The sequence below is a fragment of the Chiloscyllium plagiosum genome, unplaced genomic scaffold, assembly GCF_037043375.1.
Source record: "Chiloscyllium plagiosum isolate Xiang-an unplaced genomic scaffold, Cpla_swu_hap1 HiC_scaffold_24, whole genome shotgun sequence".
NCBI lineage: Eukaryota > Metazoa > Chordata > Chondrichthyes > Orectolobiformes > Hemiscylliidae > Chiloscyllium > Chiloscyllium plagiosum.
In genome coordinates, this window is record NW_028270162.1 from 35,461,971 (window position 1) to 35,714,609 (window position 252,639).

The 252,639-nt window shown below is 40.0% G+C and overlaps 2 protein-coding genes across 3 annotated transcripts in view; both read right to left on the reverse strand.

The window, feature by feature from the left end:
• Positions 1 to 60,128: 60,128 nt before the first annotated feature.
• On the reverse strand, positions 60,129 to 216,915 carry aacs (acetoacetyl-CoA synthetase). Of its 2 annotated transcripts, XM_088000067.1 has the most exons (18): positions 216,477 to 216,905; positions 215,306 to 215,409; positions 204,367 to 204,487; positions 202,567 to 202,680; positions 176,592 to 176,689; positions 145,636 to 145,750; positions 136,944 to 137,025; positions 131,277 to 131,427; positions 122,150 to 122,230; positions 120,039 to 120,163; positions 94,444 to 94,508; positions 92,585 to 92,707; positions 70,413 to 70,526; positions 68,701 to 68,826; positions 66,790 to 66,859; positions 65,086 to 65,144; positions 63,022 to 63,224; positions 60,129 to 61,388 (listed from the first exon to the last, which is right to left on the reverse strand). In XM_088000067.1, the coding sequence occupies exons 1-18, from the start codon at positions 216,604 to 216,606 to the stop codon at positions 61,251 to 61,253; spliced, it is 2,019 nt and encodes a 672-aa protein (XP_087856193.1). In that variant the 5' UTR covers positions 216,607 to 216,905; the 3' UTR covers positions 60,129 to 61,250. The 2 variants fall into 2 exon arrangements, with proteins under 2 accessions (XP_087856193.1, XP_043571742.2); XM_043715807.2 differs by lacking the exon at positions 60,129 to 61,388 and having other exon boundaries at positions 63,112 to 63,224; positions 65,074 to 65,144; positions 216,477 to 216,915.
• Positions 216,916 to 247,521: 30,606 nt separating this feature from the next.
• The window catches only part of bri3bp (bri3 binding protein), a 10,060-nt gene continuing 4,942 nt past the window's right edge, over positions 247,522 to 252,639 (reverse strand). Inside the window, exons 2-3 of the mRNA XM_043715808.2 lie at positions 250,477 to 250,579; positions 247,522 to 249,703 (exon numbers count right to left, since the gene is read on the reverse strand). Coding sequence (XP_043571743.1) covers positions 249,291 to 249,703; positions 250,477 to 250,579 — 516 coding nt within the window. The 3' untranslated portion in view covers positions 247,522 to 249,290. The remainder of the gene's footprint in view (positions 249,704 to 250,476; positions 250,580 to 252,639) is intronic.

Genomic DNA, 252,639 nt, shown 5'->3' on the forward strand with positions numbered 1-252,639 from the left:
TGCCTTCCACATAGCCAGAGAGATTCTCACATAGGGTCCCATTGCCCGACACGATGGGACGTCCTGGTGTGTTGGCTTTGTGTACCTTTGGAAGGCAGTAAAAGTCGTCTACGTGAGGAGTACGTGGGATGAGGGCGCGTAGGGAACTCTGAAGGATTGGATCCAAAGTTCTGATCAGTGTGTTTAATTCTCGGGTGTGTTCTTTGGTCGGATCAGCTGGTAGTTGCCTGTAGTGTTCCTGGTTGTTCAGTTGTCGGTACACTTCCTTGCAGTAATCTGTTCTATTCTGAATGACAATGGCTCCTCCTTTATCTGCTGGTTTGATGACAATGTTGTGATTGGTTTTGAGAGCCTGGATGGCATTGCGTTGTGAGCGGGTGATGTTTTGCTCTACCTTGTGGGTACGGCTGATGAATCTGGCATTTATATATTTCCTGACAGTTTGAGCATACATGTCAAGCCCAGGGCAGCGGCCCTCTGGTGGGGTCCATGTTGACACCTTCTTTGGTCGCTCCTCTACAGATCCCTGTGATGACTGTTCTAGTGCATCAGTGGGTTCAGTGGGATCAATGCTGGCACCTTGAAAGAATTCCCGGAGTCTCATTCGTCTGATGAACTCCTCTGTATCTGCTGCCAGAACCAACGGGTCCATTTTGGTGGTGGGGCAGAGGTTGAGACCCCTACTCAGGACTTCAATCTCTTCCGGTCGAAGGGTGTGATACAAATCAGCAGCAACACATACAGGGATAGGAATCAGCAGCAATACACACAGGGATAGGAATCAGCAGCAATACACACAGGGATAGGAATCAGCAGCAATACACACAGGGATAGGAATGTGCAGCAATACACTTTGGGATAGGAATCGGCAGCAACACGTAAAGTGATAGGAATCAGTAGCAATACACGCAAGATAGGAATCGGCAGCAATACACACAGGGATAGGAATCAGCAGCAATATATAAAGTGATATGAATCAGCAGCAATGCATACAGTGATAGGAATCAGCAGCAACACACACAGGGATAGGAATCAGCAGCAACACACACAGGGATAGGAATCAGCAGGGAAACATACAGGGATCGGAATGAGCAGCAAAGTTAGTTATTTGGACCCACAAGCCTGCTCTGCCATTCAATAAGATGTGTCTGATCTATTTGTATTTTGAATATTTTCTTCCATCTACCTTTGATTCTGTCCCTAACGACAAAAGGTTTCCCAAAGGAAATTGGTTAGCAAGGTGAGATCCCATGGAATACAGGGAGAACTAGCCATTTGGATGCAGAACTGGCTCAAAGGTAGAAGACAGAGGGTGGTGGTGGAGGGTTGTTTTTCAGACTAGAGGCCTGTGACCTTTGGGTGCCACAAGGGTCGGTGCTGGGTCCACTATTTTTCGTCATTCATATAAATGATTTGGATTTGAGCATAAGAGGTATAGTTAGTAAGTTTGCAGATGACACCAAAATTGAAGGTGTTGTGAACAGTGAAGAAAGTTACCTCAGATTACAATGAGATCTTGATCAAATGGGCCAATGGGCTGAGGAGTGGCAGATGGAGTTTAATTTAAATAAATGCGAGATGTTGCATTTTGGGAAAGTAACTCAGGGCAGGACTTATACACTTTATGGTAAGGTCCCAAGGAGTGGTGCTGAATAAAGAGACTTTGGAGTGCAGATTCATAGCTCCTTGAAAGTGGAGTTGCAGGTAGATAGGATAGTGAAAGCGTGTTTGGTATGCTTTCCTTAATTGGTCCGAGTTGGGAGGTCATGTTGCAGCTGTGCAGGACATTGGTTAGACCACTTTTGGAATATTGTGTGCAATTCTTCTCCTTTCTATGGGAAGGATGTTGTGAAAATTGAAAGGATTCAGAAAAGATTTACATGGATGTTACCAGGGTTGGAGGATTTGAGTTATAGGGAGAGGCTGAATAGGCTGGGGCTGTTTTCCCTGGAGCATTGGAGGCTGAGGGGTGACCTTATACTGGTTTATAAAATCGTGAGAGACATGGATAAGATAAATATCCAAGGTCTTTTCACCAGGGTGGAGGAGTCCAGAACTAGAGGGGAAAGATATAAAATAGACCTCAGGGGCAACTTTTTCATGCAGAAGGTGGTGCCTGTGTTGAATGGGCTGGCAGAGGAAGTGGTGGAGGCTAGTACAATTGCAACATTTAAAAGGAATTTAGGTGGGTAAATGAATAGGAAGGGTTTGGAGGGATATGGACCGGGTGCTGGCAGGTGAGGTTAGGATATCTGGTTGGCATGGATAAGTTGAACCAAAAGGTTTGTTTCTGTGCTGTACATCTCTATGACTCTATGACTCTACCTCTGCTTTAAAAATATTCAATAATTCTGCCTCCATTGCCTTCTGAGACAACTAATCCCAAGGTTACAAAGCCCTGTGACTGATTAAATATGGTCACATCTTAATTCTGAAAAGTTTATTTTAAATCAGTTCTGGACTCATCCACAAGAGGAAACATCCTTTCCACATCTACCTTGTTGAGACCAAGAAGGACTTTGTAGACTTCAATCAAGTCACATCTCTCTCTTCTGAAGTCTCAGTGGAAACAAGGACAGTCTGTCTCGCCTTTCCTCATCAAACAACCTGCTCATTTCAGATATCAGTCCAGTAACTCTCCTCTGAGTCACCCTCAACTATTTACCTCCTTCCAAAAATAGGAAGAGCAAAACAGCTCGCAGGATTGATAATGTCCTGTATAAATGAAACATGACGTCCTCACCTTTATGTTCAATTTCTTTTGTAATACAGGAAAGCATTCAATTCGCCTTTTGTTTTTACCCACTTACTAACTTTTTGTGACACATGTTCTAGAGCACCTAGATCACTTTGCACTATGGAATTTTGTGGGTCTTCTCCGTTTAAGTAATGTTCTGTTTATTTTATTCTTTCTGCAAAATGAACATGCTCACATTTTTTTCATATTATGCTCCATCTGCCAGATTTGTACCAACTCACTCAATCTCTCTGTGTCAGTATGCAACCTTATAAATCCCCTTCACAAGATTCTTTGTGTCATCAAATTTAGCTGCCATGCGTTCAATCTCCTCATCTAAGCCATTGATGAAAATTGTAAAAGGTTGAGAGAACAGCACAAACTCCTGTGGAATCCGAGGCATCACATCCTGCCAATCAGAAAAAGATCCATTGATACAAGTTCTGTGTTTTCTGCCAGTCAGCCAATATTCTAACCATGCCAGTGTGTTGCCCTCTATACCATAAACTCTTGCATTGGGAAGTCCAACCTTATTTTTTTTCCTTGACTGGCCAATTACTCTCACCACTCAAAGAAGCAAAGTGGTGGACTCTCAAAGCTGAAGGTTCACTGGGAGACTGTCCAACATGGAAGGAATGCTGCCATAATGCTGCAGATAAGGGAGACAGAGATGCCACTTCTTAAATCTATTCACAGCACTTAAAACCCTTGAAGTAAAACATAAGGCCAGGGCACCATTGTGGACAGATTGTGCCTCTTCTGAATGACAGGATGGCCTGTTGCAACAGGAACGCACAAAGTTATCCTGAAGCACTGGTCCCCCAGTTTGCCACAGGAGGCCATTTCCAGGAGGCTGCCCTGTTCTTAATATTGTGACAGGTCTGCAAGCTGATGGGAAGATTCCAGTGAACCTCTGATCAGAACTTATCTTCCTTCGCCTTTTAACCAACGCTCGCAAGCAGGCGGTAGCCATCCCATCTCCAATCCAACTTCTCAAACATGGTTTGGTGGGTGTTGGGTGGCTGGGGGTGGTGGGCTAATTATACAACACAGTCAATACAAAGTCTTGCATCCATCCACCTCAGTTCACACTGCCAGAGAAGTCTTGGTTGTGGTGCCAAATTAATGGCACAAACTTTTGCCGACTTATTTATAAACAATATTGTACAGATGGAAAGATATTCTCCTGAGGCTACAAGAACACAGGTTGATTGAATGTGGGCCAAGAGATAATGAATGTTGAACTAGTACAATGTCAGCAGATCGGATAAGTGGTTTCCCTGATGACATTGATTATCTTTAGGCTTCAGTGGTAAAAAAAATGATGTCATCTATATCTCATCATTGGCTCCTTTAGATGAACAAGATTATGGGTCATTAATCAGTCAGGATGACTTTTCTTTCTGAATCCTGTCTGCATATTTCTTTATTGCAAATTGTTCTCCTTTGATTCTTTTTTTCTGCCCCAATTGCTTTCAGAATGTAGCCCAAAATATTCAGAGTAATTCCATTCCTAAAATTAAGCAGCATTATCATTGCATCAGCAGATTGTTCTCAAACATTTTGAAAGTTATTCCCTAAAAATTGTTGTCATGATTTGAAAGTGACTGTCTTTCAAGAATGTCACGAGCTTTATCTGATTTAGTGACTGAGCCCATGTTCTCAACCCTTTTATCTAGCACAGGGGGCTTAGTGTCTTTACCTCTGAGCAAGAATCTCTAGATTCAAGTTTGACGTCAAGCCTTTTTGGCCAATGAAGCATTGACTGTGATGAGGTTCAACAGGCTGATAATCTTCTGTCTCCCCTGCACCAATTGTCAGAGGGAAAAGAAAGTGTATGCAGAGATACACTACAGATAAAAATCCAGCCCCTGGGAAATTAGCAATTACAGCAAATTATATTGTCAAACACAAGCATCTATCATTTCAACAATACTTTTAGATACTTGTGATAATTCACTGTCTCTCTCACAATATTACCTTAAAGTCTTCAACCCCAAAATTCCTCAGATTATGGATCTGTTTGTAGCACAGGTCAGCATTACTGGATTTGCAGGATTTGTAGGGTGAATGGGAGGGAAGATATCATTAGAGTTGGGGAAGCAGTCCAACTGTGGATGCACCTCTGGCATCTGCTTGCTCCACTTCAAAAGAAATGCCAGGTTTGGCATGCCCACAGAGGGACAGATCCTCCTTGCCAACCCTGAGTCTGTTCTCCCCTCCTCCTAGAACAAATCCCCACCGATCCTTTACCACCACTCTTACAGAGTCCAGTGCACTTGCCTGGCCTATATTCACAAAGGCATCTGATTCAATACATTCTCAAAACATGAATGCAATGACACCAACAATTAGTGGTCATTAGCACTGCCACATGTTGTAAATACCACACATTTATATACAAGGCAAACTTTAGTTAGTTGCGTGCATAGCCTGTGTATTCACAGTCAACAACAAATGAATAGAATTTTTAGTGCAGAGCTTGTGGCCTGATGAGATTTTGTCAGCTGGGGGATGGGTGCTTTCTTGTTATTGGGGAAGAGGGCCAAATCCTGGGTGGTATATACTTTGGTGAAACAGATCAACTATATATCAGGTTAGTTCAAATTCTTGCCCTGTAATGTGATTTCAGACACAAATTAATGCTCAGTACTGCAGTATCATATTAAACATGGTTGACCAGTTCTATCATTCAAATTCCTATTTTTTTTAGACGGGTCTGTGGCTGTGGCCTTCACAATAAACTGGCAATTTCACTGTTTATTTCACAACATCCATGGATCTCATTACCATAGCTACTCACAATTTACAGCTGCACTGTATCCACCATCTGTGGAAATGGTATTGATCTGAACCCAAGTAAGGCCCAAGTGTGTCTTCCAATTTCCATGCCACCCATTTGCTATCCTCGAGGAGGCAGGGCAAGATCAGCGGAAACAGACAGTGCTTCTCAGCCAAGATCTCAATTAGTTCTTGCTCTGCATCCTAATACTTTTGCCGTGCAAAATGGCAAACATCCAAAAAGTGATATTCATCTGCACAAGTACCCAGTACCCTTGCCAAATATAGCAACACTTTCAAAACGTACAACAGTACTTCTGGATAGCAGTTTCTTAATTTCAGACCAAAAAGACTGTCAGGGCATCTCCGCATTCATTGCTTCAAATTTACTCAGCCTTTCAATTTGCGTTGCTGGTGTGACATGATATTAGTTACCCTGGATGCTTCACAAACTGAGAATGTTTGAGGCTGATTATTACTCCCATCTGTGTGCAAGTACAAGATGAGGGAGGGACAGCTGTGGTGGAAAGAGTGAACAATCACACCACCACCCAGCTTACAGGTTTGCCAGCATCACCCTACCCTGCAGCATTTTCTTGAAGCTGGGATTGGTAAGAACATATGAACATAAAAACTAGGAGCAGGAGTAGGCCGTCCGGCCCTTCGAGCCTGCTCTGCCACCCAATAGGATCATGGCCAATCTTTTCATGGACTCAGCTCCGCTTACCCGCATTTTCACCATATTCCTTAGTTCCTTTTATTTTTCAAAAACGTATCCACCTTCACTTTAAAAGTGATTACTGAAGAAGCATCAATTATTTCCCTGGACAAGGAATTCCATAGATTAACAACCCTCTGGGTGAAAATGTTCCTTCTCAGTTCATTCTGAACCTGCTCCCTCTAATCATAAGGCATGCCCTCTTGTCCTAGTCTCACCCACCAATGGAAACATCCTATCTATTTCTATCTTATCAATTCCCTTCATAATTTCTATAAGATCCCCCCTCATTCTTCTGAATTCCAATGAATATAAACCCAGTCTACTCAGTCTCTCCTCATAAGCCAACCCCCTCAACTCCAGTATCAATCTAGTGAACCTTCTCTGCACCCTCTCCAGTGCCAGTACATCCTTTCTTAAGTAAGGAGACCAAATCTGCACACATTACCCCAGTGTGGCTTCACCAGCACCTTATATAGCTGCAACATAACCTCTCTGCTTTTAAACTCAAACCCTTTAACAATGGAGGACAAAATTCCATTTGCCTTCCAAGTTACTTGTTGTACCTGCAGACCAACCTTCTGCGATTCATGCACAAAGACACCCAGGTCCTTCTGCAAATCAGCATCTGCAACTTGTTACCATTCAAGTAATAATCCATTTTGTTGTTACTCCTACCAAGATGTATGACTTCACATTTACTAACATTCTATTCCATCTGCCAGACCTTTGCCCACTCATTCAATGTATCTATGTTCCTCTGCAAAGTTCCACAGTCCTATGCACACTTTGCTCTGTCACTCATCTTAGTACCATCGGCAAATTTTGACACCATACACGTGGTCTCCAACTCCGAATCATCGATACAAATTGTAAATAATTGTGGTCCCAACACAGACGAGTAACAGAGAAACTACCCATTCACTTGTGATAGTAGCTTAATTTTCAGGAGTGTTATCAGAAAATGAGAAATATGGATACAGCTTCAATACAGGGAGAATACAAGCAGATTTGTATTCTATTAGCAAATTTGGAAAAATAAGTGAAGTTAACCAATGCATATGTAAGACTGTTAATTTTGAAGACAATATGCCAATGCAAAATGGCATCACCTGTGTGTGTTCAGGGCAATTTTGGCCAGAGGTAGTCTTTTTCCACTGGCATCAGTTGTCATGGGTTCTGGAGAGCTCAGCTTGGCAACAAGCATCTGATTAGTCAGGTTGCAGTTTAACACAGAATCTGTGAGGGAATAGAGAAAGGAGAAGCACAGAGAACTCAAGCTGGTGCATCAATACTTTCTCTTTTCTCTTTCTTTGTAAAGTTGCTCTATCCAATTTCCTGCTGAAAGTGCAGGAAAAAGTACTTTCAGAGAATATGAAAGAAAGAATACTAAAGGTCACAGGAAAAGAAAGACTTTGAGTCCAATCAAGAAACCAGTGAGCTAAAGATGGTTCATCACTATGCAGATCACACCAAGGTCTCATCAATAAGTCAAAAGGGTTGAGGAAACAAATCTAATATTGGTGTGGTGATACAGCACTGTTATTCTGGCTTTTTGTGTATACATGTGGTGTGGAGGAATTTTAGAAGAGGCAAAATTTAATCTGCACAAATTAGAAATCTGTATTTAAACTGTTCAATTTAAAGTTAAGTGTGTTACAATGTTTTTTTTATTGTTACTGAAGTAACCTGGTGTGGTTACTTTTAACCTGGGAGCAGGCAGTCAGGGGCAAATTGGGATTTTTGGTAGTTTTGTTCAATCTTAACATTTGTCACAACTCTAGAAATATGGAGTTTAATTTCAGTGCAGTACCTGAATGGACCATTGTAAAAAATGTATCAACTTATTTTAACTACAAGAACCAATGTATGACGCCACAATAAAAGTTAATACTTAAAAGAAACTAAAGCTCAAAAGAAAGACACAAAATAATACACATTGGCCTATTAAACACTTAAAGTTACCATTTTAAAAACGTAGCTATCTCTTTGAGCTGTGTCTATTTCAAAAGTATTTACACATTGTCAATCTAAGTTTACATTCGCTTGAGCCTTTAAAAGCAACCAAAGAAAAAACAATGGCTTTACTTTTATTCTAGGCGTACAGTTTTTTTCTGTATAGAAAATATTTAACAACTGATCACAGATAAACCGAATAGCATTTAATTCCTCACTTGCTTAATCAAGTCAAAATTATTAATTATTTTTAAAATCACTCAATTTTGAATTAGAATATTCTGGAAGAATAGTTGCATTCTACCTTAGATAGTCTGGAAGCTGACTGTAATGGTCTGTCATAAAGCACTGAGAGTGCATGGACATGATCATACAAAGAAGATGGATTAGTCTTTGCCTGCTGTAACGATAAGTCAGACACTGATATAGCTATGATTGGCATGCATAACAGTATTTCATATTCATTTATAATAAGTCTAGTTCTGAACACAGTTCTTGACTTTGCCTTTCTCTCAATCAGTTTGTTAAGATGCTCATTGTGTGTCATCAAACTACATGATAAATGAATCAATGAAATGGAAGCTGAACTCATGCCTGCAGGTGATACAGCATGTAACTGAGAAAAGGAAAAGCCAAAAGTCTATAGGATACAACATTGTAATCACAATACTACTGGACAAGTAATCCTGCATTAATTAGCCAGAGAAACCCAAGGCAAAATTGATCCATGGCAGCTTAGAGTCATAGAGATGTACAGCATGGAAATAGACCCTTCGGTTCAACCTGTCCATGCCGACCAGATATTCCAATCCAATCTAGTCCCACCTGCCAGCACACTGCCCATATCCCTCCAAACCCTTCCTATTCATATACCCATCCAAATGCCTCTTAAATGTTGCAATTTTACTAGCCTCCATCACTTCCTCTGGCAGCTTATTCCATACCCATACCACCCTCTGCGTGAAAACGTTGCCCCTCAGGTCTCTTTTATATCTTTCCCCTCTCACCCTAAATCTATGCCCTCTAGTTCTGGACTCCCCCACCCTAGGGAAAAGACTTTGCCTACTTACCCTATCCATGCCCCTCATAATTTTGTAAACCTCTATAAGGTCACCCCTCAGCCTCCGATGTTCCAGGGAAAACAACCCCAGCCTGTTCAGCCTCTCCTTATAGCTCAAATCCTCCAAACCTGGCAACATCCTTGTAAATCTTTTCTGAACCCTTTCAAGTTTCACAACATCTTTCCGATATTCCGATATGCACACAATATTCCAACAGTGGCCTAACCAATGTCCTGTACATCCGCAACATGACCTCCCAACTCCTGTACTCAATTCTTCACTATCCTATCTATCTACGACTCCACTTTCAAGGAGCTATGAACCTGCTTACCTTTAAGTGTATAAGTCCTGCTAAGATTTGCTTTCCCAAAATACAGCACCTCGCATTTATCTGAATTAAACTCCTTCTGCCACTCCTCATCCCAATGGCCCATCTGGTCAAGATCCTGTTGTAATCTGAGCTAAATGTCTTCGCTGTCCACTACACCTCCAATTTTGGTGTCATCTGCAAACTTACTAAGTATACCTCTTATGCTCCCATCCATATCATTTATATAAATGACAAAAAGTAGAGGACCCAGCACCGATCCTTGTGGTACTCCACTCGTCACAGGCCTCCAGTCTGAAAAACAACCCCCACCACCTTCTTCTGTCTTCTACCTTTGAGCTAGTTCTGTATCCAAATGGCTAGTTCTCCCTGTATTCCGTGGGATCTAACCTTGCTAACTAGTCTCCCATGGGGAACCTTGTCGAAAGCCTTACTGAAGTCCACATAGATCACATCTACCACTCTGCCGTCATCAATCCTCTTTGTTACTTCTTCAAAAAACTCAATCAAGTTCATGAGACATGATTTCCCATGCACAAAACCATGTTGACTATCCCTAATCAGTCCTTGCCTTTCCAAATACATGTACATTCTGTCCCTCAGAATTCCCTCCAACAACTTGCCCACCACCAACGTCAGGCTCACTGGTCTATAGTTCCCTGGCTTGTCCTTACCACCATTCTTAAACAGCGGCACCACGTTTGCCAACCTCCAAGCTTCCGGCACCTCACCTGTGACTATCCATGATACAAATATCTCAGCAAAAGGCCCAGCAATCACTTCTCTAGCTTCCCACAGAGTTCTAGGGTACACCTGATCACGTCTTGGGAATTTATCCACCTTTATGCGTTTCAAGACATTCAGCACTTCCTCTTCTGTAATCTGGACATTTTGCAAGGTGTCACCATCTATTTCCCTACAGTCTATATCTTCCATATCCTTTTCCACAGTAAATACTGATGCAAAATACTCGTTTAGTATCTCCCCCATTTTCTGCAGCTCCACACAAAGGCTGCCTTGCTGAACTTTGAGGGGCCCTATTCTCTCCCTAGTTACCCTTTTGTCCTTAATGTATTTGTAAAAACCCTTTGGATTTTCCTTAATTCTATTTGCCAAAGCTATCTCATGTCCCCTTTTTGCCCTCCTGATTTCCATCTTAAGTATACTCCTCCTGCCTTTATACTCTTCTAAGGATTCACCCGATCTATCCTGTCTATACCTTACATATGCTTCCTTCTTTTTCTTAACCAAACCCTCAATTTCTTTAGTCATCCAGCATTCCCTATACTTACCAGCCTTTCCTTTCACCCTGACAGGAATATACTTTCTCTGGATTCTCAGTATCTCATTTCTGAAGGCTTCCCATTTTCCAGCTGTCCCTTTACAATGCGAACATCTGCCTCCAATCAGCTTTTGAAAGTTCTTGCCTAATACCGTCAAAATTGACCTTACTCCAATTTAGAAATTCAACTTTTAGGTCTGGTCTATCCTTTTCCATCTCTACTTTAAAACGAATAGAATTATGGTCGCTGGTCCCAAAGTGCTCTCCCACTGACACCTCAGTCACCTGCCCTGCCTTATTTCCCAAGACGTTTTGCACCTTCTCTAGTAGGTACATCCACGTACTGTATCAGAAAATTGTCTTGTACACACTTAACAAATTCCTCTCCATCTAACCCCTTAACGCTATGGCAATCCAGTCAATGTTTGGAAAGTTAAAATCCCCTACCATAACCACCCTATTATTCTTACAAATAGCTGAGATCTCCTTACAAATTTGTTTGGCAATTTCCCTCTGACTATTGAGGGGTCTGTAATACAATCTCAATAAGGTGATCATTCCTTCCTTATTTCTCAGTTCCACCCAAATAAATTCCCTGGATGTATTTCCGGGAATATCCTCCTTAAGTACAGCTGTAATGCTATCCCTTATTAAAAGTGCCTCTCCCACTCCTCTCTTGCCTCCCTTTCTATCCTTCCAGTAGCATTTGTATCCTGGAACATTAAGCTGCCAGTCCTGTCCATCTGTGAGCCATGTTTCGCTTGAGAAATTAATTCAGTTAAAATGTTAACACTGTCAGATGGTTGTGTTTAACAGCCTTTAAAGGGACCTGCTATCATTCTGTAGCTTTGCCACCATGTGACTCCAGTCCCATGTGAACACTGTCAACTCTAACTGCTTGCTGAAGGACAATCACACACCGGCCCAAAGAACTAATATAAACAGTGTGCAGCTATCTTCACCATACCATCCACAAAGATTCAGCCACCAGCCCACCGCCACAAATCTCACAGATAATTAGGGAGGGGCAATGAAATGACTCCACAAAGGCTGGTATCCAGTCCCCAAGTCACCCTTTATTGACATGTACATAGTACATGACACTGACCCAGCTAGCTCAGAGCTGGCTCCTAGAGTGAACACAGTCCCTGACAGTCCTGTCTACATCTGTCAGCCATGGCTCCCTGATTCAATCAGGTTAACAGGCCCAATCAGGAAACTCCTATTCTATGAGGACCTAGCTGACTTCATTTCAATCACTACAGGTAGCAAATGCCAGGCTTGCCAGCAAAGCTTATATTCCAAGAAGGAATTTTTTTTTTTCAAGAAGTGTCAACTCTTGGATTTCCAGCTAAATTAGGCATTTAACGGAACAAAAAACAAGAAAATCATTTGTATTTTCAACTTTTTTTGATCAGTATGTAAATGACTCAGACTTTGTAGCTTTTATTCTGCCATTTTATTTTTAAAAACTGGAAAATTTCAATGAACAAAGAATGAATGAACAATGAACTTCCATGAACAAAGCAACCACTTGATCAGCTCTCCATCCATTGTGTTAAACAATCATTCCCTCCACTATCGATATACCATGATGCAGTTTATATGTATAAAATGCACACAATAGCTACTTGCTCGAGCCTCTTAAATGGCACAATCCAAGAAGGAAAATGGCAGCAGGCACACTGTAACTCTGCTATCATCCCAACTTGGATATATAATCACTGGGCCTTCCGTGACGCACACAGGTCTCGCGTTCCTGACCTAGCTGCGGCATTATCCTCACTGAACAGAAATAGATGGGTTCAAGTTATCAATTCACAGTCACACATTCCGGGGCAACTATAGGATGGACAGTAAAAGCTGTCTATTGTACATTCCAAAAAATGAACACATTTTGTTTTAACATCAAACCCTGAATTTGCCTGGAGGCCAAGATTCCTGTGTCCTAATACAAAGGTGACAAATGTGTTTAGTGATAACAGCATTCGGTTTTGCTTTTTGTTACCTGAAGAGGCTATTCCAATATGGAAGCCTCGAATGAACTAACCAGGCAGCAAAGTAAAATGGCAATATTAGTGACCTAAGAAAAAAACGGACCTACAAGGTTAAATATTTTCCTAACTCATTTTCCACAAAGAGTGACATCAGGAAGTTTGTATTGTTGTGTGGAGATGGGAGTGTCTCACAGCAGATTCTGTGGGGAGTGTGGCGATTTGATTTCTCTCCATAAGCACATTCAGCCTACGCTAGCACAACAGTGAAGTTTAAATGTCAGTATGTTAACATACGGGCACCCTGGGGAGAGATTTACATGTTTAATTAAACTACAAATGCTTTCCTATTGAACAGGTTTACGATTTTGTTGAACATAAAGTGCAAAATCCTTCTCGCAGTTATGTGAAAATCTCAATAAAGGTTTTGAACAGTTACAACAGCAAAATATGCAGAACTACAAGGTGTCAATATTAGTCAATTCAGGAAACTAGATGAAGGAGTTTACCAGAAGGCCACTTGATTACATCATGGTACCCTATATAATGCAAAAGGAAACAAAACATTCTTAGATACTGGCATTAATTTGTGAAATTTTAATTTATTCAGCCAGAAAATATAAACTGTACATTTCAGTGCTGCATTTCAGAGACCACTGATCCATATTAATGATTTAGATTAACTCAGTTTTCCCCAAATTTTAGTAGCCAAAGTCTGAAACCCAGGTTCTCAATCTAATCAAAGCACAATATGAGAGTCAGATCAGCTAAGGTAGTTTGGAAACCTAGGTAGAAAGTATTGCCATTATTTAAGCAATAGATTGTATTTTTAAAATCATAATTTGACTAGAAATTAATTCCATTAAGGAGTAAAAACCATGTGGAAAAATTTGTCCAACCATGGCTAACATGGAAAGTTAGTGTTAGAATAAGGGAAAAAGATTTCTAATATTGACAAAAAGAGTAGCACACCTGTCAGTTGGAAGGATTTTAGAATTCAGGAAAAGACAACCAAAAAAAGTCGATGAGAGAGCAATGGCATCTGTCTGTCTTGGGAATATGACGGACTACCCTCAGACAATTTGTCACTTCTGTACACACTCATCATCTGTTGTAGCTGCAGAGACAGATGAACAGGCTGTAAAGACAATTGATAAATGGATAAAAAGAGAAATTTGCAGAGACTACAGTGACAATTGATAAATCGATAAAGACAGAAAACAAAACGAGAGTAAACCAACTAAAGATATCAAAACAGATTACAAGCACTTCTACTGATATATAAAAAGAATGAAATTAGCTAAACAAAATGTAGGCCCTGTGCAGACAGAAGAAAGATAAGTTCTATTGGGAATATGGTAAAGGCAGATGATAGACTTTGTCTCTGTCTTCATGGTAAGAGGCATAAAGAAAATTCCAGATATCATATGGGAACTAGAGGTCTGGTGAAAATGAGGAATGTAAAGGAATTAATATTAGTAAATAAATAAACAAGAAACGTGAAGGGGACCAACGATAATGCAAGTGCTGCTTCTTGGTGTTTTAAAAGATGTGCCTATACCCCAAGTGAGTGATCTTCTAGATTCTAGCATAGTCCCCACAGGTTGTAAAATAGCAAATATAACTCCACTATTCAAAAAAGGGAGAGAAACTAGAGAAAATACATCATTACAGGGAGTAGGGTAAATGATGAAACTATTATCAAGGATACGCTACCAGGGCATCTAGGAAACCAAATTTATATGGAAGGGAAAATTGAGGTTGTAACTGGCAGGATAGATCAAGGAAAATCAATGAATGTATTTGGATTTTCAAAATCCATTCAATTTTAGGTGGCCCTTTAGAGATTATTAAAATAAATTAAAAGGTAAAGTTTCCACAGTCTTACCAGACCATAGGGCTGCTCTCTCGCTAGAGGAAGATGATTTCTGGTGGTTTAACTTGAGGGTCATGATGCCTCGGGTGAGGGGAGAGGTTGAGAAAGAGAATCCTTCCTCACAAACCTAGATTAGGGCACATGGGATTGGGGGCCATACGTTCACATGGATTGAGGATTGATTCATGGACAGAAAAAGTGATTTGGAATAAAATAGTCATTTTCAGTCTTATGTGTTGCAATAAGAAGGGTACCACAAGGCTCAGTGATCAGACCTCAGTTATATTCAATCAAATCAATGATTTGGATGAAGGAGCCAAGTACAATTCATCATAATGCTGATGATACAAAGCCAGATGGGATAATAGGCTGTGAATTGGACGCAAAGAAGTTGCAAAGTGAGGTAAGCATGGTTAGGTAAATGAACAAGATCATGGTAAATGGAAAGTAATGTGGAGAAATATTAACCACACCAGTAGGAAAAATGGAAAAGCAGTATAGGTGATGAGAGACCAGGAAATGTTTAAATTCAGAGGGACCTGTGGGTCCCTGTCCATGAATCAGAGAATGTTAGCATGCAGGTACAGTGAGAAAATAGGAAAGCACATTTTATTTGGCCTTTATTACAAAAGGATTGGAGGATTGTAGACTGTAATTGAATAGGACTTTGGTGAGGGCACACCATTGTATTTTATCCAACTTGAGATTTCTTTGCAAGAAGGATAGATTTGTTTTAAAAGGAGTTCAATAAAGATTCACTGGACTAAATCCTGAGATGTATTTATCACCCACTGAGGAGAGGTTGAATAAACCAGAGCACCTTCTCTCAAATTTAGAAGAATGAGATCTTTAAAATCTTTAAAACTTAACCATTCCTTAAGTAGCTTGATAGAGTAAAGACTGTTTTGCTGGAACTAGGGATGATAGATTCATAATTGTTTGGACCACAACTGATGGTAATACTGGACAATTCAGATCTCACAATGATTTAATACTCCATAAAGTTTAGTTTTACAATTTAGTTACTGTGTGATCAGTCAATGGAAATACTTCAAGAAGAAGCCAATGTACTTTTGACAAAAGAAGGATAACAAGGACAAAGAAAATGATTTTAATTTGTATAAGAGCTATTTGAAACTGTTGTGTTACAAATATCAGAAATAAAGATTCAACAGTATTTATCTCATCATTAACCTCTACTGATGCTTAATCCCAGTGAAATATTATCACCATTTTTATTGTTTAAGTTCTTGCTCAAATGACAGGGTCACAAGCATTTCCTTTCAGTGACATTCTGTACGTACACCAAATGGGAGCCTCTCCATCTCTCCTTGTGGCACACATTCATGAATTAACTCGCTGACTTTTCTCACTGAACTCTAAGCAGAAAAACTCAAGGCTTTATCCGGTCTCTTTGACTACTATCAGGCTGCTACACAGCACAGCTGCTGAGAGGAATCTATTCTTCTGAACTGAATTTGCTTCTGGCCTCTGATATCTACCTCTCTATGGATGATAAAAACTCAACTGACTAAACTCTTCAGCAATTATCTCACCAGGGAGCTTCTCTAGTCACTTAACGTAAATCAAGTGATTCCTCAGAAATGCTGTTTTGACACTCTGCTAAATAAAAAAACAAGTTTCTGAACAAAAGAAAAGTCAACCTTCACAGGACTGAAAGTCAAAAAAACATTTAGCTTTACTTTAGAACTGAAGTTCACAAATAATAATCATAATACTACATCCCAGCTTTCATCGCTGTTAGCAATTTAGGACTGACTGAAGAAGAGAATTCTTCATTCAAAATGTTATGAAAAATGGAGTTCACTATTCAGGAGAGCTGTGAATGCTTGGTTCTTGATTGTACTCAAGACAGAGATTAATAGATTACAATTGCCAAAGGAATCGGGGGTATGGAGATAATGTGGGAAGAGGGAGCTCAGGTGCAAGATCAGGAATGGTGTTGTTAAATGATGGAGTGGACATGAAGGGATAAATGGTCTATTCCTGCTGCTATTCCCTACGTTCTTATGTTCAGGAAATACTTACAACACTGAAGTACTGAATGTTTGCTAATGCTTGCCTCTCGATCATCCATCAAAAATGAATCTAGCTTTGTACATACGGTGACAAATAGTGTTAATGAGTCTACAGTGGTCATTTGCGTTGTCAAGGGACCTTATTTTGACAACCGTCAAAATAAGAGTACACTTATTTTCTAAAGTGTACTCTCTCCCAATAACATGCCTTAGGAAACAGCTTCAAGGATTGCACTGCATCCCTCTGGTCTGACAGTTTCAGGTCAATTTGAGCAAGGTTGTCAGTGACAATTTACACTGGCAGACGGACATGTTAGGTCTGCTTATCCTGATCTATTCAGAATTGGCTGGTATTAGCCAAGCCAACTGCCCACAGACAGTTACCTTATAAGAGCAATTAGAAATGATTAAATTCTGATCCTGCAAATAATGCTCACAGCCTATAAAAGAACATTTAAAAAATAGGTAAAGAGGTTTTGTCCATCAGGTTGGTTTGGTTTTAGACTTAATCTCTTGAAATAATTAATATAGTAATCCACCTCACTACCCAATCAAAAATCAAATTCCCATTTATCTGAATCTTTCAAGGTAGCTGCACCAAATGTCTGACCATTGCCTCAACAAAATGGAATTCCCTGTTGATCTAGAGGTTTCCCAAACAGTTTTGATTAAAGAAGCCCTTTTCAATTTAGCTACGATTGGAAAGCACTATGATGCAAACAACATAAGTCTTCGTTGTCAGGTCAATAAAAATATTTGATAGACACTATCAGATAAATGTAATAACCTCCCTACATTATGTTTAAAAACATAGAAAATAGGATAGGCCATTCGGCCCTTCATGCCTGCACCACCATTCAACGTGATCATGACTGATCATGCAATCTCAATATCCAATTCCCGCCCTCTCCCCATATCCCTGTTACCTTTAGCCTCAAGGGCAACATCCAGCTCCCTCTTGAAGATATCGAACAAACTGGCCTCAATTACTTCCTGTGGGAGAGAATTCAACAGATTCACAATTCTCTAAGTGAAGACATCCTTCCTCATCTCAGTCCTGAATAGTTTACCCCTTATTTTTAGATGGTGACCCCTAGTTCTAGACTTCTTCAACACCGGGAACATTCTTCCCATATCGAGCCTGTCCAATTCCATCAGGATTTCATATGTTTCTATGAGATCCCCCCTCGTATTTCTAAATCCCAGTGAATTCAAGCCTAGTCGATCCAGTCTTTCCTCATATGTCAGTCCTGCCAGCCCAGGAATCAGTCTGGTGAGCTTTCACTGGTCTCCTTCAATAGCAAGAATGTCCTTCCTCAGACTAGGAGACCAAAACTGCACACATTACTCAAGGTGTGGCCTCACTAAGGCCATGTATAACAGCAGCAAGACATCCTTACTCCGATACTCAAATCCTCTCACTATGAAGGCCTGCATGCCATTAGCTTTCCTCACTGCCTGCTGCACCTGCACGCCAACCTTCAGTGACTGTTCCACCATGACACCCAGGTCTCATTGTACCTCACTTTTTCCCAAACTGCCACCATTCAGATAATAATCTGCCTTCCTGTTTTTGTGACCAAAGTGGATAGCCTCACATTTGTCCACACTATATTGCATTTGTCAAGGATTTGCCCACTCAGCCAGCCTATCGAACTCACCCTGCAGCCCCTTAGCATCGTGCTCACAGCACATACCCAGCTTAGTGCCATCTGCACATTTGGAGATAGAGCATTCAATTCCTTCATCCAAATCGTTAATGTATATTGTGAATAGCTGAGGTCCCAGCACTGAACCCTGTGGCACCCCACTCATCACTGCCCGCCACTCTGAAAAGGACCCAATTATTCCAAGTCAATGCTTCCAGTCTGCCAACCAGTTCTCTCTCCACGTCAATACATTATCAACATTTTAAACACATTCAGTGAATCCCGTTACATTGTTCAATACAGTTAGCCGAAATTAGGAGATGGCCAGGCAGTTATTTGCTTTGCATACCTTCATGCCACTCCCAGTGCTCTCCATACATCCTCTGACATACACCCATCCCATATCCAGCAGCCAAACCCTACTTGCCTCCATCACCAAGTCCAACTGCAGATACCACTATGGTGGAAACTTTAGTTCCAAACTTGAATTTTTAGTTGAAATCCTAAATGGAATGCAAGTGGAAACTTCAGCCAACAGAAAGTAAAACTGAACTTATAGAATAATAGACATGTACACCACAGAAACAGACCCTTTGGTCCAACTCGCCTATGCCAATGAGCTATCCTAACCTAATCTAGTTCCATTTGCCAGCACTTGGCTCATATCCCTTTAAACCCTTACTATTCATGTACCTATCCAGATGCTTGTTAAATGTTGTAATTGTACCAGGCTCCGCCATTTCCTCTGGCAACTCATTTCATACACACACCACCCTCTTTATGAAAAAGTTGCCCATTAGGTCCCTTTTAAATTTTTCCCCTCTCACCTTAAACCTATGTTTTCTAGTTCTGGACTCCCCCACCCCAGGGAAAAGTCCTTGTCTATTTATCCTATCCATGTCCCTCATGATTTTATAAACCTCAATAAGGTCACCCCTCAGCCTCCGATGCTCCAGGGAAGACAGCCCCCAGCCTATTCAACCTCTCTCTATAGCTCAAACCCTCCAATCCTGGCAACAAGTATGTGCAGCGTGAAGGATGTTCAGTAGATGTGTAGTATTTTGTGAAGACTGTGCATGCAGAACTCAAATTGCTGGCGGCTGCTTTCAGCTGGGCATCTGGCTAACCCTCAAAGTTAAAGGAGTGGAATTCCACCTGAACACATTCATAGCTTTGAAGGGCTTTGTTCTGTAAAAAAAATTAATAAGCTGAGTGGATTGCTGAGAAATCTGTGAAATCTACCTTTGTTATACTATTTAACATGTAGCTTACAGGTTATATTGACCATAAATTGCTTGTTAGGTAATGCTTAATTTATATTGATATTGGTTTGATTGTTAAAGTATTATAAGTCGCGAAATATTATCTATTGGTTCCTCATTGACAATGTACAGTACATGCGGCTCTTTTGGTTTATTTTTGTTCACATAAATCACACAACACTGCTTATTCATTTACTCGTCTACTTATCCAGGACAGGTCTATCATTATAGAAGAAAGTGAGGACTGCAGATGCTGGAGATCAGAGCTGAAAATGTGTTGCTGGAAAAGCGCAGCAGGTCAGGCAGCATCCAAGGAGCAGGAGAATTGATATTTCGGGCATGAGCCCTTCTTCAGGACATGTCCAACTGCAGAACTGTATTCCTGAAGAAGGGCTCATGCCCAAAACGTCGATTCTCCTGCTCCTTGGATGCTGCCTGACCTGCTGTGCTTTTCCAGCAACACATTTTCAGGTCTATCATTATAAGCAGGCAAGTAGATTTTCTTGAACTACAGTATTTTGAGAAGCTCTTTTCCCTGAAAGTTTCCAAAATTTACACTTCCTAAAATACTGCCCAGCTCCTGGAACATCTCCATAGATGCTCATAATTCTGCAAACCTCACTTTGCACTAATGGATTAGAGAAATAATTACTTACATAATAACTTTAATGTACAACGTGCAGTTTGGCTTTAAAGGTCTAGGATTATTCTCGGGACATATTTGGGTACTGTTTGTTTTGGAGAAAAAAAATTAAAATTTTAATTCAATTAAAAGGGGACATGAAATCAAGTGAATAAGTTTCCTTTTACTAAAGTTTGAGAAAAGAGTACATAACAACACAGGACTAATAATTGAAAAAAGTAATTGAATGATCAAGTAAGTTAGCCTGATCACATGCTAACTTAGGATGGGGTCAAAGTTCATACACAAACGAATAGCTGGCACTAATAATTTCAGCACCATATTAAACTAACCGAGGGAGTTGCTTTAGAATGGTAGAACCCCTACAGTGGAAACAGGCCCTTCTGCCCAACAAGTCCACATGGTCCCTCCAAACAGCAACCCACCCACTCCCATCCTACACTTACCCCAGACTAATCCACCTGACACTATAGGCAATTTAGCATGACCAACTCACCTGACCTGCACATCTTTGGACTGTGGGAGGAAACCAGAGCAGCCCCGTACAGACACAGGGAGAATGTGCAAACTCCACATGGACAGTTACCCAAGGCAAGAATTGAACCTGGGTCCCTGGCACTATGAGGCAGCAGTGCTAACCACTGAGCCACCATGCCACCACTCACTAAGTGCTAATTAAAATGATTGCAAGTCAGCTTATAAAAATGGCTGGTTTTCAGAAAACACCTAGCTTTGGACAGCTGTATTGGAGACATTGCACCTTAGTTAGTTACAAATATGTAAAAGGTTTTGAGACTTGTGCACTCTGCTTGAAACCTCCAAACTGATAGATAACCAAGTCTCCAAAAAAACCTCTAGGTCAGCAACATTTATTATGGTTAGAAACATGATTGCAATAGTGGAATCAGCAGTTTAAATTATTTTGCATGACATCGTAATAGATGGGAAATGATAAGAGATCAATATTTCGCAACCAGAAATCCAGCTATTATTAGAAGACAAAGTTTAAAGGTCTCACTTTGCTAAAGTACATAATTGAGAGGTAGAATTTCAGATTCTGCATAACATCCATTAGGAAGTCAAGCAATTAAACAGATACAAAGTCCCAGGAGTATTTTAATGGCTATTCTATTTCATTCTGACTTTCATATTGGTAAAATGTTATACCTGCTAACCTTCAGGGATAAAAGCAGAGATCATGCCAGATGTGCTAATCTCAGTCAACTTTCAAGCAGTCAACACTTCACTTTCAAGTCAACCTCCAAGGTCAGAAGAAGAGAAAATAGGAAAGCACATGTCAAAATGATAAAGGCAAAGAATTAAATGAAAGTCAAGGTTAATGAAGAGTACATATCTGGAATGGTGATTTCAAATTAATTTCTTCAACACAAGTTTACCAGTGTCTCTGTTGAATAATGTTGAACTTCATCCCAGCTAAGTTCTGTAAAGGCTGGCCTATGTGCTTGCACATTTTAAGAAACAATGTCATGAGTTTTTAATGATGTGGCATATTAGTACAATTAGCACGTTTTCTGGACATTGTTGGTTGAAGCGACAATGAGAAAGGTGGCAGCTACAGATATCATTAAGCAGCTGGAGACAATAGAAAATGATGAGGAGTCTCTTTTTTTGATGGTTAACCAGGACTCCACAATAATGGAGTATTGTTTTGTTTGTACCAATAATGACAAATTCTACAATTTTCAGAACCTAGGGAGGAGCAGGGAGTTAATTCAGAATGACACACTGGGATACAAGATTCTAAGCAAAATTGTGAGAATCAGTTTACAGTAACACTACACAAAAAGAGTGTAGAAAACAAGGTGAAGAAAGCAGAAGGGGCATTTGTTGTAAATACACAAGAGAGGACTAGAGCGTGCGATGATCACAGGGTGGCACAGTGGTTAGCACTGCTGCTTCACAGCACCTGCAGACCAGGGTTCAATTCCTGTCTCAGGCAACTGTCTATGTGGAGTTTTCACATCCTCCCTGTATCTGCATGGGTTTTCTCCAGGTGCTCCAGTTTTAAAGATGTGCAGGTTAGGTGAATTAGCCATGCTAAATTGCCTATAGTGTTAGGTGTAGGGGAATGGGTCGGTGTGGACTTGTTGGGCCGGAGGGCCTGTTTCCACACTGTAAGTAATCTAATAATCAGATGAAGAGAGATGGAATGCTTCCTTCTTTTGCAACTGCTCATTTGACTCCAACAGGTTTTTTTTGTAAAGGATATGTTTGCCAATAAATGAGAGTGTTTAACCGGTCATGTACTGTAACTATAAAAGGCACAAACAGATGGGTTTTCCTGAGGCTTTCTGTAAAAAGCCACTTTTGTTGTACTTAACCCGATCCAAGTGAAATAATAAAAATGCTCAGACTTTCATGCACATACACTCAAGGTCACACATACAAAAACTGAGCTTACTAAGATTAACGTGCTACAATTCTCTTTGGATGGTGACGAGGCAGATACAGACTGAATTTGATGCTCCTTCTAGTTTCTGAAAAACACTGAAACAATTGACTGTGGTATATAGATAATCTAAAAGATGTGCACATCAGGTGAATTGACCATGCTAAATTGCCCAGAGTGTTAAGTGCATTAGTTAGGGGTAAATTAGGGTAATTACTTGTTGGGTTGAATGGCCTGTTTCCACACTGTAGAGAATGTAATCTTATCAAACAACAAACAGAGTTGAAGCTTGGAGAATAGATGGTGAGGAAAAGAGATCTTCACAGGTATCTTTTGTACCATTAATCTGGATATCTGCTTACCTGAAGTCAATTCTCATCATGTGTCCTCCTGATTCCTACTTCCATTTTCCACAAAAATGTGACAATGTTAAAGTTGGAAGTAAGAGAAACAGAAATTGCAGTAACATTCTGAGGAAGGGTCACCAGACCTGAAATGTTAACTCTGATTTCTCTCTACAGACGCTGCCAGACCTGCTAAGCTTTTCTAGCGGTTTCTGTTTTTGGTTCTGATTTACTGCAGTTCTTTTGGTTTTTATTTTGAAGTTGGAAGTCATTGCTATACAATGGAAAATGGAAATGGTGACCATTCACAACTACTAAGACAACTTGGTTTCTCTATATCTCTCTTTGTATCAGGTTCAGAGGCAGTGAGTCTGACAGTCCATGGATTTTGAACTTTAGTCGGTTCATAGATAATAGAAAGTGCAAATTCCACAGATGGATTCATCTCAGCATGTCCATTCAAGGGACAGCACCCCACCCAGGACAATTTAATTAAGGATTTTTCTGATTTGACTTGACATAAGCATCAAATAATCCTTTGCAGCCATCTTAACTTACTGTCTTAAAACTTAGTTATTTTCTGCCAATAAGCACATAAAGTTATTAAAGTCAGTCTGAATAAAATATGGTTTTGTAACAAGAGGGATTAAAACTGACCATTCTGAGTCATACCAAATGTAAATGAAGCTGATAAAGTAGGAAGTAGATAGATGCTAATTGAATATACTACTGGAGAACGAGACATAGGACATAGTGTAAAAATTGAATCTGTTTGGTGAGAGGTAAGGAGTAAAGCAAAAACAATCACTCCATTGGGAATATTTTGAAAGGGGCTAGTGGAAAACATACACAGACAAGTTGTATGCTCTTTTGAACAATCTTGAAGCTGTCATTAGGCATTCTGCTATTTCGTCTTTGACTTCCCTCAGTTTTACAGGATGCATGCCATCATGCCTGTAGTCGTTCCATTTTGAATTCTACCAATCTCTTCAGCACTTTTCCCTTGATAAAGTTATAGGAGCAACAGGGCTGTTACAATAGGTGACTTCAAGATGGGAATGGTTTTCCAATCTAAGTCCAGGACCTCATTCCTGTTTATTCCACCTTTAGTCCAACAAGGGAGAGAGCACTTTGGGATTTTGTTGTGGGGAAAGGATAGGGAAAGATATAGATAACAATAACCAAAAAAAATTCATATTTAAAATATAAATTGAAAAGAGAGAACGGATAATGACAATGGTGTTTAACTGGAAAGAGAACAGTTACAATTAAGATCAACAGGGAAGTAACTTCGATGAATTGGTGGATAAGAAAATGAGCAAACAACAAGGAGGTGTTTAGAGTTAAAAACTGGACACATTTTTAAAAAAATTAAATGGGACACAGAAAAAAACAAATGGAGCTTCATGGAACAATAGAGTTATACAAATTACAACACAACTTTAAAAAGGCAGACCCACGGCCCATTCACTGCAAATAACAAAAGGAAATTAAACAGAGACTAAAGATACAGAGTGAACAAAACAGATCAGAAAATTAATAGGGTATTAAGGATGTTTGCTAAGGAACAAGCAGAAAGAATCAAGGGTTTTAAAAGTATATGAAGTAAATTAGTAACTTGGGAAAAAAATAGAAATAATTAGGCGATAAAAAAATTAATCATTTGGGACTTCCAAACTTGTTCTCAATCAACCTATTCCATATTTATTGCTTACTGATTCTTTCAACAACTGTAACATTCACTGTCACAACACATGCATGTATCCACCTCACTGGGGTGAATTGTTTCCCCATGGCTTTTTGCATTTGTAACTCAATTAGCAACATGGGTGCAGTAAATTAAAACTTGGAAAACTGAGTCAATGCATAGATCCAAAGGATCTCAACAAATTTTTGAAGAAACTTCAATGTCCCATGCTAGCCATTGAAGAAACTTCACCGTAACCTATCAAAACATCAATCTTTAATAGTCTTGATGTGACAGACGGTAACTGGGAAGTGAATCTGAATGAAAGCAACTGTTTTCCACCTACATTCTAGACTCTGTTCAGGACAATTAGATGATAGCGCATGTTGCTTAGCATCTCCAATGTTCCAGAGGAATATCAACATAGATAGCACGAGATAGCCAGTGACCTTCCCAGGGTGGAAGTTAATATGGGTGGTCTACAGTGAATGAGTATCAAGAGCTCACTGGATAAAACTGAAGTTGACCAAGAAAAAGATGCAAATGAAGATGTCTGAAGTCAAACAAATAGATCACAAATTGACAGCAAATAGATTGTACTTGGATCCAGACAAGGTGAGAGCTGTAGTGGAGAAGCAACAGACAGATGTGAAAGGTATGCAACAATTTATTGGATTTATGAACTATTTAACAAAGTTCTTGCTGAATTCGACAATAGAATTTGAACATCCACAAGCTGCTAAGTACATGTGGTGGGCCATAGAATAAGTATTAACCAACACTAGAATCAAACAGTTAGTGACAACAATGTCAGTGCTGGGATACTAGAATGTAACGATGAAACCATCTTCAGTAAGATGGCAGTGAGACAGCATTTGGAACAACTCAATGACAACTGGATGTATTCGCATCAGGATGCTAATGCGAGCAGAATGACACTACTCTGAAATAGAGATGGACTGTCTGGCTATGATCTTTGCTTGGGAGCATTTTAATCAATAGCTGTGTGGGAGAGACAAAGTGATAGTGGAATTCAACCATAAGCCATTTCAAAGCACCTTGCTCAACCCGTAACCAACTGCTCCAAAACAACAGCAAAGATTATTGTTTTGTTTCCAAAGGTATCATTTGGAATTGGATTCAAGGAAGGCAAACAATGTTCTTTGCCGAAATGCACTCCCTATGAAGCTTGTGGAGGATGCTAAGACAGAGTCTGAAATCTTTCAGATTTAATCAGAAACAACAGCTCAACATATTCTGAAAGTTTTCAACCCAGCAGAGATGTTGAACCTGAAAGACACTGAAATAATTCCAAAGAGGCTGGTATCCTGTCACCCCTTACCTGTATGCGGAGAGTCCTTAACACTGATCCAGCTCCCTCAGAAGCAGCTGTCATGGTGAAGAATGTCAGACACTTCTGTTCTTATCAGTCAGCCAGGGTTCCCTGATTGGACCGTATTAACAGCCCCAATTAGGGAACTCATATTCTATAGTCCACCTGGCTGACCATGTCACAATCATTTTAGACAACGTCTTCTTCAAATCAAGCAAACTATGCAACATGATGTAACACTCCAAGTTTTCTGCAAAAAAGTAGTGACGAAAGAATAGCCTCTAAGTTTCAAGTAGACATTCGATGTTATAAGAAAGTAGTGGGCATACAGAGGCAAAGTCATAGCCAAAGTTGGTATCTTATGCAAAGGAATGAGAATCATAATCCCTAAGAAAATGAGAAGAAATGTTGAATTGCAAAACATCAAGAAATTGCTGAGGAAGAAGAGGAAAGTGTTCCACTGTGTAAACAAGAACAATGAGACTAAAGACCACATCAGCCACTGCAGTTCACATAATGAATACCAAGCTCAGCAAACGAAAGAACATTCGTGACGTATGACATCCCAGGCAGATTATGGAAGAATCTTGGAAATGAGTCCTTCTCACAGGAACTGATTATCTTATCACCACCAATTGTTATTCTGACTACTGGGAGTTAGACTGGCTGACATCAATGGCTATCAGCGAGACTGCAGAATGCCTGAAAGCAGACTTCAGTCATTATGGCATTTCAGACACTACCATGAGCAACAATGGCCCACAGTTCTCGAGTGAAAGATTTAGTCTCCATAAAGGACTGGGAAATTCAACACTGCCATCTCTAGACAAATGGAAAGGCTAAGGTGGCAGTGAAAATCACGAAAGGGATCATAAAGAAATTGAGCAAATCCAACACAGAGCAAATTCTGAGTGAAGAAACACACCACCGAAGGCAAGTTGTCAAGGCCAAAGATTAAAGTAGGGTTTTTTACAAATACATTAAGGACAAAAGGATAACTAGGGAGAGAATAGGGCCCCTCAAAGTTCAGCAAAGCGGCCTTTGTGTGGAGCCGCAGAAAATGGGGGAGATACTAAATGAGTAATCTGCATCAATATTTACTGTGGAAAAGGATATGGAAGATATAGACTGTAGGGAAATAGATGGTGATACCTTGCAAAATGTCCAGATTACAGAGGAGGAAGTACTGGATGTCTTGAAATGCATAAAGGTGGATAAATCCTCAGGACCTGATCAGATGTACCCCAGAACTCTGTGGGAAGCTAGAGAAGTGATTGCTGGGCCTCTTGCTGAGATATTTGTATCATCGACAGTCACAGGTGAGGTGCAGAAGACTGGAGGTTGGATAACGTGGTGCCACTGTTTAAGAAGGGTGGTATGGACAAGCCAGGGAACTATAGACAAGGAGCCCGACGTTGGTGGTGGGAAGGTTGTTGGAGGGAATCCTGAGGGACAGGATATACATATATTTGGAAAGGCAAGGACTGATTAGGGATAGTCAACATGGCTTTGTGTGTGGGAAATCATGTCTCACAAACTTGATTGAGTTTTTTGAAGAAGTAACAAAGAGGATTGATGAGGGCAGAGCGGTAGAACTATATGGACTTCAGTAAGGCATTCAACAAGGTTCCCCATGGGAGACTGGTTAGCAAGGTTAGATCTTACGGAATACAGGGAGAACTAGCCATTTGGATATAGAACTGGCTCAAAGGTAGAAGACAGAGGGTGGTGCTGGAGGCCTGTGACCAGTGGAGTGCCACAAGGATCAGTGCTGGGTCCTCTACTTTTTGTCATTTACATATATGATTTGGATGTGAGCATAAGAGGTACAGTTAGTAAGTTTGCAGGCGACACCAAAATTGGAGGTGTAGTGGACAGCAAAAAAGGTTACCTCAGATTACAACAGGACCTTGACCAGATGGGCCAATGGGCTGAGAAGTGACAGATGGAGTTTAATTCAGATAAATGCGAGGTGCTGCATTTTGGGAAAGCAAATCTTAGCTGGATTTATACTCATAATGGTAAGGTCCTAGGGAGTGTTACTGAACAAAGAGGCATTGGAATGCAGGTTCATAGCTCCTTGAAAATGGAGTCGCAGGTAGATAGGATAGTGAAGGCAGCGTTTGGTATGCTTTCCTTTATTGGTTAGAGTATTGAGTACAGGAGTTGGGAAGTCATGCTGCGGCTGTACTGGACATTGGTTCGGCCACTGTTGGAATATTGCGTGCAATTCAGGTCTCCTTCCTATCGGAAAGATGTTGTGAAACTTGAAAGAGTTCAGAAACGATTTACAAGGATGTTGCCAGGGTTGGAGGATTTGAGCTTTAGGGAGAGGCTGAACACTCTAGGGCTGTTTTCCCTGGAGTGTCGGAGGTTGAGGGGTGACCTTATAGAGGCTTACAAAATTATGAGGGGCATGGATAGGATAAATAGACAAAGTATTTTCCCTGGGGTTGGGGAGTCCAGAACAAGAAGGCACAGGTTTAGAGTGAGAGGGGAAAGATATAAAAGAGACCTAAGGAGCAACTTTTTCACACAGAGGGTGGTACGAGTGTGGAATGAGCTGCCAACGGAAATGGTGGAGGCTGGTACAATTGCATCATTTAAGAGGCATTTGGATGGGTATAGGAATAGGAAGGATTTGGAGGGGTATAGGTCAGGTGTTAGCAGGTGGGACTAGATTGGGTTGCGGTATCTGGTCGGCATGGACGGGTTAGACCGAAGGGTCTGTTTCCGTGCTGTACATCTCTATATGACTCTAGCCACAGCCAAAATACACTTGAAAAGGTGAAGTTCAGTGGTGTCACAAAGCTAATCCTTTTTTCTAAAAGCTGTTCCTTTTCTCAAGGATACTGTGTCCTTGGTTTTATACAGACGGGTCATAAACAGGCCAGGTTCCAAAACGGCTGGGTTCGGTACAAAGATGAAAGGCCTTTTTGTTTATACATAAACAGATTACTCTTTAGGCCAAAGCTTTTATGTTTTTAGAAGTAACCTGTATAAATCAATGCTCAGTTTTCTAGCTGAGCAGTTCAGTCCAGAACTAGTTTGGGAGTTCAGCTGTGGACTGTGTGGAAACAGGCTGCTAAATTCTCTCTCCTCTGCCCTTCTAACTTCAACCTGTAAGCCTTTGTTTCATTTTTACTATGTTTGAGGGGTTTGCTTGTTGGGACTGTTGTGTTTATTTGGAACAGCATAACTAAGTCTAATTTGGATAGACTGAGTTCGGTATGTGTTCTTTATTCTGTTCTTTGTGTCTCATTGCTTAATTTGGTGAAAAAAAATTTTGTCTGTTTGAAAACTGGTAATTAATCTAGCTAACTTACTCCGGGTAATTTTGACTGTACACTTAACAAAACAAATTGCAAAGTTATGGTCTGGGCTGCCTGCTTAAGAATGTTTTGAGGGGTCTGGCCTTGTTCATAACAGTGGTAATAGATGTGAGTGACAAAATCAAGGTGAAATGACAGAAAGCCAAATTTTATTTTAATAAAATTGCCAAATCATTGTCGAAAAGTGTGGCACTGGAAAAGGACAGCAGGTTAAACAGCATCCAGGAACAGGACAACAGGCATAGCCCTTCATCAGGAATGTGCCTGAAATATCGACTCTCCTGCTCCTCGGATTCTGCCTAACCTGCTGTGCTTTTCCAGTGCCACACGTTTTGACTCTGATCTCTAGTATCTGCAATCCTCACATCCTCCCTGCCAAATCATTGCCAAAGCTGAGGTTTGGAGAGTCAATCAAAACATGTATTCAATGCTATCAACAAGTGGCAACTTGAGACCTGCATTGAGTAGCTGTCAGTTTGATTGAATGCAGTAATGTGAATTACCAGATATATGGCTGCAACTGCAGACATCTATGTACAATGAGCGAAGCTGTGATTCTATTGCAGACAGCTGATCAGGAAGATGTGACCTCACCACCTGCACTGAGTGCAGAATGACCATCAGTACCACAGATCCTTTGCTCCCCAGCAATGGAAGTGAATCCGTAAAAACAATTACAATGCAATAGAACTCACCACAGGAACAGCAATTCCCAGACAAGGAACACCACCTTAGGAACAAGAGATTTCAGATAAACAGCCAACAACATCATACACGTATACCATTAACAAAGTTACACAATTTAATGATTGTGCATGCAAAGCACATGCAGAGGCTGACAACAGCGAAACTAACTAAAGTTAACACATTTGTTAACGAATGGTAATTTTCATAGTGACAATGGATATTAGGCAACTTGCAAAATTGCAAATAATAAGGGCTTGTCCCCTTAGTGTGCTGGTTGGTTTGCCATACTCACTTGACCTCCATCTCTGCTATAAGTGCCTTTATGACCAATCTGTGACAGCTATTAAATGCACATCACTTGTAATGAAGGATGCTTCCAAGGATGCAATGATAATGGAAGTGCCCATGCCTAGTACTTGGATTTCACTGTAGTAAGAATACAGGAAGGAGTAGCATATGTAATGCAGTAATGAACATTAACATTTGTGCCATGATTAATCTCACTGGAGTGATTGAAAAGTGATCAGCCAGTGGACCTCATAGAATATGAGTTCCCTGATTGGGACTGTTATCCTGGTCCAGTTGGGGAACCCTGGCTGACAGATATAAGCAGGAGTGTCAGGGGTTCTGCTCACTTTAGGAGCTGTCTCTGTGTTAGCTGGGTCAGTGTCATGTGTAAATAAAGGGTAACGTGGATACGGGATACTGCCTTCATGGAGTTATTACACTCCTGTCCATCATTTCTACCTAGCATAGATTTCTTTCTGCAAAATGTATAATTTTGAAGTACTGACATAAACAGTAACCTCTTCCTCTACAACCAATTTATTTTGTTCAATGAAGTATACAACTAAATTTATTGAAAACCCTGTCAATGTAAAATTAGTAGGAAAGCAGCACTCCCATCACCATAGTGTGTCATTTTTGTGCATTCTGCTCATCTAATTAACTCATGTGTAACTGGTTTCTATGGATGTGGAAGATATGATTTTACACAGAGTGTGCACATCATGTATATACTGTCAGCTCTTTACATAACCCAGTAAAACAATAACATGTTGCCCAATGTAAACAATTCAATTTTGTAAGTCTTTTAATACACAATGCAAAAGATAATTTGATTCTTGCATAAACAAATATTAGCCTCATTGTGTCTAAATGTTAGGCAGTCAGATTGTCACAATAGTGATTATACAGTCGATCATTCTGCATGCAGCCCATGAAGAGGCAGAGGAAATATGTGAGCCCTAGCTCTTGTGGCACTTTAGAAATGTTCCTTCCTCGGTCCCACGCCCAGATTCAAGTCACACCTCTTCCAGAAATATTTCAGACCAAGTTTTAGCAAGTTAGTTAAAACTAATGCCCTGGTAGGCAGTCCTATGACATGAAGTCATGCTGCCCATGCTCAGCAAGGGTGGTGTGGCTTTGTGCTGGCCTGCTGCATGTTGCACAAGGTCACCGTTATTGGGAGAAAGTCCTTGCCAATGAAGAGGGAAGGAGAACAAGGTGATGGGGAGAGGGGGGAAGGATGAGAAGGAGCAGCTGCTCTCTGCTTGGGTTGTCCAACAGGAACAACAGCAGTACCATTTCATGTAGCCCCAAGTCCTTACTCAAGAGCAGTCACACTTTCACTGACTGTCAGTGTTCACTTTACCACAACGCAAAATCAAAAGTAACAGAATGCAAGATACCAAAACAATTTCTTTAAAAAAAATTCAAATTATAAAAGCCAACTAATTATCCTCTTGCTTTCCCTGCCAGCTCATGTCTCTGTCTATTTCTAGGAAATGCCTGGCCAGTGGCTGCAGGATGGATGGTGCAAAGCGGCTGATATTCAGAGCTGATCAGTAATCCCACCCTGAGGAGCTCTGGACCAGGAAAGGCTGGCTGCTGCTAGTCTGTGTCTCAGTCTGGGTCTGGGCTGAAGTCTGGGCTAGCTGCCTGACAGGCAGCAGCAAGTGCACTGATGGTTACAGGGCTAGGTGGGTGAATACTGTCTTCTTGAGGATTGCAGATTCATGCACCATCAAGCCATTGCCCCCCATAATAGTGTCTCAGCAATCCTAGCAAGCTGTTGGGGAACAGACTGCTACACTGCTATGACACCGTGCAAGATGCAATGCACACTCTATTCTGCTGCAAAGACAGCAGCAATCTGATTTTGCTCAGCAGTGAACATAAACTTGTATGACTTAAATCTAAGCTTCCACAATGCAGCATCCAGATGTTAGATGTATGTTCCTTCTGCCAAAATGAAAGCTGATATAAAAAATGTAAAAGACTTTTGTAAGTATATGACTAAGAAATGTTTGGAGGGATATGGGCCAAATGCAGGCAAGTGGGAATAGTTTGGTTTGGGATTAAGGTTGGCATGGACTGGTTAGACCAAAGGGTCTGTTTCCGTGCTGTATGAATCCATGATACGCTGACCATCTGACACTGCATCATGTTTGGGTCACACCATATGCTACATGAGTTGGACATACTTCACAAGTTCTATCTAAACCCTTCTGCCAAGTTGGTATTTCATGATTCTTGGCAGTGACCAAGGGCTTTCAGCAGACGTTCCAATTCACCATGTATTTAGCCGAGGATACTGTTGTGACAAGGTCTAGAGGGATAAATGAATTCCTCTCTTTTTGTTCATTGGTTGGCATGACAAGAGTTTTGAATTTTTCAAAATAATTGTTTGTTTTTCAATCCATTATGTATTTGACCTTGTGTAAAGCTGTGAAAGATCAAACCACTTATTGCACTTACCAGGAACAAATGCAAGAATACCAATGGATAACCAGTCAAATGTATAGTCAAGGAAAAAAGGCTGTTCGTTGATTGGTAACTCAACTCTAGTCAGCTGAGACATTGCCATGTCGAAAGCAAGGGGCTCCCAAGTTCCCAGCTCTTTCAGAAAAGGCATAAGGACTTGTGTAAGTGGACCTTTCTTGCTCCCTCCTCAGAGTGTGCACTTTCTACTCCACGCTGGAGTTCCAGGAGGAATTCGACCCTCGGATGTTTGGTTGATGGCACTTAAGGCAACATTTCCCAAACATTTCCTCATATCAGGAAAAATAGAATTTCAGGCAAAGTGCACAAAACAACAATATAAACAGAAAAAGAGCTGCATTGATAGAAAATAAGAACAATGCCAGGAGGAAAGGGCCACCAGTAATAACGTCAGTTTCCTTTTTAATAAGAGGGAATCTTATTCAAGTGTATTATCAAGTGAAAGCCTAAGAGAAACTGTTTATCACACCTTGAGAATAGCCACTGTTCACTGGATTTGCTGTGGAAAATGGAAATGGTAGGTCACATAGAGGAATCATGATGCTTAATTACTACATGACAACATGGGGCAGGCTGCTTCGACCTGCTGGTTTTATTTACCATCTGCCGATTTTGTATGTTCATAATAAAGGAGGATTGTATAGTTGCCTATTAACTGTCCTCTAGACAATTTGGGATGGGCAATAAATGTTTGCCCAGTCAGTGAATGTATGAAAGTCATCCTGTAAACGAGTTTTTAAAAATAATGTCAGAAAATTGGAAAAAGAGATTAGGTAATGAGATAATCAGAGCTGATAATGTCAATAATTGTAAGTGAGTTGGATCAGTATTTGGTAATAAAATAAAATGAAGGCTGTACGTAGTGGAATGTGTATTTTTTTTTTCTTTGGATGCCTAGGTCAGCCAGATGGACAGCAAAGCTGTTCTTCAATGTTATTTATTTTTACATTCTTATATGGTCTTCAGGCTGTTTCAGTTGAATCTAGTATTTATTTTTCAGCAAGACACAACATGCTCTCCCATTATTGACCATTTTTATGATATACAAACTGGTCAGTGCATTCCCTGTGAGGAAAAATACAGGAAATTAAGGAAGATGGTCATAATAATCAAGTCCAGCAATAAAATCTTAATGAGGTAGTCACATACTTTCTGTAAGCACATGTTTATACAATAGGTTCTGCCAAGCAGAAAGTCAAAGTAGGAACCAGGTTTAAGGTCTGCTGTGCCCTTTCTCAATGCAACCAATCTACATCAACACAATGGCAGGTAGACTAGAACAATCTTGCCTACTAACTGGTATGTGATATCTTCAAAAATATACATGCTACCTATTTAAAATTTGTTTTGCAAAACTTGTTCCCTTTTGCTCAAGATTTCTTGGAAAGCTATTCCATTTTTTAAAATGCTGACTATAACATAAATGCAATGAACATTTAGTCAAACTGGCTGCTTTCTCAATATAGTCAGAATGAGGAACTAGTATCCCAGCTGTTTGTTTTAGTGAAGTCAAATTGTGAAGAGTTACAAAGATAAATTTTACAACCGTACTAAGTTAGAAACTATGAAATTCACTTGCAATATTTTATAGTAACATGAATGATACATTTCCTTGGGCCCTGCTGACAAAGCCTATCTCCTAATTGAAGGATCGTACATTGTACTCATGCAAATAAAACCTGAAACCAATAACAACTTCAAGTCCTTCAGGTAATAATTCTCCAAGCTCTAGATTTGTATTCTGATTTACATGAGTGCCCAGATCAATGCTCACTGCCTCCCTGTCGAATAATCTCAACTATCACAGTTGTCAACAATTCTTCTCGTTCTTTTATGCCCAATGGCATCATTAACAATATTAACATTCATAATAGATATTGAATCATTGCTGCTTTGTAATTTTATCTCCATTAATGATGATTTATCTTTCTGACAGCCAACCTCTTCAAACCAGAATCCACCACTCCCACTGATGTCATTGTCATCACTCAAACTAAACAATTAAATACACATTTTAAAAGGAAGAACATATTCTGAACCATTGTCCTAAGCAATTATTTGAAGTTCGTAAGTTCTCCAAGTATGATTTATATGCACAGCTTGTCCTATATGATTAAATTATATCTGTGCCTTTCTAAATCTGCACAAAAGACTCAAACAAAATAAAAGTCCTCAGTTTGGATTGAAAGTTATAGCTTGTCATGTTTTAGATACATATGAACAATATATTCAAAATAGGGATGAAATACACTGGGTAACGCTTGGTCATTTTTTTGTATTTATATTTACTTCTATTCCTTCTATTGCATGTGAAATAATGGCATTGACTGCCAGGTGCAAACACAAACATGTTCTGTACAAAAGCAACCTAACACATTTCAGTCAATTCAGGAGGGAGAGATCCAAATTCCTTGACTTCTTTGAAGTGACAATCCAAGTGTAGGCTTTAAAATTGTAATTCGACAAAGATCCACATGAGAAGTTATTGGCTAAAAACTGATTGTCAAGGTAAACCTCAGAAACAGAAATCGACTAAACTGTAGCAAACAGCAAGCATTTCTTAGAATCAGAAGTCACACAACACCAGGTTATAGTCAACAGGTTTATTTAAAATCGCAAGCTCTTGAAGCAGGTGAACACTTCCAGTCCAATCATTACAATAAATCAGATTCGTTTTCATTTGAGTAACCACTGTGTGCATGTGATTGTAGTCCAAGAGCTTGTGATTTCAAATAAACCTGTTGACTATAACCTGGTGTTGTGTGACTTCTGATCTCGAAGAAATGCTTGCTGTTTGCTACAGTTTAGTCGATTTCTGTTTCTGAGGTTTACCTTGACAATCTGTTTTTAGCCAATAACTTCTCATGTGGACCTTTGTCAAATGACAAATTATTTTCTTCCTAATTCTGCTAAAAATATTGATCATACTCAAAATCATATGATGATAAATAATGTTTTTTGACATAAAACTAATGAAAAAATATAGTATGATTAATTTGCCTGTATATTTGCACTTGAAACAGTTCTTCCAAATAACATTAAATGTCTAATATTTCTGAAACCATCAATCCCGCACTGTGTTCTAGTTTGTAGTTTACTAATATAAAGAAATATCTAAACAGTGTCAGAGGAAACAGCTTGGAAAATATTGAATCATTTTATGTGTTACAATTCTAATATTAATTATTAATTCATTGTTGTTACAGTAAGTGAATTTTCATTTAAACATGCAATGCGATCAAGTGACCACAGGCCCCTAAATTGAGCATTTTAAATTGACCCATAGCCTAAACCTAACCCTGACCCTACCCTTGACCCATAGCCTAACCCTAACTCTTCACCTGACAAAAAAGCTCCAAAAGCTTGTGATTTCAAATAAACCTGGTGGACTATAACCTGGCATTGTATGACTTCTGACCTTGTACACCATGATTCAACACCATCACCTCCACATCATACTTCTTAGAGGAATTAGGATTTCCCATTAACTGCCATCTTGGGATAAGACTAGGACATGGACTCAGAGAGTATAGAAAATATTTTATTGCACATTTCTGATCACAAACAATATAGAATGGGGGACCCTTAGGGTTCGGTGTTGAGATTACTATTGTTTCTAACTTACAAAAATTACCTGGATTCAGAATCTCACGACAAAGCAATCAAATTTATTGATCAGGTCCAATTGTTTTAAGAATAAAGAGGAGCAGTTAGTGAGTAGAACATTGAACCACATAGCAAGAACAGTACAATATAGGTTAGACCGCATCATGATTTACTTGTTCAGTGCATTGGCCAGGTCATAACATGAATGCCAAATCCAGGTCTAGCCACCAGTTGGTAGTAAATACTGACTGAAAAATGAAGGGTAGGAGAATATTGGTTAATAAGAGAGTTAATTTGTAAACATTAAGGCTGCTAATGAAAATTTGGTTCTGCTCTAAATACCTTTCTCAGGTTCAATGACATCAGTTGGTTAATTTCTGTCCTGGATCTCACTTCTTGTCACTTTCTGTCTCATAAACTTAACTCCCCACTTCCCCCAGCTTTTATTAAAAAGAATTTTGTTGGCATTTTCCCAGAGTGACTGGGGGATCATGATGCTCAGTTGCAACATGGGACAAGCTCATTGGACCAGATCATCTAACTTTTCATCTGCCAATTTTTTATCTTAATAGAAAAGGAGCATTATCTAACTGCATTGGCAAGAAGAGCAATTTATCATTTGATTCATGTCATCTGTACATTCATTGCTGATGCAACTCAAGTATCATTCCTTGAACATCAGTCAAAGTAAATTCAAATTATTTAAGAAATAAGGCATATTAATACTAAACAAGAAATTAATCACTTAAATAAGTCAGTTCTTAACAATTTGATAGTATTGTCAAGTTCTCTTGTTATAAGGAGAATTACAACAACCAGTTTCTAACAAACACAAAATACCAAAGAAGAAACAACATGGAATGACAAAAATAATCAAACTCTGCTAATAGCAAAATGTACACAGTATTTCAGTCTGTTGAATTTAAAATGATTACCAAAATGGGTGACATTTTTAAGAGACTCGGGATATAAGAGTTTGTGACTGTCCCTGCATACTCACACCATAACTTCAGAAGAAGCCAGCTAGAAGAGCAAGGACACTGGTTTTGTGAGGTTCAAGTCTCTTTTTATTCATTGAAAGACCTTAAAGATTTAAGGTAATGACAGAATTCTCTTGCTTGGGTCTTTTTACTTGTGTGGAACATATGAGACTTCAAACTGGAATTGTGACCAGGACTGACAATATTTTATGATTCATTTAGCACCCTTTTAAGGAGAGCCTGCAAGTTGGTTTACCTTTCCATTCAAATACACACTTATCCTGCTGAACAATAAGGATCCCCAACTCTGCCAGGTGCCTGACCATGTCCAAGCCCCTGGACTGATTTCTAATGCTGGCCTTTATCCAATCTCTGCTGTTTTCAGCTCTTACATTTTGTAGTTCAACCAATGAGAGAGCTGTTGCCAGATAGAATTTCCTTAACAAAATATTCTTGGTCTCAAGAGATTGAACTTTGAATTCTTCCAATACCATCAGCCTCCCACAAACATCTTGTACTAGAATTGAAGAGCAGCAAAAGTAATTGTGTGTGAAAATGAGATGACCTAATAAGAAAATCGAGACAAACTTAATCTGCATGGCCTTGCACAAGGTGGTTGGATAAGAATCCTATTGAAGTAAACAAAATAATCTATGGTTTTGGTAATGTAAGCTCATTTACTAGGGTGTGAGAATAAACATTTTAATAAATGAGAATTCATTAGAGATAGATAAGTATTTTATTGCCATAGGGATCAAAGGATACGGGGAGAAAATGGGAAAATGGGGTTGAAAAGCCTACCAGCCATGAATGAATGGTGGAACAGACTCACTGGGCCAAATGGCCTAATTTCAGCTCCAGTGTCTTATGGTCTTATAATTAGAAGATACGAGAAGAAACTTTTCCTAAACAGTGAAACATATTTGGAATAAGCTGAAGGACGGCAAAAGTTTGGACATGTTCAATGCTTTCGCAATTTTTTTCATTACACACCTTAATTTGAACTGTCATGAAATGCCTTACTCATTTCAGATCTTATGTAACTGATAATATTGTGCTCCTGCAATTGTTCATTTTCAATTTGGCCCCTGAAATTAGGTGAAGCCCTAATATTTTAAAGTTTAGCACTAAATGACCAGTTATCTCCCCATGCTAAAGCAACAGGGAATCTCCAGCAAGTTGCATTGGATTACTGGGCCTTCCATCAGCATAGGACCTATCTCTCAGCTGGGAATGATGTCATCAACAGGTCTCCTAGTTAGTCACCACATAATTCTGTTTAGCAAATCAGCATTGTAGCGTTGTTTATTATTTTAGTAATTATTGTTATTAATCAAATTTTCTCACCTCTTTCCTCATTGAGATTATAATTAGGAGTTTCTTGTTCATCATTAGCTGCCTGTAATCTTCCTGTTCTTGTTCAGTTAAGAGAGTCAACAGAGCATCCAGTTTTGATCTGGCAAGTCTGCCAGCACAGATAGCCTCTGATACACGTGTGGTGAACAGTCCCTCTATCTCTACCACTATAACTATCTGTATACAACATGAAACTACTTTGGAGATTGATGTTAAGGAGAGACTATCAAATCTATTCAACTTCAAAATTCATTTTTACAGATAAGACAGCAAAAGAACTTCAGATGCTGTAAATCAGAAACAAACAGAAATCTCTGGAAAAACTCAGCAGGCTAGCAACATCTATGGAGAGAAATCAAAGATAACGTTTACAGTTGAGTGGACCTCAAATGTAGGTTCTAGTTTCCTGAATGTCCTGTAATTTAATTTTTGAGTGGTCTGACATTAAAATGAACTTAAGTGTTTGATTTCCAATTTTGATTTTACTATTTGCTTTAGTATGAATTTCTCTTCCTCATACAAGCTCAGGTCACATTTTAGAGCTACTTATAAACAATGTCTATGAACAATATATCCAGGACATAAGATCACAGGGGGTCACTGCTCTGAGCTGCACTAGTTTCTGGCAGAGTCTCTGAAACATGACTATTGAAGTCACATCATCGCATGCATCGGAAACAGATCTGAATATTCATTAAATCCTACCTTTACCCTTTTTTACAGCAAATTTTACATTTACTTAATGCAGAAAAAATGAAGCATTTGTACACAGTATTAATTTATTTTTTAAAGATACCACAGCAAATAGAGTGTTAAAATTAGTTATTGCAAGCTTATTTCTCAGACTGCACAGAATGTAAAAAACGGGCTGATATGCTGAATATATACATCCATCTGCAGCTTGTTCCCATTGTAAAAAAAGTTTACTATGCTGGTGTATTTTGTAAATATATCTAATGAAGATATATCCCTGATAACCCTGTGAACATGTTGCTAACTTCCAGAATCTCAGACCATTCAAAGTGCTTAAAACAAAATGCTTTATTAATGTTCTAAATCATTTAGAAGTAATGAAGCCCAGACTTTGCAGTCAATACCAAAGGGATATGTCTCACCACTGACTAATTAAAAGCTGCCCATAAAGATTTTGTATGGTCTCGATCAACAATTTCCTTTGATCTGACATAGGTTTGAACTTGACTTGGTGTCTAGCTACAGTGCAGATATTAGTCAGGCTGATAAATGAAATAGATTAAAGAATTCTCACAGGAAGCAGAAAGTATAATGCATATTTTAATCATTGTCCAGTAATGGAATTAATATTGGGACGATGCATGAGTTTATGATAGAAAATGAAACGTTAAATCACCATGAATAAAAATAAAATAAAGATTATTTTTCACTATATTAAAAGCCATGCAATTTTCAAATTTGCTTATGGGGGAGTGATATTTCATACTTGTAAATTAGTTTTTCTGGGTCAAAGAGATTGCTTATAGTAATTATGACTTAATAAACCCTTGTAAATTCAGTGAGTCACTACTTAGCAATGCCTAGTTTTTTTCAAATGTTTCTGGAGTGGGAATAATGATAAGCTATTGATGTTTGCATCATATCATTAATTCTGTGTTGATTGCATCTGCAAAGATTGCAACAGAACACTCTGTGGAGGAGCAGGGTGCTATTGACAGCAACTTTCAAATTTCAATGCCAGATGTTGAAGTCTATTACACAGTAATAGTGACAAGTATTGAAAGTTTCCATGTCATTACAGCCGCAAATCCTGAGCAATTAGTTTTGATTAACAGTTATATTTAAGCTGAGAAAATATAGTCACAATCCTTGTTCTGGACTGTCTACAAAAGGAATTTGGAATCAATTTTTGATTAGGATTTAACAGCAATTAAGTTATTTTGAGAAATCAGGAGTAAAATGCTCATCAAAGGAGCTATGGCAGTGCTTTGCCTCCAGGGAATGAGATATGTGTTGGATATTACTTGTGTAAAAGGTTACCATAGGAGTCATGCATTTTTAAACATTCCTGGAAAGCAACAAAGATTTAAAATTTTGTGAATTAATTTTGAGCACTGTAAACTTACTGTTAAATAAATTTGTTTGTTGATTTTGCCTGAGCCGTTTTCTGTTACATCACATAATATTCCAGCTTCTTTAGTCAAGGACATTGTTTGAGAATGTATGATATAAACCAGTCACCTGGAATTCAGAGGGATAATATCTCTATTCAAACTCATGAATTCCAGTATATTTTCCCAAATATCAGGCCAACAAAACCAAAAGAATTTTTAAAAAGTGTTAAAAATTGCCTTAATTAGCCAAAGTGTGGAATATAGGAGCAAGGATGTCTGGTTACAACTTTATAAATTCACCAGTTAGGCCACAGATAGAATATTGCATGCAGTTCTGGTCACCACAATATCGGAAGAATGTGATTGCACTGGTGAAGGTGCAGAAGAGATTCACCAGGATGTTGCCTGGGGATGAAGAGTCTCAGTTATAAAGAGACACCAGATAGGCTGGCTTTGTTTTCCTTGGAGCAGGGGAGGCTGAGGCAGGGTCTGAATGAGGTACACAAAATGATATGAGGCATGTCATAACAGTAGATTGTGAGAATCTCTTCCCAATGGGCAGACGTGTCTCGGATCAGAAGGCATTAAGTTTAAGGTGAGGAGAAAGTGTGTTAGAGGAGATTTTAGGAAAAATGATTTCACTCAAAGAGTTATAGAAAGATGGAAAGTGCTAACAGACAGGGTGATGGAGACAAGTACTTGTGAAACATTTCAGAAGCATCTGGATGAATACCTAAAATGCTAGGACATAACAGGCTATGGACCAAGTGCAGATATATGGGATTAGTGTAGTTTTGACTTGTTTCTATGCTATAGGATTCTACAAGTCTAAGTGTGATCAGCCATACCTCTCAAAAATCTTAATACAGCCTTCAATAATATTCTTTCTCATCCTTGCCAAATACTAATCAATGAGCAAAGGAAAGGCATTAGATAATGTTCAAGGATTCATATCAAACTCGAAATGTTAACACTGTATTTCCTTCCATAAAGATACCAGACCTGCTGAGTTTCTCCAGCACTAGATAAATGAATTGGGATAATAATTACTAATAATAAGAAGAAACACTTGCATAGGCCTATGTTGTAAAGTTTTTGAAATTCTATGCAGGAAAAGGGTATTCTACAAAGTTCCCTAATATTTCTTGCCTACTGTTTCTTGAAGGGTTAAATGTAATTACCTCAGATAACACATCAGTTAGCAGAATCCGCCAGTAAACACAAATTGTATCACAAATGAGTTAAAAAACCTGGCACCAGTCAGTTTCTACATGACATCAGCTATTTTTCTGCTATTCAAAAACAGCTTTTGTCAAATCCCTCAGGTCAACAGTGCCTTGAAATAAGAATTCTCTTTTCTTCCAACAACCACAGAGTTAACCATCTGCTTTGACAATTACATCAAGTTCCTCAGTGCTCAAGTATTGTGTTTCAACTAGTCCCATACAATGTAGCAGTGTGGCCAGCTAAGAGAGCAGACAGGTGACTTGTGAGCTGTTCTTAGCTCGTGCATCTTTGCAACCAGCTGCCCTGAGGAACCAGTAGCTTGGTTTAATTCATGGTCCAATTTCCTCTCTCAATAGACCACCTTTGCTCAGCCTGGCCCAGTGGAACAGAAGTCAAACATTTTGTTTGCCAGACCATACGACATACGTCTGTGCTAAAAAAAATGTTTACATTGCCATGCATCTTATGGTCTGAAGGTTATCCTGTAGCACAGATCATCATCGTGTGATTCAGAGATGCACACACAATGATAATGGCACAAATAGTTAGCAATGGGTTTTCCATAAAATCTGGTAAAAATGGCAACAAAACCAAAAAGGGATGGCAAAACAAGGTATGGCAAAGAACATGGAAATAGATCAACTCCAACAAAGAAAATGATATTTGAAGAATTGAAGGATCAAGATGAATAACTAATGACAATATAAAAATACAACCAGACTTTTGCAGAGCATTCTGGAAAATATCAACAGCTAGAAGAGGTGCAAGATTGAACAATGGATCACTAGAGAAAGAAAACTTCTGAATCCACAAAAATGACAGTGTGCAAAGCAAGAAGTGTAGCTAAATTAAGCAGCATGACTGATATTGAGGGGATATGTCCATTTAACAGATCTATGAGAAAGCATGGGCTTTTGTACAAGAACCAAGGTAGCACAGAATATGCTGGCAAAATAAGAAGCAAAGATATTTGAATTTCATTGGTTCATGATTAATGCAAGGAGAGAAATGTGTTTAAATGCAGACAGATAGTCAATATTGGTTTTCACTTGTAATCTCTAAAATTGATGCCCTATTGAACAAGACTTTGGGTATTAAAGGTACTAAAACAATACCAATATAACGGTCTGACCACAGGAAGATTGAATGCTCTGTCATCCTAGTGTGTTATTCTGACCCCTAAAAACTACTACAATGACTGATCTCTAAGAGAAAATTAACACCAGGTTCTACACAGTATCCTTGCTCATGGTTATCTTGAAGGATAGGTGAATGAACAAAGGATCAAATTGTGACTGGAAAGAAATGTGATTGAAGCAGCCTTTTAAATAAACCAGCCCTATTAGCACATGACACGGATACCCAAGACTATGAAAAGAAGGCTTGCTGAAGGATTAAAGATGCAGCCAGGTGGTGGTATTACCCACCTGTTCCTGGATATTTTGACAAATAAGCCATTTAAAATAGTAAGGAGTGGACCAAATAGATGGAGACACCAGCACATCTATAATGTGCATGAAACAGTCACCATGATGTGAAACTTGTGGCCATTTGTGAAAAACAGCACAGTTGTGAATTTCATCAAAAAATGTGGTTCTAGCAATTCCACGACAACAATGAAAATGGCATGCTATTTGAAGAAAGCAATTCTGACAGCATTGATGAGGTGTTTTTCAGCTTTTATGATTGGTAAGATATCATGAATTGTTCGTTTTGATCTGCAATGGTAAATTTTAATAATAAATATATACAGACACAGATATGCTTCTCTGGATATATGTTCTAACATCCTGTTGTACTTTATGCTCCAATCCATCTTAATAATCCAACAAATATAAGACTACGTTCAACATTAAATTGGTGGGTCTTTAGTAAGAGTTCAGAATTTGTTGTTTTTAAATATTTTGTTTGCATATTGGAATGCTCACCGTGCATAACATTGTGTGGAGATTTTGCAGCTGGAACTCACTACCATGAACAATAGAAAATGTAAAGAAAACCATCTCCAAGTGAGGTATAATCATTCTGTACACCTCTCCTCGGATAGAACTAAAAAATATTAATTAGGGGCATCCAAGATGGCGGCAATCTAACAGGTCGGCCTTGCAGAGCTCTGCACTATAACTCAGGCAAAGTGGAACTCTTACCGTCCCCATCTAAGCTACTTTGAAGAAAATTGATAGCTTAATATCAATAGAATTGCTACAAACCTTTTTTTTAGTATCGCAAGATGACTAGAGGCAAAGGAATAAATCGCAATAAACAGGACATGCCCCTGCAGCATTAGACATGCCTGGGGCCTCTGCTGAAATCCCGATGGGCTCGCCTAGCCAACAAGACCTGGCTGCATAGATTGCGAAACTCCGAGAGAAGTTCGAAGTATCGATTGAATACAATCGCGTCAGGCTGCAACTGACCTTGGCCATGCTGCAGAAGCATGAGCAGGAGCTGCAGAGTCTTGGGTAGTGAGTGGAGCTGGTCGAGCGGTTGACCGCGACATCAGAGACCGCAGTCGAGTCCTCACTGGGACATATCCAGGCCCTGGAGAAGCAGGTACGGGCCTTATTAGAACAGCTTCATGACCTCGAGAAAAGACATCCGAGTGGTCGGGCTTCTGGAGCGAGAGGAAGATGAGCAGCCAGCCAGTTTTCTCAAAGAATGGCTGCCATGATTTTTGGGCTGGGAGACCGAGGAGGGCTGGGTGCGGATTGAGAGAGCTCCCTGGGTGGCGGTGCACAGGCCCAGATCAGACCAGCACCCCCGCCTGGTCCTAGACTGATTCCAGTATTATAGGGACAAACAAAATGTAATAGAAGCCTACAGAAGGATGGGAAAGGATCCACTGGCTGTGGTTTATAACGGATCAAAGATTATGTTTTTTCAGGACTTTTCTGCAGCCGTGATCCACAAGAGAAAGTCCTTTGATGAGGTGAAGAAAAGACTGAGGGATCTGGATATTCAATATTGCATCAGGTACCCAGCAGTGCTCTACTTTAATCATGAAGGATCCATGCATGCACTTGACTCCTCAGAAAAAGCGAAGAACTTTCTGGACACTTTGAAACTCTCCCAACAAGTGTTTTTTGTATGTGGCAATTGGTTTAGTTTTTTGGTTTTTAATAGAGGTAGTTTTTGAAAGTTTTGTTAACACAGTTTTAGTGTGTGTATTTTTTAGACTCCATGGGTTATTTACACTCAGTACGTTGTGAGTTCTTCTTCTCAGCGGTTCAAGAGTTGTTATAGAGGGATATAGCTAAGTGTCTGCTTAACTGGTGCACCTGGAATATTAAGGGGAGTAACTTGCCGGTCAAGAAAAAAGTAGCTTTGCATCTCAGGATGGAGAGGGTTGATATTGCCCTGTTACAAGAAACTCATCTGGATGATAAAGAGTACTTAAAGTTACAGCACAGTGGGTTTGATCGGGTTTTAACACTAAGAGCAGGGCAGAGGCCATACTTGTTCAGAAGAATCTCCCATTTAAGGTATTAGATTAAATTGAAGATGAATATGGATGGTTTGTAATCCTTAAAGCTTTAATACATGGTGAAAAGTATAGCATCCTAAATGTTTACTGTCCATGGCACATCCCCTCAAATTCCTGATTGATGCACTTTCTAAGTTGATTGCCCTTGGAATGCAACACACAATCATAGGGGGAGATTTTAATTGCCTCATGGACCCCATAATGAATAGAATGCCCAAAGGTCCCCCAAGCAACTGGTTGACTTAAGCGTGAAATTGGGGCTGGTGGACTGGGCTTGTGAGGAGTCAAGATCAATATGATTGGATATCGAAGTCTCCCAGGCAAAGTGTCCCTTTACTAGTCTGCTGTTCATGGTTAAGATGAGGACACTTATGGAATACTGTCAGAATCTAATTATTATTAATAAGGACAAAGCATGGAAAGCAATGCAACAGAACGAGGGCAGTTTATCAAAAAAACTCCTTTCTTACTCCTATAGTTGGTATACCAGGATTCCGGCCAGGGATGATGGACCCCGGATTCAAACTGTGGGCAACTAGGTGAGTCTCCTGTTTGGGGGAGGTCATGATGTCCTTCAACTAAATGAGCCGCAAGTATGGATTACCCAGCAGAGATCTTTTTTGTTACTTTCAGGTGAGGGCCTTTATCCAAAAAAAAAGACTACGCTTTTGACCAACCCCCTATAGGTCTGACACAGAGAAGAGAGTGCTTCATGCCGCAAGCATTCTCTCAGTTAGTACTCTCTACCACCTACTGGGGTGCAATGACTCGAATGATATTGAACAACTGTGTGAGGTCTGGGAGCAAGAGTTGGGAGTGGAGATCCCATAAGAGACGTGGGAGGACATTTGGGAGAATGCGAGAAAGATCTTGATCTATAACAGAACACACATCATGCAGTTGAAGGTTTTTCATGGGGTTCAGTTGGCTCCAGATCATCTTGTGAAATTCAAAAAGGGAGCATCTCCAATGAGCCCCAAGTCCAAAATAAGCATAGGTACCCTCACTTATTGTTTGTGGTTAAGCTTTGTAGGTACTGGAATGCTGTGGCAAGAGTAATAGAGGGGGTCCTGGGGACCGAAGTGAAGGTAGACCCGATCTCTTTTCTCTTGACCTTGCCGAATTTATCTTCCTTGGAAATAATTGGGAAAAAGCTATTTAACATTCTTTCTTACTGTGCGAGGAAGGACATTTTGATGAGCTGGGTGTCCGAGAACTGTCTGGGCCTGTTGGGGAGGCGTACATTAATTATGGAACACATCCCTTTGGATTTCCTCACAAACACGGTGCACCATTAACACAACTTTTTTTTAATAGATATTGTTATTAGAAATTTAACATTTTTACAAGTTTACAAAAATAAACAAAACTCTCAGATATAAACATTGATATACAATTAGCTCAAATATACAATAGCCAAAATTTGACAAAAAAAAACAAAACAACAAAAAAAAACCGAAAAGAAAAAAAAACAAACAAACAAAACTCAACTATCTACTAATCTAACCTACAACTAACCAGGGTGTATATTTAAGTCTCTTACATGCTCGGGATGTGTTAGCATCAGATATGATAAAACCCGTATTCGTGCGGGATTCCTCCCCCGAGGGGCCGCGGACCAGCCAGGTTTGTAATCTCAATTAAATAAAAGCCCTTGTTAGGATAGCCGAAATATCTGTATTTATGTAATTCAAAAAGGGCTGCCATATTTTATAAAATAATTCGGTCTTTCGGTGCACCATATTTGTAAGGAAGTCAAGGGGAATACATTCCATAATTAGTCTGTGCCAATTTGAAAGTCCAGGGGGGCCCTCCGCCACCCAGTTCATCAAAATATTTTTCCTTGCACAGAAAGAAAGAATAGAAAATAGTCTCTTCCCGTACGTGTCCAGGGAGGGAAAGTTCGAAAAGCCCAAGAGGAGAGATACGGGGTCCACTTTTATTTCCGTTCCTAAAATTTCTGTCAGGGTACTTGCTACTTTAGTCCAATATCTACGGATCTTATGACAGGTCCATAAACAATGTACAAGAGTGCCTACCTCTATTTTGCATTTAGGACACATTGGAGATGCTCCTGCCTTAAATTTTGCCAATCGAACCGGTGCTATATGGGCCCTATGAAGTATCTTCAGCTGGATAGCCTGGGTTCTGTTACAAATAGTAATTCTTCTAGCATTTTCCCAGATATCATTCCACGTTTCTGTGGAGATTTCTAGTCCCAGATCCTGATCCCATGTTTTAAGCAGATTATCCATATCTCCCGATACTTCATCATGTAGTAAATGATAAATATTACTGACGGAAGATACCCCCACTGGTCGTAGGACACTACATTCTCTATCGGATTTATAAAAACTATCTAATAACGTAGTCTTCTTCTGTATATAATCTCGAATTTGGAAGTATCGAAAGAGGTCTCCATTGGGTAATCCGAATTTCTGACGCAACTGTCCGAAAGACATCAGGACCCCATCTTTAAATAAATCCCCGAAACATGAGATACCCCTGGATCTCCAGAGTTTAAAAGTGGCATCTGTTAACCCCGGTTGGAATCCCCATGCTCCCACTATCAGTGCATAGGGGGATGTTTTATGTGAATTACCCTCATTTTGCCGCATTATATTCCAAGCCTTGATTGTATTCAGTATTATAGGGTTTTTACAGTGATCTGTAATGATTTTCCTCTTGTCTGAGAATAAAAGGTTAATAAGTGGGTATTTTACTTGAGAAGCCTCGATGTCCAACCAGATTGATTGTGGATCAGACAAGACCCAATCAGCTATGTAACTTAATAGGGAACTTAATTGATATTTCCTAAAATCTGGGAAGTCCAATCCACCCCTTGCCTGTGGAAGCTGTAGCTTCTTCAGCTTAATGAGGGGCCGCCTATGATTCCAGATAAAGGAACTCAGCCAGCCGTATAATTTACATAAAGCCGTCCTCGGCAGCATCACCGGAAGCATTCTCATAGGATATAGGAGATGGGGCAGGATATTCATTTTGATTAATGCTATTCTACCCAACCAGGAAATTGGCAGGTCTCCCCATCGCTGGAGGTCCTGCCTTATCCTTTCCAATAAATACACAAAATTAGCCTTATACAACTGCCCAAATACTGGAGTAATAAAAATGCCTAAATATAAGAAACCCTCCAGGGACCAGCGAAAGGGAAAAAGGGAACCGTCCGCTAAGCGGGGTATCACAGCAAGGCCACCCATTGGCATAGCCTCCGATTTTGAAAAATTAATTTTATAGCCTGAGAATGCACTAAATGTATTAATAACTTGGATTAAGCGAGGTATGGACATCAAAGGGTTACTGAGGAATAGAAGAACATCATCTGCATAAAGGGTAATTTTATGTTTACCTGTACCAATCCTTGGGGCCACTATATTAGGATCAGCTCGTATAGCTTCTGCTAGTGGTTCAATTATTAGCGTGAATAACAATGGCGAGAGGGGACATCCCTGACGGCAGCCCCTACCCACACTGAAGCTATCCGAGCCTAATCCATTGGTAACCACAACTGCTTTGGGATCACTATACAATGTTGAGATCCATTTGGTAAACACCTGTCCAACACCAAACCTCTCCAATGTGTAAAACAAATATGACCATTTGACCCTATCAAATGCCTTTTCCGCATCTAATGAAACCACTACTCCTGGTATCTTTCCCTGATGACAAGCTTGAATCATATTCAGAGCCCTTCTAACATTATTGGATGATCTACGGCCCTTAATAAACCCCGTCTGATCCTCCTTTATAATATGTGGCAGTATCCTTTCTAATCTCAGTGCTAACGTTTTAGAGAGGATTTTAAAATCTACATTTAGCAAGGATATTGGTCTGTATGATGTACAATCTTCTGGGTCCTTTCCTTTTTTAAGGATAAGAGAGATATTTGCCTCTTTCAGCGAAGGCGGGAGACAGCCCTGACTATATGCATAGTTATACATGTCCATAAGTGGACCAACCAGTATTTCTGTAAATTCTTTATAGAATTCAGCTTCAAAGCCATCTGGGCCCGGCGCCTTACCATTTTGAAGGTGCCTAATTGCATCAACTATTTCTTGGGGTGTAAGAGGAGCATTTAGGACCGATACTTGTTCCGGAGTTAGGTCTGGAAAAGTCAAATTTTTAAAAAATGATTGCATCCTCTTCGTCCTATCTTCACAATCCTGTGATTTATATAACTCAGAATAGAATTCTCTAAAGGTCGCATTAATCTTTTTATGGTCCTGAGTCAAAATACCCGTACTTTCCTTGATAGACATAATAGTCTGAGGGGCCTTTTTTTTCTTTGCAAGAAATGCTAAGTATCTACCCGGTTTGTCGCCATATTCATATAACCTTTGCTTTGCAGATAATATTTCCCTCTTAGCCGTTTGAGTAAGTGTAGTATTTAGAGCTGTCCTAAGAGCTGTAATCCTTTGCAATTTAATAATAGAAGGTCTATCAGTGTATGCTGTTTCAGCCGCTTTTAAGCGGGCTTCAAGCAGACGCTGTTGTTCTCCCTTTAATTTCTTCTGGGTCGCTGAGTAGGAGATGATCAAGCCTCGCGTGTAAGCTTTGATGGTCTCCCACATCATTGACGGGTTGCTAGCTGTACCTGAATTAATTTCTAAAAAAGTTTTAAATTCTTGAGAGAAGTACTTTACAAATTTACTATCTTTCATTAAGAAGGGGTCCATACACCAATGCCGAGGGGATGTCCCACTGTTCCTCGCCTTAGTTTCCATATATACAGCAGCGTGGTCAGAAATTGCTATATTACCTATTTTACAGGATGATATGGAATTTAAAAAAATTGAGGGGGCAAAAAACATATCAATTCTGGTATGACATTTATGTGGATTAGAGTAGAAAGAAAAATCTCTACCCTGTGGATGAAGACATCTCCATACATCTACTAATCCTAATTCTTTGTTCAGATCCATCAATTGTCTAGATCTGGGAGATACTCCTGCAGTACTCTTGGGAATCCTGTCTATTTCCGGATCCATAATACAATTAAAGTCTCCCCCTATAATTATATGACGGGCATCAAAAGCCATCAATTTTGAAAAGGCTTCCGTTATAAATTTAAAGGGGTGTGCCGGGGGGCAGTACAAATTTAAAATCCCATATTCCTCTCCATTTATGAGGGCTTTAATCAAGATATATCGTCCAGATTCGTCTTTTATCTGCTTTAGGATTTTGAAAGGGAAATTCTTCCGAACAAGAATAACAACTCCCCTGCTTTTTGAGCTAAAAGAAGAAAAAAAGGCCTGATCAAATCCGCCCTGTCGTAATTTCAAGTGTTCTTTATCTGACAGGTGTGTCTCCTGTAGGAGAGCTATATCAACTCTTTCCTTCTTAAGATTTGATAATATTTTCTTCCTTTTAAGTGGCGAATTACTCCCCTTGACATTCCAGGTGCACCACTTAACCGACTGATCAACCATAATCCTCTGGGCCAATCCGAGACCCCTCGGGAGGGGGAACCCTATCCAGAACATCCCGAGCATGGAACATGTAAAATTTACAAAAATAAAGCCTCTTTAATACACCCACAACAATACAGTAAAAAACTATTTCTAAATAAAAAAAATATAAAATGTATCTAAGTGGAGACTTTCCCCCTTGTTCCCAGGGGGCGTCACTTCCTCTCCAAAAATCCATCATATCCTCTCCCAACCAATGCCCCACCCTTGACCCAGGCACTCCTCAATAAAATGAGGAAAATTCAAATATAATACAAAGCTAGAGTTAACAGTGAGCACCCCACCCCCATCCCTACCAACACCTGGGTATATTTGGTAATGTTAATACCATATATAAACATATAACTATAAAATTACCAGTTCAACAAATAATAATTAAATATGATAATACAAAATAACGAAGGGAAAAACAACCCTGCTCCGAAAGACAGAGGTAAAATCGAATAAGGTAACCACCTCCCCCCACCAACATTAACCAAATCCCCCAGCTTATATATATATATATATATATACATACACATACACACATATACACATACATACACACACACATATACATACATCCCTCATATATACATAAAATAATAACAGAAAACAACTCCAAGAGGGGGGGGGGGGCAGAAAATCAAATCCTTCTCCCCACCCCCCATGATAATATTAAGCAGTAAGGTAAGAAAAAAAAGGGAGGGGATATAAACCAAAGCGGGGGGGGGGGGGGGAAAGGCAGACCAACATCCATTATGTCCTACAGTTTATCTAAGAGAGTCCAAGAATTCCTTAGCATTTTCTGGTGATCCAAAGTTATATACGGATCCTTCAGGGTTAAAACGTAACATCGCTGGGTTGCGTAAGGAGTACTGAACATTTAAGTCCCTTAAACGCTTCTTCGCCTCGTCGAATGCCTTCCTCTTTCGAACCAGAGCCGGGGAAAAGTCCTGAAATAGCATGATCTTGGATCCTTTGTAGATCATAGCTTGGGGGTCTTTTCCGAGATTTCTAGAGGCTTCTAGGAGTATCTGCCTCTCCTTGTAGCTCTGCAGCCGGAACAGGACCGGGCGTGGGTGCTGGTTCGAGCCGGGCCCGCGTATTGCTACCCGGTAGGCCCATTCCACCCTTACCTGGCCTGATCCAGCTTGCAGATTTAAAAGTTGTGGCAGCCACTGCTCCAGGAATGCTGTAAGCTGGCCTTCCTCTTCCCGTTCGGGAAGGCCCAGCAAACGAATATTTTTTCGGCGACCTCGATTATCAAGGTCGTCAATATGATTTTCCAAGGTCCGGACTCGCTGCTCGAGAGTCCGGACCTGATCCACGGCCGATTGAGCGGTTGTCTCCGAGGTCGCGGCCTTTAACACCGCCCCTCCGACTCGGCGTTGAATTTCTTCAATTTTACGGTCGTGCTTCTGCAGCGCGGCCGAGAGCGACTCCCAACGATTTCTGGATTCGACGATAAAGGCATCGATCTTCGAGTCAAGCTTGGAAAGCATTTCTGCAAGACTTGCTACTGTTGGTAAGTCCCCCGGGGCGGCTGTGGACGCCTCTGCTGCAGCTGGAGAGGGTGGGGGAGGGGTTCCTGCTTGCTGAGAGCTGCGGGCTCCCTTCCCTTTAGTCATTTTAACTTAGGATAAAGTTGCTTAAATGTAATATTACACAACTAATTGAGTTACTAAACTATTATAAATGATTTATAAATGATTTGGTGAGCTTGGTAGGGGGTAGGTGACCCACTGTGCCCAAGTCTTGGGAGGAGCACTATAGACTCAGTCTTACTGGGTCGCCGCCATCTTGGATCCCCCCAACACAACTTTTTAATAAGATATGGCAGCCTTTTGTGAATTACCAGGACAAAGACTTGTCTGTCATTTTAATTAGGGCACTTGTTTAGCCATGATGAGCCTTGTGCCCTGGGAGGAAGAATCCCAAACAAATACGGGTGTAATAGTTAATGCTCCCGATGGTTGGGAGCTTTGGTGTGGTTGCATTGAGTGGCGTTATTTATTTATTTTTAGATTTGTAGTGAGTGTAGTTTTGATTTGTTTTGTAGCGTAGGATTGTAGTTAGTTCATTTTAATTGTTGTTGCAATTTTAAATTGGTGTATTTTTGTAATTTTACAATTTTGTAAGAAAAAATTCTCAAAAAAACTTCTTTAAAAATATTAATTGGAACGTACAAACCAACCTACTTTTTCCAATTGTTCATTTGTGTGGGTAATTGACACCAGCAGCTCGGACAATCTTTTGGAGTGAAAATCTTCCCAGCCTCTAAATGACATGGACTGAGGCTAGAAAGTTGTGAGATTGGCAATAAGATAATTCCCAATGTTGAGGACAAGAAGTCCCATTTTCCAACCAAGTGTGGAACAGTGAGTGGAGGGAGCATACATTACCATGTATTAACATCCCCTTATTTTTGCATAACTCTCCTCATTGATATTCAGTTTCTCTGTCTCCCACACGCCAATCAGAAACAAGATAGTTGCAATTCCTGACATGCAAGTCAGAGGGGTACCTGGTAACTCCAGCTCACCACGTGCTCTAGACCTCATCAGTCATCATCATTTCAGGGCACACTCCATGGGCAGCATCCACACGCACCCACTGTCCAGCAGAATCACCAAGTCCTCCCAGCAAGGCAGGTTTCAATTGCCCTGTTTCCAATGTGGCCAGCATTTGACCGGATGCATGGCTGGGCTTTAAAGATTGTAGGTGAAAGTGAGTACTGCAGATGCTGGAGATTAGAGTCAGGATTAGAGTGGCGCTGGAAAAGCACAGCAGGTCAGGCAGCATCCGAGAAGCAGGAAAATCGATGTTTCGGGCAAGAGCCCTTCATCAGGAATCAGATTCCTATGAAGGGCTCCTTCGTCGATTTTCCTGCTCCTCGGATGCTGCCTCACCTGCTTTAAAGATTATGTCAGCACCAGGAATCCCGGGAAATACCTGCAGTGAGTGGGAGAGGGAGAAGCGGGAAACCATTGGGACATGATGCATGGACAATGAAGCCAGTTTGAGAAGAGAGCACAAGGAAACGCATTAGGACTTGTGGAGAGAACCCCTATATGACATTCACCATAATTGACACATTTGATTTTTAGGAAGATTCAGCCTGAGGTTCCATCTCTCCCTATGACAACCTTATCTTTTTTTGCAGGACAAGCCTGTTGTTATCAGTGCACAACTCATCCAAACTGATACTACAAAGCTATTTTCCAAACGTTGGAAGTTTCCCCTAAGGTCTTTCCCCACCAAAATATTCTTCTATCTGAATGCATTACACACTATGTTGTTTATTTTGTTCACTCAAACGCTCCCAATGCAAACAAAAACCCATTTATCACCAGGAAGTCTTTCTCTCATTTTTTTAAAAAGAAATCACTACGGCTGAAGATATTCTTTGATATATTAATCATTTAATCAGAGTTTCAGAAGCTACATCTACTTGCAAAGTTTTACAGCCTGTGAATGGATCAATATCTATTTTAGAATGGTTTGATACTATTGGAGAGAAATATTTGGCATACTTATTTTAAATAGATTCAATGACTCCATGAAAAAAGGATGAAAAATGAAATATGGTGGTTAAAAATGAAAAAATGGTGGTTAAAAAATAAAACAGTAGATACAAAATTATGATTATTCACAAAAAGTGCACAAAGATTAGAAACTATGGAATTTTATATTTTCAACCAATTCAACAAAAATAGAAGTGAATGAATTTAAACTCTGAAGCAGTTACTCAAGCACTTTAGACCATTTGTAAAATTGAACTATTAAAAAAAATCTCCCCTTTGCTTCAGAAGGGTTTAATGTTAGATGTTAAATCAGTATAACATTTTACTATTGATGAGATGTAGGAATTTGAGTTTTTTTTCTGTGAATTGCTGAAACTAATTGTTGAGACTCAACTGGGTTGACCTTTCAAATTTATAAGAGTCAAACATAATAACAAAATATTGCATATAATTCATAAATGTAAGATTGACACACATTTGAGTCACAAATCATAAGGGCAACGTGAGCTTGTGACAAACATTGGTTTTATGGCCTATCCACCATTATTTTTAACTTAAATGAAGAGCTAAATTGGTCAGTTTGGAATTGAAGGAGGGAACAAATCTGTTTCTCTGCATAAATTCTGCCATATTGAGTTTCTCCAGCAATTTCTGTTTTTGTTTGTATCTAAATAAAAGTCAGTTTTCCATTCAGATGAAATAGATAAGGATTGTCCGTATTGATTTATTGCGATTTACAGGAATTGAAAGAGAAAAATGGGGTTCCCAATTAAATCTTGGTGTCACAATCCATTTGCAGAAACCATAAACCAAAATAAACAAAGTTACTGAATAAGTCCTAAATGAGGAAATTATCAATATGCTTTTGTTTTAGCTTTAAACATGAATCAAAACCAACACAAATTACACATGGATTAATAGGCAGATGATACTTCAGTTAAATAAGAAGAAATTCTGTTTTAAATGGTTGATTCAATAAATACACATCTTGTGTAAATCTTGGACTCCATGTCACCTTGGGTTCATGCACTATAAACACACGCACACACACAAACCCTCTCTATACACTGACACATACACGCCCGCACACATCTTCTCACAGACTTCAACCCCTTTACACTCACACACATACACACACCCTCTCACAGACACTCAAACTCTCCCACCACCCCCTCCACTCTCCCCACACACATTCACATGCACACATACACATATAAGTTTGTGGGGTGAATTTGTATTTGCAGAATTACATTTTACTTTGCTCAAAAACTGCATGAATCCACGTAAGATTCTGTAAATTTGTTTTTTTAAATTAGAATCAGTCTGACCACTGTGGCACAGACAGCCTCACAGGGACGTAATACCTTCAATACCTTATCTGGATCAACATGACACCAATTGTTAAAGTGCACATGAGAATGTAACTTTTAAAAAAGGTTTTGCGATTTACATATGAAAGAACTGAAGCCAACATGTTCATTCTAAAAGATGATTGACAGACTTAACAAACAATCTGGGTCTTTTTCAATGTATAATTTCTGTTACATCACACTGTAAACTTTTGCTATAAATTCTGTGTCTTACAATCTTATTCTTCACAATCACCTGATGGAGCAGCGCTCTGAAAGCTAGTGCTTCCAAATAAACCTGTTGGACTATAACCTGGTGTTGTGTAATTTTTAACTTTGTACTCCCCAGTCCAACACATCGCCTCCAAATCATGTGCAAACACATGCACTCATATCACTACCTGCTATAATGTGGCAGTGCATAGCCACATAGTGCCACAATGTGCTGCCTTTTATTCCCATTGGGTAAATCAGGAATCTTATCCAACACCAACTTTGCCTTTAAGTTTCGCAAGTACAATCACCACCAATAAGGCACAGTTCTGTGAATCTTCTATCGCTCAGTTCACGACAATCCAGATGGTGCGACTTTCCAGTGTTCTTTTCCAACCAATTGCTAAATCCAAACCAGTTCATGGTTTGACCACTTCTGGGAAAACACTGAGTTCTTTAATATCTCCAAGCACTTCACACACCAATTAAAAATTTAGACTCTTTTTACTCACACAGTACCTCAAAGAGCTCTTGTATCCTTTTCTGTCAGATGAAAAACTAACCTCTTCTAAGGAGAGGTTTGCTGTTTCTCCTCCCAAGTGTTTACTGTGTTCCTATTACCATTAACTGACATTTTTGTGTTTGCATCTACAAACTAATCATCTGCAGCTCCTCGATTTGTGCTACAGTCTGCCAAACACACTGCTTCCTTCTTGACTCTCTTTCTGTTGGTGATGCTTCCAGGTCAAGGGTTAGCAGGTCACATTTCCAGTATTGCTTACTATTCAAGAATATTACAACTATAAATAATGCAAAGTCATAAATATATTTTTCAACAGGCTTTAAAAAACTGATTCCACTTCCCTTTTAAATGAACTCTTATTTTGCTGCTTGTAAAGCAAAGGTGAGCACTGCTGGTGACTTTCCTGCATTAACATACAAGTGTATAACCAATAAATACTAAACTAAACCAGGAGTGTTAGTAATATAGAAACAGCATAGATCTCCAGTCAGCAGTTTCCCAACATTTCCAGTATTGTTGGTGCTTTGGGAAGTTTCTATGTTGCACCCTAGGGTGGAACTAAAATGATGGGAGATTCTACTGCTGTGTATGTTTCTCAAAAATAGTAAATGATAACTTCCTCCCATAGGAATTCAATGCATGACTAAAAGTAAAGAGTTTACGATTATGGGCCGAATCTTACTGCAACTTTGACTTTGCCAAACAAAAGTGAGTGGCCATCTTACCATACCTCAAACTGATCTCATTAAATACCTACCCTGCTCCTACAGCATCTCTCACATCCAATTTCAATCCCATCATACCCAGAACAACTCACCACTTAACAGATATATCAGGATTCATCAACATTCCTCGCACCTACTCCACCATTAAAATCCAGTTGTACTCCCCAGGCAAGAACTTTCAGTCTGGAGCTGACCTGCATGGCTCCTGACATTTGGCAGTCAAGAGGAAATGTTAATAGGGACCTAGGCATCCTGATGGATGAGGCAGTGGACCAGTAGGACTTCGTCAACCCACCTCAGGACCAGGAGTAGAGGCTGTGATACCAGACCATGCCAGTGTAACCAGGGTTAATGCCCAGCACAATGTAGTCAATGTTATTTGTAGGAAGGCATAGCAATGTGTGAAGAAAGTCAATGACTTTCTCCATATCACCAGTGCAAATGCTGTCATTTCCTTGCAGATACCTCACACTCACTCTAATTCTACTACTCACTGCCCACCAAAACTGATGCTCTACCAAGCTCACTGTTGCCTTCCTTACTTGCTCACATCCTTCTTTATCTTCTATCACATGTTCTCATCTACCCCAACACCTGACTCCACTAACCCTGGATGCCCTCTCTGCTGCCTACTCACTTCTTCAGAGCACCTTCCCACCTGCACCAAAAGTAACAACTGTGCCAGCCCCTTTCACCTCCATCAAATGAGAGGAAAACAGCCCCAATAGGGCAGAAAGACTGGTGCTTGCATGATGAGCTGTCCAATATGGAGTTCCTCATCCCTTATGTGGACAGCATATCGACTCTGACTGCTCAAGCAGCTGGCTGACAGTTTAAGTTCCTGGACTTGTTTCACAGGCTGCCCTTGACTCACTATGACAGCATCCCCTGACTGAAGATGATCCCTGCAGACTTAACTGAGCACTGCTACCAACCATGACAAGTCCCCTAGCTTTGTGTCTGTGCTAAACAGCAAGGCAACTCAGATATAACAAAGAGCCTATTAGCTCTGGGCGAGACAGCAAAGTGAAAAAAAAAAGCAAGGCACGGCAAGGCAGGGATGGCGTGAGCATCCAGGTAGGGTCAAACTGTGTGTGTGATCTAACAGCAATTGAAGAGCCTGGAGTTGTAGCATGGGGATTGTCTCTCTGGGCACACAGTATCTTTGCTGCAGCTTCAGTGAGTTACCAATGCAGCCCACAATGCAGCATTAAGTGCAGGAGGTCCTGTAGGTGATCAGGAGATGTGATACGAAGGCTCCTCAAGGCTGGCACATGTCAAATGTTCATGGGTGTGAGGTGCATGTAACTGGTGTCCACAGACCATGCCCTGAGATGTTGGTGTCCAGTGTCCAGATATTGTCTGGAGAAAGAAGTGAGCTGAATCAGTCAGGTGCTCACTCTGGTTTCCTCGCCAAGGCTTCTTGACATTCATGAGAAAGTGAGGAGTGCAGATGCTGGAGAGTCAGAGTCGAAAAGTGTGGAAAAGCACAGCAGGTCAAGCAGCATCTGAGAAGCAGGAGAGTCGAAATTTCAGGCATGAAGCTCTTCATCAGGAATATGGAAGTGGAAGGGGGCTGAGAGATTAACAGAAGGGTGGGGTGTGTCTGAGGGTGAAGGTAGCTGGGAATGCAATTGGTGGAGCAGATAGGTGGGAAGGAAGATGGACAGGTAGGACAGATCAAGAGGGCAGTGCTGAGTTGGAAGGTTCGATCTAGGATGAGGTTGGAGGGGGGAGATTTGGAAACTAGTCAAGTTAATGTTGATGCCAGGTGGTTGAAGGGTCCCAAGGGGGAAGATGAGGCATGTTTCCCTCCAGTTGTCAGATGGCTTTGATTTGGCAGTGGAGGCAGCCCAGGATTTGCATGTCCTTGGGGAAAGTGGGAAGGGGAGTTGAAGTGGTCGGCCACAGGGTGGTGGGGCTTGTTAGGTTGTTCTCGACATGCAGTTTGATGGTAACTTTGAGAAGGTAGAAATCTGAATATTAATGAGACAAGTGGAGGCATAAACAAAACAATCACCCTTTTAACTGCCAACTCACTTCTGCCTAAGAAATCCACCATGCTGCTTGTCAAAAAGCATAAAATGAACTGAGCTGCTCCCATCTCAAGATAGGCCTCGCTGGACTTCATGCCCCAAATCTCACTGTAGCCCATGTCATTCATGCCCCTATAAGATTCCACCAACAGAACCAATAGGCCTTTGAAGGTTTTGTTGATTTGACATAAATGGCGATAATATAGTCAGGTTTTGACTAGATCGTAGTTGTCATAGGTCAGTTTAAGGGGTGCATCTATTTGTAGGTATAATTGGCAGACAGTGCCTGACATGTGCAGAGATACATAGAGAAATGGAATTCATGATGCATGCACAGCTATGAAGGAGTAGGAACAGTTAACGAAACAGCAGAAGGTAAAAATAAATCACTGTCTGAGGACACTTTCTGCAAAGGATTGAATGGATTGGATGAGAGGGATAGGAATGGTTTGACTTGGGAGAGGTAGAAAGAATGGGATAGGGATAGCTTCAGGGGAATGGCACAGGAGTAAAAGAATCCTTCAGTTATGGTAGTAGGTTATCATTGTCCCTGACAAATTAGGCAGAAGTAGCTTCTGACTGTACCTGCAGTAAACTTGTGTTTGACAAGCTATGAATGAAATAAACTTGAATCATTCAGAAAAAAATCCTGGTTTGTAATATTAAATTTTATTTTCAAAGGAACATACAATTTACAGGGATTCATATTTAAAACATATGCAACTAATATAAAATGTATCATGTACATCAACTATTGGAACTGTAGCCATGGAAATGGATAGAGTTGCGAATATTAGAAGATCATGCACCACCACAAAGAATGTACAATATAAGCAAGCTCTACTGCCTGTGGCATTCCAAAAGGTAAGCTCATCTTTAACCATTTCAAGACAAACACAGCCATTGTTTTTTGCGTGAGCTTACAGCATACAATAATTTTAATAAGTTACAACCAAGCAGATGTTTTTCACATATATTCTGAGCTTCCCAATGTTAAAAGGCAAACCAGGGACACTACCAATGCGCTTCATTTTATTTTTACATTGTTTACTGAGGCCAATGACCATCGCAGAGTTAAGGGAACATATCCCTTCCAGATAAACGATACCCTCCAAAATAAAAGCAGGCTTTCATTGTGGTATGGAGATCTCACACAATGAACCAAATGGTATGCAACATATAACTTTGTAGTGCAAGTCTACTGTGCTTTACAGTATGAAATTACTTCCTTTAAAAAGTCACATAACATTGGTACAGAAACAAAACTTTTCATCCATGATATTAATAATTTGATGCTCAATAAAAAAATTTATCCATCAAGTTCAATTTAATTTAAAAGATCAAATATGGGGTACATCTTGGTTTCTTTATTGGCCATTATGTTTCAGGTCTATAAAAAATTACTCACATTCTAAGAAGCTTGTTTCTAAAGCAAATGTCTCATCAAATGGGTGAGTGTTTAATCAGGAAATGATACCAAGAATTCCATATGTTTGGGTGGAAAGTTGGTTTTACATCCTACACAAAATGACATTCAGTTTATTCCAATGGAGAGTAAAATCAGTGTTACACCAGATCCTGATGGTGTAACAGGCTTGAATAAAGCTGCTACGTTAGACATGTACTATTGCCAATCTAGGTTTAAAAGTGTATTCTATACTGAAGAAGCATAGAAAAACAAACAAATGTAAAACTGCATTAAACCTCTTTCCTGTAACATTGCTATTCTGTTAAATAAAAATTACTTTGCACATATATACATAAAACATTCAGAAGTTCTGGAGTTCAGGAATGTTCTTGTAAAGGTCAAGAGAATCTGGATTGGAGAAGGCACTCCGCTGCTTCACGTCCTTGCCAGCGATAACCTGCTTCACTGCCACCTCTACTTTCTTTCCACTAATAGTGTACTACAGATGGAAAAATAAAGGATATGAGAACAGTTTGTCCTTCTGTTTCTGTCTATTTATGATGGGTCAGTCCACTTTGCATCAAGTCATTCAGGATTAAGTAATAAATCCTGTACTGTAAGTACTTGTTTGAGATGATACTTGCACATAGTACATAACTGTGGCAGTGAGTACCATGTGACAAAGCATGATACACATCTAAATGGAGGCATGTAGTCACTCATCACTGCTCAATCCTTGTGAAAAATTAGTGTTCTCTCTTGCTCTTGCTGCTAAGGATTGTAAAAAATAAAAAAATTTTTTTAAAATTGTCCTGTAATCAGCTGACATAGAAACGTCTTTATAGTTCCATGGAATTGTAACAAATACACATCTATTCCTTACCAGGTTTATTTTCTTTGATATTTATTATCGATATAGGTATGCTCTATTCTACGTGAAAACTTTAGGCTGTATTTTATCACCTGATTTAATATTAGTGTTCCAGTAAAAGTTCTAAATTTTATTCAAATTATAGTCAAACAATTTATTTCACAGAATTTAGACCATTTTAAACAATAAGTGAAGTACCAATTGTAAGTGTAACAAAATAGAGAGCACAAAAATTGCAATTTTAATTTTGAACAGAAGGCTTTAATTACTGAAATAACAAACTGAAATAGTTCCATATAAATTGATTTGAGGTATATTTTTAAAATATTTGGCCAATTTTAAATAAGTTACAATAAATGCAGATCAGTTTTATTGAGCTTATTGCTCCAAGTTACCCAGGTGATTACAATACTGAATTGACCTGGATCTTCTGAAGAAATACTGAAGGCTAATTCAACAGAGTTAATCTCGGAGGATTTATGCCAATCTGAAACGTTATTTACATCAACATAAACTAATGGCTTGAAAGCAATCTATAAACCAATGTAAAGGATCTGAGGAAACCATCCGTGATGGCTATTAAAAAAAGATTTCCACTTCTATTATTCAGGGACCATACAGATATATTCATGGTCAACTCCTGAAGAAGGGCCTGTGCCCGAAACGTCGAATCTCCTGTTCCCTGGATGCTGCCTGACCTGCTGTGCTGTTCCAGCAATAAAGTTTCAACTTTGATCTCCAGCATCTGCAGACCTCACTTTCTCCTCAACTCCTTATTCCTCAAATAAATTGATGAAAATAAATATTGGCCTTATGTCTACAATGAGCCCATCAAGTCAAAGAGTTCTAACAAAGGGTCATCTTTGTACAACTCCGTTTGCCTCACAGATGCTAATGGAAATTTAAATGAAAATGCTAGAAAACGAAAGCAGCCTCTGCAATCTTCTGTTTTATGATGTATACATTTTAAATACTACGTATAGCAGCTGAGCAACTTCAATTTTTATTTTGTAATAAATTGCTAGTTTAACAAAATGGGATCAATTGAAATTCAATGATAACATTTTCAGTCCTTTGTTAACATTAATTATGTTTCAGTCAAAAATAAACCAGAATATGATGGAAGTGGAAATGCTGCTTTGAACCATCCCACAAAACCATATCTATCTCTATAGTCACCCAACGGTGACTTCATACATAACAGGAAATAGTTTGTTTGAAGGAGACTATATAAAGCTACACAAAAGGTGCACTGACTTACTGGAATGTCTTTAGTTTCCAGGATAAAGGCAGGTACATGTCGAGCTGATAAAGCCACCCGTATGGCATATCGTATCCTCTTCACCAGATTCGCTGTAAAAACCTGATTGTTGGCCATTTTCAAGAAAAGAATGACTCTTTCTTCACCATCCTTGTTGTACTGTGGGACACACAGACTGTCCATAACCTCCTCAAAAGCTTCAACTAGAAGACAAAATGGCAGAAGTTTCTTTCAGACAGGGAAAAAGAAAAAGATGTTGTTTTTTTCCACTGGATGGACATCTTAGCTACCATACAAAAGACTTGTTAAGCATTCCAAAAGCTGTACAATGTAGCTATCTTGCGCATTTCAATTCCTATGTTAGGACTGAGAAACAGCAAAGTCGGACTGATTGTTTCATATTTTTGAAACTTGCTCCTTCAACCCCCAAAAATGAAGACTTTGTACAGATGATTTAAAGTTGAGAGAACAGGAGTGTTGTAACATTACCCACCATGGCTTCACGTGAGATGTCTTAACTTTTAATGTGACTGATATTACTGTGTTGTGCTTGCAAAAAAATAAAAACTCATCTTCATCACGCACACTTCACACTTTAGTGAACTTTCCATTTCCAAGGTATCATAAATTCAGGGATTTGGAAAACAATACATTTACTGCACTATCCAACATTTTCATTTCCAACAATATTGCTAACCCCAACTTCAGGAGTCATAGGTTAAGAATTTCTGCAAAATTCTTCAAACCCCAACCCGTAACTTGCAAATGATTGTCAGAAACCCCAGATAAACGGCATAAACAGATAGATATGTGTATATATATCTGCAATACAGGAAACAGGCCAATCAGACCAACTGGCTTATTTTAGGTTTTACATTTCCCGGCAGCCTCTTCCTACTTTAATCATCTCTTCCTTTCCCTCATGTTCGTGCTTTATCAATTCCATTGCTGCATTTCACAATTTATGGATTTTACTTAATTCTTTGAGTCTTATATTCTATTTAGTTTCAGACCTTTTAAGTAGTGAGAAGCTTAGTCTGATCAAAAATGTAGGATGTTACATGTTGCTAGATATAATCTCATTCATCATTATCTATCAAATCTGCAAGTTTGATTACATCTTCCTATATTTTGATGCAGGCTTTCTTAGTCACCATCACCCCATTTCAGTATCATCTACAAGACATATATTGCTGAGCCAAAATAACTTATGAACAGGACCGGTCCAAAGTACAGACCTTTGCGTGGCATTATTTTCCACTTTGCCAAGCTGAGAAACTTCGTTTAACTCCTACCTAATGGTTACTGCACTGTACTTGGACCCTGATTCCACACACCTTTGTCACAAGTTTCTTATATGGTCACCTTATCAATGGTCTTCTGATCAGCCATGTATGCCACTCACTGCAATCCTTCCTGCTCCTTGTTAAATAGAGAAGTACAGCTTGCAAACAGACACTTTGTTCCAACTCATCCAGGCCAACCAGATATCCTAAATTAATCCAGACCCATTTGCCAGCATTTGGCCTATATCCCTCTAAACCCTTCCTATTTATATACTCAGTGTGACATATTCCTGACAGAAAGTCTTTTTTTGAATTTTTTTTCTATATTTAGATTATTTACTATTTAATGGAATAAGAAAACGTCTGTTGTCCTCTGTACCACTGGCATTAAGCACTGAAATGAACGGAAATGTAACATTGAGTAATTTTGATTATGCACAGCCAATCTGCAGAACCAGTTTCATATCCAAGAGAGAAATCACACCATTACGTTGCCAAAGATTTCAAACCAGCTTCCTTCTGGACTGCCTATCTTAATCCACAGCAGATAAAAGGATAAAAGCACTAGCTAACTGAAATACAACTTCAATACCAAAGAGAAAAAGACTTTACCTTTCAACACCATTACATCCAAATATGTTGGAAAAGAAGCAAATTTGAACCAAGTAATTGGAAACTAAAACGGCCATACTCAAATGCATTCAATGAAAAGGTTGTTTAAAAATATTCAATTATTGGAAAGAAAAATTGCATCAGACTTCCATACTTTAAACATTACCAATATGGTAGATTTCAGAGCTTCCAAATCTCACTCCATTTGGATTCAAAGTGCCATCACTGTAGAAAGAAGAAATACATTTAGAGCAGTTTACCTTGAAAAAGGTAAAATAAAACACAGCTTTTATCACGAGTAATTTTGTAGGATAGGGCACAAATTACAAAGTGACTCTTCATCATTGTTTCTAGGATATGTTACTAGAATTGTTTCAGGGTCAAGAATCCTAATAAGGCAAGTGATGGAATCAGGTAGAAAGAAATGGATATTTTAAACTGGATCAGAGATTTGGAAATTTTCAATCTATTACATCCACCAAAATTAATTGATGGCAATTTTATGTCTAGTTTATACTCTGAGTCTAACAGATTAGTTTATGATCAGCTAAAATGAATTGACACTCTTAGGTCTATTACAAAATGCTGCATTTCTCAAACAACAGTGTTGCTAAAATTGTCAAGGTCAGATCCAGTCTTCGTCATTAAGTCAAATAGGAATTATCTATTGCCTTCAACTGTTGGCATGGTAAGATGGTCAGTAATGCAATTTTAATTAAATAAGAAGAATCTGTGTTGGTCTTGCAGCTTACCACGCAATATGTATAATTAAAGATGTTCACATTTCAAGGAACTAGGTCATAGAACTAATGTCAAGCTTTATCCCAATTGAAGGCTCCTTTGACAAGCAGCCCTGTGTTGTGTACAATGGCAAGTTTGTATTTGCTCTGATTCTAATGTCAGTGGTTCAGAACATTGGCTTAAAAATGTGACCATAATCATAACATTAAGCGGTTAGGCTAGGCAGGGCTCAAGAAAGGGAATTGTGCATAGTGCTCCTCTCTGGGGACCATGTCTTCGGGGGATCTGAGCTTAGGCATCTGTCACAAGTGATGGTCAGAGTACAGCAATCCCCATACATGGCTGAGGCAGAATCTTTAGGAGCTATCCTCCAATCACAGGCTATTTCTCAGCTGCATTTGCTACTGATAGGCTTACTAATAAATGGAGGCAGTGAGGTTGGCAAAGGAAAGGCTGCAAGAGGAGAGGGAAGGAGGTGAGTGACAAGTTTTAAAATGTCAAAAGGAATAGCCAACAAATAAAGAGGCAGGAAAAGTTTACAAAGTTGTGAATACACAGAGTCTTAAGCTTTTATTGACTGGCTGAAGACTTGGCTTTTCAGTGCCAGTGAAAATGAATTTGCCCCTTTTTGCCTTTCAACAAGGGAATTTGAGCCAGTCACAGGAAAATAATGAATAAGAACAGCTACCCGGAAATTTTCTGTTATTTCTTCATACAGGAGGGAGACAGAGACTTAGCTGCTCTCCCATTGCAGACTGGATGTTTCTCCAGAATTATCCTCTGGCCACTTGGGTAGGAACCAATCAAGTGTCGGTTACTATGCTGAGCCCATGATAACAAGGCACTTGAAAAACAACCAATTGGGTGGTCTGATTGATCAAACTGTGACCACACACACAGAGTTTAAGAAATAGTTCTAGTTTGGGTTTAATCATTAACAAACATCCACAAAATGTTGTATAAAAAGAAAGATGCCATACTTTGTAGATGGGTAGTGTTATTTCTACGTCTGATGCTATGCATAATGTATGCTTAAGATAGAATTATTACCTGGCAGCTTAATACATGACTGTATATACATGTGAAGTTGTTATATTTCTGGACTGCATTTGAAACTTCTCATACTCACCTTCGACCAAGCATTACAATTCCTCCAGTCTTTGGATTTATTTTGGCATAGTCACCATGGGCCCAAACTCCTAAATGTGGACATTAGTAACATTATGATAAATGTAGCAGTTGTAGTGTTTTTCATACTATGATCATACACATGTGGCAACAAATTATTAAAGTATGGAGCTACTCAAAAGCCTTCATTATTGCAAATGAATGCAACATCAGAAGTTGAGCACTTTTAATTCTTTCTGTCCAAACTAGAGCAAGAAAAATCAAAAGTCCACATCTGGCCATATTACTCTTTAGTAAAATTGATACAAATCAGATCTCTGCATGAATCTCTAAACAGTCAAATAAACAAAAAATGCCACAACTGTGCTTGTGTACAGCAACATATTTTATATGCATCAAATGACACTTCCACAGCCAATAAATAATTTGTTAATTGAGAGTAATATTTATTAATATTAACAAATTGAGAGACTTAAAATAATAAATTGACACATGAATGAAAACCATCAGTGCTCAATGTACGATACATTGATCTGATTTGCACAAAGAAAAATAGCATCAAATACGTATCCAATAGTATATTTCATATATATATAAAATATCTAAAGGGTGGGAGGGCATTAAAATTATAATTTAGTCAACTGCCATTTTATTTGCTGTATATTCAAGTGGGGACTGAATTAATATTTAGCAAAATGTCATCAGACATGCTCCATAAATCCTAAGCACTTGTAATTCTAATGATCCTTCAGAGTGATTATGCTAGTTACATGTGGCAATTAATGATTGCCTCAGATTATTCTCATTTAGTAAATAAAGCATCATCCTGAGAATTAGCACAAAATTGACTTAGCAACTTGGAAACATTGCAGAAGAGCATTCAATAATTGTGGTTATTAGATAGACCAGAAATTACCAAAGAATGTGATTCAATAGCCTTGTTTAATAGGCATGCAGAGCAACAGACTGCATGTCAGAGAAAACTCCAAGGTTAAAAAAAAAACTTGCAACCATGTTCCCAACAAAATGTGATGAGAATTAGATCAATACAAGTATTGTTTCCACCAGAAATTCATCCAACAGTCACAGTAAAATGGTAATAAACCAATTAAAGTCTAAAAGCTGGCATCAATTGTAGCAAGACTCATCATTGCAAATTATTTAGAACTTGGTTTAATTCAAAGTTACTGCTTATGGAATGCAAAACAAAGAAAAAAAAGAGTCAAGATTTGACACAGTTCAGAGGATAGTAAATATCTTTTGGATATGGATTTTAATTTTGAGTCAGAATATTCTCTAGCCATTTGGAACCATAAGAAATTTGAAGATTTGCTGAAGATATGTTCTTTAGAGATTGATTGTAGAGTGTAACTCTTCACAGTAGGATAGACATACTGCTCCTGGGTACGCAATGCAAGTTGTTGTGTGAAAATCATAGGGTAGGTGGAATTGTTTAGATTTGTATAATTACTTCTTTTATGGGATAAGGTAAGCAAACTTTCACAAAGAACATTATGTGTTCCTACATTCAACTGTTCAATGTGTACATCAGAATATGGAATAAATAAAATCATTTTGATTTTTAGTCCTTTTTATTTACAATACACTTGGCATGAATCAAATGAACATATGACCTACCCAAGCTAATTTAATTGTTTTACCATGACTTTAAAATTTGGCTAAAAAGTCATCACTAAATCCTCTGTCCCATAACCAAACAAAAACATCTGCCTGATTTAAAAGATTAAAATCTGGAGCAATGTGAACACTCCAAAATTAAGTAAGAGCTTGCATTTACATTGCTTTAAGACATAGAAAATGTAATAGGAAGATTTCACAGTCATTTACATTTCAGAAATTTAGTCACTGTTATAATGCAGGCAAAAGGTAATTTCAAGTGTTCTGCACATACCTGGGAATTTAGCAAAGTATGCCTTGTGGTATTTGATACCACTTTCATCATTCCAAAAATGTGTAGGCTGACACGGAATGGGTGTAGTGCACACCAACTCTCCACTTTCCCCCCACAGAACATTCCCTATGAAGAAAAGAAATAAAACAAGACAACATTTCCATCCTTCCAGTTTATTATTCTGTTTTCTGGTAACTTCCTGTAAATGTATTGCTCAAGACCATATATAAATATTCATTACTCTCAACTGCATACATCCTACCACTTAATGTTACAGCGTTCCATATTACATTCATTGCCTTTTGGTGAAGCAGAACTAGACAGCTCATCCGTGAAGAAATGGAAAGAACAATCCAGAGATTGCCAACAGGAAAAAATAATTTTAATTAGCTACTTTTGCCATACAACTATCAGCAAAATAATGAAACACAACTGCTGCAGCATGAGTCAGTAATGACTATCATCAACAATGTAATTATGAGGACGGGGGTGGGGTGGGGGGGGGGGGGGGATGAAGACCAGTTCTCCCATAAGAAGGGATTCTCACTTACAATGGCATTCAAGAGTTAAAAAGAACAGTAACATGCTTTCCGAGTCAGCTGCAGTGATTAAATGGGAGGGGCTTACCAGTGGGAGATGAGCAGAATGCAAGTATTAACAAGGGGAGAGGAATAAAAAGTGAATGCCAGCATCTAATTGGAAGAGAAGAAAAAAAAAATCATCTTGAATTGGGGAAAAATAGCACAGAATGGACTGTGAGGTTCAGCAAGGATTTAGTGTCTTTGAACTCAAAATTGGAGAAAAAAAAAGTTTGGATGGGGGAAGTGGAAATTATATTCTTTTAAAAAGTGAACTGCTTTTGTGAATGAGAGAAAACGAGTGAAGGAGCTTTCGGGTAAGCTATGGTCTGGGACAAATAAATAAGCAAGCATGAGCCTTTGTGAGCAGTCTAAATGAGGCAACCAAACTACTGGCCTTAGTCTTTGGTTGCTGAAAGGATTGTAAAGGTAAGCAGGAAGATTGAGATGCAGGGGTTTCTGGAGTTCCATAAGCAGAGCTTAAATGGTTTATTGTTCCAGAACGAAAGATGGGCAGAAGGAGACAAAATGCAATGGAGGCCTGAGGTAGAGAAATAAAATGGGGAGGGATCCAGGCTAGAGATAGTTGCAAAGATACAAAGGGGAATTTGAAGACCAAGCTGACGAATTTCAATTCAATTTATTGTGAGAGGGTGAACCAATATATAATCAGTGAGGAGGGAAGCAACAGGCAAGTAGGTGGAACAAGGTGTGGGTAGCAATTTTTAAGATAATTTGGTATATTATCAGTACTGACATGAATTGTCAGCCTTGATTTTTGCACTCAGATCCAGGAGTGAGATTTGAACCTGGAACCTTAAAGATTTAGAGTCAAAATCTCTATCAATGGCCAAACAGTGGCTCAACACAGACAAGTGTGCCAATGTTATTTTAAGGAAACACTCGAGACGTTTTAGGCTTTTCCAAGTACACTGGCTTCAAATTTTCTGAAATTCCAGCAGCCACAGTCATAAATTCTGAATTTCATAGTCCAGTTAGTCCCAGCTGACCAAGTTGCAATGCTTCACTGTCTCACCACCTCAAATAATCATCGAATGCGCACAGGGCATCAACATGAAACGAACAGATGATGTGACCAAAAGGTGAAATAGATTATAAAGTCTCTGCACTAACCTTCGTCATTCCAAATTTCCACACCCATTCCCAGATTCCTTGCTTGTATCTCTCCTCTGTAGACTGGGATGGTGAAGTTCTGGCCCATGAAACATGAAATGATGTCTGTACCACCTGTAGAAACAAGGACAGAGAATGAACTTACCATTTGTCTCTCCAAGAGTCATAAATGTTGTATAACTCAAAATGAATTTCCTCCTATTAAGATCTGAAGCTCTACTTCTTCATTGCAGGTATTCTGCCCCTACCCACAAACACAACATTGAAAACACTACGAACAGCTCTTACTTCTTATGGAAAATGGTCACCAGAGTGGCTGTTCCTTTTTTGCCTATCACAAACACTCAAGTTGAGAGTTTATACAGCAAAACATGTTAAGCGAAATGCTACTTCACAATTGTCAGTGTGCATTCTGGTACTTAGTACAAATATTAGCAAGGAATCTAACGCTGTATGACACAGTTACTGCATTTAAATTGCACCTATTAGAATTATGAGACTTACAAGATTGCTGTTTCGGGGAGTCTTTGAGGTAAAATGGCAGGGCATGAAATACAATGGTTAAATCTGTTTTTTGAGCCCAACTGAGTTTGTTTAGCACAGGGATGACATGGTGGCTTATAAGGTACTGATGCTTAAACTGGAAAATATAATTAGAATGAAACTGAACCATTATCTAGTGCTCGGTTAGCTTTCATTTGGGCCAATTCCAAATTTGACTTACGCCAATAAAGAACACAATCTCGGTTATCCAAACATCAATTATCTGCATTTTAGATTATCCAAACAAGATCTCAAGGTCCTGTAAAAACATTATCCGGAAGATCAGTTATCCGAACAAAATACTCCCCATTTGTCTCATTTGGATAATCGAGGTTGTTCCGTCATTTACAGATTCCCTCAAGTTCCATCCTGGTTTTTGACTAGTTTTACTGATCTCGAGATCAAGTTTCTGTTTTTTTCCCGAAGGAAGGTACAATGAAGAGGAAAATAAATCAGGGATAGCTGATCAGTGCCTTTGATTAGAATTGTATATTTATATATAGACATGGATCCTGAACAGCATCAGAACAGCCTTGGTGGGTTCTGTCTGTTAAGTCTCCACCAATTCCTGTTACTGATGCACTTTTTCTTTGAAGCACAGATGCAGAGGCTCCCATGAAAGCTCTCCTGCCCATGAAATCATGCCCTATATGTAGTTTTCCACTTTTAGAAGAAGGAAAAGTGAAAGGAACTGTGCAAACACGCAAAGTAGCTCAGTAGCCAGATTGTGTATCTGGATAGACGGTTGAATATTCCTTATTTCAAAATTTCTAAGACACAATTAAGTAAAAGATATTCCTTATTAGACTTCACCTGTGCAGTATATAGCAAGGAGTTTATAATGTTTACTGTGGCAATGAATGCAACTGTCACTCTTACTTTCCATTACATCAATCACAATGAAGAGCATTTCAGTGCTCATATACAAACAGTGTGAGCACATCTGGCAAAATATGCACAATGGCACCACACAGTGGTACCCAACTGCAGCAACTATATCCTAGTCACTATCACTCCCCTGCCACATATTTTGTGAAGCAAACCGATGTGCTCCATGGGAGGGTAAAAAGAAATTCCACCTCAAGGCCACAAGAAAGACATTAAAACTTTTACAGGAATATCATTTATTGAGAACTGTGAGCAGCATAATCATTACCCTCAACAGTAACATCTATAAAGGGCATAATAATGTTTCCAAACTGAAAATGAGAGAAGAGAAACGGCTGTTGGAAATTAACTTCTTGTTTTGAGGAAATAAACTCGCTGAAACATATTGTAGGTAATAGTCTACAGTGACCATATAAATGAATCTTCTCGACGCACTGTGATCAGCTAGTTGAGTTTCCTGCATAGTTATACCTTTTGGGAGTAAGCCTTTAAGCTGTTATTTATTATCAGTCAAAATCTAGTACTTACTACTCTGTTTAGCCAAACAAGCGCAATATTTTTAGCATTTTACTATTTAGGTTTAATGTGCATTCTGTCCTTCGCACTTTTAAATCTTACTATGGAATAGAGGAAGATCAAAGGATGCCACAATTAAAGAAACTGTTGAACTATCTATCACATCGAGACAAAATCAAATATTCTGTTACACAACACAAAGTAAAGTTGAACAAATAAATAACGGCTCTGATCTGATTTGGATTGACACAACTATTCAAATCTCTGAATTGACAGAGAATATATCACATTTTAAGGAGGTACAATTTATTTGTGATGGAAATTGGACTGAGCAGCCTTCAATCAGCTATGTGCCTTGGAGGTCTCATTTGGATTACAGTGACGCCAGAGGTTTATGCAGCATCACAAAGAAGACAACTGCCACTATCAATGGCTCATCAATTACTGCATCTTTGTTGAATTTACTTAATTAATCTCACTGATCACAAAGTAGGTTTCTGAATATTATTCAGCAACTGATTGTGAAAACTAGCATAAAGCCAGATAGCAATTTCCAGTGATATGAATATGATTACATCATAGTCAACATAAGCTTCAGCCTTCAATAAACCTTAAGAACTGAATTCTGTGTGCGACAATATAAAAAAATCTAAATCAATTTTCCCAACAAATCTACAGTATCCATTGTAATGCACATTTCCAAATAAGGTAAAAAAAAAGTCCTGCAGTAACTGTTTATATCATCATCCCTGTGGAAAAACTATTATTTCCCAGAGTTAACAAAATGATGCAAACATGATTAGCACAAATTATAAAAACAAATGTAACCATGCCAAAAGAACAACCATTTATCAGTGTATTGAAAATGCATTAATTACCCAACAAGGGAATTCACGAGCTCACAGATCCTGGAAAGGTTTCAGTACAGCAGCTCAAACAACACATTCCACACAGTCCATATGATTAATTTAATTTGCTTCAGAAAAATCACGTAAAGCAATGCTCCAGTACTGTTAGCTGGTTTGCATTCATTTAATTATAGAACATTGTCAAGTAATATCATAAATCATTTAAATCTGAAAAAAAGCATTGATTTAGTGGTGTAATTTACTGCTCTGAATTTATAGGGACCAACCTATTACCAGGAGTTGGAGATCAGGCATGACAGAAAGTGATTAAAGCTAACAGCAGAAAATGAAATGAGTTTTTAGGAGATTTAGCCATGTACCAGTTGATTCATCTTGCAGTTTTGAGGGGCTTGGCTTGTCTGAGCTGTTAAGTAAGCTCTTGTAACTGATAAAGGATTTTATTTTGGTACAATTAAATCCTTCACCCTGACAGATTTCCATCCCTTACCACGTCCCGATTCATGACTGTAGGGATTAATTAGAATTGGATTCTGCTGCAAATTTTCAGTTCAGGGCCCAACCATGTCAAGCAGGGAACAAGATTTTGTTGGAGTGGTAATTTTCTCCAGGCAGTAAAATGGTCCATTTTGCAGCCTTGTTAAAATTTACAAAGCCCACCTTATACATCTTGGCAGATTGAATTGCCATCCACAGAGGGAATTAACCTCTGACCCACATTTCTGTGGCTGAAGAATCTTTTGCTCTTTTTCATTGAAATAAAATAGTGCTTAAGCCTAGCAACCCAGAATTAACTACATTTATTCTGTTAAGTGAATACTCTCAGATTCTGCACTTCTTTTTAAAACATCAACTTTTACCCTGTGCTGAGAGTGGTGAAGTCTTTCTTCTACAAAAAGATAGAGCAATGTGTAATCGATGTACTGTAACAGCAGAAACTGGTCAACATTTTACACACCACTGCTTTGGCTCAAGAACAGTAAACACAAGTTAAATTAGGCAGATAAAAAGCATTAGGGTATGAGTAAGATAGGCACTGTTCATAACTGTGCATATGGGATCTGACATTTAGATTGACATCAAACAAGATGCAGAGGCTGGAAATAGTGTGAAATATAAACAAGTGTTCAAGATGCACATCAGGTTAAGCATCAGTGTAGAAAGAAAAAAGTTAACAATTCAGGTCTGCAACCCTCCATCAGAACGGAGCAAGGTTGAGAATATAATATGATTCGTGCAAGGGTGAGTCAAGGAGGAAGGGCTAATCTGTGTTTCAGCGAAAGAAGGGAGAAATTGAATGGCAGAAGAGATAGCCCTCCAGCGCGAAAGAAAATGGTGAGGAGGCAAGAACAGAACCAAAAGATGTGCCCAGGGAAGGTGTGATACTGGTCTTGGCACTGGGTTCCAGTGAAGTTCAATGGAAGCCTCAATTAAGCATTTTACTGCCATCAGTTCAACAACTTCAGACTATAATCTCCTGCCACATTTTTGTTTTGCTTTCAATCAACAGAAAATCTGCTTTTTGTCTTGCTCCATCTCCATTCTCTTTGTCTCTAAGATTAACTCTTCTGTCATTCAATCAATCCTGCTTTAGACCCAACCATAGACCTTCCTATTGTCCTTATCAAACCTATTCCATTTATAACTTTGTTCACTTCTGAATACAGATCACGAAGCCATAATGTTAATTTTTTCTCTCTCCGCAGATGTAGCCTGACCTACTGAATATTTTCTGTATCTGTTTCCAGTTCCATTATTTGCAGTACTCCACTTAGTGATCTGTAAATAGTATAGTTTGGCCTGGAACCAGAAGAGAGGGTCGGTGTTGGTGGTAGGGCTACAGAGTAGGGCTACATTTATCACAGAAGTAGGGATTGGAAAGGGCACTGGCTTCCCAATACGTAGCTAGAGAAAATAACTTATCCAAAAGTTACCACTGAATGTCATTTGTGACACCTTCAGATTCTTAAATAAGCCCAATGTCTTGACGTCAGTTATCTTTTGATCACTGTGTAAAGAAATACTTCCTGAAATCAATTCTAAAACTGCCTGCCACAACTTTGAACCAGGTCTGTGCTGCCCTGGCATATCTGAAAGTATTGCTTCCAGCTCAGTTTCACTAACTCATGACATATCCTGTCGGTCTCCAAAATGTGAGATGACTTATTCTGAGAGTAATGAGCTCAGCTCATTAAATCATTTGCATGGTTTTTCCTTTGTGCACTGCCTATCACCTTAGCTCACCACTATATTGCCTTTCAGTCTAAGGTAGCCATCTAATGTTGTGGGAAAGACATGTCTGTAGCACTTGAGGTGTAAATCAGGTCACAGCTCTGTGCACCCTAGAAATAGAGGCTCACCCAATTTGGCAACGCCACCCAGCATCAGGTTTGTTCCACTTGTCCTGTTTGGCCTTGACCTGCTGCCTCCCCTACATTCTGAACTTTCCCCACCCCTAAATGATGTGGGCATTGGTGAATTTGGAAAAATGAGACTCTGGACATCAAGAAAACAAAAAGGTCAAAATCTGCAATCACATTTTTGAGATGAGAATATCACAAGTGAGCAGCATCAGACTGGTCTTCCACATGCCACAGAGAGAGAGGGAGAGGGAGAGGGAGAGGGAAACCAGTAAGCAACAAATCCCAACAGGGAAAGGCAGAGCAGGTAACTGGTGGATCCAGCTCACCACCTCCGCCCATTTCCCCCCTCCATTTCATGGCAGCAAATACCTGCAGCCTACCACCACTACACAGAGCTCTCCCACGCCCCCCAAAATTGACCACACACACACACACACACACACATACACATACACACACACACCTCTGATTCTCCAGTTTGGAGCACACCAGCAACTTTTGTTGTGATGAGATTGCCTGGACACTTTGAGCACAAGGGCAGGCCCCACATCATGATTTGACCAGGCTGTATCACAGGGGTCTTAACTTGCTCCTTTAGCTCTCACTCACCTTACACCTACCTGCATACTCAAATCATAAGGGCAGCATGGTGGTTCAGTGGTTAGCACTGCTGCCTCACAGCGGCAGGGACCTGGGTTCAATCCCCACCTTGGGTGACTGTCTGTGTGGAGTTTACACAGTCTCCTTGTATATGCATCATTTTCCTCCCACAATCCAAAGATGTGCAAGTTAGGTGAATTGGCCATGCTAAATAGCCCAAAGTGTTAGGTGCATTAGTCAGAGGGAAATGGATCTGGATGGGTTAGTCTTCGGAGGGTCTTGTTGGGACGAACGGCCTGTTTCCACAGTGTCCAGATATGAAATATCTCTGCCTCACCTCAGCTTTTTGCAACTTGCTGTCTCATTTAGAATTTAAAAGGCTCACTACCCTCTGTCATGTCTTGCCTTTTAATGTAGAAACAAAGCCAGGCAGCTTGTCAAGGTTATCAGCAGTCTTTGGTCAATGTTGTTGCACAGCACCATGCTTCAATCTCACATCTGTACCACGTGAAACATACTGCTTGTGCTTCAACCAATAGGCCATGTCTGAAAGTCTGAGGGGAGGAGTCCTCAGTCAAGTGCAAGAAACCAGCCTTTAGTCAGGAGGTCACATCACCATAAGTAAATGCCATCATTCGGTTTCAATCCAGGGAGTTGGACGTGATGAGTTGACCACTTGAAGCGTGCAGGGTCAGGGGATCTGCACTCTTACAGCACAGGGAGTCCGTCTACAGTCCAGTTCAACCAACCCAGGAACTGGTGGAAAGTCTGTCAGACAGCTGCACAAAGATCAGTCAGGGTCTGCTCATCCATCAGTCACAGCTGTCTTTCCAAGAATGCAGCAAAGCTATTGCTTGTCTTCCATGCAATGCTGTGCAAGTGAGAGATGGGCAATGACATTGTACCTTATCCAGTGTTGGAGATCAGAATGCCATTTAATCATGTCTAGTGTAACTGCAATGAAACACCTTATTCTAATGGGATCATCAGAATTTCTGCTCTACAGTTGGAGGATATACTGAGTCTAAGGGAAGAACAATGTGATCCTTGAGAAGTGCAGCATTTCGCTGAGTAAGAACATGAGTATGTGCTTCAGACAGAACAGCACAGAACAGCACCTTCAGTTTTCTTCAGAGCAGGAGGCTCAGCCACAGAGACACAGGAAGGACCTCTTTTGGAAGCTCATTCAATAGAACAGTGTTGCATGAAGTCTTCTTTCCCTGACTGCAAATATTTGGACACAGTCAAAATCAGCATCCCCTGTATAATCCCAACCGCAACTGCAGCTTAATGCCTTGATCTTTCCTTAAAGTTCATTCTGTTTTAGAAAAGATGACATTAAAACAGTTGGAAGCAATCATAATATCCAACACTCTCCTTCATTCAATCCTCAAAGTTTCATGCTAGCACAGGCACAATGGAAAGGACAGCCATCACTCTGACAGCATTATAACATCAGGATGCCAAGCCACTGTAACTTGATTCTCATCAATGCATCTAAAATAAAATTTGCTCACAAAGCTGATGACAAAAGTAAACAAACGTTTATAAAGGTGACAACATATTTATAATGAAAATGTCACCTTTACCCTCATAAGGTCTTTGTTTTCCTTTCTCTCCCGCCATATCTCGGTGCTGTCCCAGTGTCTGCAGCTGGGGTGGAGACATCCTGCCCTATTGTGGAGCCTTGCTCATGTGAAGACAAGGTATTTGTGGCCTAGATATTCTGTATCCTGCCAGGTAGAGGTTCACCCTTCTCACTTTGAACTCCATAGGGTTGAGGGTGGCAGACAGGAGCCAAACACCTCTGGAGTGTCCTGAGGAGATATTGCCTGGGTGTCTGTAAGTGGTTCCTCTTCCAGCTGGGTATCCACTGGCACCACTGTCTCTTTGGAAAGGGACACCTGGAGTTAGGCCCAGATACTTTGTCAACCTGTCACCTTACCACTGGTAAAAACTGAAAAAACTGTGGATGCTGTAAATCAGAAACAAAAATAGACATTGCTGGAAAAGCTCAACAGGTCTGGCAGCATCTGTGGAGAGAAATCAGTGAATGTTTCAGGTCAACTGACCCTTCTCCAGAATCACTGGTGTTGAGCAGTCTACACTATTCATTAGAAAACAAACTTCTCCTACTTAAATTTCCACCGGATGGCTCAGTAGTAAATCGCAGTACACAGTGGCTCATTTATCCAGATGGAACTTCATCTGTTATTAACCCGATCAGTTGCAAACCTGTTACAAAATCTCAGCTGTCTTCAATGTCTGCTTCTTTTGCACAGCCATCTCCATCCAACACAAACTTCCTGCAATCTGTCAACTAACCAACATATAAGGAGGTGCCAATTCATCTATGTGCATCATCTCCACGTTTTTCAGACATTTTCTTTACCTATCATTATCTCCCTTTACACTGACCACTTCAACATAGCTATCTGCTGTTTGCTTCTTTTGAAGAGTTGTTAATGCACATTAATGGATTACCTTGGTACACACTGACCTTTACTTTCAAAAGGTGTCATTTATGAGTACTTAAGCTGTTTTCAAAGTCTAGGTATGTGACTCTGGCTTTTTTCTGATAATTTGGGAAGTTGACTTCTAGAATAAGTTTGAGACACCTCAGATCCACCTTCTTCTAAAACCATATTTGCTGCATTCATGTGTTCTTCAGAAAGATCTTGTATTAATAAATTATCTTTCATAGTCTTAGGGTGTCCTAAATGTAGTCACTGCTGTAATGCAGGAAGTATTGGCAGCCAATTTCTGTACAGCAAGATTCCACAAGCACAATAATGGCCTAGATGATGTGCTTTAAGTTAAGGGATAAAAATAGGCCAAGACTCTATAAGATTTCCACTGCACTTCATCAGTGCCTTGGGATCTGATATATCATCTAGGAGAAAGTGAGGACTGCAGATGCTGGAGATCAGAGCTGAAAATGTGTTGCTGGAAAAGCACAGCAGGTCAGGCAGCATCCAAGGAGCAGGAGAATCGACGTTTCATGCATGATCCCTTCTTCAGGAATGAGGAAGGTGTGCCAAGCAGACTAAGATAAAAGGTAGGGAGGAGGGACTTGGGGGAGGGGCGTTGGAAATGCAATATGTGGAAGGAGGTTAAGGTGAGGGTGATAAGGTGAGGGTGATAGGCCGGAGTGGGGGTGTGGGCGGAGAAGTCAGGAAGAAGATTGCAGGTTAGGAAGGTGGTGTTGAGTTCGAGGGTTGGGACTGAGACAAGGTGGGGGGGAGGGGAAATGAGGAAACTGGAGAAATCTGAGTTCATCCCTTGTGGTTGGAGGGTTCCTAGGCGGAAGATGAGGCGCTCTTCCTCCAGCCGTCGTGTTGCTATGGTCTGGCGATGCAGGAATCCAAGGACCTGCATGTCCTTGGTGGAGTGGGAGGGGGAGTTGAAGTGTTGAGCCACGGGATGGTTGGGTTGGTTGGTCCAGGTGTCCCAGAGGTGTTCTCTGAAACTTTCCGCAAGTAGGCAGCCTGTCTCCCCAATATAGAGGAAGCCATATCGGGTGCAGCGGATGCAGTAAATGATGTGTGTGGAGGTGCAGATGAATTTGTGGCAGATATGGAAGGATCCCTTGAGGCCTTGGAGGGAAGTAAGGGGGGAGGCGTAGGCACAAGTTTTGAATTTCTTGCGGTTGCAGGGAGTGGAGGTTGGGTTGGTGGGTGATGTGGACCTGACGAGGGAGTCACGGAGGGAGTGGTCTTTTCGGAATGCTGATAGGGGAGGGGAGGGAAATATATCCCTGGTGGTGGGGTCCGTTTGGAGGTGGTTATATCTACAAATTATGTCAATGGTTTCACCCCACATGAAAGACTGCTATCCCTATATGTTCGAGATTTAGGATTGGAAAATTAAACCTCCAACTTTATGACTTTAATCTGAGAGTGTGCTTAGAACAAAGGCTGTCATTTAAAAGGCTTTCTTTAAATCTGAAGCTTTGATTTCATTAGTTTTCTCAGTATAATCGCAGAATGTCTGTTGTTTGTGCTCAGCACATTTGCCTAGTTGCAGTCTACAAGAACTTCAATCAAAATGACTGACTAACAGTACTTCATAAATCATTTCCTTTGTATATGTGCACAGTGCATCAATTCCTAGAGATTTGTTTGTTTTCAGCTTATCTTAAGCCTCTGTTCACAAACACAAAACTGGAACGCATGACGACTATTTGTTGGTACATTGTTGCCTCCTCGCCATTTAAATAAAACTGTCATTAAGTCCATTAACTGAGTTATTCATCATCCTCGCATTGAACTGTATACAAGCTCTTTGGGATCCTAACTTGTTATGGCTGGTATATTTTAAACATCACGTACATTTGCTGTGAATTCATAACTTTTACCCATTTTTCCTTAATATTCCAAAATTTCTCTTTATAATCTTAAGCACAATCCATTTGCCACTCTCTTCCCATGTCATGCTAATGTTCCAAATCTTATTTCCTAATTTCTCTTTCATTTCTTTTCTGTCTCTCCATATTATATAATTCTATTTACCAAGCAGTTTACATATGCAATGGTTCTTGATATGCAACAAGTTATTTTTGTACAATATCAATTTGTCCTGAACATTTCAAAATTTAGATCAACTATTAATCTATGCAACTCAAACAAACTGTAAATCTGCCAGTGTGTGAAGGAAGAGAAGACAGGCTAATGTTTTATGTATTGGCACTTTGACAGAATTGAAGCTGTGTGAGTCCTTGATCTGGTAAAGATTCCACATCTAAACATTGTTTTCTTTCTTTTCCCAATCCGATGCTCTTCTGCCCATGCACTCTTCCCTTCTGTCCCATTTTGCTCTTTCAGCCATCATAAGCCACACTGATTTGAATGCCTCAGCCTCAGAAATGTGCTCTTTCAACATTTCTCCTTTCCACCATAGAAGCATTTCCATATATAAATAGCTAGATACATACATCATAAAGATGGGTGTTATATAGCTAGAATCCATATATTCACATTAGTTTATTTGTTTGGAATTCCTTCTCCAAGCAGTGTTTAAACAATTATAAGCTTACAAGTCTTAACCTAAGAAATCAGAAAAATTGTGAATTTAATTTAAAGGACCCAAGCAAGATAGATTTCTTAAATGCTCAGGATTTATCATACCCATTAGAAATATAATTCACTTAACTATTTTTAACCATCAATGTCCAGATACAGCCCCTTTCTAATCAAATCAAACTTTAAAACGACATCTGCCATAAACAGATAAAACTAAACAAAAATTGATATTATGCATGACTTCATTCTATATTTGAAGATAATGCCAAATCCAGGTGTTTTAAGGTTACCATTTTTAAGTGCAGATTCAATAAAAATGGATTTTAAAAAAACTAAAACTGTCAGTCTGAAAATCCCAAAAAGATGTATATTTAAGTTGCATAACTAATAGACAATAAGATTAACTATAACTGGATTAAAAATGCACATGTACTTAATAGTATAACATGGACTAGATCATCTGACCTGATGAACAGTAACTGGAAAATAGCAATTATCATTGCTCAATTTAGATCTAGCCTTCAGAGGTAATTTTTTACGCTTCAGTGAATTCTGATTCTGGCAAAGTTTTGAGATGGATTGAGTACCAGCAATCCTGATGTGTACAGCAACTGAAGCATAATTTTTCATATGGATCCATTAAAAATACTTCACAAATCAACCGATTCCAAACTTGTGTTTTGCAGATGTTCTCTACGCATATTATCATGTGCCGCAACCACATGCAAAAATAGTGTTTTATGTTCTTAACTGGAGCATGACTGATGTGGAAATCAAAGTACTGATATATTCACATGGTTACAATTTCTGTTGATGCCTGAATTACAGAATTTCTCCCAATGACATACCTCTTTGCCTATCAGCGATAATATCTCATTTGCATCCAGAGAATTTGCTACAACTTTTTATTTCTTTTATTCTTTCATGGAATATAAGTACTATTGGAAAAGCCAATATTTGTTGCCTATCCCTAAATGACCTTGGATTTAAGTATCTTGCTGGACTATTTCAATTAAGAATCAACCACGGGGATATCCAAGATGGTCGCGATCCAGTAGGTCTGCCCTTCTGAGCTCTGCACCAGAACCCAGGCAGACTGGTGCATTCACACCTCCCCCCTCATTTCTTAACTATTTTGGTAAAAATCATTAGTTTTAGATCCCCAGAGTTGCTGTATGTCAGTTTAATTGAGTAAAAATGATGATCAAGGGAAAAGGACAGTGAGGATTGCACAAGCAGAGCACTCCCCTGCAGCTACGGACACACCCGCAGCAACAGCCTTGGCCTCCTCGAACGTCCCAGGGGACTTACCTGTGGAGCACAGCCTAGTCTCAGAATTCATGAAAGTATGCACATTCTCCCCGGGTCTGCGTGGGTTTCCTCCGGGTGCTCCGGTTTCCTCCCACAGTCCAAAGATATGCAGTTTAGGTGAATTGGCCATGCTAAATTGCCCATAGTGTCAGGTGAAGGGGTAAACATAGGGGAATGGGTCTGGGTGGGTTGCTGTTCGGAGGGTCGGTGTGGACTTGTTGGGCCGAAGGGCCTATTTCCACACTAAGTAATCTAATCTATTCAGCGATGGAGGAGATCCGGACCAGGCTAGAACCAATCTCGGCCATGCTGCAGAAGCATGACCAAGGAGATCGAGCATCTCGGGCAGTGTGTCGTGGAGGTGGAGCAGTGGACCGCAGCCTCCGAAATCACAGCAGAATCCTTGGTGGGGCAGGTCCAGGCCCTGGAAAGGCAGGTATGGACCTTAGTGGAGCAGATGGACAACCTCAAAAATCAAGGTCTTCGGAAAAACAACTGCTTGATCGGGCTGCCGGAACAGGAGGAAGAAGGCCCGCTAATCAGTTTTTGGAGCAATGACTCCCACAGTTTTTGTAGCTGTAAGTCGGGGTAGACCGGGTGCGGGTCGAGTGGGCCCATCGGGTCACAGTGCGCAGACCCGTGTCAGACCAGTGCCCCTGCCTGGTCCTAGTGCAACTCCAACACTATACAGATAAGCAAATGTTGCTAGATGCTGTTAGAGCACTGGCGAAGGATCCACAGGCTCTGATATACAAAAGATCAATAATTAAGTGTTTCCAAGACTTCTCTGCGGCTGTGACCCGCAAGAGGAAGGCCTTTGAGGTAAAAAGACTGAGGGTCTTGAATATTCAGTACTCTGCAAGATTTCCGGCAACATTACATTTCAGCCACATGAAACATGGGTCCGTGTTTAATTTTGACTCATCGGAAAAGGCAAAGGACTTCCTGAACACCTTAAAATAGACTAGCATAGCTCAAATAATATAGACAATAGTGTTCACTTTGTTTCTCCCTTATTTCTCTCCTCCCATTATCCTGTGTTTTTCTGTCATTCCCTTTTCAGTTCTCTCGCTTGATACATGATGGCAGGGTGGCTGGGAAGAGAGGCGGTTTACCAGGATTGCCCAGTCTCAAAGTATGGATGGGACAGCCTGGGTGCCCACTTTTAATTTTCTCATTGTAAGATGCATTTGTTTGTTTTTATACTTTGTTTCGCCTGGGTTTGGGGCACAGCTTCAGCTAGAAGGAGCCATGTGGAGTTAGTGGGTTGAGAGTGCCCCTGTGGGCAAGGAGGAAAGTTTTGTCTTATTTGTTTTATATGTTGGTTCATTGTAGAAGTAGAAGTAGTTGTTAGAAGTTTTGATTTTGTAGCTGTATTCTCAAGTTTAGCAGAACTGGTTACTGTTTTCGCTCGGCGCATTATGAGCGGGGTTCCACCTTCCGCGAGGGTCACTGGCTGTTTCGGACAGCTATGGCTAATAGTTTGTTTAAATGGTGCACCTGGAATGTTATGGGGAGTCATTCACCGATTAAGAGAAAAAAAGATACTTTCTAGCCTTAGAAAAGAACAGATTGATGTAACCTTGCTCTAGGAAATACACCTAACCGACAAGGGGCACAAAGTTACAGTAGGGAGGATTCAGACAGGTATTTTACTCATCCTTCAATTCCAAAAGCAGAGGAGTTGCTATAGTCATCCAGAAAAATCTCCCATTTCAGCTGTTAGACCAGATTATGGACAAATATGGGTGGTTTATGATCCTTAAAGCTTTAATACATGGAGAGGAGTATGGAATCTTGAATGTGTATTGCCCTCCGGCTCACCCCCTCAAATCTTTAACGGATGCGTCTTCAAGGTTGATGACCCTTGGGGCGCGTCATACGATCATGGGGGAAACTTTAGTCATCTTATGGACCCCCGGGGTAGACAGGATATCCCAGGGTTTTACAGGTATATCCCTGCAATCCAGGCAACTGTGGACCTGAGTAGAGAGCTGGGGTTGGTGGACGTGTGGAGATGTCTTCACCTTGAGGGTAGGGACTTCACCTTTTTCTCTAACCGACAACGGTTACACTAGGATTAACATTTTTTTTTGCTCCACTGGCCTTTTTGAATTCGATGTTGTCCTGTAGAATTGGGAACATAGCCATTTCTGATCATGTGGCAGAGTACATGGAGGTTAAAGCCGGTGGTAACGGGACAGACTCGTGGCATTGGCGCATGGATCCTTTTCTCCTGAAAGATAGCAAGTTTACTGAGTATTTTTCATGGGAATTTAAAATGTTTTGGGATATTAATTCAGCTACGACTAGTAATCCATTGATGCGCTGGGAGAGTGCCAAATGCTATGCAAGGGGTTTGATTATTTCTTATTCGACGACCCGAAAGCAGCAGAGGGGAGAGCAGCAGTGTATGCTTGAGGCCCGGCTGAGACAGCATACTTTGACAGACTGTCTGTAACTAAGTTGCAGCGGATTACAGCCCTTAGGGCTGCTCTGAATGCTGCACTCACCCAGACAGCAAAGAGGGAGATCTCCTTTGCAAAACAAAAAGGTTATTTCAAGTATGGTGATAAGCCAGGTAGACATCTGACCAGAAAGAGGAGAGGCCCCTCCCCTCACCCCAATCTATCACATCCATCAGAGTGTATGCTAGTACTCTCACTTGCAATTCCTAAAAGATTAATGCCCCATTCAGGAAATTATACTCCTGAGTGGTACTAGTTGGTGGGCGGTGAGGACAGATTGGCAAATATGGACTCCTTTTTTAAGGCCTTGGACACCCGAGGTGTAATTTCAAGGCGTCTCTTTTGAATGCCCCTCTGACAATCCGAGAGATACAGGAGGTGGTGAGGCAGTTCCAGAGCGGTAAAGCGCCCGACCCAGATGGATTTCAGACCAAGTTTTATAAGGAGTTTATAGGCATGCTGGCCGGGTCAATCATTTGTACAGTCAGGACTGCCTCCCATCTTGAGAGAAGCAAATATCTCCCTTATTCTGGGAAAGCCCCAGAGGATTGTACTTCGTACAGGTCTATATCATTATTAAAAATAGATTTTAAAATTTTGTCAAAAATGCTGGCATTGAGGTTGGAGAAGGTTTTGCCCTCCATTGCAAAGGTTTCATTAGGGGTCGCAGGTCTTCTAATAACATTAGAAGATTACTGAATATGGTTCAGATATGCCAGCAAGGGTCGATTCAGAGCCTGATAGTGTCCCTGGATGCAGAGAAAGCATTTAACCGGGTGGAGTGGCTATACACTTCTATGCCCTGGAATGGTTTTGTCTTGCAGGGGGTCTTTGCTAGGTGGGTGGCAGTGTTATTTAGTGACCCTAAGGCAGCAGTTCTCACTAATGGTATAAGGTCTGACAATTTAAGTATTGGTAGAGGCAGCTGACAAAGGTGCCCTCTTTTACCGTTGTTATTTACATTGGTGATTGAGCCATTGGCAGAGGCTGTCTGGAGGGATCCCAATATAATCACCCCAGAGGTAGGATCAGGAGGGCATCTGACCCTTCATGCAGATGACATTCTTTTTCCAACTAATCCAACAATATCTCTACCCTGTTTGATACAAGTGATTAATTGGTTTGGTTCTTTCTCAGGGTATAAAATTAATTTTATGAAGTCGGAGGCCATGCCTGTGGGGGGTCTTGTTAGAGTACCTGACCTTGGGGGTGGAATCGGATTTCCTTTCAGGTGGTCACAGGGAGGTTTGATGTATTTAGGCATTTTTATCACCCTGACTTTCGATTAATTATATAAGGCTAATCTTGTGCTGAGAAGATAAGACAGGATCTTCAGCGCTGGGAGGATCTTCCAATATTCTGGTTGGGTAGAATAGCTCTGGTTAAAATGAATGTTCTTCCTCATTTGCTCATTGGAATGCTCCATTTGATGCTGCCTAGGCAAGCGCTACGGAGGCTTCACAGCTAGCTTGGTTCTTTTATCTGGTGTCATTGACAGCCCCTTATTAAGCTTGCCAAATTGCAGCTCCCGCAGGGGATGGGGAGTGTGCACTTTCCAGATTTAAAAAATATCAATCAAGTTGCCTATTATCTAATGTGGCTGGCTGTGTCTGCCAGGATCCACGGTCAATCTGGCTGGACATCGAGGCCTCCCAGGTAAAATGCCCCCTCATTAATTTGGTGTTTCTGGACAAGATGAGGACTGTTATGGACCATTGCAGAAATCCGATTGTCCTTAACATGGTTAAAGCATGGAGAGGCATGGTGAGGGCAACTTTTTAAAAAAAACTTCCCCTTTCACACCCATAATGGGAATGCCAGGATTCTGGCCAGGATCAACAGATTTCCACAGCCTAAAGCCAGAATCCAGAGGAGTTTCTTATCTGGAAGATGAGGGGGAGGTCTTGATGTCTTTCAAGTAGTTGGGCCAGAAATATGAACTATGAACCAGCTAGGAGCGACATCTTTCGTTATTTTCAGATTAGGAACTTTATACCGAAAAAGACTACATTAATGGTTAGTCCCTATAAGTCTGATGTGGAGAGGAGTGTACTTCAGTTCACGGGTACTCTCTCGGTCAGCACCCTCTATCAATTATTAGGGGGCATAGTCTCAAAGGACGTTGTGTGGCTGTGCAGGATCTAGACTCAGGAATTGGGGGTTGAGGTTTCACCAGAGGTATGGGAGGATATTTGGGAGATGGTAAGGAAGATTTTGATCTACATTAGGATGCAGGTTATGCAACTTAAGGTACTCCATAGGGCTTATTCAGCACCGGAGTGGCTTGCAAAATTTAAGACAAGAGTATCTTCAATCTGTCCCAAATGTAAAATAGATATTGGTACGCTTACTCATTGCTTGTGTTCATGCCACAAGCTTCATAGGTATTGGGGCATTATAGAGTGTGTCTTGGAAGGGATCTTGTGAACCGAGGTCAAGGTAGATCCAGTGTCCCTCCTCTTGGGTTTGCAGAATCTCCCCTCTTTGGATGCGCATGGGAAAAAAATAATTTAATATTCTTTCATTTTGTGTGAGGAAGAACATTCTGATGAACTGGTGTCAGAAAATCCCCAGGACTCTCATGGTGGCATAGGTTAGTTATGGAGCACATCCCACTGGACTTCCTTACTAGTATGGTGCATCAGAAATTGGAACTCTTTTATAGGACATGGCGGCCCTTTTTGAAAGAGACAGTACAGACTTGACGGCTATATTGGTCAGGGCCTTTGTGTAGCCATGAGACCTGTTTCTGGCGGGCCAGGGGCCCTTGGGAAGAGGAATTCTGAATAAATACGGATGTGCCAACTCACGCTCCCGGTAATGGGGAGCTATGCTGGGGTTGGACGGAGTGTTGTAACTTAATTTAATTTAATTTGCCTTGGTGGAATTTGTTTTGTTTAATTTATGGAATTGTAGTTTGCATAGTGCAATTTTTCTTTTAAAATAGTTTGTGGAGTACAGTATCAGTTTGTTTACTGTTTTTGTTGTTATAAGATTGTTACACTATTTTGTAGTAATTTTATAATTTTTTTTTTACAAAATTATAAATTTTTTCTCAATAAAAATATTTACGAAAAAAGAAGTCAACCACATTTCTGTCAGTCTGGAATCACATTGAGGCCAGATCAGGTAAGGACAGCAGATTTACTTCCACAAAGAGCATTCGCCAACCAGATGAGTTTTTACAGTTGATGGTCGTTACGTGACAGTGACTAGCTCTCAATTCCAACTCCCATTGTGGTATTTGAACACATGTCACTACAGCATTAGCTATGAACCATCAACTGGTGACATCTTCACTACATCGCCATCTCCCCCAAGCCATAGTCCCTGCTTAATGGACCCCCTAAATGTGAACAGAAAATATTGAAAACCAACAGGATAAAAATTACATTGCTTATCAGTGCAGATATCTGCGCAGTTAATAACCTACTGAGACACTGTCTGACAAGAAGTTAAATGAGAAGAATCTCAGGTTCCAGTGCAATGACTCTGACTAAATTAGACTTGGCAGTTTATTGCCCAATTCTGGTCCAATCTTCTATTGTCTGTTTTGTCACCATGAAACCAACTCAACCTTGAGAGATGCTGTTTCCTCCAATTTCCTCCTCTCTTAAGGTGATACATACCAGCTGGTTATTAGACAACAACTGAGGTTTCACCTTCTCTCAACAGACAATCATGCCAGGAAGTCTTCACAAGTGACAATATAAAAAGGAAAACTTATCAAAAAAAAAGTGTCCAAGCATGCCAAAAATACCACCAGGCTGCATCATGGACATGTCATATTTCAATAAATGTAACTTCCTCCAGTTGGAAGCACAGAAATTCAGCAGCTTAAACTCTGTATTCTAATCATAGAAAGTATAAAATTCTGAACATCTCAGCCTGTATTTTCACACCCATCCTTCAAGAAACTCTGTTGCTAGACAGGAGCTCACTTTCCTTTCAGCAAAATGGCAGATATTCGCTTTCAGAATGCTGGAAGGACCTGCACGCAGCAACTTATGATATTCCAACCAGCTTTATGTTGTGTACCCAGTGTCAGCGCACAGTGAACAGTTTTTAAATCAACCTATTCATTAGAGGCTTTTGTGCAAGGAGATATGCCCATTAAAAAGCTGATCACTCCATTCAATGTGCTGAGCAAGAGATCATGTTCACCTACAGCCTGGTTTCCCTGCAACAGTTGACCTTTTTGTCACAAATCCATTTGACAGCTTCATTTGCTCAGTGCTCCATTGTCTGGAGGAAGTTTGTACACTTCTGGAGTACAAGCTATAGGACAGATCTTGTGTGAGACAAAAAAAAAACCTACATTTGAGCTTTACTATATTTACACAATAGAAAGATTCAAGTGTGTCCATTGATAAAAATAAATCAGAATTTACAGTTATTCCTAGACAAATGGGTTTAGGATCGCATGATTTCAGAATGCACAGCTTTCTCTAGTCTGTTATGTAGTTTTATCAATATAGAGCCAATGAATGCTCTGCACCTCTGACTTTCTTCCACCACATTTCTGGGGAGTGGAGCCTGGGAATCAAGAACTGCCAGCAGAGTTTGATAAATGAGGTCTCCCATTTAAGATCGAGAGAGGGAACAACTTCCTCTCCCAGAGATTCAAGAGTCTTTGGAATTTTCTTCCCCTGAGAGCAGTGGAGGCTGAATCGGACAGATTTTGCATCAATGAGGCAGTTAAAGGTTATGGGGGCCAGGGAAAAAAGAGGAATCAAGGTCACAATCAGATCAGCCGAGATCAGATTAAATGTTAGAGCAGACTCAAACTGCCAATGGGCCAATCAACCTCCACTTGTTCCTAGTTCTTATAATCTCCTCAGGTAGGATGACAAGAGCCAATGGAACATGGGATGTCTGCATCCTCACAGACAATGCCATAGCTGATATACAAGAAGAAGAACTGCTCTTCATATACAAAGCCCAGATCAGCATGCTCAGGACAACTACTGCAGGCTGCAGATTCTCTTGGAGTGGCCATGGAAAAGAAGGATTGCACGAAACAGACATGAATTTCACTGCCAGGAGCCATCATGTCAGTTTACTGATATCTTCCCAAATGTTCATGATTGTTGAAGCACCATCAAACATCAGTCAAGCTACTCTCCTCAGTGTTTATCAACACAACTGACCCTGATAAAGGCAAAGGTAATTCTACAATGACCTTCTACTCCTTGACTGCTCCTATGTCAATGTGAGACAAGTGAATCATTCGCAGTAAATTCAATGCAAGTGTTTGTGCAGATCATAACAGGTGGAAAGGGTTCATCAGGAAAAGACAGTGGGCAGTTGTAACATCTCTCTGAAGGTAAATGTCGAGCTTGAGCTATTAAATATCAATACAATTTTCTGCTTCCCAAATTGCAACACATCATCTTGGATGAACAGCCCCCTCGTTCTATGGGCTGACACCTAATCAACCACATCATCATCATCATGAGCAATAGGTAGGATGCAGGTGTAACAGAAGCCAGAGCCAGGTCTGACTGCTGGGCTCAACCCGGTTTTATGATTTTGAAAAAAAAAATCACGGTCTAACCCTCTCCAAAATACCCTCCCATCTACCCTACGGATATGGAGGCCTAATAGACTCTTAATATCTCAAGATTCACAGGTACTCAGAAGAGATCCCTCTGACAAACTCAATGGTCCCCTGTGGACAACGGGTGATATGGTGTCCTCCACAGTTTTAAAAGTCGTTGGCTCATTGCCTCCAATCTTGATGCCAATGAAACAATGTCAAAGTAACCTTGATGAGACATTATGACACAACAGGTTGCACTTACTGCACCAAAGTGCATCGGTGATCCAAGTACACATTGAACAAAATGGCAAGATCACCCGATCAGACAAACAATTCTTTCTGGATGGGGTCATTTTTCTTGCATGTGCTGCTATAATGACACAGCCAAGTGAATGATGAGCTGTGCATCACATTCCTGGCTCATGACTCTAATCAGAAAGAGCTTCAACATAAAAGGACTACATTGAATCCGAAACCTGGCACAGAAACAGGCCATATTGCTCAAACTACCCATGCTGCTGTTTACACCCACTTGAGCATTCTCCCACCTTTATTCATGTAAATTTACCATTCACAATCATCTATTCCTTTCTCCCTCCTACACATGCTTTGCTTCCCCTTAAATGCAACAGTATTTTAACTACTGTCATTGTGAGAGTTTTACATTCTCATCACTTTTTAAATAAAGAGGTTTCCCCTGAATTTACTATTGTGATTTTTGGTGGTTATTTTATTAAGTTTTAACTAAAACCATTCTCTTCAAGATAGCATTGCCACTTCATGTCACGTGTTCTGTCCAACTCTCACCATGCATCAATAAAACAATATCGTTGTGAACAATGGATCTTTATTATCCATCTGACTAGTTCCATGTCATTATGAAAGACAATAATGTTTAATAAGATTGAAGAGCTATCAAAAAGACTGTTAAAAGTCATTGGTAAATTACAAGTGTGTTTCCCAATTGAAGACTGCAGAAACTATTCATCTCCCTCCAAAACAGCAAACATCTCAGCAATGAGCAGTAATTTTCCTTCATTGGTACAAAAATGAGAAGTAAAAATAAAGAGCGCTCACCACTTACACATTTCGTATATTATAAGCAAGTTAATGATTACAATCACTGAGGGCAAAGCTACCCAACAAATCAAGCCAAATATTACAGTTTCCTCAAAATCAATGAATTTTAATCTGGATAGAAGTCATTAAAATGAGTGAAAAGCTATAAATGTGACTGCGTCATCAAGTTTTTAAGCTTGTTAATTTACAATGTTGTCTTGTTGGATTGCATTATTCCGGCAGTTTCCATTTCGACATGAGGAAGAGCAATTAACCAAACAAGATCAGAATGTACAAAACTCATTTCATCATTTCACCAATCAAGTAGTGGAGCACTTGCATGTGGCTTATTCTTCCTGACTCACTCGGAGTTCTTTAGAATGTAAAAGATTTCCCTTCAAAATAAAGCTTACCTTTCTGCTCTCAATATTGGTCTTTTCCATCAAGGTGGCAAGGGAGACAAGAAATTGTACGTCCCATCTAAAAGCTCTATACTGCAGTTATTGTAACTAGGCACTCTATTAACTCTGTGTTTAAATTAAATCAAGCAAAATATGATCGCATTAAGAAGAATATGAGCCAATGTTCTCCTTCTAAAGTGTTACAAATCTCCTGAAAATCCAATCCAGTTGCTAATGTAACGTTATTTTTCCTCCTCACAACAAATGAAAAATTTCATTCCAGTTGGCAGAGCAGACAAGTAATCTCACAGTAAGATTTCCACTCAAGTGCTTCTCTTTGTGCAGCTCATATTGTAAACTCATTCTGAGGGGGATCTAGGTCATCAACTCATGTTCCATCAATCACTTTGCTTTGCATGGCAGAATGCCACACAGTATTAGCATTCTAGCCATGAACATCTTTACCAATGTACTTGGCTTGATGAGAATGTTACTTCAAGGATGAAACACATTTTATTCATAAACTGCATCATATAATGCATGGCTCTAAATGCACTGTTGAATAGAAACGCCACCAATTCCCAGAAATCGTACCTGTGATTGATCCTAGCAGGACTGTACTCTTGATGTGTTTGTAGACATAATCGTAAGTTAGAGGTTTGAGGGGAGACCCTGTTGACAGAATGGTGTGTAGAGTCTGCAGACTGTGAGTTTCACCTGAAAAAGGTGAACGTGAATCAAACTTCAATTTTATAGTTCACTATTACATTCATTAGTTTTAATGGTATGTTAATATTCACACTAAAATAGAACTTTGACAAGTTTCATAAATTAGTATAACTTCATTTATAACTATTTGGTTTTTAACTATTTATACAAGTTTATACTTTTTACTCCTGACAATTGGGTTTATTAAACTAAATTTCATTCACATCAGATTTCTAAATATGAACAAATTTGTCTCATTGGAAATGGCAAACTTAAGTGACATTTTATTTCATTTCATCTTCATCACCTGTAGCTTCAGGATTGAGACACAATTACAACTGCATTATCTGAACAAAGATGCTTTAAGTATTTTTGCAAAGCTTTGGAGTCAAGAATCGTGGTAGTTATTGAATACCGAGATCTATTTGACATGATACAAAAAAATTCCATAATTGATAAGACCTTGATACACAAGTCATTTTGCAAAGCAAACAAAATTATGGCAGCATAACTGTGAATACAGCAACAAAATTGCAATCATTTATCTTCTTAGTTTGGCATGGCTTTTGAAGTAGGCAATAAATACTCAGGGTCACTTTGGAAGTACCAAAGTTACTTGGTAATGAAGATTTTGGACACCAAATCAAGATTTAATCAGAACAGAAACAAAAGCAGAATTTGTTGGAAGAGCTCAGCAGGTCTGGCAGCATCTGTAGAGAGAAATCAGAGTTAACATTGGGGGTCGAGTGACCGTTCCTCTGAAATGGTAACTGATTTCTCTCCACAGATGCTGCCAGACTTGCTGAGCTTTTTCAGCAATTTCTGTTTTTGTTTGTGATTTACAGCGTCCACAGTCCTTTTGGTTTTTAATTCAAACAGATTTGACTTTATGCAAAGAGCATTAGCCTTATTACAACCAGGTGGATTTTTGTAGATAAAAATTTTTCTTGTACTTGCGCTCTGAAATAAGCTTTTCTGCCACATCCCTGGAATCTGTCAAATCAAAACCTAACCACGAATGTTTGAAAGCAAAGTTAAAATGGGCTCTTATATCTAAGTACTGGCACAAAATAAAACACTCAAACGTACGTTGATTTCAGCAGATGCATTCTCAAGAATCTGTAGTGAAGTATTAGTTAAAAGTCCAGTACAGACTTAACGTGTAAAGTATAGGTGGCATGAGTGATAGAATTGCGGTAATTCTACAGGGAAAGAAATTAGAATTGTTTCACATTATGTCTCTGTACAAAATGAGTAATAATCCTTTCTCAGTAAGGGTTCAAACAGTTGCACAAGATTGACATTGATTCCGTGTGAAATTAAATTATTGTTATAGCAGTTCATGTCAAAAAGAAACTCAACAGAACTGAAATGTACTGCCTGAAATGGATTTTGCAACTAGATTCAATGGCAATTTTAATCAGGGAATTTGATAAATACTTGGAGGAAAACCATGTTCAGGGCTATAGAGGAAAACAACTAGGAATGGGGCTAATTGCATAGCTCTTCCAAATAGTGAACAAGCACTGCTATGTTTGGAGACTGGGAAGGGGGTAGGGAGTGGAGGCGCTCCTTCTGGGCAGTTTCATTGTGTGGTCCTGTGGGCTGCATTATTAGAAACTATTAATCCCAAATAAATTCTTAACCTTTTATAACAATTGCAAAATTCATAAATTGACAATGTTTTAGAATCCATATCAAGTAAAATAAAATCGAGCATATTTTCAAGAAAGAGCAAGTGTTACCTGGTTTCAGATTTTTTTCTTCTAAAACAGCCAGCCATTTTGCACCAGTTCCAAGTATAGTAATTCTGAGGATGGAAAGACGACAGAAGGAAAAATATTTATAGAATATAAAATTCCTGTGGAAGTAGGCCCTTCAACCCAACAAGTCCACACTGACCCTTCAAAGAGTAACCCATCCAGACCCATTCCCCCTATCCTATATTTATCCCTGACCCCTGACTAATGCATCTAACCTACACATCCCTGAACACTATGGGCAATTTAGCAAGGCCAACTCACCTAATCTACACATCTTTGCATTGTAGGAGGAAACCGGAGCACCCGGAGGAAACCCACGCAGAGACGAGGAGAATGTGCAAATTCCACACACAGTCGCCTGAGGCTGACAGTGAACCCAGGTCCCTGGTGTTGTGAGGCAGCAGTGCTCAATGGTTAGTGCTGCCCCAGTTTGGTTGTTAATTTCTAAATTGCTGCATCTGGTGAGCTTTGGACCAGAGTTTATTTTTTTCCTTTTTTACTGCATTTAGAAATGAGAGATGATAATGTTTTAAAACATCCAAATTTTGGAATAGCAACCTCAGCCACCTTATATGGGTCACAGCAATTTCAGTATTGCTCCTTTAAGGCAAATCATTTTGATTCCAGTGCCTATATGAATGAGTAGGCCACTCAGCCAATTGAACCAGCCACACCATTCAGTACAATCACAGCTGATGAACACTAGAATGCCTTCTACTGAGCACACCCACGTAACTTTCAATGCCGTTGGTAATCAGAACGCTATCAATCGCTACCTTAAATCTTCTCAAAGACTGATCCTCCACAGCCCTATGAGATAGAGAATTCCAAAAGATTCACAACCCTCTGAATTAAAAAACACTCTCATCTTGGACCCAAGTAACATTCAATTCTTTTTAAATTGTGCCTCTTGATTTTAGTCTCCCCACCCAGGGGGGTATAACCTACCTGCAGTTAAGATCTCAGTCCTTTTAAGTATTTTGTTGATTTCAATGAGACCATCTCTGATTCGCTGAAACCCGAGAGAACACAGGCCCATTTGCCCAATGTCTCTTCATAGAATAATGCCACCATCCTTGGAATAAGACCAGCTAACCTTTGTTGGTCTGTCTATGGAAATTATGTATTTATCGGAGTCAAGGAGACCAAAACTGTATACAGTGCTCCAGATGTGATCTAACCATGTCCCTATACAATGACACAAGACTTCACTATCCCTGTACTCAAATCCTCTTGGCAGAAGCAATGACACAACGGCATTACGGCTAGGTTACTGATCCAGAAACTCAGCTAATGCTCTGGAGACATGGATTCGAATCCCACCATAGCAGATGGAATTTGAATTCAAAAACAAAAAAAAAATGTGGAACAAGAATCAACTGATGACCATGAAACAGGAAAAAACCCATCTGGCTCATTAATGCTCTTCTTTCAGAGAAGGAAATCTGCCATCCTCACCTGGTCTGGCCTACATGTGACTCCCAACTCACAGCAATGATTCTCAAATGCCCTTTGAAATGGCCTAGCAAGCCACTCGGTCATATGAATCACTATGAAGTCTCAAAGAAATGAGACTGGATGGATCATCTGGCATCAATCTATGTATTGGAAAAGACAATGCCAGAAAAAGCTCTTACAAAGTCATCGTTATTAACACCCAGGCGACTTGTGCCAAAATTGGGAGAACTGATTCACAAACTAGTCAAACAACGGCTTGACATTGTCTTTAAGGTACAATTCCATGAGTATGACAATGTCCTAGATACCACCATTACCATTCCTGGATATCATCTGCCCCACTGGCAGAACATACCCAGCAGAGGTGGCAACATAATGGTACACACTCAGAAGGGAGTTGTCCTGGGAGTCCTCATCATTGATTCCAGACCCCATGAAGTCTCTCAGCTTCAGATTAAACATGGGCAAGGAAACCTCCTACTGCACTCCCTCTGCTGATTAATCAGCGTTTCTTCATGTTGCATAATACATGGAGGAAGCATGAAGGGTGGCAAGGGTACAAAATGTAAACTGGGTGAGAGATTTAAACATCCAACAGAGTGGCTCAGCAGCATCACTACTAATCAATCTGGTCGGGTCCGAAAGGACACTGCTCCACAAATAATTCCCATCCTCAAATGACAGGAAAGCCCAACACCTCAGTGCAAAAGATAGAACATAGAACAATACAGTGCAGAACAGGCCCTTCGGCCCTTGATGTTGTGCTGACCTGTGAACTATTCTCAGCTTGTCCCCCTACACTATTCCAAAATCATCCATGTGCTGATCTAATGATTGTTTAAATCTCCCTAATGTGGCTGAGTTGACTACATTAGCAGGTAGGGCATTCCATGCCTTTACCACTCTCTGCGTAAAGAACTTTCCTCTGCCATCAGTCTTAAATCTATCACCCCTCAATTTGTAGTTATGCCCTCTCATACAAGCTGACATCATCATCCTAGGAAAAAGTCTTTCTCTGTCTACCCTATCTAATCCTCTGATCATCTTGTATGTCTCTATCAAATCCCCCCTTAGCCTTCTTCTTTCCAATGAAAACAGACCCAAGTCTCTCAGCCTTTCCTCATAAGACCTTCCCTCCAGATCAGGCAACATCCTGGTAAATTTCCTCTGCACCTTTTCCAATGTTTCCACATCCTTCCTGTAATGGAGCAACCAGAACTGTACACAATATTCCAAGTGTGGCTGCACCAGCGTTTTGTATAGTTGCAGCATGATATTGCGGTTCCAGAACACAATCCCTCTACCAATGAAACCTAACACACCATATGCCTTCTTCACAGCACTATCCACCTGGGTGGCAACTTTCAGGGATCTATGCACATGGACTCCAAGATCCCCCTACACATCCACACTACCAAGAATCTTTCCATTGACCCAGTACTCTGCCTTCCTGTTATTCTTCCCAAAGTGCATCACCTCACATTTAGCTGCATTGAACTCCATTTGCCACCTCTCAGCCCAATTCTGCAGTTTATCCAGGTCCCCCTGCAACCTGTAACATTCTTCCAAACTGTCCACTACTCCACCGACTTTAGTGTTGTCTGCAAATTTACTAATCCATCCACCTATGCCTGCTTCTAAGTCATTTATAAAAATGACAAACAGCAGTGGTCCCAAAACAGATCCTTGTGGCACACCACTAATAACTGGACTCCAGACTGAATATTTTCCATCAACCACCACTCGCTGCCTTCTTCCAGAAAGCTAGTTTCTAATCCAAACTGCTAAATCACCCTCAATGCCATGCCTCTGCATTTTCTCCATCAGCCTACCATGTGGAACCTCATCAAAGGCTTTACTGAAGTCCATGTACACCACATCAACTGCCCTCCCCTCATCTACATGCTTGGTTACCTTCTCAAAAAACTCAATGAGGTTTGTGAGACATGACCTGCTCTTGACGAAACCATGTCGACTATCTGAAATCAAATTGTTGCTTGCTAGACGATTATAAATCTTATCTCTTATAATCCTTTTCAAGACCTTTCCTACAACAGAAGTAAGGCTCACTGGTCTATAATTACCTGGGTCATCTCTGCTGCCCTTCTTGAACAATGGCACAACATTTGTAATCCTCCAGTCCTCAGGTACTAAACCTGTAGACAATGACGACCCAAATATCAAAGCAAAAGGCTCTGCTATCTCCTCCAAATCTTCCCAGAGAATCCTCAGATAAATCCCATCCGGCCCAGGGGACTTGTCTACTTTCACTCCTTCTAGAACGGATAACACCTGTGCGTAACTAACCTCAATCCTTTCTAGTCTAATATCTCGTACCTCATTCTTCTCCTCCATAATATTCTCCTTTTCCTGAGTGAACACAATGTTCATTTAGCACCTCTCTGATCTCTACAGGGTCCACACTCAACTTCCCACTTCTGTCTTTGACTGGCCCTATTCCTGCCCTAATCACCCTTTTATTCCTCACACACCTATAGAAAGCTTTAGGGTTCTCCTTTATTCTATTTGCTAAAGACTGCTCGTGTCCTCTCTTTGCTCTTCTTAACGCTCTCTAAATCCTTCCTAGCTGATCTGTAACCCTCCATCGCCTCATCTGTACCATCTTGTCTCATCAACACATAAGCCTCCTTCTTCTTAACAAGAGATGCAATTTCTGTAGTAAATCATGGTTCCATTACCTTATCACTTCCTCCCTGCCTGACAGGGAAATACTTATCAAGGATATGCAATATCTGTTCCTTAAACCAGCTCCACATTTCAATAGTCTGTATCCCCTGCATTTTGCTACCCCATTCTATGCATACTAATTCTTGCCAATTCGCATTATAATTGTCCTTGCCCCATCGATAACTCAACCGATGGTATGTACCTATCCCTTTCCATCACTAAACTAAACATAATTGAATTATGGTCACTCTCTCCAAAGTGCTCACCAACTAAATCAAACACCTGACCTGGATCATGACCAAGCACCAGATCCAGTGTGGCCTCCCCTCTTGTCGGCCCTTCAACATACTGTGTCAGGAAACTCTCCTGTATACATTGGACAAAAACTGATCCATCCGACGTACTAGAGCTATAACATTTCCAGTCAATGTTGGGGAAGTTAAAGTCCCCCATAATAACGACCCTGTTCCTTTCACTCCAACTCAGAATAATTTTGCTAATCCTCTCTTCCACCTCCCTGGAACTCTGCGGAGGCCTATAAAAACTCCAAGCAGTGTGACCTCTCCTCTCCTGTTTCTAACATCAACCCATACTACCTCAGTAGTAGAGTCCTCATTAAAAATTCTCTCAGCCACCATTATACTATCTTTGACTATTAAGGCCACGCCTCCCCCTCTTCTACCGCCTTACCTATTCTTAATGAAAGATCTAAACTTGGAACCTACAACATCCATTCCTCACCCTGCTCTATCCATGTCTGCGAAATGGCCACAACATCGAAGTCCCAGGTACCTATCCATGCTGCAAGCTCACCTACCTTATTTTGGATACTTCTGCCGTTGAAGTAGACACACATCAAACCAGTTTGCTCTCTGCAAGCACATTCCTGTGACTCTGAAATCTTATCCTACTCTCATCCTCGCTGTGTACTGCAACTTCACCATCCCATCCCCCTGCTGAGCTAGTTTAAACCCACACGAATAGCACCAGCAAATTTCTCGCCCAGGATATTAGTACCCCTATGGTTCAAGTGAAGACCGTCCTGTTTGTAAAAGTCCCACCTTCTCCAGAATGAGCCCCAGTTATCCAAAAACCTGAAACCTTCCCTCCTGCACCATCCTTGCAGCCACGTATATAGCCGATATCTCTCCCTATTCCTTGTCTCACTATCACGTGGCACGGGTAACAATCCAGAGATTACAATGCTGTATGTTCTAGCTCTCAGCTTCCACCCTAGCTCCCTGAAATCCTGCCTTACATCCCTATCCCTCTTTCTACCTATGTCGTTGGAACCTACATGGACAACGACTTGAGGCTGGTCACCCTCTCCCTTCAGGACACCAAAGATATGATCCGAGACATCATGGACCCCGGTACATGGGAGGCAAGACACCAACTGAGAGTCTCGTTCGTTCCCAACAAACCTTCTATCTGAGCCTCTAACTATTGAGTCCCCAATGATTAACACTCTGCTCCTTTCCCCCCTTCCCTTCTGTGCAACAGGGACAGGCTCTGTGCCAGACACCTGGGCCCCACTGCGTGCCCCTTTAAGTCATCCCCCCTCAACAGTATCCAAAACGGTATACATGTTTTTTGGGGGAATGACCACAGGGGATCCCTCCACTGACTGTTTTTTCCCCCTTTCAAATGGTCACCCAGCTTTCTTCTGCTTAGGAGTAACTACTTGCCTGTAAGATAAGGCTGAAGCATTCATAACAACGTTCAGCCAGAAATGACCATCTTCAATAAGAGAATATCTCACCACCACCCCTTAATGTCACTACCATGATCCTGGGTGGTGGTGGGGAGTTTCCACTGACCAGAAACTCAATTGGACTTGCCACATAAACACACAATGGTTACAAGAGCAGGTCAGAGACTAAGGAAACTACAAGAAAAGTTGTCAGTGTGTGCTAACTGACACATTGCTCTGTATAATTTTAACAATTACTTTATGGTGTAAAACGGTGGGCAGGTGGGGTGGGTGTAGTTCAGAACTGTAATCTCAAGTGTTCACCGAGTAAGATACAAACCAGCAGCAAATATAACACCCAAGGTGATGAACCTTCAAGGATCAATAAAATTATAAGCAAGCTCTTTCAGTGTTTGATAAAGGAACAATCTTACTGTATGGAAAATCAGTTCAAGTTCTGTTTACATTCTCTTCAGTTCCACATAAAATTATTTTCAGTCATAAGCATTTATAAAGATTGGACTGCATTACATTAAAAAGCTCTGCACGTAAAAAGGGAATAAATTCCATTCTCAAATCAACAGGATCTCATCTCACAATTTCAATTTAAGGTCATAGCTAAATTTTTTTGAATGAAGATACTACATACTTCTATTAACTAAACTAAAGCATAGACTGATTTTTTTTTTTGTAAATTACATTTTTCCTCAAAATGTTTCCAACATACACATCAATAACACTTGTAACCCAAGAAATTGTATTTTGAACAGCCAATTCAAAGTCAAATTGATAGATTTTTTAAAAAGGTCTTCAGTCGTGCAACGGTGTGATCTGGATGTTCAGTCAAACTGCTCTTTCACTTAGGCTGGGAGCCTATACTGTTACACATCAATCATTTCAGATGGCGAAAGATGAAACTGTTGTGCATAACCAGAATATGTAGTTGCATGTCTAAATGTATTAGAACTTAGAACATACGTGCAGACAGGAAAAAAGATATTCAAAATAAATCGAAAGAAATTATGCAGCTACAATTCATTACATTCTATTCAACACCATTTTGTGTGCCCTTATTAAATTCTGCTTAATGTACCATTTCATTTGTGGCAGATATTATATAGGTCAGTTATTCATAACAAGGTCAAAATAAACGTGCAGAAGAATCAGTGACCTGATTTAGTCTTGACACTCTGTACAGTTACAGAATTTTATAACCTCAGCTTGGAGCACAGCAGCACAAAGCTCCAGCAAATGTGCACATTGATGGGCTTCCTAATATTTACAGATTATAGGAAAGACACCAAACTTGAATAATAAAACAAAAAACTGTGGATGCTGAAGTTCTGAAACAAAAACAGAAATTTTTGGAGACACTCAACAAGTCTGACAGTATCGGTGGAAAGGAAGCAGAGTTAACATTTCAAGTCCAGTGATGTTTCTTCAGAACTGACAAAAGCTAGGAAAATGCTAATGACAGGGGTCAGTGATGGGGTAAGGAGTAGATAGGTGGAGGCCAGACACACGGTTACACAGACAAAAAGATGGCTGATAGTAAGCCAGGGAAGGAGAAAAGCTGATAAAAGGGGGCAATGAGATGAAAATGGGTGGAATGTGCTGAAAGCAGCCTACGTCATGACAGGATCAGGGGTGTGGGGATAGGTAGAAGGATATGGAAGGTGGTGCTCAGGCCCTAAAATTACTGAACTCAATATAAACTCCTGGAGACTACAAGAATCCCAAAGCAGAATAGGAGAGGCCGTTCTTCCAGCTTGTGCTGAGCTTCGCTGGAACACTATAGCAAACCTGAGACAGTAATGTTGGCCAGGGAACATACGTTGGCATACTGAAGTGACAGGCAACTGGAATCTCAGGGTCATTTTTACAGACAGAATATAGGGGTTCCGCAAAGTAGTCACCCAGTCTGCATTTCATCTCTCCCGTGGTCTTCTTTTCAATACATTACAGGACTCTCCTCTGTGAATACTTCCTTGTCCAGCTACCATCGAAAAGCTAACTCTGCTTTCTTTCCACAGATGCTATCAGACCTGCTGAGTTTGTTAGCAATTCCTGTTTTTGTTTCAGTGAACTGTAATTGGACTGTCCAAGAATCTGCCCAATGCATACTTAATTTTAGGAGAAAATGGCAAAATTATGCAATAAACAATAGAAAAGATAAACAAAAGCAAAACACTGCGGATGGTGGAAATCTGAAATAAAAACAGGAAACTTTGGAAATATTCAGCAGGATTGGCAAGTGTCTAATGGTGTTCCTCTGCTCAAGAGGAGAAATAGGGATAATCCAGGAAATCATGGACTGATGAGTCTCACATCGGTGTATGGGAAACTATTGGCAAGAATTCTTAAGGATAGGATTTATATGCCTTTGTTTATGCATGACCTAATTAGGGACAGTTAGCTTTTTGCAGGGCAGGTCATGTCTTACTAACTTGATTCAATTTTGAGGAAGTGACATTGGTGATCAGTGAGGATATAGCAGTGGATGTTATCTACAAGGATTTTAGTAAGGCTTTCAACAAGGTCTCTCATGGTAGATTCATCCAAAAAATTAAGGTGCATGTGGCCCATGATGACTTGGCCGGGTGGATTCAGAATTGGATTGCTCACGGAAGATAGTGGGTAATGGTGGAAGGGTATCTTTCAGGCTGGAGGTCTGTAACTTGTGGTATTCCACAGGGACCCATACTGGGACTTCTGCTGTATGTGATAAACATGTATACAGAAATGACTTGGATGCAAATGCAGAAGGGTGGGTTAAGTAAGTTTGCAGAAGATACAAACAACGGTGGAGTTGTGGATAGTGTAGAAGGTTGTCAAATGATACAACAGAATACAGATCAGTTGCAGATATGGGCAGGAAAGTAGCAGATGGGAGTTTAATCCAGGTAAGTGGGAGATACTGCACTTTGAGAGATCACATGTTAAGGAAATGTATACAACTAATAGCTTGACCCTGAACAGCAACAATGTACAGAGGAATCTTGGGGTTCAAGTCCATAGCTCCGTAAAAGTGGCCATGCAAGTAGATGGGGTGGTGAAGAAGGTGCCTTTATTGGTCAGGAAACAGAGTAAAAGAACCAGGATATCATGTTGCAGCTTTAAAAGACCGGTTAGGCCACACTTAGTGTATTGTGTTCAATTCTGGTCACCACATTACAGGAAGGATGTGGAGGCTTTGGAGAGGGTGCAGAAGAGGTTTTTTTTAGATTAGATTACTTACAGTTGGAAACAGGCCCTTCAGCCCAACAAGTCCACACCGACCCTCCGAAGAGCAACCCACCCAGACCATTTACCCCTTCACCTAACACTACGGACAATTTAGCATGGCCAATTCACCTAACCTGCACATTTTTGGACTGTGGGAGGAAACCAGAGCATCCGGAGGAAACCCACGCAGACATGGGGAGAACGTGCAAAATCCACATAGACAGTTGCCCAAGGCGGGAATTGAACCCGGGTCTCTGGCGCTGTGAGGCAGCAGTGCTAACCGCTGTGCCACCGTGCCGCCCAACCAGGATGCTGCCTGGATTAGAGCGTATGAAATATAAGGAGAGGCTAGAAAAACTCAGGTTACTTTCTCTGGAGCAGCAGAGACTGAGGGGAGACTTGATAGAAGTCTATAAAATTGAGATACATAGATAGGGTTGACTGTCAGAATCTTTTCCCCACGCAAGAATTGAAATGTCTAAACCTGGAGGCATGCATTTAAGGTTGGGTGGGGAGTTCAATGGAGACTTGAGAGGCAATTTTATTTTTAAATACAGAGTGGTAGGAGTTTGGAACTTGTTGCCAAAGGTGTTGAGGAGGCAGATACAATAGGAGCATTTGAGAGGCTTTTAGATTAACATGTGAATAAGCAGGGAACGGAGGGATATGGACCAAGTGCAGGCAGAAGGGATTATTTAATTTGGTGTCATGTTCGGCACAACTCCATGGGCCAAAGGGCCCGTTCCTATTCTGTACAGTTCTGTGTCCAACAACAGCTGTGGGCAAAGAAACAGGTTCAAAGTTTCAGGTCTCTGAAAACCACTGGGTTTCTACATCAAGTGAGAGGAGGAAGAGTGAAAAAGAGGAACAAAAGCAAAGACCAGTGCCAAAAGGAGTGACGATTGGACTAATAAAGAATCAAATAATCTGTCAAGAATAGGTGAAAATGTCAGGCTCCTGAACAGTTGCTGTCCAAAAGCAAAGGAAATAAGAGAAAACCAGCAACAAAACACTAAACTAAAATGCAGGCAGATGTTAGGATTTAAAAGTTTTGAACTCCATGTTGAATCCAGGTGGCCGTAAAGTGCCCAGTTCAAGGATGAATGTACTGTTCCTCTAGCTTGAATTGAATTTCATGAGAACGTTACAGCAGATCCAGGAAAGAAAGGTCAGAGGAGAAGCAAGATGATGCACTAAAAGAAAAGGCCACTAGAAAGGTAGAGGTCATGCTTGCGGAATGAACAGGGATTATTCATATTTAATCACTGTCTTCAGTTGGTCTCCCTACTATGGAGAAGGCCACATCATCAGCAGAGAATACACTACACAGGTTAGAGAGAGAGAGAGAGAGAGAGAGAGCATCACTGATATAACAGGAGAAACAGGAGAGTCAAAAAGAGGCAAATTTTCATACAGTCTTTAAAAATTGTGGGCGAGACAAGGAGTATACGCTACTTTAAATAGATTTACCATCGGAAAACAGATCTCTCTTCAAACTGGTTTCACAAATGAGTTTTATTTGCTTTGTAAAGGTGTGTATGAATGACAGCTCTCACAGATTGTTGGAAGTTTGTTGATTTTCATGTTCCTGTCATAATGGATACTTGTTGAGCACTAATGGAGGGGGATGGTATAAGGTGTTGTGAGTCACATGAATCGGAACAAAGGCTAGAGGGCCTGAAATTTAAGCAAATCAGTGGGCACCTTTTAATCAGCCCATCTCTGCACTTTCCTGACCCTTTGGTCACCTCTGGTCTAATTCTGCAGTGAAAACTGCATGTGACAGCAGCCTGTATTTCAAGGTGGGTCTGCCAAGTCAAGAGATTTCCTGCAAAGGTACCAGCCCCAATTGTGAAAACCCTACCCAAAGTTTCAATTGTAAAGTTACTTTTATTACAGTACAGAACTAGAGTTCAAGAATCTAAGCAAATAATCTAGGCTGTTATCTTCATACAATGCGTATTACATTTGATTTTTATTCCTTACCACTTTCAAAGCTGAACACACAAGATGTGCTGAATAGAGGATGATATCTGATACTTCATAATAACAAAAGAGCAAATAGAATTTAACTGCATTGGGAAGAGTAATGTCAAGCACTCAATTGGCAGAGCACAAGTCCGGATACTTCTCACAAAAATGTCAAAAGTTTAGTGTTTTAGTATTCATTTGGACAAACAATATTAGTAACCTGGCAGTTTTGGGAAAGAAAACAAGAATCTGCATGAGATAGATAATGCAAAGGTGCTGAAATGAGCAGGGAGGAAGAATGTGCTGTGTTATGTATACTTACTATTTATTTGAATCAACTACTAGACATTAAGGTGGCTGTTCAGGACTGGAAATGTTTTAGAAAGAAATATAAGGAAACAATTTGATGGGGTAAATCATGGCTGACAAACCTCCTTCACATCTTCTAGATGTTAAAAATCTAAAGATTTCATTATTGAAGTATTCAATCTTCCAGACTCCAGGTTTGATGGGCTAATTCTTATGCTCTGATTAGTTGATTTAGAATTTAGAAGTTTCTTTAAAAAGTTCCAGATAAAGGACTTGTAATCAAACTAAAGCTGCAGGGTCGTACGAGAGCCTGAGTATTTGTAAATGATGATGAAGGGAGAGAGTTATGTAGAGTTGCAGAATAATTAGCACTTGGACCCTTGTGGATTCTAAACTACATTTACAATCTGGCGTCCAAATATATTTGTGTGCTAGTGAAATGTGCTAACGACACTAAAATTACTGCAGCCCATTATCCAGACATAAGCAAAGCCGCGCTCTAAAATAACAAGGTTACCGAATAACAGATTAGGAGAAATCTCCCGATACTCACAAGAATGGAAAACATATAATTAGCAGACTCCCACCTTTTCCAATTACATCTGACCTACTGTTCTACAGCAAGCACCTCATTAGTGATGTTACAGTCTATCAGTTAAAACCTGAAGAGTGGCAGAACTAGAGAAATATTCACTATGCTATTTGTACAATAAAACAGATGAGAAATTACTTATTTCCTGTGGCTATGCAAAACATCTGAATATTGCCCTGTACAACATCAACTAACACACAAAACAAATGATCTCATTCATTCATTGCCTTCTGATTGTAGGATTGTCCACTGTGTAAATTGTCTGCTTTGTTCCCTACAACAGAGACTTTACAATCAATCAGATACTTTTGATGCAAAGCACTTGAGATGTTCAGAGGCACACAAGTTTTATTCTATGCAGACCTCTCCTGAGCGCTGAATTTGAAATCATCCCCACCCCTTTCCGAGATTTCAGATTTGTTCTGTGATCCATCATCCTTAGGAACAGCTTCCAAATAGACTAATTAGGAATGTAACTGAAATGTGCTTCAGGTGAATCTCCACTTTCTTATCCAAGTGATTGAACGTTCTTTATGCTGCAAGTAAAAATCTCTTCACAAGCACAATCTGACGAACAGAAACAATACTCCACACAAAACCACTTCACGCTTTACACACTAGAAAAGGAGAGGCCAGGTTTTCTTGGAACAAAATGCATTTTCTGTCACTAACACATGAATCAAGAATATATGAGTCAGTAGCAGCCTGTTTCCTGTCATATGCTTTGACACCATTTTGCCATCACAGTGAGTCCCAAACTTCTGGTACCTTTACAATGAACTTTGCAGGGAAAAAAAAAGAAATATTCAGCACAGATCCTGCAAAATTAAGAATTTACCTTCTGAAGTGTCCTAACTTTATGCAAGATGCTCATAACTATGGAAAACTAAAATGTTTAAGTTTTATTTTTCTCATTTTATTTGTACCATAAAATGGATGGATGGTGGGAACAGTTTTCAGCCTTCATTCGTGATGATCCACGTGCTTTCGGAAGTAACTCTTTCTGTGCAATATCCTTTTAAAGTACAATAAAACACACAACTACGGATGCTGGAGAAACTCAGCAGGTCTGGCAACAAGTGTGGACAGAAGCAGAGTTAATGGAGTATTCTGAAGAAGGGATAATTGGTTTCCAGATTTTGACATCATTAAGTTCGAACTTGTGCCCACATGACCTAGGATTGTCATCAGGATGAACAACTAAGAAGCAAAGGGTCAATATTAAACTAATTACAACGAGTTGAGCCAACGTGTCTGCTTGGCAATTCAAAACACACGGAGGTGTGAACAGAACAGTTCTCTGTTTGGCAGACCGCAAACATATCTTGCATTTGGAACCAGAATATTGCTTGGAAGGCCAGAATAGAGCAAAGACTGTGTTACTACTTGTTATACAGTTGAAATTGAAAAGAGCAGAAAACAGAAGACAGGCAGAGTGATGGAGTGGGGATTGAACAAGACCTGTTGTTGCAATCTCAGTTTTTGCCCAATGGACCACTTAAATGGTCAGAGAAGGGAGTCTCTAGGCATTCTGTGTAATCAAGACTGTCACAAGCCGACAGAGGTGTCTCGTAGCTATATCTAGCGACTTTGGATGAAACAACTGCTAAATGTGACTACAGAACTGAAAACAATTGGATCGGAAGAGAGAAATTCCACAAACAAGGGGAAAGTGGGGAAGACAGAGATTGTACATGGTCCAACTTTGTAAAAAAGTCATGTGAACATTTGTAACTCAGAGATATATCTCTGTTGTACAAACTATTTAAAGTGAAACATACTTTTTAAAATTTGAAATATCCTTGATCCTTTATTTCAACATTAATTAGTTCATTTGTTACAGGAAAAAGTTTTTAAAAAGTGAAAAGTTGTCCAGAGGGGTTCCTTTCATCTTTTAAAAAAGATAGTTATTGGGACATAGTTTACAAGGAACATAACACAGCCCTTTAAAATGGAGCATCAAGATGCTGGGAAAAAGTACCAATTCTTTTCATCTGAAAACTGGAATGATATTGCACGCTGTTGTTCAAATTTAGATAGTAACATGAAATGTGCAAACAAATCTTGAGATTAACCTTGACTAAGATTATAACTGTACTAGAGTGGTGCTCGAAAAGCACAGCAAGTCAGGCAGCATCCGAGAAGCAGGAAAATCGACGTTTCAGGCAAAAGCCCTTCATCAGGAAAGGTATACCTGATGAAGGGCTTTTGCCCGAAACGTCAATTTTCCTGCTCCTCGGATACTGCCTGACCCTTAGTGCTTTTCCAGCACCACTCTAATCTTGACGCTGATCTCCAGCATCTGCAGTCCTCACTTTTGCCAATTATAACCTTACCCTAGTGTTACTGTCAATGTATTCAAAATAGCTAAGCTTGACTTCTTAAAGAAGTCTGTCATAGTAAGGGCAGAAATTCAACAATTACGCCTTTATGCTTTCCTTATTATCAAAATTACAAGAAATTAACCACAAAAAAAGGGAATAAATAGATGGAAAGGAATAAGAGGCAATATTTTCCACCCTTATAAATTATCTGACCAGGACCACACTGAAGTATCATGTTCCAATCAGAAACGTAACTTTAGATCCTTCAATCCAAATCTTCACTTATAAGTTCAACATGTTACTGGCATTTCCCTTCAAGTCGGTTCAGTACCTTCAATTAAGTTTAAAAAAAGGCAAACATACAATGTCAAATTGTATGACACAGTATCACACAGGTATACAAGCTTCCCTCAATAAAACAGGTTCCATTTAAACCTGCAGATAATAAGCAAAGGGATTTGGCAGCATATAGCATCGCAGTGAAACTTATGCAGAGTTCTTCATACTAACTGATGAACATTAGTATTTTCCCTATTTACCAAACACCAGTCACCTTCATTAGCCTATAACAAAAATAGAAATTGCTGAAAAAACTCAATAGGTCTGGCATTATCTATGGAGAGAAAGCAGAATTAATGTTTTGAGTCTGATGGACCTTCTTCAAAACTAGAATTTCTTCAGCTTTTTCTATTTTTATTTCAGATCTTCAGCATCTGCAGTTCTTTTTTTAATTCATTAGTCTATACACATGCAATGCTAATTCTGCATGTTACTTTCCAATGGATAAGGTAGACATTATTGATGGAATTACCTATGTAACTGTTCTTTTGCCTTCTGATTGTATGAAACTACAAAAACAAAATTTTGCCACAAATGCATCAATATGCATTACAGATTTATTACACAAGCTAAACCTTTATTTTCCATTAAGCCACAATATATAAACCAAGTGATGTATTTTGCTCAAGGTCTTGTATTACTCCCAGACATATCCATATCATAAAATCCCTGGGTAAAATATCAATTATAGAGTTATAGAGATGTACAGCATGGAAACAGACCCTTCGGTCCAACCGTCCATGCCGACCAGATATCCCAACCCAATCTAGTCCCACCTGCCAGCACCAGGCCCATATCCCTCCAAACCCTTCCTATTCACATACCCATCCAAATGCCTTGTAAATGTTGCAATTGTACCAGCCTCCACCAATTCGTCTGGTAGCTCATTCCATACTCGTACCACCCTCTGTGTGAAAAAGTTGCCCCTTAGGTCTCTTTTATATCTTTCCCCTCACCCTAAACTTACACCCTCTAGTTCTGGACTCCCCAACCCCAGGGGAAAGACTCTCTCTATTTATCCTATCCATGCCCCTTATCATTTTATAAACCTCTATAAGGTCACCCCTCAGCCTCTGACGTTCCAGAGAAAAAAAAGCCCCAGCCTGTTCAGCCTCTCCCTGTAGCTCAAATCCTCCAACCCTGGCAACATCCTTGTAAATCTTTTCTGAACCCTTTCAAGTTTCACAACATCTTTCCGATAGGAAGGAGACCAGAATTGCACACAATATTCCAACAGTGGCCTAACCAATGTCCTGTACAGCCGCAACATGACCTCCCAACTCCTGTACTCAATACTCTGACCAATAAAGGAAAGCATACCAAACGCCTTCCTCACTGTCCTATCTACCTATGACTCCACTTTCAAGGAGCTTTGAACCTGCACTCCAAGGTCTCTTTGTTCAGCAACACTCCCTAGGACCTTACCATTAAGTGTATAAATCCTGCTAAGATTTGCTTTCCCAAAATGCAGCACCTTCTCAGCCCATTGGCCCACCTGATCAATCGGAGGTAATCTTCTTTGCTGTCTACTTCACCTCTTAGTGAGAGAGAGAGAGAGAGAGAGAGAGAGAGAGAGAGAGAGAGAGAGAGAGAGAGAGAGAGAGAGAGAGAGAGAGAGAGAGAGAGAGACTTACTGAGATCCTTGTAGAGGGAGGCGGAAAACATCAAGGTAGGCATCCTTGGAAGAGGATGCGCAGTAAGGTTAAAATCATCTAGGCAAAAGTGGGTACTCCAGATGCTGGAGATTAGAGTCAAGATCAGAGTAGTGCTGGAAAAGCACAGCAGGTGAGGCAGCATTCCAGGAGTAGGAAAATTGATGTTTCAGATAAAAGCCCTTCATCAGCAATGAGGCTGGGAGCCTACCTTGAAGAAGTTTTCCTCCTCTCTCTACAAGGATCTCTGAGTCTCTCTCTCTCACACTGCAACCCCCAGGTCATCTCCTCTGCCCTGAAGCTCTTCAGCCACATCCTCAACCAGCTTTTGCACTTTCAGCTACCTTCCCCCCCCCAGCCCCAACCCCCTCCCATTTATCTCTCCACCCCAGAGGCTCCCAGCCTCACTCCTGATGAAGGTCTTTTGCCTGAAAATCGATTTTCCTGCTCCTCGGATGCTGCCTGACCTGCCGTGCTTTGGCAGCACCACTCTAATCTTGACTTTAATCTCCAGCATCTGCAGTACCCACTTTCGCCCTCACAATTCTGCTAGGGAAAGAATTCCATGATCATAATCCAGCAACAAATAAGGAACAGTAATATAGTTCCATGCATCTTGGAGAAAAACTCACAGGCATTGGTAAAAAGAGAAATTGCTGGAAAAGCTCAGCAGGTCTGCCAGCACCTGACAGAGAGAAATCAAAGTTAACATTTTGGGGCCAGTGATCCTTTCGCAGAATGGAAGGCACAAGCACTGGTGTTCCCCATGCATTTATGGACCTTTACCTTCTCCGTGACATAGATTAATAGTTTGGAAGGTGCAGTGAAAGGAACCTTTGCGAGTTGCTGCAATACTTCCCACCTATGGTACATACTGCTGCCACTACTAACATTTTAGTTGTTGGACAGGACTCCCAGCAAACAGACTGCTTTTTACCTGGATGGTGTCCACCTTCTTGAACGTTGTTGTATATACACTCATCCAACTAAGTGAATAGTATTCGATCACACTCCTGCCTTTTACCTTGTAGGTAGAGTCATAGAGATGTACTGCACTGAAACAGACCCTTCGGTCCAACCTGTCCATGCCGACCAGATAGCCCAACCCAATCTAGTCCCACCTGCCAGCACCCAGCCCATATCCCTCCAAACCCTTCCTATTCATATACCCATCCAAATGCTTTTTAAATGTTGCAATTGTGCCAGCCTCCACCACTTCCTCTGGCAGCTCATTTCTTACACTTAACACTCTGTGTGAAAAAGTTGCCCCTTAGGTTTATTTTATATCTTTCCCCTCTCCGATAGGTGAATCAGTAGGCAAGTCACTCTCTGCAAAATTCCCAGCCTCTGTCCAACTCATCTCGGCACAGTATTTACATGGCAGATCCAAATCACTTTCTGGTCAATAGTAACCTACAGGATTTTAACAGTGAGGGATTCAATTATGAAATGCCATTGAATGTCAAGGAGTGATTATTAGGTTCTCCTTTGCTGGAGATTGTCATTGCTGGCACTTGCTATTTATCAGCCCAAGCCTGAATGCTATCCAGGTCTTGCTGCACATTAAGACACACTGTTTCAGCATGAAGAAGCCATAAATAGTATTAAACATCATGCCATCATCAGTGAACTTCTCTATTTCTGACCTAATGTTGGAGGGAAGTTCCATTGATGAAGCAGTGGAATATGATTACGCCTTGGAAATTACCTGAAGAACTCTTGCAGAGTTGTCCTGGAACCAAGACAATTGGCCTCAAAACAACTAAAACCACCTTCCCCCATGCCAGGTATAATGTCAACCAGCAGAATATATTCCATTGATTCCCAGTGACATCAGTTTTGCTACCGCTGATTATAACTCCAGGGTTGCTTGCTAATACAGATCTTGAATATTAACGAAATGGAGAGAGCTCAATGAAAAGCTTCAGCAACCTATTTGTCTATCGACCTTATATTGTAGCAATCTATTGATCTCCGTCTTGAACATTAACAAGGGCTAAACTTCCACAGCCATCTCAGGTGCACAATTGCAAAGATTCATCATTCACAGTTAAAAAATTCCTTCTCATTTCAGTCTTAAAAGGGCCTTCCCCTTTATGATGAGATAGTCTCCCCTGGTTCTAGATATCCCCACCACAATAACAACTCCTGTATCTATTCTGTCTAGCCATTTAGGAAGTTTCAATGAAATCACCTCTCATTTTTTCTAAATCATAGACAATCCAGGGCCAGTCACTTCAATATCTCCTCATTGTAATTAGGCAAAAACGAGGACTGCAGATTCTGGAGATTAGAGTCGAGAGTGTGGTGCTGGAAAAGCACAGCAGGTCAGGCAGCATCCGAGGAGCAAGAGAATTGACGGTTTGAGCAAAAGCCCTTCATCAGATTACGAAACATCGATTCTCCTGCCCATCATTGTAATTAGTCTGGTGACCATTTGTTACATCCCCTCTATGGCAAGTATGCCATTCCTTGGTTAAGGGGACCAAAAATGTCACAATACTGCAGGGGCAGTCTCAATAAAGTTCAATATTACTGAAGCAAGACTGTATTTGAATTAGAATCCCTACAGAGTGGAAACAGGCCCTTCAGCCCAATAAGTTCACAATGACTCTCTGAAGAGCAACCCACCCAGACCCCATTCCCTTAACCTACATTTACCCCTGACTCAATAACCTATGGCAATTATCATGGCCAATTCACCTAACCTGCACACCTTTGGATTGTGGGAGGATACCAGAGCACCCAGAGGAAACCCACACAGACATGGGGAGAATGTGCACACTCCACACAGACAGTCGCCAAAGGCTGGAACCATACCAGTGTCCCTCGACCTGTGAGGCAGCAGTGCTAATCACTGAGCCACTGTCGATGTGATCTTCATTTGCCTTCATGACTGTTTGCTGCATCTGTATGTCAGCTTTCAGTGAGTTATGATTCAAGGACATTCAAGTCATTTTGAAATTTAACATTGCCCAACTTCTCAAATATTTAAAGAGAGGATCTACACCTCCATTCTAACTACAAAAGTTGACAACTTCACATGACCCAAATTTACTCAAAGTCTCCAAATTCCCTTGAAACCACCTCACAACTCACATTACAACTCCGTTTTCAGTCAGCTGTAAACTTGGAAATATCATTATCGGTCCTCATGTCCAAATCATTAATATAGATCGGAGAGATCTAGGGCCCGAGCATAGATCCTTGCACCCACCCCCCCCCCCAGTCACAGCCTGCCAATCTGAGAATGATTCATTTATTTTGACTCTGTTTTCTTTCCATTAAAAAAATCCTCAATCCTTACTAGTATATCTCCCTTTTTCCAATGTGCACTATTTTGTTTAATGACCTCCTGTATGGGGACCTTTTTGAAAGCCAACTAGAAATCGGTACGCACCATTTCCTGTAGCTTACCCTCATCTACTCTGCTAATAACATAATAAAAACACAAAGAAAGGTGCAGTTCTAGAGACTAGTGCACATTTACAGGTTGTAGCAAAAGAATAGTTCACAGTTCACGTATTTGGCCTTATTGCAGAAAAATCAGTGAATTTGCAGAAGTCAATTGATTCTTGCCGGTCATCTTAATATCTTGTTAGGTAAAAACAATGGCTGCAGATGCTGGAAACCAGATTCTGAATTAGTGGTGCTGGAAGAGCACAGCAGTTCAGGCAGCTTCCAAGGAGCAGTAAACCTTGTTAGTCTATTCTGAATGATAAAGCATAGTTTCCTGAAGCCTTTGAAAGGATACTAATAGGAAAATAAAATCTAAGCTTGCCATTACAAATATGACATATCAGTACTCACATGCTGGTTGGTTCTAATGAATACAAAAAAATCAGTTCAATGTGCTCTGTTCAGAACCACTCATGGAGACAACCACCATTAGGCAGAATAATATGCATTCTGGGTTCATGTCGTTTTGGCAGGGCAACCAGCTGCTGGGTGTGATTTTTGTAAGAACCTAGCCATACCCATTGATTGGTAGAAATAAAAGCAAAATTACCTCAAATGCTGGAAATCTCAAACAAACACAGAAAATGCTGGAAAAATCTCAGCAGGCCTGGCAGCGTCTGTGAAGAAACAAAAATAACATTTTGGGTTCAAAGTTAAAAATCATACAACACCAGGTTATAGTCCAACAGATTCATTTGGAAGTACTAACTTTCAGAGTGCTTATCCTTCGTCAGGTGGTTTTGTCTGATGAAGGAGCTACGCTTCGAAAGCTAGTGCTTCGAAATAAACTTGTTCGACTATAACTTTGTGTTGTGTGATTTTTAACTTTGTACATCCCAGTCCAACACCGGCGTCTCCAAATTTTGTGTTCAGCTCTGATGAGGTGGTTGTAGTGGACTTGAAACATTAGCTCCCTCTCTCCCCAGACACTACCAAACCTGCTGGATTTGTCCAGCGTTTTCTGTGTTTGTTCCCTAAATGGGATGTTTATCCTGTTTCTTGGCATCCAAGCAGCATTTGTCCCTTTTTTTTTCAAAAAACAAAGCAGGCATGTGAAATCTGCCAAAGAAAAATTGCAGATGCTTAAATCAGAAACAAAAGCAGAAATTGGTGGATACGCAGGTCTGGCAGCACCAACAGAAAGATCTGTTCTGGGGAAGGGGTCACTCAACCCGGAACGTTCACTCTGATTTCTCTCCAAAGATGCTGCCAGACCTGAGCTTTTCCAGCAATTTCTGTTTTTGTTCGTTGACTTGGAATCTGCTGGTGAGGCCACTGCAGGGAAAACTTTCAATGTGTGTGTGTGGGCAGTTCTCTTGGTGACTCTAAATTCACAGATGAGACAGCACTACTGCACCTCCTCACTCTCCCCTTTACCCCCACCCCACACTCTCGAACACCTGGTCTTTTGGCAATGCCAGAGAGTGTCCCTTAGATATTACCTTACACACAGTCAGCCTGCATTTTAGTGCCCTGTGTATCTGGTTACCACAGCTAGTGCACAGTCTCCATTTACACTTGATATCAATATGAGCTTAATTTATTGCCTCAGCCATAAAGAAGCATTCCAGTTTATTGGCACTGCACTTTTCCCCTGTGCTGCAATGAAAGTCATTTTTCTCATACTTTTTATTTGTCTGCAAGATTCATTCCATTAAGTGAAAGTGATCTAAATTTGCAAAACAAACTACTCCAATTTTATGATTACTGTATATCAATAATTCACAAAAGCAAAAATAAAAATCACATTAAAAGGATAGAACAGTGGAACAATGAACTTGTGGCTGTGGCATTATGGACATATAGCAGTTTTAGCTAAGCTTCCCACCACTTATGATTACAACGAATAATTAAAATAAATAATAATTTTCCAAACTCTCTTCAAAATGAAACTCATTGGAATCAACTTTCAATATCTGCAAGTCAGCTCTGTCAGACAGATTTAGATCAGCTTTCAATGCTGCTGCAGAGGAACCAGAGTATCCTTGTGCATGAATCACAGAAGGTTGGTCTGCAGGTGCAACAGGCAATTAAAGCGGCAAATAGAATTTTGTCCTTCATTGCTGAAGGGATTGAGTGTAAAAGCAGAGAGGTTATGTTGCAGCTATATAGGGTGTTGGTGAGGCCACACCTGGAGTGCATGCATTTTTGAGAAAGAATGTACTGGCACTGGAGGGGGTGCAGAGGAGTTTCACAGGGCTGATTCTGGAGTTGAGGGGGTTGGCTTATGAGAAGAGACTGAGTAGACTGGGATTATATTCATTGGAATTTAAAAGAACGTGGGGGGGGAGGGGATCTTACAGAAACATATAAAATTATGAAGGGTATAGATAAGATAGATGTAGAGAGGATGTTTCTACTGGCAGGTGAAACCAGGACAAGAGGGCATCACCTCAAAACTACAGGAAGCAGATTTAAGACTAAATTGAGAAAGAATTTCTTCACCCTGAGGGTTGTGAATTTATGGAATTCCTTGCCCAGGGAAGTTGTTGAGGCTTCCACAATAAATGTTTTTAAAACTAAGATAGATAATTCCTTTAGTGTTCAAAAAAAAAGGTTATGGTGAGAGGACGAGTAAGTGGAGCTAAGGCCATGAAAAGATCAGCCATGGTCTTATTAAATGGCAGAGCAGGCTCAAGGGTCCAGATTGCCTCCTCCTACTCCAAGTTCTAATGTTCTAATGGTCTCATGTTCAAGTATTTGTGATTGTATTACAATGAAAAGTTAAAATTAACCATTTTCCAAACCTTCTTCAAAATGAAGCTTATTTAAATTAGCTTTCAGTTCTGGTTAGCACTGGTACACAGACAGTTTGGCAACAAACTGCAATTTAGTGTTTCCTATTCAACAAGGGTTCTGTTGAAGGATGATACTTAACCCATTTAAAATCATTGAAATAAACCTTTATTAGCTTGGTCAAAGGCAGTAGTGTCAAGTGTTAGACTGCTCTATTTCTCTCTTCTACCAAACCCCAATCACTAACATCATAGTTTGTCTTCTAAATAATGATACAATTCTTGTCAATCCTTAGTTTAAAAAAAAATCAATTTGTTCTTACTCATGGGTGAAGGATGTAGCAAAGTTAGTTCCTGAAACACTATTATCCTGGATAAGTTATTCATCAAAATGTTAAACTGCAATGTTTAAAAGTAACTGGTCAAGATTTTAATAGTATATCAGTTGAACATAGCCTCCCTTACTATTGTCAAATTATTTTTTGTTGAAGACAAATTAATAGTCACATACAATTTTTACACAATTATCTTAGTCTTTTAGATAGATGGTGGCTATTATGACCCCATGAGCTCCTTCAACAACCTTACTAGCTCAACCATTCGTGTCCACTGATAGCTAATATTCATCTAATTAGTTGAATTATAACGGCTATAATATTTTAATAAGTTGAAAGACACCAAAAACGAACTTTTCACTTTAAAAACAATTTATAGGTGCAACAGTTCACATTTACACCACCAGAAAAACATTAATTAAATAAGCTGGGCAAATCCCCTAGAATTCATATTAATGATACATAAAAATGAAATGAGGTTGCTATTTTGGAAGCATATCAGCAGCATACAAGAGTTTAACATGCAGAAAGCTAGGGCTTCCAAAATAGACACGCTACCAGACATCACACTCAGTTAATTTGAAAAGGTATTAAATATTGCAATCAATACCTCTATGCAAAATCTCATACCCTATGCTTCTTCCAAGCAACAATTTGACAAACATAACACCTGAGTATTTTAACGAAGTCAAAAAACATTAAGAGAAAATGGGCTAAATGATTCTAGAGAACTGTAAAATCAATGCATTTTCAAAACGATTTGTGTTATTGGCTTCAAAGTTACACCAACATCAACTATGTATGATTAAAGGTATTTGTCTCAGGAAAAACTCTGGAAATCTGCTAGGAGCTGTCAGCTTTCAATGACGCCCATTAAAATACACAAGAACTTAATTCATTATACGAAATGCAGTCATCTCATCATGAACTAAACACATTTGCAGCCACAAGAGAGACAATCATGCATTCAATTTTCTTCAAAATACAAAAGGGATTTGGCTGGGAACAATCCTCATATCAGCATCAGAATTAACATGTAAATTACAAATTGCTATTACACTCCTTTAGACAAATTTGGATGGAGAATAACAAGCTTAGAAATAGCTGTTTGCTACTTTAGAATTATGAGTATTGCTGAGAAAAAAAATTTGTCAAAGCATTTCATCACGTACTCTTCAGGACATTTTTCAACAATCACCCAAAAAAAAAGGGAAAAAAAAATTTGTAGAACAGAAGAGGAGAACGCTGATGAGTTGACTAAGGTGTTGCCATGTAGAATGCACCCATTAGTGGTTAATGGCAGTTAAATGTCAGACTTTGTTTAAGTCTGGTACATTGACTCTGATTTCTAAGGGCATTTCCCTGAGTAATGAATCTGGAAATGGCTGTCACTTGTGACTGGGAGAAAGTGAGGACTGCAGAGCTGGGCAGTCAGAGCCTGAAAATGTGGCGCTGGAAGAACACAGCAAGTCAGGCAGTATCAGAGGAGCAGGAAAGTCGACATTTTAGGCACAAGCCTTTCATCAGGAATGTTACTTATGGCTACCAACTTATCGTGACTGTGTGAAGAACCATACTGACAATTAATTTAGAATTGTCAGTCAGGTTCAGTATCCACGTTTGTGTACACTAGAAGGTACATGTATTCATTCATAGCCAGTCTAACATATACACACACTGCATAGGTTTCAAATCAACAAAATAGCTGATAGCTATTTGTTGATTTATTTCGCTGATAGGATGATATATATCCTAACCAATCAGCACTCCCCATTCATGCAGTATGAATGTTTTTCCCCTTTAATTGGTATTTTGCGAATTGGTCAATTCAAACATTGGCCTTTTACACCTAAAAGTTGCTGAATTCTTGCTTTGGTCTGAAACAGTTTAAGAGTTTGATTCGTAGCAATTGCACTTGGAGAAGATAGGGGGTGCTGTGACACAGAGGTTAAAAACAATGACTGCAGATGCCCAGGTGCTGTGACACCCTGCCTGTTCATACAGTCTCAGAAAATCTCAAACAGAATAATCATTCTAGTCCTATTAAAATAAATTTACAATAACACTGCATTTCAAAGAATGGCTAAGTCTGCCCCAGATTCAAATGTAGAATGATTAAAAAAAGAGAAGCTCTACTTTCAACTACTTAGCAGTTTTTGATACAGCAAAGTCAAATTGCTTGCAATAAGAAAACAAAAAAGTTTGTATTGAACTGATGTAATTTCTCTTATTTTAAAAAAAGAACTGTAAATGTATGTTCACATAATATAAAGCATACTTTACGATATGTACTTGGTTGTATTGGAGTTACATTTAATGCCAGGCAGAATTCATTGCACTGCATCCAAAATCCATCAGAACGCACCTTAATCAGTTCTGAGCTCAAGATAATGAACATTGGATGCGCTTTCTGTATTTCTACTTGATGCATCAGGTATAGGATATGAAAGCCATTTTAATCTTCATAAGTTAGTCAAAATACAGACTAAGTGCAGGGTAGACATTCAACCCATCAAGCCTGTTCTCTCATTCAATCTGATCCTGGGTGGTCATTCAACTCAGTCCCCAGTTCCCACTTTCTCCCCATTCCCTTTGATCCCTTTAGCCTCAAGACCTAAGTTTAACTCCTTCATGAAGGCATTCATTGCTTTGGGTTCAACTCCTTTCTCTGACAAAGAATTCCACAGGCTTACCACCCTCTGGGTGAATGAATTTCTCCTCATCTTGCGTTATTATGATCTATTTCAACCCTCCCCTTTACATTGTTGTGTGTTGTCACAGAGAAACAACATCTTACCCAAGCTTGTCAACCAAGTCCCACAGCACATTTGGGGAAGGAACAAGTGGAGAGCCATCATACAGGACAATGGAGGCCCCTGTAGCAAGAGCTGATAAAAGCCAGTTCCACATCATCCAGCCAATCTGGAAAAAACAGTGGGAAAAAAAAATGCAGCTTCATTCAACAGTCAGGTGACATTATTAGAAAAGGTGCAACTAGAAACATGAGCGGATTCCCAAACTTGGTGCCACTGGTTTCATGGATGAGTGCAACATCAGATAAAAAACTGCAGAGGAACAGGTCAGAAAGACCAACAGTTTGCATTTACAGTGCAACTTGCATTTAAATTACAATAAATATTATTAAATGGCCTATTCTTGCTTTCATTTCAGAGGAGGCAAGACAGGAAGAAAGAGGAATAAAGATTGCAAAAAAAAATTGGGAATTCATGAAACAATTACACCATCAAGTATATCATGGGAATGGCTGCTATTCATGAACAGAAAGGTAAAGATCAGTTTACCACAACATCAAGCAACTGGGGTCAGGGGTGGGGTGGCGGATTCAAGTAAACTTTTAGCAAAATAAGTTATAAAGGTTCACTCATCAGTCATATTGCTTGTTGAATTTTGTGTAAGAATAAAATCTGAGATTAACAATGACCGGCTTTTGAACTGCGGTGGTTTGGATGCTCAGACAAAGATGTGGGTTAACTTGTGGCAAATTCTATTCATTTACTAAGTAACATACACAGTAAACCGCTGCTCCATTGGGGTATGTCAGCTTGTTACATTCATGTATGAAACAATAGAACAACATTCTCAGATCAGCCGAGGCTCTCACCTCCACGGGAATTCATGAACTCGATGGTGGATATAGCCTCAGAAGTGGCAAGTGTCCTTCCACACTTAAATATTTCCAACTCCTATCAGGGATGGGATAAATAGTGTTGAGATTGTGCATTTTCTTTAGAGGAATTTGTAACCCATACTTCATGCATGGTGAAGAAGGCTCACTGGGTGGCAAGATCTCAGGAGCAAGTGAAAGAAAATAAATACAGTGGGGCTGGGGAGCAAAAAAAAAAGACAGAAAAACAACATAACACAGCAAGAAGAAATCGGGACCAAGGTAGGGGTTACAATGCTCCTACTGCAGCAAGGCATCTGATTTTCAGGGCAGGAAGAAATTGGACAAATCCTCTTGGATCATCAATTCACACAAGTTCCAGTCACCACAAGAACGATACAGGTCAATGCCAGAACTGTCAGCATTCACATGTGGATGGATAGTCAGACAACTAGACTCTGAATGGATCAAATCAGGGGGTCAATGTAAAGAAAGAGGGATGGAGGAAAGAAAAGCAACAGCAGACTAAACAAAAATGTACAAAAGGTAACATGGGTGAAAGCAGTAAACAGCATTTTATGACCTCAGATATAAAAGTGATTTTTTTCTAACTCGTTCATTCATGGGATGAGCATCACTGGTGAGGCCAATACTTATTGCTCATTCCTAATTGTCCAGTTGGCAGTTAAGAATCATATTGCTGTGTGCCTTGAGTCCAGACCAGGTAAGGATGGCAGCATTTCCTTCCCTGAAGGTCATTCGTGAACAGATAGGTTTTTCCTGACTCTCAGTTCCAGAGTATTATTGAGTTCAAATTTCACCATCTGCTGTGCCAAGATTTGAAATGAGATCCTCAAAACATTAGCTGGGTCTCTGGATTAACAGTCCAGTGACATTACCACTAGACCACCAACTACCATTGAATGCAAGAACAAAGTCTGAAAATGGACACCACTGCTGTGTATACAGGTGATGCCGAAGGTAGTCACTGACAATAACATGAGGTGAGCAGAAAACACAATGAAGTGACAATAGCTGTGTTACACTGCTCTTTTAATTTCATGGTCAATTGAAGCTCTTTCCCCACCCCAACTCAAATGGAACGAAAACAAATTCAAGTATAATCATTTGTGTTTTACAGAAAGGCCCTAGCTGCCCTTGGTTATGTAAATGAAATGACAAGCGTTGACAAGCACAGAGATTTATTTATGCTGCTACAACAGAGAAGGTGGTGCAGCTTCCCATTCTGTACGTTATTTATGCACACAATAATCTGCACTTACTGTAGAGTAGTAGATAATGACATCATTGCTGCTCATGTTGCCATGGAGAATGTGCTCCTTTAGATGCTGGATGAGCGTGCCCTGTGAAGAGATAATACTTTTTGAGACATCGATAGCTAGAACTTGCGGCTGTAATATCATGTCCTTGCAGTGCTCACTTGCTGTTACACTCCAGTTAAGTGTTAAGCCATCTTACACTGGAAATTATTCATGTACTTATACAATAGCCTGAACAAGAGAAATGACACATCACTGTATGGAGAGGGAAGTCTCACATCATTCCTATTGACACCATATGTTGGTGCACTGCTGCGCTAAACAGACATTGATGAGGCCCAGCAGTCCCTTAGTCACTCTTAAAGAACTGCATGTAGATTTAAAATGGCTAAACAATGTCATGCTGCCTGGTACACTGCGTAAACTATTAAATGCAAATGCAAAACAACAGCCTCTCAGCCACAGGTGGACACCCAATGCTGAAGCAAGCAAAGGCTGTTCCTTCCCCACACCACACCACTTGCAGATGAATTATACGTTTGTGCACTTGTCTCCCTGCACCCACATTTTTCCCAACCTCTTACACAACCCCATCAAACAGACAAAGCCTACGGTCCCTACAACCCCAAAACATGGGGCTACATCTCATCCACCCTCTTAATCAGGTGCGTGAGGTCTCATCTCCAACTCCTGTGGCTAACAATGGATCAATAAATAGTTGGGAGTCTCAATCCTGTGCAGCATTTGAAGCATTCTCATGGAAAGGAAGCTAACTACATCAGAAGTTTAACATCAACTTGCTCAGGAAGTGTGAGTGACAAATTGCCTCAAGTATGTGAAAAGCTGCGATGCAGATTTTCCACACTAAAAGAGCGAAATTTGTCGTCATGTTACATCTTTACAAAGGACAAATCATTACCTACAACTGATAAATTTGGAGGAAATGTGTGCAGCATATATTTGGTGCCACCTTTATCCAGTAATTGAAAGAGAGAGCAGGAGATCAACAAAGATCAGGGAAGCCATACTTTAATTGTCACCAACTTTTCACCAGCTAAAAAAAAGTGTGCTGGCTGCCTCTTAATGGTTTGTAGAATGCGGGTATGGGACACTTATTGTTCAGTTGTAGTTGCTCTGAAGCTATGTTTCACCAGGCCTCAAGCATCAGTTGTTCGGTCACACTGAAATCACCACTGTGGGTCAGAACAGATAAAGGTAGCAGGATAGTCATGAATAGCTCACAAATATTTGAATTCCATATCTCACATTGTCATAGGTACCTTGAACTTAAATCTCTAGGTTGCTAGACTATTACAATTAAAATTACCCCTGCGTAAAAGTCATCTTGCATTAATAATTATTTTTTGGAAGCAACATCTCCCAAAATTATTTGTAAAATTGTCGATTTTAAAAAGTACAAAACAAGAATCTTGCTATAAGTGGAAATTGCAGTTGCTACTTATAATATGCAAACACTCAATACATAATTCTAAGAAAGTTTATTTCGACTTAAACTCAGCAGGAGAGCGAACTGAATTAAATGATGGGATTTTTCTCTCTAAAATATAAGTAACAAAATTGTAAAGGCTTTCTTCAATCACGTTCATACTTAGCCTTGGTTTGGCATTGTATAATGGTGCAACACGACTGCCCCCTGGTGGTGCACGCCTCTCTGCAAAACACAGCATCCTTTAAAACACCCGACAAACCGAGAAGTGCAGGGACTGCTAATAATGATTAACAGCTCAACATTCAGTCAGGTTGCAGCTAATGACCAATTCTCAAATTGACCTAGTCTCTTGCCTAAATGTTATCAATGAATCAACTGTCTGACAACAACAATAACAGCTGTACCACGCTAATGCAGACTAAACAGAAGAATGATCACAAACTGCCTTTCAGCTCACCTGGAATTTATGGGTAATACATTATTTCAAGAAAAGCACATTGCTGAAATCGAATCAGTCCTTCAATAAGTTAAAATTTTAAAATAACTGACCACCAGCATTTCAAGCTTTTTAAAAGTGTTTAAACTCTGCATATTCGAGGAGAAAGTGAGGTCTGCAGACGCTGGAGATCAAAGCTGAAACTTTATTGCTGGAACAGCACAGCAGGTCAGGCAGCATCTAGGGAACAGAAGATTCGACGTTTCGGGCACATGCCCGAAGAAGGGCATGTGCCCGAAACGTCGAATCTTCTGTTCCCTAGATGCTGCCTGACCTGCTGTGCTGTTCCAGCAATAAAGTTTCAGCTAAACTCTGCATATTGCAAACTGCATTAAAATCATACATTGTCTTCCAGTTTATTTTTTTTTCTTTCCAGTTTCTCTTTTTTTTAAAAACCCCACACTACCACCTAACTGCAGTATCTTCCAGTTTTTAAGCTGTCATCTTTACTTGTTTTACCCTAATACTGATTAAATGACATTAACCTATGTACCATAGCTATGCTTGCGGAACATTAGATTTTGCATTGAGTGTCCTTTAAATCAAAAAATGATCATAATCAGTGCTGTATGAGTTCCTCATGGCTTTCTACACCAAGGGACAGAAGAAACTTGTGAGCTATAGAAGCATGCAAATAAATTCTGACTCAATTAGCATAATGTGATCTGAAAATAGTTTTTTTGGTAAATATGTTGGAACTAGTACAAAATGCATCTTGGATGTGATATTCTGAAGCAGGTTTACCTGCATTCTGAAATGGTGAATACTTGTTACCTGAAAACTATGCAAGATTTAAGTTAAATGGAAAACATGATACAAGGAAAAGTGAAACCCAGTTATTTTACTAATGTACATCCCAAACGTGACAGTCAACGCTGAATCAGCTGTAATAAAAAGAAATTTAATTGTGAATAGCTACAAATGTCCCTTAAATTCATAAATGGATCAGAACAATCCATCTTACTTCCTCATGAATGGGAGAGGTTGATAGAGTAAAAGGCAGATATTTAACAAGTTTATCAGCAACTATTATGTGGGCGGCACAGTGGTTAGCACTGCTGCCTCACAGCAGCAGAGACCCGGGTTCAATTCCTGCCTCAGGCGACTGACTGTGTGGAGTTTGTACGTTCTCCCCGTGTCTGTGTGGGTTTCCTCCGGGTGCTCCGGTTTCCTCCCACAGTCCAAAGATGTGCAGGTCAGGTGAATTGGCCATGCTAAATTGCCCGTAGTGTTAGGTAAGGGGTAAATGTAGGGTTATGGGTGGGTTGCGCTTCAGCGGGTTGGTGTGGACTTGTTGGGCCGAAGGGCCTGTTTCCACACTGTAAAGTAATCTAATCTAATCATTTCCTATGTGGTTGTCAAGCCTGAGGACACAGGGCTTCATAGGGTCAGTTGTCTCCAAAGCATTATTAGACCATAGATCTGCTCTCTCAGAGATAAGAATCATGTCATACAGTCATACAGATGTACACACGCAAACAGACTCTTCAGTCCAACTCATCCATGCCAACCAGAAATCCCAATCCAGGTGAGTCCCCATTTGCTAGCACTGGCCCATATCTCTCTAAACCCTTCGTATGCATAGATCCATCCAGCCTCTACCACTTCCTCTGGCAGCTCATTTCATACCACCCTCTGAAAATGTTGCCCCTTAGGTCATTAAAACGAAAGAGACAATTGGTGGGGATTTAATCAGAGGGTCATGATACCTCAGGTGAGGTTGAGAAGGAGAGTCCTTCATGGTAACCTCAGCCAGTGACAGCATTTGAACCCATGCTGTTGGCATCACACTGCTCTGCAAAACAACCATCCAGCCAATTCTGCTAAACTGCCCCCCCCCTATTGGAAACACTAGGCAGGCAGTGAATCACAGAGAGAACTGGAAACAAGAGCATGTGGAGGCAGTGCAGGCAAAAGAAAGAGATCTATTCCAATAAGGCCATGTTAAGACCAGGGCTGTATGGAAATAAATTTTTCTAATTTCGAGAGAGGTTAGGGTAAGTGAGGTTCCATTTTCACCAGTTTCAAAGTGCTGCGTATTTATTATGTAATTAACTGTGGTGAGCAGCAAAAGGTATAGCTGCGTGGAACTCTCCTGGATTGTGTCCACCATCAGTGCTCATGTTGTACAATTTCAGGTTCCAAGCTGTGGGAACAGCTTACTCGCACCAGGAAACCCTGGCAGAGCCCAGAGGTACAAGAACGCTGGACCTACTCAGCAATCTGCTAACACCTTCAGTATTTATTTCCGATTTGTACTACTTTGCTTTTGAAGATCCAACATAGCCACAACCACAGTTTCAATCTACCTTAAATGTGAAATTTCAAGACCAGTTGGCGAGCTCTCCAAATTCAAAAGTTTCTAAATTCAAATGGAATTATACCAAAAAAAGCCTCTTGAACAACAGGCATCTTTCTTCAAAAGGAAAATGACTTTGAAGTAGAAAAAACTTTCAAGGATCTACTAAGGAATAATTTACATTACAGTTCAAAACACATATAAGCTCCTTTATCAGCTAATGGTTTGTTCCCTAATGTCAGGGTCTTTACAGGCATAGGAATGGAGATGTTTCGATGCTTAGCTGAATGTGGAATACTCTTGCCGATCTACATACTTTGTCTGTAGTACATATTAGGAGGTTCTGCTCTAACAATTCTATATTTTTTGTTTAAATTTAGCACTCCCACTGTTTTGCTATCATTGTAAGAAGAGAATATGCTAATTAACAAGTAACTAGGATGTAGAACGTGGGACTAGCAGCCTGCATCAGTCCAGCATGCAGCAGCATGTATGTGTAAGAAAGTGCACAGCTACATTATTCCAAAACAAATAGTACTGAACCTCTAACAAATCTGTCCAATGAGCAATTCTATTTTAGATCTTCAAATAAATGGAACCTACATCAGTTTCAGTCCAGGAGACAGATTGTTAATATTACCATTTGGAAAGCACAACAGCCATATCTGCCTCAATTCTCATCAATAGATATTTGTAATGTAGAATTCAGATGTCTTTTACAAAACCTGTTCCTCTCTTCATCATTTGAAGATATTCATGAATTTAAGTATAAACATATTATAATTTAAGCAAGATAGCAATATTTTCAGAACCATGATTAAATTACAAAATGAAAAAATATTTTTATTAAAGGTCAGCACCATTGAAACACAAGGATAACCTAAAGAAAGTTACTAAATATTTGGTATGATGCACAATTATTTGCAGTGTACAACTCTATAGATTGAATATGATGTCTCAAAACTATGGTGGTTTTTGAAGCATTAAACCACTGATATGAAAGAAAAGGACAGTCTTGGAGTCCACAACAAAAGCCTTTGTGAATTAGGGTGTTGAATTAACCTCTCACAAATGAATAGGTTGCACCCTGATTAATAAAATCCTAACCTCCTGAAAGCCATGCTTTTTAAATGTTAAATATTCTGCATTCCAAATGAAAGCATTTAGAGATTTCGTCAAAACATGGTAATTAGAATTAAATACTAATTGAAACATCTTTGCATTTGGAAAGAAACCATTGCAGGAAAAGGGCAGTTTCATTAAAAGAAACATTTTCTAATTACTTTCCAATGTAATTACAGTTTTAGTTTTGCCTTGTAATTATGTCCATGCATGCTTGCAATGTTGTTAGAAAATAATCAGTCCAGAACTTTTACACGAACAAACTTACATTGTTTTAAACATAGTGAAGCTATTAGTGAACAGCAGGCATCTTATGGCATTCTTCACAGGCAGTCTCAGTGCTCAGCTGAGATGGTAGATTGCAGAGGACAGGTTAAAAAAGGTCACCACTGCACAGATGCTGGAAGTCAGAGACAAAAACAGAAAATGCTTGAAATATTCAAATCTGGCAGCATCTGTGCAGGGAGAAACAAAACTTCTGAATCATTAGCGATCTGAAACAAGAAGTCCATCTCCCCTTCCTCTTAAGCCACCCAGCCTATTGAGTATTTCTGGCACGTTCGGCTTTGAATACTCTATAGACAGGCCACCCCGGTAAGCATTTATAAAGTAATGAGGTCAGTCAGAAAGAAGTTAAAAGGACAGGTAGAGGGTGGAGCACAACAAAAAAAAAGGAATAATCTGGAAACTGAACAAATTCATCAAGGCTGCTATCATTGCTAGGAAGAGCAATCTGCACCCCTATGATTGGAATGATTCTCACCAATTGTTAGGGCTGCCCATGACTGAGTGGCACAAAATGGCCACAGCTAATGCAGTAGAACATGGCTGACAGTAGTTAGAGCATGTGGGAAAATATTTGCTTAATGTAGTCTCAGCAATAGAACAATAGTATTTCTGTATAATCAAGGTTACTTAAAATGAGCTAGTACGTGCAGCTGCAATTGCTTACATAGATAAGAACATTTCACATTAATGAGCTGTTTGCTTAATAAATTTGTTACAATATTAAGAGTAGTTTTTAATTAAGACTCTTCAGACAAATCATAGACATAGATCTACGTATATACACACACACACACACAACAAAAATCACTAAAAGCATTAGAGCAAGAGATTTCAACTTGTTTCAGATAGTAAAAGCAACCCCCAAGTAACTACAGGGAGGAATGGATACAGAGATTAGCAGACCTAGGAATGTGGATTGAATGATCACATTAAGACACAACTTGTTAGCTAAAGAATTCTACATTAGGTGTAACCACATAACCTTGTTGGGACTGATCAAAAATCAATATTCTCCTGAATTCTCTAATGAGAAATTTTAAAAAGTTCCTTAAGTAATCAGTAGGCATCCAAATAACTGGCAGTTAATACAATGCAACTAGCAAATGTTACTTGAATACAGTATCCATTGTGAAAAGTTTTCAGAAGATAGATAAGAAGGTCTGACAAAACATCATGAAGGACCAAGAGTGGACCACAAGCCTGTCCATCAGTAATATGATTAGTTTATATGGAAATACATTGAAATTGCTGACGGAAGATGATGCACCAGAGAGCCAATTACAAAGGGATAACTCGGCTCTACCGACCAACAGTATTCAAAGGAAAGTGTGTGTGCTCTAAGTTTAATAGTTAAGACATTCTGAAGTCATGTACTGTTATGTACTTGCTATGTACTGTAACTGACTTGTAAATCACAATAAAGATTACCTGAATCCACCCCATGATTCAAACTACTCTTATTGAAAATATGGGACCTAACACCAATGATATCCTATTCAAAGAATGGAGAGGTGGTGACATTGGCATCTTTTAAAAGAGGAACAGAGCACTGTTCTTTTTTTTTTAAAATAGGATACAAAACATTAACATATTTAGTGGCTAACCAGAAGCTCCGGAGTTTTCATGCTGCAACAAAATGTAATTTTATACTGGAAATTAGAACATACATTAAGGAAATAATTCTGAAAACATTCTAGTAAAATGACTATTAAACAGGGAAATATAAAATGAGGACAGTGTCTGATTGAAGAACTCGGTTCTGGGATATGGGGATGGTTCACTGACCATCACCAGCTGCCCTGACTTCTCAGCCTATCTCACAATTCCAACCCCACTCTCTCCTCTTTGTTTTTGTTGCAGTTTTCCAGTAGCCATAGTTCTTTGTTTTTATTATTAAAAATAAGGTACATTTGCTTCTGGGAATAAGAGACTTTTGACCAACAACAAATTTGCAGTCAATGAACAATGACTTCAGCATCTATTGAAACCACATGCCAGTTAGGTTCTGCATTAACTTGTTGTGCCTGATGCTGCACCACTCAATCACGCTGAAGGGGACAATCCTCCTGCTCAATGTCCTCACACTCCCCCTCCTCAGAAGACTGCTACCATTCCCCTACCTCTTCAACACCCATCACATCCCCTCTTAGCTTTCTCCAGTTCTGCAGAGCACAGCATGCTAGGAATATGCAGCACATCTGTCTGGACCATACAGTAAGGCCCCTCCAGACTGATCCAGGTACCAGAACCGTCTTCAGGAGGCCTGTTGTCGGATTGATAACGGCCTTGGTGGAAGAATTGATTACACCGCACCTACAATGAGCCTAGGTCAGGGGGTTGCATAATGGAGACATCGGCCATGGTTGCACAGGGTAGCCCAGTGACTGACAATGAGGGACAAGCTCAATCCTTCAGGACCCCGCAAGCAAATACAACAGAGTTGTTGGCTTCCACGCTGGTGACTGGCCTGCCTGTGAATAAGGCTCTTAAGTGGAATATTGTGTTCAGTTCTGGTCGCCTCATCATAGGAAAGATGTGGGAGCTTTAGACAAGGTGCAGAGGAGATTTACCAGGATACTGGCTGGACTGGAGGGCATATCTTCTGAAGAAAGGTTGAGGGAGCTGGGGCTTTTCTGTTGGAGCAAAGAAGGATGAGAGGTGACTTGATAGAAGTGTACAAGATGTTGAGAGGCATAGATAGAGTGGAAAGCCAGAGGCTTTTTTCCCAGGGCAGAAATGTCTATCATGTGGGGGCATAATTTTAAGGTAATTGGAGGAAGGTTCAGAGGTAGGTTCTTTATGCAAAGAGTGGTGGGTGTGTGAAATGCACTGCCAGCAGTGGTAGTAGAGTCATATACATTAGGGACATTTAAGCAGCTCTTCGATAGGCACATGGAAGTTAGTACAGTGAAGGGTTTGCAGGTTAGTCTGATCTTAGAATAGGATAGAAGGCTGGCACAACATCAAGGGCCAAAGGGCCTGTACTGTGTTGTAAAAACAATGACTGCAGATGCTGAAAACCAGATTCTGGATTAGTGGTGCTAGAAGAGCACTGCAGTTCAGGCAGCTCCTTGCATGCTGCCTGAACTGCTGTGCTCTTCCAGCACCACTAATCCAGAATCTGTACTGTGTTGTACTGTTCTATGTTCACAAAGGGCATTAATTACCCTACCTGACAACCTCAAATGGTTGAGGGAGGGGAAAGGCATTCAGCATCCCTCCCATCCCAGATGTAAACAGTCAGAGTCACCAGCAAACTGCTTCCCCCCAACCACCCCCTGATTAACAGCCTCCAAATCCACCAGAGGAAGTAGGAAAGGGCAAAAACAATATTACTTTTAATAAAAGCAAAATGCAAATATCTTTCATCCTTCTACTGAATGCAACTTGAAAACACAACATGTAAAAATTCAGATAAACACAGCCAAATTAAAACTGAATGAGTCTTTGTCCTTTCTGATAAGAAGTTACCTACCCCAGCTGAATGTACCATACATTTTGGTGCCCCTGTTGTGCCAGATGAATACATGATAAAGAGTGGGTGGTTGAAGGGCAGCTGCTCAAACTCCAGCTGTGGACCGTGGTCTCCTTCCTTGCCAATGGAAAGGAAAGCATTCAGAAACATGCTACAAAAAAAAAAACACACACACCAAATTATTTTGTTATAAAACTAACACATTAGAATCATAGAATTCCTACAGTGTGGAAACAGGTCATTCAGCCCAACAAGTCTACACAGATCCACTGAAAGGCATCACATACAGACCCATTCCCCCTACACTATGTTTCCCATGGCTAACACATCTAACCTACACAGCCCTAGGTGCTGTGGGGCAATTTAGCATGGCCAATCTACTAACTTGCACATCTGTGCACAGTGGGAGGAAATCAGGACACCAGGAGGAAGTCCCCATAGACACAGGGAGAATGTGCAAACTCCACAGAGACAGACAGTCGCCAGAGGGTGGAATTGAACCTGGATTCCTGGTGTTGTGAAACAGCATTGCTAACCACTGAGCTATCTTGTCGCCATAGCGGTACACAAGGAGAGAAAGCTTGGCAGAAATGCTCTCAGAAATAATATTCAGCCCCTCTGCAAAAGAAATTTCATGTAAAATTAAGCATTGACATTAAAAGAAATAAATTTCTACCCCATGGAGTTCTGGACCTCATTTCCCATATGCTTTCTTAGTGAATTTCAATATTGGGAAAGGGCTGCCTATTTCCCAGAAAACACTAAGTTGTTCTGAAAGATGGATCATCAGCCTGGCCTGAAGCTGATCTACAGCCATTGCACCCAAGAGGATCAATATAGTAGCGGGATACACTGCACATTATAAATTGGTCCACAGGGTTGGTCAGGTAAGGAGACATGCTATTCCCATAATTGAGGATCTCACTCTGATCCATTCATCTAAGAGAGCTCCAAAATAACAAACAAACAGCGTTTCTCCATCTCCCATTGCTTTTTCACAGAATCGCAGAACTGTTACAATTTAGAGGCGGCTGTTCTGCCCATCGTACCCGCACTGGTGCTAATATCGAATGCCAATCTCCTGCCTTTTCCCCATACCATCGCACACCATTTCTATCCAAATAATCATCCAACTGCCCTCTAAATTACCTTCATTGATCCTGCCTCCACCACATTTCCAAGCAGTTCAGTCCATACCCCACTGAATCGCTGTTTGATAAAAGTTTTTCTGACATCACCCTTGCTACATTGCACATCACTTCAAACCTTAGAGGAATAGGACTGGACTGCACAACACCCCCCTTGAGCCTCTTCTGCTATTCAATGAGATCATGGCTGATCTATGATCCAACTCCATTATGACCATTGGCTCATATCCCTTATTAACTTTGAGAGATAAATATTTATCTATCAATCTATACTCTTGTTCTTTTCTAAAAAGAGTTGCAGAAACTTTTGACATGTTTTAAAGAAAAGATATGCACCGGTAGAGCACGCTAAAGAAATAAAAAACCTCTCCTGGTCATCCTTCGAAGCAGTTACACCATTCTCGCGTCTTCCAGAGTTGTTGAGACACTAGCTATGTTGTTTCCAGGAGGAGGGTTCCTCCAGCAACCATGAAGGAATGTCTAACCATTCAACAAGAATTCACTTGGAGACATCTGGGGTTTATTGGGTGGTAACCCGACATGGGGGCAGATCCTGCCCAGAGTCAAAATGGCACACAACTGGTTCTTATGACATCCAATAGGTCAATATTAGCTGCCATTTTACCAGCCCTCCCATCACCCAGCCCATTGACATGGTTCATAAAATATAGTGACTAGGAGAAAGTGAGGACTGCAAATGCCGGAGAGTCAGAGTCAAAACGTGTGGCCCTGGAAAAGCACAGCAGGTCAAGCAGCATCCGAGGAGCAGGAGAGTCGACATTTCAGGCATAAGTCATTCATCAGGCATGTGGGGTACTTACGCCCGAAACATCGATTCTCCTGCTCCTCAGATGCAGCCTGACCTGCTCAGCTTCTCCAGTGCCACACTTTTTGACTCATAAAATATAGCCTCAGATCTACTGTTACAGTGGAATTCAGTTCTTTAGCAAGATTTGATAAACAATTGATATTTAATCTTGGCATAACGTCATTAGAAAATCTCAATCATACAAATGTTAAAATGTTAGTGTTGCTTTGTATTTCTTCAAACAAATTTTAAACTATTAGGTAACTTATTAACTACATCTTTTCATGTTGAAAAGTCAGCATTTATATCTTGAAAACAAAATACTACTTGTTTATTAGTGTACAAATCATTTCATTCAATGAATGATAAATATGAAAATACAGCATATCTTTGTTCTGTGCATTGAAATAAGGGAAAAACACCAGAGTATAAAATCCTAAAACAGAAATACTCAAGACAATCAATATATAAATTGAGATATCACATTATACAGAGTCTGGCTTAACTATGTTGTAGAGCAAATGACCAGAGCAATTTCCCCGGTGTACTGTATATGTTATATTGCTGTTTGTTTGCATAGCTTGAACAACATTAGAACAAAAAAGATCTGATTTATTTAAGGCAATAAAAAGATCACCTTGGCATCTTAACTTCTAAAATGGGGAAGGGTTTGACAGCATACAAGTGGAAGACGGGATAGAAAAACAATATCTTTCTTTAAAAAGATAAAATCTCCAGATAAAGGCTGATTTTGGGAGCACTGATTGAGGAAGGAATGTTGGTGAGGATACAGAACTAACTCCCATTCTTTTTCTCAGACTGTGCCATGTGGTTCTTCACATCCATCTGACTGAAGAATGATTCACTTTAGTCTGATCAGAAAGACAGAACCTTCAATAATGCAGCACTTGCTCGAGGGTTATGTATTCAAGTTCTATAAGAGAACTGGAACCTGCAATTTATTTTAATGTTGAGACAAGAAAAGGCATCACATATATTCAGATATCATCCCTGCCAGCACATCATACCTGCTGGTTTCTAATCACTGGTGACTCCTGGTTAGCACTAATCCTTTTCTATCACTGCAGATATCAGATTTTGTTTTGTTAAGACCGGAAACCTTCACAGACGTTTTTAATCAACTAATTCAGGCATTTAAATGACACACCTCTGAAGTTGACAGGACTTGAAACAAGGCTTTCTGGGCCAGAGGTAGGGACACTACCACTACTACACTACCATAGGCCCTTTAATCAGGAATCAATTCTTCAAATGTGCCATGAGCAAATCACACAAATGTTTCTGCCTGATTACAGACCAAGCAAATGTGATAACCACTACACCTCAGAAATGAAACAATCCACCTCTCGATGTGAGGTCTAATAACCTGTCTAATTGTCACTGTTGAGGATAATGCAGGACAGAGTCTTAATGAGCAGAGGAATTTATCTTGCATAAAAAGATATACTTCATTGCATGAAAACAACAGATGAAACCCAAGTTTGACCTCAAGTTCAGGTGGTCTGGAGATTTCACAATTCTTCCAGAATGCACTCTATTTGAACTTGGAAAGTTGGTAAGTCTTGGGCTTCAGGACATGTTGACCTTGATTCACATCTTAACTGTCGTCCCTTATCCATACCAACTGCCATGTACCCAATTGTGCCAACCATCATGCACAAATGACATTTATGTAGTAAGTAGCCTGCTACCCAATGTTCTTGTCTAAAAACAAAAGCATATATGCAGTCCCAAAGAATCAATGGTGAGGACAACTGCTTCAGTAGAATAGGGAGTTGAGTGTTCAGTTTTCACCTCATCAGCAATTCTGACGGTGATAAGCCACACTGGAGTGGGATGGAGCAGTAATTTAACAAGGCTATATAAAGGTCAATGTTTGGACACCGCACACAGCCTTCTCACTTTCCTGTGGACATTTCAGCGAACTTGTTACATGTTCAAATCGGAAAGTGGCCAAAAACTGGCTGAAAGATTCATTATCAAACTGTGACCCATTGTCTAACACAACCATATCTGGGATGTCTTGTGCAATGCATTTTTCATATAAGGCATCACAACTGCTTCTCTGATGACAATCTATAACTTTTACCTCTATCCACTATGAAAAATAGTCAATAGCGATAAGGCAAGAGCATCAATCAAACAAGCGGTTTTAAATTCCTTTGTCTGCTGTTGGTTCAAACCTTCCAATACTAAAAACCTTTAAACCTTCAGACTCAGCAATACTGTGTGATATTCTTGCAATAAATTAGATTAACTAGAAATGCTATACTATGTTACATCTTGCCAGTTTCAAATTGCATGAAGTGGTAATGCTGTTTTTCTGTATTGCTTACCAGTGAATTTCCTGCCTTTTTAAATAATTCAAATGGTGATCCCTTCCTTCTGACAGGTTCATCATTACTTCCCAGGTAAAGCGGATATATTCCTGCCTTTCACAACTCAAGCACAAAACACAGCTCACACAATTTTTAAAATCAAGTTCTTTGGCGGTTACCTTCCTGAATCTTCCCATCACAATTTTTGTTTCAATCCTAGGTGTCATGATCTTCCTAAAGTTCCTTCTTCATCTGCTCTTTGAATTTTTTTAAATTTAGTTTTGGAATGTGGGATTCACTGGCTGAGCCAGAATTTCTTGCCCATGCCTAATTGCCCTCAAGTGGTGGTGAGACGGCTTCTTGACCCACTGCAGTCCATTTGGTTTAGGTATACCCACAATGTTAGGAAGGAGTTCTCAGATTTTCACCCAGCGACAGTGAAGGAACAGCGAGATATTTCCAAGTCAGGTTGGTGTATGGCTTGGAATGGAACTTACAGTTGGTGATGTTCCCATGTATCTGCTGCTCTGGTCATCACAGGTGGTAGCTGTTAGGGGTTTGGAAGATGTTGAAGCCGCTTGGTGAATTTCTGCAATGCATCTCACAGGCAGAACATGCTGCTGCTGCTGCTGCTGCTGCTGAGCGTCAGTGGTAGAGGGAGTGGATGTGGTGCTAATCAAGCAGCCTGCTTAATTTTAATCTTCATTAATAGCCTTTATGCTACTGCAACCGCAATAAAAGTTATTTTGTGGCTCAAACCCTGTCCTTGCTGCTGTCCTGTGGAGTCTATTCACAATCACAGAGATGCTGGTTTTGAGAGATCAAAACACTTTTCTCACTCTTTCCTCCCCTGCCTGGACTTTACATCATTTTAATAAATGTTTCACTCCTATTCCCTCAGGGATCTTTAATTTTACTTCTGGGGCCTCCAATCTCTCCAAACTGACAGTTTTGGAATGAACAAATGAGAACAGCTTCATTCCAATGCAGATCTTCTGACAGACACTCTTTCCGTTTCACTGCTGGTGACAAAATCTGAAGCCATTTTGGCTTTGTTTCTGAAACTATTTAACTTGTTAACCCCTCCCCAACCTCACCCCTTTCACTAATGCATGCAAAACCCCCCCTCCACATGATGCTCCCTTTCCTCTTTCTTCACATACAAAATTTCCTTCTCAAAGCCTATTGTTTTATCAATACCTTTAGTCAACTCTGCCACTGTTCAGAGCTAATTTTCTGTGACCACAGTGGAGATTTGCTACACTCAAGATGCTACAGAATTGTTAGCCATGGCTGTTGTATTATAATACACCAAAATATCTACTGACATTGCAAAGAGCATTCCATTGAAACATTATTCCTGAATGTTCACCTGTTTGGTATCCTTGACAGGTCTATGGCCTCTTCTGATCGCACATATGGAATTACTATAACCTTCTTCAAGTCTGGTAAACCTAAAAAGAGAGCAAATCATGTCAATCAACCTCAACTTGCATGGTGTTACTGAGACTTAGATTAATCAGTAAAGAATTGCCAAGTTTTAGCCAAATTTTTCTAGACAACATCCCTCCTCTCAAGAGTGACAATGATATGACTGAGTTAAGTGGGTGAACCAATTATTTTCCTTGATCTACTCCTCCACTGTCACCCTGTTGGGAGTTTTCTATAGGCCTCCAAATAATTCCAGAGATGTAGAGGAAAGGATAGCAAAGATGATTCTCGAAAGGAGTGAGAGAGACAGGGTAGTTGTCATGGGGGACTTCAACTTTCCAAATATTGACTGGGAACACTATAGTACGAGTACTATAGATGGGTCAGTTTTTGTCCAGTGTATGCAGGAGGGCTTCCTGACACAGCATGTAGACAGGCCAACAAGGGGTGAAGCCACATTAGGTTTGGTACTGGGTAATGAGCCCAGCCAGGTGTTAGACTTGGAAGTAGGTGAGCACTTTGGTGATGGCGATCACAACCCTTATGTTTACTTTAATGATAGAATGGGGTAGGTGTATACCACTGGGCATGAGTTACAGCTGGGGGAAAGGCAATTACAATGCAATTAGGCAAGATTTGGGAAGCATAGGATGGAGAAGGAAACTGCAGGAGATGGGCACATTAGAAATGCGGAGCTTATTCAAGGAAAAGCTCCTGTGTGTCCTAGGTAAGTATGTACCTGTCAGGCAGGGAGGAAGCTGTAGAGCACGGGAGCCGTGGTGCAAGAAGGAAGTGGAATCTCTGGTCAAGAGGAAGAAGAAGGCTTATGTTTGGATGAGATGTGAAGGCTCAGTTAGGGCGCTTGAAGGTTCCAAGGTAGCCAGGAAAGACCTAAAAGGAGCTCAGAAGAGCCAAGAGGAAACATGAGAAGTTGTTGGTGGATAGGATCAGGGTAAACGCTAAGGCTTTCTATAGGTATTTAAGGAACAAAAGAATGACGAGAGTAAGATTAGGGCCAATCAAGGATAGTAGTGGGAAGTTGTGTGTGGAGTCAGAGGAGATAGGGGAAGCTCTAAATGAATATTTTTCAAAGTATTCACTCTAGAAAACAACAATGTTGTCGAGGAGAATACTGAGATACAGGCGACGAGACTAGGTGTGATTGAGGTTCACAAGGAAGAGGTATTAGAAATCCTGCAGAGTGTGAAAATAGATAAGTCCCCTGGGCCGGATGGGATTTATCCTAGGATCCTCTGGGAAGCCAGGGAGGAGCTTGCCGAGCCTTTGGCATTGATCTTTAAATCGTCATTGTCGACAGGAATAGTGCCAGAAGACTGGAGGATAGCAATTATGGTTTCCCTGTTCAAGAAGGGGAGTAGAGACAATCCTGGTAATTATAGACCAGTGAGCCTTACTTCAGCTGTTGGTAAAGTGTTGGAAAAGGTTATAAGAGATAGGATTTATAATCATCGAGAAAAGAATAATTTGATTAGGGATAGTCAGCACGGTTTTGTGAAGGGTATGTCGTGCCTCACAAACCTTACTGAGTTCTTTAAGAAGGTGACCAAACTGATAGATGAGAGTAAATTGGTTGATGTGGCGTATATGGATTTCAGCAAAGCGTTCGACAAGGTTCCCCACAGTAGGCTATTGTAAAAATGCGGAGGAATGGGATTGTGGGAGATATAGCAGTTTGGATCAGTAATTGGCTTGCTGAAAGAAGACAGAGGGTGGTGGCTGATGGGAAATGTTCATCCTGGAGTCCAGTTACCAGTGGTGTACCGCGAGGGTCAGTGTTGGGTCCACTGCTGTTCGTTATTTTTATAAACGACCTGGCTGAGAGCGTAGAAGGATGGATTAGTAAATTTGCAGACGACACTAAGATCGGTGGTGTTGTGGATAGTGACGAAGGATGTTGTAGGTTACAGAGAGACATAGATAAGCTGCAGAGCTGGGCTGAGAGGTGACAAATGGAGTTTAATGCAGACAAGCGTGAGGTGATTCACTTTGGTTGGAGTGACCGGAATGCAAAGTACTGGGCTAATGGCAAGATTCTTGGTAGTGTAGATGAGCGGAGATCTCTGTGTCCATGTACACAGATCCTTGAAAGTTGCCACCCAGGTTGACAGGGTTGTTAAGGAGGCTTACAGTGTTTCAGCTTTTATTAATAGAGGGATCGAGTTCAGTAACCATGAGGTTATGTTGCAGCTGTACAGAACTCTGCTGCGGCCGCACTTGGAGTATTGTGTACAGTTCTGGTTACTGCATTATAAGAAGGATGTGGAAGATTTGGAAAAGGTGCAGAGGAGATTTACTAGGATGTTGCCTGGTATGGAGGGAAGGTCTTACGAGGAAAGGCTGAGGGACTGGAGGCTGTTTTCATTAGAGAGAAGAAGGTTGAGAGATGACTTAATAGAGACATACAAGATAATCAGAGGGTTAGATAGGGTGGACAGGGAGAGCCTTTTTCCAAGTATGGTGATGGCAAGCACGACGGGTCATAGCCCTTTAAATTGAGGGGTGATAGATATCGGACAGATGTCAGAGGTAGTTTCTTAACTCAGAGAGAGTAGTAAGGGTATAGAATGCTTTGCCTGCAACGGTAGTAGATTCGCCAACTTTAAGTACATTTAATTCGTCATTGGACAAGCATATGGACGTACATGGAATAGTGTAGGTTAGATGGGCTTCAGATTGGTATGACAGGTCAGCACAACATCGAGGGCCGAAGGGCCTGTACTGCTCTGTAATGTTCTATGTTCCACTGGTCACAACAAAGTTTGAATTTAAAAAGGGATGTGCTCCAGCCAATTGTATATCCCAGACTGAGTAGTTCATCATCAGAAAGAAATCAATCCGTTTCCTTGAGCAACAAATAAAGACCTAGGGTATTGCAAACAAAAAAAAACTTATCGAAGAAAAGATGTAAAGATTAACAAAAGTTTTGAACTGTGTAGACATATACAACCACTGTTTTTAAAGATTACCACACAGACAAGTATGGGTAAAAATCTAATAACTTCACATATTGTTATGTTAAATGACAGTTAAATTTAGGAAAAACGTTCACAGGTTGCCCAAATGTTGATCTGTAGCCAAAGTTATTTTGTTCATGAGCTGTTAACACTAGATTTTCTTCCAATTTCAGGAGCGGCGAGCTGAATTCTTCTTAACTGCAGATAGTGGGGATAGATTCTGTATTCACCTTGAAGAACTCACCAGGAAGAACAGTGAAGATTTCTTCCTTTAGGCACCCTCCCTTTGCCAACTGGAAGACCACAATATTGCAATCAACTCTTAACTTTGATTGGACAATTTTCAGAGACACAAAAAAAAGAGAGGGCAAAGACTGTTGCCCTAGGCAAGATATCTCTTGCCATTCAAAGCTCCAATAGCTTTACTGCACTCAAGCTGTCCTGTGGCCACTCTCTAAATGATTGACAGACAGTATTTCCAGTCAAGTAGCTTCCGTTCTTTGCAAATCTAAAACTTTCTTGCGCAACCAGTGTCCTTTGCTTTGCAAAGTGCATTTTTTCCCAAAATAGCCAATATATGTCAGCTTAGTCACTAATATTCTAAATTAATATTTCAGCTGACATCTTGATAATCCTGATACTTGTCTATTATGATTGCTGCAGAATGAGAGAGAATAGACGACTTCAAAAATGAATGCAAATCATCTGATCCATTCTTGCATTGGAGCTGGATGTTTTTCCTAATCACTTACAACATGTTCTCCACAATACAAAAGGGATCAGTGATCTTATAGCAGAAATGCCAATATAATTCAAGGAAATAGCTATTAAAAACAGAATGACATTAAAATAGAAAATAAAATTACCTCCATGGAGGTAACTTAAAATGGAGGACTTACTACAAGTAATGTTTCCCTTCCAAACATAATAATTGCACATGTATTACAATGTAGGACCACAAACCATGATCAACAGCCAAGCTGAACTTCAGATAAATTTCTCCTTCTGCACTTAACCAATTTTATCTGTCCTTGTTTGCCTTGCCCATAAAAAGCAGGATTATTCAAATGTGGCAAATCACTGTCCCATTAATCTCTAATCTCCACTGCCAGAAAACTGATAGAACAGTAGTGCTATCAAGCAGCACTTGCCATCCATATAAATACAGTGGCTACATGGAGCTAAGAATCTTGCAGCAATTAACTCCAGTCTCCCCAGTATCTGTCTACTATCCATTGAGCAAGGTCCGGTGATGGAATACTCCCTACTTGTCTGGATGGGTGCAACATCAAACAAACACAGTCAAGAGGTTTGACACCAAAAAGAATAAAGCAATCACTTCACTGGCAGCACTATTCACTACTCACCACTTTCCATATTCACTCCCTTCACCACTGATACAAAGTGACAGCAGTGTATACCCTCCATAGGATGCTCTGCAGTTACTCATCAAGACTCCTTCAACAGCACTTTTAAACCTGTGACCTTTACTGTATGTAAGGACAAGAGCAGCAGATGCATTAGGAAACTACCACATGCAAGTCCCCTCCATGCCATACACCATCCTAACATAAAATTATCACTGTTCCTTCAAAATCACTGGGTCAAAATCCCCCCTATTGGCACTGTGGGTTTACCCAGACTCTAAGGACTGCAGTGAATCAAAAAGGCAATGAGGCACGTGTTGAGATATGACTGAACATTTGATCAGACAGCTTGGCTTTGAGGAATGTCTTAAATGAGGCAGAAGAGGAAAGGACATTGAAACAGAGATTTTAAGAGGGATTTCCAGAGTTAGAACCTCAACAGCTGAGGGGTGACCACCAAAGGGGGAACAATTAAAATCAGTGATGAGTTAGAGTGTAGAATGTTTTGAAAAAGTGCATAAATCTGGAGAGAGGGAGGTTACGGGGAAAGGTGATTATGGAGATGAGTAGAGTCGAGGCCATGGAATTTTGAAAACATAAGGAATTTTAAAATTGAAGCTGAATTAGAAGATAACATTGGTCAACAAATAGGAGGTTAAATTGAGCAATTTCTGATCAACTGCAATCAAAGTTACCTTCCATTAAAACTTCCTGGTTTGTGAACCACCGGATATCAAGCATAATAAATTAACATAACGTTATTCTTCAAATATATTCCCAACAAGTTTTCTTTTTTTTTAAACAGAAAAAATTATTCTGCAATAAACAGTTTTTTTATATTTTGATGCCTTGTAAATTGTAAAGCAATGTGACATATTTGGAAAGCCATTACAGAATGAAAATCAAAGCAGCTCTCCTAAACATTTAAATAGTTTTATCCTTTCCGGAGTTAACCAGTTTTGTCAAATGGACATAAGGCTTGTTAAGATAATACTATCTTTGCTAACTCTATTGCGGACGTACATCACTCTCAAAAATAAATCTCATGAAATTTTAGATGCTACCAATAGCTATACAAGTATGTTCACTTAATTGCTGTTATTATTTTCTCAAATTGATTGGGATGCTTTTTTCTGGCACAGGACTAGACACAGATAAGACCAATAGCACAACGTCAGGGTTCTTTTTCAATAAGAGAATATGAATGCTTAATGTATTTGCTTGAAATTGTTTTATCTCGTATTAATGGCAGTGCCAAGCAACATATTTATATTAAATTTCACTTCCATTAAAAAACTGGGTATGGTAATTTAATACAGACGCTAAGAGCCTAATTTTAAGATGTTTCTTTAGTATTATCTCAACTATTCCTTTAATCAAAGAATAGAGGAGCTAAAGTGATTTATACCTACAGATTAAGTATCAGATATGAAAGGTTGTTGCAAAAATTATGGCAGATCCTTGGTGTGAAGAAAAAAGGTTTTAGCTAAGATTAAAACTGCAGCTTTTCAAACCTGACATTTAATCCATGATTTAAATCACTCCACAGAGCCACTTTTTGAGGATATGCACTGAATGCTTTGGTTTTTCATCCTGCAAAATGAAACACTTTGAACCTTTTAGTTCTTTATCACGAAACAGATATTTAAAAATGGAAGTCTGAACCTTGAAATACCAAACAATTTATGCAACAAAGAATTCATTGTAAATATTCGAGATAATAAATACTATGCTTATTGCTAATTTATCATAATTGAAAGTATTTTTGTGCTGAAGTATTCTCCTGGTAATTTGAGGTGGCAAATATACTTTTACCAAAAATCTGAAGAGTTAAAATGACTATGTTATATATTTCCTTTAAGGTGTGAAGACTACAAGCAATTACATTCACATCATTAATTGGCCCTTTCATTAGGAAAAAAAAACAAATCAACAAAGGTGAAAAACAAAACAAAATTTCATGTTTTGCTTTTGAAGAACATATGTTTTAATCTGATGGAAGGAAGCAACTCAGAAAAGCAACACAAGATTGAAAACAATCCAGTTAAACACAGACAAATGACTACTGCCTGAGGTCCCTGTTCTCAATTCCTGTGGTGCTGCTCTTTTGAAAAGGTGAGGGATGGTGGAGCTGCAAAAAGAAAATTGCTTTGCATTTCAGGCATCCAGCATTTGGTTGAAAAATACCTGTCTTCATAGTGCTTGATATGGTCACTTTGGCATTGGCTCCATTACACGCGAGCCATTTGAATTCTTACACCGACTATTTATAATGGTCATCCCTGAAAAACTTTCAAGAATGCAAAAGTTGACTTGGTAACAAATTGCATGCCGTTTTGTGCTGTCAGCTATGACCATTACAAAAGGAACACGTGACTATCCAATCTTGGCACATATAATGTATCCTCACAGTTAGCAGATTTTTATCCCAAAAAAAACCAGGGCTGATTATGGCAAAACTCCAAAATAAACTGTTGGAATAAGTTTTAAGACACAAATAATTACAGAACTGCTTGAACAATCATGTCATTCCTAAATGCCCAACCTTTTACAAACAAAAATTGTTCACCAGGTATGCAAAATGAATGCTGAGAAATAAAATTTCTTCAAACAAATGGATCTAATATTGTTAAGCACCCAGTTCAGGTGCAGTATAACACAGCTGGACACACACCGAGCAAAACGCTCTCCATTTTCAGCTTCATACTCAATCTCAAAAAAAACTAACTCTTATTCTAACATATTTTCCTCGTTTTTCCGAGCAGCCCAGCATTCTCAGTCAGACCACCAAGCTGCCAGATTAGTAAAATATTAGAACAAAAACAGAAACTGATGTAGGGCGGCACGGTGGCTGAGTGATTTGCACTGTTGCCTCACAGCACCGGGGTCCCACATTCAATTTCCAGCCTCGGGTGACTGTCTGTGTGGAGTTTGCACGTTCTCCCCATGTCTGAGTGGGTTTCCTCCGGGTGCTCCGGTTTCCACCACAATCCAAAGATGCACAAGTCAGGTGAATTAGCCATAATAAATTACCTATAGTGTTAGGTGCATTAGTCAGAGGAAAATGGGTCTGGGTGGGTTACTCTTCGGAGGGTCAGTGTGGACTTGTTGGGCCGAAGGGCCTGTTTCCACACTGCAGGGAATCTAATCTAATCTAATCTAAATCAAACACCGCACGTATGGCACCATCTGTGGAAAGAAAGCAGAGTTAAATGTTTTGAGTCCACTACTCTGCTTTCTTTCTGTAAATGCAACCAGACCTCCTGAGTTTCTCTCACAATTTCTGTTTTTGTTTCAGATCTTCAGCATCTGCAGTTCTTTGCAATGCCCAGTCTTAAAATGGTATTCTTGCAGTCACAAAACTATCTAACTTCAGCATAACCTGGATTTGAGACCAACCCATAAAACTGAAAACCCAGTGTTCAAATTAACAGCCACCAGCTATTTCCTCATTATTCCTCAATTTCTAATATTTCAACTGAATTTTTTTTCCAAATCAGTGAAGGTCACGCATTAATTTCCACACAACTGACAACAGTTACTTTGGACAAATTACCGATAATTGAATGCTAATCAGGATACCAACCTGAATGGACTCCTTGAAGATTTAATGGACTGTATATATCAATGTTCATGCAGTTTGTAAAGAAAAAGGAGTTAAGAAGTTGTATCTTGCAAATTACAAGAAAGGCCAAAACAAAATCCGATATTTTCTTTCCACTCTCAAAGTTAAATGTTAGCTTTCTTTTAAAAAACTATCTACCCTAGGAAAGAGAATGCTGAGGAGTAACTTAATAGAGATTTTTAAAAATATAAAAGTGGTTTGACAGGGTAGATGCAGAATACAAAGATAACATTGCCACATCAATGAGCCCAAAACCAGACCCCTAAAATAGCCACAAAGAAGCCCAATAAGGAATCCAGGAAAAACTTCTTCACTGGAAAGTATTGTTAAAAGTTGACTCTTCCTGATTCAAGTAATATAGATACATTCAAGAAATTAGTTGTAGAAGAAAAGAATGAAGGAAATGTTGATAGGTTTAGGCAAATAAGGGTGGGAATATATTTGTGAAAAGAATAAACAGCATATACCAATTGGTCTGAATAGCCTTCTCTGCACTGTCATGCTTCTTATAACATTGATATATTCAACAGTACACTGACTGTACTTAAGCACTGCTATCCACACAGATTCCACAAATAAATCAATAATTTATGTTCCACATCCCAAGATGCTTAACAAGATTTACATTTGAAAATGAACAGGCACAAGTAATGAATCACTATTTACCTTTCACTACATTCTGCAGCTTCTCCATGTGATCATGTTCTTTACCATTGTAAATAACTGCTTCAACTGAAAAAATTAGCTTGGGTTGGATTTGAGAGATCCTATCCAGTACACCCTGCAGAGAAATTTGCAATAGTAAAAGTTTTAGAAAAGCATGTAACATAAATAATTAGGTAAAAACTTAGCATCTACATTCAATGTATTTTCTGTCAGACCAATCCTGAAGAGTAAATACAAATGCATTATCTTTTATTGTTCCTCATTCCTCACAGTATTGCAATGAAACAAAAATTAACTCCAGGTTCAGTCTTGAGAAAACATTCACATTTGGCAGAAGCAAAATTCCTTCAACATGGAGGGAGGAGAAACAGAACAAAAATGCTTAGGAATCGCAACATAAGAACATAGGAGTTAAAAAGGCCATTCGGCCCTTCAATCCTGCTCCACTATTCAATGCAATCATGGCTTAGCTGGTTGTGGTTTCAGACCCACTTTGCTGTCTGCACCATTTGTCTCTTAAAAATCGAAGTCAGCCTTGAATAGGTTTAAAGACACATCACTAGTTATTACATCCTAAGGAAGAGAATTTCCTATTCTAACGAGGAAAAAAAAATCCTCATCTCATAACGTACAGCTCAGTGGTTAGCACTGCTGCATAACAGTGCCAGGAACCCAGAATCAATTCCAGCCTTGGGTGACTGTCTTGTATGGAGAAAGTGAGGTCTGCAGATGCTGGAGATCAGAGCCAGAGATGTGTTGCTGGAAAAGCGCAGCAGGTCAGGCAGCATCCAGGGAACAGGAGAATCGACGTTTCGGGCATAAGCCCTTCTTCAGGAAGGGCTTATGCCCGAAACGTCGATTCTCCTGTTCCCTGGATGCTGCCTGACCTGCTGCGCTTTTCCAGCAACACATCTCCGGCTCTGACTGTCTTGTATGGAATGTCCATGTTCTCCTCATGGCTGCATGGGTTTCCTCTCAGTCCATAGATGTGCAAATCAGGTGGATTGGATTGGCCATGCTAAATTGTCCACGGTGTCCAGGGATGGGCAGGCTGTCTGGATTAGCCGTGGTAAATGTGAGACAGGGAGCTGGGTGGGATGCTGTTCAGAGGGTTGGTGCAGACTGAAGCATAAAGTGACTTGGGAGTCCTAGTTCAGGATTTACAAGGTTTCTTCCCACAATGTCAGGATTCTATAATTCTCTTTGTTAAAAGGGAAACCTCTTTTGTTTTAAAAATGATGGTTATCATTTTATTCTCATAGAGGGGAACAGTACACTTGGTACACATGTTCCCTCAAAATAGAGTCATAGAGATGTACAGCAAAGAAACAGACCCTTCAGTACAACTCATCCATGCCAACCAGATATCCTAACCTAATCCAGTCCCATTTGCCAGCACTTGGCCCATACCCCTCTAAATCATTCTTATTTTTATACCTATCTAGATGCCTTTTAAATGTTTATTTGTACCACCTCTTCATTACTTCTGCAAAATATTCAATCAAGATCATGAGACATGATTTCCCATGCACAAAGCCATGTTGACTACCAATAATCAGTCCTTGCCTTTCCAAATACATGTAAATTCAGTCCCTCTGGATTCCCTCCAACAAACTGCCCACCACCAATGTCAGGCTCATCAGTCTATAGTTCCCTGGCTTTTCCTTACCACCTTTCTTAAATAGTGGCACCATATTAGCTAACCTCCTCTTCTGGCACCTCATCTGTGACTATCAATGGATACAAATGTCTGAGCAAGGTGCCCAGCAATCACTTCCCTAGCTTCCCACAGAGCTCTTGTATGTTTCAATAAGAACACAGTCTCATTCATTTAAACTCAGACAAATACAGGTCAAATGCAACATAGTGTAAGGTTATACATTTTGGTAGGAAGTATATAGGCATAGATTATTTTCTAAATGGGGAAAGGGTTCAGAAACCTGAAGCACAAAGTGACTTGGGAGTCCTAGTGCAGGATTCTCTGAAAGTTACCATGCAGGTCCAGTTGAGGTTAGGAAGGGAAATACAATGTTGGTATTCATTTCAAGAGGGCTAGAAAACACAAGCACAGGTGTACTACTGAGGCTGTGTAAGGCTCTGGTTAGATGCATTTAGAACATTGTGAGCAGTTTTGGACCCTGTATCCAAGATGTGCTGGCATCAGATGGCGTCCAAATAAGGTTCACAAGAACGATCTCAGGGGATGAAGGGCATGTCAAATGAGAAGCAGTTGAGGACTCATGGTCTGCACGGAGTTTAGAAGGAAATTGGGTATCTGATTGAAACTTGCAGGACACAGAGGCCTGGATAACGTGGACGTGGAAAGATCTTCTCCATTAATAGGAGAGACGAAGACCTGCGCCATAGCCTCAGGATGAAGGGAGGACCCTTTAGAAAGGAGGAATTTCTTCAGCCAGAGGGTGGTGAACCCGTGGAGGCCAAGTCATTGAATGTATTTAAGGTAGAGTTAGATAGGTTTCTGATTTGTAAGGGGATCAAGGGTTATGGGGAGAAGGCAGGAGAATGGAGTTGAGAAACATATTAGCCATGATCGAATGGTGGAGCAGACTCGATGGGCTGAATGGCCTCATTCTACTCCAAAACCTTATGCTCTTTCTTCATAAAGGTAAATCCTTCATCTCAGGAATGAGTGAACCTTCCCTGAAGTTACTAAAGCAGTGATATATTTTTTCAAATAAAGGAGACTAAAACTCCCTTCAGCCCTGTACAGCTGCAGTAAAACGGTCTTGATTTTATATTCCGTAAAACAAAATAAATAATGGTAATACAATGTGCAACACATTTGAGCATGGAACATAAACCAAGAGGTACAATTTGCAGCTCATTTTTGAATCTTTAATTCAAGAACGAGTGGCAGATCCAACATTGGGATTAAAGGTAAAGTAAAACATTTCCCAGAAATCAATGCACCATTTTCAATTCTCTGTATATATCAGTATTTAATTTTGTCCAAAACAGATGCAGTTGAAAAATCTAAACTTCTTTTAAATTAATTATACTTCATATATGTAAAAATGAGAACACTGAATTGAATGCCAATTTCCTCAGGGCACTCTCTATGATAAAAATGATTCTGACAGCGTAAAGAAGTGTCCAGTATAATCTGCGTTTAAATTCAGGACTGGTAATGTGGCCACCCTCAGCCAATTAAACAAATGAACAGTATTATTTAGCAAACAGTATTGGGGTACTCTGGCTCAGTTAGCAGATAAAATGTTCAAGTAAGTCATCTAAGAAGTAAGTTGCAATGAAGGAGTATTCTGGCTTCTAAATGTGTCATGAAGAATGATTGAAACATAAGCGATGAAAACTTCAGTTTTTTTGGAAATGAAATAGCAGGACAAAGACTGAAATCAATCAACTATTAATCATACGAACAGAATAACTCACTTCAAAACTTGGGGACTTTTAATTATTTGTTCAACAAATTTAATATCAACTAGGCAAAAGTGAGGACAGCAGATGCTGGAAATCACAGTCTAGATTAGAGTGGTGCTGGAAAAACATAGCAGGTCACACAGCATCCAAGGAGCAGGATGCTGCCTGACCTGCTGTGCTTTTCCAGCACCACTCAAATTTAACATCAATCCATCCCAATTATCAACAGCATTACTGAAGCTAGGCATTTACCAAAATTATATTTTTGGGGAAAAACTGAGCTTCTGAGATCACATTTTTCGTGTAATATGACCAGCCCACACTTCAGAATTGAATAAAACTATGTGGCCTGTCAATTAATTAAGATATTCACAAGGAAAGAGACTAGAAAGTATCATGCAACCTCGGAGCTCCATTGTCATCTTTAATCTCCATTGCACAGCATGCTGCCAAGTATTGTCAAAAAGATGAAATAGAGCTGAGATTTCTCAGGATCAATGACAAAAAAATCTGAATTCAAAATAGTCTAAATTCTACTAATTACAAATCCTCAAAATCATATTTGTGAAGATTCTGACTTAAACAAGGGATGGGGAGGAAGAAAAACGATCCTCAGTCTCCAAGCTGAGAAAAAAAAAGAAGCTTGCAGCGTAAAATACAGACAGACTTATTAATTCTCTTTCATGTTTGAATATAACAACATTTTTTTCAATTTCACTTCAATACACAAATAACCTCAATGTATAACATGGTGCCATTCCATTTAATTGCCGAATGTCACTTTCGTTGACAATACTGGCCTCTGATCTATTAGAGATTTTTGATGTATTCAGTTGCATTCAAGTTCAAAAAGAGTTGAGATTTTCCATCAACTTCAAACATACCAATTAACTGAAGATTTTACTTCAGAACAATTTAGCCAACTTTTGAAATATTAGCTCGTCATAAATCAATTACTAGATTTTTAAAAGATTGTCTTGTAATTTACGGTTTTGAAACTTTTACAATTCCAGAAATAATCGGTAACCAGATGAAAGAATCCTCACTTGTTATCCCAAAGGCTCAGCTCAATAATCCACAGATAATCATACAGACAGGAAGGTCCTAGCTCTAATCTTCAGTCCCTGCTGACATGTCTGCTAATGGAAGGAGCTAAACAGCTTAATGGTGCAAGGGAGGGAAAGACAGCATAAAGCTCAGTGCCGAGACATGTGATGAAGTGAAGGAAGGGGAGGATAACCAAGATGTCAGATATGAAAGAACGCAGACTACCCAGAGGAGCGCAGAGATGGAGAGGAGTAAAGCCATGGCAGTGAATCAGCTTCTGGATATCCATTTTAATGATACTGCAATATGATGATGACTCAGCAATGAAAGTATCCTTTCAAAAGCAGGTGAGACTGAAAATTGGCTAGAGAAGGAGATTTTTAATAATGTACCCCTGTATATAAAATGTGGTTCAAGATTAAAGAGGATGAGCATTGCCATAAATAAATGCTGCAAGGATTAGTGACTCCAGGCCTAATAATACAATAGAAATACTGGATTTTAATGAGGCATACCAAATATCATGTTAAAACATATGCCATGACTACTACGTAGATGGTCTTTGATTACTGCAGCGAGTTGCAATTTAGAAGAAGGAATGAGAGGAATTTCTCCTGTCTCCTGGTGTTACTTACATTGAATGGCCAGGGAGACTGCACTAAACTGTAAACAATCTGAAACCATTGTATCACAGGAGACCTTCCAGACAAATGTGTTATATAACTTCATAACTTCCTTCCTTTTGTACTCTCTGGTCCTAGTTAGAAAGCACAGGGTCGCATACACAGTTGATGTACTTGGCAGGTCACTGGACCAGTAGTCCAGATACCCAGGTTAATGCTTTGGAGACATGGGCTCAAATCCCACCAGAGCATATGGTGAAGTTTAATTCAATTTAAAAAATCTTGAATTAAAAAAAAAAGAGATAGTCTAAGGAGATCAGTAACCATTGTCAATTGTTGGAAAAACAAACCATCTGGTTCAATAATGTTATTTAGGGAAGGAAACCCTCACCTGATCTGGCCTACATGCAAGTCCAGAACCAAACCCCATGTGGCTGACTTCCTGAAATGGCCCCAAATATGTCACTCAGCTCAAGGAGCACTATCAGCAAGACAGTAAAAACTCACCCAATCACAATCCATAAACAACTTTTTAAAAATCACCCATCAGCATTCTGTGGTCAAGAGGCGACTTGGCCCATCAGCAGTTTCCTAATGTTTTTCAAAGTATTCCTGATATCATCCTTATGAATACTATTGCAATCTTTCATGTGTCTCTGTATCCTATTTATAATATGACAACCAGAACAGTACACAATCTGTTCAAGTATGATCTAACCAAGATTTTATATGGGTTTGAGAGAACTTTCTTACACTTCAATTTTATCCTTCCAGAATTAAGTCTCCTACTTTGCTTGCTTTTTTCATGGCCTTGGTAACCTGCGATGGACCTTTGAATGATCAGGTGTATTCATATTCCAAGATCCCTTTGTTCCTATACTCACTTAGACTTGCAACATCCAAGTAATAAAGTGACTTCTCTGCTCTTTCTACCATGATTCATATCTCACATTTCTGTTAAAATATATTTGCCAATTAATAAACTTGCACAATGGGCAAATAACATCTGGAATAATTGACTAATCTAATCAATTTGGTTCCATCAGCAAATTTAGAAATTGTGAATTCCAGAATTCAAATTATTATTGTAAATTGTGAACAGCAGTACTAATCCGTGACGAACAGCACTCATCTTCTGTCATTCTGAATAACTATCCTTCACTCCCACTCTGTCTTGATGCCATCTAGTAATACGTTCTGCCACTGTGTCCCAACACCACATACTCTTGGACCTTATTCAATATTCTATTGTGGGGCACCTTATCAAAAGGCCTTTTGAAATTCCAAGCAAAACACATATGCTGCATCATCACTGTCTACTTTCTCCATCACCTCCTCAAAAGTCCAATACTGCTGGTGAAGTAAGATATTCTCTTTTGAAATCCAAATTGACGATTCATTTTTTTTTCCTCTGTTCTAGATATTCTTTTCCCTTCTTCTTTAGTTGGGATTCCATTATTTTTCTCATGACCTATGTTCAGTTCTGGTCCCCATCAGTCTTTTAGCACTATACATTTTTTGTTTTAAACAAATTATTAAATGAGCAGTAATGCCTCTCATTGTCTTCTCCTTAGAGTCTTTTAAATAACTGTTCACCCAGAACAGGAACTTGAGAGTACACTTAATTTATTCAATGAGTCGGTTTTTGTTGGAAAGAAAACTTTAATGCACTTATCTCATTTGTCATCTCATCACTCAGTGACATGTACTTGTTTCATTTCTCTAGTAAATATTGAATCAAAGTGATTCTTTAATATTTCTGTTATATCTCTAATGTTACTTGCATTATTAACGTCTTGACAGTCCATTACTATATTTTTATTGATATGCATGTAAAATATTTTACAATTCTTTGGTCCTCATTAATTCATTTTCATTATTCCTCTTTGCCTTAATTTTTTTATTATGAGGCATACCTCTGCTTAAGAAATATCTCTTTCCTAAACCCCAGTTGTTCCCTTATATCTTCATCCACTGGTGTTGAGTTTGTTCTCTTCTTTTAGTAGAACGTACTTTTCCTGCACTCTTAAACAGCATTTTAAATGTTTCCCATAAATTGTTCTATATTGCTGTTTGCCAACATTATCAGTTATTTTATTTTCCTCAGATTCTAGTGAATCTTTCTTTTTTGTGCTTTTTCCACATTGGATTACAAAACTCACCTGTACACACTGTAGGAACTCAGTTCCTTTACCCTCTATACCTACCTATTCTATCCAATTAACATCAGGGTATCGAAATGCCCAAGACTATTAATTATGGGTCTTACTCCAGTTCCTTACTTGTACATTTATTTCCCTACCTTCCACAGTTTGCTCATCAGGAGTTTACACCTATCAAATGTGATTAATTACCTCAAACGTCTGTCCATAGTGATCCTATTTTTGCTTTGCTTATTGTGGCGTATTTTCCACTGCCCATGTTATCCCAACTACTCTTTCTCCCTTTGTTTTTTTTTAATCCAAAATATGTGGCAAGACTGAATGCAGCATTCAGAATCCCAATTTTTCAGTAACCACATTTCATTAATCCCTACTACATCTAGTTCCTCCCAATGCATGCTAGCCCTCCAGTGCTTCTGCTTTATTACAGGCACCATTTTATTGCAGTACGCACATTAAGATGAAATTCTATTAAAAACGTGTTAATATATGATTAAACAGGTTGTTAGACTTCTGTTCCACAACTCTATTCATTCTCTTGCCATCAATGCCCTCCCTTACTTTAATCTTTACAAAATCCACCTGCCATGTTTTGTTACATTTAAGCTACTTATGTTTCTTGTTGATCCTTCATCATCTCAACACTTTAAAGCCATCACCATCTCTCTATTTACCCTTTCTACCAGTCTATCTATCCCATTGTAATTTGGGTCAAGTACAGTTCCTTACTGCACTTGAACTGATGTCGGCATTTCATTAGCCAAGTGCTAATCGTTCTGACCTGATCCAATGTCAATTTGTACAAGGCTCACCCCACAACCCAGAGACTCCTACTTTCAAGACTCTGCTTTCAAATTCAATGCATAACTCCTGATACTCTTGCTTCCTGTTCCCACTAATATTGTTTTGCTCCAAAACGGAACAGAACAACTGGATTTACACTCTTTTTCCAAATTCCTCCCAGCATTTTCCTGAGGAATATTCCTTAATTTGACACTAGGTAAGCAACAAACACTTTGGAATCCTCATTCTTTGCTGCAGAGAAACTATCTATCCTTAATTACAGATTCACATCTATTACTACGTTTGTATTCTGCGCTTTCCAGTTCTAGACAGCTTTCTGAGCTACTGTACATTGATCTGCATTGTGATTCATCCATGCAGTCTTTCTCCGAGTGGGTATATTGAAGCTGTTGGACCAGGGTCTGCAGGATTTCCTTTCCAACCTCTCCTAAATCCCAGATACCGAGTCCGCAGTAGTCCTAGTTTCAGTTTACTGAATCAGATGCTTTGCTCTCGAGAAAATCTGTATTCTGGCTCAAACAGTCCAGAAGTTCCTCCACTTCTCCAAACTCACCCTCCAGTTCAATGACTATGAGCCAGACAGTTAAGAGATGAAGACATTTATTACAGAGGTGATTGTTGGGGCCAGTCAAGTCATTTTCAAACTCCCACAGCTTGTTGTTCAAACTCTCAGTCTATCTGGCCATATCCTAGATAAGTTGAAACTTTATTGCTGGAACAGCACAGCAGGTCAGGCAGCATCCAGGGAACAGGAGATTCGACGTTTCGGGCACAGGCCCTTCTTCAGGAATGAGCAGAGAGTGTTCAGCAGGAGAAGATAAAAGGTAGGGAGGAGGGACTTGGAGGAGGGGAGTTGGAAATGTGATAGGTGGAAAGAGGTCAAGGTGAGGGTGATAGGTCGGAGTAGGATGGAGGCGGAGAGGTCAAGAAGAAGACTGCAGGTCAGGAAGGCGGTGCCGGGCTGGAGGGATCCGGCTGAGACAAGGTGGGGGGAGGGGGGATGAAGAAACTGGTGAAGTCCCTCTCTCACTGCACACCCCAGGTAAGTCCCTCTCTCACTGCACACCCCAGGTACTTCACCAGTTTCTTCATCCCCCCTCCCCCCACCTTGTCTCAGCCGGATCCCTCCAGCCCGGCACCGCCTTCCTGACCTGCAGTCTTCTTCTTGACCTCTCCGCCTCCATCCTATTCCGACCTATCACCCTCACCTTGACCTCTTTCCACCTATCACATTTCCAACTCCCCTCCTCCAAGTCCCTCCTCCCTACCTTTTATCTTCTCCTGCTGAACACTCTCTGCTCATTCCTGAAGAAGGGCCTGTGCCCGAAACGTCGAATCTCCTGTTCCCTGGATGCTGCCTGACCTGCTGTGCTGTTCCAGCAATAAAGTTTCAACTTTGATCTCCAGCATCTGCAGACCTCACTTTCTCCTCCTAGATAAGCCTTAAATTTTGTTTATTTCATGAATTAAACATTTTATTGAACAATTATGTGCAGCTATATCAAATAGTTTAGTTAGTTAAGTCACCTATTTGATATAGTACTCACCCGACCATAGTTTCAACTGTTGCCCTTCGAGACAAAAAAAATCTTAGAACTCATAACTGAACAAATCACCTTCCTGCTTACTTAATCAATGTTTCAGATGTCAGCTTTGACTGCTTCGTGCTTCCTCTTTCAGACTTGCAAAAGACAGATCACTCCTTCCCAGGCTGCACAAGATTCCCTCACTCAGCAAACTCCCCTAGTTAAGCAAGTACTCTGCTAAAGATGTACTAACTTGCTCTGGCCTTTTGCAGAAGCAAATAATCTCCTGTATTTATCCCTATGGAAATTCCAAAGACTTGAGACAGCCCCTATTAACTACGTAATCCAGCTTATTTGGGAAGATAGAAATCAAAGCCAAATTTACTTTACTCTTGTATTTACAAGCCTAACCTTGGACTCTCAAATATTTCAGAACATTATTCACTCCAACAGGAAGAACATAACATGAATGTTGCTGAAAGAGGAGACGTGTTGCCAATGCAAGAATACCAAATTTCAAACAAGCGCAATGTTTATACTACTTTGCAAAAAGGAAGAATACGGTGGTATTGTTTGGCAAGCCAATTCTGATTGCATGACATGCTGCCACAGGTGATGCAACTGGGAATTACAGACTCTCACATGCCGAGGTTATTCAAAAAGGGTGCAAGGTTGGAACATACTACTTTGGTTTGTACAGAATAAAATCCCTACATCTGAACGTGTGCTGCTTCTATTATGTGTGAATAAGCAATGTCATAAATTTTAAAAACAGGTTAAGGAAGCCATTTCACATATCTACTGTGTAATCGTTAAGCAAATAATATTTTCCACTCATCAGGATGCTGCATTTATCTAAAAAAAAAATTCTGCCTATCACTCACAACATTGCTCAATCATTAGATTGTATGGATTTTTAGTGTCAGTGTGATGCCAGACATATAGGCTGCATGTTCCAATGTTTGGCTGATCAAATTAAACCAACTTGACCATACCCAACCAGCCCATTTACAAAAATCCAAATCAAAAATGTCGACTGTTAAATGCAATTCCACAATTTGGCAGCACTTGCTAAATACTCCTAAGTGTGATAATAGTGACATGCGCAACTTAGTAAGATTGCTAGTTCAGCTCCTAAAGTGGCTCATATATATACACACTTGTTAGCAGTGACATACAGTCATACAAAAGGAACACACTCTGAAAACAGAAAGGATTATGTTTAACCTTTGCTCTATTTTTAAATTATCTGAAGTTGAAGAAAACTATAGTTCATTGGTGCTGTCTCCAAGAAAATGCCTTAGCCAGAACTGACCTGCCCAACTAATCACATTTAAAAAGCAAAACATTGTGAATGTTGAATTAAAATAGAAAGTGCTGGAGGAACTCAGCACATCTGGCAGCATTTGTGGAGAGAGAAGCAAAGTTAACATTTTGAGTCCCATGACTCTTCTTTAGCACTCTTACACCTTTTTTTTGTTGTTTATATTGTCATGACTGCTTGAGATTTCACATGCTTATGTTTGTTTGGTGAACACAAGTTTCAACATATCTTTCCAGCGATACTATTTATTTTATTAGAAAACTATTTACGAAAAGTATCAATTTCACTTTTGATCACCATTAAAAGCAAATAATGCTGAGAGATATACTGTATTTAGGTCCATTATTTTCATAATAGTTTCAGAAAATCCCTTTGCCCATGCAACAAACCAGGACTTCTACCACTATTCCCTTAATGCTATTAGAAATCTCAGATGACGAAAATGTGTTGCTGGAAAAGCGCAGCAGGTCAGGCAGCATCCAAGGAGCAGGAGAATCGACGTTTCGGGCATAAGCCCTTCTGAAATCTCAACCAACTCCCTGACAAGTAGCTAATGAAGGAGGTAGCATGACTTCAAACTATCTGCTGAAACATCATGAAATCATGCAGCCAGAGGAGCCGACACTACTGCTTGGGAAATCAATATTTCCAATTTATGCATTATTCCCAAGTTGGGATTATTCAAGTCAACCTTTGGCACTTGACTGGCATCATGGAACGCTGCCAATAGTTCTTGGTGCTAAAATGAGATGGTTAGGTCCACTCTAGACAGGAAAGGAAGGGAAACTTGCTGATGTAAGGGTTAAAACACAATAATGGGTGGGGAACATTAATGAAAACAATTTTGGGAAGCAGTTCCTCAGGTTTATTTTACGATTTGTTAATAGTTAACAGAATTTAAACACCTATCGTTTCTCAGAAAAAACTGTTAATAAATTACTCCACCGCTTTAAAGGCAGTTTATAATCATTTATCTCTTATCGAAAATTTATTTAATCTTACTCCAAGATTCCAAGTTAAATATTTTCTTATTACCTATTAAAAGAAACCTCAACTGTATGGCAGTGCTTTGACCTCACAGTAGCCCAATGTTTCAACACTCTCCAACATTTCCTCGCTTTCCTGCTCAATTAAATTTCTCTCAAGAACTGCAAAATTATTTCTATAAGAGTTCTCTGTAAAAGGTTTAAGAATCACAATTAGAACTAGGGGTGGCACAGTGGCTCAGGTGGTTAGCACTGCTGCCTCAAGGCACCAGGGACATGGGTTTGATTGTACTCTCTTGCGACTGTCTGTATAGAGTTTGCACATTCCCCCCTTGTCAGCATGGGTTTCCTCCCAGTGCTCCAGTTTCCTCCCACAGTTCAAAGATGCACAGGTTAAGTGGATTTGTCCTAGTAAATTGTTCATAGTGTCCAGGGATGCATAGGTTAGATGGTTTAGCCATGACAATTGCAGGGTTACGGAGACAAGCTAGGGGTCTGGATGGGATACTCTTCAGAGAGCTGGTGCAACTCAATAGGCTGAATAGCCTCTTTCTGGAATGTAGGGATCCTGTGAATTTGTATAGCGGTAAATCTTTAAAGTGTGTTTTGCTTTATCTTGTGCTACTAAGTTTGGGCTTTTGGATCTTACAAAAATCCAGTTGAAACTGACAATTCTAAAACCTTAAAAAAAAAAGCCTCAACGCCTACTAATTTACATGAAGGCTCAAGCAATGTCAGTGGCAGACACTGAAAGACCAGAATACAAATAAAGTAACTACAGGAGCTTGTAGGCGGAATCGACTCCCCTACCCCGCAATCACCAATATTCAGAATGCTAGAAACTGATGAGATGACACAATCATTCTACAAGTTTTAGCTCTTAAAATAGCAACAAAATGACACACTGGCTGATTAGTCAATGGCACAGCAGTGAACCTGCCTTCTGGTAGCCTGTCATTGTGTCCTGTATGATCTCTAAGAGCTTGAAATATGTAAGGTAGCATTGAAATCAGAAGTGAAAGTAGTTTAAAAGAAAATAAGTGGCTATGTTTCCAATAGGTTAAAATGGGGTTTGATGAGACATTAATTAAGTAATATTATAGCATCTAAAAACTAATTGAACTGTTCCTTTAAAATATATTTTCTACTTTCATTGTCATTCACAATTAAATGAAAGGTTAATGGAAAACTAGTTGTCATCTTTGCACTTTACCATTAGCACTGGACATTAAAACCTCATTTAGTTTTGTAGAAACAGAAGAGAAGAGGAGAGAGAGTGACAGCCATTGGTATCAAGGTCACAGAGTGTGGCCTCAAGCAGCACTCGTAAAACTGGGAACGGGAATTGGGGCAGACTCTCCACTTGTTGGAGTCATACCCGGCACGTAGAAGTGGCTGTTGAAAGTCAGTCACCCCAGCTCCAGGGCATCTCTGCAAGACTTCCTCAGGGTAGCGTCTTCAGCCCAACCACCTTGAGCTATTTCAATGACCTTGCCTTCATCATAAAGTCAGAACTAGGGATGTTTACCAAATGATTCCACAATGTTCAGGACAATTTGTGACTCTTCATTCACTACAGCAGTCCATATTCAAATAAGCACAACTTCAATAATATCCAGGCTTAAACTGACAGGTGGCGCGGGGTGGGGATCCAAGATGGCAGCAACCCAGCAACTGAGTCTACAGTGCTCCTCCCAAGACTTGGGCAAAGTGGGTCACCCACCCCCACCACACTCACCAAATCATTTAAAATAGTTTTTACTTAATGTAAAAAGTTGTTTAGTATTCAATTTAAACAATTTAATCTCCAGTAAAAATGACTGAAGGTGGGGGAGCCTGCAGTTCTCCCCCACCTTCTCCAGCTGCAGCAGAGGCGTCCGCAGCCACCCCAGGGGACTTACCTACGGCGGCGAGCCTCGTGGAAATAATCTCCAAACTCGACGCGAAGATCGACACTTCTATTGAAGAATCCCAAAGCCGATGGGACTCACTCTCGGCCGCGCTGCAAAAGCACGACCAAGACATCAAGGAAATCGAGCGCCGAGTCAGAGTGGCGGAGCTAAAGGCCGCGACCTCCGAAACTATAGCACAATCGGCCGTGGAGCAAGTCCGGACCTTAGAGAATCACATCGACGACTACAATTCTCGAGGTTGTCAAAAAAATATTCGTTTGCTGGGCCTTTCCGAATGGGAAGAGGAAGGCCAGCTTACGGTGTTCCTTGAACAGTGGCTTCCACAGCTTTTAAATCTGGAGGCTGGATCAGGCCAGGTAAGGGTGGAATGGGCCTACCGGGTTGCAATACGCGGGCCCGGCTCGAACCAGCGCCCCCGCCCAGTCCTGTTCCAGCTGCAGGGAAAAGGAGAGGCAGATACTCTTAGAAGCCTCCAGAAATCTTGGAAAAGATCCCCAAGCCATGATCTACAAGATCATGTTATTCCAGGATTTTTCCACAGCTCTGGTCCGAAAGAGGAAGGCGTTTGATGAAGCAAAGAAGTATTTAAGGGACTTAAATGTTCAGTACACCTTGCGCTACCCAGCGACGCTACACTTTAACCATGAAGGATCCGTGTATAACTTCAGATCGCCGGAAAAGGCCAAGGAATTTTTGGACTCTCGGATAAATTATAAGAGTTAATTGATGTTAGTTTGCTTTCCCCCCACTCTGGTTTACACCCCCCTTTTTTTTTAAAATATATTAATCCTTTTTTTTTAAAACCTTACTGTTTAATATTATCTTGGGGGGTGGGGAGAGGGATTTATTTATTTGTTCTCGACTTAACGATTTTCTCCCCTTTTTTTTAAAATATATATTATATATACACACACATACGTGTGTCGGGGGGGGGGGGGGGGGGGGTGTTTAGTTAATGTTGGTGGGGGGAGGTGGTTACCTTATCCTATTTTATCTCTGTCTCTAGGAGCGGGGCTGTTTTTCCCTTGTTATTTTGTATTATTTTATCTAATTATTACTTGTTGAGGCTGTATTTTATTGTTATATGTTTATACATGGTATTAACATTACCAAATATATCCAGGTGTTGGTGTGGGTCGGTGGGGGGGTTGGGTGCTCACTGTTAACTCGAGAGTATATTTGAATTTTCTTCATCCTATTAAGGAGTGCCTGGGTCAAGGGTGGGGCACTGGTCGGGAGAGGATACGATGGACTTTTGGAAAGGAAGTGATACCCCCTGGGAACAAGGGGGAAAAAATCTCCATTTATTTTTATTTTTTTTTAATGTAGAAATAGTTTTTTTATTATACTGTTGTGAGTGTATCAGAGAGCCTTTATTTTTGTGAATTTTATATGCTCTATGCTCGGGATGTTCTGGAAAGGGTTTCCCTTCCCGAGGGATCTCGGACTTGTCCGGACGATTATGGTTGATCAGTCGGTTAAGTGGTGCACCTGGAATGTCAAGGGGAGTAATTCACCAGCCAAAAAGGAAGAAAATATTATCAAATCTCAAGAAAGAAAGGGTTGATATAGCTCTCCTACAGGAGACACACTTATTGGATAAAGAACACTTGAAATTACGACAAGGTGGATTTGATCAGGCCTTTTTCTTCTTCTTTTAGCTCAAAAAGCAGGGGAGTGGTTATTCTTATTCTGAAGAATTTCCCTTTCAGATCAGATAAAAGTCGAATCTGGACAATATATTTTGATTAAAGCCCTTATAAATGAAGAGGAATATGGGATTTTAAATTTGTATTGCCCCCCCTGCACATCCTTTTAAACTTATAACGGAAGCCTTCTCAAAATTGATGGCTCTTGGTACTTGTCATACAATTATAGGGGGAGACTTTAACTGTATTATGGATCCGGAAATAGACAGGATTCCCAACAGTACTGCAGGGGTATCTCCCAGATCTAGACAATTGGTGGATTTGAACAAAGAATTAGGACTAGTAGATGTATGGAAATGCCTTCATCCACAGGGCAGAGATTTTTCTTTTTACTCCAATCCACATAAATGTCATACCAGAATCAATATGTTTTTTGCCCTCTCGATCTTTTTAAATTCCATATCATCCTGTAAAATAGGCAGTATAGCAATTTCCGATCACGCTGCTGTATATATGGAAATCAAGGCGAGGAACAATGAGACATCCCCCCGGCATTGGCATATGGACCCCTTTCTGATGAAAGACAGTAAATTTGTAAAGTACTTCTCCCATTAATTTAAAACTTTTTTAGAAATTAATTCAGGTACAGCTAGCAACCCATCAATGATGTGGGAGACCATCAAAGCTTACGCACGAGGTTTGATCATCTCATACTTAGCGACCCAGAAAAAATTAAAGGGAGAACAACAGCGTCTGCTCAAAGCTCGCTTAAAAGCGGCTGAAACAGCATACGCTGACAGACCTTCTATTATCAAATTGCAAAGGATTACGGCCCTTAGGACAGCTCTAAACACCACGCTTACCAAAACGGCGAAGAGGGAAATATTATTTGCAAAACAAAGGTTATATAAATTTGGCGATAAACCCAGTAGATACTTAGCATTTCTTGCAAAGAAAAAGAAGGCCCCTCAAACTATCACGTCTATCAAGGAAAGTGCGGGTATTTTGACTTATAATCATAAAAGGATTAACGCAATCTTTAGAAAATTTTATTCTGATTTATATAAATCGCAGGATTGCAAAGACAGGACTAGGAGGATGCAGTCATTTTTTAAAAACCTGACCTTTCCAGACCTAACTCCGGAACAGGTATCGGTCTTGAATGTTCCCCTAACAATCCAAGAAATACTTGATGCAATGAGGCAACTTCAGAGCAGTAAGACACCTGGCCCAGATGGCTTTCAAGCTGAATCCTATAAAGAATTTACAGGAATATTGGCTGGTCCACTTATGGATATGTATAACTATTCATACAGTCAGGGCTGTCTCCTGCCTTCGCTGAAAGAGGCGAATATCTCTCTCTTATCCTCAAAAAAGGAAAGAACCCAGAAGATTGCGCGTCATACAGAGCAATATCCTTGCTAAATGTAGATTTTAAAATCCTCTCTAAAATGTTAGCATTGAGGCTAGAAAGGGTATTGCCACATATCATAAAGGAGGATCAGACAGGGTTTATTAAGGGCCGTAGATCATCCAATAATGTTAGAAGGGTTTTGAATGTAATTCAAGCCTGCCATCAGGGAAAGATACCAAGAGTAGTAGTCTCATTAGACGCGGAAAAGGCATTCGACAGGGTTGAATGGTCATATTTGTTTTACACATTGGAAAGGTTTGGCGTTGGAAAGGTGTTTACCAAATGGGTCTCAACACTGTATAGTGATCCCAAAGCAGTTGTGATTACCAATGGATTAGGCTCGATAACTTCAGTGTGGATAGGGGCTGCCATCAGGGATGTCCTCTCTCGCCATTGCTATTTACGCCAATAATTGAGCCACTAGCAGAAGCTATACAGGCTGACCCTAATATAATGGCCCCGAGGATTGGTACAGGTAAACATAAAATAACCCTTTATGCAGATGATGTTCTTCTATTTCTCAGTAATCCCCCGATGTCCATGCCTCGCTTAATCCAAGTTATTAATACATTTAGTGTATTTTCAGGCTATAAAATTAACTTCTCAAAATCAGAGGCTATGCCAATGGGTGGCCTTGCTAGTATATTGGACGGATCCCGCTTTCCCTTTTGGTGGTCCCTGGGAGGGTTTCTTACATTTAGGCATTTTTATTACCCCAGTATTTGGTCAGTTATACAAGGCTAACTTTGTGCATTTACTGGAAAGGATAAAGGCAGGACCTCCAGCGATGGGGAGACCTTCCAATTTCCTGGCTAGGTAGAATAGCACTAATTAAAATGAATGTCCTGCCCCGTCTCCTATACCCTATCAGAATGCTTCTGGTGATGCTGCCGAGACTGGCACTACGTAAATTATATGGCTGGCTGGGTTCCTTTATCTGGAATCATAGACAGCCCCTCATTAAGCTGAAGAAGCTACAGCTTCCACAGGCGAGGGTAGGATTGGATTTCCCAGATTTTAGGAAATATCAGTTAAGTTCCCTATTAAAGTTACATAGCTGATTGGGTCTTGTCTGACCCGCAATCAATCTGGCTGGACATCAAGGCTTCTCAAGTAAAATGCCCACTTATTAACCTTTTATTTTCAGACAAGAGGAAAATCATTACGGATCACTGTAAAAACCCTATAATACTAAACACAATAAAAGCTTGGAATATAATGCGGCAAAATGAGGGCAACTCACATAAAACATCCCCCTATGCCCCGATAGTGGGAGCATGGGGATTTCAACCGGGACTTACAGATGCCACTCTCAAACTCTGGAGATCCAGGGGTATGTCATGTTTAGGGGATCTGTTTAAAGAAGGGGTCCTGATGTCTTTTGAACAGCTGCGTCAGAAATTTGGATTACCTAATGGAGACCTCTTTCAATACTTCCAAATTCGAGACAACATACAGAAGAAGACTACGTTATTAGATAGTCTTTATAAATCAGATAGAGGACATAGAGTGTTATGGCCAATGGAGGTATCTTCCGTCAGCACTATTTATCATTTATTATACGATGAAGTATCAGGAGATATGGACAATCTGCTTAACACATGGGATCAGGATTTGGGACTGGAAATCTCTATAGAAACGTGGAATGACATTTGGGAATACGCCAGAAGAATCACCATCTGCAACAGAACCCAGGCCATTCAGCTGAAGATACTTCATAGGGCCCATATGGCACCGGACCGATTGGCAAAATTTAAGGCAGGAGCATCTCCAATGTGTCCCGAATGTAAAATAGAGGTGGGCACTCTTGTACATTGCTTATGGACCGGTCATAAGATCCGTAGATATTGGTCTAAATTAGCAAGTGCTCTGACAGAAATCTTGGGAACGGAAATTAGAGTGGAACCTGTATCTCTCCTTTTGGGCTTTTCGAACTTACCCTCCCTGGATATGCACGGGAAGAGATTATTTTCTATTCTCTCTTTCTGTGCAAGGAAAAATATTTTGGTAAACTGGGTGGCTGAGGACCCCCCTAGACTTTCAAATTGGCACAGATTAATCATGGAATGTATTCCCCTTGACTTCCTTCCAAATATGGTGCACCAAAAGACCGCATTATTCCATAAAATACTGCAGCCCTTCTTGAATTTTATAAATACAGATATTTCGGCCATCCTAACAAGGGCTTTTATTTAATTGAGATGGTGAACCTGGCTGGTTCGGGACCCCTTGGGAGAGGAATCCTGCACGAATACGAGTTTTGTTACGATTTGATGCTAATACATTCCGAGCATGTATCTCACTACCCAATTTCTGTGTTATCCTACGGGGTTTTTTTTCAAATCTGATTTGAATAATGCAAGAGACTTAATTATACACTCTGGTTAGTTGTAGGTTAGATCAGTAGTTAGTTAAGTTTTGGTTTTTTTTCTTGGTATTTTTTCTTTTGTTAAATTTTGGTTATTATTTATTTAAGATTTAATTATTTTTCAAAGTTGATACTTGGGTTTTTTTTATATTTTGTAAACTTGTAAAAATGTTAAATTTTCAATAAAAAAATCTATTAAAAAAAACTGACAGGTGGCAAGTAACATTTGCTCCACACAAGTGCCAGGCAATGATCATCTCCAGTAAGAGGGTGGTGACGGTGCAAAGAAGGTTTATCAGGATGCTGCCTGGATTGGACGGCTTGCCTTATGTAGAGAGGTTGAATAAGCTCAGACTTTTCTCTCTGGAGAGAAGGTGGAAGAGAGGACATCTGACCAAGATATACAAGATGAGTGGAATGGATAGAGTCAATAGCCAGACACTTTTCCCCAGGACAGGATTGACTGGTATGAGGGGTCATAGTTTTAAGATATTAGGAGAAAGATATAGAGGTGATGTCAGGTGAAGGTTCTTTACGCAGAGAGTTTGTGAATGCATGGAATACATTGCCAGCTGTGGTGGTGGAAGCAGAGTCATTAGGGATATTTAAGTGACTGCTGGACTTGCACATGGATAGCAGTGAGTTGAGGGGTGTGTAGGTTAAGTTATTTTATTTTACATTAAGATTAACCCTCAGCACAATATCATGGACCATAGGGCCTGTGCTGTGCCGTACTTCTCTATGTTCTGTTCGAAGAGACACAATCTAACCACTATCCCTTGACATTCAATGGTATTACCATCATCGAATTCCCTATTATCAATATTTTGAGGATTACCATTGACCAGAAACTCATCTGGACTCACCACATAAATTCTGGCTACAAGAGCAGGTCAGAGGCTAGGAATACTGCAGCGAGTAACTCCCCTCCTGACGCCCCAAAGCCTGTCCACCTTCTACAAGGCATAAGTCAGGAATGTGATGGAATACTCCTCACTTGCCTGGATGGATACAGCTCCAGCAACACTCAAGCAGCTTGACACTATCCAAGACTAAGCAGCTCACTTGATTAGCATCACAATCACTCCTTCCACCACTGACCCTCAGTCATAGCAGTGTATAGCATCTACAAGATGTACTGCAGAAATTCACCAGAGATCCTTAGAAGGCACCTTCCAACTCCACAACCACTTCTATCTGGAAGGACAAGGACAGCAGATACATGAAAACACCGCCAACTGCAAGATCCCCCTCCAAGCCACTCACCAGCCTGACTTGGAAATATATTGCTGTTCCTTCACTGTCATGATGTCAAAATCCTGAAATGTCCTCCCTAACAGTATTGTGGGTCTAACCACAGCAAATAGCCTGCAGCAGTTCCAAGCAAGTAGCTCAGCACTACCTTTTCAAGGGTAGCTAGGAACAGGCAATAAATGCTGGCTAGCCAGTGATATCTATGACCCATGACAGAAATTAAAAACATCACACTGATCACATTTACTTACATACACTCACACCATACTAACATGTTTTATTTTCACCAGATTGCATTCTATTTCTATAAATAGGCTGTTTCTGCACAAATCCAACTTACAAGTTGACAAAAACCTAAATAAGACATGGTTGCTAATTTGAAAATTCAGAAGAACAGCAGAGATACATAGACTACCTACAGTATGGAAACAGGCCCTTCTGCCCAACAAGTCCACACCAACCCTCCAAACTGTATTCCACCCAAACCTACGCCCCTACCCTATTACTCTACAGTTACCCTATTACCCCTGACTAATGGACCTAACCTACACATCCCTCAACACTACAGGCAATTTAGCACGGCCAATTCACCTAACCTGCACAGAGTCGTAGACATGTACAACACGGAAACAGGCCCTTCGATCCAAATGCTTTCTTCACTATCCTACCTACCTGCGACTCTACTTTCAAGGAGCTATGAACCTGCACTCCAAGGTCTTTGTTCAGCAACACTCTCTAGGAACTTACCATTAAGCACAGATGTCCTGCTAAGATTTGCTTTCCCAAAATGCAGTACCTTACATTTATCTAAATTAAACTCCATCTGCCACTCCTCAGCCCATTGGCCCATCTCTGATCAAGGAGGTAACCTTCTTCGCGGTCCACTACACCTCCAATTTTGGTGTCATCTGCAAACTTACTAACTATACTGCTTATGCTCACATCCAAATAATTTATATAAATGACAAAAACGGGAGGAAACCGGAGCACCCGGAGGAAACCCACTCAGACACAGGGTGAAATGTGCAAACTCCACACAGGCAGTCGACCGAGGCTGGAATCGAACCTGGGTCGCTGACACCGTGAGGCAGCTGTGCTAACCAGTGAGCCACTGTGCAGCCATGGTGTTTGCAAAATTGACTCAGATTTTGCAATTGTAAACTACTGCTAACGTTCAATACTCCAATGAACTGTTCAGCAATGTCAGGAATCCACAAATATGCAAAATAAGACAGAAATCTAGAAGGTGCTGTCACTGATTGTACATTCCTCTCGAGGGTGTAGTTCTAAGGCAAATCCAGAGACTGAACAGTGCAGTGCAATCAGTGAACCGATGGAAACAATTTGTAAATGTTAGTTATACGAAGAAGCCTTGAAAATATTGCACCTTATGAGATGTAACTGGATCTTTGCAGCACACTAACTTAATATTTAATGGTCAGAATCCACTCTGCCCCCGAGAAGCTGATTATATACTTGTGCAATGTAAAATTTCTCATGATAAAAACAACATTATTTTGGACTTTATCTACCTTAAGCCACAAAGACAAATTAAAATGACATACCGATGATATACCGCTGATATCTCTATTTTAAGCAACCTGTTCAGGTATACATGGCACTTCTGCAGCAGGCGGGACATGACTTGGGTATCCTGGTCTAGATGTAGGGGTGCAAGAGCCCTATAAATTGACCTTCTTCAAAATGCTGGGGTTAGATTTGAACTTAATATCCCAAGGGAGATCTCTGGATTCCTAATCTGGTGACATTATGCCAGCACCTCTCCAAATGCTAATCTGGGTCTTTGGATTACAGACCCAAAGAGATTTCCACTATAGCATTGCCTCGCTACTCATTTGATTTTAAAAATATCTTGAATCTGTTTGAGCACATCATGACACTTCGGGAACAGACGCAACATGAACCCATGCCTTCACAGAGGACAACATTTAAAAATGGTTTCCATCAGTTCACGGATTGCACTGTTCACTCTCTGGCTCTCTGCTTTAGCACTACACCCTTGAGAGGAATATATAATCACTGACAGCACCTTCTAGATTTCTGTTTATTGCACATTTGTTGATTTCTAACATTCCAGTCCAGTTAAATGGAGTAATGTACATTAGTCGTCATTACAATTGTAAAATCTGAATCAGTCTTACAAACATTTCTGCTGTTCTTCCAAATTAGCAACTGTATCTTATTTGGGTTTTTGTCAATGTGTAAATTGGATTGTGCAAAAACAGCCTATTCCCTATTCACACAAGTGAAATGCAATCTAGGGAAGAATAAAACACTTCAGCAATTTTCTCATTATTTTAGCTGTATTGTATTTCAGAGGTAAGAAGGATGTGTGTGTGTGTGTGTGTGTGTGTGTGTGTGTGTGTGTGTGTGTGTGTGTGTGTATGTATAAAAAGGGGTTCAGTGTGATTTTCTTTTAAATTCTGTCATGGGTCATAGATATCACTGGCTAGCCAGCATTTATTGCTGGTGTCTAGCTGCCCTTGAAAAAGTTAGTGCTGAGCTACTTTCTTGGAACTGCTGCAGTCTATTTGCTGTGGTTAGACCCACAATACTGTTAGGGAGGATATTTCAGGATTTTGATTCCATGACAGTGAAGAAACAGCAATATATTTCCAAGTCAGGCTAATGAGTGGCTTGGAGGGGGATCTTGCAGTTGGTGGTGTTTTCATGTATCTGCTGTCGTTGTCCTTCCAGATAGAAGTGGTTGTGGAGTTGGAAGGTGCCTTCTAAGGATCTCTGGTAAATTTCTGCAGTTCATCTTGTACAAGATATCTTGTACACTGCTATAACTGAGGATCAGTAGTGGAGAGAGCGATTGTGGTTCTTATCAAGTGAGCTGCTTGGTCTTGGATGGTGTCAAGCTTCTCGAATGTTGTTGGAGCTGTACCCATCCAGGCAAGTGGGGAGTATTTCATCACATTCCTGACTTGTGCCTTGTAGAAGGTGGGCAGACTTTGGAGAGTTACTCGCTACAGTTTTCCTAGCATCTGACCTGTTCTTGTAGATAGTGTTTATGTGGTGAGTCCAGATGAGTTTCTGGTCAATAGTAACCCTCAAGATATTGATAATGGGGAACTCAGTGATGGTAATACCATTGAATGTCAGAGGGGTGGTGCTTAAATTGTGTCTCTTATTGGAGATGATCATTGCCTGGAGCAAATGTTACTTGCCACCTGTCAGCACAAGCCTGGATATTATTGAAGTCATGTGTATTTGAACATTGACTGTTTAGATTCTAAAGTAGTCACAAATAGTCCTGAACATTGTGTAACCACTGGCAAATACTCCCACTTCTGACCTTATGATGGAGGGAAGATCATTGAGAATGCAGCAAAAGGTGTTTGGGCCTAGGAAACTAACCTGAGAAAGTCCTGCAGAGACGTTCTGGAATGGAGGCGACTGACCTCCAATGACCACAGCCATGTTGACTCAGGTATGACTCCAACCAGTAGAGAGTCTGCACCAATTCCCATTGACTCCAGTTTTGCTAGGGCTCCTTGATACCACACATGGTTGAATGTCAGCTTGATGTCAAAGGCTGTCACTCTCACCTCATCCAAATGGAGGTTTAAGTTTCCACTGCTAATGGCAAAGTGCAAAGATGGTACCTGGTCTTCCTTAACCTTTTCATTTAATTGTAAATGACTTGCCAAATATAAAAAATATTTTAAACAAACAGATCAATTTGTTTTTTTGCTACAACATCACTCCATTAACGTCTTCTTAAACCCCACTACTGGATCTCAGGGCCCATCTAAATAACAATGATGGATAATAAACCAAAATCAAATATTAATGAGAATAGGTACTTGGCTTTACACAAAATTAGCTCAGTGCATGATAGCAAATGGCTGAGTATTTAGTCCCTGGAATCATACTTATCATCAGGAGCCAGAAGTGACATATTTGACTTTATTACGGCTCATGTTAAACACCTCCTGCTCCAATATTAACCCTTGCAGAACCATGCTTTAAACAACATCTCACTCCAAACACTTGTACACGTACCACTATCCCATCTCCTTTCTTTCTCCCCCCTACTCCTCTCTCCCAGTCTCTTACTTCACTCACTCAAGTGGTCTAGAAGTTTCAAAGTTGTTCCAGAGCATGTTGTCTGTTGACCTGAAAGGTCAGTTGCTGGAAGACTTTTTGAATTTGACCTTCATTAGTCCATGAACCACTTCTCCATTGGAGGATTTTTTATCTCTCAGATACCCTTCACAGAGGGTGTTGCTTCCACCAAACGTAGTTGCCGGTCCTTTTCTGGAGGACCCGTAATCTTCTGAATGCTCTTTTTGGAAGATGACTGCTCTGTTGAAACAAGTACAGGTTTTCTTGCAGGATCTGGGCTTTTATTTGAGGCAACTTCTCTTAAGCACACCCTGAATCTTTGGATGTTGGTCTGGCCTAATGCAGGCTTAAAGCAGCTCAGATCCATTTTGTTCAAAAAAAAGATCTTTAGTTTCAATCTGCTCATAACAGGCGTGTTGAAATAGATAACTCTCAAACTTAAAGTGAATAGCTTAAGTTGGAAGCTTTCATTCATCCTCTGTTCCTGGGGAATTAGACATTTTCACAACCTAAATTATGATACAAACATATTACTGCTTACTTTTCATTATCACTGATATAGATCACTATTATTTGTAAGACAAAAAGAACAAAATTTGTCATCCAATATCAAACCCAAAGTTGTTGAATCGATTTGTTCAGCGGACTGTTTTGTTGTTTGAATAACTTCAGTTAAAGGTTTGTGCATGAACCCAAGTGGGTTGAAAAGTTCATTTCTGTTCTTTCCTAATTGTTTCTTCCGATAAACTTGCTGAGTTTTGTTCTTTGACAATTCTTCTCAGGCAATATTAAAAATGGAAAACATTTCCTTAACACTTGTAAAGTATGTGGCTTCTTGTTGACAGAAATACATAATTCCCTTTTGCCAAAATGGGTCACCTTCAACATTTGTCTTCTTTTTGGGTTCAGTCTGGAGTCTAAGCAGTCCAATTACAGAGGAACCTCAATAATCTGAAGGGCAGTATTTCATTCAGGATGAAATCGGGACCCTGTGATTGGATAACTGAATGCCAGATAATAGAGTTCCTCTGTATACCCTTTATGGTTGCCCTTTGACGATAACCATTTCTGGACCAATTGTTTGCTTGGAACTAACCGAACTCCTTCTGCTATCATCATAAGTGTTGATGTCAAGATCTGTATGCAGATTCAGAAGTGAGAAATGTTCATAGCAAATTACACAAATGTTTTCGTTAGCTCTCTTAGCTCTGTGTTACAATGTTACTTGCAGCTTATCTTTGCTCTTCATGAGTTACTCATTTGTGTCATCTCTGTGGCTATAATTTCAGTTTCTCGAGTCATTGTAATTTATGATAGGACACAGAAGTGCATCTGTATAGAGCTTAAAATTAACAAGAATGATCAGTGACACACACAAGCTCTGTCAAACTTAGGTTGGTTGAAATCACTCATTTCCCTGGGAGTGCCCAAGGTATCTTTCCCGGAGGAAGAGGTTCTATACATTCACCTGACAATTGGCTAACCAAAACTGTGTCCTCCTAATGCATAATTACTAGAAGTGACCTACAGTTTTCTGGTAGCTGTGGTATTATTTTGTCATAGTTGGGCACTGCTTGTCCTAGGGAGGCTCTTTTATTCTACAATTTTGACACTGATTCTCAGTATCTGCTTTTCATCCTACTCATTGTGTTAGCTTGCCACATTTGTCTGTAGTGTGGTTTTAAAGTGGATAGACACTGTTAGTCTCCAGTGACAAGACTGTCCTCCTCAACTGTCAACAGGTCTACCTGGATTCTGCTTCCAGAACAAATTGAATAGCTTTCTCCAATGATACAGACTATGATCAGTCTGACAACACCCATTAATAATTCCAACATTCCAAAAAAAGGTGTCTCTTATGAATTCTGATTTCAAACTCCATCACAGTTCCTAAATAATCTGAAGAGATTATCAAAAATATATAGATATTTCCCTGGACACTGAGCTCTTCTGTTAAAAGTTCTCTTTCAAAAATCTTTTTCAAGCTCATCCACAACATGTTTATTTACTACCTATAGTGCAGACACTTGCCCCAGAAAAATAATGTAAAGTTATCAGTCATTAATACAAAGTGCTTGATTAATATAATATAGACAAATGTAATCAAATGAGCAAATACAAAAACTAGAAAAAGATGATCACTGACACAGATAGGTGTACAAAGTTAAAAATCACAACACCAGGTTATAGTCCAACAGGTTTAATTGGAAGCACACTAGCTTTCGGAGTGACGCTCCTTCATCAGGTGATAGTGGAGGGCTCGATCGTAACACAGAATTTATAGCAAAAATTTGCAGTGTGATGTAACTGAAATTATACATTGAAAAATTGATTGTCTGTTAAGCCTTTCATCTCTTAGAATACAGTGATAGTTTCACTTCTTTCATGTGTAAATCACAAAACCTTTTTTTTAAAAAAAGATGCATTCTCAGGTTAGCTGTTAACAATGGTGTTAGCCCCCTGTGTTCTCTGTCTATGACCTGATGTTTAGATTGATTCTAATATGAAAAGTGAGATAACAGAGTTCTACATGAATGCATGCAGTTTTTGAGCAAAGTGCAATGTGTCTCTGCAAGTACAAATTCACCACACAAAATATATGTGTGCATGTGGGTCTTTGTGTGTGTGTGTGCGCGTGTGGGTCTTTGTGTGTGTGCGTGTGTGCGTGCGTGTCTGTTTGTCTGGGGTGGGGGTTGAGAGTGTGAGGAAGTGTATGTGTGTGTGTGTGTGTGTGTGTGTGTGTGTGTGTGTGTGTGTGTGTGTGTGTGTGGTGTAGTGAGTGCAGAGTGTCTTAAGTCTGTGAGGGGGTGCATGTGAGAGTGTGGGAGTGTGGGTGTCTATAACGGTGTGTGTGTGTGTGTGTGTGTCTGTGTGCGCGTCTGTGTAAATGTGAGTCTGCGTGTGTGTAGGAATGTCTGTGTGTGTAGTGCAATGGTGATCACCTGTAATGTGACATGAACCCAAGGTCCTGGTTGAGGCCCTCCCTATGGGTACCGAACTTAGCTATCAACCTCTGCTCGGCCACTTTCCTCTGCTGCCTGTCCCGAAGTCCACCTTGGAGGATGGTCACCCGAAGGTCCGAGGCTGAATGTCCTGGACCACTGAAGTGTTCCCCAACTGGGAGGGAACCCTCCTGTCTGTTGATTGTTGTGCGGTGCCCATTCATCCGTTGTCGTAGCCTTTGCTCGGTTTCCCCAATGTACCATGCCTCTGGGCATCCTTGCCTGCAACGTACAAGATAGACAACGTTGGCTGAGTCACATGAGTACCTGCTATGTACAAGGTGGGAGGTTTCCCACGCATAATAGTGGTATCTAATGTCCACAATCTGACACGTCTTGCAGCGTCCACCGTGACAGGGTTGTACGGAGTTGTCCTGAGAGCCGGGCAGTTTGCTACGAACAATTATCTGTTTGAGGTTTGGTGGTTGTTTAATGGCAAGTAGTAGAGGTCTGGGGAAGGTCTTGGTGAGGTACTCATCCTCATTGATAATGTGTTGCAGGTCACGAAGAACATGGCATAATTTTTCAGCCCCTGGGAAGTACTGAACAAAGCGTACCCTGTCAGTTGCAGCACATGTCTGTCTCCTGAGGAGGTCATTACGGTTCCTTGCTGTGGCACGTCGGAACTGACAGTCGATGAGTTGAGCATCGTACCCCGTTCTTGTGAGGGCATCCTTGAGTACTTCCAGGTGTCTGTCACGTTCCTCCTCATCTGAGCAGATCCGGTGTATGCGTAGGGCTTGTCCATAGGGAATGGCTGTTTTAATATGTTTTGAGTGGAAGCTGGAAAAGTGTAGCATTGTGAGGTTGTCTGTGGGTTTGCGGTAGAGTGTGGTGCTGAGGTGTCCGTCCTTGATGGAGACGCACGTGTCCAAGAATGAGACAGACAGTCGAGAGTAGTCCATGGTGAGTTTGATGGTGGGATGAAACTTGTTGATGTCACTGTGTAGTTTTATCAGTGACTCCTCGCCATGGGTCCAGAGGAAGAAAATGTCAATGTACCTGATGTACAATGTTGGTTGGAAATCCTGAATAGAGAAGAAATCTTGTTCGAACCTGTGCATAAAATTCTTGGCATATTGGGGTGTAAATTTGGCCCCCATGGCTGTTCCATGTGTCTGGATGAAGAATTGGTTGTCAAAGGTGAAGACGTTATGATCGAGGATAAAGCAATGTATAATTTCAGTTACATCACACTGCAAATTTTTGCTATAAATTCTGTGTTACGATCGAGCCCTCCACTATCACCTGATGAAGAAGTGTCGCTCCGAAAGCTGGTGCGCTTCCAATTAAACCTGTTGGACGATAACCTGGTATTGGGTGATTTTTAACTTTGTACACCCCAGTCCAACACCGGCATCTCCAAATCACAGATAGGTGGCACTGTAAGTAATGGAATTGCTTGCTTCCATCTACAAACAGATATTAATAGACAAAGTGATTCAGGAAAATAATGACAAATAGATTTCAATATAGGCAAAGATAAAATCATCCACTTTGTATCTAAAAAAGGCTGGAGCAGTATGCTTTCCAAACAGAAAAAGTAAAGGTTGAAAAGACTTGCAGGTCAGAAATATGAATCATTAAAGTGTAACAAATAGGTAGAAAGTAATCAAAAAAGGCTCATGAAATGTTAACCTTTATATGTAGGCAACTAGGATACAAGGAGATTAAAAATAAAATTGTGCTTTAGTTCTCTAAATCTCTTCTTGGATCACACTTCTGTGGTACAATGATCAGTTCTGAACTCCATTAGTAAGGAAGGATATTTTGGCATTAGAAATAGTATAGCATTGCTTTACCAGAATGATCCCTAAACTCAACAGTCAAATAGTTTTTGTGCAATCTCTCCTCAGCATTGTTTCCCAAATTTAGATGGTTACAGGTAACACAATTGAGGTTAAAACATTAAAAAAGGGATAGAAAAGCTATACTATAATTACTGCAATGTTTAACTTTGTTCTTTCTTTCTACCTTGTTCTGAAGACTCTGTACCTAGGTACTTGTACCTTGTGTGGCGACATTATACAATTTTCACTGTACCATTGTACTTTAATAAATGTGATATTAAAGTCAAAATCAAGAGAGAAAGAAGTGAATATTCTAAAATTTAAAACCAGATCTTTGAGTGTGACATTAGGAAATACTTCCACACAGAAAAGGGTGGCTGGAGTTCAGAAATCTTCTTATCTGCAAATAACTGATGCCAAGTCAATTGCGTATTTCATTTCTAAGATCAATAAACATCTTAAATTTAAAATTTAAATTTAATAGAATTGCACAAATGGAGATTACGGACTTAAGTCACAGATCAGCCATAGTCTCACTGAAAGATGGGACAGGAATAGGAATAAACAATTTAGTCTCTCCAACTTATGCTCTTAACGGAAATTCTAAGAATACCATCAGTGACTGAAGAAAATCTAGTTAGTTAGTTATGAAGAAACTAATTATTCAGTTAAATGAAATGTTTGAGATCATCAAGCTTTAGTTAGAAAACTCTTCTTAACCATCAGTATTTACAATGTACAGTATATCATAGCATAGCTGAGCTCAGTTTAAAGTCACTAGTTGAACACATTTGAACCAGTAGATGGCATGCTTTTTATGTGAAAGTAAAGATAAAGTTGCCATAGTCTTATTACATTCTGGATCAGTGATGCTGGAAGAGCACAACAGTTCAGGCAGCATTCAAGGAGCAGCTCTTGGATGCTGCCTGAACTGCTGTGCTCTTCCAGCACCACTGATCCAGAATCTGGTTTCCAGCGTCTGCAGTCATTGTTTTTAACCACCATAGTCTTATTACACCACACGGATGCTCTCTCATTGTAGAGAAAACGAGTGAGAGATAAGTGATGATGGTTTAACCCGAAGGTCAACACACTTCAGGCGAGGGGAGAAATTGAGAAGGATAATCCTTCACGGTAACTTCAGTCAATGCAGGGATTGAACCCAAACTGTTGGCATCGCACTGCTTTGCAAATCAACCATCCAGCCAACTGGAGTGCAATCACTGGTATAAATGTGGGTAAATCAGCAACCAAACTCTAAAAATATCAATGTGATAATAACCAGATACTGTAATCACTTTTTTGATGTTGACTGAAAGCTAGATAACATTCCTAACTTTTCTTCAAAACAAGTGTCATGGAATCTTTTACATCCATCAAGAGGACAGATGTGGCCTCAGTTTAACATCACATCCAAAAGAAAAACCATCTCCAATATTCCCACAGTTGTGCACTGCAGTGTCAACTTTGCTTTTTGTGCTCAGATCCTCACGGCGGCTTGAAGCTACAAACATTTGATACAGAGGAGAGTATCATCTACCGACACCAGCTGACAATTTAATCGCCCAGTTTAGGCCAATCACACATGCCCGTCACTTACATTTACACCAAAATCTGGAGCAGTTGCACTCCAAATGGCTCCAATGCTGGCTGTTGCTAACATGGCTTCAACAGCATGAATACCGTTTGGCAGGTAACCTGCAATTAAATGAAAGAATATTTAGAATTAAGAAAAAAAAAGTACATAAAACTATTACCTTGAAAAAACTCATATTGCAGCTTTGGTGGCCTCCATGTTCTAATAGTTTTATAGCCAATGCATTTCTTTTGAATCATGACCAGGTGTTATGCGAGTAAATACAGTAACTTACTTCGACAAAGAAAGATAACACACATTGTTATAAATGAGCACATGACTAGTGCCACTTCTATCTGAGCAATCAGACAATGGTTTAATAACTTATATAGATGCCAGCACCTCCAGTTTTACAGTAGTCCCTCAGTATCACACTAATAGAAAGGACAGCTGAGACTGTATGTTCAAGTCCTAGATCAAGGCTTCAACATGTAACAATCTAACAGAGACGTAAGCACACTATTATTTCAACCAAGATGACAATTATAAATGAGAACCACATTTAGTTTGGACAGCCGCTGCTCGGCAATAATTTGAGCCTTGCTACAATTAAACTTTGAGTAAAGACCCCTGAACAGCATCACTAATTCATCCACGGACATCTGTGTGACATCTCATTACTGAGCAGATGCCACTCGATGGATAAGTTTCTAAATAAAACAATGCTTGTCTAGGTTAATGATTTAGAGGTGACAGTGTTGGACTGGGGGGTACAAAGTTAAAAATCACACATCACCAGGTTATAGTCCAACAGGTTTAATTGGAAGCACAATTGCCACAACCACCTGATGAAGGACCGGCGCTCTGAAAGCTCGTGCGCTTCCAAGTAAACCTGTTGGACTATAACCTGGTTGTGAGAGATTTTTAACTTTGTCTAGGTTAAAACTGTGCTCTGTAATTCAGCTGATTAGAATGAACTTACACCAGCACATTTACAGTGCAGAGCAGATTTCTGAACACTGGCTATAGATAATTGCTCAACTGGTCGAACAGGGAGAAATCCCAAAAATTATCTTGAATATTTAAAAGTTTGTCTCAGACACTTCTCCTTTCAAATAGGAACAGAGGTGCAAAGTCTAATATATTGTTCAAAACCAAGTAAGTCCAATCGCCACAGTGAAAGTACAAACCAACTGGGGGACAAAAAAGCTAATGAACCAACTAACAGAAATTATCTAGAGGTTAAGGTCAGAAGTTAGGCGACACAAGGTTATAGCCCAACAGGTTTATTTGAAACCATAAGCTTCCATAGCATTGCCCCTTTGTCAGGTGAAGCCCCCTTCGAAGGCCCAACACTCCAAAAGCTTTGTGATTTCAAATAAACTTGCTGGAGCATAATCTGGTTTCATCTGACTTCGGACCTCGCCCACCCCAGTCCAACACCGCACCTCCACATCATGCCTAGAGGTAATACAGTTAACTCTTCAATAAAAGAGTGGGCAGCACGGTGGCACAGTGGTTAGCACTGCTGCCTCACAGCGCCAGAGACTCGGGCTCAATTCCCACCTCAGGCAACTGACTGAGGAGTTTGCAAGTTCTCCCCGTGTCTGTGTGGGTTTCCTCCGGGTGCTCCGGTTTCCTCCCACAGTCCAAAGATGTGCAGGTCAGGTGAATTGGCCATGCTAAATTGCCCGTAGTGTTAGGTAAGGGATAAATGTAGGGGTATTGGGTGGGTTGCGCTTCGGCAGGGCGGTATGGACTTGTTGGGCCGAAAGGCCTGTTTCCACACTAAATAATCTAATCTAAAAAAAGCCTTGAACAATTTTGCTCTAGCCCTTGTTAGTTCATTTAGAACTAGTCTATACACAATCATCCTTTTCAAACATAATATAATTCTAATTATTAAATAAAATAGTAACTCATTGCTTAAAAGAGAATTTTTTTTAAGATCAGGCTCATAACTTCCTCTTTGGAAGAATAGTTCAGACAATATCTCCAACGATGAAGGTCCAAACAAAAAAAAAAGATCAGACATTATTTCAACTGAGTAAATACTCCAATCATTTCCTCCAACCAGCGTAAACACATCACTTCCTTGATTGAAGTGTAATGGACCTTCAAATCCAAGATACTTGAAGACTACGAATTGGAATGTGGCAGGCAAAATACAAGTTTCTTTATTCTTAAAAAGGAATATTTGAATAATTAAATATCAAATTTTACAAGCCTTGCAATCTATGTTTTTCAGAGGCAGTATAAGGTGATTCATTCAACCTATTCCAAATTAAGGTTGGCAAAATGTGAAGAAACGGAAACTGAACATCTGTACACTAACGACAGTTTCATTTTTTGCCACAAGGAGAGCCAGTCAAATTCAAGCAAATATACTCAGAACCACATTTTGCACGGCACCATCTCAGATGGGCATTTAGGCAGGAGGAAGTACACTCTCCAGATTGTAGGAGGCCAATCCCACCACCCCACCAACTTCAAATTTAATGGCAGGAGATTGCAAAATCCAGCCTGCAATGTATTATTGCTGAAAATGTATTGCTGGAAAAGCGCAACAGGTCAGGCAGCATCCAAGGAACAGGAGCATCGACGTTTTGGGCATAAGCCCTTCTTCAGGAAAGAAGGGCTTATGCCTGAAACATCGACTCTCCTGTTCCTTGGATGCTGCCTGACCTGCTGCGCTTTTCCAGCAACACATTTTCAGCTCTGATCTCCAGCATCTGCAGTCCTCACTTTCTCCTGCAATGTATTATTGTCTAATAATAGATACACATTGAGAAAATTCCCACATTTTCATGCCACGATAAATTCCCAAACTTGTAGCCTCGGTTTCTGGTCTGGCTTTATTCCGGTACCCAGAGTGTACCAGAAATCCAATTATTGCCTTGTTGTGTAGGATTGCCCACAGCTTATAGCACTTCTAGCTCTTTATTTAAGAAAGTATATTATTTTATTGGAGGTAGTTGAAAGAAGGTTTACCAGGACTGAGGCATGGAGTCAAAAGGTGTGGCGCCGGAAAAGCACAGCAGGTCAGGCAGCAACTGAGGAGCAGGGGAGCCAACATTTCAGGCATAATCCCTTCATCAGGGAAGTGCAGGGCATTGTTTGGGGGTGGGGGGGGGCGGAGCTGAGAGATAAATAGGAATAAATAGGAGGGGGGGGTTGGGGCTGGGGGAAGGTAGCTTGAAAGGTGATGGGTAGATGCAGGTGTTGGGGGGGGGGGGGGAATAGTGATAGGTCAAAGCAGAGGGTGGAATGGATAGGTGAGAAGAAAGATGGACAGGTGGGACAGTTCAAGAGGGCAGCAACTTATCACCATCACCCTCCTACTTGTATCTATCTATTGCCTTCCAAGCTCCTTCCCCACCCCCCCCCCCAGCCCCACCCCCCCATTTAACTCTCAGCCCTCTTCGACCACATTCCCGCCCACACACATTCCTGATGAAGGGTTTATGCCCATAACATCGACTCTCCTGCTCCTGGGATGCTACCTGACCTGCTGCGCTTTTCCAGCACCAGACCAGTGGAGTGCCACAAGGATCGGTGCTGGGTCCTCTAATTTTTGTCATTTACATAAATGATTTGGATGCGAGCATAAGAGGTGCAGTTAGTAAGTTTGCAGATGACACCAAAATTGGAGGTGTAGTGGACAGCGAAGAGGGTTACCTCAGATTACAACAGGATGTAGACCAGATGGGCCAATGGGATGAGAAGTGGCAGATGGAGTTTAATTCAGATAAATGAGAGGTGCTGCATTTTGGGAAAGCAAATCTTAGCAAGACTTGTACACTTAATGGTAAGGTCCTAGGGAGTGTTGCTGAACATCGAGACCTTGGAGTGCAAGTTCATAGCTCCTTGAAAGTGGAGTCGCAGGTAGATAGGATAGTGAAGAAGGCGTTTGGTATGCTTTCCTTTATTGGTCAGAGTATTGAGTACAGGAGTTGGGAGGTCATGTTGCGGCTGTACAGAACATTGGTTAGGCCACTGTTGGAATATTGCGTGCAATTCTGGTCTCCTTCCTATCGGAAAGATGTTGTGAAACTTGAAAGGGTTCAGAAAAGATTTACAAGGATGTTGCCAGGGTTGGAGGATTTGAGCTATAGGGAGGGGCTGAACAGGCTGGGGCTGTTTTACCTGGAGCGTCGGAGGCTGAGGGGTGACCTTATGGAGGTTTCCAAAATTATGAGGGGCATGGATAGGGTAAATAGGCAAAGTCTTTTCCCTGGGGTCGGGGCATCCAGAACTAGAGGGCATAGGTTTAGGGTGAGAGGGGAAAGATATGAAAGAGACCTTAGGGGCAACTTTTTCACGCAGAGGGTGGTACGTGTATGGAATGAGCTGCCAGAGGAAGTGGTGGAGGCTGGTACAATTGCATCATTTAAAAGGCATTTCGATGGGTATATGAATAGGAAGGGTTTGGAGGGATATAGGTCAGGTACTGGCAGGTGGAACTAGATTGGGTTGGGATATCTGGGCAGCATGGACGGAAGGGTCTGTTTCCATGCTGTACAACTCTATGACTCTATCTCAACTCCAGTCTGCAGTCCTCATTTTCTCCTTTCTTCTCAACCCCAGCGAATAAAGTGATCTCATTCAACCATATCGGATCCTTAGGGGGCTTTGCACAGCAAATGCTGAAAGGATGCTTCCCCTCATGGGAAAGTCGAGGACCAAATGGCATAGTCTCAGAATAAAGGGGTGCAAATTTAAGGCTGGGATGAGGAGGAATTTCTATTCTCAAGGGTTGAGTGCATTTGCAACGCCATGCCATGCAGAGCTGTGGGGGCAGACTCCTTGCCTATATTTGAAGCTGAGACAGATCAATTCTTGATCAGAAGGGGAATTGAGGGTGACAGGGAAAGGCTAGGCAAGTGGAGGTAAGGAATGTTGGATCAACCACAATCCAATTGAATAGTAGTGCAGGCTCAAGGGGCTGTACAGCCTACTTCTGTTCCCATTTCTTAAGATCTGATACTAAGATGTTAAATGCTTCTGTTAATTCTGTTAATTCCATTATTTCCAGTTGCTTCATGGTAAAATAAAAATTCAAATGTTTTGTCTGCGAATATCAGTTATCGCATGACCAACATTTCTTTGTTCAGTATTGTACCCCATGAGCTCTGCATCCACCCCTTCAACACTGAAACTTATATACCCTCTCATCAGGCCCTCAAGCCTGTTGTCTCCTTCCCAAACCTATTTCTATTACTTGCCTCAGTCCATGGCATGGGGTGCAGAGAGACTGAGTGCCTGCATCACTCCAGATAGTGGGAAAGGCTGAACATTGCTCTAGATGTTAGTCTAAATTATCCAGAGTTCTCACCCAAGTCAGCTTTAAACCTGCTAGGAAAAGATCCAAGTGAGCGGGTTGAAAAACTAGTGCAATATCAGGCATGCAGCCCAAGTCAGTGAAATTCTGGCACTGACCAAGTAACTTGGCAAGGTAAAACTTGCCAAGCTTGGAGGTTATGACCAAGTAACTTGGCAATGGCTGGGTAAAAATACCAACCAGAAGTTTAGACCTTCTGCAGACATATAAGATTATGAAAGGATTGGACACTCTGGCAGCAGGAAACATGTTTCCGCTGATGAGTGAGTGCCGAACCAGAGGACACAGCTTAAAAATACAGGGTAGACCATTTAGGACAGAGATGAGGAGAAACCTCTTCACCCAGAGAGTGGTGGCTGTGTGGAATGCTCTGCCCCAGAGGGCAGTGGAGGCCCACTCTCTGGATTCATTTAAGAAAGAGTTGGATAGAGCTCTCAAGGATAGTGGAATCAAGGGTTATGGAGATAAAGCAGGAACAGGATACTGATTAGGAATGATCAGCCGTGATCATATTGAATGGTGGTGCAGGCTCGAAGGGCTGAATGACCTACTCCTGCACCTATTGTCTATTGTCTAAGTGCAATGATGCATTTACAGAAGGCTTCCTCACAGATCAAGAGCACAGCAATACAAGTCGAGTTGCAGGCCTCTTCCCATGTCAGGATTTCAGCCTTGGTGTCAGTTTCTATCCACATGCAAGATAACTAGATAAACAATTTCTGTTTACCCCTTGGGTGCTCCCTTCGCAGGTTATCAAAAAAAAACTGACCACCATGTTGCACTTACTGAATTATCTGGCTCCATTCAACAAACAGCTGCTTCTTAGGAATGAACCATTCAAAACCAAATCAATTTGACCAGAGATCCCAGATGAATAAGCTTCAGTGTTCATTTGAGGTGCAGCCAAACTGTATTATCTCTGCACACTGTTCAAAAGAAAATTAGGAATGGCCCTCTCGGTCTTGAAACCAATAGGGAAAAAAAAAAGAATAATTTACATCTTTCCAAATGTTCATTGGATTATTGAGTTCAACATTCACAGCTTTGCACCAAACATCTGGAGTGTTAAAAAAAAATTATTGGCTCCTCCACTTATTTTCTGTCATAGGGCAGGACAGCATTGCAAGTGAATAAATGTATTGCATCGAAACATCAGTACAAAATTGGATCCAAGTTGTAAATATCTAATAATGTGTTTTAGCACATGACATCAAGTTTCCAGAATTAATGTTTTAACTGTAAAACCCTGGGGTCTGTGTTTGAGAAACTGGCAAAAGCTTTTCTGAAATCAATGTAACTAAAATATACTTGGAGCTTATAATGCTTAAAAAGGTTGAGGCTGTGCAGACTTAAGAGGTTAACAGATAGAAAGGTAAGATCATAAGCTAGCAGTTGAGAATGTCTTGCTGGAAAAGCACAGCAGGTCAGGCAGCATCCGAGGAGCAGGAGAATCAACATTCCGGGCAAAAGTCCTTCATCAGCCCTTCCTGATGAAGGGCTTATGCCCAAAACATCGATTCTTCTGCTCCTCAGATGCTTCCTGACCTGCTGTGCTTTTCTAGCAACACATTCTCGACTCTCGTCTCCAGCATCTGCAGTCCTCACTTTTTCCTCATAAGCCAGCACTTGGGCTTATCTAGCTAAAGAATTGGAGACACGATATATTAAATCCTTGCAGTAAGAACCATCTAGCAAGAGGTTTTTGTTTTGAGAGTCAGAAATTCTTAAACGTGCTAATACCCAGTTGTAAAGAGACAATTTCTTTCATCAGAGCAAACTTATTTTAAATGGGGAATACACTGTGCTTAACTTGAAAAGCCTGCTTGAAGATATCTCAGTAGTCTACATCAAGAGGCCGGGTGGTGCTTCAGAAAGTTCTCTAGTTTCAATTTATTTGGGTCCCTGCAGAAGAGAGTTAGTTGTATCTTGGACACGGGCTATCTAGCTTGCAGCTCAGGAGGGTGAAGACAGTCAACGCGTAGAACAGTTCATAAATCTGCACTCTAAGCAGAGAAAACGTTAGCTTTATCATTTGCCATGTGGAATGTGGGTAGGCTTAATCTAAGCTTTTATTTGATAAGCAGAGAAAAAGCTGGAAGACTGGCTAGTTCAAAGTAGAAAATCCTATTGGTGGTCCTCAAAGAACATTGTGGCAAAACAAAGTACCCAGCAGTTGGTTAGGAGGCACTGAGAAGGCAAGAGATAGAGGCATTCAGTCAAGAAGAGTAAATTAAGGTTTTATTTTTGGGAATACCTAGAATTGAGGAAAATTGAAATTTTTGGGGACTGTAGCATATTTTAATGTGGACCTTCTAGTGGTAAATAACTAAGATATCATAAATTATATGAGAATTTTCAATAAAGTCTTTTTGATACAATAAAGTTTGCTTTTGTTTAAAAATGCAAAGTCTGTTACAAGAGATGTTCATAGTTTGTTTTAAATGTTAATGGTCCCGAACAGAAATGATACATTACTTCCTTCCTTTTTTAAAAATAACTCTTCTTTTGACAGTCCCCAGTACAAACTGTGCAACTTATCCAAATGCATAACAATGATCCTAAGAGAATGCAACAGTACAACCAGAGATGGTGATGTTAAAACACACAAATTTAATGAGAGAAAAAAAATGAAAACAACAGAGTGAAGTATCAGGGCTTATCTCTTCATGAAATGGGTATCAAAAAAATAGGCACCACCTTTTAAAAAGTGTTGGTAGACCTGCTGTGCCAGCTGTCCTCTCACTGCAGTTTTAAAAAAAACCTCAGGTCTGAAGAAAGCAATTTCCTTTCCCTCATCAATTGCTATAAATTGTGGCTTTTAACAAAGACGTCAGGGACCTTTGTAAAAGTGTGAACCAGTCGCTCTGTGCCTTCTACAAGAAAGCAAAAAGTACCTAGAGAATGATGTTTGAGAAACAAGCCTTGATAAGAAAAAGAGAATAACCTCAGGAGAACCCTTTGGACAGTCCTGTAAATCCAGCTTTCCCAGTCTCTTCCGCTTCCCATAAACACAAAAAGAGGTGTCATCTGTAGTTTCTGGCAGCGTTTTTTATAAAGGGAGTTAGAGTTTTAACCAGTAGAGTTAGACACCAATGGTTCACAACTGTTTACTTGTAGCTAGAATCTACATATTTGTAACAAATAATCAGTCATTCTTAGTAAACACAGAAACTTTGCCTGTAATCTTGGTCAACGTTGGTGTACAAGATAGGTAAAATCTGGAATTTTGTGAACTTTTGTTTTATATTCATTCACAGATGAAAGCATCACTGGATAGGCCAGCAATTATTGCCTATCTCTAATTGCCCAGAGGGTGGTTAAGAGTCAACAACATTGCTGTGGGTCTGGAGTTATATGTAGTAAAGACGATGGCAGTTTCCAAACCTAAAGCACATTAGTGAATGGTATTTCAGACAATTGACAATGATTTACGGTCATCATTAAACTCATAATTCCAGATTTTTTAAAAAATTGAATTCAAATTCCACCATCTGCCATTGTGGGAATCAACCTCATGTCCCCAGAATCTTACCTGGATCTCGGTATTATCAGTGGACTGTCCATCCAACCAGGCCATCACCTCCCTTCTATTAAATATTCAGCTTGTGACAGCTCCAGGAAGAGCAAGGCTTGATTACCATAGTAAGACAAAACAATGTCAATACACCTGATTCTCCCCAATTTCTCACCACAGCCTATGCTGTTCAGGGCCTGAGAACATTCCCCCAAAAGAAATCAGGGTTGTTATGAGCTATTTGTGTACCTGCTCCATTAAAATTAGTCTTTTGGTACAACTTACATGCACTAAAGCAAAGGGCAAGACAACCAAAAGTGGTTTTTGTGTCACTTTTCTAATTCTTGAACATTGATAATGTACAGGAATACCATTCAATTGAACTCATTGAAGGAAAGCAGAGTAAAGTTTAAAAAAAGACTTGTACATAGCCACAGGGTTAGATGTCAGCACTAGTTAGTCTAACATCATATGCTGTTAAAATTACAGAACACCAGCTTATAGTCTATAGTGCAACAGGTTTACTTGGAAGTACTAGCTTTTGGAGCACTGCTCCTTCATCAGGTAAATGGGTTTTGATTCATTAATATAGAAAAGCTAGAACTTCTTTCAAGTCACATTCCCAAGAGAACTGAAGGTCTTGTAACAAAAAAAGTCGACATCTCGGCTCAGACAATGCATTAAAAAAGGTGTGTCTGTATCCCAACCTGGAGTCAGTCAAGTTCTATTTCCAAAGTAGGAATTTATAAAATGTCACAGACTGACTGCCTACAGTGTGTGCGCGCTTTTTGAATCGAAACCTGCAACCCAGTCTAAGTGATTAAAGACTTAATAGCAATCTAGGTTTGTTCAATACATTGCATCAGTTATATGACATGTTGATCTTTTACTATAAATTCTATGATCCTGCCCCACTAGCTACCTGGCGAAGAAGCAGCGCTCCGAAAGCTTGTACATCCAAATAAACCTATTGGGCTATAACCTGATATGGTGTGATTGTTAAGCTTTGACCACCCCAGTCCAACATCAGCACCTCCACATCATCATATGCTGTCACATGAAAATCTAACCTTTCCTGCCCAAGTCAACTCAAAAAGATGCAACTTCAAGAAAATTTAATGGTGTCTTGAGAATGAAAAACTTACTGCTTTGGGATTTCACAATATGAATCCTATCTAAAGGCAGGTATTGAGAAGAAATAAAGCAAGTACCAAGAATGATCAATTCACCTGCTTTAAAAAGAATTATAACCTATTTAAAATTATTTATGTGATGAAGTTTGATTACGAGGCTACCTAAAGTCACAACAGCTGCTTGCATTTAATACTGTAGGAGAAATTAATCACCAACACTACACAAATGCATTAATAAAGCTCCCTGATTTATTGATCACCATCACTGATCTATTCAAGCCCTCTCGAGGCTGGTCATCAGTAATTCCACCCAGCTGGTTCCTTCAAAGTGACTGTGCTCAATGTTTAAAATGAGAATCAGCTCAAATTTCAGAGATGCAACTTACTTTTATACCCATCAGGAAAAAACCTTAAACTAGTCCCATGAAGCTGAACAAAAAGGAGCTACAAATAATAATAAAATCTATTCAAGCAATGAGGGATTGAGACAGGAATTCCAAATTTCAGAAGCACACATCTGAAGGTAAATTTACAAACCACAATAGGTTTTCTGATTGCAAGTGAAAACAAGCACAATATAAAACTTAGATGTCTTCTGAAAATTGGATTCAAGATCAAAATCAATTCCTAGGCAAGAATTGGCTAATACATTGTTGTAACGTAACGTGTCTTGTTTCAAATGGCTGTTTCATGCCCAAAACCCAAATACAATTCTTCATCACACTTACAGACTCTGAGCAAGGGCCCAAATAGTTAGATCGATCTTAGAACAGATCTGACAATCTATAATTCTCTTAAAATTACCCACTTACCTGTCAATGCTTTCCCTGGCCAATGTTTTGATTCTGCCCCATCCTGAATGTTTCGATCAGATAAAACCAGGGAAATATCTACTCAACTTAGAAGTAGCACTATAGGCCGAGACACACAGTTTTTTAAAAAAAACGGCACTTGCCATTATTTCAGGACTCGAAATTCCAAAATCAAATTTGACAATCACTCAGGTGAGTGAGGGGTAGGGATACAGTTGGCTAGTAAAAGAGTAGTGTCAGGTGGGTGGGGAACAAGTTAGGTGGTGAATACTTAACATGCCAGGGGAGGATGGGGTTAATTCAGACAGGGTCAGGGCTGCTCAGTGTTGCTGTTAGTAGGGTCACGTCACTGTTCACACAGGGAAGGGGCAGCAGTGAGAAAGGTGTCCAGGTTAATAGTTACAATTCTAAATTATTGGACTTTCAGACCATAAGATCTAAGAGAAGAATCAAGCCATTCGGTGCATCAACTCTGCTCAGACCATTTGTTCGTGGCTGATACGTTTCTCAACCCCATTCTTCTGCCTTCAGGCTATAAGCCTTGGTCCCCTTATTCATCAAGAGCCCATTTATCTCAGTCTTAAATACATTAAATGATTTGGCCTATGTGGCAATGAGTGCAACAATCACCACTCTCTTGCTGAAGAAATTCATCCTCATTTCTTTTCCTTTCTCCACATCCCAAAGTATTTCCAATTCAAGAGAATTACATATCAGAAAATTCAATTTCTTGAACAATTCCAATATAGTCAGCTGACTTGGGGATTCTGCACCACTCCAATCTACACTATTCCACACATCACTCTGACCATCAGATTACTCGTTATTCAGGGGCAAAGTAAGAGTGACTGCCTTTGACATCCAGGCACCATTTAACCAAATGTGATCTCAAGGAACCTGAGCAAAACTAGCTTTAAACGTGATTCTGGAGAAAGCTTGCTAATGTTTGACATTTTACCTTGCACAAAGGAAGGTGGTTGTGGTTGTTGGTGGTTAATCATCTCTGCAGGAGGTCCTCAACATAATATTCTCAGCTTAACCATATTCAGTTGCTTCACCAATGGCCCTCCTTCCAGCATTAGATCAGAAGTGGGGATGTTCACTGATGTTCTCACAACGTTCAATCCCAGTCACAACTCCAAGTATTATCAACATAGGCAGCATGACCAGGATAATCTTCCAGTTTGGACTGACAAGTGGCAAGTAAGACTCGCTTCACATAAGTGTCAGACAATGACCATCTCCAGCAAGAGACTGTCCACCTGTTACCCCTTCAATTTCAATAGCCTTCACTACCAACATCCTGGGAGTAATTACAGACTGGAAACAGAACTCAACCTGCCATATAAATATGTACCTCCAAGAGCAGGTTAGATTCCAGATATCCTGCAAAAAGTAACTTGCTTCCTGTGTTCCCAACACCTGTCCACCATCTACAAGACAAGTCAGGAGTGTAATGGAATTCTCTCCACTTGCCTGGATGGGTGCATCTCTAACAATACTCAAGAAGCTTGACACCATCCAAGACAAAACTGCCCTTAGACTAGGACCCCATCCAACACTTCCAAAATTATAGCCACTGTGATGAAGTCAACATATACCACATACAAGATACACTGCAATAATTCACCAAGGCTTCTCCGATAGCATCCTCCAAACTTGTGACTTCTCCTGTACAGAAGTAGAAGAGCAGCAGATACATGATCATTCTGGTAAACCTTCTCTGGACCCACTCCAAGACCAGTAAATCCTTCCTTAGATACAAGAAACAAAACTGCTCTCAATATTCCAAATGCGGTCTTACCAGAGCCTTACACAGCCTTAGCAGTACACCCATGCTCTTGCGTTCTAGCTTTCTTGAAACCAATGCTAACATAGCATTTGCCTTCCTAACTGCCAACTGAACCTGCATGTCAACTTTAAGAGAATTCTGAACCAGGATCCTCAAGTCCCTGTGTGCTTCAGATTTTGGAAGCTTTTTCCCCCATTTGCGAAACTGTCTACATCTCTATTCTTCCTACCAAAGTGCATCATCTCACACTTTCCCACAATGAATTCCATCTGCCACTTCTTTGCTTATTCCTCCAGTCTGTCCAAGTCTTTCTGCAGCCTCCATACCTTGTCTTCTGATGTTTGTGTCATTTGCAAACTTAACAACAATACCCTCAGTTCCTTCATCCAGATAGTTAATATAGAACGTGAACAGTTGTGGTCCCAACACTGATCCCTGTGGAATTCCACTAGTCACCAGCTGCCAACCTGAAAATAAAAAGACTCCTTTTAACCCCACTCTCTGCCTTCTGCTGGTCAGCCAATCCTCTATGCCAGGACCTTGCCTCTACCTCCATAGGTCTGATCTTATTTTGCAGCCTCCTGTGTGGCACCTTATTAAAGTCCCTCTGGAAATCCAAATAGATCACATCCTTTGTCTAACTTGCTCAAAACGTCCACAAAGAATTCTGAGAGATTGGTCAGGAATGACCTCCCCTTGATGAAGCATGCCCTATTTCACTATGCACTTCTAAGTACGGTACTCCACAATATCATCTATATTAATAGACTGAAAATCTTACCAATGACAGAGGTCAGGCTAACAGTCTATAGCTTTCGGTCTTCTGCCTCCTTCTCTTCTTAAATAACAGTGTTACATTAACCATTTTCTAGTCCTCTGGGATGTTCTTTGACTCAAGCGATTCCTGAAAGGTCACTACCAATGCCTTCAAAATTTCATCAGTTTTGGCCTTCAGAACTCTGCAGTCTAGTCCATCTGGTCCTGGTTATTTATCCACCTTCAGACCTGACACCTTCCCCAGCACCTTCTCCTTAGGGACAGCGACTATGCTCACCCCTTCCCCCTAACTCAAGTTCTTGTATACTATTGGTGTCCTCCACTGTGAATTCTGATGCAAAGTACACATTCAGTTCCTCCACTTTTTCTTTGTTCTCCATCACTATCTCACCAGCCTTATTTTCCAGATGATCAATTTCTCACCTCTTTCTTACCTTTTATATATCTAAAAAAAAGTTTCCAATCTTCTTTTATAGTACTAGCAAGCTTATGCTCTTATTTAATCTTCTCCTTCCATCCCATCCCATCGCAACCCCCAGCCCCCACCATTGCTTTTTAACTTGTCATCTGCTAGTTTTTTAAAAACTAGCAAATACTCTACGTTCTCAGTAATCTTCAATACATAGTATATTTTCTCTTTTATGCTGCTGTCGCTGACTTCCTTGGTCAGCATGGTTACCTCATTTTCCACCTCGTATGTTTTTTTTTCCTTCGGATGAATTTCTACCATGCCCCCAAATTACTCCCAGAAACTCCTGCCATTGCTACTCCACCATCTTTACTGCTCAGCTCCCCTTCCAATCAATTCTGGCCAGCTCCTCCCTCACGTCTTTGTGGTTATCTTTAATCAACAGTACATCAGATTCCAGCGTGTCCCTTTCAAACTGTAAGGTGCATTCTATCGTATTGTGGTCAATGCCATTTAGGGGTTTCTTCGTCTTAAGCTTCCTAATCAAGACTGCCTCATTTCACAGAATTACCTGCTCCCCAGTGGACTCTACCACAATCTACTCCAAAAACAATCTCAGACTTTCCAAGAATTCCTTTTCTTACTGTGTACAGTTCTGGTCGCCCTGTTATTAAATTGGACAGGGATCAGAATACGTTTACCTGGATGTTGCCAAGATTGGAGGGATTGAGTTATAAGGAGAGGCTGGAACTTTTTTTTCCACTGGAGCACAGGAGGTTGAGGGGTGGTCTTACAAGAGGCTTCTCAAATCATGACGGGCATAGATAAGGTGAATAGCAAAGATCTTTTCCCTAGGGGTGGCAAGTTCCAAACTAGGGCACATATTTTTAAGGTGAGAGGAAAAAGATTTAAAAAGGGACCTGAGGAGCAACTTTTTCACAGAGGGTGGTTGTATGAGGAATGAACTGCCAGCAGAAATGGTAGATGCAGGTATAAATGCAATATTTAAAACTCACATGGACAGATACATGAATAGGAAAGATTTAGAGGGATATGAGCCAAATGTGAACAAGTGGGACTAGTTTATTTTGGGAAATTTGGTTGGCATGGTCAAGTTGGACCGAAGAGTCATACACATGAAAAAAAAACACTGATTCTATTCGCTGCCAACCTGCTTTTCCCTGTCCACTGCATATAGAAGTCCCCCATGATGATTTAACTGTACTTTTCTTACATGCCTTTTCTATCTCCTGTTTTATTTTCTGCCCCACATCCTGACTACTGCTAGGGGGGCCTCTACACATCTATCAGGGTCTTTTCTCCTTTGTGGTTCTTCAACTCTACCCACACAGATTCTATGCCTTCCAACCCTAGATGATCCCTTGCTATCAATATAAATTTAATTTCTTGCCCGCATGGCAACCACCATTCCCTCTGCCCATCTGACTGCCCTTTAAACAGGAAATGTATCCTTGGAGATTTAGTTCCCAGCCCTGATCCCCTTGCAGCAATGTTTCGGTGATGCCCACAACATTGTACTTGCCAATTTCAAACTGCATTTCAAACTTATTTACCTTGTTTGTATACGGTGCGCATTTGAGTACAACACTCTCAGTCCTGCATTCACTGACCCCCTTCTCATAATTGTCCCCTTATCTGCTGTGTCTGAAGTTAGACTCCTGACCCTTCCCATACTTTCTGCCTTATTGCTTATTGTGGAAGCTTTGGTGACCTCTGCTGAGCCCTCCCCAACCTCTTTAACAAGTTTAAAAATCCTCATGAGCACCTTAGTTAACCTTTCCACTAGGCTCCTTCTCTCAGGTTGGTTCCGGTGGATTCCATCCCAATAATACAGCTCCTTCCTGTCCCACTACCAATGCCTTACAAAATGGAACCCTTTTTTCTTGCACCATGCGTTTAACACATGATGTTAATATGGAACTATTGATTAAAACATTAATAATTTAATAACTGTTTCACTTCTAAATGCAGTCTTCGTCAATATCAGTTATTTTGGAATTTATGACAGCAACATATGAAGGGATCCATCTCAGCTAGAATTAGTAAATTTGAGTTAACTAACACAGGGAGAAGAAAACTAAAATCAGATCAATGGGAGTCTGTCAATTTAGTCACTGGAATGAACTCGATACTCATGCCCAGAGAAAAGAAGCTGTAAGCTCTCAATGAGTCATTCAATAGCACATCATTTCATTCTGTAATTGTTCTCATGGGATTCACACCTATGGTCAGATGAGGGTGCGTTCATTCATACTCCATTAGAATGTGCAGAAAGTGGGACATCCATCCTAATGTGAACTGAGGTAATGAGCAGCTTTCTCTCAATCTCTCTTGCTTTCATGAATGGAATGGATCAATTTCAAAAAGCTTTTCATGTATTCTTGCATTATCCTGTTATTGAACAGAGCAAGTTAACAAAGTTATATTTATACAGTACTGATTGACATGTTAAACATCCTGAAATGGTTTTGATAGAGTAAATAGAAAGAAACTGTTTTGACTGGTAACAATATTGGTGACAAGAAGACCTAAGTTTAAAGTGATTGGCAAAGTAAAAGGAAGGTTTTTTTTTTAAACAATGTATGGTGGAAACAGTGACACTCTGGAGAATTCGGAAGAGAAAAATTCATTACAGGCCAATGGAGAAGGAACAGGGAGTTAATTGAACAGCTTTACTAAACAACTGGAACAGATAGTGGCTTGAACAGCCTCTTTCCAACACCAATGATATCCATGTGCTCGCATACATCTCAGATTAGCATTATTAAAGTTCAAGTAAATAGTTTACCAAGTTGGACGCAGCCTTTTACAAACAAGTATTAACTGATAACACCATGCTTAAACAAGCAATCAAGTTCAATATTTTAAAAATAACTGAATAATCACAGAAGTATTTCACAGTGGTTTATCATTGACAGAAGTATAGAAAGAATGTAAATTTTACATAAACAACAATCTAAAAAACACTGCATATAAACAAGTTTGAATACTCAAAACAATAATTATCCCACTGGGCTAGTCTCCAGAGGTCGGCCATGAGTCAATTTCCATTGTGGAATATTGTGAAACAAATCAAATAAATGTAGTCATTTGTAAGTAATCACCAAAAAATAATGACCAGGAAAACCACAGGCCATGATTAAAAGAAAACAACTGATTAATTAACATCAACGGGACAAGGATCTTTCATAATGTGGTTGATCCTTAACACCCCCATGTTGTAAACAAATCGCTCCAAACAAAATAATATTGTAGTAGCCCAATGACATAGAACCAAACAAGTTCAGTCTCAGATGACTCTTCAAAGTCCCCTGCAATATCAGGTGACTGATGCTCAAGTTGCAACAAATTATAGAAGTTGGGATTTCACATTGTGGCTATACAGGACATTGGTTAAGCCGCTCTTCGAATATTGCATTCAATTCTGGTCTTCCAGCTATGGGAAAGATATTGTTAAATGTGAAAAAGAGTTCAGAAATGATTTACAAGGATGTTGCCAGGTTTGGAGGTTTGAGCTATTGGGGAAGGCAAAATAAGATGGGGCTATTTTCTTTGGAATGTCAGAGGTTAGGGGTGACCTTATAGAAGTCTATAAAATCATGAAGGGCATGGAGAAGTTAAAGAGCCAAGCTCCTTCCCCCAGGGTTGGGGAGTCCTAAACTAAGGACATAGATTTAAGCTGAGAAGGGAAAGATTTAGAAGGGACATAAGGGGCACCTTTTTCACACAGGGCTTGGTGCGTGTATGGAATGAGCTGCCAGAGGAAGTGGAGTAGTCTGGTACAATTACAGCATTTAAAAGGCAGCGAGTGGGTATTTCCTATTGGGACCCTTGCTTTTCCTTGGTGTGCAAGGAACCATTTCAAAGTTTACAAACAACACAAAACTTAAGAGAATCGTGAACTGTGAAGGAAGGGAGTAGTTTAGAACTTCAAAAGGATATTGGCAAATTTGTAAGTGTGCGAGTAGGCAAATGAAGTTCAATGCAGAGATGTGCGAGGTGATCAACTTTGGTACAAAGAATATGGAGACAGTATAAAGTAAAAGGTATTATGCTAAGGGGTTGCAAAAGCACAGACACCTGTGAGGATATGTGGATTAGTCATTAAGGGGACAAGTCAGTTACAAAGTTAATAATGTATAGAGTATTCTGGACTTTGTACAAGAGCAGGAAGATTATGATGAACTTAAGACACTAGTTAGTCCTCAGCAGACGTATTTTGCGTACTTCTGGCTGTCACACATCAGGAAGGACGTGACTTCATTAGTGTCCCCAGAAGAGACTTAAAATAATGGTTCCAGGCCATAATCTCAAAGTAAGGAATTACCCAGTTAGATTAGATATCCTACAGTGTGGAAACAGGCCCTTTGGCCTAACAAGTCCACACCGACCCTCCGAAGAGTAACCCACCCAAACCCACTTCCCTCTGACTAAATTCACCTAACACTATGGGCAATTTGGCATAGCCAACTGCACATCTTTTGGACTGTGGGAGGAAACCCACACAGACACGAGGACAATGTGCAAACTCCACACAGACAGTTGCCAGAGGCTGGAATTGAACCCAAGTCCCTGGCGCTGTGAGGCAATAGTGCTAACCACTGAGCCAAGGAGAAATTTCTACTAGGATAGTAAAATCTGTGGAATTCTGCAAAGGGTTGTTGAGTCTGGGACATAAAGTATATTAAAGGCTGAGTTGAGTATGTGTTGCTGGAAAAGCACAGGTCAGGTAGCATCCAAGGAGCAGGAAAATGAACGCTCTGGCCCGAAACTTCTATTTTCATGCTCTTCGGATGCTGCCTGACCTGCTGTGCTTTTCCAGCAGCACACTCTCAACTCTGATCTCCAGCATCTGCAGACCTCACTGTCTCCTATATTAAAGTCTGAGACAGACAGATTTTTAAATCATAAAGGAAACAAAGGATTATGGAAAAAGGCAGGAAAGTGGAGTTGAGGATTATTTGATCAGCCATGACTGTCTTGAATAGTGAAGCAAAATCAATGGCCTGCAGCTGCTCCTATGTCTCCGTCTAATCTGTAAGACATTTCAGCTGTGAGGAAAGATTGGAGAAGGTGGGAATTTTTCTTTGAAGAGGAAAAGGCCAAGAGGAAATTTGATAAGTTTTCAAAATCATGAGGGATCCGAGCAGAGTGGGAGGGAGAAACTGTACTCACTCATAAATGGACTGAGAACTGGAAGGAACAGTTCTAACGTGTTTTGCAAATGAAGGAAATGTGAGGCACGAGAAAGTCTTATTCATACAGCGAGTAGATAGGCTATGGAATGCACTGCCTGGAAATGTGGTAGAGAATGTTCCTATTGTGGCATTCGAGGTGGTTATAGATGGTTATATGAATACAAATAATGTGCAGAGGGTTGGGGCAAGGCAGGTGACTGGGAAGAAGTTAGTGCTCAGGCAGCCACGATGGTCAAATGGCCTCCTTCTCCACTTTAACAATTATGTTATTCTAAAATTCAGAGATTGAGTGAACATCATTCTCCCTGAGATGTCCCATGTTATAGATGAGAACAGACATAGCATTAGAAGCAGCTGAGTTTACTGTGGGCCTTATTTCCATTCTAGACTGCGCACCAAAGCTATCTGGCCAACTAGCCAATCTGTTACACAGTGCAAGTTAACAGCATTTATGGAGCTGATTTTCTAGGTTTCTTCTATTTACAAATATTAGAATGAACCTAACAAATAAATTACCACTGAATCAGTCTTCCCCCACGGATTAACTGTAAATTAATCAATGACAAATTCACCCAATGTTCAATTTTGATTCTACTCGAACATTACGGTTACAGACCACATCACAGACTTGGCTGAATGCCACAGGATGATCATCATTGCTGTCAGAACCAATCATTATATTCACAGAAACAAGAGCAGTCTAACATGAAACAGATTTGTGTCTTCCATTTCCAAGGATGTGCATGAACAGGGATTAAAAGCCAACATTTTCTTTGTACTCCTCTCGCATTGCACATACACACTAATCTGCATTCTGTTTTTATTTCTCCTGGGGTTTCAAGACGAATAAACTCAAGAAAGCACGGTTCAATTTGGAGAAAGGTTTCCAGGATCCTCTAAATTCTTTTCAAATTATCCTTGTTGAGCCCCATGGATGGGCATCCAATAACAAACGGGAACCAATACATCCATCCTCACCCAGGAGTTTGACAATTTGAGTTTTCACATCTGGGACCATAATTAATTGGGGACCACACCCAAGGAACTGGTTTCAACACAAACTACCAAGCAGGCGTAAGTTTTTAAAACTTTAGCCAAATACTTGCCAGAGTCGTCAACGCCACCATCAGTAGTTCCCATTATCTCAACACCATGGACACAAAAGCAGGGGAGATCATATGTATCAATTGGCAGGGCAGATCTTCCCCTTCTCTAAAACACCTTCCCATAGTCTTCAGGGCTCATCACAAGTAGAATGAAATAGTGCTCATGAGATTTGGAAACAACTTAAGAAGTCTGACATCATTCAAACCAAACCAAACCAGTTTGTTTGATGCCTTGACAACTGAAAATATTAATTCTCTCCAACATGGACAATCTGACTGCATTTACCATTCTTAACTTTACAAACTCCTCTTACCCTCATGATCTCAGTGAAGAAAGACAAAAGCAGTAATATTATCAAAGCATCATCACCCGAAAGTTCCCCTTTATGTCATACTCTACTCTCACTTGAGCATTGTCACAGCTGGATCAAATCATTCATTTCCCAAATAGCACCAGGATCAGAATAACCATGGTAGCTACAGGATGTGAAAAGGTGCTGCACAAATGCAAAGTTCTTCTATTTGGAATGGAGACATGTTGTTCGAACAATATTTGGGATTAAAAGACATGTTGTTTGAGAACCATTATGGGATTTTTGTAATACACCTGCATATTTATTGTCTATCATTACTTTTTCCAGTCATTAATAAGGTTGAACAACATCAGCAAAAAAAAATCATTACAGGTTCCACTCAAGAGAAAGACCTCAAGTCCCAACTTAGAATTTTGAGTGTTCAACTCTAAAAATATTAACTATTTACATTACAGCTTCCACCTACACTAAATTGGCTATTTTAAAATTAATTCAGAAAATTACCTCTTATTGTTACCCATGTCTCTCCCTTCCCAAAGGCACATTCTTAATTATAGCAAACCTTTACAGCCTCACAAACCATTGGTATCACAAGACAGCCAGTTCAACAGAACAGTGTGCATGTCCTGTTCAAGTGATCCTGTTTGGTACTGTGCCAGCCTCCTCAGAGGCAGGTTGGCCATCCACCTGTAGCAGGCCTCAAATGAACATAATAACTGCAAGAAACAAGCATTTTTTTTTTAAAATGTGCTGTCAAGCAAAGTTCTAAGTACTTCCATGACCTAAGAATTTAAAATTGGCTGCTAAGCAGCATTAAAACACATCACTTTCATGTAATACTGGCAAGCAAGTCAGTTACTGAGTTAAACACATACAGCTTGCATGTTCAGCAATGACAACTGAGCCAGGCCACAGAACATCATTGCAGTTAGGGCCACATGAACTGAACACATTTTAATAAACTAGTAGATTAGCTTTACAGTGGCTTAGTACTCATGTTGCAGCACAAGATTAATGTTACTATTTCACAACAGTTCAGCACAGTGGTTAGCATTTTTCTGGTAGATTTGCACAGTGGTTCGTCATAACACGCAATGGTATGAGATTGGGCTATGATTTTAACTAAGTTAAACAATAGAGCATCTTGGAGATGGGACAAATTAAAAGGAAGACAGTGAATTGATGTCAATTGAATTTTCAGAAGTGCATCAAACTGAACTCCCCAACAGGCAAGTTGTTTCCCAAACATGCAAAGATAACGCATTACAATTTAACTAAACTTATATTATGCCAAAGGTAAAAGGGAAAGATGCCATTGTCCTACCATATCATATCATAAGGCTTGCTCTCTCATTAGAGACAAACAACTTGATGGTGGTTTAAATCAGACTGGTGGAGAGGTTGAGAAGGAGAATACTTCATGGTATCCTCAGCTCATGCAGGAAATCAACCTACACTGTTGGCATCACTGTGCATCACAAACTAGCCACCCTGGCAACCTTGGCCTTAAACACTGGATGATTCAGTTTTATCCCTTATACAACGACTGTTTTTCCAAGAACGTTTGTCAGAGATTAATAGATATCTGCCCAAAATAAATGTTGTGTGGCTTACTCACTTTAGATTAATTTTAACCATACAAAAGTAAGATTAGCAATTAAATAAAAACAAAGGAAGCAGATATGTAGAATCAGTACCTATAGCAGGGCAGTTATTGAGCCTCAATATGTTGAAAAAAAAATCACACTGATGCATCGACAGCATATACCATTGCTATGGTGCAGAGATTACAAGAGATAGTCACGTCAGAGACATAAGCAGTGACACCCATAATGTGGTGGGACTTTTGCATGGCTCCACAATAGCCCTCACTGAAAATGTTCAGTACCTAATGATTATAGTTCAGCCACCATTATTATCAATGCTGAGATCAAGCTTGCTTCAATAATTCCACTGTGACCTCACTGACATTTTCAAAAAAGGGCATAAATGGCTCTGGTGACCTTCGATTCAACCACGGACCACATATTTACTGATATAATTTCACAAATTTTTCAATTCAGCAACAAAATAATTATTTTGACAGCTAATACTTGTACTGATTTCTCATGACTAATTTTTTTTAAAAAAAATAGAGTTTGCGTACCAGCATAGAGTGAATGCAGCAATAAAATATTGTTAAGTGTCAGGGACAGATCAAACAAAAAGCAGCCAGTGGAAATGTAGACATCCCTTCTTAATGTCCATTTATACATTTGTGCCAGTCTTGTACAAGCAGATCATTCCTGCCAGACCAACAAGGACCACCTTTCAAACTTCAAAGCAGTTGACAGCCTGTAATATACCAGAGTCTAGTCTGCAACAAAAATGGTTCATTCGTCCAGCATTTCCCCAGTCAGCCATGCACAATCTGGTCTATTCTAAGCTAAGAACATCTTTAGAAGAAAAGTAGTGATTAAACTAGGAATAGATATCAGCCCAGCGCTGTACAACAAAAGAGGGATTTTGAAGGTTCAAAATAACTGAACAGGACGGGTAGCTTTTCAGGTTAAGTCAGTGAAATTTAGAGTGTGTTGCAAAAGATACGGAATATAAAAGCCAAAAGAGATTACAATGAAATATATAAAAACTTAAAATCTCAATACAGGTGCAGTAAAGGACTTCACAATCTAAGAAAGATAGTGAGGCTCAATGAGATTAGTTTTTAAATTAATTCTTGGGACATGGTCACCTTGGCAAGATCAAAACTTAGTGAATGGTTGTAGGTGCTCCTGAATGATTGGCAGTGAGCACATTCCTGATGTGAATGTGATGAATGATCTCCCAGAATACTGTTAGGTCATGGGTTGCAAGAATTCGACCCAATGATAAAGGAATGGAGGGGACGTCTGTCCAAGTTGGGATTGTGCTGCCTTGAAAGTGTTGACATTCCAAGCATCCACAGCCCCTACCCTTTCAGGTGATGTAGGTTACACAGACTTGTGACATACTTCCAAAAATAATCTTATTGAACTGCTGCACTGCATTCTGTTAATGGTCCACAATGCAGCCACCTTGTGCTACTGGCAGAGAGTGTGGATCTTTAACATGGTATGTAGAGTGTTGGGCAGGCACTGCAATGTTCTGGATGGTGACAAACTTTCTCACTAATGAAACTGCAACCATCAGGCAAATGAGTATTTTATCATACTCTCGATTGGGTCTCTTAGGATGTCTGTGAATACCAAAACTTCCAGTTTCTTCCCAATTAAAAGCTATTCTGGGTTTCTCTTTTGTTCAAACGTAGCAACTTCATACTCCTGCACATTATTCTCCAGCCACCAAGAGCATTGCTTACTTTTTTTTTTACATTTTCCTCACAGCTTACATTCCCATCCAACTTTACATCATCAGCAAACTTGGACAGATCACATTCAGGTTCCACATCCAAGTCAGGCATACAAATTATCTGTAACTGAGACCCAAGCACTGATCCTTATGGTACCCCACTCATTAGATTAGATTAGATTAGATTACATTACAGCGTGGAAACAGGCCCTTCGGCCCAACAAGTCCACACCGACCCGCCGAAGCGCAACCCACCCATACCCCTACATTTACCCCTTACCTAACACTACGGGCAATTTTAACATGGCCAATTCACCTGACCTGCACATCTTTGGACTGTGGGAGGAAACCGGAGCACCCGGAGGAAACCCACGCAGACACAGGGAGAACGTGCAAACTCCACAGTCAGTCGCTTGAGGCGGGAATTGAACCCGGGTCTCAGGCGCTGTGAGGCAGCAGTGCTAACCACTGTGCCACCGTGCCACCCATTACTTGTCAGCCTGAAAACGCCACTTACGTGATTGGGCTCATTAACCAATTCTCAATCCTTGCTAATTTCTTCCAGTCCAAGAGTCTCAATTTTGCATGAGTTCCTGTTAATCGCTTATTGCGCACCAATGTTATCCTGATCTTGAAGTAATGGATACTTTAACAGCAACATGAAAAAGGGTCTTACTATTGCTCCATAGATTTTTTTTGCTGATGTTCTGTTGTACTTCTTTTATAGTTGCCTTAAATATAACAATCAGTATTTCAACAAAGCCAGTCTTTCATTTATAGATGACTATCTGCTGCAAATGAAATCTCATTGGTAACGTTTTCCACAAAAGCATGATTGTGTAAGCAGAATAAAGCAAATTCCCAAAAGGAGTGTTTAAACTTTCACTCAAGTTGCAGATGCAATATTCATGCAATGATCAACAAAACTGAACTCAGACTGGATTTATTTCAAAGTCTAATCCAACGAAAGAAACAAATTTGTATTAGAATACAGAATGTAGCAACAGCCCTTATATATTCTAGTGCAAGATGTCTTCATAGAAACTGTTATTAAATAACAGACTCCCCTTTGGTGATGTACTAAGTTGAACAGCTGTCAAACTTACTCTTACAGGAAAGCTTTCCAGTGAAACAGTTGTTCAGAACATTTCCTTCAGCAGTTTAATGTCAGATAGTGCAGCCTCTATGTATGAATCACTGTGCCAAATCTTGAGGGAGTTAATCCTGAGATTTCTACTGAATTATTCATCTAAGAAAAATTACTTGGTATCTCAATTTAGTTGATATACCAAGACACTAATTTTATACTACTGGTACCTGTCCCAGTTTCCGAGATTTAAAAAAAAAAATTAAGACTGCATTTGTTGTGAACTAAGACAATTGTCAAACTTTCCCTCAGACCGTTAATACTTAAATTGAAAAAGCAGGCCACCCTCACTACAAATGCAATTCACTATACATTCATAATACACTACAATGCTACATGTCAAAACTGATCAGCTGAAATCAAACAATGTTGGTTCCTTTTCAGAATTATATCAGTTATAGGCAGCTACAATGGTAGCATCAATGTGGTCAACTAAATGAGGCAATCTGCTTCTTGTGGCACCTGGAGTGCCAGTAACTCAAGGATCCTTCAGCAGCACATTCCAAACCCACAAACTCTACCATTGAGAAAGACAAGGGGAACAGATACTTTGAAATACCACTACATGCAGGTTTTCCTTCAGTTAGGATAAAATCCTGGGACTCCCTTTCTAACAGAAACAGGGGTGTACCTACACCACATAGTTCACAGCAGTTTAAAGGTAGCGGCTCACCAGCACCCAAAGATAGTTAAGAATGGGCAATAAATGCTGGTCTTGCCAACAATGCCTATATCTTGTGGAAGATTTTTTTTGAAAGCATCCTAGCAGCAAATATAAAAGGAAATGATCTGTGCCTGGTAGGTGGGGGCAGGGCAGTCAAATCAGTGCGTGCTACAGTATTTTCTGTAATTTGTAAGAGGACATGGAGATAGGCTCCACTTTCAAAAAGGATTATATATAAACATGTTGCATGATTTGCTGAATAATTTCCTCAAATGACAGGCTTCCACACCCTTTTCTTTTGTCTTTAAAATGTACCAACTTGTACTTTCTAATTTAAATGCATTTAAATGCTTCAAGTAACCAAAAAGAAATTGCCTCAAACCTTTAGTTTGTTTAGACAGAAAATTAAGATTCTACATTTAGAAATGTCAAATGGGTACCTACCAACAACTCTGTCACCTATCTTCACTCCCATCTTTCGGAGTGCTGCAGCATACAAAGCCACATCTCTCTTTAGTTCCTTGAATGTCATTTTGACAATCTCCTCTTTCCCTTCCGCTGTTAAACAATAAAACACACCGATTAAAACTTGATAGTAGAAATTCAGTACAAAACAAAATGCTGATCCCAATTGTATTTGGTGTATATAATATTTATAAAGAAGCATCCATACACACTTTGTAACTGGGCTCCTCAGTGCTTAAGTATATTAAAATTCAGACACACGAGTAAACATTCAGTCCAGAAGAATAATTACAAGAATAAACATGCAATTACTCATACTTGTACATGAAGTGTCACTGCATCCAAGATACTGACAGCTCTTGTGAAGTGGAACACTAAATGTATATTTTATGGTATTGAAGATGAGGAATGGATAGAACAGAGCTTGATTTACCTTTCAGAACCTAGATTTCCCTTCAGTATAGAAGCAGGCCACTTGGCCCATCAAGTCCAAAGTGACCCACCAAACAGCATCCCACCCAGACCCACCACTGCATCTCCCATCACACATCCACCTAGGCTGCACATCCCTGGATATTATGTGCAATTTATTATGGCCAATCCATTTACCCTGCACATCTTTGGACAGTGGAAAGAAATCGGAGCACCTAGAGGAAAATGCACACAGACACAGGGAGGTGCAAACTTCACACAGACAGTTATCCGAGGCTGGAATCAAACCTGGGTCCCTGACGCTGTGAGGCAGTGCTAACCACTGAGCCACCATTCCACCCTAACCCACAAATATTGCAAATGAAATTCAAAGCAAAATCACCTGAAATATGGAGGTTCAATGACATATCTGGCTAAATACAAGACTTTGTTTTTAATAAACTACCATAGAAAAAGGGACCACTTTAACACTTTAGCAAAACAATCTTATCAAAAATTACTGCAATCCAGCCAGACATTTGACTTTTCTCTTGGGGAAGGGAATAAGAGAATTAGTCAAAATTATACAACCCTGAGTGATCATTATACAACAATATACCATTTCTAGTATCATGAGTACCTTGCCACTTGTATACCAAGTGCTGAAACTACTTAGTTTTCTCCCCTCACCCCCCTCCATGTAGCAGATCATCAACCAATCTCTACCTCAATCATGAATGTGAATGTGGATTTTAGTTTGGAAATGTTTCAAATGGATCATTAGATTTGATCAAACTTTTTAAAAAGATAAAACTTGCTATCTTATCCACTGATGAAAGCTGTTGCTTGGATATTAAACAGTGGGCCAATTGTAACAATGGACTTATTGTGACATTTGATGAAAGCCAATCAGGGTATCTCTGTGACAGGTTCTAGCAGATTTTCATTTTCCATTGACAGCTTTTTTGGTGGTGGTGGGGGGGGGGGGGGGGGGGGGGGGGGGGGGGAGGTGAAATAGGTTGGCATACCATTGTCTGTCAAGTGGATGTCACATATGCGCTGTTCAACTCTTCATGATTTGCGTCATGGAATCTAGCCTGATGACCTATAAAAGCTGGACAGCTTTAGTGTAGAATTCAGTCTTCAACAAATTGAATAGAAAGGACAGAATTATGACAGGACAGGTTGCGTGCATATTGTGGTGAATTCGGGCAATTGGCTTTTCGTGTCCCACACAAAGCAAAGCTGAAAGGCACATTTAGTTTTGCTCTGATTAAAACCCATCATAATTTTAAAAGAAGAAATTCATGGAGAGGAATGTCTTGTTTCACCGCATTCCTCCTGAAATCAGATCAATAAAATACTTACATGCCGCATAAAGTGCCACTTTGTCATCATCTTTATGCTTCAGGAGATTTTCTGCATAGTTTAATCTGCTTCCTTTGAACCACTCAGGAACATCTGCAATTCCTTTTGTCCTGTCAACCACCTGGAGGCAACATCAATAAGTTTATTTTGTTTGTTTCCTTACAACAGTGACCTAAGTAGTTCATCTATTACATACTTTATTTCCCGTTAAAACAATGGCTGACATTATGGTTTAAACAGCATTTTTAACTGGGGAAACAGAAAGAGACTGATGGGTAAAAAGAAAATCACCAAAAACAAACCGTTTCAGAACTGAAAGCATATTTTACATTAAAATTTATGTAGCATTTAGGGCATTTTAATAGTTTACAATCTACACATAACAGGCCTCAACTTTAAAATAATATTATGATACTAGAGGTCCAATCACATATGAATCTACAATACTCACAAAAAGATCACTCACACACTTCTACCAATACTGTCTCACAATGTGCACATCAAAAGCTACAATATCACGCTATCTCTAAATGAATTTAGAGCATGAATTGAATTTCAGATAATCTGACAGTTCTTGCTCTCAGTACAGGAGATAGCCTGAATCACCAATTGGGAGAAATCTCATTCAAATGAAATAAAATAATTGCAAAGATAACTTTTCACAAGCCATCATAGCATTCTTCCTGACAAAATAGGAGATTCACAATATGTCGTAATCTCTCCATGGTTCCCTGCTAAGTGTAATCGCTGACTGTATACAGTTTCAAAACTAAACGCCTAGATTCTGGTATTCTTAAAAAAAGGACTAAAATTTTAAAATTTCTTTTTCTTTAGAAAGTTTGCCCCTCCGCTTAGCTTGGAATTTCAGCTGCAAAATAATAGAATCCAGTAGTTACTGATTTGTTTTATCTCTTGGTCTTCCATGCCTGGTGCTTCAAACACTGATCTTGTGTATTGTCAGCATTTCAATTTTATTCAAATGTTCCTTCCCCTCACATCCCACCCACTGACATTTTGATGATGTGAAAAACTGCCCAATTTGCATCCTCCCCACCAGAGTCCAAGAGCAGATGTTTTCTCCTCAGCCTCTCGAGGACTTCCTGCTCCAAGAATAAACTATAATCAGAACTCCAGATATCATTTATCCATTGCATTTGGCTAGCCTGCTTTAATAGAATACATTTCAACATGGAGGTTCTTTTTCTATTATGCAGCGTAGCCCTGTTACCACCATGTGATTCTCCTGACCCACAGCCAGGCATTCTACAGGTTTTCAAGCCAATGTTGAGAGTTTATGCTGGTAAAGCATCTTTTGTATTTAAGCCTCCGGCTATACATTGCCGAGTCAGAGTTAATACATCAAAATGTAAATTAAAAGATCACAGTTTAACCCAGGATCTGACCGGTGAGGTGGTTTTGTGAATTAAGGTTCGACTATTCTCCATTAACTCTGCTGCTATGTGCATATAGAAAATTTAACTGCTGAACTTTGACAATTTGTTACTAATAGTTACAGCAGGACATTGAGCAGTTAAAAAGTAACAACTTCCCAGTGTGCTTAATAGATTTTTAAAAAAGGCACTCTTCAAATCGGTGATACTGCGGTAGCTTTCCTGCCCCTGGGTAAGGAAACCATATTCAAAGTCCCACCATAGGATTTGATGGCCACACAGATGGATATCATTCTCATATGCTTACTACAGACAACAAGAGCAGGAGTTTCCTGGTCAGCCAGAACTGGTTGCAGTGCAACAGCCATCCCACATTGCAAGGAGGTGCATTTGGAGTCTTTAATGAGCAAAAATCATCCTCATTCTGAGGGACCACCAGACAGACACTCTTTTCAATTTGTAACATTTTGTCTTTTCTTTCCAAAATTCTCACCACAGGAGCTTATCAAGATCAAAACCACATTTTGGGAATTCAGAAACATCCACTTTCAGGAGTTTCCAATTGGTTGCTTCTTTCCATGAAGTTCCCTGGTTAGCTCTCGATTTTAAACAGTGCCCATTTACAAATATTACTCTCATTTCGTGAATATTCAACTACTCAAGTTTAAACAGATGAGTTAATCATTCGTAAATTTAAATCAACTGTCAGCATTTAGGCTGAATTAATCCTTATTCTAACTTGTAACAAACAGAAATTGCAACATTATATTGTAATAATCTTGGTACAGGGATATGAAAAACAGTGTACATTCCAAGACTTGATTTGAAAAGGGATAACAATTAAATACAAATTAAGCACAAAAATACTTAGTCTTTTTTCCACTTCACATCTCTTCACAAAATTGTTATTAATTCTATGACAGTATGTGCAACTACTGCTAACTTTCTTGCAATTTTAAAACTAAAACTCAGCCTCATCCTTTGTTTTGATATCAATAAAGTGGAGAAGTGCAAAAATATGAATATTACACTTTCATAGAAATTCTTCATTGTACAACTAAGGGTAAACTGGACTCTTGCATTTCACTCATTGCCGATAAAAGAAAAGCAACAGAAATGACAATAAAGACAAAGGCCCCAGAAATGCCCAATCCGCAGCTGTATTTTAAAAAGTGGCGCACCATTCATTGCCATCAGAAAACTAATAATGGCATCCAAAAAGCTGGGAGCAAAGAAAGTGAGCATTATCTTTTCTATTTTTCTTTAAAGTTACAACCTCTAAGATAGTAGATTGAAATGCAAATGACAGTATCATAATTGAAAGAGAAAGCAATGAATGGAAATAAAATTGGTCAGCATTAAGTATTTCAATATGGTTTCATATTATGGGGTTAATATAATATCAAGACATCCCAAAGTATTCTACAGCCAATGAAATACTTCTTGAGGTGGAATGACTGTTGTAACACAAAGTGTGGAGCCAATTTATGCACTGCAGGGCTTCACAAACAGTAATGACATTACCAGTTTTAGTGTTAAATGACAACTATTGGCCAAGGCAGCCCTCTTTTTTGAAGTATGGTCTAGAAATATTTTGCATCCAAAGAGAGCAATAGAACCTTGGTTAAGAATCTCTCAAAAGAACAAGATTGCACTTCCAATAGTGCAGCACTCTCTCAGAACTCCTCTGAAGCGTTCGCCTGGATGGAGTTCAGTTCATATCCGAGGACTAGGATCTGAACCAAAAACATTTGGACCCAGAGGTACAAGTGCTACCTGATATCTACAGCAGCACTGTTCAAAAGTGTGCTTCAGTGTATGCAAACATTTTTAAATGATTTTGGAGATGCAGGTGTTGGACTGAGGCTGATAAAGTTAAAAATCACAACACCAGGTTATAGTCCAACAGGTTTATTTGGAAGCACTAGCTTTCAGATTGCTGCTCCATCAGGTGGTTGTGGTTTTAAATTATTTGGTCTCCAAGAAAACTATCAAATAAAATATATAATTCCAAAGCACTAGCAGCGATGAGTTGATCACATACTTCGGTTACATCTAAATTTGTTAAGTTGATATCAATAAATTTACAACTCACATCTTAATCATCATCTTCAAACTATAGCATCCTGACAAATCTAAAATAGGAGTGTCAAAGATCATATTAAATTTTGCTGTAATCTTTCCTATCTGAAAACAAACATTAGAAAATCAGCCTACCACTTTAGTCACTACAACTCAACAGTTTAATTCAGAGCTCACAAACTGTTCCATTAACATTTCTTTGCAGTTGGCTGTCAGGAATGCAGCGACTGACAGTAAACATTGCTGCCCTTCATAAGCTCTAAAAATGCATACCGAAGGAATTCACCACTGACGTACTGCACAAAGCCATGCTTGTTCCGATTAGCCAGTTTGCATTGGACTGGTCATTTCCAAATTTCAAAAGCACTTCCAAATTAACACCTAGTTGCATGGCACAGTTTTAAGAACAACACACACTACCCATAAAACATATTTAAGTGTCTACATGTGACACCACACCCACAGCAATCTGGTGGTCACTGAACTGCCCTCTGGGTAATTAGAGATGGGTAATAAATGCTAGCTTAGCTAGCAACACTCCAAGAATGAAGAAAGAATGAATGAATAGTGGCCAGGTTATAGTCAACCCCATTGTTCATCCATAGAACAAAATGATTGAAAGCAGTAACATTTTTAAAGAAAATGTAATTTGGTCCGTGATGACCAAAAGCAGACAAAATCACACAGCAATACAAAGAAATACAGCAAGAATTTTAAATCACTAATGTCTGATAGAATAGAGATTTGACTATGTAAAAAAAACTTTACCAAGCCATCACCCTAGTCAAATGACCTGTATAAGCCAGCTCACGACATATGACTCATTACTCAAATAAAACACTTGTTCACTATTGGAGGTGCACCAGGAAACCCTCTCATTCGTCAGTTTCTATTCCTATCAATGGACCAAAAGGAAGTCCAGAAAGCTTCATAGGAGGAGCTAAAAGTGAGAGAGCGAGAGCAAGGAAAATAAACCACACATCTCAACAAAATAGGGACTCAAGAAAAAATTAGACTCCTAAACATTTTAGAATGTGTCAATTTCTTTGATCTGATCTGACAAGGCATTAGGTTTAAAATGGCCAGTTGTCAGCATGAAGTACCCAGCACTGATCTTATGTCACAACTCACTGTGTTAGTGACAGCATGCTGGAAATTAAGCCCTGCTATTCCCAGAGTCATCGTAAAAAGGTAAACATTTTAGAAAAGTGTAAAAAATTCCCTAAATTACTTACCTTATGCAACAAAGTTGACAAAAGTATATACTAGGTTTCCATACTTAACAAGAATTACAAATAGGTTCTAGCTACAGATAAATTATTATGAACCATCAATGCTTCTGAAACTTCTAACCCCCTTGTAAAACCCCCCCGTGCAGACACACACACAAGAAAAAAACATGCTCTCGGAAAGATGGGAAAACCCGTTCAATGATCCACGGCCATATAATGTTCACAGAGATCATCATTTTGGCTTGTCAGAACCAGAAGCTCCTCAAATGTACCTCTCAAGGTCCTTCCACATGCTTGCAGAAAGCAGAGTGATTAATTCACATTTATGAAGATCTCAGATTTATTTGATTAAGAGCCACAGCTTATAGCAACTGAAATGGAGAAATAAACTGACTTTCTTCAGGCTTGGGGTGCTTTTTCTTTTACTGGTGCGGGCAGAACAGTAAAAGCATCTCGTCTTCTGTAGGTCCAATAGCATTTGCCCAAACATTCACTCACACACGCATACACGCACAAACTGTTCAGCTATCTCGGGAGCCAATCACCTAGCTGCTGGCATGCAAGAAAGCCTTTATCAGTCATTGATAATTGGTCCCAATTCCCCAGACCATTCAGCCACTTGTTTCCAGTTGAATCCCCACCTGCTGGCATCAGCCTGTTGCAGTCCCTCCTCTTTGATTGAAGGTGCTGCATTGTGAACAGCACTGATAATTAGCATCACGTAAAAAAAATGCAACCATCCCTTCAACAATCCTAGGTATACAAAATAATCTTTTTCCCATTTCAGTCCACAATTATAAAATCCCTACAGTGTGGAAACTGGGATGGGACCATTTGCCACAGCAGATTCACCGCCAATGATTAGCCACTGTCCTTTGACCACCAAGGACGCTTAGCCACCACCCATTTGCCACTGAAGACGATTCATCACTGCATACAAGTCGTATATTTTGAATATTGGTAGTATATAAAATTGTTGTTACATTGGTTAAGGTAGTGTTTGCATTGTTTCAGTAACAACTTATTTTCGTTACAGGAGAGTTTTTTTTAAAGCTTGTATTTTTGGAACAGAAATTTTTAGTATGGAAACAGAAATTATTAGTAAACGTGGAAATAAGAAGTTTTACCACGATGGTTTGATATATATTTTTGAGAAACTATCCAAGAGTGATTCAAGTATTAAGTTTTGGCGATGTAAACAAAGGGGCCAATATAATGGACAGATCCACACCAAGAGTGACACTGTGATAAAAACAATTAATGGGCACACACATTCTCCTTCTGCAGAAAGTGTCCAAGTTGTGAAAGTGAAAACAAGTTTAAAACATCGTGCAGGAGAATCGCAGGAAGTACCTAGTGTTCTTATTAACGAATGTGTAGCTGATGTCCCTCAGTCAGTCCTAGCATCTTTACCGATGACCAGCAGCATGAAGAAAATAATTCAACGAAAAAGGAATGATATTAATTTAGCGCCACCAAACCCTATTGATCTTCAGCATTTGGTGATTCCAATTAGATGCATAGTATATAAGCCAGATTTCTTCTGGTTAAAGAGGTTTATCTTGGATTCACTATTCAATTTATTGGTGACCAACATAAGTTTACAAATTATTAAACCAAATACTGATTACCCAAGGTGGGGTAGGGGCATGAACTTCCTACAGATGCCAAAAAACACAGATAATACTTCTATGAAACTCACCAATGTGCCACAAAGGACTGGGCAAACAGACCACATACATCAAATGAGAAAAGGGGACTAGAGCCAATCTCATGTACATGGATAGTGAATCAGCAGATGAAGGGCAGTGTATATAATATGATCAAACATATGCCAAATATACTGGAATAATTTTAACTAAATGCACTACTTGTATTAATCTAAAATACAAGTGGATTATTTCATAAAACATTAAAATCATTTTAGTACTCTGGAATTCACATTAGTAACCATGATAAGATGATTAAAACAGCATAATTTCTCAAATTTATATTTCAAAGTTAGAAAATGGTTGATGCTATATTAATATCCACAGTAGACATCAACAACTATTGGTATAGCTTTTTAACAATATTTGCTACATCCAATCATCAGGGATTACACACTTATCCCATCAATGTGCAACCAAAATGGCTATTGATCCAGTGCTATAAAGCAAACACTACAGAAGCAAAAATGTTCACTCATTAAAAATTTATAGGCCCCACATATCCTGTATGCACGGATCAGTTGCTCACCAGTGTACAACTGAAATCTGCACTTAAACCTCAACAACTGCTTTCTAAATTCAATTCCTCAGTAATTTAGAAATCTACCCATCAGCCAAATCCTCCAATTTTCCAATAATCCCTTCTCAAATCCACCTTAGCCTCAATTCTCTCTTTTAAGCACATACTACTTCCTACAATGGCAAGGATTGAACTGCTTTCAGCCATTGGTGCAGGCAAAGCAGGATATAGTGGTGCTAGTCCCAATCTCAAGTAAATGGAAAGGGTTAGCAGCAGGAGTAAAAGATGAGGATCGCTGAAGAAGAAAAGATGAAAAGATGTCAAATTCAAAATTGTAAGTCTAAATGTTGGTAGCCAGATGGGGAAATGGAGTGAAGTGACTAAAGTCATGGTAAACAAAGGAATACAAACTGCCACAGCCAGAGAAACTGATGGCAGTTATAAACTTCACTGTCGTGGACTGATTGGAAGAAGAAATGGTGTTGGAATTGAATTAAGCATGGAAATGAGGACAAGATATTGGGAGTAGACAGAAATCAGCAATAGAATCAGAGTCAATATAAAGCTGGAAGGAAGTAATGAAGAATTATATACCACACAGATTTGATTAGATTCCCTACAGTATGGGAACAGACCATTTAGTCCAACAAGTCCACACCGACCCTCCAGACCCATTCCCCATACCCTATATTTGCCCCTGACTAATGCACCTAACACTACGGGCAATTTAGCATAACCACCTGATCTGCACATCCTAGGACTGTGGGAGGAAACCAGAGGACCCAGAGGAAACCCAAGCAGACACAGGGAGAATGTGCAAACAGACAGACGGTCGCCTGACGTGTGAATGGAACCCAGGTCCCTAGCACTGTGAGACAGCAGTGCTAACCAGTCAGCCACTGTGCCACCCCTCTGGTGTGGATGACAGGAGAAAAAGGTATTGTAGGAACAGATAGACAATATATTTCAAACTATACAAAGCAGTGGCAGGCCAGTGACAGCAGCTGAACATGTAGAAAGAAAACAAGATGCATCATGATGGACACAGTTTAGAAGAAGCAAATGATGAAGGAACCATGATTCTGGAGTTCACTGTCTTACCAACTGATAACACTAAACATCGAGAGCGTGATGTTGGAAAAGCACAGCAGGTCAGGCAGCATCCGAGGAGCAGGACATTCGACATTGTGGGCATAAGCTACCACCTGAAATGCCGATTCTCCTGCTCCTCAGATGCTGCCTGACCAGTTGTGTTTTTCCAACACCACACTCTTGATTCTGATCTTCAGCTTCTGCAATCCTCATTTTCTCCTAGTTGATAACACTAAACACCTGTTACCAAAAATATAGACAACAACAGCAATTCAGAAAGACAGCTGGAGTACATCATAATTAGAAATATTGCAGTGGTGGTGTTCCGACCCCTTGACCTGGAGGCTAAATTCAAGTCCCACTTGTTCCAGAGGTATGTAATAACTTCTCTAAATAGTTTGAGGAGAAAATTTCTACATGAAAATGAAACAAAGAAATGCAAAGCCTAAGATAGAGACACTGACCATGGAACAACATGCAGAACAAATTCCAAAGTACAGTCGCAGAGCAGGGATAGACAGATAGAGTGTGGAAGCTCAAATATCTGCAAGCGAAGGGGGAATTTCAGAGAACAGATGGGGAGACAGCCAAAAGCAATTAAAGTTATAAGAAACACTGTGGAAGATTCATGGAACTTGCTGATAAACTCAGTTAGAAAAACTGATAAAGTGTGTGAACAATAATTAGGAAGCAGAAAAGCTGCAAGAGAAATTTGGTGCTAGAATGAAAACACAGTAGAGTAAAAAAGGATCGTTAAAGAAATGGAAATAGTCTAGGCTCAAAGAAAATAAAGAACGATACAAAAAAAACAAAAGTACACAGCTGAGGTGAATGACAACGATATGGCATTTGGAGTGTCTTGTGGGAAAAATGTGCAAATTGTTCATTTTGGCAGGAGCAATTTAAAAAAAAGCTTATATCTCAGTGTTGAGAGATTTCAAAGATGCAAAGGCATCTTGGTGGCCCAGTGCAAGAATTGCAAAATGTTAGTCTGTTGGTACAGCAAGTAATTCGGAAAGCTAATTGAATGTTATTGTTTATTTAAAGGGCAATTAGCACGCTATGTCTCAGGGTACTGGAGAAAACACATCTCATGGCCCAAATGTTTTGTAATTCTAACAATCGGAAGATGTCAGACCCAAATTCTCCAGGTTTGGAAACTAGGGGATAAATACACTATTCTTGCAGTTAATCGTTTCCTCTATACTTAACCCTGCTAAGAAAGAAACTAAAACTTGCTTCTGAACTCAACTCTTATGTCTTCTAAACTAAAAGTCTGGTATTTTCTGAACTGAACACAGAATTAATGTGGGTCGAAAGTGTGGTGCTGGAAAAGCACAGCAGGTCAGGCAGCATCCGAGGAGCAGGAGAATCGATGTTTCGAGCAAAAGCCCTTCATCAGGACACGTAGAAATGAAGAAGGGCTTTTGCCCAAAACATTGATTCTCCTGCTCCTTAGATGGTGTCTGACCTGCCGTGCTTTTCCAGCACCACATTCTCTACTCTAGTCTCCAGCATCTGCAGTGCTCACTTTATCCTACAGAATTAATGTGGCCTGTCATAAATCCAAAATTATAGATAACTAATTCCATAAACACTCCAGGGGTTCTTGATTATAGTCACATGATCTATTAGAACTGATGAATTTGGGTCACTGATGCAGAATGACTGACTTTTTTTTATTTCAAAGCACCAATTCATGTCCGCATACACCTCTTGTTGAACCAATACAAATTCCAAAAGCGATAATAAATTTACACACCTTTCATCACAAATGGAGGATAGGGATATGAAGATCAGTCGACCAGAGATGCAATATATATGGACAGTCAGTTTTAGTTCAGGGAAAAAGATCAAAGTGGAGGCATGAAGGCTTGAAGGAAACTCTCAGTTTCAAGTATCCAGTGGTGGCAGAAGGTGGAAATATGGAAATGGAAATTAAGGATGAATTAACTTATCTTGAAGTAATCGAGAGTTGTGTGAAACAAAGTGGAAGATGATAGGACACCAGCTTAATTTATAATGGAAGAACCAAGACAATATCATGAAAAGGGAACCAATGACTGAATAACGTGATACAGATGATCAAGTGAATGAATGGAACATTGACAAAGGAGAAAGAGATAGTAACAACAATAATGGGGGTATTAAAGAATGTAGTTGACATGAGCCGAAAGAGATAGAGAGCAGGAGAGCGAAATCCATGGTGTAAGTTCATCTTTCAATTCTTAGATTCTAAGTTCTCTGAAAACAAAGTCCAGTGTAATTGCAAAACAGAATTAAAAAGAGGTTAAGTGATGATGAACCTCCAGCAATAATTCAATATACCTGATTGGATTACTTGAGTGTCTTCTTTCAAGGAAGATTTCATGTTCAAAATTTATGCAATTGTGCAGAAGCTTCAGCATAACTGCCCAAGTGGCACAGTGTTCAATGCTTTCCAAATATCTTTTTGCCAATTACTCCTTTGTACAAACACAAAGCCATAATCCCAAACATGTCCTACTTGTGCTACAAGTGTTTTCACAATCCAGAATATTATTTAGGTGTTGTCAGTTGTCACTCATACAATAAAACAACCAAACAATCCTGTCCAGAAATGCATACAACTGCACAATTAGGTTACTGTATCCCACTGTTCTCAGGACCAGTCAGCAGTCACAAATCACAATGGCTGCTTTGTACTAGATACCTTAAACCCTTGGTTATTTGCATTCTTACGACTGTACCAGTCATGAAAAAAACATATTCTACTTTGCCGTCACTGAGCAGACAGCCTGGTCCTCTTAATGGCACATTACTTTCATCTTTTGGCACAGATCCCTTAATGCACTTATGAAGAATCTTTAACAACAGAAGACATTAAATCAAAAGTCATGTGACTTAAAGATAACTCAAAACAAAAACACTTACCTCACTGTAATGACGAGAGTAAACCAATCCACTAAATTTCCAAAATTCTGCCCAAAACTCCGGGTAGTTCTCAACCGACCAATGGTACAACTCATTATAATTGGCTGAGAAAACAAAAGATATTTAAGTTTTAAATATGGATCGCTAAAGTCTTGTCTTAATTGCTTGTTATAAATGATAATGGTGGAGGAAATAAATACACTTTCAAGTCACCATTTAATGTCCAATTGTTAAAGACACTAGCACCATTCAAAGATACAAAGGTGAATGGGGGAAACACACAACTGGTATACACTGATTTATCAAAATTAAATTATATCTAAATAATTATGGAAGGCTTTTAATTTTCAATTACCAAAGCCATGTGACCAACAGAACTACAATTATCTGACTGTGTTCTGAAGGCAGCATCTGACAAATGGCTAACTTTACAGATTTGTTACCCAAGTACCATGCCAAGGTGATCAGAGTCCTCCAAACTTTCCAATCACGTCAAAATCACTAACCGTTGCTATATGTTTACAAACTAATTTGTGAAAAGATACATTGTCAGTGTGCCTATGCACACAAACCATCAAGTTATCATTGATTTTACTGTGCAACTATGGTATGCTAATTTAAATTGCTTTAGACGACTTGGCAATAAAAGGGCAGAAGAGTTAGTCAGACAAAGCTCAGAACAGGTTCTTCCAAGTTTCATTTGCAAGAATTTGGTTTGCCGTGCTGCCATCACAGTTTCAGATTAATGGCCTGGTTAATTACTCTAAATACACAATTCCATTCTGACAAATATTGACAGGGAACTAGTTAGATACCAACAATTTCTCTTTACAGGACGTATACCTAGGATAATACCCCCTGTCATAGCTGAAGAAAGGACTGGTCTTGGAATTGACAGGTGAACTTTATTAAACGTCTCAAGTGGAATGGGGGTTACAATCTCCTCAAAAGTGGCGACACCAATTTGGCGAACGGGAATTAGAAAGCAGACCAGAGTGAAAGGAGCAATACGGACAGAAGGCTGGATGAGGTCGTGCGGAGTCGAGGTAATGGAAGGATAAGGATTTTACACTAGATACGGGGAGAAATTTGGAGAAAAGCTCAGTTTGCAGCAGATGGAGTCCCCATGGGCAATGTCCCCACCCCGGTATACACACACACACAGACCTACCCAACTGGAGACCGAACTTCTCGTTGATAAGGTTCTTGAATCGGTCCATGTGTGTGTTCCTCTTGGAGTCGGGATACCACATCACTTTGGACTCCACAATGACCTCGCTGACTACCTCCTCCTTCGACATCTTCGCTGGGTATCACTGTCAATGTGTCCCCGCTTGGTTACAATGTGTCCCCGCTTGGTTACAATGTGTCCCCGCGGCTCGCAGCAGCAGGAACCCTCGCAACGAGCTGATATCCGGGACACACTCCACACCCCTCCCGGACACGACGCCGAAACTCGCCTCCTCCGGCTCAAACTGAAGAAGACAAATCATTCGAGGAGGCGGCAACCGCACACCTTAAAACTAGAGTCTCCCCCTCCCCCTCTCTCCACATGGTACGGCCGCTTGGCCCATCAGCACGCCGCGCTCTGATTGGCTGCGTTGCCTATCGGCTGAGTCGAGCGCGCTGGAGGTGTGACCAATTGGCTGACAACAGACATTCGCCCCCCCCAGGTTCAGCAACGGACCAATGGCGGTGGCAGGATGTGTGGGCGTTGGCCAATCGCCACTCAGATTCAAGCCACCGCCGACGCCGCCGTTTTGTCCAATCAGAGTCCGGAGGCGTTTACAGCTGATCGGGACTGCAGCCAATCACCGAAACGAAAGCTCGAGCGTGGTTGACAATCGCAACAAGTGCGCACAGAGCGGGAGTGGCTGAGGGGGAGTTTAGACTGGATCATCAGAGAATCTACTTTGTTGGCGAGGAGGCTGAATCCAAGTATAAATAAATACATGGTTAAATTGAAGTGTCGTTTTTTTTCTCTCCGGGGGAGTAACAATTGTTCAGCTTGTTTTCAGATTTGTTAATTGAATCTCACTACAAACATAGTTTTATACATGAAAGACACTCGTCATCCTGGCATACAATAACATTGTGCTTATGTCACTGATCCCGTAAGCTTAGGGGTGGCCACTTATCCACTTTTATGTCAGACTGTTCAGTTTTCCTCTGGTATGCCTATGTCTCTGTTTTCTTTAAACTTTTCACAATCAATGGAAATTAACTAGTGTTATGAAAAATGCTTTGCAAAGCAGGTCAGAGCATCTCTCAGTCCATATGCTGGAATTTACAGTTGGGAAAGAGGTATATATGACAGAGGGTATGCACTTACTTATTGAGTGTGAATTTTCATACTATCACTGAGCTGTTCCCTTGCTATAATGGGCCATGATGTTGATTAGGAGACAGTGAGGTCTGCAGAGGCTGGAGATCAGAGTTGAGAGTGTGTTGCTGGAAAGGCACAGCAGGTCAGGCAGCATCCGAGGAGCAGGAAAATCGACGTTTCGAGCCCTTCATTAGCCCTTCATCATGGTGTTGGTTAGCCCAGTCAACTGGGTGGCTCATGCAATGCAGAATGATGCCAACAGCATAAGTTCAATTTCTGTACTGCCTGAGGTTACCATGAAGGTCCCACATTCTCACCCTTACCCCTGTCTCAGTATGGTGACCGTGAAGTTAAACTCTCCATTTGTCATCTCTCTCTCTCTCTAATGAAAGTGTGGTTGTCTGGGACGATGGCAACTTTACCTTAAAATGGGCTGTAAAGGTCATGGACATGCGAACATCAAATTAAGTAGTCTTGATTCAGAGATGTATGAGAATTATAGATCAAACAACAGATCTCTGGTGTGATTATGATGAATCAACAGATAGATTTCACTTGAGGTCTGCTGTTTCATATTTTGCATGAAATTTTTATTGGTCACTTAGTTTGCTCACACTAAAAGGCAAATAATGAAACTGAAAACACACAAAACTGGTGTGTAGTTTATTGATGATGTTCAATCTGGGGCTTTACTCATCATAAACATTCGGATAGATAGCAATTAGTCCAGATTTATACCAGGGAGTCCATTTTTCACTGCATTGGTGTCTGGTATTCATCAGTTGACAGATATTCAAAGCCAATAGCAGCTGGGAAACTTAAAGTTGAATTTGATGATTGAATAATGCTACTATAAATCCAGCGATTGAGAGAAAATGAGGACTGCAAATGCTGGAGATCAGGGTTCAAAAGTGTGGCACTGGAAAAGCACAGCAGATCAGGTAGCGTATCTGAGAAGCAGGAGAGTCAACATTTTGAGCGTAAGCCCTTTATCAGGAATGTGCAATGCAGAATGATGCCAAAAGCATTAGTTCAATTTCTGTACTGGCTGAAGTTACCATGAAGATCCACTTTCTCACCCTCAACCTGATTAACATTGTGCCTGACCTGCTGTGCTTTTCCAGCACCACACTTTTCAAATACTATAAATCTATCAAATGGTAACAAAAATCCATTTAGTTTCAGAGGTGTCCTTTAGAGAAGGAAGCATGGTATCCTTGGCAATTTGACTTATCCGGAAAACAGCGCAAGAGTTAATTGCTCCTAATTTAGCAAATTGCTTTCAAGAAAATGGCTAATGTATGTAATGGGATTAACATTGAAAGCATACATAATGATGATGATGCAGTGATAATGTCAGACTCACTTGATTAAATAATGAGAGCTGAGAGAGAATTGAGGTTCTAACCGAGGTGAAGTGAATACATATATAGATCAAGCTGTAAGTAAATAATTCTTGCAGTAATTTCCATGGGCTCTAGCAACATTACTTTGTGAAACTAAATACCCAAACCCCACAACAATACATCTAATCATGTCCAGCTATATCATCAATGTGGCTGAATAATCTGGCAAGGCCAACAGCAGACTAGGCGCCAAGTCCAGAATTCTAATTGAAATAGCAACAGATGCAATGCTCACAATATCATCAGAAACCATACAGGTGGCACATCATATAGATATATCTGTTTGAGACCAGGCTATTCTGAAAATTCAAGGTTAGATTTCCTGTTTGTATCCTGAATAGTCATGTTCAAGTTCACTTCGTTTCTGACCACTGCCTCATCTGAGGTGACTGTCAATTTCAGGAAAACCAGAGAGTTGAAAGCCAAAATTGAGGTTGTGTTGACTATAGAAAGATTCAAGGAAGTGCAATGCAGGATACAGACAGGTAGTAAGTTACATAAGAGGTGACTTGATTGAAGCTTGCAAGATCATCAGAGGTCATGACAGAGCAGATGTAGAGAAAATGTTTCTTCTCATGAGAGAATCTAGAACTAGTTTAAAACAAAGATGAGGCAAAGGATTTTTTTTGTCTCATGGAAGGTCTTGAGTATTTGGAATTCTCTTCCCAAAAATGGGATGGAAGCTGAATTTTTGTATAAGTTTAAGTCACAGAGTGAGTATTTCTTGGGAAGCAAGGGTTGAAAATTATCATGGGTAGTTGGGAATGTGAGTGAAGGTTGCAATCAGGTCAGCCAAGATCTTATTAAATGGTAGAGCAGGCTCCAAGTGCTAAATGTCCTCCTCCTGTTCCTTGTCTGTATGGTCATATGAAGAGTTAGCAACCCTGACTCTTTACTGTGGAGACCTCCAAGTTCATCTTCCTACACAAACACTGTTCCATAAAGTTAGCTGAGATGTGCTCGTGTTTCTTCAAACAAAAAGTGCACACACACACGGAGCTCTGTGATCAGCAGCCGAAAGGAAGAAGACGGATGGGTGCCAACAATTAAATCTGATATTCTGAAGATCAGAAAATCCTTTATGACATGAAGCAGTTCTCTCTGTCATCAATCAAAGGTCTTTGGAAGACCGTATGCAGAAAGTCTGGGCAAATACACAACTGTGGATGAGTAAGATTAAGACTGTTAACAACATCAAGGCAAATAAGACTTCTAGGAGCAGCAGCTTACTGACTGAGTTGTTTTTGACTCTATGAAACCATGAGGAAAGGCATCAACACCATTGTCTACAAGCAGGAGGGAAAGAACAATGAAATGAGAAATTTACAATCCATTTCATGGTTGAGTGCAGTTTACAATATTCTGTCATTGCCAATTGAGTTAAGTTTGCTTTGGAGTTTGTAATACACCCAGACCAAGTCTGTGCTATATCCAGCAGGAAGATCTCTGTAAATCTTTTGTTACTGAGGGATATGATTGTGTGGGGCAGGGATGAGTGTCTCATCAGCTAGGACCATGAGAAGGTCTTTGCCAGAATGTCTACAGCTACATGATGGATGAATTCTCCAAAATAGGGTTTGGGGATGGAATGCACAATTAGTTACAACTATTTCACACTAAACATCACAGAATCACTAAAGTCACAGAAATGCTCCAGCTCAGAGGAGGCCATCTGTGTGGAGTTTGCACATTCGCCCTGTGTCTGCGTGGGTTTCCTCTCGGTGATCCAGTTTCCTCCCACAGTCCAAAAATGTGCAGGTTAGGTGAATTGGCCATGCAAAATTGCCCCGTAGTGTTAGGTGAAGGGGTAAATGTAGGGGAATGGTCTGGGTGGGTTGCTCTTCGGAGGGTTGGTGTGGACTTGTTGGGCAGAAGGGCCTGTTTCCACACTGTAAGTAATGTCATCTAATCTGTCCCATCATGGATGTGCTGGCTCTCCAAATGAGTACTGTGACTTAGTGCAATTCTCCTGCCTTTTCCAAACACCCTGCAATATGTTCAACACAGCACTCGAATAGGACGGGGAGAGAGGACGGCATGCCTCTACTCAGAAAGCTTTCAGATTACTGTCCATTGCTTGAAACAGATGATTTTTTTGGGTTGGAGGGGTCAGTAGTGTGTCCTTTGCTTTTCGTGATATGAATGGTCTAGATCTTGGAATGCACTGGATAATGTCAAAGTTTGCAGGTAATACAAAACTTGGAAGTATTGTAAACTGTGCAGGCAGTATTGAACTTCAAAAGAACAACAGCAAGTTAGTGGAGTGGGCAGGTAGATGGGAGATGAGGTTCAATGCAGGGAAGTCTAAGGTATACACTTTGGTAGGAAGAACATGGACAGACAATACAAAATAACAGAGACGATTGTAAGGAGAGGTAATCTGGATGTATATATGCAGAGATCATTGAAGATGGCTGGATAAGTAAAGAGAGCTATTAATAAAGCTTACTGTGTTCTTTGCTTTACTAATAGGGACATATAGCACAAGAGCAAGGAGGTGATGCTGAACTTGTAAAAGACACTTGTTAGCCATGAGCTGGAGCATTGTGTACAGTTCTGAATACAACACTATGAAGGATGTGAATGCATTAATGAGAGTACAGAAGAGATTTACAAAAAGTGGTTCTAGGGATGAATAATTTCAAGTCTGAGAATACATTGAAGAAGTCAGGACTGTTCTCCTTAGAGAGAAAAAAAGAAGCAATCTAATAGAAGTTTCAAAGTTATTGGGAGTTAAATAGAGTAGATAGTGAGAAATTATTTCTGCTTGTAAAAAGGATTAAGAAAAAGAGGGCATTGGTTTGAAGTAACTTTCAAAAGAAGCAAATACAATGTTAGTGAAAATTTTATCACACCATTAGGGCATTCCTATTGCTAGGAATTCAGGTGGAGGCAGGTACAGAGAGATATTAAAGAGGGCATGAGATGGTTATTAAATAGAAACATTGTTCAGGATGTTCGAGCAGAGAGGGTCAACGTTCCTCTGCAACCCAGACCTGAAATGCTGTCACTGACGGATTCTTTCACTACTGCATAAAATTACCAAGATTCACCAGAAGTAGAAAAGAAATAAGACAGAGAGAATCAAAACAACAACAAGGAAAGAGAAGTGACGTGAAAGACAGAAACAGAGACAAACTAGAACACAAAGAGAGCAGAAGTAGGTACCTGGAATGATATGCTCTTATCAATGATACACAACATGATGGGTGGTAGTCATTTTGTAACATACTAATTGTAATTGGAATGATTGTACTTCTGATATTTTTCATCTGCATACATTTCCAGGTAGCCTTTTTTTTGCAACTAGAGTTCTAATATTCTTGTCTGTTTTGTATCTGCATTCCATAACTGCTTTAAATTTGATTTTATCCCTCATCACCTCATATTTATCTTCCCTGCCACTCCTTAGATTCTGCATTGTCTTTCATATCATAGAAACTAATGATTTTCTTTCCTTTTATCAGACATATCCTGGCTACACTGTGTACTTGGATTAACACTTAATCTCAATTTATCCATTCATATCAGCTTCAGCATTCATTTGGAACCTACACCCATTCTTCTGCAGTCAAGTCACACCCGTTCACTGATACTGGTTTTTTTGTTGCAAACTTTTTTTTATTCATCCATGGAATGAGAATGTCACTGGCTAGGCCATATTGCCCATAGGCCAGTTAAGAGTTAACCATATTACTGTGGATCTGGAATCACATGTAGGCCAGACAGGGTAAAGATGGCAGTTTCCTTCCCAGATGATGAACCAGATGGATTTTATTTTTACTGACAATGGATTTGTGGTTATCATTAGAATCTTAATTCCAGATTTTCATTGAATTCAAATTCCACCATTTGCCATGGTGGAATTCAAACACAGGTCCTCAGAACCTTACCAGGGTTACTGGATTAACAGTCCAGTGATAATACCACTAGTCCATTGCCTCCCTGTATCTGCAAACAACGACAGTTCCTAAAATTGTGAAGTGTTTCCATGCCCTGTCCTGATATCTCAAATCAACCAAAGGCACCTCAGGATAATGATTGGTACATTGGTACATTTCATGTCACATCTATGGAATGTTTAAGGTGAAGCAACATGGGCTGGTCATCATTTACACTGCCATATGATTCTCTTTGACTCTTTAGATTGTAGTGAATGATTTGAAAATGAAGGAATTATTCCTCTGCAATACAAGATATGCAAAATACTCAAAAGCAGCTGAATGTCATAAAATGCACTGATCTATCCCAATCCCAATTCCCTTAGTCACAATTCCTTTGGTTAAGAAATTGACTTCCCACTTCAGCAAGGCATCCTTACAAGGTCAGAACAATTTCAAATTCTTACATTTCAAATGAAGAAATCACATTATTATGCTTGCTTACCTGATTGCTCAGTAATTGTTGTTGTGCCTCACATTTCAACAGCTTACAAATGCTGAAAAGGCATAAATTGGCACAAACTAAACATCACCCCAAAAACTTGCTTCAATGAGGCTACAAAGTCAAGCTCTTGCTTCAAATGACCCAAAGTGGCAGGACTAATAAACATTGGCCAGAATTAGTGGGAAGGGAAGGAAGGGGTAAGAGCAAGAGAGAAAAAGGAAACTGGATGTGCCAATCCATTGACTTCATCAGAGACCTTGGTACAAAGGGTAAATCAGGACACTGCCTGATGCAATATCTCAGTCTAATAAAACTCAAAACTGCTGGCATCCTGCACTCAGATGATGCAATCTAAATTAACCAGAAATTTTACCTCCTCAATCAGTTGTCTCAGGCCACAGTAAATGAACTGAGATCATTATAGAATTCCTGGTGCAATCAACTCTTTCACACAAGAAGCAGCTGTATTCTGAATTATAAAACAAAAGAATTCTGTGGTGTTTGAAGGCAAATCTTGAGAAAAAGGCTTCTTAACTTTGTCTAGATTTTTAAAAATCAATTAAGTACGTAATAGTTTTTATGTGTTCCATATTGAGATTACGCTCCCTTAATTACAGAATATTTCTTTTCATCCTTTAAAAATTCTCAGTTGCACATAAGTGACCCACGGCACTACTTCAATGAGGATCAGGCAGCTCTACTCCTTGCTCTGGCCAACATTTATCTGTCTGTAAATTTCATTGGAACAGATGAGCTGATCATTATTGTGTTGCCACGTGGAACTTTGGTGTGTACAAATTGGTGCTGGAAAAGCGCAGCCGGTCATGCAGCATCCGAGGAGCAAGAGAATTGATGTTTCGAGCATAAGCCCTACAACAGCCTTATTCCTGATGAAGGGCATGTGCTCAAAACATTGACTCTCCTGCTCTGCGGATGCTGCCTGACCAGCTGTGCTTTTCCAGCACCATATTCTTTGACTCTGATCTGCAGCATCTGCAGTCCTCACTTTCTCCTAGAAGGAATTTATTGCCTGTAAAGTGCTTTGGAAAGCCGTTAGGTTGGGAGAGGTGCAATACAAAACTTGGAAGCATTGTAAACTGATTTTTATTATTTCAGGTGCCATTTCTATTTTATTTAATCAGATTTGTTGAATATCCTGAGAAATATATGAAACAAAAGCATGAATACAATGTGCTAATGCCTGCTGAAATCAAATACTGAAACTATGAGATCTGTTTACTACCAATAATTCAGATTGAAACCAATAATTCTAAAAAAAAACTCATCTGATTCATGTTACCATTTGTGTTCATGTTTGATGCAGATATTTTCCAGAAAACTGGGAGACTAACCAAAAATACAGTCCCAAATAACACCAACATTAGCCACAGGTGAGGTCCCAGAGACCAGAAGGGTAGCGCATGTTGTGCCCAGTTTCAAAAAGGGCTGAAAAGGAAAACCTGGGAATTATAGACCAGTAAGCCTAACATCTGTGGTAGGTAAGTTACTTGAGAATATTCTGAGGGATAAGGTATACATGCATTGAGAAAGACAGTGTTTTATTAGGAGTATTCAATATGAGTTTGTGCGTGGGAGATCATGGTTCACAAATTTGCTAGAGTTCTTTGATGAAGTGACCAGGAAGGCTAATGAGGGCAGTAGACATGGTCTATATGGATTTCAGTAAGGTCGTTGGTAAGGTTTCACATGGTAAGCTGCTCTGGGAGGTCAGATTGCATGGAATCCAGGGAGAGGTGGCAAATTACGTTCACAATTGGCTTGATGGTAGGAAGCAAAAGGTAATAGTGGAAGATTGCTTGTCAGACTGGAGGCCTATGGTTGGTAGAGTGCCTCAGGGGTCGGTGCTGGGCCCATTCCTTTTTGTCATCTATATCAATGATTTGGATGAGAATTTATAAAGTATGATTACTAACTATGCCTAAAATAGGCGGTATCATGGACAGTGAAGACGTTTATCAGAAATTACAGCAGGATATTGATCAGCTAGGGAAGTGGGACGAGAAATAGCAAATGGAGTTTAATACAGCTAAGTGTGAGGTGTTGCATTTTGGAAAGTCAATTCAAGTATGAGTTTCATAGTGAATGGTAGGGCCTTAATGAGTATAATGGAACAGAGAGACCTTGGATTTCAGGTGCATGGTTCTCTGAAAGTGGAGTCACAGATAGAGAGGGCAGTGAAGAAGGCTTTTGGCACACTGGCCTTCATTAGTCAGGGCATTGAGTAAAGAAGTTAGGCAGTAATGTTGTGGTTGTACAGGATGTTGGTGAGGCTGCATTTGGTGTATTATGTTCAATTTTGGTCACCTTGCTATAGGAAGGATGTTATTAAACTGGAAAGAGTCCAGAAGAAATTTACAAGGATGTTGCCAGGACTCAAGGGACTAAGTTATAGGAAGAGGTCAGACAATTTAGGACATTTTGTTTGAGAGCATAGGAGACTGAGGGGGATCTTATAGAAGCATTCAAGATCACGAGAGGGATGGATAGAGTGAATGCAATCAGACTTTTTCCCAGGGTTTGGGAATTGAGGACTGGAGTGCATCAGTTTAAGCTGAGAGGGGAAAGAATAAATGGAAACCTGAGGGGGAGCTTTTTTACATAGATGTTGGTACGCATGTAGAATGAGCTACCAACAGAAGTAGTTAAGGCAGGTACATTAACAACATTTAAAAGCCATTTGGACAAATACATGGATAGGAAAGGATTAGAAGGATATGGGCCAAGTGCAGGGAAATGGATGGACATTTTGATCGGCATGGATTAGACTTTTTTAGATTCCCTACAGTGGGGAAACAGGCCCTTTGGCCCAACAATTCCACACTGACCCTCCGAAGAGTAATCCACCCAGACCCATTCCCCTACATTTACACCTTCACCTAACACTATGGGCAATTTAGCATGGGCAATTCACCTAACCTGCACATCTTTTGAATTGAGGGAGGAAACCAGACCACCCAGAGGAAACCCATGCAGACACGGGAAGAATGTGCAAACTCCACACAGTCGCCCGAGGCTGGAATCAAACCTGGGACCCTGGTGCTGTGAGGCAGCAGTGCTAACCACTGAGCCACTGTGCCGCCCTAGTTTGGGCCAAAGGGCCTGTCTTTGTGCTTTGGGATTCTATGATTCTATGCCTCTATGAAAATAGAATATGACTTCAAAAGATATTAATGTTGCTTTTCCTCTTGCTCTTTTTCCACAGTTCAGATCTCAAGATGATCACCTTATTGGGATTGTATTATAGAGCCCCTAATAGTCAGCGTGAAATTGAGAAACAAATTTGTAAGGATATCTCAGTTAACTAAAAGAATAACAGGGTGGTTATGGGAAAGGATTTTAACTTTCCAAACATAGACTGGGACAGTCATAGTGTTAAGAGTTTAAATGGAGAGGAATTTGTTAAGCATGTACAAGAAAAATTTCTGATTCAGTTTGTGAATGTACCTATGAGGGAAGGTGCAAATCTTGGCCGACTCTTGGGAAATAAGGCAGGGCAAGTGACTGAGGTGTTAGCGGGGGAGAACTTTGGGTTCAGTGACCATAATTCTATTAGTTCTAAAACAGTGGTGGAAAAGGATAGACCAGATCTAAAAGTTGAACTTTTAAATTGGAGCATGGCCAATTTTGATGGTAGGAGGCAAGAACTTTCAAAGGCTGATTGGGGGAAGATGTTCACAGGTAAAAGGATGGCTGGAATCCTTCACAAATGAGATAATGAAAGTCCAGAGACAGTATATTCCTTTTAGGGTGAAAGGAAAGGCTGGTAGGTATAGGGAATGCTGGATGACTAGAGAAATAGAGGGTTTGGTTAAGAAAAAGAAGGAAGCATATGTCAGGTACAGACAGGATAGATTGAGTGAATCCTTGGAAGAGTATAAAGGCAGTAGGAATATACTTAAGAGAGAAATCAGGAGGGCAAAACAGGGACATGAGATAGCTTTGGCAAATGGAGTTAAGGAGAATCCAAAAGGTTTTTACAAATACATTAAGGACAAAAAGGTAAAGAGGCAGAGAATAGGGCCCCTCAAAGATCAGCCCTTGTGTGGAGCCGCAGGAGATGGGGGATATATAAACGAGTATTTTGCATCAGTGTTTACTGTGGAAAAGGACATGGAAAATATAGAATGTAGGGAAATAGATGGTGACATCTTGAAAAATGTCCATATAACAGAGGAGGAAATGCTGGCTGTCTTGAAATGCATAAAAGTGGCTAAATCCCCAGGACCTGATCAGATGTAACCTAGAACTCTGTGCGAAGCTAGGGAAGTGATTGCAGGACCTCTTGTTAAGATATTTGTATCATTGATAGTCACAGGTGAGGTGCCAGAAGACTGGAGGTTGGCAAACGTGGTGCCACTATTTAGAAAAATGGTAAGAACAAGCCAGGGAACTATAGACCAGTGAGCCTGACATCGGTGATAGGCAGATTGTTGGAGGGAATCCTGAGGGACAGGCAAGGACTGATTAGGGATAGTCAACATGGCTTTGAGTATGGGAAATCATGTCTCACAAACTTGATTGAGTTTTTTGAAACCATAACAAAGAGAATTGATAAGGCTGAGCAGTGGACGTGATCTATATGGACTTCAGTAAGGCATTCAACAAGGTTCCCAAAGAAGGTTACCTCAGATTACAATGGGATCTTGGTCAGATGGACCAATGGGCTGAGGAGTGGCAGATGGAGTGTAAGGTGCTGCATTTTGGGAAAGCAAATCTTAGCAGGACTTATTCATTTAATGGTAAGGTCCTAGAGAGTGTTGCTGAACAAAGAGACCTTGGAGTGCAGGTTCATAGTTCATTGAGGGTGGTGCATGTGTGGAATGGGCTGCCAGAGGATGTGGTGGAGGCTAGTACAATTGCAACATTTAAAAGGCATCTGGATGGGTATATGAATAGGAAAGGTTTAGAGGGATATGGGCTGGGTGCTGGCAGGTGGGACTAGATTGGATTGGGATATCTTGTCAGCATGGATGAGTTGGACCGAAGGGTCTGTTTCTGTGCTGTACATCTCTATGACTTGTTGACTTATGTTAAGAGGCAGCTGTCAACATCAGTGCATATTATAATAATATAAAATTAATAAGAATAAAATTAATATAAAGAGATTCTTTGAAAAATGCATTCATCTATTTCAGGTACATTGATGATCTATAACCTTTACTAAAGATTTTTAAAACAAAATTTGAACATCAGAGTGTGTTGCCATATGAGGTGATCCAATGAATGAATTACACTGTGTGTACTTAGGGTCTGCTGTTTTCATATAAATCTTATGCAATAAAGGTACATTGACATTTTTGGCTTTTGCAATGCATACTTAACCCAAGGACATCCTCTCTATTTCTCACTCCAGAGATTTGAGCAAACGAAACTGAAGTGAAAAATAAAACCTTTCCACGCAGGAAGTTGTTAAGTCTGGAATCTGGAGCACGAGCTTGTGGTGAAGGCAGGTTCAATCAAGGTGTTCATGATTAGTTTAAAAAGAAGTGAAGTGCAGGACTACAGGGAGAAGGCAGGAGAATGCTTATTTGGAAAGCCAATGGAGACATTGTTTTAATTTCAAAAATATACTTAATTAAAAAAATGCATGCAAAGTCACTAAAGCAATCCAGTTCTGTACAGAAGTATATGAAGAAAACATATACTTCTATCCTAATGAAGGGCTTTTGCCTGAAACGTCGATTTTCCTGCTCCTCGGATGCTGCCTGACCGGCTGTGCTTTTCCAGCACCACTCTAATCTAGACTCTAATGTAATATATTTCTATCCACCAAACAAACCAAGGCGTCTCTTACTTGTGTAAGATTATATTTACATATATTTGAAGCAGCAGGAAGGTCCAATAACTGAACAGAGTGCCCCCCCCCCCCCACTCCCAACTTCAGCAGAAAGACCTCAGACAGTGGTCTTTCCTGAGTCAGTGGGCTTTCCCCTCATTCCTTTGGTGGCAGTGGCCCCCAAGCATTATTGTGCCCCTCAGCACATAGTCTTGGGCCTTGAAATGTGCCAGTGTGCAACATTCAGTCAGGGTCAACTCCTTGTTCTGAAAGATCAGCAGGTTTGGGCAGACCAATGAATGTCTTTCACTAAGTGATGGTCCTCCAGGCACAGTGAATGTTTGTCTCAGTGTGCGTCCTGGGGAACATAGTGCACAGTGTCCTGCATCACAAAGCTGCGTGGGATGAATCTTGACAAAACCCATGGCATCTTTCTCCAGACTTTCTTTGCAAAAGTACATTCCAGCAGGAAATAGGTGACAGTCTCTATCCTCATGCAGCCACTTCAGTGGCACAGACAGACCGAGCATACAAAAAGGATCACCCAGGTAATGCCTTCTAACTTCCCCAGCAAAACCACCCCCAACCCTCCCACACACACAGCCAACTGATGTCTTGGTGCTTGTTGGAAATTTCTGTTAACGAGGCATTCTGGCAAATTACTTTGACAGTCTGATTCTGTGCTTCTGAGAACACTCCACTGTAGTAGCGAGAGAATGGGTACAATATGATAAGTGCCACTGGGTGAAATGTTAGACCAGGGCCAAATCTTCTTTCGCAATGGACATAAAGGATCACATGACACTGCTCTGGAGAAGAGCTGGTGAGTTATCGCTAACGTCCTGTCCAATATTTACCCATTAATCCACATCTCAAGTTTAAAAAAAAATTATCTGGTCATTATCATATTGGGACTTCTGGCACCTTGTGTGCACAAAGTGGCAGCCACATTTATTACATAACAAAAGTGATTATATTTCAGAAGTATTTAATTGTCTGTAATTTTTATTTTAGGAGGTCTTGAAAGAGCAAAAGATACTACATATGTATCTTTTTTAAAAAGTGTTTTTTTTTTATTTGGAAAACATAGGTAGAATTCTATGAATAGGTTAGGCTGGAGCAAGGGGCTTTACGGTTTCAAATAAACCTGTTGGACTATAACCTTGTGTTGTGTGACTTAGTACATCTAAAGGTTAACCTATGTCAGTGTCAGCTTTAGTTTAGTGGCAGCTTTTGTGCCAAATCTGAAGATCATGTATTCAAATTCATTCCTGAAACTGGCGGACAAAAATGTATGATGGCATTTGAGCGCAGTTCTAAAGGAGTCTTTCAAGCGTAATATTAAACTGAGATCCCTGCTGCCCTCTCAGGTGATAAACAAAATTACGCCAAGGAAGAGCTGTGGAGTTCTCCCAAATGTCCCAGCCAATCCCTTAACTAATGTTAATTTACGAGAAAAAAATCTGGATATTAATAATAGCCATGTAACTGATATCAATTATTGTAAAATCTCACCTGCTTCACTAATGTACTTTCAGGAATGAAATTGGTCATCCTTATGTGTTCTGCCCTGTGTGTGACTCCAATCCCACAGCAATGTGGTTGACTTTTAACTGCCCTCTGGGTAATTAAAAATTGGTAATAAATGCTGGCCTCACCAGCTACATCCACATTCCATGAATGAAGAAATAAAAAACAACTCCATTCAGAGTCTCATATGTTTCAATGAAATGTATTTAAGTTTATAAAATAATGAGGGCTATAGATAGAGTTAATGGCAGTTGACTTTTCCCTAGGATGGGGGATTTCAAGACTGGGAGGCACATTTTTAAGGTGAGAGGAGAAAGATTTAAAAAAGATATTAAGGGCAAATGTTTTACACAGCGGGTGGTTCGAGTGTGTAATGAACTTGAGGAAGCAGTGGATATGAGTATAATTATAATGTTTAAAAGACATTTGAAATAAGTACATGAACAGGGAAGGTTTGAAGGGATATGGGCCAGAAACAGGCAGGTGGAACTAGATTAGTTTGGAATTATGATCAGCATGGACTGGTTAGACCATACTGCTTCCATGCAGTATGACTCTCAGACTCTTTGACTCTATGACTTCTCATCCTTCTAAACTCCAGAGAATATGGACCTAATTTTTTTAGATTAGATTACTTACAGTGTGGAAACAGGCCCTTCAGCCCAACAAGTCCACACCGACCCTCCGAAGAGCAACCCACCCAGACTTATTCCCCTACATTTACCAGGACAACAACTCACCAGGACAAAGGACCCGAAACCCAGCATGAGCAAAACCAATGTAGTGTACAAAATCCCATGCAAGGACTGCACAAAATACTACATAGAACAAAGAGGAAGACAGCTAACGGTCCGCATCCATGAACACCAACTAGCCACGAAACGACATGACCAGCTATCCTTAGTAGCCACACACTCAAATGACAAGCAACATGAGTTCGACTGGGACAACACTACTATTATAGGACAAGCCAAACAGAGAACAGCTAGGGAATTCCTGGAGGCATGGCACTCATCCACAGATTCAATCAATAAGCACATCGACCTGGACCCAATATACCGGCCACTGCAGCAGACAGCTGGAACTGACAACCGGAAGCGGCAGGTACAAATCACTATAAATGCCGGAGGAAACATCACAGAAGCGCTTCACAGGAGACTCCCAAGCACTGAGGATGTCACCTAGACAGGGGATGAAACGCCTGCAACACAAATTCCCAGCTCGGCGAACAGAACCATGACAATGAGCACTCGAGCTACAAATCTTCTCCCAAACTTTGTACATTTACCCCTTCACCAAACATTATGGGCAATTTTAGCATCGCCAATTCACCTAACCTGCACATTTTTGGACTTTGGGAGGAAACTGGAGCACTTGGAGGAAACCCACGCAGACACGGGGAAAATGTGCAAACTCCACACAGACAATTGCCTGAGGCGGGAATTGAACCCGGGCCTCTGGCGCTGTGAGGCAGCAAAATAAACCTCTCACTCCAAGAATCATTGTAATGAACTTTCACATACACATCCAAGGCACATATATCCTTTCTTGAGGATGGACAGCAAAATGGAATGAATACATTTCCCGAGAAATTTACTGGAATATATTTGAGGAGGTCATGAGCAGGATAGGTAAAGAGTAAGCAGTGAATGTCGTATGTTTGGATTTTCAAGAGGCATTTGTTAGAGCTCCACAAATTAGACTACTCAATAAGATAAAAGTCTATTGTGTTGGAAGTAGTATATTAGCATGCATAGAAGAATGATTAAATAACAGAAGGCAGATTGAGAATAAGGTGGCCATTTTCAGGATCCCCCACAGGGATTAATGCTAGGGCCACAATTATTTACAATGTATATCAATGCCTTAGATGAGGAAAGTGAATATACTATAGCCAAGTTTACAGATAACATAAAAATATGTTGGAAGGTGAACATGTCACAAAGAGTCTGCAGTGAGATATAGACAAGTTAAGTGAGTCAGCAAAAACTTGACAGATGAGATATAATGTGGGAAATGTGAGGTTATGTACTTTAGCTGGAAGAATAAAAGAACTGAATATTATTTAAATGAAGAAATACTGCAGAAAATTACAGAACAGAAAGATTCGGGAGACCTTGTCCATGAAGAACAAAATGCTAGAATTCAGGTTCAGTAGGTAATAGAGAAGGCAAATGGAGAATTGTCCTCAGGCTGATGATCGGCATTGACAAATGGTCATGATTGCACCAACCAATCAGCACCTTGTTGCCTGCTGAATCTCACTTTGTATACATACCTTGGTGCTGGGCCATCTCTTCGTATAGCCATGTCCCCCTCACCTACTTGCAAAGCAACAGTGTAAATAAGACTTATCATGAGTTTCAGTAATGTGCTTTTAAAATATACAGCAATTTCTTCCTCAGTCCTTTTCCCAATTCAGATCACAATCAAAAATAAAGTAAAATAATATGGTGCAGTCTTTACAATACTTACCTGTTGTGTGGTACCTTTTGTAAATCTCAATATACTATACTATTGACTCCACTTTATCTACCTGCTAGTTGCATCCTCAAAAAAGTTTAATCAATTTGTCAAACATAATTTTCCTTTTATAAAACAATGTTGACTGCCTGTTAAGTCCATGGTTATGACTTATTTAATAATAGGTTCCAGCATTTTCTCTGTAACTGATGTCAAGCAAACTTGTCTGTGGATCCCTGCTTTTTCTGTCCCTCCTTTCAGTTGCCTGCCACATCTACTGTCCTATACACAGCCTTTCTTTCCAGAGACCTGCTCAGATGACAAAAAAACAGTAAAAGAGTAGTGTAATACTTGGAAGTCAATGTACTGGTCATATTGGAGCACTGTTCTGAAATACACAACCATTATGCATGTTTTACTGTTTTTTTGTATGCTGTGCTGTTTAAGTTTATCAATCTCTTCTTCTTGAATCAAAAACTCTTGGCAATTGACATCACACACTTACTTCATATTTCAGATCTTATCTTGCAAGGTTTGTGAAGGTTTGTAGCTCAGGTTGAGGTTTAGGGTGTAGGTTTGCTCGCTGAGCTGTAGGTTTGATATCCAGATGTTTCATTACCTGGCTAGGTAACATCATCAGTGGCAACCTCCAAGTGAATCTTGGACTTCACTTGGAGATCGCCACTGATGATGTTACCTAGCCAGGTAATGAAACGTTTTAGATTAGATTAGATTACAGTGTGGAAACAGGCCCTTCGGCCCTACAAGTCCACACCGACGTGCCGAAGCGAAACCCACCCATACCCCTATATTTACCCCTTACCTAACACGACGGGCAATTTAGTATGGCCAATTCACCTGACCCTGCACATCTTTGGACTGTGGGAGGAAACCGGAGCACCCGGAGGAAACCCACGCAGACACGGGGAGAACGTGCAAACTCCACACAGTCAGTCGCCTGAGGCGGGAATTGAACCCGGGTCTCAGGCGCTGTGAGGCAGCAGTGCTAACCACTGTGCCACCATGCCGCCCACAAACGTCTGGATATCAAACCTACAGCTCAGTGAGCAAACCTACACCCTAGATATTATCTTCTCCACTGTCTAAGAATGGCAAATTAAGTACCATATGAAGATTACTTACTGACATTATTGACGTTACCACATTAGGGACTTACTAATAGTGAAAATAGAATGTCCTTCTTTACTGTGTAAAAATTGTTCATAATTTTGAACATCTCAACAAGGTCACATCTTAAGCTTCTCTGCTACAAGAAGAATAAGACCAATTTCTCTCCATTTTCTTTACATCTAAATTGCCTCATTCCTGGTATAGTCTAGTAAATCTCCTTTGCACAATCTCCAGGGTTTTAATAATGCGACCACAACCTTAGGAGAGGTGATAGCATGGTGGTATTATTGCTGGACTGTTAATCTAGAGATCCAGACCCACAGCAATGTGGTTGACTCTTCAATGCCCTTTAGGGATGAGTAATAAATGCTGTTTAGCCAACAACACCCTCATCCTGTGAATGAATAAAGAAAACAAAGAACTGAATTCGATACTCCAATGTGGCCTGACCAATGATTTGTAGAAATGTAGCATCATGTCCATGCTTTTATACTCTATGTCTTTTTATAAACCTGAGAATCTTATAAGCCTTCTTAATAACTGATTCAACTTTCAAAGAGTTATGCGCTTGAACCCCAAGGTCTCTCTGCTCCTGTACTCCCCTCAAAGTTGTACCATTGAGCCTGCATTGTCTCTCCATGTTCCTTCAACAAAAATGCATTACTTCACATTTCTTTGGATTGAAATTCATCTGCCAGGTGTCTGCCCATTTGGCCAACTTGTCGATGTCTCTCTCTGAAGTTGTTCAGTGAAATCCTCACAATTCACTATTCTCCTTAACTTAGTCTTATTTGCCCTCAACACCCATCTTAATATCTTTTATATAAATCAGAAAAAGCAAGGGTCTCAAAATTAATTCCTGGTGTACACACTTCCAACTCGTTACCAGTCTAACAATTGCCCATCTGTGCTTACCCTTTGTTTCCTTTTTGTTGGTCAACTTTTAACCCATGGTGCCAAACATCTCGAATTTGCTAACCAACTTGCCATGTGGCACAGTATCAAATGTTTTCTGAATGTCCAAATGCAGAGGAACCTTGATTATCTGGAGGATGCAGGCGGGCAGTATTTCATTCGGTTAATCGAATTCTGGATAATCGAATGTTGGATAACGTAGTTTAGCCAAACATTGGGACCTTGCGATCTTGCTGGATAATCTGATGTTTGGATAATCAAATGCTGGATAATCAAGGTTCCTACAGCACTAACCCCATCCACCGCCTCATCAAAGAACTCAATTAAATTTATCAGGCATGATTTGCCCTTGACAAAGCAATGTTGACTGTCTAGTATTAACTTAAAATCTCTCAGTATATATTTAGATTAGATTAGATTACCTACAGTGTGGAAATACAGTGTGGCCAGACCAGTCCACACTGACCCTCTGAAGAGTAACCCACCCAGACCAATTTCCCCTCTGACTAATGCATCTAACACTATGGGCAATTTAGCATGGCCAATTCACCTGACTTGCACATCTTTGGACTGTGGGACGAAACTGGAGCACTCGGAGGAAACCCATGCAGACACGGGGAGAATGTGCAAACTCCACACAGACAGTCGCTCGAGGCTGGAATCGAACCTGGGACCCTGGTGCTGTGAGGCAGCAGTGCTAACCACTGAGCCACCGATTTACCTTATCCTATATTATGGCCTCCATCAATTTTCACACTATTGTTGTCAAGCTGACAGGTCTGTAGTTTCCTGGGTTATCCTTTGTCCCTTTCTTAAACAACAGCGTCATATTTGCAATCTCCAGTTCCCCAGGGCTAATCCTGCATTCAGAGAGAACATTTCTGTCAACGGCTCTGCAATTTGCTTCCATATCTCTCTCAGCAATCTAGGTTACATCCTATCCGGGCCAGGTGACTTCCCTACCTGGAATATTACCAGCTTTTTTTAGCACCTCTTCTTTATGTATCACTAGACTGCTCAGTTGTTCAACACCCACATTTTTTTCAACTGGGCTATTGTCACCATCTTCTCATTTGGTAAAGATGGCAGCAAAGTATTCATTTAGTAACTCTGCCATTCCTTTTGCATCAATGAGCAGCTTACCCTGCTTGTTCCTTAGGGGTCCCCCTCTATCTTTCACTAATCTTTTACTGCTAATATGTTTGAAGAACATTTTAGTATTTGTTTTAGCGCAGCCTGTCTTTCTTTCCTCATGTTTCCTCTTAGCCTTCCTTATTCCAATCTTAGCCTCTCTCCTGCATTGTTATTGCTATTGTTATTCTGGTGTTCATTATATGCCTCTTTTCTTTCCTTTTTTTTCTCATCAATATCCTTAGCCATCCAGGAAACTCCAGCTTTGAATGCCTCATATTTATTTCTTATGGGCATGTACCTATTTTGCACCCAATCCATTGAATCCCATTTTTCATTCACTGTTTTACCCACAAAAATGCATTTCCAATCAACTTGCTCTAGTTGAACTTTTAGACCCCTAACAACTGCTCTTTTCCAGTCTGGGATCTTAATCCTTAACTAAACTTTAATCTTTTCCAACTTAATGTTGAATCTTACTGTATTGTGATTGCCATTTCCTAAATGGTCCCGTACTCTGACATTCTCCACTTGGCCTGCCTCATTTCGTAGGACCAGATCCATAGATTTCACCCTATGTGGATCTGGAAATGTACTGTTCTAGAAAGTTTTCCTGCACACACTGCAGGAGTTTCTACTTATCTGTGCCCTATACTCTACCTTTTCCCAGACTACCCTAAGGTAATTGAAATCACTAACTACCACAACCCTCCTTGTCTTGCAGGTTTCCATAACATGCCTGCAAATGCTGCCTCCTACTTCTTACCCACCATTTGAGGTCTTTACAATATACCCACAAGGTCACTGTTCTCCTTCCATTTCACACCTCCAACTACATAGATTCTAATTCGGCCCAACAAGTCCACACCGCCCCGCCGAAGCGCAACCCACCCATATCCCACATTTACCCCTTACCTAACACTACGGGCAATTTAGCATCGCCAATTCACCTGGCCTGCACATCTTTGGACTGTGGGAGGAAACCGGAGCACCCGGAGGAAACCCACGCAGACACGGGGAGAATGTGCAAACTCCACACATGCGGGAATTGAACCCGGGTCTCTGGCGCTGTGAGGCAGCAGTGCTAACCACTGTGCCACCATGCCAGCCATGTTTCTGTAAATGCTACTACATCATATTCCCCTGCTTCCAGGTTCCCAGTTTTGTTCATTGCACTCTGTGCATATACAACCATGCAGTTAAGCTCTGCCTTATCTCCTTTTTGCCTTTGGGACGCAACCTTTTCTTTGTTCACTGTCAACACTCAAGCCTTCGCTCACTTCCTTTTCCTTATTCCCCATCTTTTCTCTCTTACCCTCACTGATACTATTAATGTTACTATTACTAACTAGCCCCATTAGTCAACCAATCCCCTGCTTTATGTAGGAATACTTTCAAGATAGTTTCTTGGATGAGCACGGTCTGGAACCAATCTAGGAGCAGATTATATCAAATTTGGTATTACTTGATGTGACAGAATTAATTCATGACCTCAGAGTATAGGCACTTCAAGGTAATACCAAGCACAATATGATAGAAGTTTACATCCAGTTCGAAACAAAGATGTGTTTAAGACTAGCATTTTAAGCTTAAATAAAAGCAACTATGTGGGCATGAAAGCAAAGTTAGCTGAAGAGAGCTGGGATAACAGGCTAGAGAACTCCGGTGACAACATCTGCAGAACTATGAGCAGTTTTGGTCCGCTACTTAAGGAAAGATGCCATTCATTGGAGGCCATTCAGACAATGTTCACTAGGATGATCCCAGGCATGAAGGGATTGCCTTATGAATGAAGGCTAAACAGGTTGGGACTCTACTCACTAGAGTTTAGGAGAGTGAGAGGTGATCTTATGGAAACATATAGTTTCTTAAGGGGCTTTATAGGGCAAATGCTGAGAGGACGTTTCACCTCATGGGAGTCTAGAACCTGAGGGCATAGTCTCAGATTTAAGGGGTGCCAAGTTAAGTCGGAGATGGGAAGAAACATCTCAGAAGGTTGAGAGTAGAAAAGCATCTGACGAGCAGGAGAGTTGACGTTTTGGGCATGTTTAATGAAGGGCTTATGCCTCAACCATCGACTCTTCTCCTCTTCGGCTGCTTCCTGACCTGCTGTGTTTTTTCCGCCCTTCACTTTTCGAGTCTGACTCTCCAGCATCTGAAGTCCTCACTTTCTCCTCAGAGGGATGAGAGTCTTTGGAACTCCCTGCCACAGTGAGCTGTGGGGGCAGAGTCCTTGTGTTAAGGCTGAGAAAGATAGATTCTTGATCAGTAGGGGGATCAAGGGTTATGTGGAAAATACAACATGGACATGAGGATATCGAATCAGCCATGATCCTATTGAATAGTGGAGCAGGCTCAAGCGCTGAACAACCTACTTCTGTTCCTATTTGTATGGCCATATTGTCTAGAGGATATAATAACAAAGAAAGCTAGCAAAGTTAGGGAAAGCAGCAAACTTAAGTAAAAAGATTTGTGCAAAGATGAATGAGCTACCTGAGGAAGTGGTGGAGGCGGGTAGAATTACAACATTTAAAAAGCATCTGGATGGGTATATGAATAGGAAGGGTTTAGAGGGATATGGGCCACATGATGATAAACATGTCAGATTGGGATGTCCAGTTGGCATGGACGATTTGGACCAAAGGGTCTGCTTCCATGCTGTATGACTCTATGAGTGACAGGTCAGATGATTACACCAAATACTGTATAAAAGAACAGCAGTGAACGACTAAAACATTTGCTGGGATAAAGAAATTAGAGTGAGAGGAAACTAGCTAGAAATATAAAGAATGGATAGCAGGTGTTTCCACAAGTATTTAAAAAAGAAACGAGTAAGTAAAATGAGTATTGGTTCTCGGGAGAGTGAGAATAGAGTTAATAGTAGATAATAAGAAAATAGCAGATGAAATAAACTAACATTTTGTTTTTGTTTTCACTGTTAGGTACATTAAAAAATTAATAGCTGTAAACCAGGAAGTGGTAAAGAGAAAGAAACATGAAATTACAATCACAAAGGATGCTGTACTGAGCAAACAGATGGAGCTGCAGATTGTCAAGTCCCTGAGTCTTGTTGAACTTCATCCATATGTCTTGAAAGACGAGGCTAATGAGATAGTAGATGCAGGACTATTGATTCTCCAAAGGTCACTGCATTCTGGAAAGGTTTCATTAAACTGGAAAGTAGCAAATATAACTCCTTCATTCAAGAACAGGAAGAGACAGGAAACTATAAACCAATTACATTGGAGTATGTCATGGAGAAGATATTAGAATCAATCATTAAGGAGGTTGCAGCTGTGCACTTAAACTCCAAGTAATCAGGATGAGTAGCATGGTTTTGTGAAAGAGAAATCAAGTTTAATTAGTTTATTGGTATTGTTTGAATGGATTAAGATATGTGGATAAGGGGGAGCTTGAAGGCATTTGACAAGGCACTATATAATAGGTTATTGCACAAAGCATTGTATGGTGCAGTATAGCTATGGGTAGAAGATTAGCTCACTGGCAGAAAGCAGAATATGCATGAATGGGCTTATTTCTGATTGGCAATCACACTCTGAGTGAAGTCCCAGAGGCATTTTTGTAGGAGCTTCAACTTTTTACGATTCACATCAATGATTTGTGTGAGGCGAGTGAAGGTATTGTAGTGAAATTTGCAAATGACGCAAAGGAAAGAATGTTGCAAAGCATACCTAAAGGGGTTGTAAATAAATATGGATAAATTTAACAAGTGGGTAAAAATCAGATAGATGAACCATAATGTGGGAAAACATGAAATTGTTCACTTTAGCAGGAAGAATGAAGAAGCAGAGTTTTAACAGAAAAATGACTACAGAGGGATTTAGGTGTACAGTATATATGTCAAAAAGGTTAGTATGCATCTGCAGCAAGCTATTAAGAAGACTAATATGGTCCTAACTATTATTACAAAAGGAATTAAATGTAAAAGGAAAGATATGATGTTTCATAGGGACATTAGTGAGAAGACAGCGCAAATACTGGATATAGTTTTGGCTTTCTTATTTAATAAAGGATGCAAATGCATTGGAGGCAGTTCAGACAAGGTTTATGAGCATGATACCTAGAATGCGCATGTTGTTTGGAGGCTGAAAGGCTTTATTGCCAATGGGGTTTAGAATAGTAGTGGATGACTTAATTGAAGTATATAAGATCCTGAATGATCTTTATAAGGTGGAAGGGGAAAGGATGTTTCCCCTTGTTGATGAGTTCAATATATCTCCCACCCAACTATTTCCATTAAGCTATTTCCATTCAACCATGGTTCAATGGACAGTACAGATGGGCATGCTAAAAATAAGGTGTCAAATAGGTGCAGCAAACAGACAGGACTACTTGCATGCCAAACAGCATAAGCAACAAGCAAAAGACAGAACTGAGTGATCCCATAACCAATGGATCAGATCTAAGCTCTGCAGTCCTGCGACATCCAGTTGTGAAAAATTAAACAACTCACTGCAGAGGAGACTCCACAAACATCCCCATCCTCAATGATAGAAGAGCTCAACACATTAGTGCAAACGATAAGGCTTAAATATTCATAGCAATCTTCAGCCAGAAGTTCCAAGTGGATGATCCATCTCAGCCTCCTCTAGTGGTCCCCAGCATCAAAGGTCTTCAATCAATTTAATTCACATCACATGATATCAAGAAATAGTTGGAGGGACTCGATGCTGCAATGGCTATGGACTTTGACAACATTCCAGCAATAATACTGAAGCCAAATGCTCCAGAACGTTCCACTCCCCCAGCCAAGCTGTTCCAATACAGATATAACACTGGCATCTAACTGACAATGTGGAAAATTGTACAGGTGTGTCCTGTATATAAAAAGCAAGACATATCCAACCCAGCCAATTACTGCCCCATCAGTCTACTCTGCATCGTCGCAAAGTGATGGAAGGTGACATCAATAGCACTGTCAAGCAGCATCTGCTTAGCGATACCCGCTCAGTGGCACCCTGTTTGGGTTCCACCAGGGCCACTTAGCTCCTGACCTCATCACAGCCTTGGTTCAAACATGGGCAAAAGAACTGAATTCCAGAGGTGAGGTGAGTGACAGCCCTGAGCATCAAGGCCACTTTTGACCAAATGTGACCTCAAGGAGCCCTAGCAAAACTGAAATCAATGGGATCAGGAGGCCCTCTACTGGTTGGAGTTATCCTGGCACATTGGAAAATTGTCGTTGGAGGTCAGTCATCTCAGTTTTAGGACATCTCTGCAGGAATTCCTCAGGATAGTGTTCTTGGACCCAACTATCTTCAGCTGCTTCATCAATTACCTTCCCTCCCTCATAAGGTCACAAGACAGGATGTTTGCCAATGATTTCACAATGTTCAGCACCATTCACAACTTCTCAGATACTGTCCATGTACAATTGCAACAAAATCCGGGCAAGTAGCAAGTAACATTCATGCCACACAAATGCCAGGCCATGACCATCTCCAATAAGAAACAATCAAACCACCACAACTTGACATTCAATGGTGTTACCATCACTGAATCTTCCACTATCAAAATCTTTGGGGTTACCAATTGATAGAAACTCAACTGGATTGGCCATATAAACACAGTAGTACAAGAGCATGTCAGAGGTTAGGAACACCATGGCGAGTAATTCACTTCCTGACTCCCCAAAGCCTGTCTACCATCAATAAGGCACAAGTTAGGAAAGTGATAAAGTAATCCCCACTTGCCTGAACGGGTGCAGCTCCAACAACACTCAAGAAGCTTGATACCATAATGACAAAGCCGTCGCTTGATTGGCATCACATCCACAAGCATGCACTCCCTCCAAATGCTCAGTGACAGCAGTGTGTATTATCTACAAGATGTACTGCAGAAATTCACAAACGATCCTTAGAAAAGGCATTCCAAACCCATGACCACTTCCATCCAGAAGGGCTAGGGCAGGGCCGGTCCCCATTGTGACTCGGAAATATATTGCTGTGCCTTCATTGTCACTGGTCAAAATCCTGGAGTTCCCTCCCTTATGCCACTGTCTGTCACCCTGCAGCACATAGACTATAGCATTTCAAGAAGTTAGCTCACCAACATCTTTTAAAGGGCAACTAGGCATGGGCAATAAATGCTGATCCAGTCAGTGATGCCCACATCCTATGAATGAAATTAAACAACACATTAACATCTCTGAAGGAGCATATAAATAAGTTCACAGTCTGAAAGTGCTAGCAACAAGAATAAAAATTATGCCTAGGTCATATTGTTGGCTTCTTTCATGTTGTGGTACATAAGTTGAATAGCATAAGAAAATAATATAACTTGTTTTTATAGCTCTGGGGTGAAGTTACAAATTGGGAGCTTATTTTACCTTGCAGTCAATTCTTTTCTTTCTATTGAGTTGAATGGAAAAGGAAAAGAAAAAAATAACAGGTAAAATAGCTGCTCACCATTACTCCTGACGAATTTCAGTCCTATTAATTAATGACAAGGCGGGGCCAGCATATTCATTTTGAACGTAAGGATCCAGTGATTATGTTTGAATGAATGTTTCATTGGCAGCTTTACTTAAGTGAAAGGACTGCTGTATATTTAAATTCTCTTTCATCTAGTCAATTTAGTTTGTTTACTAAAACCATCAGATAGCTGTCAGAGAAATCATGGAGTTATTAAAATACCTTGGGCCAGGCAGTTTCATACTGAAGTATGGCAAGGAGGGTTCTATAAACCTGTACATATTGTAAACTTATGATGCGCCATTACTATTTTTTCTAGCTTAATTCAGTTGAATATTCTTTATTCAGAACATAGTTCGAATGTGGAACTTACTAATCCACTGGAAGTTGTTGAGGTGATTAATGTAGCCATGTCTAAAAAGAGGAATGATATTTTGATTTACATGGAGATGCTAGGACAAATATCCTTAAAATTCCAAAGCTCTCTTGATTCAGGAATTGCCCCTTTAGATTGGAAAATTATGAATGTAACACCTCTGAGAAAATTCAAACTTAAATTGCAACTATTAAATGCACAATTTCAGAAAATTGATGCTGTGGAACTGATAATCAATATATGGGTTCATTCAGGGTGAACTGCATGATACAATTGATTGATGGAACTTGCAGAGAATTAATGCTGAGAGCAAAGTAGTTACTCCATCTTGTACCATTTATATGGTTTGGTGGTCAACATGTTGCCTTGCACCAACAATTTTTTTTTAAAATGTGGATATTAAGAGTTATTTATGGTAGATAACTGCAAAATCCAGTTAACACCTTGAGTTTTACATCATGCGCACCTCATCTCAATTGTAGCATGATTGTCTAGGGTTGGATTAAAAACTAATGAGACAGTTCAAAGCGCACTGGGGAGAATTAAAAAGGGTGGTGTTATTAAATCATAAGTGAAGGATGAGGTATGAATTTCTCCTATAATTAGAAATAGTGGAGTAATTAGAATTCCTCCAATGTGGAAACAGGCCCTTCAGCCCAACAAGTCCATACTGACCCTCCGAAGAGTACCCCACCAGACCCATTACCCTACCCTATTACTCTGCATATCCCCTGACTAATGCACTTAACCTACACACTATGGGCAATTCACCTAACCTGCACATCTTTGGACTGTGGGAGGAAACCAGAGCACTCGGAGGAAATCCACACAGACAGTTGCCAGACACTGGAATTGAACTCGGGTACCTGCCACTGAGAGGCAGCAGTGCTAACCACTGAGCCACCATGCCACAATTAAAGTTGCTAACTCCAGGATACTTCAGCTTTTAAACAGATCAAAGTAAATTTGGTGAATCATTTTGCCCTTACAGCCTCTGTGATTTACCTTTGCTGAATAATTTTGGTGGTCACGATGTGTAACAGGACAGCAAAAACAGGCTGGGGTAATCAGAGAATGATAAACTGGTTTCCATCTGCTGTTTTCTGAGAAATAGCTAATCTTAATTCTTTTCATTCCTGATAACATTTGTCATATTGCAATGACTTAGATGGTCTGTGCTTAGTGAATTTCACCTATGCCTTTGTGTCAAAGACCTCTAGGTAGAGACCAACTTCAGGACCGATTACAGAAATCAGTTGCTGAGATAATCTACTCCAATGGAAGTGATGTATTTCAGTTGAGATGTGAAACCAAAGCCCGGCGCCTCTTTCAAGTGCATGCAAAAGATCCATGGCTGTATCTTGAGGAGCACAGGAGTTATCATTGAAATGAAGTATTGGTCAAGACACCAATCAACATCATAAAAACAGATAATCTAGCCTGATCACATTGCTATGTACAAACATTTATAACATGGATACAATGTTTCCCACATTACAACAGCAACTAGACCTCAAAAATGCTCATTGGACATACTGCGATTTCACACCAGACATGAGATATGTCTTTAATATGATCATGTTATCATCACCATATTATGGCATGAGAGTTAATAACACTCTCAGTCACCATCATGCTGGGTTGTTCGCTTGCAGCATTGTAACTTTGTGCAAGTAAATGGGTCTTGAATGGGCTGTAATTGGACCAAAGCACGATAAATAAACAAACAATGTTTTAATTATATTTGCATTGGCAGACATCCATTATTTAAGAAAGAGGAGGAGACACACACGAGAGGGAAACAGAGATTAACCAATTATGGACTTGTAGATCATTATGGGAAGTAAATAGCAATTAGCAGAACATATGCAGTTTATATGGACTTCTGGAAAGTAGAGACTGATAAACAAACAACTGCATTTTTAGTTACATTGCTGTCTGAGAATAAAATGTCTGTATGCAATAAAGACACATTTGTGTGAGATGATTAAGTGGTAAAGGAAAATTTAGTGACAATGTACATTGTGTGTACTATATTGGAACGTTACTAGTTATGTTCCAAAGGAACTGTGTCCATTAAATAGTCACTGCAACTATTAAGATCTGAATAGAGACCTAAACCAAATATATGACAAAAGAGATGGAGAAAGTCACATGGATGAGAGCTTAATGTTATAAAGAAAAATTCTAAATGGAGTGAATCAGAAGCAGTTGGATTTCACATGCAAAAGGAAGCAGGGTAACCCGAACTCTTCAGAAATGTCATTATTTGAGCTTGCTCAGCAACATACTCACCCACACAGAATGGACTGGAGGAAAAAATAAATCAAACCTAATGACCCCTGAAGCTATGGCATTGGTTGCAAGGGAAAATGACAACAAAATGGTAAGAAACTGAAAGTTTGGGGTCATTCCTAAGCAATGAGTCCACAGTCAACCAGTCTGTACTTGGTCTCAAGTGTAGGGTAAATCCCATTTGAGTCATAAACATAACAGACTAAATCGAAAGTAAACCACTGCTTCACCTGGAAGGACATGTGTGCATGTCTGTGTGTGTGGACAGGAAAAGGGCAATTACATCTTCTGCCATGGGAAGGTACCATTTGGAGGGAAGAAACTGTTAGGAGTAATGGATGAATGGATCCATGTGTTGCACAGGAATGATCCCTGCAAAATGAAGGGAAAGGCTAGATGTAGTTAGATGATGGCATCTTGCTTCAGGTAGTGGAAATGGTGGAGGTTGATCTTTTGAATGCAGAGACTGGTGGGATTGAAAGTGAGGACAACGTGAACGCTATTGTTGTTCAGGTAGGATGGGGAAGTGGTGAAGATAAAAGTGAGTAAAAGAAACAGCTCAGATAATACCCTGTTAATATTGGGTGGAAATCCAATGCTGAAGAAAATAAAAATGTGTCAGAAGCACCTCTGTGGAAGGCAACATCATCAGAACAGATTGCAGGAAGTATTGAGGGGAAATATGTTGTTAAACTAACTATGGCAGTTAGTGGGTTTGTAATGAATACCTGTATTCGAGAACAGCCTATCCCCAGAAATGGAAACAAAGAAATCAAGGAAAGGAAGAGTCAGAGATGCAACCTAGAAGTGAAATGAATAACTTTTCTCATTCCAGATGTGCTGGAAACTCAATGCATTAGAGAAAAGCTCCACATAATCTACAAAGACAAGCGGAACTGGGACCACTGCACGTACTCATCATCATAACTTTGACTTGGACTTCATCAGATGCAAAGCAATGGCAAATGAGAATTGTTCCGACCTCCTTTCAAAAAGGTGCAAATAGAGGGGCTTCAGACCATCATGATGAGGCACGAACACGTAGAAGGATTGCATATCCATGGATAAGGAAGCAGCTAAAGCTAAGAAGCTGTAAATTGTGGAACCAAACAGTACAGGCAGTTCTGATATAACACTTCCATTCTCATGCAATCGCGCAATAGTCACACCATTTAAACTATTGGGGCCAGAATAGAGTTATAGCCAATACAGGTAAGGAAAGTTTGCATTCTCCAAGTCACAGTCTAAATTCTTAAATTGTGTTAAAGCCAATTCTCATTGAAGAAACAAGTCATAGCAGAACTGAATGTATCAGAAAAATCACAAATGTTAAGTGGAGAGACTGGATTCAGGAAGAAAAAAAAAATCAAGATAGCAAGTAATACGTTCAGTGTGGCATGAATGGCTAGAATTAGGAGACTGCCTAAGCAGTTCTGTTTATAAATTTTGAGAAGATAGGGCTGTGCGCAGTTGTGTACAATGAGATAGGAGCTTCAGGAGGGAGATCTCCAGTAACAGTCAGTAACAGTCCTGGAAACAACAGCTTGATGGTCAAAGGTCAAGCTCAAAAAGATCCAAAATAATTTTAAAAACACCCCAACTGTTTTTTTTAAATCTTTATTAACATACAGTAACATTGTGCTTAACAGATTCTATTATCCATTTTTGTTAAAAATGACACCTGGGAGGTTGAACACAATCCAAAATACATCAAGTGAGATTTAAATACAGCAAATTTAACAAACACCCAAATTTAAAACGTGACTCTGAAGATATTTGAACTGCTTTTATTAAAAAAAAAGTGTGAAATTTAAAAGGCATGTCAAATCATTCTACTTCTTACAGCTGTCATGATCAATTTTGTGATATATGTAGAATCAAATGTTCTGAAGTCAGCAGAAACCCATATACATTAAATAATCTTAAGTTTGTAATTATTGCAATCCATCTTGCTAGGTAAATTTGGTCAAAACAAGCTCAAGTATAGTTACTGATGCAATTTAAATCATAACAATATACAGTATAGTCTAATAAATAGATTGTTTTTTATTCTGCATGTCATTATTCACAAGAATTCTCATTCTACTTTCTTTCTACGGGTAGAGAAATCAATATTTTCTGAGCGAACAAATATTGTCAGCCTTTAGTTTCCTTTTAATCATTTCGAAAGATCTTTACATATAACCATCATTTACTCCCAAAAGGCACATTATCTGGAATCAAGTAAATTAATGCAATTTCTTGGTACGGTTCTGTTCACCGAGCTGGGAATTTGTGTTGCAGACGTTTCATCCCCTGTCTTGGTGACATCCTCAGAGCTTGGGAACCTCCTGTGAAGCACTTCTGTTGGCAACCGGAAGTGACAGATTCAAACCACTACAAATGCCGGAGGAAAGATCACAGAAGCGCTTCACAGGAGGCTCCCAAGCACTGAGGATGTCACCGAGACAGGGGACGAAACGTCTGCAACACAAATTCCCAGCTCGGCGAACAGAACCACAACAACAAGCACCCGAGCTACAAATCTTCTCACAAACTTTGAATTTCTTGGTACTTTACTGATAGTGTTAGTTCCAAACAGCTTCATTGTAAATTGCAGCAATTTCATCAGTTAAAAATCCTTCTTTCCAAGGTTTTCTTTACACAATCAGGGCAAAGACATTCAGGAGCTTTCATCACAAAATTGATTGAATTAAATCCACCAGCTCCAAAACACACACCTAGTCATTCAATGGGAATGACATTACTGTCTCACTTAATGCCATTCAGGTCTAATATTGTCATACTAAAAATCTACCTTGTGGAATTTAAAAGACCACTTCTCAAAAAGGAGTAAATACAACTTTGTGAGACCAACTTTACAGATTGGGGGTTCCCTACTATTTCAGCTGAGCTGTTGTGGAAACCAAAGGTGGGGCTGAAAGTCTTTATGATTAATAAACCTTAGTATATTTTCACATTTAGTTGGGAGAATTTCTTATTCATTTGCCTCAATATCACATGCCATAATTGAAATATATACAGATAACCCGGTAGACTTTTTCACCACATTTACAAACATGCCACCTTAAATATCCAGAATATAGAAATCCATTGGCAAAATCTGCAGTTTGAAAAATATACACTTTCCATACAGTAATTCTGTTCACATGGGATGCATTCACAGAACCAAAAGGGGAAACACTAGGTGAGATGCACAATAGATATGGTTATTTTTCATTCACTACAGCACATTACATAGAGAACATCTACTCAAACAGATTCTTACTTATGTAAGTTAGAGTCAAATAATGTAGCAGCACTGAAAGGGACAGAGGGGAAATGGATGAAAAGATTATACAGATTTTTGACTTCAAAAACTTACTCAGTTGTTTCACAAACTATACTAAACAGTAAAAAAAATTACAACTATCCTTCACACTCAATGCACTAACACAATAAATCACAATAGTGCACAAATGTATTCTTCCACCTTGTTCCTCTAGCAAGACAGAATTTGAGGGAAAAAAAGGGTCCTTTGTTTGGTATTTTTGGTAGCAAATTTAATTTTGTTTGCACTAAAGATAAATTGATTATTCACTTAAGACAAAGAAAAGGAAATTAAGAATTTTAAAAATATTCCCATGTGACTGATGAATATAAACCAGTTAAGTATAAAAATAAAAACATGGTTAAATGATTGCAAAAAAAAAACTAACGAATATAAATCCTTAAACATGGGTTATTCACACGTGAGACAGTGATTCACTATCCATTAAACAGTGCTGGTGATATGCAACAGCATTCCTTCTCACACTAACCAGCGTTTTGATCAAGTTTTTCCAATACTCTATTGAGACGAATGTTCATAAGCCTGATTTGACCATCAAGATGTTCTAGTTTTTCCTCAACATGACTAGTATTTCTCCTCCAATAAAAGCCGACTGGACCAGTCATAATGTAGGTCAAAACTACAAAACAAAGTGGGAGCACGGCACCTTCAGGATCACCTTCAGATTTCTGCAGAATGTAGAGGCAAGCAAGGGCAAAAAAGACAATTCGTGCAATCCAGAAGCAGCCACCACATGTTATGCGTAATGTATAAAATATAAGCCCTATAAACATTGACAAAAACCAATAAGCTACAAGCACAGCAACAACTAACAGGAGAACTTGAGTTGGGTGAGTTACAGCTGTTGTTGGATTCAAATACTGGCTCACATTTGATCCTGCAAGAAAGAAAAAGGAGGAGATTTAAAATTTTGTTTGCGATAATAAACTTTAGCTGGTCACTATAGATTCTTTACAGAAATGAAACAATGAACTATTCACCTTTCCAAGCTCTACATTTGCTCCTACACAATGTATTTCAACTGCAAAAGTAGATATACAACAGGGTTGTATGATTGGATAAGATACAAATGTTAGAGATCATCCCAGACAACAATGGGGATGTAGTCTGCTCCACAATGTCATATGGTCTGCAGCACAATTATAATTAAAAGCTGTGTCAGTTCATCAGTTGCACAAGGCTGTTGGAACAATAATTTGATGATTTAAAATTGCTGAGCAGCTGTAAGTTACTGTCAAGTTCAAGATCAACGATTGCTTGTATTTTCTAATGAAACGCAAAAGCTGGGAGTGAAACAGATCTGCAAAACCCACCTTCCCGCTCAGGCAACCCACTATGCAATGCAAGCTCAGTGGCCAAGTCTTTTAGACTCTACTGCCAAAGCTACTCTTGAAGTACTTAAAAATGCCTTATGACTAATGTTCAAAGTTTATAGAAAGTAAGGTATAAAACTATATAGTTCTCCTTAAAATGAAAACAAAATCTCAGGGGATGTGTAGGTCTTCTTCTAGCACTCATTTAGTGGCTACAGAATAGCTTCTCACTCTTATTTGTGACAAGTGAAGCAAGTCGTGAAAAGCATAAAGACCAAGAACTTCCTCGACTTCAATTTTCTCCTTAAAAATCGGTGACATATAAAAATAGTCTTACCATCAATTCCAAAAATATCCAGAAGATCCATCCATATTTTCCAGATGGTTTGCAACAGCACATCCATCCCAAACACAAACTGTTCAGTAATCCTGGAAAAGAACTAAAAGAATATTTCTCATTAAACCATGCATTTTAATCAGTATATAAATTATGGTAGCTACAAGAGCTGGTCAGAGCACTGAAATTCTGCAACAAAAAAACTCTCCTGATTCCTCAAACTCTGTCCATTACATTCAGGGCACAAATCAGGAGTGTGTCCCAATTAACCAGATGGGAGGACAGCCCTAACAACACAAGAAGCCCAACACCATCAAGCACAAATCATGTTGTTTAATTGGCACCACATCTAACAACTTGAACATTCACTCTGACAGTGAAAGCAGCAGCTACAATCCACAAGACACCTGCAGCAACTTATCAAGGCAACTTCTATTGCTAAGAATGGAAATTACAGCAGATACACAGAAGCACCACTACCTGCAAGTTCCCTTTCAAGCTCACACCATCCTAACTTAGATCTATTGCTGTTCCTTCACAGTCACTGGTTCAAAATCCTGGAACTACCTCTCCATACTGTCTTGCTAAAATATTGGGGAGCCTTCACATAGTCTACAGAAGTCCAAGACGACATTCTTACAATGCTGATCATTAACAAATTTCATGAGTTCAACCCAGCAATGAAGAAAACAGAGAAATGAATCCAAACCAGATCAATTGCAGTGGCTCAAGACACATCCAACCAATACTTCCAAGACTAAATAGGGTGGGCAATAAATGATGTTTCAGCCAATGGCGCCCACAACTTCTGAATGATTAGGAAAAATAAAGCATCAACGGAGGCACAAGCCAGTTTCCAATTGGACCATAGTTGATCTTCAACCTAAACCATAATATAGAAGGAAGCTTGAAAAACAGTTAGAAATGAGAGCGCTATCACCGACTAATATCATATCTCATGAGACCTTGTGCTTGGCCTTCAATAGACAGATGTCACAAGTACCTAAGTATAGTAATAAAATTGTTTAAGACACCATATTCTGTACTAGTTAGATCAGTTTAATTATTAAGACTAACTTTGGGGTTCAAACTTTAACAAATCCCACTTTCCTGCTTGATTCCCACATCCTTCAATCTATATAGGTCTTCAATATTCAATAACTGTTGATTCACAGCCTTTTAGAATAGAGAATTCAAAAGGCTCAGATTGAAAAAGACTTTCACACCTTCATTCGAATGTCAATATCTAATAGCCAAATAAAAATCATGAGAGGCTCCGCAGCCTATCATGTATATGCATAAACCACTTGTCCAATACAGTCTCAATTTCCTACACTTGGTTTATTGTCTTGCAAATTATGACACATTGGATGCTGATCTAAATTCCTATAAAATGAGTGGAAGACCAGCATTATCAGGTCCTGATGCTTGGAGCATCGCTGTCATATTTTGCTCCAAGTCTAATTTTTCCATTGTCACACTTCTAAACTGCATTTAAAAGGGCTTCTCAGTCCTCCTCCTGTCATTTCACCTACTCTAATGACATCTCCCAGGGACCAAAGGTTAGACACTCAGAATAACAAACAAACAAACCAACCTTAAAAATGTTAAGTTTTTATTTTTCATTTAATAGATTTTCAAAGTTTAGCAGAAATGAAAATTTAAGCCATGAACGGTGCATTTGTTATGCAGAGCATTAGATTCAGGTTTATATTGTATCTATGCAAATTATTACCACTAGAGGATGCTTTTCACAAAGAAGTAAAACAAGCATCACTATGAAAACAAGGGTAAGCAAACCCGGTGTTAATAATGCAACACAGCACAGATTTATCAAACTGCCAGCATATTTTTATTTTAATCCATGACATTCAAGATCATCAGAATAACTTTTAACAGACTTCCATACTACAAAAGTCAATATCAAAAGTTACATGACACCAGTTTATAGTCCAACAGATTTATTTAAAAATCACAATCTTTCAAAGTGCTGCTCCTTCATCAAGTGTAGTGGAAGGAGTTGCACAGGGACACAAGCTAGTGTTTACGACCTGTTCTTAATGACTGTCTTGGAAAGTATTGGGGAGCCTTCACATAGTCTACAGAAGTGCAAGACGACATTCTTACAATGCTGATCATTAACAAATTTCATGAGTTCAACCC

Excerpts from the sequence above, each read along its gene's own strand:
- aacs (XM_088000067.1), bottom strand. The coding sequence starts at position 216,606 with ATGTCGAAGGAGGAGGTAGTCAGCGAGGTCATTGTGGAGTCCAAAGTG. Across the intron at positions 68,827-70,412 it reads GGAAATTTGGAATGACGAAG|GGAATGTTCTGTGGGGGGAA; the intron begins GTTAGTGCAGAG and ends TTTTCTTCATAG. Across the intron at positions 65,145-66,789 it reads ATTGTAATGCTTGGTCGAAG|TGATGGCACTTTGAATCCAA; the intron begins GTGAGTATGAGA and ends TTCTTTCTACAG.